The sequence below is a fragment of the Lontra canadensis genome, unplaced genomic scaffold (assembly GCF_010015895.1).
Source record: "Lontra canadensis isolate GAN:19392208 unplaced genomic scaffold, GSC_riverotter_1.0 scaffold57, whole genome shotgun sequence".
In the NCBI taxonomy this organism is placed as follows: Eukaryota; Metazoa; Chordata; class Mammalia; order Carnivora; family Mustelidae; genus Lontra; species Lontra canadensis.
Genome location: NW_022631051.1, coordinates 5315290 through 5551413, shown reverse-complemented (window position 1 = coordinate 5551413; position 236124 = coordinate 5315290). Strand labels below are relative to the sequence as shown.

The 236124-nt window shown below is 37.3% G+C and overlaps 2 protein-coding genes across 6 annotated transcripts; both read right to left on the bottom strand.

Moving 5' to 3' along the window:
- Positions 1-7571: 7571 nt before the first annotated feature.
- On the bottom strand, positions 7572-138686 carry ANKRD12 (ankyrin repeat domain 12). 5 transcript variants are annotated; one of them, XM_032875747.1, is made up of 13 exons: positions 138603-138686; positions 100892-101029; positions 89275-89422; positions 80757-80825; positions 76624-76770; positions 72687-72887; positions 69369-69511; positions 56091-56238; positions 25376-30093; positions 17608-17706; positions 13858-14001; positions 11019-11114; positions 7572-10405 (listed from the first exon to the last, which is right to left on the bottom strand). In XM_032875747.1, exons 2-13 carry the CDS (start codon positions 100976-100978, stop codon positions 10220-10222), a joined length of 6186 nt encoding a protein of 2061 aa, XP_032731638.1. In that variant the 5' UTR covers positions 100979-101029; positions 138603-138686; the 3' UTR covers positions 7572-10219. The 5 variants fall into 5 exon arrangements, with proteins under 5 accessions (XP_032731638.1, XP_032731637.1, XP_032731639.1 ...); XM_032875746.1 differs by lacking the exon at positions 138603-138686 and adding an exon at positions 138472-138578; XM_032875748.1 differs by lacking the exons at positions 80757-80825; positions 138603-138686 and adding an exon at positions 138472-138578.
- A 5017-nt stretch (positions 138687-143703) lies between these two features.
- On the bottom strand, positions 143704-177127 carry NDUFV2 (NADH:ubiquinone oxidoreductase core subunit V2). Its single transcript, XM_032875751.1, has 8 exons — positions 177019-177127; positions 159868-159933; positions 158424-158486; positions 158220-158336; positions 154760-154928; positions 152895-153004; positions 149318-149394; positions 143704-143859 (listed from the first exon to the last, which is right to left on the bottom strand). Exons 1-8 carry the CDS (start codon positions 177070-177072, stop codon positions 143766-143768), a joined length of 750 nt encoding a protein of 249 aa, XP_032731642.1. The 5' UTR covers positions 177073-177127; the 3' UTR covers positions 143704-143765.
- Between the last annotated feature and the right edge of the window lie 58997 nt (positions 177128-236124).

Sequence of the window (236124 nt, the reverse complement as noted above, 5' to 3'; positions counted from 1 at the left end):
GGATAGCCTCAGTCCCACAGTCCTCAGAGCCGTACCACCTTATAAGAGAGGAACAGCAAGTACCTAGGAACTTAACGCTGTCTCTGTGTGTTAAAAGTCATTTAAGATAAAATTTACCATTCTAACCACTTAAAAGTATACAATTTGGTGGCATTTAGTAGTCACAATGTTAAGTAACCATCACCACTATCAAATTCAAGGACATTCCTCTCACCTTAAAAGGAAACCCAATACCCATTAAGCAATCCTGCAACCCCTGCTCCACCTTGCCAATCACTAGTCTCTTCTGTCTCTGTGGGTCTGTCTCTTCTGGACATTTCAGATAAATGGAGTCAGATAATATGTGGCCTTTTTATCTGGTTTCTTCATTTGGCATTACATTTTCTTTTCTCTTTTTAAAAAATATTTATTTATTTTTGAGAGAGAGTACACACACAAGCAGGGGGAGGGGCAGAGAGAGAGGGAGAAATAGGCTCCCCTCTGATCAGGGAGCCCATCATGGGGCTTGATTCCAGGACCCCAAGATCATGACCTGAGCAGAAAGCAGATGCTTCACCAACTAAGTTAGCCAGGTGTCCAGCATCATGTTTCCCAGGCTCATGCATATTGTAGCATCTATCAAAACTTCATTCCTTTTTGTGGCTGAGTAATATTTCATTGTATGACATACCACATTTTGTTTATCTAGTCATCAGCTGATGGACAGTTGGGTGGTTTCTATTTTTGGCCATAGTGAACAGTATTGCTATGAGCATTCATGTACAAATTTTTGTTTGAACACTTTTTTTTCCTATTAGAGAGACAGAGTGCACGTGCGCTCGAGTTGTGGGCTGGAGAGGAGCAGAGGGAGAGGGAGAGAAAATCTAAGCAGGCTCCAGCATGGAGCCCGGCACAGGGTTCGATCTCATGACACGGAGATCATGACCTGAGATCATGACCTGAGCTGAGTCAGATGCTTAACAGACTGAGCCACCCAGGCACCCCTGAACACTTGCTTTTAATTCCTTTGTGTATATAACTAGGAGTGGAATGGGTTGTATGGTAACCAACTTGTTGGGAAACTGCACCTCGGCTTTCCATAGCAGCTGTGCCCTTTTACATTCTCACACAGCAATGTAGGAGAGCTCCAGTTTCTCCACATCCTTGCCAACATTCATATTTTCCATAATTTTGATTATAGGCCTCCCAGTGGGTGCAAAGTGGTGTCTCATTCTTGTGGCTAATTTTTTTTTTCATATGTTTATGGCTTGCTCTTTCCAGGAAGGATTGGAAGAAGTTGAGAAAAATGCAAATGATGCAGGAAGGGTCAAATCATCACACAGAGAATTTGAAAGGAAGGAAAATAAGGTCAAGAGAATAACACTGGGCACAGAATGGCACAAAAATGACTTGTTGAGATGAAGGTAACAGACTGATTTTAAGCATTCTCACAGCAAACACAAAGAAAGAAACACAACCCATCGGAACATCCACAGTATTTGTAGGATAAAAATGAACTAGAAGTAATCTTTTCTTAATATTCATGCTTGAGAGAAAGTTCTCCCATGGGTTCCCATGGAAAACTGCTTTGAATGATCCAACAGAAATATGTATTGGACAAATATGTCGAGGATCTATTGTGTACCAAGCACTGGGCTAGACATTGGCTATTGGCTGTTTTAAAACTTTATCTCCCATTCTTTCCTTATTGTGGTTATGTTTTCCTCTACTATACTGTACATACAGACATTAATAGTTCTGTTAACATATTTACTAGTTCCATCACTGCTTTTATTTCTCCTTCAATTCCTATTTTTTTCTGGTTGAGGGTCATAATTTTCTACTTCTTTACATGCCTGGTCATTTTTTTAAAAGATTTTATTTATTTATTTGGGTGAGAGAGACAGACATAGCAACAGAGATACCAAAAGAGAGGGAGCACAAGCAGGGAGGAGAGGAAGAAGCAGGCTTCTAGCTACGCAGGGAGCCTGACATGGGACTTGATCCCAGGACCCCGGGATCATGACCTGAGCCAAAGCCACCAGGCACCCCATCTGCCTGATCATTTTTCACTTGATACTAGACATTGTAATTTTTCCATTGTTGGTTACTGCATTTTATTGTGTTCTTTTAGTGATGGATTAGGCTTAGTCATGTAATTGAGCTACCTGGAATCTGTTTGATTTTTAAAAATATATATATTTTTTAAGATTTTATTTTTAAGCAATCTCTACACCCAACGTGAACCTCAAACAACCCAGAGATCAAGAGTCATATGCTCTCCTACCAACTGAACCAGCCAGGATCCCCTGATTTGATTTTTTTTTTTTTTTAGATTTTATTTATTTGATAGAGAAAGAGCACAAGCAGGGGGAGCAGCAGGCAGAGGGATAGGAAGAAGCAGACTCCCCACGGATCAGGGAGCCCGATTTGGGGATCAATCCTATGACCCTGGGATCATGACTTGAGCCCAAGGCAGATGCTTAACTGACGGATCTACCAGGCGTCCCTGGTTTGATCTTTTTGAAGCTAGTTTTTAGGATTGGCCAGAGGGGATTTGGGGCTTATTTGGTTTCACAAAGGCAAGGCCCTCCTTAGTACTCTATTTGATGCCCTGGGTATTAGATCTTTCCTCCTTGGCTGATGGGAACACAAACTATGCCCAACCTCATGTGAGGTCATAGGATTGTTCTGCTACTTCAACATCAATGGAAGTGAAAATGTTTAAGAATTGTTTTTAGCGGGGCACCTGGGTGGTCCCGTGGGTTAAGCCTCTGCCTTCGGCTCAGGTCATGATCTCGGGGTCCTGGGATCGAGCCCCACATCGGGCTCTCTGCTCAGCAGGGAGCCTGCTTCCTCCTCTCTCTCTCTGCCTGCCTCTCTGCCTGCTTGTGATCTCTGTCAAATGAATAAATAAAAATTAAAAAAATTGTTTTTAGCATGTAAGAATACATTTCTGTGCCTCTGTTGAAAGAAAATTATGTTATAATGTAATTACTCTGCTACAGAGGTGACTAATAGGGAGAAAGCTTTGAACTATAATACAAATGAACTTTCGAATTAAAAAGCATTAACAAGAGATGCCTGGGTGCCTCAATCGTTAAGCATCTGCCTTTGGCTCAGGTTGTGATCCCAGAGTCCTGGGATCGAGCCCTGCATCAGGCTCCCTGCTCAGTGGGAAGTCTGCTTCTCCCTCTTCCACTCCCTCGCTTGTGTTCCATCTTTCTCTGTCAAATAAATAAAATCTTAAAAAATAAAATAAAAATAAAGAGCGTTAACAAGCTGCCATGAAAAATTACAGCCTGTTTCCCCAAGATCAATAGGGGAAAATATTGGTGCCATCATGTAGTGTTGTTCAGAATGAACATACAGAGGGGATAACTTGCTTCAGTAATTATTTCTACTCATGATTAGGAGCTTCAAGATTAGGAGAGTTGACTTTATCATAACCTACTGGAAATACGCTATATATTTGAAAGATTGCATAGAGAGTATAAACAGTCCCTGAGAAAAAACTAAAATAATCCTAAGAATTAGAAGAATCATATCCTTAGCATCATATATTTTGTAATATTAGATTATCAGACTAATTGCTAGGCAGTCTTCCTACCAGAGTTCAGAGTTCTATATGTGAACCCTGCCTGATCTTCACAACAATGAAGAAGTCTCATGGTGGAGAATTTTGGAAATTTTGCTACCGTGGATCTTTCTTGTTGGCTGGAACAGTCCTGTGCATAATCCAAAATACTTAGTTTTCCATGGAGAAAAATCTAATGGCTGTGGAATTCTGAATGAAATTAGACTCAGAAGCCCATTCTAAAGTGATTAGTCCAGCCTAGAGTTCTGAAGCTTACTTTGTCATCCATTCCATCTACCTGGGAATTTTTTAGTTCCAACTTGTTATAATAGGGCTGGACTGAAACTATGAAGCTAGTTGAGGAGTCTGTCTGGGAAGATATTTGCTCCTTTGTCTAAAAGGAGCATTTCTCTGTAAGGGAAAGCAGGCACAAGATTTTTTTTATTATTGTTTTAGCACAAGAATTTATCTCAGTACTAAGAGGTTTACTGAACATCTTTTTTTTTTGGATTAAAAAAATTGCAAAATACCTAAGTGTCTAAGAGGAAACAGGTTAAATAGATTATGGAATGTCCATATGATGAATGTTTAATGAAATGGTAAATCATTTGCTATTAAAAACATTATGATGTGAGATATATATAGATCATTTGATATATGTATCACATGGTACCTTTATCAAAAGCACGTCACTTTAATTTTTTTAAAAAAAGATTTTATTTATTTGACAGAGAGAGCACAACATAGGGAGCACCAGGGAGAGAGGGAGAAGCAGGCTCCCCATTGAGCAGAGAGCCCGATGTGGGGCTCAATCCTTGGACCCTGGAATCATGACCTGAGCTAAAGGCAGATGCTTAACTGCTAACTGAGGCCACCCAGGTGCCCCCAAAGCCTGTCACGTTAAAGAACTGACAGTGTTTGTTGCCAACAATGTTTGACCTTTCAAGTAAAGATTAGAATTTTGGAAAACTTGTAGTTGTCACTTACAGCTTCACAGCTTCCGATTACTTAAAAGACATTTTTGATGAAATCAGTGGTGATATTAACAAGTATGAATTTTTAGTATTATAAAATGAGCTCTGTCAACATTTGGAAGACACACATAACACCGTTACCCGATGTTTTCTAAAGGATCAATACATGATGTTAAAAATCATTCACTGTTAAAAGAGCCGAAGTGCAAGATAAATAGATTTAATGTAACAGAGTTAGCAAAAGTTGATTATATAGTTTCAGATTCCACAAGGTGACTAACTTTTAAGAAACTATTTGTTGTGGCACCTGGGTGGCTCCGTCTGGTAGGGGTCTGACTTCAGCTCAGGTCATGATCTCAGTGTCCTGGGATAGAGTGCCACATTGGGCTCCCTGCTCAGCATGGAGTCTGTTTGTCCCTCTGCCCCTCTCTCTGCTTGAACTCTCTCTCTCTTTCTCTCATAAATGAGTAAAATCTTTAACAAAAAAGAAACTATTTGTTGCGTGTTGATGTGGAATCAAAGAACAATGCCCACATTTGTTTGAAAATCTATTAAATATTTAAAATATTAACATATTCTCCTTCTTTTCCTATTGTGTGAAACCATATTTTCTTCATACAAACCAAACCAAACCAAACCAAACCAAACCAAAACCAAACAAATAATAGATACAACGCATTGAGTGCAGAAGCAGATATGAAATTTTTAGGCCCGATATTATGTAATTTGCAAAATTTAAAATAATACACTTTTCCTAGTAATTTTTAATTTTGGAAATATACTTTTCATAAAAGTATACATGAATAGGTTTAGTAATACACTTAAAAATTGTTTTTAATTGTTTTAATTTCTACTCTGGTAAGTATCAACCGATGTAACACAGAAACAAAAGCTCTCAAAGTACTTCCAGGACTCCAGAAACTACTCATTAAGAAAAATGGAAAGGCAGGCCACAGACTAGGTAAAAACACTCAGGACAATGCATCTGACCACAGGACTTATACGCAGAATATATAAAGAATTCCTACAAATCAGGAATAAAGACAACCCAATAAAAATGAGCAAAACATCTGAGGACATTTCACAAAATATGTACAAATGGTCAATATGCACATAAAAAGTAATGTTCAACCTCGTCAGTCATCAGGGAAATGCAAATTAAAGAAAGGTACAAGGTACCACTACACATCCACCAAAATCACTGAAACTGAAGACTGACACCACCAAACGATGAGGATTCAGAGCAATGGGTCTCTCACAGGTAGGAGTATAAAATAGTACAACCACTTTGGAGAACTGTCAGTTTCTAATAAAGTTAAACATACAACGATATTCTATGACCTAGTACTCCAAGGTAGGTACCCAAGAGTGAAAGAATATGTCCACAAAAAAAGATGTGCAGATTCACAGTTTTATTCACAATAGTCCCCAAATTGGAAACAATGCAAATGTCTTCCAACAAGAGAATGAATAAACAAAAGTTTGTACAATATACTACTGCTAACTAATAAAATGGAACATATTACTGATATATGCAACATGGATGAATTTCAAAACCTTACGTTGAGAGTAAGAAGGCAGACACAAGAAAATAGTATATACTCTTTTGATTCCATTTATATGAAACTCAAGAACAGGTACAAGAAACATACAGTGATGGGAATCACAGTGGTCTCTTCTGGGGTAGGGAGTACTAACTGCAAAGGGGCACAGGGAACTTCCTTCCATGATGCAAATAATCACAATTCAGGCAATGGTAACAGTATATACATTTGTTAGGACTGGCTCTTTTTGTTTGTTTAAACTGGATTTAAACCATTTTTTTTTTTTTTAAATATGGAGAATGTACTGATAATGAGCTCTTAAGCGGAGTAATGGGCACACAGGTATGCCACAAAAGCTTGCTTCATTCTATGCTTAACAGCAGAATTTTCTTTGGAAGTGGGGAAAACGTGGCTACCTGAAAGCTTTTTATCTGGACTACTCAGATGTTTTGATGTGGCGTATAGCTTTTTATTTTTAAACGCATTTTAAAAAGTCATCAATAGAGTTAAATAAATGTGTTTCATAAATAATCTTAAATTCTGTGTAAATAATCCACCTAATAAAACTGAATCCCCATGCAAGCGAAGGTGTTTATCTTTAGGTAATTTTATATGCTACTTTCTCTTATGGAGATATGCACATGTCTAAAAAGTTTACATTATTTGCTGATATTGTGTAGTATTTAACATTTAATCACTGGAAAAAGTCATTCTAGATTTATTTTTCACTGTTTTTATGCTGATAGTTATAATTCTACATGCTTTTTTCACCATATTGATTAAGGGAATTATTTAAAAACTTTATTTGCCTCCATCTGTTCTATGAACTCTGGTTCTACTGATTGGAAAAACTTCAGGTAACTGCTACTGTGGAGGCTTTCTAACCCCATTTTAGGTACAATGGAGACTATGGTGTCAAGAAAACCACCAAGAAAATGAATTAAAAGATATTTAATCCATTAAACTTCACAAAGTTTTTCCAAAGACTAGTATCTCTTGTATCAATCTTTTTGCCTTAAAAGTTTGAAAGGGATTTTCGGAAAAATCATGAAAATGCTCTCTTTAAAAATTTAAGAGGATAAGACTATCTGATGAGTTTTAAAGTCAGTTTCCTCTATATAAAATTTTGGGGGTTTATGTACCAGGATACCAGAAATAGAATAAAAAATATTGCTAGCTTTCTGAATAACTAAGAAAAATACATATTTAGCACTGCACTCAATTTCTAGAATGAGTATATAACTATTAAGTCTGTTAACAGGAACCTCATGGGGTATTTGCTTGAGATTTTTATGGTTATGAAGTTTGCAGCATGTCTAGCATTTGTAATTCATTTTTGAGATCTCATTACTGAAGAGAGTTGAGCTATTCTTCGGAGGCTGTTGCCCCCAAATGAGTATTTCTGTAATTTTACTACTGCCCAAAGTAAACACTGGTGTTTGGCTTAGAGTCACATGGGAGTGGGAAGTAAAAAAACATTTAGCACACATTTCACTCTTATTTTTTCTATAAAAATATAACTCTTTATTAAATAACATGCACAAATATCAACTAGTCATTTATTAAACAGATATGATTTAGAACAAGATTTAAAGAAATACAAATCCTTAGGTACAATTTAGTATATCTTGTTCATGATATTTGAATAGTTAAAAAAAAATCACTGATTAAACTAACCATCCTTTATTTCTCTTTCAGAATCCTAAATCTTTTTAGGTATATACCCCATTCCAAGTTTTTTCCTAGTATTTCAGAGCTTTAGAATATAAAGCTCCTAACTACTTACTTAAGTATAAATTCCACCGAGAAGGCATTCAACTTTTCGTGTAAGCTATCTGATCAGCTTTGAGTCACTTTACAAGGAAACCTGCAGAAGCAGAAGCATGGCATCAAGGCTCCAGCAACTGGAGGTACCACTGAAGAGGGTGAGAACTAGGTTAGTATGTAAAAAGCTGGGACAACTAAAATATGCCAGATTCCTGCCTGCTTGTTCTCTTCTGCAGCTTGTTCTGTTTGGCTAAAGAGTGATTTCCCCTCCTTTTCCAGTTGGACCCTCAGAACAAGATGCTGTATAAATTTACACCTCTCATATTTTCTATGACTTCAATGCTCAATAATCTGGTTTTTTAGTTTTAGGCAAAAGTATAAACAAAATTTGCATTGAGTTTTCCATATTAAAAAGTATTGCTTTTATAAATTAGCTTTTAATGTTCCCAGCCTTAATAAACTTAACTTCAACAAAACCAGTGCTTCAAAATCTACCCTGCCTTTCTTGGCCCCATGTATTCAATAAAAAAGGCCCAAATATCTCATCTAAATTTCTAAAGAACACTACATCCAACCTTTATAATAAAGTCCTTGCACTGTGTATCTTTTACACGTGCTGCTTTATTGCGCATGCCAAGTACAGTATGAATTAAAATATAAATTGACGTAAAAATTCAAAAATCCCTAAGCTTAATATATACCTTTGCACTCAAAAACTTCAGTTTTTACATTCTCTCCCATTAGCTGGGATTTCCAACTTGCTTGCTGAGTTTAAGTCACTTTATTCCTCATATATCCTTTTTACTTTTCTCTATCAGAATAAAAAATATCCAGCATTATTTTATAATTCAAGAAAGTACTATGGAAAGTTCTGTAAATTTTATCTCATATACTTATGTTCAATTTTACTATAACCTAATTTTCCTTTCAAAAATGTTTAGTAAGTTGAGCAGATTTCAGACCTGAAATATTCCTGAATATTTAGTCTACTTCATGTTATAGAAGAAACTGGTTTTTTTCTAAGTATATTGCTAATTATTTTATTAAAAACAGCATACCAAATCTTATTTTAATTATAAAATTCTGAAAATTATGTTTTGCATCTTGATACAAGGAAAAAATACAACATATTAATCAATTTTTCATAAATATTGAAGAGATTGATCAGAATATGCCTGTTTCTTGTACTTTTGACTACCGAATATCTCTTTTTTTGAGTACTCAGTTTGTATTTTAAAAGTGCAAAGGTTATTAAGCTTAAAACATTATATTTAAGCAATGTAAAAAAGTTTTACAATGATTTAACATGACCAATAAAATTTATTAAACATATTTACATATATTCACAGATTCTTTCATACTTGAGTATTAAAATAGACATTTACAATTTCAGAATTTTCATTCAAAGGCATTTTGGGAGGGGGAATGGGTTCTACTGTGTGAGATGAAATAAGAGCTGTTCCTTTGCATGACTAATTCTAAATAATGTGTCCAACATAGTGAGTCATAGGTACTATTCCAGGAGACTGGCATGAAACACCCTACACTACTTCAGGCATTGCTTATGGAGAGAGTTAAACTGTAGGAAGCATGCAGTACAACTAAGTCACAACCTTTACGGTTATGGTGATGAAAACAAGCTAACTCAAACACATGCAGGCCTTATTTAAAAGTTTTGCTACCTGAACACATTACTACTACACTCCATACAAACGACAACTTTGGTCCAAGAAAACATTAGACACAACAGCTTTACAATTATTTCTTTGTACATGTTTTGACTACCAATCCCTTTGTATACATTTTGACCATTAATTACAAGATTTACATCTGCACAATATGTATAAAATAAGTTATTAAAAAGGAAGACAATATTAAAACTTTTGAAAAGAAAACTGTACAATTAATTTACAGATAAAATAAACTGAAGAAATTTTGTGCCAACTTTTTTTTCCACATTAGAAACTATTTGGTAGGAACTGAACCTTTTAGTTTACCAATATATTTTAATAAAACTTTAAAGATTTGAATACTAGTGGTTATCTTGTTACTTAGGAGCGCTAACAACTTCCAGTGCTGTTAGCAGATTCTCAGCTTTTGAAGTATCTACCACAGTCTGCCAACATGCTCTAATGTAATAGTTACCTCTCACCAATATAAATACTAGATTTCAGTTAGAAACTGGATCTAGGATCCAAAATAATTCTCTTTTCATTCTTTATAAAATGACAGTGTTTACTACATACATAGCCAACTTTAGTCAAACTTTACTAACAACTGTAAAGGCATATCAGTATTTTTCTCAAAAGGCAGTGTTCCACAGTTTAATACTCTTGAGCCACATGAGTTTAAGACGACACCACCAGAAGGAACGGCTGCTATATGGGAGTTAATTCGAAGTCATCATTAACATCAACAAGGGGAACATAAAACTCCTGGATTTCATAAATGCTGATAGATTTATAGGTGGCAGGATCAAGTTCCTGGAGTTTGAGCTGCCATTCTAATCTCTGGACGGCATTTAAAGCTGCAGCTTCATGCTGTTGTCTCATTAAGAGACAGGTCTATTGAGAAGAAGAGAAGGGTTAATTGATTTTTCTGTCAAGTTTGCTTTAGAAATTAATCTCACCCATGGTCCCTTTAGTGACTAAGTTTTTAAATCACACACCCATTTCTGCTTGACCCGGTCTGCGCCCGTGCGCCAACTATTTCTGGATCTGCAACCTCACCACTCTCTGACCTCACAGACTTTAATCTGAAGCTGCTCTTTCAAATAACGAGATTTCAAAGTATCAGAAGAATCATGAACACCTTAAAAGTGATTTTTGAAATGATTTAAAATCTCCAACCAGATAATTTTCTTTATGAATTACTTACAGTATATACTCTTTCTCTGATTGCCCTCCCCCATTCTTTCACTGTCAGAACGATCACTAGACTTGGATACTGGACAGCAAGCATAAATATCCCCATCAGAAACGGCTACTTCTGTGATAGTTTCAACTTTCATACTACACTGGTCTTGAAAAATGGACTTGTGCTCTTTATTTTCCTTTACTTTCCAACTGCAGCCGGCATGAGGATGCATGACTAATGGCTATCTCCTTTCCTAACAGAGCTACACTTTCCATTTAAGAGGGAAGCATCCATTTAAACTGAACTTTTAAATATACATACCTTTAATTTGTCAAATTTATCATCCACATCTTGTAACCAAGACATGAATTGTCTTGCATTAAAGCGATCCCTCACAGAAGTTTTACTGTCATCCGACTGAAAGAGAACATAAAAAGTACTTGAATACTATACGATTTACTAACCAACTTTAAAACCTATATGCCATTATATCTCTTTATGGTATAATGGAATGATGAAAAGAAAGATGGAAACATTTTGAAAAAAGATAAAATGTAATTTTTTTATGCCTAGGACATTCTTATTAAAATAAAATTGATTTCATTTCTCATTTTAATTTTAATGTTAATGTTTACCGCATGTAGGGAGAAAAAGTGTTAAGATGAGCTACAGCACTTTAAGGCCAACATTTTTTCCAGGACCAGTATTTTGAAGTGATCATAAAGAAATTCTTTATCAATTCTTAAGAATACCAGTTTTGGAATTAAGATGGCTATATTCAAATGCCAGCTTTGTGTCGTCTTAGGTAATCCTGAACTAATTATATACTTTCTCAATTTTCTACTCCGTAAAGAGGGCTGAATACCTCTTTTAATCTTGTTTTGAGAATTAAGCCTCTGACGTCCTCATCACAATGCTTGGGTGTACAGGCAGCACTCACTCCAATAAACATCTGCTGTAATTTCTGCTATTACTATTACCACTGCTGCTATCCAAATGACATCCAGGCATCATGTAGATGCTCCCAGTTTTAGCTGTTATCACTTCCTCCTTGGTCCTCTGTAAGATGTTTTTAGTATTTAAGATTTTATTATTGAATTTTTTAATATTACAAGCTTATTTTGAAAAGGAAGAGGTCTGACGAGAAAGCAGGCTAACGGACGATCTAAGCCCTTAGCTAGGAAAGGTAGACTTCTTCTCCTTTCCGTTAATTCCTCGGCGGCTCTTCTCACGGGAGCCTGCTACTCACTGAGAGACCGTCTACTCTAAAGCCAGAGGAGAAGGACGGGTAAGAGTTCCATAGTTTTCCCCAAGAGAAGGACAAAGTTCTTCTGTCCTTTAATTATTAGGCTGATCATGGCCTAATCTTCTTTTAGTCTCTGATTTGGGGATCCTTCTAAGGGTTTACTGAGAAAACTCACTTATTTTTGATGTTCTCCTCTAACCTATCTGGGGCAACAGATTCTTATTTATCAGAAACGTCATCCTGTTGTGGTCCAGTGGCTTTCCATCTCAATTTCCAGTTCTGCTATGGATTGCTTTTTATTTTTACATCTTTTGTCATTTCGGTGAGTTTTGGAAGGAAGACAAAATAAAAAGGTATGTTTACTCAACCACTGTGAACCAGAAATCTTCAAGAGACTTTCCTTGTAGCTTGATTTATATTGTTCTAAAGTTGACTTCCTTACTCTATAATTGCACAAAACTTTAAAAGATCTCAAGATATTTCATTGTCTAGTCCAGCCTTTAGTAACATAGTTAAACTGTTCATTTCCATTATTAAAAACCATTCATTCTTCCCTTTAAATTCTTTAAAGCTGAGAATTATGTAAATTCCCTCAGTGGTCTTTTCCAATGTGTATTTCCTTAGAGTCAAATAGTTCTTTCTTAAGATCCAATTATTTTATCATTATTTTAGAGAGAATGCATGCAAATGGTAGGTGGAAGAGTAAAGGGAGAGGGAGAGAGAGAATCTTAAGCAGGTGCCATGCCTGGTGTGGAGCCCTACGCAGGGCTTGATTTCATGGCCCTGAGAGATCATGACCTGAGCTGAAATCAAGAGTCAGATCCTCAAAAGACTGTGAGCCACCCGGGCTCACCCCTTCTCCCTCAATTATTATTCTTAATAGCCTTTTCAAATATCTCTGAATACTTTCATTTGGATAAAACAGTCGGTGACTTAAAGTTCGAAATCCACTGTTCTAGTTTAATCTTTTTATGAGTTTTAATCTTTTTATGAGTTTTAATACCCAATTATTTTAATGACATAGTTAATTTATAATTAAATTTTATTTTTTTAATAATTTTTAAATTTTTTAACATATATTTTTATTAACATATAATGTGTTATTTGCCCCAGGGTACAGGTCTGCGAATCGCCCAGGTTTACACACTTCATAGCACTCACCATAGCACATACCCTCTCCAATGTCCATCATCTTTTTTTTTTTCTTACAGAGGAGAAAAATAAAGCCCAGAGAGAACTAAGTAATTTTCTCTGTAATATACCCTACATCCTTTGTGTTTCTATTCTGACTTAAAACAGCATTTCTTAATACTTTTGTGTAATAATCCTTCACTGTCCATGCCTACTCTTTATTTTAATCATTATATTCTATGACCAATGAATTTCATTCTCGTTTGTGAGGCACAAGATATTATGACAACTGATATGTCTGGTTCTGAATTCATGTAATTTGTGTGTGGCAGTAAACTCTATTCAAGACATAGCTACAGTTTTTTTCCACAACTATATTTATTTATTCCAGAAATAACCAAGACCAAAACAAGACCTGGCACTATTTTAGCACCATCACAATCTAGAGGTTCAATTTGCCTGTAGTGTCTTCCAGCTTACAGTTGCGTTCCGGTTGCCTGAAGGTACAAACACCCACTTTAGAAACAAATTACAAATTATGTAAAAGGGCACTATTCTAAACACATATTGGTTTTGTAAATATCAGCTTTTATAATATGAGCCTGATGTTTAGAGGATTTTAGAAAAAAGATCAAGTGATCTAGAAGTACTTTATTCTGCAAGAACTGTTTTTCTCTTTTGAGTTTTACTGATTGCTGGATTCAAGTTTCTTCTGTGGGAACAGATCACAAAAGCACCCAAGCTCTATTTAGGAACATTTTAACTGTATCAATGGCACTTTACCTGAGCGTCCAGCGGCACACTGTACACTTCTGCGTCCAGTAACACAGTGCACGCGCTAAATGGCAGTGTTTGATTTGCCAATGTTCTTGCAGCTCTGTAATGAACTCGTAGAACTTCCTGTTCATTGGATACAATGAGTTTTTCCTAGTTGAACCAAGAATAAAAAAACAAAACAAAACATAATTCTTCAATAACCTGTTTTTTCAAATAAAATTACTTAAAATGTACTAAAGGACCTGAATTTCAGAGAAGTTTTTTTTTCTTAAAGATTTTATTTATTTATTAGAGAGAAAATGAGAATGTGCCCAAGCAGGGGGAGGAGCAGAGGAAGAGGGACAAGCAGAGTTCCAGCCAAGCAGGGACCCTGATGTGGGGCTCGATCCCAGGACCCCAATATCATGACCTAAGCCAAAGGCAGACGCTTAATTGACTGAGCCACTCAGGTGCCCCTCAGACAAGTTTTTTCTTCACAGAGATTGAGAGATTTGAGAGATTTGAGAACTCGAATTGTTCTAAAAGTATAAATAAATGTTCTTTCCAAAAGCGGCAGGCTTTTTTAAAAAAATTATCTTTCTAAGTGTACAATAGTGGCTTTTAGTATAGTCACCAAAATGTTCAAACATCACCATTAATTTCAGAACATTTTCATCACCCCAAAAAGAAACTCCGTATCTATCACCAGTCATGCCCCATATACCTCCTCTTCCCCTGGCAACCACTACTCTACTTTTTGTTTCTATGGATTTACCTACTCTGGACATTTTCTTACGAATGGATCCATGGAAAATGTGGTATTCTGTAATGTCATGTCACATGTTTTCCAAGTTCATCTGTGTTACAGCATGCGTTAGTACTTCATCCCTTTTTATGGCTGAATAATATTCTACTATATAAACATACCATATTTTCTTTATTCATTCATCAGCTGATGGTCTCTTGGGTTGTTCCTAGCTTTGTGCTATCATGAATAAGGCTACTATGAACATTCACACTCAAGTTTTTGCTTGGATGCAAACTTCCTTTTCTCTTAGGTAAATAACTGGGAGTGAAGGTACTAGGTCATATCGTAGTTCTATGTTTAACCTGGTGAGAAACCGCCAAGTCATTAACAGCAGTTGTAGCATTTTACATTTCCATCAGCAATGTATGAGGGTTCCAATTTTTTCACAATCTTGCCAACACTTGTTATTATCTTTTATTATAGCCTTTCTAATGGATGTGAAGTGCTGTGCCATTGTGGTGGTAGCTCGTTTTATAACGAACATTTTCATAGAAACAAACACTGTACCTTGATGCTGACATTAAACCTCTGACAATCACAGTACAATCCTGTCTTAAAATATGTTAACTGGGGTGCAATACTTCCAGTTATGTAATATGCAAACTCACCCTATCATAAAGTTAATGAAGTCATCAGGCAATCCTCTGCATTTATCAGACTGGGAATCCTAGGGTATAGCTACAATCCCAACCCATGGCGATACTGGTTGCAGACTTGTGCCATCTGGTGGTAACTGTCTTCTTCGGTTTAAACATCGGTGGGGGCAACCCTAGGACCTGTGGCTGGTTAGAACTTCAAGGATTCCTGAGTCCAGGAATCCTTCCATTATAAGATGTCCATCATTTTGTTGGTTCTGTCTGGCAGACTGAGCTGATAAAATATTAAAGATGTGGCTGGTATTCTTCTCACCACATTCCCTATTCTCTCTTGACTTGACAAGAACTTTATTCTTCCCCTACTGGAGGACGGAGGCCTCCCTATTCCAAATATGTATTACTATAGAGTTTTACTGTATTTATAATTTAGTGAAAACACAAAGAAACACAGTCCTATTTAATCTCTTTTAAATCTTATGTAACAAATGATACTCAAAAGAGAAGAGGTAAGTCTAACACTTATGATTCATTAAGTACAAGTTTAAGGTGGGACTTTAAGTGATAATATATCCAAAAAGTTGATGAGATGCTAAGAAAAAATAACTAGAAGAAAAGTTTTCCTAAAAGATTGGCCATAATTGTATAGAGATTAAGAGCAATAACCAAAAATGAAGTCAGACCCTAAAAAAACTAAAAGAGATACACTGCTTAAATGACAGCCTAAATATTTCACTTTAGGTCATCATTCCTTTTTTTTTTTTTAATTAGGTCATCATTCTTAATGTTATGTCTTTGCACTTCCAGAGCATCGCTTCTTAAACAATGTCTTCTGAGAATGGGTTATGCATGCCCCAAAGTACTCCCCACCTTAGTTCTTGGAGAGGCAGAGTGGGGCATGACGTAGTTCGAGAAACTGGGCCAGGAACTCTGGGCTGTAAGATGTGTTTGTTCATTCGGTGCGCATTCAAGTATCGTCATCACTTTCAAAGGGAAAAATGATCCTAGAACAGAGGTTCTTGACTTGGGGTCCTAACATTGCTAAGAAGCCCATAGATAGACTGGGGAAAGTGTCATCTGTGAACCTGGATGTAAAAAATTCTTTATTTTTTATTAACCTCTAACTGACATTTCTTTCAATTATGAATATAGGCCACAAACCACAGAAATATCAAAAGTATCTGCAACTTTGCCATCCATAGAAATCACAAATATTTTCAATTCATATTATAAGTGTTACAGATATTGCCCCCAAACGGTATCATTGTTTGCTGTCACACTGGTGAGGCATTTTAAATTGTCTATTGGTCAATATATGAAAGCACGTGAGTAATTTTTACTATCCGCTAAAGTTTTGAAAATTGCACAGTACAAATAAGAATTCTTAACTACCTATAAGGCAGCATGGCTTTTGTTACATGGATAGATGAACAGATGAAAATATGTTACCAGGTGGCTTCAAACATGCCTGATGGTTGAAATAGCTATTGATGTGTATAATGTGATTTAACTTCTTATTGAGAACAAAATATTCACTGCCATAGGTCATGCACAATGTTGTAAGGTCTGTATCAGTGCTTCTTTCTTTTATTTATTGTTCTCTTTGCAATGCTATAAATTTATTAATTTAAAAAGATAATTTTGAGAAAAGGTTTTATATTTACCAGATTGTTACACGGGTCTCATGGCATAGGAAAGTGAAAAACCTCTGCCCTAGGAAATCAGTTACGTAAGAATCAAAGAAACTGCATACTTTTGTTTGTAAGAGTATATATATGCCTCTATAAAGAAGGAACACATTTCATACCAAGTTTCAGAAGTCCCTGGCCCTCCCAAAAGATTAAGAAGGTGCTACGTTTTTGTCAATCCAAGTGAAATGAATTTTATGATTTCTATAAACAGACAGATTTTCTCACATCATCCCATGCCAAGATTAACCACTAGAAACTAGAATACGAAAGCAGAAATCTAAGGACCAATAAGAACAGCTTTTCTAAGTATTCTGCACTGAAGCAGAAAACTTGGAAATCCAACTATCTAACTAGGAATTCACCACTTTAGTTCCACAAATTCAGCAAATGATAACAAGAAATTATTAAGAGATTTTAATACATCAAAAATACACTCAACACGAACTGTAACATAAGGACAGCTACCCTAAAACAGGCTTATAAATTCCCTAACTACGCAGGTACAAGATAACAAAATCAAACCATTTCCCAAAATGGTTCTAAATAAGGAAAATCCCCTAAGGCAGTTACGTGTGTGTGTGTGTGTATATAAAATATATACATATACACATAAAATATAATGTAGGTCATTATGATCTATTGTTAAAATACAATAATTTTTTGCATTAATTTAAACACTTCTTACCCTTTCAATACTGTGTTGCAAACGTAGTTTCATTCTTACAACTTCTTGTTGTCGAAAAAGCTCTTTAAGTGGATCTGACAGTGAAGGTGGTGGTGTAATCTAATTTTTAAAAACATACATTTGTTAAAAATACAACAATGAGCTATTCCCAATTTTTAACAAAGTTTTATTTATTTAAATAATCTCTACACACAATATGGGGCTCAAAATTACAACCTCAAGATTCAGATCTCTTCTGACTGAGCCAGCTAAACCTCTTACTGGATCAGTTAATAAAAACATAAATTATGATGTTCTCTGAATTAGATAATACAGTAACAATTATACAACCAATTATTCTCAACTTCAACAGTCTGAAGCACAGAACATACCGATAAACTTAGATGTTTTAATTCTGAGGCCACAGCAAATTTCAAAGAGCAAATTAAAAAGCCTAAGGACTAAGGAAATTCCTTTTTACAGAGACACATTTTAGAGCATCAGTAAGTGACAGCTCATAAACAGGGAGGGAGGGTTCACAAAAGCAGGGGGAAAAAAACAAGCAAACAGTCCGGTCCTAAGGGTTATAGCAGTCTGAGTCTTAGTGTAGTAAACATAAAGTCTCTTTGTAGACAGAATACAAATCAAAAAGTGGTGAGTTTTACATTTACTGAATTAAGTCTTTTATAAAAAGATGGAATTATCCTCTAATAGATCTGTAGTTTTCAAATTTCTTTATTATAGGTGATAACCCATTTTGTCTTTCCGTACACCAAAAATCTTATGGTTGGTTCATCTCTAAATCGATTATTACAGTGGACTGCATTCTGGTATATGCTGGAGGTTAAGGAAGCAGATACCATCTATGCATTGTTACACAGTTAATATACAGACATCGGTGATCCCCTAATATTCTCCCTCTGTCCTTTGGATTATCTATATTCTTCCCTCCACCCCCATCTAGCTTCTAACTACTGTCAGCAATTAGGGAAAAGTAAAGTATCTCAGTATGTTCAGGAACCATAGAATAACTTAATTGACTTTTCTGATTCTTCAGAAGGTGGGACAAGCAGATTCTATGTATGTCTTGATGTGGGGCTAAAGGAACTATACACCATATATGAAAAGCTCTAGCCAAAGAATCAAACCTGGATCTGATTGGGACTCTATAAACAGTTTATAGGAATTATGGGGGAGTGAAAAAAATGTTAAATAACATCACATGATTTCACTCAGTTGAATCAATGCAGAAAATTCTACAGGACAAATAACTTACTGGGGCAGATTATTTTTCAGGCCTCTAACTACAGTAATAAAATTGTTTGATTTCTGTGCCTTATAAACATCTTTAAGTTTAGTAAGAGTAACAGTGAAGTTTAGTGATACTATCTTGAAGTTTTCCAAAATCATAAAGGCTTCCTTTATGCAGCCCAGAGGAAGAGTATCTACTCCTTTGAGCCTGGGGTATCAGAGAAAACTTCTTGGAGAGGGTAATGCCTGAGGCTACATGTTAAAGGAAGAGCCAGAATCACAAGGTGAGAGAAATGCGTTGTGGGGGAAAAAGGAAGGGAAAGAAGAGAGGGAGATAATTCCCAGAAGAGAGGGCAGTGTGATCAAGTGCACAAAACAAAGATAGTATGGTGTCTGGAAAACTACAAGTTGTTCTGGAGACATCAACTTTGAGGGAAAGAATGAAAGGGCATGAAGATGGGGAGATCAGTAGGGGCAAAGTAATAAAGGTTGCAGTCTAATTCTGTAAACTAGCTTTTCTTTCCTTCTTTTTTTTTTTTTTTCAAGACTAGCTTAATTTTATTTTAGAGATTTTATTTATTTATTTAACAGAGAGAGGGAGAGCGAACTAGTGAGAGTGAGTGCACAAGCAGGGGGCGTGGCAGACAAAGGGAGAAACAGGCTCCCAACTGAGCAAGGAGCCCAATGCGGGGCTGGAACCCAGGACCCTGGGATCGTGAGCTGAGCCGAAGGCAGATGCTTAACCAGCTGAGCCACCCAGGCACACTTAGACTAGTTTTCTTAAAGTGTGTTCCACAGAACACTGGGCCCGTAAACATGACTTGCAGGAAATGGTTCCAAGAATGAGTAAGTTTGGAAAAACTGTACATATACGCTTGCTTAGGTATCTAATTAACAAATTAAACTTACTCATTCTGAGAAGTTCTGCAGTGACAAAAGAAACCTATTATCTTTAGATTAACGGTGTTCCATTTCCCAAACGTATCTGACCATGAGCCCTCCCCACCTTGCTCCACCATCATCCCCGTGTGTTTAATTACACACTGTGGAACAGATATTATGCATAACACATTAAGGTAAATTTTGTATGAGGTGGGAAACCACTGAAAGATCTTATAGTTCACTACTGTGTCTGCAGAATAGATCTTACAGTTCACTACTGTGTCTGCATAATGTAGTCTTATCCTACAGGCAAGAAAGTAAGGAAGCAAATCACTGTGACCCTGGTATGAGGAGGAGGGAATGGAAGGGAAGGGGTCTAAAAATATGGTGACTAAGGATAAAAGAGAGGGCGTAGCTGCAGAGGACTTGTGAGTCCTTTAGCATGAGGACCAAATGGGGAGAGGGGACAGGAGAAAAGAGAAAAAGGGTTTTGGGTTAAATTCAGGCCTAATATGTCAAGTTTGTGGAGCTCATGGACATTCAAGTGGAGCTATGTCTATTTAGCAAAAAAGGAAGCTAAGAGAGGTTTGGGCAGAATACGAAAATTTGGAAATCTTCAACATCCATGTACAGAGAAATGGTAAAACCGCCAAAAACAAAATATATGGAGACTTTCTGAGGAAACCTCCCCTTTCCTGTTTCCCCATCTATCTTTACATAAGTCATGTTTGGAGCTTTTGTCTTTTAGGATCTGTTATTCCCAGGAGTCTCCAGAATATAAACTCTCCTGACAGACTCCCCTGGATGGTCCTCCTTCCTGACACCCACTCTTAGAATCTCCCTGTAGGGATCTGTGTGCTGCTACTCATAACCACAGTAGATACCAGGATGTGGCAAGTCTTTTTCTTTTATTCTCCCCCAGTTCATTTGCCTTTTGGGAACCTGACCTACAGTTTTATTTTTCTTCCTTTGACTTTCTCTGGAAAAACAGCAGCATTCTGTCTAAATTATGAGAAAAATATGTGCTAGAATGACAACCACTTAAGCTGACTTTGGAGGTGTTTCACTACATTTCTAACAGGTTCTATAAATAGATCACACAAATGTGGAGAGATCAATTCAATAAAATGACAGCTGACAGAGGAAACAAATGGAAAAAATCATATTGGAACCTATTAAAAATAATGTAGTATAAAAGTGATTTTTGTTATTCTGGCTTTTCATTACTTTTTAGAAAAAAAGTATTGAACAAATGAGTTTCAGTCCAGTAAGCTCAAAAGCACAGCCTTTTATGAACAAAAGGTGGGGGGTTGCATATTAACTCTAATAAATATGAACCTTAAGGTTATTTTGAGTGGGATAAAATAATGATAACCTCTTAAATCTATAAAATGTTTTAACATTTTTAATGGGTTATAGCCTGTACTATTTCAACCTGTTTTGAGGTAGGGTTGGTATTATGGTTTTATGGATGTGAAAATTAAGAATCAGAGAAGGAATTATTTAAGATCACACAGCTGGTTTGTAGTAAAATCCAGACAAACTTATGTATACTACCTGGAAACTACTGCTCTTTCTACTATACTGTGCTATGTGTTTCTTTAATAATTCTCATTAAAAACAAACGAAAGGGGCGCCTGAGTGGCTCAGTTGGTTAAACGGCTTCCTTTAGCTCAGGTCACGATCCCAGGGTCCTGGAATCGAGTCTCACATCGGGCTCCCTGCTAAGTGGAGAGCCTGCTTCTCCCTCTCCCTCTGCCTGCCGCTCTGCCTACTTGTGCTCTCTACCTCTCTATCAAATAAATAAAATCTCTGAAACAAAGAAAAAACCCTTTACTACACTAAGAAAAAATTCTCAACTCTAGTTACAGCCCTTTCTGAAACAATATTTGATATAACTAAATTCTGATTTAATCATAGCTGTACCTCCAGAATTGCTGCAAGGGGATTAAACTTGTATTATGTCACCTTTGAAGGAATATGAAAAGGTAATCATAAACACAAGCACACATAACATATATACAAATATGTATGTCATACTATATATCTCTCAACAGGCAAGTGCTAATATGGTTTATGAGAATTGTTTTTAGTGTGGGGCACCTGGATGGCTCAGTGGGTTAAGAACTCTGCCTTTGGCTCAGGTCATGGTCCCAGGGTCCTGGGATCGAGCCCCACATCGGGTTCTCTGCTCAGCAGGGAGCCTGCTTCCCTTCCGTTCTCTGCCTACCTCTCTGCCTACTTGTGATCTCTGTCAAATAAATAAGTAAACTCTTAAAAAAAAAACGAATTGTTTTTAGTGTAATAGCTTATAAAAGTTTAACTTAAATGGGTTCTTCACAGTTTTACCTATATTTTTCAAGCCTACAATATAACATACTTCAGTTAAAATTTCTTACCCTTTAAGGGGAAACAAAAGAAACAACAAAACTATTAGCTTTATAATCTTTAAGTTATTAAATTATTTTGCTGAAAGAATTTTAAAAAATGACAAACTTATTTACAACTCTTATTCTTTTAAATCTACTATTATTGCTTACTAGTAGTAGGGTAATGTAAAAATCTGACTTTTTGATCTTCTCTGAACTAGGTTTTGAAAAAATAACACACACAAAGGCAGGATGTCAAATAGTATAGAAAAGCCTAGGGAAGCATTATATACGGTAATAGGGTAATAACTACAGCCAAGCCTAGAGAAGTATGGGAGGGCCTGTAGACAATGATGGAAAGTTTTTCTACAGAAAACTGGGAGTCTATCTAAAAATGTTTAGCCAGGTAGTCACAGAATCAGATCTGATTTATGTATAAGGCACCTGGACAGTAAGAAGGCTAGCTCGACAGAAGAGATTAGAATAGAACCTATAGTAGATGCTCAGAATGACTGTTTTGCTGGTTTCTGATATCTAGTTAGCACAATGCTTAGCAAATGGTTATGAGTTATTTGATTATGCAGTACTTTGAATATCTGATTATGCAATATTCACATATGTGAATGAATAGTTAATGGAGCTAATGTGGTACATACACAGCAGTGGTAAGAGACAGAAGGAAGTAAGATGAATGAACATGACTTAGTGACTGATGTGAGGGGGAAGAGGTGAAGGTTGAATTTTGGGTTCCTAGCCTGGGAAACTAAGAGTGCAGATAATGACAGTAACTACATCAGAGAGGGCAAAAAGAACACTTTTGAGATAGGATAAATTGGTTTGGTATTGGACCTGATAATTACATGGATATTGTAGGACATGCAGGTGATGTTCAGAAGAAGCTAGAAACAGTTACGGAAATCAATAGTGTACTCACAGCTAAAGATAAATTTGGGACTCATTCTATAAGAGATAAATAGTGTCCTAGCCCTTAATTAGATTACAGGCAGACATGTGAGCAGTTGACTATGATATCATAGTGAAAGTATGAGGAAGACACAAACAATTCTGCTTTGACAAGATTTTGCACAGAAGTGACAACACAGCTGGAAGAAAGGCAAGGAAGAGAACAGAAAAAAAAGCCTGGCAGGAACAGTATTTCAGGCAGAAGGAACAGCACTAACTACCAAGAGTAGCAAACAACAGATTTCAACAACAACAGAAGAGTGAGTGAAATATGGCTGAATTATTGGGTGAGTTTGGAAGTTGTGAGGAAATGAAGCTGAAGGGGTAGATTGGGATCAGATTATAAAATAAATGGTTACAACAGGACTAGATGTGGATTTTAAGCTGTAGGTAATGGGAAGACAGCTAATCACAGCTAAGATATTTAAGTAGGGTAATAGTTTTTTATTACTGGGTTTTTTTTTTAAGTTTTATTATTTAAGCAATCTCTAATACCAATGCAGGACTCGAACTCACAACCCTGAGATCAAGAGTCACATGCTTTTCTGATTTGAGCCAGCCAGGAGCCCCTTTACTGTTTTAAATAGGATATATATTTCACAACAAAAGAGAATGCTGCTCCCGAAAGAGAGTAGGAAAAAAAAGTGGTGACAAAATTGCTGCATGTTCTAAGTGAGGGATGATGATGAGGGCTCTAAAACAGGGCAGTGGTAGAAGGTAGAGTTAATGGAGAGAGTTCTAAGGTAGAATAGATAGAATATGGTAACTGAGAGGTCAGTACTCTGGTGTCATCACTAATAAATAAAGATTTGCTTCTGAGACAATGAGAGATAAATCATTTCTTTTGGTCTTTGGGAGTCTAAAGTTGGAGTGGATACTTGGCGCATGGTTAGAATCCTCCTTCAGGAATGAGGCACTCAACCCCAGCTCCCAGGAGTGCTGGAGGCTGAAAGCTCTCTGGAGTTCCTCTCAAGAAACTGGCAATGGGAACCCTGGAAGGGAAGACAGTTGGTGTGCCCAAGGTCATGTTCCCTCCTTAGAGGCAGGCTACATGTCAGAAGGGCCACCCCACTCCTGAGTTCCAGCTGAAATGAATGCTGCAACTACATTTCAGTTCGACTTCTTGCTCTGCTGAATTGCGGTTCCTTCACACGGTTATAGGTATTGTTCCTGACTCACCAATAAGCTTTGCGCAGAATCTCACGGCCTACTTCCTGGGGAACTAAACCTATGAGAGGTATCTGCAGATCATATAGGTAATGCTGCCCAAGAGGCATGTACATCTGATTCTGGAGGTCAACAGAGATGATGGCTAAGGTAAGAATTTTAGGGGACTAAACTGACATGTGGAAGAATGCTGAAACCACAGGAATAGCCAAGACCACAACGACAAAAAGTTGACTGAAGAATGATTCCTAGGGAACTCTGACGCCTAAAGGGTGGGTATAGGAGTCATTAAAAGAGAGAGAAAAAGATATGTTATTGAGGCAAGGGAACCAGAAGAGCATACCATCAAAAAACTAAGGAGGGGCAAGTTTTATGAACAAGATGGTCACAATGTCAAATGTGACAAAGATCAAGTGGAAAGAAAAAGAGGCCAACAAATGTGGCACCACAAGCTCACTGGTGATCTGCGCATATGGTTTAAGGGATGAATAGGCAGTGATAAAGAGAAAACATCAGGCATAGACTACTCTTCAAGAGTGTGGTAGTAAAGGAAAGAGACAAGGAGATCTTGACAAACTGGCACAGTCACAGGGTAAGTTTTTTCTCCCCAGGATGAAGGAGAAACAAGTATGTTCGGAGTGGGTGGATAAAGGCCAACTGAGAGAGAATATTAAGAATACACCAGCAAGAAGAGGCTCAACAGAGGAAAATTCCAGAGAAGATTGTTGCAGAAGCACGTGTAAGTGAGTTACCTTTCAGCGAAATAAAAGCGTACCTCTTTTGGGATGAAGGAAAAGCAGGTAAGGAAAAAGAAAATACTGTAGACCAGTGCTGATCGATAAGGTACCTGCTAGCCACACATGGCTATTGAATGAATTTACTTTGAACCAAGAGGTACTATACGTACACCAGATTTCCAATACTTAGTACAAAAAAAAAAAGGAATGTAACATGTCTCATTCATAAACAACTTCTCTACACTGATATATTTTGAAGTAGTTATTTTGAATATACTGGGTTAAATAAAATGTTAAAATTAATTTTACCTGTTTCTTTTTACTTTTTAAAATGTGGCTACTAGAAAAATTAAAACCACGTAAATGACTTGCATCATACTTCTACTGGACAGCAGATGCGTGTCAAGTGACGTTACTTACTGTGGGAATGCAAATCTTGCTTAAGGGGTTTCCATCCAGGAGATAGGATCCATTAAATGTCACATACTCATCATAATACTGAGGTGCTTGAGGAATAACACTACACAACAGTTTGCGCTTTTCTTCAATTTTTTTCCGTATGTGCAAGTATTCAAAATACGGATTCGCTCTCTCTGAACTGTATGGCTGAATCTCATCTAGTTTCAGAGAGTCTACAATGGCTGCCAGAGACTGCTGAGTTTTCTCTTTTGCTTGCAGTAAAGAGGGACTCACTTGCACAGGCTGTGGTACACGTGACACTTTCCTTTTCCGTGGGTGGTGAATCTGAGGGTCATCTTCTTCAGTCAACCTTATTCTTCCTCTAGGAGATGAAGATTCACTGTCTTTTTCTGAGAATAGTGTACAGCTAGCAAGAATCTGTTTGCTTTGATTTGTCACTGTATTTGCTTTGTTTCTAGTCATCCTTTGAGGGATCTGGTTTTCAGTTTTATCGTCGTCAGCATTTTCTTCTAATTCTACCTTACCTATTTGACCATATTTATGCATCTCTGGTTGAGCTGGTTGTTGTAAATGGTTTTCCAGACTTGATAAAGTGCTTTGTTGTGATTCTTCATCCTCCATGGAAAGCAAACACTTTTCACCTTCAGGGCAATGTTTTGGATTATCTTGTTCATTTAGGTTTCCTTTTGGCATCCCTGTACTCATTTCACATAAATCAGAATCACATTTATCATTCAGGTGAGTTAAGACCAAACTCTCCAGTTTGTTTTCTTTATCATGTGAAATAACCTGAATATCAGAAGTGCTACTTTCAACCTCATGGCCACTGGAAGACTTGTACATTAGTTTGCTAAATGTGTAATGTGTATTTAGCTGGGAAGAGGCATCACTTCCACTAAAGTCTTTTTCTGATGGTAATACAGACAAAGTATTAGCCTTTTCAAAATTTGGTGATGCTTCTTGAACAGTGCTTTCAGAGTACACTGGGACAAAGGCATCTGTCTTTTGGACATCTGTTGGGACAAAAGTATTTTCCATTTCTTTCGTAGATTCATTATTGGTATCTAAAACAGAATTCATAATTTGGACTGCATTTTTTTGTTGTGCAATACCCGGCTCTTGATTGGCAACATATGATACAGACATATGTTTAGAAACAGATTCAGCATCTGAAAGTGATTGGCTGTGGAAAGAGCAAGGTTGCTGTGAAGGCGGAAAGGATGCTGGGTCCTGAGCACAAGAGTTTCCTGGTAGTTCAGTCTGGTGCAGGGATAAAAAATCTGTGTTCTGTTCTTTCAGCATTTTGTTTTCAGAATTACAAAAACCCTGAACAGAAGAATCTTGATCAGGTACACTAGAATTTGGGCAGATCAAGTCACCGGTGCTTAATGACTCCAGTCTGTCATTAGGTACCTCCCATGATTTATTTTGGATCACACAAACCTGATTAGATTGCTCTAAATGCATAGGACTGTCCATTAAGGTGCCCACTGGAGCAGTACTCTTGATAACATTTATATCAGCTGAAATGTATTTGCTGCTTACAGATCTAGTTGGAGAGGCAGCAAAACTGGAATGAATGTTAGACACATTTGAAAGTTCTCTTTCAGGCACATTTGAGGGCACCTCAGATTTGGGAGAAAGACAAGTATCTCTTGGCACAGCTAAGCCACCTTGACTGCTTTCTTCTGATATTGTTTGGAATTGTTTTGTATGTTCACAAATGACAGATGGCATACTACATCTTCGAACTTCTACAGTTGGTCTCCCCTCATTTATAACTAGTTTAACATCTTCTACAGAAGATGATCGGAGATGGGATATTGGAAGTCGGCTTGTATATGGTGGTTTTATCCGCTCTGGAAGTTCAGCCAAACTATCTAATTCCCTTTCATGAAGGGCAGGAGATTTGGCAACTGGCAAAAAAGGTGACTGGGAAAAGGACATTTGGGAATCTGAGCCCTCTAACATAAAGTCAGAGTCATATTCAACTGGAGGCCTGGGGGTTGTCACTGTGGTATGGCAGGAATCTTCTGAACTAGCAACCGAAATCATGGATACAGATCTGGAGCTGAGACCTGGCTTTTCACTTTCTGATCTAGGAGATCTGTTTAAGCTATTATCTGAAACAAAAGATGACTTCCCTAAATTTGTTATATTTTTGGCATCAACAGATTGTGATCTGTTACTTACGACATCTTTAGACTGTTTCTCCTTGGTATAAGCATCAGTCAACTCTGAACTCTTTGACCTAGTAAGTTCTTTATTTTTGGACTCAGCTAGCGAATGCTTTGTTTTTTCTTTATCTTTCACTTTAAGTTCTAAACAATTCCGATTTCTCAACCGCTCCTTTTCTTTTTGCTTAATTTTTTCCTTATGTTTTTTGTGCCACTGCTCTATTTCTAGGTCCTTAAGGCTTAACATTCGTTCAAAACTTGTCTGCATTAAATCATCATTCACTAACCTCTTTTCTTTAGGTCGAGTATCTTTTGATGCTGGTGAGGACTTAAGTTTAGGCTTATCTGCTTCAGATTTTACTTTGAGTAAACTATTTAGTTGAATTTTATCCTTATGCTTGTCTCGTTCTTTATATCTGTCTATGTCTTTATCTTTTTTATCTTTTTCTTTTCCATCCGGCGTTTTCAAAGGTTCATCTTTTGATTTTTCTTTAAGGGATAAAGTTTTCTCATGTTGTGCTTTACTACTGTCTGCTATACTTGACTTCTTCTCTTCCTGGAAGTGTTTGGAGTTAGTTATATTTACGCCTTCTTTATCTCTAGATTTTTCCTTTTTATCTACCTCCCTGTCTTTTTCTTTATTTTTGCTCTTTTCTGACTTAGTATAGTCACTATTGTCTGCTTGTTTGTTTTTTTTTTCTATCAAGTGCTTTTCTTTGTTTTCTGCTAAATGCCTCTCTTTTTCAGGTTTTTCTTTGTCATGTTTTCTATCCATCTTTTCTCTATTTTTCTCTCTATCATCAGTTTTTTTCACAGTGGTGATATTTTTTATCTTCTCTCCTTCTTTGTGGCACCGCTCAGAGTGATGTGAATACAACCTGTCTTTTTCTTTTATTCTGTCAACACAGTCACTAAGATCTAACTTGTCTTTCTCTGACTTATGCTCATGTTTGGTCTTCTTTTCTTTTTCAGAATTTTTTCTTTCAGTCTTCTCAACATCCTTTTCTTTAGTCTGAAACCGCCTCTCAGATTTTTCCTTATTTTCTTTTATATGCTTTTCTTGTTTTTCTGTCTCTATTTCCTTTTCCATTGAGTGTAACCCTGTAGATTCTTCACTGGCATTTGTTCCTAAAGAACTGCATTCTGTTTCTTTATCTATGGGTATGTTCTCTCTTTCTTCTTTTAAATCTTTTTTTTCTTCCCTGAAAGTTTTCTCACTTTCCTTTTTAATCTTCTCTCGTTCTTCCTTAAAATTCCTCTCTTTTGAAACATGTTTTTCCTTGGTTGATTTATCCTCTTTTATATTTTTTTCCAATTTTGGTTTTTTTTCTGTTAGGGACTCATGCTCCATATTTAAAAACAGTTCTTCAGTCTCATCACTTTTAAAAAAGTTCTCTTTCCAAAATTCTCTATCAAATTCTACACTCCGCTGCAACTCTTTAGCACTATCTCTATTTTTGTACTTTTCCTTTTCACCTTCAATCTCTTTTTTATGCTTTTCTTTTTCCCTCTCTTTATGTTTCAATTTATGCTTTTTTAATGTTTTACCCTCTTTGTCCATTTTTTTCAGTGTGCAATCTGAATTTTCAAATGTTGGACTATGATCTTCATCCTTTACTTTGGCATTTGACTTTTCACCAAATTCTAAGTGAAAATCTTTCTGATGTTTATTTTTTTCCTTGTGCTTACAAGATTTTACACTTGAACTTTCTGGCAAGAATTCAGATTCTGTATTATCATACCGAACAAGATCAGGCTGTAAAGACATTTCAGAACTTCCTGGTGATAAACATGTTTTAGTATGTTCTTGTTTTAGGGGTGTTGACTGCTTTTCACTTAGTCCACAAGAATGTTTAGGAGATTTACCTGTGGAGATATGAAATAAATGTAACGAAGTATCCTCTTTCGGGCTAAAAGATTTTCTAAAATTCCCCTCCTCTCTGGTCTTTTCTGAGCAATCTAGTGCAGTATTAACTGTCAAGTTTGTTACTCTGGTATTTTCTTTCCCCTCTTTTTCTTGCTTCAGCTCTTGGTTCTCTTTATTTTTGTTCTGGTTCTTTAATTTTCTTTTAACTTTGCCTTTCTGTTTATGTTCATTTGAAACTCCATATTCCTTTTTGGTTTGTGTATCAGAATTTGACGTTTCAGGGACAGAACATGGAGCAGAAACCTTTTTATTCTGAAGAATTTCTTCATCTGAACTTTCAGAACTTGAATACAAAACTCTCGATGGCTTTTGTTTTTTACTTTTAAATGATTTCGGATAGAAAGCTTTCTCCTGTTTGGTAAATAAACTATTCTTTTCTACTTCAGCTTCATTCTCTTTTCGTATCTCTTTCCTAAGAATATGTCTGTCATCAATCATTTTATTTATTTCTTCATCATCATCATCTTTGAACTCATATTCATCAAGAGCAGATGGAAGAGGTGCTTTACTCGGAATTATCTGTTTACTTTCACAGATGAGAGAGTCTTTCTCTGTCTCAGAGTCAATATTTTCATCAACACTGGAAGGATTTACAGACCGAGCCTCTTCAGAATCTAGAATAAAGAGAGAAAATCTGTTGTTGGTCAAGAGACAACAGCCAGAAAAATAAAGCTGAGAGAAAAATATAGCATATAAAGTAACTATTTCAATTCAGAAGGAAAATTTCAGAATTACAATGAAAAAATGCTTAATAAAACATGTAAGAACTCTGCTGTAGTATTACGGAAAACCTTTATAAAGAATCTGCTTCATAATGAGATCTCTTGACACTTCTAAAAGCACATAGTATAATTAATTCAGAATTCATATATCAAAGATACAGGATATAAAAATGCATTAATAGAAAGCAGAAAATCCAGGACTAGATTCAGGGGAAACACTGGCTATATAAAATTTTACAAAATGTACTTTTTTTCTCCCTGGAATGTTGAAGTAAGATTCTCTGATGCAAAAAAGATTAAGAACCACTAACATAAGGAGATTAAGTAAATGTCACATATTATCTTATATTTTCAGAATTTTTATGAATAAAATCAGCAGGGAATAATTCTCACAAAGTATAGTAACTTATATAAAGGCGAATGGCTTTGCCTACACAAGACACATGACTGTCTGGTTAAAAAAATAAAGACATGTATCCCCCAATTATATAATCAAGATTATAACAGATAAATTCAGTACATATGTAATCTGAAAAAAGCTACTACGTTCCTTAATTTTCATATCTATAATTCAGACTTGACACTAATATACACTCTAGTACAATGGGGGGAAAATAATGGGCTCAATTTCTACACATTTTTAAGTACATGAAAATTAACTTTAACTGCATGGAAGTTCAATTGCATTCAAGTTGTATATATGTAGCCAAAACATGCCAGATTCTATTTCACTATATCATCTTTTTTTTTTTTAAAGATATTATTTTTAAGGAATCTCTACACCCCATGTGGGGTGCAAACTTACAACTCCCAAGAGTCACATGCTTCAATGACTGAACCAGCCAGGTGCCCCTTATATCATTTTTAAGAAAAAGATTTTTTCTTCTTCCTAGGTGGGCATCTTTTCTTAGTTGAAATGTATGTTGGGCCTCAATCTGAAAAGAAAACCCAGGCTTCTAACTAAAGGTAAAGAAAACAGGTCTCTGACCAAGGAGGAAACACCAAACTTACTATAAAAATGATAAATTTGCTAAGTATTTATTAAAAGTTTTTATTAAAATTATAAATTTAATACATCAAGCTTCCTCTAAACTGATCTAGCCCCCAAATATTCTTCTCACATAAAAGTTCAAATTCCAGAAGCATTTTGGGGCATCTGTAAGTTACTGGGCACTGTATAGGAGCTCTGAAGAGGTCACAATCTTATTTTTGGAGAAGAGGAATATTCTAATGAGTGGTATGGTTATACTGACACATGGTATAAAAAAGAGGACATCTATTTTGGGAGCAGTGTTTATTTTGGTCCCTGATTAAGTGACTACAAGGATATGTACTTATGCAATGGGTGTTATTTGCTATTGTTAATGCTTTATTTGTAATTGCTCTTGAGAACTTATCTCTATGTGTAGTTTTCAAGGATTTAATTCTTTATGATTTATGTATAATTATTCTATTTATATTGTCTCTCATTATGTGATTACTTTTATTGGAAATTAGGAATGATTTTTTCCTTTGTATATGCCACAAAACCTCAGTTCTACACTAAGAATCAGACTTCAATAAATTATGTTTCTTCAGGCACATAGTGTTAGGTGTGAGGGGGTGACAAGATGTAAAGACAGCCCTGCCCCTTTAACAGTTATACAACCTGATAATAGCTAAAAAGGCAAGAGATACTAGGTCGAAAGGGTACCCCTGGAAAGCAGTCTGCTTGGGAGAACTAGAGAAGGAAAGCAGGATTCTCAAAGAAGTGGCACTGAAGTTGAGGCACAAAAGATGTATAGGGATTTCAGGGCAAGGAAATTACTGTGACATAAGCAGATACAATTACAGCATATATACCATTTTACACACGGCTTTTTTCCATTAAACAGATCACATTTTCTATTGAAATTAAATCTTCATTACTACTTCTACAGACTGCATATTACACTGAGTTAATTTGTAATCATTTAAACTGATCCTTTTACTGAGGGGACATTCAGGTTGTTTCCAATTACTTGATATTATAGATATTTAATAATGCAGAAAAAATTTTTTGTATGGTACTTGAAAATAGAAATATTATCAATTTGTGTATGAAAAAGGAAATGAGAAATGCATCAAAAGAGTATCTGTACTAAAAATTTGCTGGAAGAATTATGGGTGATTTTTATTTTCTTATTAAAACTTTTTTTTTTAAGATCTTATTTATTTATTTGATGGAGAGAGAGACAGCAAGTAGGCAGAACAGCAGGCAGAGGCAGAGGGAGAAGCAGGCTCCCTGCTGAGCAGAGAGCCCTGTGCAGGGCCTGATCCCAGGAGCCTGGGATCATGACCTGAGCTGAAGGCAGACGTTTAACCAACTGAGCCTCCCAGGCACCCCAAACTTTTCTGTTTTCCAAATTCCTAGCAAAACAGATATATTATTATCAGAAAAAATTTTTTTTAAAGTTCACTAATAGAGGGTATGCCTCAGTGATTCATTCAGTCAGTTAAGTGTCCAGCTCTGGATCTCAGCTCAGGTCTTGATCTCAGGGTCGTGAGCTGTGCTGAGCCCTGTGCTGGGCTCCTTGCTGGGTGCAGAGCCTATTTTATATCTATATAGTTATATATCTAGTTAACTAATAGGTATAAATAACACATCACTATTTTTTTTGATTACTGGTGTGGCTTATTTTGCCATGTGTTTGTATTTCCTCCTGTGTAATGTCACTTTATAATTTCTTTAGCCTACTTTCCTCTGGTCTTTTGTCTATGCATATTAATATATTATTTAATACATTAAATACATTACTTGAATCATACCACACATACAATCTCATGTATGTTTTATTATATTGTAGTGCTTACCTTGAATATATACATTCAAGATTAAATGCAAATTCTTTAAGGGAATTATACATATGTGTACCCTAAGAGATGTAAGGTTTGTCATTTGCATTCCTGATTCATCAGCTGAAGGTAATTAAGCAATGCTTTCCAATCCAGATATACTTTTTCCCCTACGGTTCTTTTTCAAAGACTACATTTTTTAAAAAAATTTTTATTTATTTACTTGACAGATAGAGATCACAAGTAGGCAGAGAGGCGGGGGTGGGGGGGAGGGAGTGGTGGAGGGGAAGCAGGCTCCCTGCTGAGCAGAGCACCTGACTCGGGGCTCAATCCCAGGACCCTGGGATCATGACCCGAGCCGAGGGCAGAGGCTTTAACCCACTGAGCCATCCAGGTGCCCTTCAAAGACTGCATTTTTAAAAGTAACAACAACAACAAAGTGTAGGTTTTAAAGTGAGAAAGTTAGGTTGACACTAATTAGTGTCCATGAGGAGTGTGGCATTACTACAGTGAAGGACTGTAACCTGGCTCTGGTCAATGAGCTGCATGCACCCACTGGGCTCGCTCCACTGCAGGGTGGTCCTCAGCAGCTGGTGGCAATAACCCTGCACTGCTCTCATGAAGCTGGGGAGTGTGATCTCAGCAAAGGTAGTACATCTCCCTGATATCATTTCACTTGCAGACCAGGCTGAAAAATCTCTTTTCTTCCTTAAGTGACCCCTAAACCTTTTGATTTAACAGGAACATAGGGCTGGTCTTGCAATTACAGTGTGGAAGTCACTTTCAAAAAAAAAAAAAAAGTAGGTTTTTGCCTTTTTTAGGAGGTGATCACTTACAGTGAGAAAATCACCTAGACTCTCCAAATCCTCAAATTCTTGTAGTCGAATGGCATGGCTATCATTATACTGTTATTTTCCATTTTGTTCCAATCTTTTAGTCTTTAATTATCTACTTAATCAGTAAATTTGAATTTGTATTTAAAACACATATCAAATTATTTCTGACAAAAAGGTCCTTTGTTAATGTTTGGGGCACCTGGGTGGTTCAGCTAGTTAGGTGTCTGACTCTCGATTTCAGCTCAGGACATGATCTTGGGGTTATGAGATTGAGCCCTACATTAGGCTCTGTGCTGAGCATGAAGCCTGCTTAAGATTCTCTCCCTCCCTCTCTCTCTGCCCTTCCCCTGAGCTCATTCACATTCACTTGTTCACTATCTGAGAGAGAGGCCTTGGGGTAGGGCCAGTAGGAGAGGGAGAAACAGAGTCCCTGATGAGGAGGGAGCAGGAGAACATGGGGCTCAATCCCAGGACCCTGGGATCATGATCTTTGCTCTCTAAATTAAAAAAAAAAAAAATTAATGTTTATCACCTCAAACAATTTTATTTGGGAAACTAGTAGGGAAAATGAGAAATACAAAGGTTAAGCAATCATTCAAGCATTTAATTTTTCATTAAAGCGTTTTCTTCTCCATAAAAAAAATGCTAAATAATATGAGAAAGGTTAATTGGTTAAAAACACTTAAATACATTTGAAATTTGCCCTTATATTTCTCAACGCATGTTTAGATAATTTGCAACAAACACTAGTGACACTTACAGAATAATTAAATGTTATCTGAGGTCAATATTATCCTTAGGCTTGACTTTTTCCCTACTGAGGCTACCACACATTTCCATCTTTTCTTGTATGGTATCCAAAAAAGGGGCAGCAAAACTAGCACATGTGACCAATGCAGAGAGATGATAATATATAAATTCCTCTTTCAAAATCTCTCCAAAACCACCAATGTGCATTTGACAAACCAATTACATCACAATCTAGTAAGAAATTCAGTAGAGTCTGGACTTTGAAAATGTCTAAATTATAATAACTTTTAGGTAACATATACTTATTCTAATGCCACATATATTCTCAGAGTGGATGATAATGATGATATAAAACTAAACACACCATGACCCTAAAATTTGAACTTATAGTGAAGTTCACGTTTCTACTTTTCCTTAGAGCTTCAGATGCCTAACTTGGACATTCTTAGACTCCTTCCAACCATCCTAACTCAAAATTGAGGATGTTCAACTCCTTACTTTCTCTTCCGAAGCTTTCCTTTAGCTGCTTAAAGCCACTATTTCCCACTTCTGTAGCATACCATATCAATCCACTTACTCCAACTGAAAACCTCTGAGCCATTTTTAACATTCTCAATTCCTCAACTTCCAAAATTAACTGTTCAGAGTTTCAATCTCTGGACTATCTCTTAAATCCATCTTCTATTCCCCCTACCACTGTTCCAGCTCAGTTTCTCATCATATTCTGCCTAAATCAGTTATCACCTTAACCACAATGTGGCCAGCATTACAGAACATATTATGTCTCTTCTCATCCGAGGGCTCCCTACTCGAGGATAAAATAAAAACTCCACAGATGATGGTATGAGACTTTTGAAAATCCAAAACATTATCTCTCCTACTACCATTTATTCATAACAGCAATTAGTATTCCTATTTAAGAGACATATAAACAGAGTCTGAGCCAGGTAAGTAGTTTGTCCAAGGTTACCTCATCCTTAGGAAATGTAGCCCAGGATTTTTTGTCCAACTTCACAGTATTTTCTACATTGGCTCCCACCTCTCATTTCTCCCTATTTGCATTAGCCAGACTAGTGTATTCTACTCATTCTTCAAGTTTACATGCATATATATTTATGTGTATTCTGATCAGTTGCTCTTTAGTATTTCCCAACTACTTAACTAGAAGATATTTTAGATTAGAGGTCAGGGGGATGAGTACTTCAAGAATTTATAAATAGGAAGGGCTTGGGGTAGTCACCTATTATAGGGAGGGTGTTGGGTAGGGGACTTGAAGCTATGTTTGCACTGGCATTTATAGAGATTACTTATGTTTATATGGAATGGTTTGGAAAGAGCTATATTTAGTTTCTCATTTATCCTTTGGGAACATCACTTCCAAAAGGTGACTTTTAAGAAAAATCTGTTATTCTCATCACCTGGGATATGGGAGGTTAAAGACTTTCTCCAAAAAAGGCAAAGGGCAAAGGGAAGGCTATCTGCTTCACTATATCCTCAATGCATTCCACCTATTCTAGATGAGAAGTGCTTAAATACACACATGCACAAGATTCAGCTTCCTAGAACCCTACAGTAATATATTACTTTATTTTTAACAGCATCTGCCTAAATCTGTAGCATCCAGGGAATGAAAAACTTGTATTTTATGTTTGTGAGATGAAGGATGTTAGGGATGGGAGTGTGCTTACTAAGAAAAAAATGGCCTACTTACGGAATTTGAGACTCCTTTGGGGGAAAGTAACCTTCAATGAGGTAGCTGTAATTTTCTGCTTGTTTTCCACATTATTCAACAGATTTTTTTTTAAAAGATTTTATTTGTTTATTTGACAGAGAGAGATCACAAGTAGGCAGAGAGGCAGGCAGAGAGAGAGAGGGAAGCAGGCTCCCTGCTGAGCAGAGAGCCCAATGTGGGGCTCGTTCCCAGGACCCTGGGATCATGACCTGAGCCGAAGGCAGAGGTAACCCACTGAGCCACCCAGGTGCCCCTATTCAACAGATATTTTAAACGTAAGTCTATGACTTACACTTGGGAACTTCCACTATACCATATAGTAGGTGCTTAATAAGTATAGAATAAATACACAAAGAGGGTGTTTTAGAACTACATTAAGAAATCCAGAAATCAAATGGGAATACATATGGTAGAACAGGAGGACTGTAAAAAGGGATATAAACATGAAATACAAATTTACTCACTCTACAAGTCTGTATAGCATCCAGGTGGCAAATGATGCTGCCACTGATACTATCTGGGTAATTCATTGCTGATGTCCCTTTTAAACTCAGCAATTTGAAGAGGTGGCAAGTATTTCATCCACATGCCATTAGTTCCCATATCACCTGTCATGTGGAGCACAGCTCTGTTCTTTGATTTGCTTTAAGCCACCTTGAATTTTCATACAGCTTGCACTTTCACACATTATCCACTAACATGCCTATCTTCCTATATTGATCTCCTGCTCTTATGTATCAGTTGCTGAACTATTTTAGTCAGCCCGAAATTTATTTTTAAGCAATAGCACCATTTTTATATAGTGTTTATACAGTTATTTGAATACATATGTATTTTGTTTGTATTTATCAGAAAAACTGATGATACTGGTAACACCACAATTAAGACAGAAACTGAACGGATGTAATAAAAATAGCAAATCTTTAGCCTCCTTCAGCTCAGTGAAGACTGTTCAATTGCAAAGAAAAGGAAAATTAGAGAACCCACATGAAATACTAGATATATGTACACCGTGTTGATATTCTAAAAAGCAGTGATGAAAATAAGGTTTTAAAATTAAGGGCAAAATCATCATATATATATATATATATAGATATATATATATATACACACACACACACACACACACACTAACACACACATATATATACATATATGTATATGTATATATATTTTTTAATTTATTTGACAGAGAGAGAGAGCATGCACATGCAGGGGGAGAGGGAAAAGCAAGCTCCCCTGCACAGCAGGGGGAGCCCAATGTGGGACTCCATCCCAGGAACCTGTGATCATGACCTGAGCCAAAGGTAGTGACTTAACCAGCTGAGCCACCCAGACACCCAGCATGTAAAATATCTTGATAATTTATATGAGGAGTTGATGCCAGTACCGCTAGAAATTAGTTTCAAAAGAAACCCAATGTTCACCCCAGTCTTGACCAAAATTAAGAAAATTGATCAGAGCCATTAAAATCATCTGCTCAACCTCCAGCAAAATTTCTTTGTAATAACTGCAAGCAACTTTTCCTTCTCAATGTTAAAGCCAGTTTACCACTAAACTCACTGTAGATAAACTATGAAAATTTGGAATCAGGCAAGATAATAAGTGGGAAAATAATCTTCCTTAAATGAAATCATGGAGATGCAATGAGCAAAATCCAGACTTTGAGAAAATTTACCCACAAATGATCAGGGTATTTCAACACAAAATTGCAAGAATGTACGAATGCAAGGAAACTATCTACAGATTAGAAGATACTTGAGATATATAACCCAATTTTCAATACATGGACTTTATTTGGGTTCTGACTTTAAAAAAGTCAAAGAAAAAAACCTTTTGATTTTATGAGGCAATCAGAACTGGATAGTTAATATTAAAATTTAACAATACCTGGATATTAAATAGTAATAACATTTAGTTTAGGTATGATAATGGTATTGTGATTATGTTTAAAGTAAAAGGCTCTTTTACAGATACCTACTGAAACATTTTCTAGTGAAAGGACTTCAAAATGATGGGGTATGAAAGAATGGAGAGAGGCAAAACAAGTTAGTCAGAAGGTGGTAATTAGTAAAACTGGGTCATAAATACATATGGGTTCATAATACTGTTCTACTTCTGCATATATTTGAAAAATTTGATAATAAAGGTAAAATTATTAATTTGTTTACAATTACACTATAATCTATTTAAAAATGTTTTTAAAAATGAATACATCATACAATATACAGAATAAAATTAAAAGCCCTAAACCTATATAGTTGAGTTTTTTTTTTTAAAGATTTCTATTTATTTATTGGACAGAGAGAGAGATCACATGTAGGCAGAGCAGTAGGGAGAGATAGAGTGGGAAGCAGGCTCCCCGCTGAGCAGAGAGCCTGATGCAGGGCTCGATCCCAGGACCCTGTTATCATGACCTGAGCTGAAGGCAGAGGCTTAACCCACTGAACCACCCAGGTGTCCCAGTTTTGTTTTGTTTTTTTTTTTTTTTTTAAGATTTTATTTATTTATTTGAGACAGAAAGTATGAGCATGAGAGACAGAGAGAGATCATGAGCAGGGGGGAAGGGTAGAGGGAGAAGCAGACTCCCTGCTGAGCAGGAAGCCTCATGTGGGACTCAATCCCAGGATCCTGGATCATGACCTGAGTCAAAGGCAGATGAGCCACCCAGGTGCCCAGGGATTTTTTGTTTTTTTTTTGTTTTTTTTAATAAATAATTTTCTTAGTACCAAATCAGGTAAAATGTAAGCACGTTTTTAGGAATCTTGTATGTATGAAAATGTAAACTTTCATTAAAGATTTTAAATTTATGAATGGTAGAATCTACGGCAAAAAGCAAAAACACCAGCTATTATATTTTACTTTCAGAACCCTCTTTGTAGCCACATTTGTAGTCACATTCAAACACAATGAAATGACTCTGATCACAGCACACTTTGTAACAGTTATCATTAAGTCAAACATACAGTAGACGCATATTTTGGCTTTATGCTGATATCAGGATCATTAGACTCGGAAATTTTCATACCCAGTGACAATCAGCATGGTACAATGGAAAAGTACAAGGATTCTGTCCTAGGTTCGAATCTTTGCTCTGCCACTTAACAGTCAGTAATCTAATGTTAAGGTTTAACTCACAGGGCTATTTTGGGTATTAGATGAATTTACATAATGTGCCTAGCGTATCCTGGTACATACCATGCATGTGATTACATATTAACTCACCGCTTAGGTAAGAAGAGAAAAATGTATCGTTAAATTAAAAGTACTTAAATAAAACCAAATTCAATAAAGCACATGTTAACTTAAAAAGCCAAAACTGAATCCCGTAACTTTTCATATTTAATTTAATATCAGAAAATTTAAGACAAAAAGATTCAAGTTGACTCCAGGAACTTACTTCACTTACTACAGGGCTACAATGGAGGTATGTGTCCTTCAGAATGAAGGCAACAGAAACCACTAGTATTTCAAGTAAAAAAATGGACATATGTAGACCAAGACTTTTCCTGGGGTAAGGAGGAGGCACAGGTAGAGGCAGTGAGGGGAAAGAAGAAATAGAGTGAACCAAGGAACAATTTTCTTATATTAGTGTCTGGTGGAATTTATATTTTTAAACATAAAAGTACTAGTCATAAAAAGACAATTACTTACGTAAAAGGTTTTTTAGTATTCCTCAAAGAAGGGAAGGGAAATGGGAATGGGACTAGAGATGGGGAGACACAATTATGTAATTGTTTCATTTGTTAATTGCAATTTAATGCCATTATAAGATGATATTCTACAATGGTTAAGTCATTACAGAATGATTTAAAGCAAGTGTTTCTTCTACAACTTAATAAGTAGATGAGAATTTTTGTTGAAAATAATCCATGGGGAAAGTTTAAAATACTGTATTTATGAAAGCCTACAAATTACCTCATTCATTTTTGTACCCACCCTGTATGTCTAGGATACTACTCTGTAATAATGTTAAGAATAAATCTGTCCATGACCATATAGTTAATAAGTGGCAGAGCTAGGTCTTCAAACCCATTTCTCTGATTCTAATATTAGTACTCATTATCATCATGCTGTTACTTCTGAGTACATAAAAACTCTAAATACTGTCAAGATGAACTATACAACCAGATGAACACCCAGTAAAACCATGCCATAATTTATAAACATGCATATGAATACCTTCTACTTCTATATGTTTATTTCATGATTGAGTATATCAAGAAAATAACTATCACAAAAACCTAGGCTCTACAATAAAGCACTATATTAAATGGGATTTACTGTTAATCTAACATGTAAAATATCTGAATTGAGAAAGTAACAATTAGTGGTGTTAAACATACCCACCTGAGATTAAAGCTGAATTTCAAATAGGAACTCACTATCTATTTTCTGCATGATTTTGAGATATTCACATCTTAGAACCAATATCTTCATTTATATACTCCAAAAATACATGAAATAAAGAGATTAAACACACCTCACTCACGACTATTAACACAATTTATAAAGGAAAAGAAGTCAGGGGATGGGGAAGATGGGTGAATGTAGTTGAAGCGTACAAGTTTCCAGTTACGACTAAGTTCTGAGGGTATGATGTACAGTATGAGGACTACAGTTAACAAAACTGTATTGTACATTTGAAAGTTGCTAAAAGTAGATTTTAAAAGTTCCCACCACACACGCAAAAAATTGTAACTGTGTGAGGCACGGATGTGTCCTCTAACCTTACTGTGGTAATTCTTCAGTATACACATACATATATCAAATCATTACACTGTACACTTACACAATGTTCTATGTCTATTGTATCTCAAAAAGCTAGAAATTTAAAAATACAGGAAATACAGCCATGCTGTGCCTACCTTAAATGACTATAAACCTATGAACTTGATTAGATTTTTCATCTTTATAATGGTAAATACAAATGACATTTTTAAAGATCAGAAAACTACAATTATTATATAAGTATGGTTCTCAATATATCATTTTAAGTAACTGGATATGTCTAATATGGTAACCTTATTTCAGATTTTCGCTTCCTTTTTTTTTTTTTTTTTAAGATTTTATTTATTTGAGAGAGAGAGAGACATAGTGAGAGAGGGAACACAAGCAGGGGGAGTGAGAGAGGGAGAAGCTGGCTTCCTGCCGAGCAGGGAGCCCAATACAGGGCTCGATCCCAGGCCTGGGATCATGACTTGAGCCGAAGGCAGACAGTTAATGACTGAATTACCCAGGCACCCCAGAATTTCACTATTTTTAAAACTAGTATTTATCAAGTGTACTCTGTACCGGTTGATACTCTACTTGCATTCATATATTAATTCATTTAATCTTTGTTTACCACACCTCTATGAGGTCTGTACTGTAATCTCTATTTTACAGATGTGGAACTTAGCACCTAAAGGTTAACTAACTTGCCCCAATCAGAGAGATCAAATCTAGGTAGTATGGAATAATAAAATCTGAACTTTATTATTTAAACAGCCATTTCAAAAAGAATAGAAAAAAATGCTTTATGACTTGATTTCCATTACCAAAATATCTACAGTGTGTGTGTGTGTGTGTGTGTGTGTGTAATGTACTCAACAGAACTCAAACAGAACTAAGTATTCTTTTAACACAAGGAATATTACTTTAAAAAAAAACACAACCCAAACTTTACATTTGGAATGGTGTTTGCTTACATGTCATTTTTATTCAGTGATGGGCTAATGCATAAAAATTTCTAAGCTATACTTCTTTGGTAATCTTATTTATTATAAAGATTGTTTTCATTTCAATTATTTTCAAGTGGCATTTATCGTTCTTTTATTATAAAGGTGAAACAGTTCATGATAGAAAACTGAGATGGGTGAAGAAAAAAAAAATCTATAAAAAAATCCTACCACCCAAGAGAATCATTCTTCAGTACCTATTTAAAGTACTACATTTGATTTTAACTTAGAAATAATAAAGGGAACATAATTTCTGAACTTCAGATCTGTTCTCTTGATTCTTCTAAATTACCTGACCAACAGACTCTTCTAAATTACCTGAAATGGCTCTTACTGCCATTTCAGAAATCATGCACACGCTCCATGAGCACCCCAAAATCATGTCACATTTTAGCCTGCTTTATAATTAGGCCCGGAATTGCTCATGTTTTATTTTCCCTGAAGTTTTCACCTTTACTCTTATTCATCAGCTCAGACAATATGCCTTCATATCAATAATACCAGACACAGTGAACTCTCAGAATCTAATTCATGCAATATGTGTATTGTTATCTACTATTTTCTTGATAACATTCCTCATAAAGCTGACATTTTGTTTAAAAATATGCTAATTGCTCATTGCTGTCACTCTGGAATTTTTCACCAAAATCCCGAGTTAGTCTTTGTATCTTCCTTTTAGACTTGTATTTTGTGTCACTGAAGAGTAAAAATATAAGTAGTTTTTTTTTCAGAAAAAGAACAGAAAGCATATCCGAGGTTTTTCTTTACACTTGAGTGATAGTTGGGTGGGAATGGAATTCTGAGTTCAAAATAGTATTTCACAGAATGCTGTAACTATAGCTACACCTGTCCTTTTTTTTTTTTTTTTTTTTTTTTTTTTAAAGATTTCACCTATTTATTTGTCAGAGAGCAAGAGAGAGAACACAAGCAGGGACAGCAGCAGGCAGAGGGAGAAGTAGTCTCCCTGCTGAGTAAGGAGTCCGATTCGGGGCTTGATCCGAGGACCCTGAGATCATGACCCGAGTTGAAGGCACATGCCTAACTGACTGAGCCACCCAGGTGCCCGTCCACCTGTCTTCTAAAACATTTAAGAATGAGAAACCTGATGACACTCTCTTTCCTTTGTAGGTAACATGTTTCCCCGTGATTCCGGGAGCTTATAGGATTAAAAAAAATCTTTATCCTTGAAGTTGTGATGTATCTAGATGTGGGTTTTTGTTTTTGTTTTTCCCCTTCTTTCTATTCTTTAAATTTTCCCTTTGATCCACAAACATAAATCTTTCTTTAAAGGACATTTTCTTCAACTAAAAAATTTATTTTCTTCTTAGCATTTGCTCTTTTTTAAGATGAACACTATATTATCCTGGGCATGTGTTTTGTTTGTTTGTCTTTATCATTTTCCTCATATTTTCAATGTCTTTTTAAAAATGTTTTATACACTGTTCTTCTCTTTCATCTCAAGATCTTCGGCAATATCCAGTCTGTTTTTTAGTCCTGTACAGAGTATTTATTTTGAGTAATGATAAGTATTTTGAATTCCAAGGACTTTCCAGGTCTACTTTTTCACCACAGCCTTTTGTTGTTATGGTTAGTAGACTGATTGCCCTCCAAGGATCTCCAAGAATAACAAGAAGAATTTATCCTCCTGCTTTCTATTATTATTTATATTTTCTAAGACCAATTTTTCTGTTTGTTCATCTTGGTCCTTCTTGTCTTTAATTCACCTGACTTTCCTTAAATCCATTTTTCTTTTTGTACTGATAACAGGGAAAACTCATTTCTTCAGCAGTTTTCTGGTGGATCTCTACAACAGGCCTCTCCTCCTCTGAGAAGACTTTGCAATGATCTGTGCTCTCTCTATAATCTGTGCTCAGTCTTTTGCTGAGACTGTTTCCTGAAAAAACTGATTCTAAGTTTCAGAGATTCTCTGGGACTTCAATAAAGGAGTACTTCACAGCTGCTGCAGGCCTCTCATACATATTTTGGGTTGCTCCTTTGCTCTGTAATAGTTCACTAACCACATCTAATATATTTAAGGACTAATTATATAAATTCTTTATATTATATAGTTAAAGAAGTAACACTAAAAAAAATATAAACCTGCATTTTAGTAAACAAATCATTACAGTTTTCGTATCCCTAAACTAATTGAGAACTGTAGCTCAGAGACCAGGAAATAAAACATTAGGTAATTTTACATAGTCTCTTGTAAATCTCAACTTCTAAGCCACAATATTCCTAAGTAAAGTTTAGGTATTTTAAAGATTGTATTTTTAAGTCATCTCTACACCCAACGTGGGGGCTTGAACTTACAACCCCAACATCAAGAGTTGCACGCTTTGGGCCAGCTGGGCACCCCAAAGTTTGGTATTTTAATTCTGCTTTATAGAAGAGCAGTCATACATCTATCTAGAAATAAGTATGCCAAATGAGGACATATTTTCACTGTATTTCTATAGTAATAGATATAGGTAAGAGAATTATAGTCAAGAGTTTAGGGGTGAGCTGGGGAAGGAAGAGAATATAATCAACAGTTGAAAATACTAAGTCTAAAAGCAAAATCTACATAGGAAATAAAATCAAGTACCACAACACTCTGTATACTCCCTCACTTAATTATAATTAGTTATACACATTGCCTTCCTACTAAAATGTCAGTAACACAGAAACTACTTCTATAAAGTATAAATTGATCAAGATTTTTCTCCTAAAAATAAGACTAGTATCACTACAAAAATTTTGAGGTCACTAAAGGAAACTGACAAAATCACCCAGTCTCAGCTAATTCCATAACAAATATATATATATATATATAATATACAATTACACTGTATGTGTGTGTATCTCTGTGTGTATACATATATATATATATATATATAGATAGATAGATAGATAGATAGATGTATGTTTATTACATGGAGGTCCTTTTAACCATGACTAGATAAAACATTTTTCTGCAGACAGGATGATATAGCTAACGCTGAACTCATTCAAATATAAGCATTTTTTTTTTTAAGTCAAAATTCTTTAAGGGTTCTGCCCAAATGTACCTTTTACAGAGTTTGTCTTAAATATTCAGTAATATCTCAACTACCATAATTATGTGACAGACTCACTTTAAGTTGCTAGACAGTGGTAGAAATAATTTGTAATAAAAACCATCAAGCTAACATACTAACAAAAAACCTATTAGTTTCATATTTATGATAAATAATTTTACATATTTTGGGCAAATACACTTGAAATATCTTTACTACTATATGCACATGAACTTCAAAGAGGGATATTTAGCAGACTATTATTTTATGTAACATAAAATTTAAAGGCTTATAAAGTATTCATTTGCAGACATCCAAAAAACATCTCAGCTGCAACAACAATTCTCCACTTATTTTTCCTGATACAGGAGTAAGTAAAAATGTAGAACTGTGTAATTTTTATAGACACTGCTAAAAACGTTATCTATAGTAAATGGTAATTTAGTTAATTTTGTTTCCTTTTTCTCCACTTAACAAACTTTGACATATATATTTTTCTTTAAAAAACACTCCGTGTAGAATTAAAAATTCTTAAGCTCTGGAACTAGGTTGCTATAATTAAAATTAAGACATGGTAAAATCTGTATTGATTTGAAAGTACTGCGTTTCAAATAAGAGAAGTGTAGAGGCTTTTTGTTTGTTTAGGATTCAGGAAGAAGCAGCTGGTGATATTTAGAAGAAAGTTTGAAAAATTAAAATTCAGAACTCTGTGTATAAAGTGTACCATATATGTCACAAAGCAGAGGAGAAAAAGCAAAGCATGCAAAAAACTATGCAAATCACTACGGAATTTCTTCTGGTCATTAAATCAAAGAATATTTCATTGCCTATCATGCTGTATGCTCAGCCCTCCATACATAATGGTTACCTAAGTGTCTTTCACTTCCTCTGAACACTGGTACTATAGGGATATGTGAAAAATAAAGGGTGCTGAACACCCACACTGTGCTTGCTACCACTCAACAATGTCAGAAAAAGATTTAACCAAAGGTTGCTAACAGTCCTAATTAAAATAAGGTTCTTGGGTTATAAATGGATTATAATTTTCCAAACTTGACCTAACCCACTTCCTAACATTTATATTGGAAGTGACTTAAAAATGCCATTCGGAAAGCAAGAAGATAAAATATTCTTTACATCTTAAACAGAAAAATCCTAATTTTAAGTAGACTAATAGGCAAACTCCTTTACCCTATAAAATGCTCTATCAAGTCTAAATTCCTAATGATCAAGTATATTGATAAATATTTTTAACACTCTAAAATCATCTTGGGTAATTTCTTCCTGTAGATATCTTCATACTTCTAAGATTAAAAGGCTTGCTTTAAAACTTCCTAAGGTGATGCTTCTTCCTATGTTAAACAATTAATATCACATAATCCATTTTAAAAAAATTCTGGTATATTTTGACTTAAATAATTAGGTTTTTTGATCTCTTGATTTGTTAACTGTTATAATTCCATATATGCATGCATCAACCAGTCATATTTTCATAGCTCCTGAAATATAAAACTGAGGAAATGAATTTCACAAATTATGACAATATACTAGAATAGTTAACAATTTATTATTTTAATATTAAGAAAATAAGGCTTCAAAATACTGGTCATTTTGTGTATTTTATGACACAGAAATGTACTCAGTAAACACCAGTGGGTAACAATATATCACTTTTTAAAAGTTTCTTAATCTGTTTTACAGCAGATGCTAAAATGTACCTCATCTATTTATTATGATGGAGCATCTCCTTGCTTAAGTTGAAGTATGCAAGTGAGCAAAGTTTGCAGCAGCTGCTTAATAAACAAGGTCAGATTTCTGGTGGTCAAAGTACAAGAAAAAGATGCATAACTTTTCTGACAAGGATTGGTATTTTCAACTTTGTTCACTGGCCACTTTAAGTAATAAAATCAATGTCTGCATATTTGCAACAGAATCTTCACTTTGGCAATTAATGAATGTCAGAAAGTACTGGGTGGGGGCACTGTGTGACACAGAGTTACCCACTTCTGTATGACCATAATTATGTCTCATGAGCATGATACAGCTCCCTGAATACGAATGAGTCCTCGGCAGGGTAGCAAGAAGCAAATATTTGTAGCAAACACCATTATTAGAAAGAATGTCTATGCAGGAAGATAATGTGGAATAAGACTGGGAAAAGGGCAGAAGTTGGCAGGGAGGGAGGGGGGAAAGACTAAAGAATTATGCAAATTTAAAAGTGCCGCACATTTGTATACAAATAAGATGTACTAACCAGGACATGTATTCCTGCAACAATATCGTAAATGTTTGATATGTATGACATAGGACAGCTACTCAGTGTAGTCCTTCAACTGAGGCCAGTCTGCAAATTGTTTACTACTAATCTGTGAAGAAATAAGGAGCCTGCACCAAAAATGGAAAGCAATTATGTCAACTAGCACACTGCTTAGTTCAGCTGATGTTTACTCACAGCCTTTTCCCCTTTTTGAGAGAGGAAGGAATGCATTGATTTACATTCTGGCACAAGCTCCTTAACTCGAGGACCAGTAACAGTTTGTGGAACAGCTACCCTGACCTGAGTAGCACTGTCATAAAGCACAATGGCTAATGGAATAAACCATATTTAAAATGTTATGTATTTAACACCCTTTATTTCCTCCAAATTCATAAATTTCTAAAATTCAATGTCTTGGTTACATTCCCTAACTTCGCAATACTTAAAGTGTATCTGTCACATGGATCATGAGCTATACCAGATGGATAATGATGCTATCAGGCCTTACACATACAAACAGCTATGGGCAGTTACATTAACTCTCGATTACATAGTAATACATTCTAAATTTAGATCGGATGAAGTTTGATAAAGTTAAGTTTAACAAGGACCTCATGTAAATTAAGCAATAAATTGGGTATTTTCATCAGTCTTTTTCAGCAACTCCAAAATCTTTGTATGATACTTACTGACAGTTTTTGCATCATTCCTTGAGGGACTTTGATCAAGCAATAATTCAGGCACATTCATCATGTGGAAAAGAAATATTCTGAAAAATCAATACATAGTTGATGAACACATGAAATAGTCAAAATCAGTGAAAAATCAAAAAGGTTCTAGATGATGTGTTTCACTCTAGTTAAACATTTAAGTTCAAATAAGACACCTTCCCTCTTCCATGGGAAAAATTTGCTGTAATACCTTTTTCTAATGGAAAGTTTTATAATATGCTTTCACAGCTACTGTTTTCTGAAGAGACCAGAATTATAGAGTCGGTAGCCATAATAAATGGGAAAATCGACATATCATATAAAAATCTTCTAATTTTCAAATCTTATTTTCTTACTTTCTTATGAAAGCCAATGTAATTTCGGCTATTATGGAAATATGAAATTTTAAATTTTTAAATTATGAAATCAAGATGATTTCATATAGCACAAAGATGTTCAAATGACTTAGAGCTTGTAACTGGTAGATGGATATACCGTATTTTAAAAGTAGAAACTGACAGGGGTAGGTGGATGATTATGTTAGTATCTCCATTTTCTTAATGAGCTGTATCCCTAGTACTTAAACAATGTCTAACACATAATGAATGCTTCAAGATAGTTGTTAGATAACTGAACTGAAGGAAAAGAGGAAGAAGAGCTTAGGACATCTAACAAGTGACATATGTATAGCTGAATGATGCTATCAGCAACTGAGACAGGAAAAGCAAGAAAAAAGGAGTGTAAATGGAAGAAAAAGAAGTTCTAGTCAGGGCTACTGACTTCTGTGTAATTCTAAGTGGTAATATCCCGAGGGCAGCTAAATATACAAGTTGAGGCTTAAGAGAAAGACAGAGTGATATTTGAAGGCCTCCCTACATTGATGGTAATTAAAACTGTGAGTGAGGATGAAATTTACCTGTGAGAGTATGTGTCATGAAGAGTCCAGAGTAAAATCTTTGGAAAAACCAACACAGGAATGTATGGAAATGAGGAAGAAACGAAGATGAGATTCTAGAAGGAAACTAAGAAGAAACTGTCCAGGAAGCTAGATCAAAGCCAGGAGAGAATTACATCCCAAAAACCAACAATAGGAGAATTTTAGAAAGAACATGGTCAACACCGTCAAAATCTAGAGAAAGACTGAAAAGGCAGCTAAGGGATCTGGCCATTAGAAGATCATGTGTGATGTTAATAAACAGTTTCAACAGAACACTTTTCGCTGGGTCTATATCCTTTCAGATTCTGCTCCATGCTTGTAAGATTTTACACAAATATATGTATACATACAAACATACATAGAAATTTTATTTTATTTTATTAAAGATTTTATTTATTTATTTTACACAGAGAGATCACAAGCAGGCAGAGAGGCAGGCAGAGAGAGAGGAGGAAGCAGGCACCCTGCTGAGCAGAGAGCCCGATGCAGGGCTTGATCCCAGGACCCTGAGATCGTGACCTGAGCTGAAGGCAGTGGCTTAATCCACTGAGCCACCCAGGCGCCCCATACATAGAGATTTTAAAAACATTATTCATTTTACAAAAAAGAGATAGTAAGAGGATTTATCTTGATTTTTCTAACTCAAAGTATCTTATGAAAATTTCTCCAAGTAAGAGCAGTAAGACATTCTATTTTACATGGTTGTACAATAAATAGTCCATTGTATGGTCATCTACCTCAATTTATGCAACCAATCCTTTATATCACTATTTATTTTTTCTTTTGCCACTAAAAACAGGGCTGTAATAAACATGAGATATTCCCAGAAGTGTGTCTGCTAGATCAAGGAGCATACATATTTTAAAAAACATTTTTATCATGGTCAACTTTGAACTTACAAAAAAGTAGACAATATTATACTGAACCACCACGTCAGGTACCCATCACTCAGCTCCAATAGCCATCAATGTGGCCAATCCATACCTCTATTCATCCTATCCCTGTATCATTTGGAAGCACATCCTATTCAATCTATCATTTCATCTACAAATATTTCAGGACATATCTCTAAAAGATAAGGGCTGTTGTATTTTGTTAGCTGTTGTCAGACTGCTTTTCAAAAAAAACTGTGACCATTAATATATCTCTCTTTTTATCCTTTCTCCTATTAGGCAACCAGTTTTTTAAGTTGTTAGTTTATTTTTCCAGTATTTCTTTTTTTTTAAATGTAAGAAAATTTACATATTGATGCATTTTCTAAATGCTTACATGTCTGCGAGTATCTTTCTTTTACCCTGTCAGGGGAATAATACCTTGATCAGGTATACAATTTTTATGGTACAGTTCTTTTCTCTCAAGGTTCTATCTTCCATGGTTACAAGTTAGAAGTCCAATGCCAATGTGACAGTATTTCCTTGCAGATTAACTTGTCACATTCAGAACAAAGGAAATTGATCAATATATGTCTAGGGTGTGTGTGTGTGTGTGCATTTTCATTAAACTATCTGGAACTCACTGACCTTTATTATTGATGAATTCAGGCTATCTATAGCTCAGGAAAATTTTCTTCTATTTGCTTAACTGTGGACTATTCTTCACCTGTTTCCTTTTTCCCTATTAAATCCCCATACATATGTTACTCACATGTTAGATCTGTTAGGTCTCCTAGATCTAGCTAGTCTCAAAGTCTATTTTCTTTTCTTTTTTTTTTCTATTATCTTTTCTTTCAGGATTCTTTCCCTTTGTATTTTTGCTGTGTTGTGAGGATTTATTTTTACTTGATTTTCCAGTCTAATAAGTCCCAACAATGATCACTCCTCACTGGAGTTCTGCTTGCGTAGTCGTGATTTTTATTAGCTATGCCTGCATTTCCTTCAGTGTTCACTTTTATTGTTCAAATCATCTGTTTCCTCTAGTAGTTTTATTTAGTTCTATTTATTCTTTCGGTTCAGAACAATCCTTCTCTTGAATTTGCAGGCAACTCTGAAGGGCTGCTTTCCTTTGTTAGCACAGTACAACCCAATGTTAGAATGGTCAAAGCAGCAGCTTTCCTCTGAGTAGTGGAAGGTAAAGTGGCCTTCACCCCTGAGATTGCCAGTTAGCAGCTTAAGTACCAGGAGGAAGGCTCTCTGGTGTTTGATTATAGGTTTTCTCAAACTTTCCTAGTCTCAGTAATGGAGGAACTCAGCCTACAGGTTCAGCTATTCCCTGGATTTGTGGAGGCTGAAGATGAGTCCTCACATAATCCCTGAGGACCAGTAACATCTCCCCACCAATTCAAATATTTTCCGAGCAGTGTCTATGTACCACTTAAGGAGTTTATATCTATCGCATGGTGAAGAGGTGAAAATAGATTCTAAAAGCAATGCTGACACTTTTACAATTTTGCCTATAGTTTTAGTTTCATTCAGTAACATTATCACTATACCAAATACTGCTATCAACGCTTTAACCAACATTGCATTTTCTCTCCTTATTTACAACCCCCTACCCCCAATCTCCTCTTAACTACAATCAGTCTCACTTTTGGATAGGTGATCTTAAGTAACAGTGCTGATCACTTCCTAAGTGAAATAAAGGAACTATCACTATTGCTGGTCTCTCTCAAAACTACTGAAAACTTACTAGGCTTTTCCTAACGTATCAGCTTAAGAATTTCTTATTATTAAAAAACCCCTAATATCCTGGATCTTCTATGTGCCATCTATTGTGACTAGTTTTGCACAAAACTCCCCCAGAAAAGCATAAATCATCTATTAAATACATGCTCAATTTTTTAGTCTTAACTCCTTTTAAACATTTTAATTTTTCCCTATGAGTTATCCTTTATCATTTTTTTTTAAAGATTTTTTTTTTTTTTTGACAGAGAGATCACAAGCAGGCAGAGAGGCAGGCAGAGAGAGGAGGAAGCAGGCCCTGTTGAGCAGAGCGCCCGATGTGGGGCTCGATCCCAGGACCCTGAGATCATGACCTGAGCCAAAGGCAGAGGATTAACCCACTGAGCCACCCAGGCGCCCCATCCTTTATCATTTTTATGCAATCTAGATAGATTGCAGTTGAAGAACTGGAGCTGTTTGGGGTTCCCACAGTCTACATTTTGCTGGATGCAGGTCAGCATATCCCTCTTACCCTGGTATTTCCTACATGTTGCAGTTGAATCCTGAGGACTGAGAATTGGTATTCCTTCATCAAGGGGCATGCAATATTTTCTTTTTTAAAAAATTTAATGTTAGCAACTACGATCAATCCTCAATGCTTAGATATATTAACTAATTGGGGATTGCAAACAGTTAATCTTTTTTCCTCATTCTTTTGGCTGGATTAATCTTAAAAGAAAATACTTCTCACCTATAATGAGGTTACCCAATGATAAAGTTCATACAGGAAAGGCAAAATAAATATTTTTTTTCAGTTCTGCCTAATTTTTAAGATGACAAATTAGTTCTCTGATGATGCTGAATTAAAAAATTTATCTCTATAGAATCACAGATTTAAACATAAATGATGGGTTTACATTATCTATAATTAATACCCTTTTGAAACTCAAACTACCCCATCTATGGCCAGTGTGAACTGCTCTCCAAGTTGTCTCCTAAGGTTTTTTGAGAAGGTTTTGACAGTTTCCTTGGAATCTGTAATGACAAGATGTTTCTTATATTATTTCCTGTCCCAGACATAGCATCATCCTTTTTTTTTTTTTCAAGAATCCCTGGTTTTCTTTTAGTAGAAAATATTTCAAGATTAAAATCTGGGCATCAGGAATGATTATTGCTTACTCTCTTAATGTCATTACTTTTATATCCTTTCAATGGACAAAGCAAGGAAATTTTATGTATTAATACATATTTTCGATTTCATTTGGAATTAATTTCTAACTCACAAAAAGCTAGAAAGAATAAAATACTAAATACTATATATCCTTCACCCAAATTTATTATTGTTACACTCTCTTGCTTTATAATTTGTATTCTCTCTATACATGTATGTATAAATTTTCTTCCTTTGAACTATATGAAGGCAAACTATATATATGATGGCTCTTTACCCCATATACTCCAGTGAATATTTCCTAAGAAATAAGTATTTCCTAAGACATAAGGATATTCTTTGTCACCACAGTATAGTTGTCAAGTTCATAAATTTACCATCCATTTCCCTTGTTAAATGATCTAATAATGTCCTCTATAGTCACTTCCCCTCTCCAGTAGAGGATACAGCCAAGGAACACGTATTGCCTTTAATTATTATCTCTTTACATAGTCTGGAACATTTTAATCACTTTATGACATTGACATTTCTTAATCTTCCATGGCACTGGCTTTTAAAAAGAAAAAAACCAGAACATTCTTCATGGTTATGCATCACAGCCAAAATGTTATAAAAGTAATATTATAGCCTTCTCACACCATCACATCTGAAGGCACATAATGTGCATCTGTCCCTCCTTTAATGACGTTAATTTTAATCACACAGTTCAGATGATGCTAAATTTCTCTTCCCTATCATCACTGTTTCCCAGCCCCCTCCTCTCTTATAAATGTGAAAAGGCCATGTAAAGATTCTGCTCTTCATCAAAAAAATCCCCTCTAGATTATCAGCCATTAGTGATTCCTGCCCAATAATTTTTACCATAAAGGGTGTAAATGATCAGGCAGGTGTGAGAATGGACTAGGAAAGGGCTTAAGAACTTTCTGAAGTGATGGAGACAGTCTATATCTTGGTAAGATTGGACTACACAGGTCTACACATTTCTCTAAAGTCAGGATATTTCATTAAGGAAAGAATTATTAATTTCACAAGCGTAAATAATAAATACTTTATAAGTTTAATAAGACACAAAAATTGAACGCTAGTTAATGAAATGCATCAAAAAAATAAGATGGACTGTACGTAGACAGATAGGTATGTGATACTGTAATAAAGGAAATATAGTAAAAAGTTAATAACTATAAAATGTAGTTGGTGGGTAAAGGGTATTCTTTGAATTTTGCTGTATATTTGAACATTTTCATAATAAAATACTGGGATTCTAACTTTTGCACACAAAGGAAATCATCAACAAAATGAAAAGGTAATCTAGTGAATGGTAGAAAATATTCAGAAATTATAGCTCATAAAAATATCTAAAACATATAGAGAACTCATACAACTCAAAAGCAAACAATCCAATTAAAAAATGGGCAGAGGATATGAACAGGCATTTTTTTAAAGATGACATACCTGTGGCAAATAGTATACAAAAAGATGCTTAACATAACTAATTATCAGGGAAATGGAAACCACAGTGAGATATCCCCCACATACCTATAGAATGGCTATTATCAAAAAGATAAGAAATAAAAACTGTTAGCAAAGAAGTGAAAGAGATGTAGAGAAAACAGAACCCTCGTGTACTGATGGTGGGAATGTAAATTAGTGTGACCACTATGGAAAACAGTATGGAAGCTCCTCAAAAAATAAATAAATAAATAAAATAAAAGGAAATACCACAAGATCCAGCAATTCCATTTCTGGGTATTTATCTGAAGAACAAAATTACTAACTCAAAAAGATGTGCATCCCTACATTCACTACAGCATTATTTACAGTAGCCAAGATACGGAAGCAACCTAAGTATCCATCTATGGATGAATGGCTACAAATGTGGTATATGTATGTAATAAAATATTAGTCAGCCATAAAAAAGAATGAAATCTTGCCATCTGAGATAACATGGATGGACCATGAGATCATTATGCTAAGTGAAATAAGTCAGACCGAGAAAGACAAATACCATTATGATCTCACTTACATGTGGAATCTAAAAACAATACAAAACAAAACAAAAAGCCAAGTTCATTGATAACAGAGAAACACTGGGCAAAATGGGTCAAAAGGTACGAACTTTCAGTAATAAAATAAATTAAGTCATGGGGATGTAATATACAGCATGGTATCTATAGTTAATGACACTGTACTGCATATTTGAGAGTTGTTAATTCAGTAGATCTTAAAACTCCTTATCACAAGGAAAAGAAAAGAAAAAATATTGTAACTACGTAGGATGATGGATATTAACTAGCCTCATTGTAGTGATCATTTTGCAATGGATACAAAGATCAAATCAAGTGGTACACTGGAAACTAATATATGTCATTATACCTCAAAAAAAAAAAAAAAAGTAAAGGGTAGACCTTTCTGCCTCAAAACTATTATAGGTGTCATTTTACTGCCTGCTGGCGATGGCTGATTAAATGAGTATGGTTTGATTTTTATTCCCTTGTATATAAGAAGTAGTATTACCTAATTTCTCAGAAATTCTTTAAAATTTTGTGAGAATATGGTCAGTTATGATTCTTTTTATTTTTATTTTTTTTTAAGTTCCACCCAGCGTGGAACCCAATGTGGAGCTTGAACTCACAACCCTGAGATCAAGACCTGAGCCGAGATCAAGAATCAAATCCATCCAGGCACCTGGTCAGTTGTGTTTCTGAATCAATTCTTTTTCATTGATTTTTGCCTGAAAGCATGAACCCTTCAAACCCGTATGCAAAAGACTTTCCTCAGTGCAGGAAACTTTGTTACATTTTTAACTATTTATGTTTACAAGAAAATGGGAGTATGCCAAAAGTTTTCTGAACTATTCTTTTAGATCTTTCCTTTTTAAAACTGTTTTTGAAAAACTGTGCCCCTATGTTGCAACAATGACCAGAGTTCAACCACCTAAATCAAAGAAATAAAAATGCAAAGATGACTCATTAATGCTAGGAAAAACAGGAAGGGTTTGGTTAGTACCTAATTTATAAAAGAATGAAAGAAGTTAGAGTAGCAGTTCTGATAGCTGTTAATGGGAAAAGGTCCTGCAGGAGATTTGAATGTGATAGCAGTTTGCCGGGTGGGGGAGGCGGGGGTGATCATGAAAACAGGGCAATGACATTATGTTTTCACTTACACAGGGGACATGCAGCAAATACCTAAGGTACTAAATTCATCATCCTTAATAACTGACTAGTTTTATCCTAAGGAACACAAACATTTTATATATTGCATAGCAGAATCAGAATGTTCTACTAAATACCATGTCAAACAGTTGAATAAAGATTATTTGAAACGAACCTGTGTAACTTTCATCATCATCAGATAAAGGCACCTCTCTTTTTAGCAGCAATTCCAACTCCTCTGTCTCTGCTACATCCACTGGACGCTCCCCGTGTTTATTAGCTTGAAATGGATTTCCACCATGACGAAGTAACAGTTTCACTATCTGCAATGTTAAACAGTAAGAAGATTTAGTCTCTTCGGAGATTTTATCATTTCAACCATTCTCTTGATAACACAATATCCTTCTGCCTCATCTACTCTGCCTCCCTTCCTCAGTGTCTCTTCTAAATCATGACTGCTCTCTTCAAGTTCCATTTTCATTGCCATCCACCCTTCATCTGACAATCTTATCTACTACAAAAACATTTCCTCCTTAAAATTTAAGATGGTCTCTGAGCATTAAATCTCATTTTTCTTCTTGTTCCAACATATGTTCAACAAATATTTACTAAGGACTTAATTAATAAGCACTGTTCCAAGTTTTGTAGATAAATCAACAGACAAGATAACAAGATAAGAGGCCAAGTGGCCTCTTATGTGTATTCTAGAGGGAGTCTCAAAATAAGTATCCTTCTCTGTAAGGCTAATATCACTAGCAGTGCTTTTTTTTTTTAAACTACCAGTGTTCTTTTTCGTATTTCCCATCTTCTGGAAATTTAAACTATTAGGAACTGACACGGATTTACTCAGAACTAATGAATCTTAAACTTTAAGGCTGTCACTTTCATGGTCCCCTTACATGGCCCTAAGCTTTAAGGCTGTAACTTTCATGGTCCCCCTTTCCGCTTAACCAACTGGATCTAATTTTGTACTCATTACTTTGACATTTTCCTTAAGCCCTCACCTCCTCTACCACATAAAGTAAGCTTTGGGCTCCAGAAAACGAATGTGCCTGGTTAGTCATCATTTCATTTCTTTCATTTGTTGTTTTTATCCTCTTTCTTCTATGTTTTTAAACCTCTTTCTGATTGGCTCCTTTCTAGAAACCAGTCTTTCCAGCTCATGTCTCTTCCAGCTTAAAAAAAAAAAGCAATAAAAAAATGTAACAGATAAAACAAGAAACCTCCTCTAGCTAAGTCTGTTTTCTTTCCTTTACAGTCAAGCTTATGAAAAGATATTCACCCTTGCAGCCCTGACTTTATTGGCTCTTCACTCCTCTATACCTACAATTAACGCCCAAAGGGGTATCCCAAGATCTGTAAACATCTAAGACAATGACTGTTTTCCCTAGGGCTCTGCCTCTGATTCACTTCTCATGCTCTAGTCTACATCATCTATTTGGAGCTCTCACCCACTCTATTTTAATGTGATTGACAATTATGCAATCCATTCATTTATTTTCATTCTTCTGCTTGCTCTTTCTCAGCCCTCTTTCTTGAGCTCCAAACACATCATCCTGGATAAATCTAGATGAGTATATTTGCATTTCAATGCAACAGCTGAAACCAATAGGTTCCAAACAGTTCATTAAACTTGCACCTTATCTTTTATCTATTTCCATTCTCAGTCACTGACACCAAATATACCCAGTCACTGAAGCCAGAAAGCTGGGAGTCATCTCTGACTCTTGTTTTTCACTCATCCTCTGCATCAAACAGGTGGCCAAGTATTATTAATTCTGCTTCCTCACTGTCTCTTGTTTTCGTGTTCTATTTCTGTAGACATTGGTGTGTTCCCTCATACGTAAATTTGTACTGTAATTAATTAACACATCTCTCCCCATATTCTAGACCACAAACTTCATGAGTGATCAAGTATTTATTCCCAATGCCAATTCTATCGTGTTTTCTGGGATTTAGGAAATAAATCACGTCTTTTTGAAGAAACAATATTAAATAAAATATTGTAAATTAGGAATTCCTAACAAATGAAAAAATATTTAAGAATAATGAAGACTCATACTGAAAAAGGAACATTTTTTTCTGGACTCTTAAAGAATAATCAATGTAGGACGCCTGGGTGGCTCAGTTGGTTAAGCTGCTGCCTTCGGCTCAGGTCATGATCCCAGCATCCTGGGATCGAGTCCCACATCGGGATCCTTGCTCAGCCTGCTTCTCCATCTGCCTCTGCCTGCCACTCTGTCTGCCTGTGCTCATTCTGACAAATAAATAAATAAAATCTTTAAAAAAAAAAAAAGAATAATCAATGTAGAAAATCTGAAATATAAGAATGTATAAAGAAAATAAATTACTCATGACTCCAACTATTAACCTTTATTTCCCTTTTTATTCACTAATCTTTATCAAATTACACATGCTTGTGATTTTATTTTATTTCTTTTTAATATTTTATTTATTTATTTGACAGAGAGAGAGATCACAAGTAGGCAGAGAGGCGGCAGAGAGAGAAGGGGAAGCAGGCTCCCCGCTAAGCAGAGAGCCCAATGAAATCATGACCTGAGCTGAGCCAACCAGGCACCCTCATGCTTGTGATTTTAAAAGATCAACCAGCTTTTCAGTGCCACTAGTGAGGAACAACCATTTCCAAAATGTATCTTCATACACTTAAGTAACAGATTTGAGTTTGTCGCTTCTTTATTTTTCAGCTTTAGGCACTGCCTGTCTTACAATGGAAGATGTGAATTCAGCCGTCTTTCACCAATTCTCATTATCTCTCCTTCCATACACATACACTTCCCTTCTAGCTTTCTAATATAGTTATGTATTTCTTGTACATTATCAGGAATAATAAAAATGTTGAGACAAGTAGTATACCGTGACTAAATCTCCATTCTTACACAATTCTATTTTCCCCATGTAGTTAAATGCCTTGATTTTTCACTTGTTCAGTTTTCTACATAATCATTTTTTATTCATCACCCATTCTGCTGTAAGTACAGATCTCTTTGATTCAACACTCTATCACTTTTTGTTGTTGTTTTTGTTAGAGACTCCTTTCTCTAAACCTTCTAATGGGCTCTAAAGTAGACAGGATGCCCTCTAGATTTGCTTTCCAGCTGTTATCGCCCTTCAATCCTATCATCCCACAAATAACCTTCCCTCATTTTTTTAAAGAAGATTTATTTATTTGACAGAAAGAGAAAGAGAGAGAGACAGTGAGAGAGGGACTACAAGCAGGGCAAGTGGGAGAGGGAGAAGTAGGCTTCCTGCTGGGCAGGGAGCCCCACGAGGGGCTTGATCCCAGGACGTTGGGATCATGACCTGAGCCGAAGGCAGATGCTTAACCGACTGAGATATCCGGGCACCCATCCTTCCCTCAATTTTGTGTTAGATACTTTAAAGCTTGTCTTCTTTTCTGATTTACTCCCTCATTTTGCTGAATCACCAATTTCAGAAAATTCCTAAGATTTTTTATATGTCTGGTAATACCTTTATTCTATCTTCACTTGATTAATACTCAGTCTAGATAAAGAACAATTTCCCCTCCAATTTTGAAGGCATCATTACATTATCTTCTAGCTTCTAGTGCTGTTAATGCAAAGTCTGATGCCATTCTGATTTTTTTCCTAATATAATGATTTGCCTTCTCTCCCTGTAAACGTGACATTCTTTGCCCCTATGGTTTTGAAATTCCAGGATAAATGTATCTTTTTTTTTCAAGATTTATTTATTTGAGAGAAAGTGTGTGTGTGTGTGTATGTGTGTGTGTGTGAGAGAGAGAGAGAGCGTGCAAGCGAGTGCACGTGCAGGGAAAGGACAGAGGGATAGAGGAAGCAGACTTCCCGCTGAGTGGGGAGCCTGACACAGGACTCAATCCCAGGACCCTGAGGTCATCACCTGAAAGGAAACCAAGAGTAGGACTCTCAACTGACTGAGCCCCCAAGGTGCCCCCCACCCCGGATAAATACATCTTGATCTTGGATGAAGAAGTTACTGAGCATTGTGTGCTGAGCATTCAAGTGCCTTTTCAATCTTTCAGTATGAAGACCTATGTTCCTTCAGTTCTAGGAAAGTTTCTAGTTTTACTTGATAATCTCCTAAGTTTTCACTGTTCTGTCTCCAAAGAACCCTTACTAAGATACTAGATCTCCTAAAGTAATCATCTTTTTTCTCATTTCTGTTCCTTCACCTTTATCTCTTTGCTTCCCGATCTCTGGGAGACCTCCTCAACTTTATCTTTACTCCTCAACACAAATGACCCTTGAACAATATGGGCATTAGGAACACTACACCTGCGTAGTTGAAAAATCCATGTACAACTTTTGACTCCCCAAGAGCTTAATTACTTATTAGTACTACTACTACTTATTAGTACTACTACTACTAACTGGACGTTTTAGCAATTACATCAACAGTTAACACATATTTTACGTGTTACTATGTATCATATGCTAAATGCTTACAATAAAGTAAGCTAGAAGAAAGAAAATGTTAAGAAAATGACAAGAAAGGGGTGCCTGGGTGGCTCAGTGGGTGAAGCCTCTGCGTTCGGCTCGGGTCATGATCTCAGGGTCCTGGGATTGAGCCCCACGTCGGACTCTCTCCTCAGCAGGAAGTCTGCTCCCCCCTCCCCATCTGCCTCTCTGCCTACTTGTGGTCTGTCAAATAAGTAAATAAAATTTTTTTAAAAATGACAAGAAAGAGAAAATACATATATAGTACTGTATTGCATTTATAAAAAAAAAAAAAAAGTCCGCATGTAAGTGGCCCCATGCGGTTGAAATCTGTGTTGTTCAAGGGTCAACTGTAATAATCCATCTTTCATTTTTGCAACCATATTATTAATTTCCAAGAAGTTTTTTCCTTTATTGATTGTTCCTTGTTTAATGCATTCAGGTCTTATTTCAGAGCTACAACAGCTTCTTATCTCTTTGGGGAAATTGACGGATTTTGAGGAAGTTCCTCATGGCATTTTCCTGTCCTCCAATCAGGACATCTATGTTAGAGAATTTTTTCAAATGCAGAAGGATCACTGGCTGTCCACACATTTAAGAGCAAGGTACTAAAAGACTTATTCAAAGTTTTGTTGGCATATCCTGGACTTGCTGACAGATGAACTTCATGCCAGTGTGATATGACAGGACCATTTCATCAGACTCCCCTCTTGCCTAGTTTAATTTCCTATGCAGAAACCTTCCAACTCATGCCTCAAACTGTAAGCCTTACTGTCAGCATTCTGGTTGCTAAAAGGAGCCTGGGGTCTTAACATTCAGTATGTTTCACTTAATTAACTTACGCTTAATCCTTACTCTCATCTATTCTTGTGGTATGTCAGTCCAGAATATGTGGTTCATACTTGCCAGGAAATCAACCTCCATTCACCTGCCAGGGTCAGAGAGGTGCAGTCATCTGGCTATGTAAGGTTAGGAAGGGGATTTAAGGGTCAAAAAGACATATTCATTTCTCTTGTTTTCAGTTCTATCTTAACAGGCATTTCCGGAAGTACCAATAGAAGGTGGTACACTTCTAGGTACCACGAATTCCTGAGCTTTAGTCTTTCTAGGACTCTGTGCTGGAATGGCTTTGGTTTCAATTTTCTCTGATTTTCTAAACCAGGAGTTGGCAAAATTTGGTCCATAGACCAAATCTGGCCTGCCGATGAAGAACAGTTTTTATATTCTTTTAAAATACTTAGGGGTTGTTTATAAAAAAAATTAAAAAAGTAAAATAAAATAAAATACCTTAGGGGCACCTGGGTGGCTCAGTTAAGCTTCCGACTCTTGTTTCTGGCTCACGTCATGATCTCAGGTTGTGAGATCAAGTCCCGAGTTGGGCTCCATGCAAAGCATGGAGCTTGCTTAAGATTCTCTTTCTCTTCCTCTCTCTCTACTACTTTGAAAAGGATTCATAAAGGAGAATTAGTTCAGAGGAAGAGAAGGGAAGAAAAGAGGAAGGAGAAAGGAAGGGATGCTGGAGGCTACAGGTGGCCAGCAAAATCTAAAATATTTACTATCTGGCCCTTTACAGAAAAATTTTGCCAAACCCTGTTCTAGATCAGTAACCACTCATTCTTCTAGTTTCCATCACCCAAAATACTGGTTTTCTTGTTTCTTCTGTTTTGTCCTTTGCATCTGTCACTTAGCATCTCCTCTTACTGTCATTTTAGGAGTCTAAGAAGGTAACTGAAATAAAAACTTTAAGTTTTTTTTTTTTTAAGATTTTATTTATTTGAGAGAGAGAGAGAGAAAATAGGAGAGAGAGAGAGAGCATGAGAGGAGAGAGGTCAGTGGGAGAAGAAGACTCCCTGCTGAGCAGGGAGCCCGATGTGGGACTCGATCCTGGGACTCCAGGATCATGACCTGAGCCAAAAGCAGTTGCTTAACCAACTGAGCCACCCAGGTGCCCCAACTTTTCATTATTATAAATAAGGCTGTAGCATATATCTTTGTAAGTGGAAAATTTTACATTTTTAGGCTTATTTCCTTAGGTTAAAGCCCTAGGATATGAAAATAGAATGCAGGATTTGATATTACTGAAAACTTTCAATACCCATCAGGAAATAATCAGCAAATATTTATTACATGTCTGTGATGAGTCAGGGACAGCTGGTTAATTCAAACATGTTACAAAAACCCCAACCTAGACAATCCTTTACAGATTATCCCTATATGCAAATAATTATTTTTCTAAAAATGATTCATAAAGTAACTCAAAGTTGCTTAACACACAAGAGACAACAAATTTGAAATAGGTAAAAACGATGAACTCAGAGACACGTATCTAAAACAGAACTAGGAAGAAAGGATTACGAAAATATATATCATTAAGTACTATATACACTTGCAAATGGTACACTAAAGATTAGTAAGCTATGTTAGTCCTCTTACTCTAAATAATTTAGAAAAGGACACAAAACAGCTATCTTTCTGCCTCTCCCACTTTAGAAATGCTTTATGGATGGATGAAGCTGTCAAAAGTATTACTGAGTGAGAGAAATCCAATTCTTAGAAATTCATAATGGTACAGATACATATACATTACAGTTTGTTGGCTCTCATTTCCCTCCTCCTCCTTAGGCATAACTAAAAGAACAAGGAGAAAACAGCTCTCAATAGCTCTGAATTGTGACTCCTACTATCCTAGGCATGTTGGTAGGAGGAAAAGCAAAGGTCTCTTGAAAACAGTATGCCAGTCTCCCTCTGAAAAGAGACTGGAAATAGTGTTTTGAGTCTCTGTAAGTATAGGAGCTCAAAGGTCAGCCTCTGAAAATATTTGCAGCTCTGTGCACATTTAGAAACTTGTATTCATAGAAACATGTCCAACAAGGCATAACTCTTTAACATTATATTCAGAAATTAGGAAATGCTGATTACTTCAAAGAGAAAAAATTCATCTTTGATAAACTATCAATATCAATAACCGAGCTCTTTTTGCTCAACAAAAAGAGCAAAAAGTACAATATTTAAAATATCACAGCTGGCATGCCTGGGTGGTTCTGATGGTTAAATGTCCTACTCTTGATTTTGGCTCAGGTCATAACCACAGGGTCTTGAGATCAAGTCCTGCATCAGGCTCCATGCTCAGGATGGAGTCTGCCTGAGATCCTCTCCCTCTTTGCCCCTCCCCCTGCTCACACATGAGTGTTCTCTCTCTCTCTTAAAAAAAAAAATCATAGTCAGAAAATAAGTCATTTTCTGATAAATGCAGTGGGAAAGGAAATGTACCCTATATATTGTCAGGCCTTAAAAATTAAGTCCTTGGTATCCTGCTTATCTTTGATCCTTAGGTATTCATCCATCCATCCACCTACACGTGCACCCAAGGAGATTCATTATTATGTGTTTATTAAGTCTTAAGTGATTAAAAAGTTCCAGAGGTCACTAACACAAATCAATACAAAAAGCCTGTATGTATGGTACTCACAGTGCAGTGCACAACACATACAAGTATATCAGTTAAAAAAAAAAAAAAAAAGTTGTAGTAAGTGCTATCATATAGGCATATACAAATTGCCAAGGGAGAAGAGACTGGTCCAATGGTAAGCAAAAACCAGTTTAGGAAAAATAACATTTACAGGCTGCATTTTTCTTCAAAATTAGAACTTTGAGAATCATAAAAAGTATCTTAGAGAAAAAAGTAAAAAAGAAAAACAGCATTTTCAGTTTCCAAATTTTAGTATCTAAAATATTTGGGTATATTTGCAAAACAGTAGTATAATACAACAATCTTTTACCTCTGATATTTCTATACCATTTTAGATTTCAAGGTGTTGTTTACAAGCACAGTGTCTTTTTTCCTTCAAAATATCCACTTTAGATAGGTATTATTTATTACATAATTTTAAAATGAGGAAATGGAGACTCAGAGGAGAAAAGTAACTTTTCAAAATCACATAGCTGGTAAACTGGCCAGGCCACAATTGAATTCATTTCTACTTTCACTTCAAATTCCATTTTTTTCTTAACCAGAGTAAAATTTGGCTATTCAGACAGGCCGCTTGACACTGAAATTTTTACTGCCTGTTAAAAAAGAAAATAAGACAGGGATGTTTGCTGCTAAAGAGAGAGAAAAAAATTATTTTCCAGCAGAAAGTATGAGATGATATCAAAATCCAAACTAGGACATTACAAAGCAGCATGTTCTATCTTTCTCCCTAGAAAGTGGAGACTGTATTAAATAATAACTCTCCCAGATTACTGAATCATCATCTCATTCTTTGTCTTAAAAAGACATTGAGATTAAGGGGCACATGAGTGGCACAGTTGGTTAAGCTTCTGACTGTTGCTTTTGGCTCAGGTAGTGATCCCATGGTCCTGAGATCCAGCCCCGCACTGGGCTTTGCGTTCAGTGCTGAGTCTACTTGAGATTCTCTCTTCCTTCCCACTTGTGCTTTCTCTCACACATAAATAAATAAATAAATCTTAAAAAAAAAAAAAAGCCATTGAGATTTGTCCTTTTTGTTCCCTTAATTTGGAGTCATATTAATTTGATAAATATGGGAGTGTCTTGGAAGAGAGGGAGTTCTTACGCCAATGCTCCTCCACGCTCACAGAGAGGCTGAGGGTATTGAAATGTAATAGGCCACACAGTCTTATTAACAAGACACACCAGAAGCTTATTTGCTTATTGTGATGATTAAAAGAATCGGTACATATAAAACATTTAGAACACACAGTAAAAACACAAATACCGCCATGAGAAGTTAATGTAATGTAGAGTTCACAAATAACACAAAATAATCACAGAGGGCAAGTTACTCATATTTAGCCCAGTCATTTTATCACGTGAATACTGAGGATTTTTCTTACTATAAAATCTAATTTTCATTTTTGTTACCCAGTTGGTTTTTCCTATTATTTGACTTCAGGAAATATTCACTGAAGCCTATTGAGTCAAATAAGACAAACAAATGCAACTACTTGAAAATGCAAAGTTACAAGAACCTCAGCTAAATAATTTATGTGAACACTCCATTACCAAGTCTTCCTTAATATGAAAAATTTCAGGGGCGCCTGGGTGGCTCAGTGGGTTAAGGGCTCTGCCTTCGGCTAAGGTCATGATCCTGGGTCCTGGGATTGAGCCCTGCATCGGGCTCTCTGCTCAGCAGGGAGCCTGCCTCCTCCTCTCTCTCTGCCTGCCTCTCTGCCTACTCGTGATCTCTGTCAAATAAATAAATAAAATCTTAAAAAAATATATGAAAAATTTCAACAGTTCCAAATGTTTTTCAGATCAATAAGCGATTATATCTTCATTTGTAATGAAATGGTGCCACTTACATGTAGACTGTTCAAATATTCCTCAAAGAAAATGTTATTTATGGCACAGCTTCAAGCAGAGTAATTTGCTGACTCCATGGAATTCAGAATACAATAAGATATTAAATATGATGGTAGTGAAGACTAAGTATTCATCCAGCTAAAAAAAGAAATGCTGCATATAATGCCAGACTTGCTGAAAGATACCAAATCCTCTCCTCTTCTTTTATCACTATCCCTGATCTAGTCAATAGGAAAACAATGTATGAGGACATTTTTTTAAAGGGAATTTCTTGACCTTATACTGGATGCAGTTCACTTGGGATTAGGTCACCATGAAAATAAAGTTTTACCTGAGTGTCAGGAGTTTGGGTTCACATAGAACAGTGTTTGACTCTTGCCTAGAGAAACCCGAGAAGGAATGGCTGATTGGATTTGCTCTGATAACCAAGGAAGGAGGGCAGTCAGGGAAACAGATCTGCATGCTCACTAATGGTAGGAAATGGTGTGTGTTTCTCTGGGTTGTGCCTGTACTGTTGGGTTAGAGTAGAGGGACAGCTGTATATGGATCAACAGGGCCAGGCAATGTAACAGTGCCCGGCAGAAGCTGCCATCTGAAGTTTATAGTGGATGTTGTGCACTGCTCAGATACCCTCTTCTAGACTGAAATACTCCTACCTGCAGATGCTCGGAGTATTGTTCACTAACAACTGCTAAGTTCTTCACCAGGAACTGCCATGGCCAAATGGAGTGGCAGCACTAAAAGGATGTGTCTCCTTGCCATCAGCAGCTTGCATCCCCCCATGTGGGGGCACACAGACCTAACCCTTACCTCAAATCAGAGCATCTCAGAAGTGCATCCTAGTAGCAAGGACTCCCTGTGAAACTGGCTAAAGCTTAGGCACACCTGCATTGCAGCTCAGCTTCTCCCTTTGTTCTATGCTGTTCCTGTCACATCCTTCCAGGTATTGTTCCTGAGATCACATCCCTCTTTTCTCCCATCCTCTGTAATCACGTGCAAATTTCTGTTTCAGGTTCCCAGGGCACCCAACCTATGGTATATGTGGGAGTGGTCCTAGGTGCAGACTCTAAAAACTCTAAAACAGGATTTCTGAACTGGATTGCACACTGGCTGCCAGGAGATGGGAGTACTGACAGTCCTGGCATATGGCAGTCATGTAACTGTTCAAACTTTCAGGCCTTTAACAGGCCCCAGGGAAGTACTAATTGTAATGACTGCTTCTCTTCTCTTCTCACAACCAGGAAAAAGCACTTTCTCCAACCCTGAAGAAGAGGTTTTTCTCAAAATAAGAGTAAGTTTCTGGATTAAGATAGCACGGTGGAGAACAGTTTAATGGTATTTTACTGTAAGTCAGGAAGACTGAATAAAAGTTTCTCTAAGACAGAGTAAGTTTACAGTCTCCCCTCACTACAGCTGAACAAAAACCCCTCCTATGTTTGGCTTCTGAAATGCTAGAAAACATTCTTATGTCATCCAGACAGGAAGGCAGAATACGCTTTCTGGAGAAACTACCTGTCTCAAGAGAAGGACCTACAAATACAGACATTTAGGAGACTTCTGACAAAACAGCCTTCTTGTCCACCAGACAGACTACAGAGAAGCCCACCAGCCAATAAGCTCTCTGTACATTACATGTCTTGTCAAGCAGGCATTTTAGAGCTTCATTCAAATATGAGTGAAGAGAAGTTAACAGAAGATCTTTTTTTTTTTTTTTTTTAAGATTTTATTTATTTATTTGACAGACACAAGTAGGCAGAGAGAGAGGAGGAAGCAGGCTCCCTTCCGATCAGGGAGCCCGATGCGGGGCTTGATCCCAGGACTCTGGGATCATGACCTGAGCCGAAGGTAGAGGCTTTAACCCACTGAGCCACCCAGGTGCCCCCAGAAGATCTTTAATGTGAGAAATACATCAAATCAGAGCAACAACGTGAAGGGTTTGGGGGAAATCTGTGACTATGCAGGAAGTGGAGCAAACCATTTAATTTCTATCTTTGGAGAGTTAAGATGGACACCTAGAAGTGGAAATTTCATGGAGAGACTGAGAATCCCAGGTGGGATTAACAGTAAAGCAGTAGTTCAGGATAGCATCTATGCTACAGATCTAGAAAGCAACTAGTTCCAATTAGATCAGGATACAAGATATCTTATATACAGTGATAAGAGAAATCCTACAGGTAGTTCTCAAAAACAGTTAAGTTACCAAAACTATAATGAAGTGTCCTCTCACACCTGTCAGAATGACTAGTATCAAAAAGACAAGAAATAACATGCTGGTGAGGATGTGGAGAAAGGAAAACCTGCTGCACTGTTGGTGGGAATGTAAATTGGTGCAGACACTATGAGATATGGTGTGGGGTTTCCTCAAGAACTAAAAAAATAAACGACCATATGATCCCAGTAAAAAAAAAAACAGTTAAGTTGATCAATGTGCTTTACCTTATTTAGAAGCATTTTAGAGTTATGTCAGAGAGAGTAAAGAAGAACAAAAATAGATGCATGGAAAACTAAATAACAAAAAAAAAGAACAAGGCAATGTGTTAACCCAGGTAATAAAAAATCCAAAAAATAAAACACAATTATAGATAGTACAGTGTAGACTAGACAGTATAGAGTCTATTGAGTCTCTGGTCAACAATAAAATCCTTTACAGGAGATCAATAAATAATAACTAAAAAGTAAAAAATAAGACAGCTTCATCTTGTTAGAAATACAGAGTTAATTAACCACTAGAAGAAACACCTACAATAGTAGCTTTTGGTGAAAGATACTGGGAAATGGGGAAGAACAGGAGGGACCTATGGTTATCTTTATAAGCTGAACAGTACTCTTCAACTTTCTAAACTATGTCCAAATATTCTTTGACAAAAGTAAAAATTACGTAAAGAGAAAACCTACTTATCTGAAACACGAAATCCTGCTTTAGAACCACTGCTAATAGTGCTCCAGGTTAGATTTGTTCTCATTGCAAGCAGATTACTGCAATGCAATTAAGCATTAAACACACTTAAAAGATGAGCTTCATTATAACAAAGATGGGTTTAGCTTTGATAACAAGATGTCAAAGACTGAAAATGCAAATGGATTTAAAACCTACCATGATTCATAAAACTACATCAAAACAAATTAAACATGGTGTTCAATGATGCCATTAAATTGTAAGCATATATAATTAGATATATGTTTACATACATAATATACATATATATGCTTAAATATATAATCATGTCTACGTTTTAGCACTATACACATAAGTCATCTGAATATACTAAATAAATAATGTCTGCTAAAATTCAGGAATGAAGGTTGCATAGCAAAAGACCATTAAATATTTATAAGCCTAAAAAATATATACAGGCAGGGGGACTCAGTGAAGTTTTTAAGTAAATTCTGCTTTTTATATCTAGTTATCTGACAGTAGAAGGCCCTGCAATAAAAATTTTGCCAACCTGTTTAATTAACTGTCAAGTTATACAGATTTTATGAAAAGATAATGCTATATCTGACTATGATAGGAATTAGCAATTAGAAGGCAGAAAAAAGGGAAAATAAAACATAGATGAGCTGACCAGCATTCAGTGAAATAGGAAATGAAATGGTATGACTAAAAAGTGAACTAAATGACTCTGGGTTGAATTACTATTTTGCAAATGTGTACTGATTTTTCTATCATACTTACATCTCTGTGCCCACTGCTAGCAGAATCATGGAGTGGAGTGTCATCATCTAATCCTTGTGTGTTAACATCTGCTCCAGCTGCTATAAGTATCTTAGCAACATCATAATATCCAACGTTGCAAGCTTCATGCAATGGTGTCCAACCTAAAGTTAGAATATTAATTTAACATATGGTTAATCTGTACTAATTCAAAATATGTGTTTTATACACATAGTTATGTGAGATATATTGATTCCAACGCACACAGTACAGAAGGAAAAACGAATGATGAACAAGCTATTGGAACACCGCCAATTCTACAGAATGTTCATTTATGTTAATATTTCCACTGGGACTAAATTATTTTACCAAAATAGTAAATATTTAAGTTTATCCCATCACAAACTTGCTGTAATTTATAACAATCATCTGAACTATGGAAAAAGAAGGAAATAAAAATATTAATAAGCTTGTTAGGGGATTTCAGCAAACAAAAGCCCCTATGTTTAAGGGTTCTCATCTTTTCCAGACTTAATACCTACTTTAAAATAAATTTACCATTGCAGTAACTGTGACAATTTAAAAGAAGTTACATGTTCATGAAAGAAAAACTAGAAAACAAAAAATACAAAGCAGTAAGAAGCATCACCCATAATTCCATCACCCAGCTACAATAATTTCAAGACTCTAGTCTAACTCCTAACTTCTCGCCCTCGTATATATATTTTATATATATATATATATATATATAAAATAAAACTCCTAACTTCTCTCCCTCATATATATTTATATATAAATATATGTATATATATATAAAATATGTAATAAATATTATATAAAATAAATATAAAATGAAAAAATTAGATATAAAATTCCCTCATATATACAAATATATATTTATGTATATACAAATATATATTTATATATAATAAATATATATAAAATAAATAAATTTATATATAAATATATATAAATAATAAATAAATGATTTTTTGAAAGGTAGGCTCCATGCCTGGTGTGGAGCTCAACACAGGGCTTGAAGTCATGATCCTGAGGATCAAGACCTGAGCAGAGATCAGAAGCTGGACAGTCAACTAACAGAGCCACCCAGGTGCCCATAGATTTGTAATTTCAAAATGAAACTGGGAAAGCTGTTTAACACTTTCACTGCAGTGAAAATAATCTCCCAGGTCATTATACTTTTCTACAACACAGTATAACACTGATTGATAGACCATAATTTATTTAAGCAAGATCCTATTTACTGGGCATTTAGATTATTTATTTTTTTTTTAAAGATTTTATTTATGTATTTGAGAGACAGAGCATGCACAAGCAGGGGGGAATGGCAGGGCGTTAGTGGGGTGGGAGAAGCAGGTTCCCCGCAAAGTAGGGAGCCTGATATGGGGATTGATCCCAGGATCGTGGGATTATGACCTGACCCATAGGCAGATGCTTAACTAACTGAGCCACCTAGGTACTCCAGATTATTTCTAATTTTTAAAATATTAAAAACAATGCTGCAACAAATATTCTTACAACTAAACATTCATGCATAGCCATGACTAAATATTTAAGGTAAGTCTTTAGAAGTGGAATTGTTAGATCAAAGTACTTTTTGGTTTCCGATATATAATACCAAGTTTTCTTCTTGAATGGATGCTATGCATTTTAAGTTTCATTCTTTAAAGTAGACCTTGTTCACTGCACTTCTGTCCACTCACATCAAATACAGAAATAAATTCCAGGTGTATTCTAATAGGGCTCTATGTAAAAGCAAAACAAAAACAAAGTTCGGAAATGAGGAAATAGGGGGTATAATTTTATAATAAAGGAACAGAGAAGGACTTAACTGATATTACATAAAAAATTAAAACTTCAGTACAATAAACAACATTGAAGTGAAAATTCAAACATAGCCACGGACAGTGAAAACCTTTACGTATTTGATAGAGAATTAAAACCTACACTAAACAAAGGGCTCTTACATATTAATAATACTGCCATAAGACAAATGGGCAGAAGACTCCACCTGTCAAGTCACAACATACACATAAACTAATAGTATGCACTAGAAAAAAATTCATAGTCACTATAGATTAAGAAAATACAAATAGTCTTTTTTCATTTGTCAGACTGTTAATAAATAAATTGATAATATCCAGTTTTAGTGAAGATGTGATGGAAAGGGTTCTTTTGTATACTCCTGATGATAGTGTAAATTGATAAAAAAAAAGATTTTTGGGGGAGTACCACCTTACTGTATTTACAAAAATTTTAAATATGCATCCCCTTAACAGTTTCCATTCTGAAATCCTCCTATAACTATACACTTCTTCCTTTCTTTTTAAAAAATATTTTATTTATTCATTTGAGAGAGAGACAGAAAACATGAATGGGGGAGGGGGGAGAAGCGAAGGGAGAAGCAAGCAGCCTCCCCACTGAGCCAGGAGCCCAATGACATGGGGCTTGATCCCTGGACCTGGAGATCATGACCTTAGCCAAAGGCAAGTACTTAACCATCTAAGCCACCAGGTGCCCCTATACACTTATTTCTACAGGAGGGTTCACTAAAGTATTGTCCATGGAATCTATATTATGGAATAGTATGCAGCTGTTGAAATGAATAAAACAGAACTACCTATACGTACTGAGAGAAATATCTGTAAGAGATTAAGTAAAAAAGGCAGGCTGTAGAACTACAGACTGATAATATAGATGGAATGATTTGATTTTTTTTTAAAAGTCTATATACAAATAAATGTTCATTTTATGTATACATAATAAAAATGCATAGAAAGGATAGCCTCCGAATTGTTAACAATAGTTCTGTGGCAAAAAAAGAAACTGTACTGTAGTATGTGAAACTAAAGGGAATCTCTATATTGCTCCCTGAATGCTTTTACTGTTTGAATTCTTCACAGTAAGAATGTACTGGTATGGTATTTGAGTAATTAAAATGAAACACCACTATGCTCTCTTCAAGTCCTCATTCTCAAGTGAATAAATGTTCTTTTTTAAGACTTATGAATGAATTGACACTTTGAAAACATCATATAACTCTAATTCATCTAGAATAGAACCGAAACTGGATAAAGAATTTTATGGCAGTATGTCAACTAAAATAGAAGTTTAATATTTAAAAATCTGAATAGTTCTTGATTTGGAATTGCAGCAGAGGATCAGGGTTTTAAGTACATAGTCCAAAAGAATTTTGCAATGAAGTACACTTTTAGAAAACTTGTTTCAGCAAGAATATCGGAATACAGATTATAACAAGACTCTGCCTAACTGATAAATTTTAGTTCCTGAGCATTAGTCCTTAATTACTAATCTTACCTGCAAAATCTTTCACGTTCACATTTGCCCCTAAACTTATTAATTCTTTGACTTGTTTCACATCTCCTCGAATAGCTGCCATGTGTAAAGGAGTTTCACCACGTTCATTTCTTTTATTAACTTTATCTTTTTGTCGAGATGAGGAACTAGGAGTTTTCTTCTGGGCTGGTGTTGTTTGTGATGGATGATTTGGTGTGGAATCTGTAAGAAAAAAGGAAACTAATGAAAGTTCTAAGGCTAAATATTTTGCATGTTCATTGAGAGTTTTGTAATGTGCAATTTCCTGGAATGGGGGAATATCTTCTCACTCTAACACTCCAAAACGTGGTTTAGATGATATATTAATAATTTATCCAAATACAGGGAGTAGTCTTCCTTTACGGTCATCAAATATTGCATGAGTAAATTTAGAAAAAACGCTTTATTCTGTCAATTCATAAAATTGGCTTGAAGTGATAAAGTATCAAGTATGTGCCCTAAAAATGTTTGTTCAATGAACAACTTGATAAGCTAGGAAAAAAACAACAATGTATTTTTCATGGCATGTTATTCTATTATTCCAACACCAGATGAAATGACACTGAAGGACAGAGTTCACATTTCTAACACAAAGTATTAGAATTCCATTCTGATATTAAGTGCAAATTGAGGTCATGGATGATTTTAGCATAAAAATGAAGCTTAAGATGTGTAAGAAATAAGGACAGTCTGGGAAGGCCTTTAAAAAGGGGGCTGATAAAAGAGAAAAAAATTTTCTTTGGTTTGATTCTCTTCCTTTGATTTTCTGTTCTAGTGTTCATACCAAAAACAAAATATTAAACAAGATGATGCCCAAAGTTTTCCCTCTTGTCCCAATTTCAGAACTACTGGGAAAAAAAAATAAAACAAAACACAAAATAGGTTTTTTAATCAGTTAAGGATTCCAGACATATGTATCATGTTAATAATTAATTCTGAAAATTTACAACAATTTAAAAGAAACAACTATTCTAAGAGAAAAAAACTCTATGGAAAATAAATTTCCAGCATATATGATTTTCTTGCAAACAGACATTATTAGAGCACTAAAGTACTATCATTCTTTCCTCAATAAGAAAAAAGTTTAAAATTTACATTTTGGATTTTAAAGTATACTGCATCAGTAACAGTTTCCTCTCTGTACTACTCCATAAGAGCAAGGATAATTGTCTACCTTATTCATTACCATTTGTCAACTGTTTAGAAGACTTCTTGGCACATATGAAATGAATAATAAATGAATTTTATTATAATTTTTTTAAAAGATGTTATTTATTTATTTGAGAGAACATGAACAGTGGGAGGGGCAGAGGCAGAAGCAGGCTCCCTGCTGAGTGTGGAGCCTGACACGGGGCTTGATCCTAGCACCTCAAGATCTTGACCTCAGCTAAAGTCAGACACTTAACCAACTGAGCCACCCAGGTGCCCTATGAATTTTACTATGATCTTTATAGTCAAATTATTTATTAAGAAAATTAGCTGTTCAACTTCTTAAAAATGAAATGTACTTGTTATTTCATACAACTTGCAAGAATTTTAATTCATATAAAATTCTATTAGCCATTTCAAAGTAATATTCACATACATAAAATAACGGTATCATCCATAATGGCAATCAGGGTAAACATAACATAAACATGAAAAATTATGTAATGGATAAAATAATGAACCCTAAAAACTGCAAGAATGTTTATATTTTGGCAAACAGCTCTGTATTTCAAAAGCTTTCCACTCTAGTTCTACATATAATACGGTTGGCTAAAAGTCCTTAAATGAAAAGAATCAACTGCATTATAGTGTGATCTTATTTATATTTTAAAACACAAACAGCACAGGGCGCCTGGCTGGCTCAATCGGTGGCTCAAGTTGTGAGTTCAAGCCCCATGTTGGGGGTTAAGTTTACTTAAAACAACAACAACAACAACAAAATCACAAAACAAAAAAATACAAACTACAACAAAAGGTATGCATTTGCATGTTCATGCCTAGAAAATTTCTAGAAATTTGCCTTTTAATTTATCCTGGTATTAAGAAAATCAGTTTTTAAAAGTAAAAATCTGTACTGCCTGGGTGGCTCAGTTGGTTAAGCATCTGCCTTTGGCTCAGATTATGATCCTGGGGTCCTGCGATCGAGTCCCACATTGAATCCCACATCATCGGGCTCCTTGCTCATCAGGGAGCCTGCTTCTTCCTCTGCCTGTTCTGCCTGAAGCTCTCCACGCTTCTGCTCTGACAAATAAATAAATAAAATCTTAAAAAAAAAAAAAAGATTTAAAAAATACATAAATAAAAAATAAAAGTCTTCTCGGGTACCTGAGTGGCTCACCTGGTTAAGTGTCCGACTCCTGATTTTGGCTCAGGTAATGATCTCAGGGTAATGAGACTGAGCCCATCACTGGGCATGGAGCCTGCTTAAGACTCTCTCTCCCTGTCTGCCCTGCTCCTTACCCCCCAACCCTGGCTCATACATGCTTGCTCTCTCAGAAAATTTTAAAAAATGTAAGTCTTCTAACTATTAAATCTGACACGAAGCCAACATTTTATAGAAACATTTAAAGTTTTAACAATGTATACTATCTTTAATTTGGCTATAGTCTTTCAGAAATTGGGGGTGGAAAGGTAGGAGAATAACCCCAAACAACATACTTTTACTTAAAAAAGTGGGAAGCCCTAAAACTTGTTTATCAGTAAAAGATATCAGACATACCACGATTCGATGGAAACTATAATACACAGAAACTAAGAATTTTACCATGTTATCATAGTTTTTTTTTTTTAAAGAGCCAATATGAGAAAACTTCACTAGAGAAACTGTCCTTTTCAATGCATTTCAACAGGGTCTTGTTACATTACTCAAAATCTTATATAAAGATTTCCTGAATTCAGAGCCAAAATAATTTTTTTCTCTAGACAAAACTGATTTACTTTATCAGTCAATAAGAACTGCACAACTTAAAATTTTTTTGTATTGATGCCAGAATGCATTCACTGCTCAATAGTAATTACCATTTCAGCCCAGCGACCTGGATTTCATCTACCTTTTTATAGCTCCTTTTAATTAATTAGCAGGTTGGGTGGTTTGCTCCCTTATTGTTTTGGTTCTGCTGTAACCCATCTAATTATTTTTGGAGAACACAGTATTGGAATAACCCCCCCCCCACACACATACATGTAGTATATACCACCTTAACTGGAAGTTTGCAACGCAATACAAGATAAATTTACACAGTATGCTGCAGACATTTTTTTTTTTTTTTTAAGATTTTATCTGTTTGACACAGAGAGAGACAGAGGGAACACAAGCAAGGAGAGTGGGAGAGGGAGAAGCAAGCCTCCTGCCCACCAGGGAGCCCGTTGCGGGGCCTGATCCCAGCACCCCGGGATCATAACCTGAGATGAAGGCAGACACTTAACAACTGAGCCACCTGGCGCCCTGACATTTTCCTTCTAAAATAATTTAGATCTCAAACAAAAATACATGGATTACACTACTGCATAATAGTACTCATGTGATAAGATCCGTTTATCAGGAGGGTGCTACCAAACTTAAAAGTAAACTATAAACCTAGAAGCAACTTTACAGAAACTGGTTAAGATTCTTTAGTACGGTGAAAGCACACAGTGCTACAATGGATTTCTCAAGTTGACTAACCATTTCTAAATGACCCATTTTAGTTGAAAAGTATTTACTGAATGTCCTCTAAATGCAATGATCCCTGCTTTTGTATAGATCCTTATTTGGACACGACAGACAATTATCACGCAAATAAATGTAAAATTACAAACATGTTATAAGAAATTTTTATTAAATCCAAGAAAAAGATTTTAAAATTAAAAGTTTAAAGTAGTTAACTGTTAAGATAAGGACAGAAAGTCTGAGTAAAACTAAGAATACACATGTACTCAAAGATGGTGTCACCTGGACTGTTGTCTCTTGCTGTCATCTGCATAAGAAGTGCCATCTGCTTCCGCTCAGAGAGTGGATAACCAAAAAGAATGCTAACTGGTGTGGACTTCTTATTTCCAGCTTCCTTTTTTGTTTTCTTCTTTTCTGGACCTTCTTTCTCTGGAATTATTAGTAAATATGTAAGAATTTGAAATAAACATAAGCTCTGAAAAGCAAAACATAAGAAAATTTAAAAAAAAACAGATGCTATAAATGTATATGAGAAACATGTGCAATATAGACTAGCAGTATGTTGACAAAAGAGCACTAGACTTTTATCATATAAACAATTTCTTTCTGAATGTCTTGAAAATAATACATTAATTCTACTATTTTCTGAAAATTAAGAGCATATGGAAATTCATTCCTTGTCAAATCTGTATTTTAATGATTTGTTCTTTTAAAATTTAACTTTCTCAATAATATTTCAAACATTCCTTAGTATTTCATTTTTGAAACTTCATTCATTATAATTTTATTCTTAATTATTGATAAGCCCTTATAGCGATGTTCCTTCAAATTACTTCCCTAATTCCACTATCGATTTGTACAGTCTTCTAACAAGGTAAGTATTTAAGACAATACTCATCACACAAAGTAATTATTGTAAAAAAGCAAAGGATCACTTTATTCCAGACACAGGATAGCTGAACATGGAATGATATTAATCAAAGCTAAAACTGAGCATATTAAAGATTTCTGTGTGTATGTAGGTATGTGGGGGTGTTTAACAGAGATTCTGCAAAGATCCAAAATGTCTAAGGACTTTTTTCAAAAAGATTTGACCCATCAAAAAAAAAGGCTGAGTTATTTGGGAAATCTTTTGCCAATACAGTCAGCATCAAGTCCCAGGAATTTCAGATAAACTGGATTCTATAAGTCAAAGAGATACAAGTATCTCTTGTAAGACTTCTCTGGGAGACAATGCAGGTGAGAGTTAATGTAGAGGGTCTGCTGGTTAACTGTCTAGGTATCTATTTCTTGGGAAATCCTATATAAATAACTGATATTTACTGATCCGGGTTTGAAGGTCCCTGCAAAGATGGGCTACAGAGATAAATAAGTAAATTTTTAAAATAAGTATAAAACATAGCAGAAATGGAAAAGGGGGAAGGTTCAGTAGTCAATATTGCATTTTTTTAAGGCCGATGTGGCCAGCAAATAGACTACTCCAAGAGATCATAAGCATTTATTAATCTAGCAAGTTTCAAGAAAGCAGTAAGAATTTGATATTGTTTAAATATTATTATTATTTAGGGCGTAAGAACTTAAAGTAGTAATTCTTGCAGTGCAACACTTATCGTTAATTTGAATACAATGGCTGGTATTCTAATGGTCTAGAAAAATTAAGAGATCAGAATATTCTGTTGCCCACAAATCATAGTCAAACTTCAATAGCTCCAAAATGTCTAGTTATTGATATTTTACATAACAAAAACAAAAAACCTGATTTACTTAAGTCAGCCTTTAATAGTTCTATTATATTTTTATTTTTCAAATTTCTCATTTCATTATCATTAATGGCCTGATTTAGTATAAATCCAGTTTCAGCACAGTGTTTCACCTAACTTACTAAATTTGTTCATTAAAAGTCCCTAACAGGTATTTCAAAGAAGCTGATTGTTTTTCCTGAAACATTTACTTTCTTCTAATAATGTTCTGTATGCTTTGGTTCTCTCATATTTAATGGTTTTAATGATTTTCCATCTAAATAACAAATCCTTAAATATAAGGAATGTACTTAGCTAAAATTAAAATATTTAAACGTAAAAATTTTATAAGAAGTAGAATTTTTTAAAAAGAAGTAAAACTTAGTAACTGGAGGAAACAAAATGAAGAAAATGTACATAGAATCTATCCTTAAAATATTTTCTAAAATTTGGGGGAGATTATTGTATTTGCAAAGTAATGGACTTTCCACTTTTCTAATGGCATTTTCATGCAATTTTTAAAAAGAATATGCTCTGAAGTGATATGCAGTCAGTTGAAAGGAAAAAGTGAGATACTTATAAATTCATTTTAGCATTCTAGCTGTCAAATGATCAAAGACATAATGATTACATTTTGGAAACGAATATAATTGTACATGTTCCAAATAGTCAAGCAAAAATTTCAAATTAGATACTAGCATCCAATCTGAACTCTTTCTTTAATTGAGTTTTCTTAGTCATTTGTCTGAGTTCATGTTTTACATGAGACAGGAAAAGAAGGTAAGAAAACAGATGCTGGTAGCTACGCTAGAGATAACTATGTACCATTCTTCAAAATTTTGTTAGATTAATATGTCCCAAAGTATGTTTTTCAAGTTTTAAGATTCAATGAAACTCTCTCTAGGATGTATTCTGTGAAGAAGTTGTTTTCTGACCTGTCATAAATAAAAAATGATCACATATATTTGACAAAGTTTGGTGTTTCTCAAATATAGATTTATTTATTTATTTGTCCAAATAATGGGTCAGAATTTTAAAATTTAAATGCAGGAATACTGACAAGTGATCATTTAGCACAGTCTCCTACAGACTTGAAATTCCACTGAGCCATTCAAGAGATTTTTAAAGAAAAATCCAAGTGCTTTACTTAAGACTAAAGAAAAACAGAGAAATGGATTTTCAACAACCCAAAATTCTTTATTTCAGGGTTCAGAGAAACTTAAGAAATACAGAGATGTCTCTGTCTTGTAATCGTGAAAATTAATGCTTTCTTTTCAGGACTTGTCAAAATAAACAGAAAGGTCAACACTGTCACATCTCAAGTGTAGAGTACATTAGGTAGAAGAGACACAATTTCTTTCTTGGGGAACTGGCTCATAATCCAGTGTCTCAGAAATGAAAGAATGTGATACTTTCCCACAAAGCAGTCACTGTGGAAGGAATGGAGCAATGGAGCTGTAACTCAACTGGGATGTGTGTATTTCCATTCTGAGAAAAAATGCCATCCTTGCTCCCCAGTTCTAAAGCAGCTACACATATCTCTAAAAGTCAGAGGTGTGTGTATCTTTTGATTTCCAGCACTGATACTCAAATCATGAATGGTTTCATCCCATATAGCTCTTTCAGGTACACCCAGGCCTTGGGGAGTTCTGGTGTTAGAAAAGTATACTTAACTCCACAGTAAGTGTAGGCTTTTTTAAAATTTTGATAATCAAATACTATAGACTTATCAGCTCAATTAATAGCTTTCAGGATAATTTTAAAAATAATTATTTAGTTTTATACCACCTTTACCCAAACCCCACAAATTTATAAAATAATAAAAACTATACCTAAGCAGAAGGTTTCTTTCAAGTTTTTATATCTAAACGTCATATGCTGAAAGCTGGACACTTGGACACCCAGGGACTAAATAATATTTTACATCATAAAAAAGTTAAGAGATAAAAATGTAAGCCCATTAAAAAAAAGGATAATCAAAACAATTAATTAGTTTCACATACTAGACAGTATTTATATATATTCTCCTGTATTCTTCTATCTGGAGCAATTATGAAGCATAATACCTGGTGCCACGAATAAAGCTATTCCAACACAGTTAATGGTAATGGCCATTTCTCCAGGAAAGCTGCTGTTTTAATCCACTGTTAAATTCAACATGGGCAGCGAAGTCAATAGACTAAAGATAGTTCAACCAAAAATTCAAAAAATTAAAAAAAAAACAACAACACTGCATAATTAAAGCCTAAGATGGCACTGTTTATCAAGACCAATACACTTGGTATATCTTATGAAGACTTCGTATATCGTATGAAAAGTTGAGAGCAAAAGAGATCAAGGACCTTGGGTATCTTCCCATAGGGATTGCTACACTGCCAACGGGCTAACTTTTATATTCTTTTCTAGATGAATGGTGGCCCACAAGTTGTGCTATACAACTACTGAGTGGTGATACAAAGTACTCCTGCTTATAATGTTCACACACAGCATGTGTTGGATATGATGCACTAGATACCTCAAACAAAAACTGGAAAATTCAGTGCCGCTCATATAAGTTCACTTATTTAACCAAAGATCTATATACTGGTGTGAAAGGAAGTTATTTATAGTACAATAATTACTTGTAAATGTGAAAGAAACCACTGTCTAAACAGGTGCCCCTGATAATCTAATTACCTGAGTATGTCCTGTAAGAAGATATAAGTCTCTCCCCCCAATTTTCACTTGTATGTCCTGGATCTGAATCTACAGAATGAGAAGAGACAGGAGAAAAGAAAAAAAGCACACGAAGGGAAATGCAGAATTCAACAAACCAACATTTTTCAAAAGATCACTAGTTAATCAATGATCTATCATTGTTTGTCCAAAAGATAACTTTTAAAGAAAAGCCAAAAGCACATTTAAAACACAGGTTTGGCTGAAGATTTCAGTTTGGCTAAGATTTCAGTTTTTTCAACTGGCATATTAAAGTTGAGAAAGTCAACCATGCAGTTTGTAATAATAGGTTATTACTGATGCTGCTTATTAAAAGATACCTCCTTTGAGGCTATGTATTTTTTCATTCTTTGAATATGATAAAAGAGGCGATATTCTATTACCGTTTTTCTGCTTAGAATTTGTCTTTAGAAAACCTGAATAAAGGACGTGAATAAACCCTTTTTGTTCTATGAATGCCAAACTACTCAGAAGACAATGAATACTTTGGACAGCACTATCACTCTAGACCATAGACCTTTCTACAAATTATATACATTTGAGTGGTATGAATTACTGCAATGAGCACTACATAAGACCTCTTAGAGAGAAAGCAGCCTAATATCAGAACAAAGTTTATCAGCTAAGAATATGGAATTCTGCCTAACAATTTATGACAAGTAAAAATATTTCCAGTTGACTTCTAGCAGTATGGCCAGAGCATAGACATTTACTTGTAAACAATATGCCATTTTAACACAATATTATTTTGTTCCTCATATACTCAACTTATTGACATACACTTTTCTTTCTGAAATCATTATTATAGATCTTATTCATGAGTTCAGTTAAGAATAAAGAAACAAGTGTTGGAAAAAAAGAAACCATTTAGGGAATAAAACATAGTATTTGAAACTTTTAAAAATAAACCTGCAAATTTAGTGATGAGAAGGCTCACTCAACTGAAAGAAATGACTGATAAAATAACATTTAGGCCAATTCTAAGCCAAGTGGGTAAATGGATTCAATGACAAGCCTTTCAATAAACGCTTCTATTTCAAAACTGAACACATTAAGTTAGCAACTAGAAAAATTCCATGATGAATATTTGATATTTCATTTTGAAGACAAGCAAAAATGGCCCCCATATACTGCAAAGAAAAGAAAAAGCAGCAACCAATAAGTTGAGCCAACAAATCTAATTAAATGGGTTACTGAAAGCAGATGTATTACTGTGACAGATTAAAGCACAATGGTTAAGGCATGCCTGGGTGGGTCAGTCGGTTGGGCCGCTGCTACGCTCAGGTTGTGATCCTAGGGTCCTCAGATCAAGTCCCGCAACAGGCTCCTTGCTCAGTGGGAGCCTGCTTCTCTCTCTGCCTCTGCCTGCCACTCTGCCTGCTTGTTTTCTCTCTCTCTCTTTAATAAATAAATAAAATCTTAAAAAAAAAAAAAACCCAATGGTTAAACTGAACTTTAAATTATATTCATTAATATAGTGGTATAATAGTTTATTCAGATCTTCCTTCGGTAGTAAATTAATCCACTCTGACTCCATACATATTTTGGCTTTTACTCAAATAAGTATGTTTATACTTGGTGCATCTGAATGACTGTTCTACTAAGATTTAATTCAGGAGCTGAAGTAAAAGCTTCCGTATCTTGTCCCTTGATTTACCCACTTTTCCCTCTGCATTATATTGAGACCAGTACACCCTATGAGGTTTTTGTAAAACGCTGAGTAGTAAGCAGAGCAATTCTCTCTCCCTGCTATGTTCTCTGCAGCAAGCAAGACAAATAATACTTGTATTTTAAAAGCCCTCTTTTTAATATTCTGTTTAAGGTTGCAAGAGAGTAAGAGAAAAAAATAAAAAATGATTAAAAAGGTTTGCACTGTATATTTGAAAATTTTTAAAGTAAAAGTTTTAAAGATGGGGGAGGAACAAAAGAAAATCTGTAATAAGTAATCTCCATGCAAACCACCAAAAGGTGATCATCCTTATTAAGCAAATTATACTGATTTTATTTGCTACTTTAACGTAGTTACCAGAAAAATTATATTTGTTTCCTTTTTAAAAAAGTTCCTCTCTCAAGCAGGCTCTCTGCTGAGCAGAGAGCCCAATGTGGGGCTCAATCCCAGGACCCTGGGATCATGACCTGAGCTGAAGGCAGAGGCTTTAACCCACTGAGCCACCCAGGTGCCCCAAGGTTTAATTTTTTTTTTAATCCAAAGTTCCAGTTGTAAGAGAAATGTATCTTCATTAATCATAGATAGGCACAAAAATTTTTATTAAATGCCATTTACTGTAATGTTATTTGTAATGGAAAAGAACATGTAAACATCATCAATATCCAACCATAGATGATTGGTTTAAATACTCAAGGGAAAACAATACCTTAGGTTACATCTACAGAGTGGTATATTGTACAAAAGTTTAAATTACTTCAAGAAAAATACTTAATATGTTAAAATGAAAAAATAGGGTATATATAACATGAGCTCAAGTTTGTGGATAAAAACGTTATGTATATAATTGGGGTAACATACATTTAAGTGTTAACCAAATTAATAGGCTGTAAAATTATGGGTGATTTTTTCTTCCCTGTATTTTTAGAATTTTCCAAAGTATTTATAATTTCTTACTGCTTTTAAAATAAAAGAACCCCAGAAAATTCTATTAAAAAAAAAAAAAAAGTTCCTCTCTCCAAAATTGTCTGAGTTCTATTAAACAGGGTAAATCCTTCAATGGCTTCAGGAAAACAGAACTTCTAAGGCTGGATGGCAGAGAAGATTTAGTTTAAAACATGTAAACATGCTCCAGAACTGCCACCATGGACTTTGGAAACAGATCATTCTGTGCCTCTTTGGATTTTCTCATGCCGCATTCTCTATACATGCCAAAAGAAAAAAATTAGTAAGTAATTAAGTAATGCTTATGAAGAGAGAACAAGTATTTTTATAAAAAAGTGAAGGACATTTTATCTTTCTACTTATTTAAACATACAAACTAAAATGATGAAGTACCACTGATTTACCTCTGTAGAACACTGGATCTATCAAACCTAAAGAAAAGCATGTGCCCCCAATGGTATTTGAGGTTAAAGAATATTCATACAGCTCTGACGGCTTTGTACCACTATATATTATTTTGGAAAAAATCATAGAAATATTTAACCTGTAATCCTGTAATCCCACTCCTGAGAATGAATAAGAAAGAATTCAGGGTATAATAAAAATACAATCTGCAAGGATGCTCATGATGGCACTTTTCGTAACAAAATAATCACAAATTTAGTTTGAAGGCCAAAAAGTGACTCTCACGTGTACCCTCAAGAAAGCTGTTTAGTATTTTCGTATCAAGGGATTGTGGCTTCCCCTTGAATGCCATTAGACTAGAAAAGAAGTATGATTTTTTGATTAGCAATGCAGAAATAAAGGTGACTTAGGTAGAAACATTAATAACTATTATAGGTAACAATTTTCAGTTATTAACTATCATACTAAAAACTACATACAGTGTCAGTATTGTGAGATGCCTACCCAATATTCATTCTCTCCTTCTTAACAGAAATACTTCAATTTTGATTAGGGTGACAATATGCCCAGCTAAAAGTAGTTAACCTTCCAGACTCCCCTGCAACTCGGATAGCCTAATCAATGAGATGCAGGCAGAAGAGTTCCTAGGGATGTTGTTTCAGCAATAAAAAGGCAAAGTCTCATTGCAAGAAAGATACTTTTGTCATTGGTCCTTCCTCTCCTACTTTCTGCGCAGGAAGAAGCAAAATATTTGTGTGACTATAAAGCAAAATATTAAGAAAAAAGCCCACGTACAAGTTCAGGCTGAGAGAGCAGAACAACAAAAACATCTCAGTCCCTGATGGCATTACTGAACTACTTATACCAACTCTGGACTGCTTATGCTTGGTAATGTAACCTAATTACATTAGATTAAAAAAATCCAATCTGTTTAAGCCAGTGTTAGTCAGTTTTGTTTTAATTAACATATCACAAACTGACTTTTATAGGTTATGTCACTTAAAGATCACAGTTCTCTGAAGATGGTGTCTCATGCACTTTATAGATGAGAAAATCAGAGTTATAAAGGGCTCAAATTTTTTGGCCAGGGCTAACAGGAACTGAACAGGGACTCAACACTGGTCTGTCAGACTCCAAAGCCTCTGATAATAAACACTATACTATAATTTACCTCTATTTTAACTATAATTAACTTACAAAAGCTAAAAGTAAGTGATAAAAAAGCTGTAGGTATAAGGAATAATTTGTCTTCTAGATAAATAGTTGCTTCCACAGGTGCAATAAGTCACTCTATATATTGGCCCCTTAACATTTCATGGGACAAAATTTATGGGAATTCTCTGATAAGATAGGACAGCATGGAATAGATACTGAAATGACAATAAGCAGATATATTAGAGATTTGCTGAAATAAATAGTAGTAGTAGTAGTTATGATAGTAGTATGATATAGCTCTAAGGATCCATGACATCAAATTATGCTCTAATTTTCCCCCAAATTTTGTCTAGTCAAGCAATTACTTTTTTTTTTTTTTTTACAGTGTTAACTTTTTAAAAAATAAGATTTACTTGAGGGCGGAGGGGGAGAGGGAGAGGGAAAGAATCACAAGCAGACTCCATGCTGAGTGCACAGTCCAATGTGGGGCTTGATCTCATGATCCTGAGACCATGACCTGAGCTGAAATCATGAGTTGGAGGCTTAACCTAATGAGCTACCCAGGTGCCCCAACAGTTATCTTTTAAAAAATTAATAAATATTAAACAATTAAGAATTAGGAAGTTTAAGACACACCAAGGGTATCTCAAAATAAAGACTATGAATGACTTATCCTGGCATTATTGCTGATTTTGGTAACCACTGAGCCTTCTTTGAATAGTATGAGTATCTTTTAAAAAAAAAATGTGTTTTACAGAAATAATTATGCTCATTTTAAAAATTCAAGCCATACAAAAAAAACAGAGAAAGTAAAAATGCTCCCAAATCCTGGAAATAAAATATTAACATCTAGCGAGCATTATTCCAAGCATCTCTCTAATATATATATAAAAAAAGGAACTGGCAGGGGTTGGGGGGGAGTGATCGATTCATATACAAATAGAAAAATATATGTATACTATTTAAAAATAAAAAGCTGAAAGATTTATCTTAATCCAACGTAAGAGAAACTAGGGCACCTAGCTGGTTACTCTTGATCTCAGAGTATGAATTCAAGCCCCACACTGGGCACAGAATTCACTTAAAAAAAGGAAACAAAGAAAGAAAGGAAGGAAGGAAGGAAGAAATTAAAGAAATTGCTTCTTCACTAAAAGATATATCATATACTAGGGACGCCTGGGTGGCTCAGTTGGTTGGACGACTGCCTTCGGCTCAGGTCATGATCCTGGAGTTCCGGGATCGAGTCCCGCATCGGGCTCCCGGCTCCGCGGGGAGTCTGTTTCTCTCTCTGACCTTCTCCTCACTCATGCTCTCTCTCACAGTCTCTCTCTCAAATAAAAAAAAAAAAAAAAAAAAAAAAAAAAGATATATCATATACTAAAATACAAACACATAAATTTATGAAAGAACTTTAAATAAAGATTAAAATTTTTAAGTAATTATTTCTAAAAACGATGTATTTCAGTTGTAGACAACAACAGTTATTCCCTGGCTATAAGAGATAAGGTGAGTAGCATTGCTAACATTTTCTCCTTATTCCCAATTCCCTACCTCTTTTATTTAACCTAAGTCAGGGTTTATATTCAATATTTACATTTTTGTTCTGGGCTCATAATACACCCACTAGGTTTAGGCTTAGTTCTACAGTGAAACAGTCTTTTAAACAATCTAATCTTTCAAGATGTACGTTAATATATGCCCTGGGTATACATAAATACAAATATAAATATACAAAATATGACTCTTAATGCAATCAAACAGCACATATTATTTCATAACTTATTTTTAAATTCTGTATGCTATGAACATCTTTCCATTTCATGTATTGTTCTACAAGGTTATTCTTAAGAGTAAAAATTGTATTTCTTCACTAGATTTACCATAATTGAACAAACTATTACCTAATACTATTTTCCTGGGTTTATTTTTGCCATTATAAATGAAGTAGAAATAAATGCACACAAAGATAATTTCCACTGTCATCAATTACTTACATAGATTAAATCCCAAAACAGAGAAAAAGTCAAATGTTAGCAAACTTTAGTTTTGGATAAATATTTTCATATTTACCTCCAACAAAATATTCCTATTATTTAGACCAACTAAAGTTTGTTCCTATTTCTGGCCAGTGACCGTCTGGCGCTATTTAGGCCAACAATTTAGTCAGTTGTTATATATTGTATTTCTTTACTATGGATAAATTTTTGAGACATATTTCTTTGCCAAGAGCAATTCTGTTGTTTTCAACTACTTGCTTTTATCTTTTTTCCATTTTCTCATTGTTTTCTCTTCACATTTCAGAGACCTTTAAATACTAAATATATTCAGAAACAAGGATTGTCATGTATGTTGTAAATATTTCCCCCTTTATATCTTTATAATTTAAAACAATCATTTAAAATATAGTACATTTTATAAAAAAGATCAATGTCAAATGCTGGGCTTAGTGCTATAATTATCTTTCATATGAAAAATACCCCTTGATGGTTACCTTGGATTCTATATTATTTTTTTTAATTATGAAAATAAGACAGATGGATTGTAAATAAGACATTTTGCTTTGGGCCTGTGGAAATCCTTATTAATGCTTTGAGGTGTGTGTGTGTGTGCGCACATGCAAATCTAAAGCCTACATCTACTTTTTATGAAAAGTTATAAATTTAGCCTAGCAAAAATATGTTTAAATCCACTAAAATCTTGTTTAGTGTTAGCATATGACTTTTCCAAAAGATATGTAAGAGTTTGTTACGAAATAACCTTAATGAGAGAGAGCTGCAACATTCTGCTACATTCAAGTAGTGGAAAAATTGTAGCAGGGAAAAAGTATATAATCTAGTTAATAAAATATGAATTAGATTATGTTTATTCAGTGCTTAAACTTTGTGCCTTCCTAAATAACATTTTCTCCTTTATTCTACAATAAACAAAAGACAAATAATCTAGCTGATCGGATAACAAGGTTCTCATGGAAAGTTTATTATTTTGAAATCTTATTTACCTCTAAAAATATATTAACATTCTTTGAATTTATCTAAATCCCTCTTCAATTACTAGTAGAAATATCACTGTCACTGGAAAACAAAACCTGGTTAATGCAAGTACTTTAAAAATGACAGACAAAAGGACTTCCAGGGAGAAAATATGAGAAAAGTTAAATCCTATCTATCTAAAGGCACATTATACACCTTCTCAGCTAAGTGATCAACTAATTGTTTGAGAATACTGCTTAAGGATAAGGAGTCACTCTTCAGGAAAAAAGACTGACTCTCTAGACATCAGTGTAACTTAAAATGAGCAAAGCACAAAATATCTTAATCACTGCAAAAAACAATTTAAAGGATTAAAAATGCCATGTTTAAGAAGAATTTGTAATTCAAGCTAAGAGAGAGAGCAAAATACACAAAAGGAGGCCTACCTAATTAAAAGCTTATGATAAAAATTAAGGACTTTCTAAAGCTATATTAGCATAGGGCACTTCAAACATCTTTATAGTATTTTCAGATTCCAGAGTCAAGATCATTTCCATACTGATGATTAAGATGGCTAGGAAAGTATAAGTAGAATAAAATCTCTGTACATAAACTCAGACTAGGACACTTCTTGTGAGTGAAGCTGAAACATTCTTAAAAACAGTTCGCTATTAGTACTTCATGCAAGGGATAAAACAATTATGATAAATACATAACGAACACTGAAGTTTATATTAGTTTCAAGAAATAATTAGTTCAGGGTACAACACAATCTAGTGATTTATAAATAGTGATAATGACATTTTAATCTATTGTGAATAACTGGGACTGACTAATGTCAAGGATCATTCCTGACATATGAGAGTTTTGAGGAAAAAAAGTACCATGAATTGGGCTTAAGAGGTAAATCTTAGTAATTTTTTTTCAGGGTGGGGGAGGGCACATTTTGGATTCACTTCTGAAGCTAAAATGCCTACACTGTTTTCTCTGGTGGGTTCAATAGCGTGTCCACAAAAATTCAACAACTTTTTTGCAACTCTGACATATCCTATGCTATCACAGTAAATCTTCATCACTGAAATGCTCCCCAGGAAATTAAGTTCTGAAAGTGGTAAGAGATCTGTAACAAAGCTGAGAGTAAGCAAAGAAGCAAACTGTTGTTATCTGTTTAGAAATCATGTTTGGGTGAGAAATGTATCAATTTCTGCCCCAAAATGGTGTATCTGACATACTGAAATATCAGTATTTCTCTATAAAATGGGTGCAAAGAGAATGTTATGAAGAAAATCATAGGAAAAGAATGATTAAGATTTTACCAGAGAACAACAAATTATTCTACCTGTGTCTGAATCTCGTTCTTCATTTCTTGATGGGCTAATGGTAAAAGGAAGTTTACGTTTCATGGATGATTTCTCTTTCATCTCCTTGCCCACATCACTTCGGTCAATTTTTGGAGTTTTACTATATGATGCAATCTTGTCTTTACTCTATTAAAAATCAAATATGAATAAAGTTGTAACAATATTAGCTAAGCAATACAGTATTAAAACATTTATGAAGAAAATTTTCAAATATATACAAAAGTAGAGACGTATTATAAACCACTGTCTTCAAGGTATTCAAGACCCAGTAGCAACAAATTCAACATTAATTAACTTGTCTCACACTCCCCCTGCTTTTACTTAAGGACAAAATTTTAAAATAACAAAAAAAAAAAAAGAAGTATCTTGAATAAAACTCTGTAAGTGTACTATAGATCAATGAACAAATACATAAATATGAAAAAGTGATTCTGGATATAATTAAACATATTGTGCTTTGTTAATATCCTGTGACTACCCATTCAGGTGAGTATCCTACCTTCACAGTCTACAACCATTATCAAGTTCACATTTATAATCCAAATATCTGACATGGCACTGCACATATAAACTGGGCTATAATGACTCCTTTGTGAAAAACCTGCTAGATACTAAGAACTAAGCCATATCACCTTAGCAGGAGAGCTTAAAAGAATAGTGATATGGGTGTCTCAGTCAGTTAAGCATCTGCCTTTGGCTCAGGTCATGATCCTGGGGTCCTAGGATCAAGTTCTGCACTGGGCTCCCTGCTTGGCAGGCAGGGAGTCAGCTCTCCCTCTACCCCTCCCCTCTGCTTGTTCTCTATCTTTCAAATAATAAAATATTTTTTTAAATAGTGATATGATAATAAATGATATAATAATAATAGAGACTCTCAGAAGCCAATTACAAGTAGATTCAGATTGCAGAAGATACCAGCTCTCAACCCAAGACAGAAAATGAAGGAAGAGGGGGAAGAAGAGGCATAAAAAATTTAACAGTGCTTTTTCTAAAAGTCAAATTTAATCAATAAAATCAAACCCCCAGGGGAGTTACTAAAAAGTTATCAAAAAATACTGTATTCATTTTTATACTACCAAAAATTCAAGAGGCCTGGAAAATAGACTATTCTCTTGGAAAACATACATTACTAAATATTGGCTCAGGAAAGAAATAGAAAACCTGAACAGACCAATGATCACAGAAGACCGTAACTCCATAGCTAAAGATTCTAAGTTTAAAAAAGTACCTAGCCCAGAAGATTTTAAGAGAGATTTTAAAAAATTCAAGGGACAGATATTTCACATGTCATGGAGATAATACTACAGTATGAAGGTATGATAAAAAGCAACAATCCATCTTATAAGTCTGAAATAAAACTGATACCAAAGGGAATACAAGACAGAAATTATAAACTAAATTGCTCATGAAATAAACACAAAAACAAAATATCCCAAATAAACTGTCAAATCAGATTAGTGTCTTAGAATTTAGAAAGATAACAGATTATAATCAAGCAGGGTTCACCCAAAGAATACAAGAATAGTTCATTATTAGAGAATCACTTAAGACAATTTACAGTATCAAAAGATTTTAACTATACAATGATCTTAACAGGTGACAAAAATAACATTTTGACAGAGTCTACATTCATTTTTGATAAATCTATTAGCAAAATCAGGAAGAGAACGTGATTTCCTTATATCTTAACTGGTAAAGATTACTGAAGAATAACAGCCTCGTATTATTTATTTCTCAGTTATAAAGTTAAACCTCTTGAGCTGTTTTTCCACTTCGGCCAATGATAACGAGTTTCACACGCATGTGAAAGTTTATACAGTTGTTTTAAAATGCAAGTTTTATTATTACTCAGGTACAGTGAAGCCAACAGATAAGGCGAACACCGCTACTGAAAAGACAGTTTGTTAATCACAATTCTCAAGAAGGGACATGCCACACTACACAGGGCCACAAAGGGTAGCAACAAGGTGGGTTGGGAGGCAGGAGGAGAGAAGGGAAACATGGGGAAAAGCTTTTATTGTGGTTTCCTCAGGAAAGAAAAGGCAAGGCAGAGTAAGTGGCTCAGGATTGGCTCTTCTGAGTAATGTCGGCCATTTCTGGGCTATGGGTGCTGTTTCTCTTACTGTCTGGTACCCAGCTCTAGTGTGATTTATTTTGTTAGGGCAGGGGGACAGTGGCCCAGAGTGGGAGAGCTGGATACAGATGGTAGCTGGGTTTGGGCTCTGGTTGGTCTGCATTATGAAATGCTTGTCATAAGAGAGTTGTTCACTATCCTTGGGAACTGGCTAGCCCTGGAAGTAGCAGTCTCCCCTGAGTCAGGAGGCCCCAGATGTCAAAGCATCAGAAATAAAGAGGCATGATTAATACAAAGATTAACCAAAAAAATTCTAGAGACTTGCCTTAGAAATAGGAGTCTTTGTTATTAATAAAGCAATCTAAGAAAAACATGAAGATATCCCTTTTCCCTTGCACCTGTGTAAGTAAAGATACTGTTCCGAGCCATAGAACAAGCTAAAAGAAACAATTTGATAACATGTTAAGTGAAAAATGTTCACAAGAACATACTGATCACACTCTCCTCTGCAATATGGTGATTAGTGTGAATATTTGTAACTGCTACCAACCAGTTCTGTTCTATGTAAAATAAAAATTAATCCTCAGAATTATTACTTGAACAAAGGTTTTCGTGAGACTCTTCAACACTTTAAAAATTATTTTCTGATCTGGGGAAAGAAACTTTGAAAATAAATAGTTATGTCCAATTGTCTTAAAATTTTTATATAACCAAATGGTATTAATACTCTATCAATCCAGGACCAAATCACTGGCACATTTTTCTTCCATATCCATGACACAGAAAAGTCTAGGAGTCTTAGATTGTTTTAAAATATTTTAAGTCTCTTTCATTTATGTTAATACTATTCTTTCAGTAACATACAACAGCTGCCATACACAGTAATGAAATCAATGTAAACATCTGGGGCCTAATATACGTTAATGAACACTGACAACAAAAATCAATGGCCAAGATGAGAATGACCTTCTATCACTGTTACTGTCAGACAATATACTGGTAGCTTTTACCAACTCAGTAAGATGGGAAAAAGAAGAGATAAAAATTTACCACTTAAGAAAAAAATAGAAAATAGAAAACTCTTGAAGGACACAACCCAAAATATGAAGAGCCATCTGTAGGTAATGGCACTACTTGTGTGTTAGAATTCTCCATGGCTCTCTTGCATATCTTAAAAACTCCCTTTGTTCTGGACTATCCTTTTCAGAACATCTATACAGCCTTGGAAGGTAGTATCTCCCCCTGCAGCAAAGGGCAGATCTGTTTACTCTTCTGTATAACAAATAATTTCTCCCTTTAGGGGGAGTAAGTCAGGTAACTTACCATCCTTTATAAAAGATTTGGGGTTCTCTCCTGTGCTGCAAACATCTGCAACCCCCACCCCCATCCCACCCCATATCTGTAGTTGTCACCTGACTGCATCCCCTTGTGGGAAATAGGGCTCCGGTTACAGGCACAACTGCTGATAGATAGCGACTGCTATTGTTATGAGAAATTAACTTTCTTTTATATCCCATTCAAAAGTCTGGTATCTCCTGCCAGCATCCATGAAACTGATTAGCTTTCAAGTAGGATAGGGTGCAATACAATCTCAGATTCTTGATGGTTTTTTACAAGGCAATTTCTATTTCATTATTCTTCTATGTATTTTCTAGTCTTTCTACAACATGTATTATATTACTTGAATAGTAAAATAAAAATTTCTCTATTATCACTTAGATATAAAATAATGAAGGTCTGAATTATGTTGATGAAAAAGATAAGACAGCTACTTAGCAGATTAAATGATTAATATCCACTCTCACACTTCATGAATTTAACCTAGATTTTAGATATTCATAGAAGGTTTTATCAAAGATTTTTTTTTTTTTTACAAATTATAAATACTAACTTATAGCTGAAAACAGTACAAAATAATTTCTAAACTTAATCAATGGGGAAAATGCCACAGATTAGCACTGAAAGGATAAAATACTTAAAGAACTATGAGCAGACATTTCTGATGAACTCCTATTGTGATATTTAATGAGGTAATGAAAACATCTTAAATTAAATGTATATTGCTATACAATGTGATTATTACTTTAAATTATGCTCTACTTAAGCACATTTAAGAAATTAAATCTTGGGGCACCTGGGTGGCTCAGTGGGTTAAGCCACTGCCTTCGGCTCAGGTCGTGATCTCAGGTTCCTGGGATCAAATCCCGCATTGGGCTCTCTGCTCAGCAGGGAGCCTGCTTCTCTCTCTCTCTCTCTCCGCCTGCCTCTCTGCCTACTTGTGATCTCTGTCAATAAATAAATAAAATCTTTAAAAAAAAAAGAAATTAAATCTTGGTTCAGGTCATTTTATTAAGGTAGGATCTCAAAACAGCAATAGTCTGTGTTATATTAAACTGTAAAGAAGGTTTCTATCAGAACAACTGTATATTCATTTCCAAAACTATATGAAAGTTTAAAAAACTCAGAAGCTTGAGGCTGGCTTCAAGGCCACTCACTCACTCACTAAGTTAAGTATCTATTTAAAACTGAAAAAAATCACTTTCAACAACTTCCAAGACAAGCTGATCAGAAATCCTAAAACATGGCAATGAGCAATACCGTGCACATTGCCTCAGAAGTTTCTGACCCTTACCCAAATAAACAAGTATGCGATCTTGAAAAAGTATTGAGTGATTGAACAGAGAGATTGAGAAGTTACATTTATCACTTCGAGTAAGCCAAAAATTAATAAATGAAAAACCTAATAGTCTGTATTATTCTTCCGATTTACTGTATAAATCTAATGATTAATAAGAATTCTTAACTTACCAAAGCAATGCTTTTAATAGAAGTATGTTAGTGAAAAGTGTTTTTTGCTAGCTGTTTCTACACTTTTATGAAAACAATGCTTAGCCATTACTGTAGATTTAGTGGCAGCTTTCAAAAGATACATACAGAGTACCTAGGAAGAATAACAGTTTTAACAAGTTCAGCCATATAAATTCAACCCCCAAAATGATATCAAGCAGTCCAGATGCAATTTCACAAATGCAACCTTTACTATATTCAAACATGTAGAAATAAAAGTTCTAACCATCTCCTCAAATCTAGCACTGCATTCTGTCCCTACAACTCTACTGAAATTACTTTTACCAAGCAAAGTCATTTTTAGGTATCTCAACTGAAAATCCAATGGCCTCACCCTTCCTGTTGTTAACCTTTGTGGAATGTGGCATACAGACAGACACCCTTAGCTATTCTCTGCTTAGCCTCTCCTGATTCTCTCTGTCCTCATCTCCTGTCTCTTGATGACTCCTGAAGGATTTGAATTCCTCAGGGTGTATCTCCCCCATTCTCACTCCACTCTCTTTGGGTGACATCTCCATAATGATAAGGTTACTTTTCTACCAATCCTCATATATTTATCTCCAATGAGCTGTTTTGAGCTCTGGATTTATATCGAACTGCCTATTAATACTTCCAGTTGGATGTGCCAGTGGCCAACCCAACAAGTACAAACCAAACATTCTTTTCAAAACAAGCCATTTCCTTTCTTGGATTCTTTCTCAGGGAATAATAATTCAATCAACCTCAGGGTGGACGCAGATTACTCCTTCTACATGCTCAAGTTTAATTCATTCAGCATCTTTTAGATCTGCCAACTTCTACCCCCATAGCCACTGTCCAGACTGCCTTTGCTTAGATTTTTAAAGTAAAACTAACTGCTCTCTACCATGGCCCTTCCCTTTTGACTCAATGGCTACAGAACAAATTTCAAGTTCCTTGGCAAGACACATAAGGCCATAATGAACCAGCCCCTGTCTAATGTTCATCTCCTACCCTCCATCATCCACAGGCTACATCTTAATTTTATATATACTACTGTAATGTTCAGATTCATGTCTTTTTTACATCTTGGACTGTCCCTCTGCTTCCACTTTCCTGCTAGCCACATATTCATCCATCCTTGAGAATGCATATTATCTTTTCTATTGTGAAACCATTCCTGAACTCTCTACAGCTGACTGCTTCTCTCCTTTTTGTCCCATCACTGTACACTCAATACTTCCGTTTTGTCCCATCATTGTATACTCAGTACTTCCAATAATGTGCTTCATAAAATGGTAGAGCAATTCTCAAAGTATGGTACCTGAGACCATTTCAGAGGATCTGCAAGGTCAGAAATATGCTCACAATAATCCTAAGCTGTTACTGCACCTTGGTCATTCTCTCAAGAATACATACCAGAGTTTTCTAGAGCCGACATGACAAGTGATATCTAAATATACTGCATGCAGAAGCAGATGAGAATTTGGTAGGCTTCTGTTAAATCAGACATTAAAAGCCATGTGCAAAACAAAGGACACTTCTAATATTTTTTGTTTTGGAATATATTATTGTTTTCCATAAAAATATATGTGTGTAAATGTGATAATTTTACTGTTTTTTTTAAACTAGTTAATATACATTTAATTTTTTCTCAGTTCAAATTTCTGATATTGTAAATACTTTTTAAAAATTTTTTAAAGATTTTATTTATTTATTTGACACAGAGAGAGAGAGAGATCACAAGTGGGCAGAGAGGCAGGCAGAGAGGGAAGGGGAAGCAGGCTCCCTGCCAAGCAGAAAGCCCGATGTGGCGCTCGATCCCAGGACCCTGAGAACTATGACCTGAGCCGACGGCGAGAGGCTTAACCCACTGAGCCACCCAGGCGCCCCTCATATTGCAAATATCAACAGATATACCCACATATAAAAAAGCTTTTTGGATTATTTCCTCCCTAAATTTTATTTATTTGAGAGAAAGAGACAGAGAGAGCACAAGCAGGGGGCGAGGCAGAGAGAGAGTGAGAAGCAGGCTCCCCCATGAGCTGGGAACCCAATGTGGGGCTCAATCACAGGAGCTGGAGATCATGACCTGAGCTAAAGGCAGACGCTTAACCATCTGAGCCACCCAGGCACCCCATTTTGGGATCTTTGATTATGCCGAAGGGGTCCTGAGGGCAAAACATTTCAGACAAACAGAAAGAGTATAGTTAAGAGTCTTCATAAAGATTTAAATCATGCCTTAACCACCTTTTGTTTTATTCTTACGGTCATAAAAGAGTACATAACACACTAGGAATCCCATATAAGGTTTGTTAGATAACTCTAATAATGAAATCATTCTGCTTAAGATTTGTCACATCTCGTGCATTAAAATACATTTGGGGAAACCTATCTATGGTGGAGCGAAGATCCTGGCAACTTACCTCTCCAAGAAACAACTATAAATCTAGACAATTGTCAAAAACAACCACTTCGAGTCTCTAGAAATTGAAAAAAGCAAACAAATTGAGAAGCATTTTTCCCCTCAAGAATAACAGCTTAACTATGGATAAGAACAGTGAGTGTCTTTGGTATTCTTGCCTGGGGAATGCTTTCATTCCCTGGCTGATGCTTAGCTTGCATGAAGTGCTACTGGGGTGGGGCTGGCAATGAAAGCTGCATCTCTGTCGACGGAGACTGTAACTTGAATTGGTATAGAAGGAAAAGCCCACACCCAGCTGCACTGTTTATAAAAATAGCAAACAGGGTAGGAAACAACTGGAAGGGGCACAACACGTAATCTTATTAGCCTAAGGTTGTAATTTATATATCCCTCACTGACTGGGAGACTGTGTGTACAGGCAGAGGCAATATGGGAGGGCCCAAGTTCTCTACATATCCTTGACTGCACACAAGCAAAGGGAATACCTGGATGAGCCCAACAGAAAGTAAATGCCGGGGCAGATTTCAAAAATGCCTGAATGCAGGCACCTATGTGGCTCAATCAGTTAAGTGTTTGCCTTTGGTTCAGGTCATGATCCCAGGGTCCTGGGATCGAGCCCTGCACTGGGTTCATTGCTCAGTTGGGAGCCTGCTTCTACCTCGCCCTCTGCCTGCTGCTCTGCCTCTTTGTGCTCCATCAAATAAATAAATAAAATCTTAAAACAAAACAAAAATGCCTGAATAATAAATGCACTCCCCAACACATAGGCGAATCTGCCAGTAGAAGGTGGAAGTCTTACTGGCTCCTGGTATTTGAGTATAACCTCTGACCAATCAATTGCTGCTGACTAATCTACACAGACACAGGCATAACCCTGTGGAAGCAAGACTGAAAAAGAAAAAGAAAAAAAAAAAAAATGGATGCCAGTGGTTGAGACATATACTGCAGATAAATTCCTAACACTTTGTTATAAATAAATTAAAAAACTCAGCAACAGTTACAACTTTCAGGTGGGAAATAATGAGAACCAGAATTGCAGGACTGCTACAGCATATGACCTAAATTGTCCAGTTTTCAATAAAAATTAAGACATACAAAAAAGCAAGGATGAAAGTATTCAGTAGAAACTCTCTAAGCCCAAATACTAGATTTGACAGTTATTATAAAGAAAACATTTAAAAAATTAAGGTATGACAAAAATGACTTATCAAATAAAAAATACTAATGAAGAAAAATTACAAAAAGGGCCAAATGGAAATACTGGATTTGAAAAGCAATGAATGAAAATGTATTAGAAATGTTCAAAAGCAGAGGAGCCTGGGTGGCTCAGTGGGTTAAGCCTCTGCCTTTGGCTCAGGTCATGATCTCAGGGTCCTGGGATCGAGCCCCGCATTGGGCTCTCAGGGAGCCTGCACCGCCCCCCATGCCTGCCTCTCTGCCTACTTGTGATCTCTGTCAAATAAATAAATAAAATCTTAAAAAAAAAAAAAGTTTAAAAGCAGATGTGAGATGGAAAAAAAAATCAGTAAATTAAATACTCCAAATTTCATGAAAACTAATTTACAGATATAAGTAGCTCAAGAAACCCCAAACAGAATACAGGGGAATCCGAAGCATGTGACAGTCAGAGAGAGAGAGAGACGCAATGAAAAAAAAATCATCTTTACAAGGGTATAAAACAATAGCTGACTTAGTAGAAACAGTTAAAGCAAGAAAGTAGGGTGATATTCATTTTCTTTAAAAAAGTCAACTAAGAAATCTATATCCAACAAAACTGCCCTTTGAGAAGTCACCAAAGACCACAATTCTGTAAGTCAATTTGTATGAAACATCCAGAATAGGCAATTCCACAAAGACAGAAAGTAGATTAGTGACTGCCTTGGCCTGTGCTAGTTGGGAAATGAATGAGGAGTGACCACTGGTGGACAGACGGGGGTTTCTTTTTTGGGTGAAAATATGCTAAAATCAATAGTAGAGATAAATGCACAACTCTGTAAATATACTAAAGACTATGAATTGTACACTTTAAATAAGTAAATCATATGGTATGTGAATTTTATCTCAATAAAGCTGTTTTTAAAATACAGCAAAACCAAGATATTCCTAGAGCAATGAAGACTGAGAAATCTAATCATGGCTAAAGATCAGTCTTATAGTAAATACTGAAATTCTTAGAGACTGTAAGGAAATAACAACCAGACAGTAACTTGAGTCTAAAAGAAGAAGAAATTAAGAGTGACCAAACTGGTAAATTGGTAGGCAAAGAGAACTGTATGAATACATATTTCTCCTTTCTTATTTCTTTAAAAGACTGAATAAAACTGTAACAGTCTATTTTGGGGTTGATAACAAATGTTGTTGAATCTATAGATAAATACACCAAAAAGGGGGAGGAAATGGAGCTGTACAGGAACAAAGCTGCTATATTTTATTAGAATTCAGTCAATATTAACTTTGAATAGTTAGATGCATATTATAATCCAGAGAGCAACCTCTTAAGATTACAATTCAAGAGATCAGAAATTTAAGAAGTTTAAGAAATCAGAAATTTAAATAGTACACTGAAAAATATTTAGAATAAAAAAAGGCAGCACAGATCGGAGAAAAACAAAAAAAGAATATGAAACAAAAGAACACAGAGAAAAATGGCAGATATAAAACCAACCCTATAAATAATTATATTAAATGTAAATGGATCAATCATTTTTATCAAAAGGCAGAGATTACCAGTACAATCAGGCAAGAAAAAAAAAGTATCTATATTGAAAAAGAAGTGAAATTATCTTTATATGAAGAAGACATGATTCCATCTGTAGAAAATCCTAAGGAATCCACAAACTTTTAGAACCAATAAATGAATTCAGTATGGTCACAGAATACAAAGATCACTATATAAAAATCAACTGTATTTCTTACACTAGCAATAAAAAATCCATAAAGAAATTAACTAAAATAGCATCCAAAAGAGTAAAACACTAATAATTTAGCAAAAGAAATGCAAGAAAGATTTATACACTAAAAACTATAAAGTATTGCTCAGGGAAACTGAAGACCTTAATAAACAGAGATATTCTGGGGTGATGGACTGGAAGGCATACTGTTAAGACATCAATACTATCCAAACTGATCTCTTCAATAAAATCCCTATAAAAATCCCAGTAGGTTTTTTGTAGAAACTGACAAGCTAATCCTAAAATTTGTCTGGAAATGTGAAGGACCCTGAATAGCCGAAACAGTTTTTGAAAACAACAAAGTCTGTAAACTTAAAATTCCTGACTTTGAAAGCAGATATGGGATTGACTGGGAGTTGGTGTGGAAACAGGGACTGAACGCAAATGGGCATGAGGATCATTTAGCAATGAAAGAAATGGTGTAAACTGGACTGTGATGATGGCTGAACAACTTTATAAATTTACTAAAAATCACTGGATTATACACTAAATGATTGAATTTTAAGGGTATATAAATTATACCTCAATAAAGTGATTAAAAAAAAGATTTGTGTACAAATGTATTCATATTTGCCAAAAACCGGAAACATCTCAGATGTCCTTCAATAAGAAAATGACTTAGGGGGAAAAAGACTTAAAAGAAAAAACAAAAAAACAAAAAGGAAAATCCAAAGATAATGTATAAAATTAACTAGATAAAGGAGAGTGATACCAGTTAGGAGACAATCGCAGAAATCTAAATGAAGGTTTTGAGGGCCTAAATTAAATAGGAATGAAGAAGGATAGACATAAAAAGAATCACAGGTCATTGGCAATGACTAATAATAAACAACAAAAACTATTAACATTTATTAAGCACATAGTATGTAACAAGTATTGCATTAGGCACCATATTTAATGCCATTTCACCGTCACAACAATTCTCTGAAGTATGTGTCCTCCAATACAGAGAGAGACACTGAGGCTGGCAAAGTGTAAATTTATCCAAGGTTAACACATGGAAATTGGAATTGCTACTGTGTATGTGTTTTTTGCTACTGGGGGTCAGGAGGTGGAAAAAGAAATGCCAAATGATTGTGAGGTCTTGGATTTTTTTTTTTCCCACACTATTTCAGTGATTATTTAAGTAAATATGCCACATTAGTAACTGTGTTATCTCAGCGAATGAAAGACAACCTTTTTCTTAGGAATCCAATTTAATTCTAAAGGTTTTAGATAAATGGTTTGGATTTATCTGGCATCCAACTGCTTTTTATTTTATGGGTAATTACTAAAAATACTAAATGGGGAGTTTTTCCCAATTTCAAAAGAGTCAACACATCTTTAGTATAATCATATACCTTTCTTCCATATGGTTTTTCTACCATATTGCTGTCACTGTCAGAATTTTCACTCTGAACTGGTTTTGTGAACCCAGATTTGGGCATCTTATAGCTGTTCAGCTAGCTTCTTCTTTTAACAGTCTTCTCATCCTGGATCTGTAAAGAATGGATATATAAGCGTTATTTGTATACATACGCAATGACACCTACTTAAAGGTATATACTACGATTAATGCAATTTGTTACACTCTGTCTCTGTAAGTCCTGGCCTAAATTAAGTTGTCATTTAAGAATCTGAGCATCTAATTAAAGTCCACTCAGCTTGTCTCTGAAAGGAAGACAAATACTTTTAGATTTTTTCCCACCTTCTCTAAACTAATATCTAATATGCAGTTTTCCAAGGAACAATTAGTAGAAGTGAAAGCAGTAACAAGGGGTTTGTAATTTCAGCCTGTTTCTAGAGGTAGAAGGTTGTAGCAGATTCTCTGGTAGTTCTGCATTGCTCTGGAATTTACTTCTAAAGACCCAACGAAGAATCTGATAGGTTTGATTGCAATTTTATAATATCTAATTTCTTTTTAAATTAACTTAAATTTTGAAACCATTCCTACTTAAAATTCCCGAGTGTTTATTCTTCACTCAACTCCCAGACATTCCTAGGCAGTTAGTCATTTTATCAACCTATTCATTTGCTTAATGTTTATCATACTGTAATTATCATGTCATATACCATTTTCTTTCTAATTTGATCAGTCTTCTGTTTCCTGTTCTGCAGCAGATCAAGAGTCTTCTTAGAAGCTTATGCTTACATACGAGCTTACATTTGAAATGCATAAAAATTCCAAGAAGGGAGTTTTACATACAAAAAGGGAAGCTATGAGACTAGACCAGTGTTGCTAATGACCCATTAGCTACACGTGGCTGCTGAAAGTTAAATTAACTAAAAGTAAAGTAACTACTGTCCAATACAGACATATATTTATTTCTATTATGACAGAGAGCTCTACTGCATAGCACTGGGACAGACTGAAGTTGCTGGCCAACAGGAGCATTACTTAGACCACAACATTAAGCGGAATGACTGTTAAGTCTAATTTTTAATTATTTCATGCAATAAATTTCCTATAGATGGATATTACAGGTCTAAGTAAGCTAAGTTCTAGCATCTGTGTGAATTATGAAAATCCAGACACCTTGTACAGAGGGTTAATAACATCTTCTGTGTTCTTCAAATTGTTCTACTGGTGCTTTAAAATGTTTGATTTCAATAGGTGAAACAAACCCCCAAATCCCTTAAATCAATGACTTAACTTGTAAAGTATCAAAACTCTATTAAATTAATCTGAAAACAGCCAACTTAGAATACATTCCAACAGGAAAAAAAAAAAAAGAATTCAAATAGTTAAGATCTTTCATTTATAGAGGAGGAAATAAACTTGAAGAAAGAATAAATCTTTTTGATACTACACACATGATGCACAGTTTACCTTGGGATCATTCAACTGTTTCAACTATAACCATTTAAACAGAATCATTTAAACATAGCACCACCCTCAAATCTAGCCTTGTGTAAAGCTTACAGAGTTGCAGTTATGAGTCATATATAAACAGAAAAATTCTGACTCAAAAGCAAAATGGATCTGCATAATATCAACAGGCATTAGTCTAGGTGAAACTATAAAGATTAAGCATTATCTCCTTTGTAAATCAAGCAAAGCAAGTTACTGGTGAATGTAGTACTGTCTTGAATATTTTTAAGAAAATTATAATAACAATAATATTCTATTAATGGACTGTATGTCAGAAAAAGCTTGTATTGTCTTTTAATAACTTTATTTGGAAAATCTCAGAACAATCAAAATCAAAATTAGATTCTAAAAGTATTACTTCGATCCATAAATATTAAACATTTAATATACATTTAGGTTCTGAGCCCATGCTATATAATGTAACTGCTGGAGCAATGAATATACAAATGATAATCAAAATCACATCAGGTAAACTAAAACCGAGTATCTTAAAATGTACAAATAACCAAACAGAAGGCAGGAAAGGAAAAACTGAGGAATGAAAAACAGAAGGAACAAACAAAACAATGGCAGACCTAATCTAAACAAACCAATAATGATATGAAATGCAAATGGACTGACTAAACACACCAATTTAAAAAGACTGTCAGACTGTATACCTGAAACTACTATAACACTGTATGTTAACTGAGCTAGAATTAAATAGATAGACAGACAGATAGGTAGACAGAAAATTGAAAAGAAAAAAAAAGGAGACTATCAGAAGGAAAGGGGGAAATGGCCATACTATAAGCTATTTACAAGAGACTTACTTCAAACGTATAATACAGGTGGGTTAAAAGTAAAAGAATGGAAAAATGATATGCCATGCAAGCACTAATCAAAGGAAAGCTAGAGTAACTACATTAATATCAGACAAAACAGATCTCAGAGCAAAGGGGAATTTTACATATTACACACTGAAAAAAGGATCAGTTCACTAAATGTGTATGCAACTAGCAACAGAGCTTCAAAATACAGGAAGTAAAAACTGACAAAATAGGAGAAATAGACAAATTCATAATTATAGTTGAAAGCTTCAACTACTCTCAATAAGACAGAAAATCAAAATGCATAAAAAACTGAAAAATGCCATCGAGTCAATTGGATCTAACTGACATTTGTACAAAAATCTGCCCAGTAACAGGAAAATATTAATTCTCAAGGGCACACATAATATTCACCAAGATAGGCCATGTCATGGGTCAAAAACAAACATTAATAAATTTAAAATAATTGGGGCACATGGGTGGCTCAGTCAGTTAACTGCCGGACTCTTGATCTCAGCTCAGGTCTTAATCATAGGGTTGTGAGTTCAAGCTTTATGTTGGGCTCCATGATGTGTGCAGAGCCTACTTAGACACAAACTACAGATCAATATAAAAGCTCGTGATCATATACCAAAAAATCTTCAATGAAATATTAGGAATTTAAATTCAGCTATATATAAAAAGGACAATCCATCATGACAAGTGGGATTTATCCCAGCAACTGAAGGTCAGCTTATTGTGTGAAAATCAATCTATGCAATTCACTCTGTTAACAGACTAAAAGCGGAAAAAAAAAAAAAAAATGATAGTCTCAACAGATAGAGAAAAAGCATCTGATAAAAGTTAATACTCATGGCAAGTGACAGAGTAGAGTAGAATGCTTTGTCTCCTAAGTGACAGAGTAGAACTTGAATGCTTTGTCTCCTAAGATCAACAATGAGGCAAGAATGTACACTCTCATCACACCTCATCATCTTTTCCCCCCTGGCTTTAAAGAGGTATAACTGATAAACACCGTATATATCTAAGGTGTAAAATGTGTAACTTTCTATATTTATACATACATACATACATATATGTGTGTGTGTATACATATATATATGAAACGATTACCACAATCAAGCTAATTAAAACATTCACATCACATAATTAACATTTATCTATGTGTGTATAGTAAGAGCACAGAAGTCTATACTCTTAGAAAATTTCAAATATAATATATTATTAACTATAGTCAGCATGCTGTACATTTCCCCATTTCCTCCAATCCCCAGCAACGACCATTCTACTCTTTGCTTCTGTGAGTTCATTTTTAGATTCCACACATAAGTGAGATCATACAGTATTTATTTATTTTTCTGTTTCTAGCTTATCTCACTTAATGTAATGTCCTCAAAGTTCATCCATGTTGGCTCATATGGAAGGACTTCCTTTTTTCAATGGCTGAACAATATTCCATTGTAAATACAAACACCATATTTTATCCATTCATTCATCAACAGACATTAAGGCTGATTCTATACTTGGCTATCACGACTAATGCTGCAACACATGAGCAGAAATATCACTTAGAGGTACTGATTTCATTTCCTTTAGATATATACTTAAAAATGGGATTGCTGGATCCAATAGAAGTAACATTTTTTTTTGAGGTACCCCCATGTTCTTTTCCATAGAGGCTGCACCAACTTACATTCCAACAAGAGCGTATAAGGGACCTTTCTCACCATATGGTCACCAACTCTTGCTATCTCTTGTCTTTTTGGTAACAGCCATCCTAATAGGTATAAGGTGAGATCTCATCATGGCTTTGATTTCCATTTCTCTTATGATTAGTAATGTTGAGCACCTTTTCATTTACTTGGCCATTTGTGTGTCTTCTTTGGAGAAATGTTCAGGTCCTTTGTCCATTTTCAAATTGAGTTTGTTTGCCACTGAGTTGTACATATTTTGGACATAAATCCCTTAATGTATGGCAAATATTTTCTCTCATTCCAAAGGCTTGCCTTTTCCACTGTTTGCTCTGCTGTGCAAAAGGTTTTCAGTTTAATGTAGCCCTACTTAATAAAAATTTCCTGGCATGCTTGTTAAAATACACATTTAATAGGTTGAAAATAGAACAAAGAATTTGTACTTTTAATAAGTATCCCAGTGGTTCTTATCATTAGGAAAATTTCAAAACAAATTAGTGAGTATTTTTGCTGGTATTATAAAAGTTCTCATAAGGACTCATTTCATAATCTAAGACTGGGTTATTTCTCTACCATATTAAACCATACATATGTTTACATTAAATGCATGCATGTGGGTGTGTGATATATCATGTTAATTTTAAAAATACCTACATTAAGCAGCCTGAGAGTATCATTAAAATTTTTTAACTGTTATTTCCTTTCTTCACAAGATAACTCTTTGTGAGAGTACTTTAACTTACAAAATTGATCCTAAAAAGCACTCAAACACCGGTATCGTATTTATTTTATTCTACTGATTGTTACTATGCCATAAATGCTCCACAGCTTTCTTCTCTTTGATTAATCTGTTTCCATTTTTGTGGAAAGTATATGCAGCAACTATTAGTTTCTGGTCACTGCCTCTTAATTATCACCTTTAACACTGGCTTCTCTGGAAGTTTATTTTTCCCTCCACTCTAGATAGAAAATTTGTTGCTTCCTCAATTATTGCCCTCTGTAGATTTTTAAGTTTATATTTCTTAAAGATTTTATTTATTGTCAGACATAGATCACAAGCAGGCAGAGAGGCAGGCAGAGAAAGAGGAAGGGAAGCAGGCTCCCTGCTGAGCAGAAGAACCTGATATGGGGCTCCATCCCAAGACAAGAGCTGAAGACAGAGGCTTTAATCCACTGAGCCACCCAGGCGCCCCTAGATTTTTAAGTTTAAGACAGTCTTAAAAGAAGCCTGCAACCATGGACTATATTTCTTTTAGATTGTAAGTAAAAAACGACTGTAGTTTTACACAATTCTTTACCTTTTAGTAGAACTTTAAACAGTATTTTCCAAACTGATTTTTCAAAGCCTTCTTCATTGGAATCTCTAGAAATTGCTCCTGATGTGGGGTGGGGGGAGAGGTGTGGGGTGAGGAGGAGAATCACGTAACTGTAAGAAAACTACTGTATCTTTAATCTCTTGACCTATGTAAGGTGGTATCCATCTACCTTACTCAATCCTTCTTTCCAGTAGAAAAATATTCTATAAGCACACATTTTTGGATTACATATGCATTTGCTTTAGCAAAAGGAGTCCAACCGATGCATTTTTGGGACACAATGCATGCATACCTAAAAAATCCAGTTCCTGGAAATTTGCTAAGAACTATTGATAAAAATCCTTATCACTACCCACAATGTAAAGTTTAACCAAGGAAGTACAACTAATTTAGCCAGTAGCAATGTCTAGACTAAACTAATGTTAAGTTATAATTTAATAACAAGAAGGGCAGATTCAAACAACACAGCTAACTCAACATGAATAATGATAAAGAAAAGCATCCTTCTTCAAGGCTGAGGTAACTGCAATGTCAAGTTTTGCTTGACAGTCTTAGTATAACAAAACTGATTCTTCAGGAAACTGTAGTAAGTTGCTCTTTTTTGTTTATGACTTACTCTTCATCCTAAGGATAACAATTTGGAGAAAACTTTCTCTTCCTAGCAGAGAGTACAAAATCGCCCATAGAAAAAAGCCAAACTTTATTGAGGAAATGCTTTGAAAAACTAATCAAGAAGGAAATAAGCCTAGGAGCAGTCTGTAGGGAAAAGCTACTCAACATGATGAAACAAGTGAGGGTTAAAGGAAAAAAATCCAGGAAGAAAAAAAGACTACTGGTAGACTATTGGCAAGATAGGGAGGAGAGGGGGAAAAAAACAACCCAAAAAACAAACAAAAAAAACCCCCAAAAACAAAAAAACCACCCATTGTTGGTAGTATGGCTGGAAGAGAACTTTGGAGAACAGAAGTAGATGATGGAATCTAAGTTACATGCTATGGACATAAAAGATTACATAAAGTAAAAGTGAAAATCCACAGAAGTATTCCTTTAAAGAAACTTAAGAAAATTCTGTATTTTGAGATCACTTTATAGTTTTACAGCATTCCGTGAGCTGTGGACCCTCAGAATCAATGCTTTAAACATTATTTTTTGTTAGCTCTAGTTACTTTATCTTCCAATTCTAAGTCTAGTCACTCTATTTTCCAAATTATAAATTTGACTCCAATATTCTTCACAGGGATATCACAAAATACTAGAATTTGTCTTTAGCTTCTAGCTATAAAACAAAAAGGTATCAAACTCAGTCAGCAAATCTTTCCCAGTTATCAAATATGCTTAGCTTTACTACTACATACTGCTCCATACCTAGTTGGCAATTAGTACTCATCCTTTAAAAGCACTTTTACTATGATATTGGTGGCAGGAAGAGAGGAAGCTTTCCTCTAAATGGGCTAAGATAAGTAGAAGTTCTAAAAAAAAAAAAAGTCAGGGGAAAAAAACACCCAAGAGAAAATAAACAGAACAAAGTACTGAAACCAAAACTTAGCAATGGATGAATACAGACCACATGGAGTAAAAGTTAACTGAAATCTAAACACAGATGCAACAAGCTGACATTTTATAAAATGGTTTATTTCCCTCACTTCAACCCTGCCTAAAACCGACTTTTAAGTTAAAGACAATCAAACTGTGTTGGCATTTGTTTTTAGCTTTGATGAGATCCTCTTTAATTCACATTACTGCTTCTAGAACATTTCAATTACTCCAAATATGCTCTTCTTTTGGGCTTATGCCACCTGGTAATTCAAACTTACCTGACTACCAGAAGCAAAGCAGAATGGTTTGTTGTTGTTGTTGTTTTTAAGATACAGATGTCTAGCTTTATCTTTAGAACTACTAAATCAGAATATCTGGGAAGGGAGATAAATACCACTTTTTAAAAAGCTGTCTTTAGTGGCTGCCAGGGGCTGGGAGTAGAGGGAAAACAGGTTTCCTATTGGGTAATTAAAAATGGTCTACAATTAGGTTATGGTGATGGTTGCACAACACTGTGAATATACCTAAAACCATGGAACTGTACACTTTAAAATGGTTAAAAGAGGAATCATATGTGGATTTTATTTCTTTTTTTAAGATTTTATTTATTTGACACACAGAGAAAGATCACAAGTAGGCAGAGAGGCAGGCAGAGAGAGAGGAGGAAGCAGGCTCCCCGCCGAGGAGAGAGTGCGACTCGAGATCACAACGCTGAGATCAGGACCCGAGCAGAAGGCAGAGGCTTTAACCCACTGAGCCACTCAGGCGCCCGTGACTTTTATTTCCATTTTAAAAAGTTCCAGGTGGTTTTCCAGTGCACATGAAAGTTGTCTTCCACTGTACTGTAGTCTATTAAGTTGAAAAAATGGATATGCCTTAATTAAAAATATACTTTCTTGCTAAAAACGGTTAACCATCATCTGAGTTTGGAGTTGTAATCACTGATCACAGAACACCATGACAAATAATGGAAAAGTTTGAGATACTGCAAGACTTACCAGAATGTGATACAAAGACACAGAGTGAGCAAATGGCTGTTGGAAAAATGGCACTGACAGACCTGCTCCACACAAGGTTGCCATAACAACAACAACAACAACAACAAAAAAACAGGCAATGTCTGCAAAGTGCAATAAAGCAAAGTGCAAGAAAATGAAGTATGCCTGTTTATATACGTAATTACATGTAATTTAAATTTAAATCATAATAATTTAAATTGTGGTTAAATTATACTCATTAAAACTATGCATATGTAATTACATATAACTTAAATTTAAAATATATATAAAATTTAAATTGTGGTGAAATATACGTAATATAGAATTTACCACTTTTTTTTATAGAGGTATAATTGACATGTAACATTACATTAGTTTCAAACATAAAACATTAACAATTCAGTATCTGTATATATTGTGAAATGATCACAATAAGTCTAGTTAACATCTGTCACCATACACAGTTGCAAATTATTTTTCTCATAATGAGAAATTTTAAGATTTACTCTTAGAAACTTTCAAATTGGCAATACAGTATTATCCATGCTGTACACATTATGCTGTCACCACGCTGTACTTTACATCTTTATGACTTATTTGACTGTTTTTATTTTTTTAATTTTATTTTAAATCATCTGACCCCCTTCACCATCTACCCCCACCTCTAGCAACTACTATTGTCTTTATCCATGAACTTTTTTTTTTGGTCAGTTGTTGTTGCTGGTTTTTGTTTTGTTTTTTTTTTTCAGATCCCAAATTTAAGAGAGATCATACAGTGTTTGCCTTTTTGTCTGACTTATTTCATTTAATACAACTGTCCTTATGGAGCTCCCATGTTGTCACAAATTCATTCTTTTTTTATTGCTGAATGATATTCATGTGTGTGTGCGTGTGTGTATGTGTTGTAGGGGCCAAGGTAAGGCCACCCAAAATCTACCACAACAGCATATTATTTTGAATTGCAGCTACTTGGGAAAGTGCATGGACGGATACTTAACGCTCTTTTGTGTGTGTGAATGCAGGAAATATATCTACCATATAAAAGGCACCCTCCCTGTACTAAGTGAAAAGGCATCCTTATCATCAGTGAAAGGTACTTCAAAAATGAAAAAGCTGTAGAAATAAATCTACTACCTCAGCCCAAATTTCACTTAAAATTCCTACTACATAAAGTTCCCAAACATGTTTTCTTCATCCTCTCAATTCCTCACAAATTTACTGTCTTTTTCTAAAAAGTATAAAAACTGTCTGCCTTGCCCATTTCTTGGATCTCATTTCATTATTGGGCCTCCATCAGCACATAACAAAGTTTTGGGCTTTTCTCCTGTTAATCTGTCTCACGTAAATTTAATTCTTAGTCCAGCTGTAAAGCCTTGAAGTGTAAAAGAAGAATTTCTCGGGGCACCTGGGTGGCTAAGTGGGTTAAGCCTCTGCCTTTGGCTCAGATCATGGTCTCAGGGTCCGGGGATCAAGCCCCGCATCGGGCTCTCTGCTCAGCGGGGAGCCTGCTTTCCCCTCTCTCTCTGTCTCTCTGCCTACTTGTGATCTCTCTATGTCAGATAAATAAATAAAATCTTAAAAAAAAAGAAGAAGAATTTCTCCTTCTCTATTGTACATGCCATAATTTCTTTATCCATTCATCTATCCATGAACAAACAGGTTCTTTTCATATATTGGCTATTATAACAATAATGCAATAAACATGGAAGTGCATATATATGTCCAAGTATTTTGTTTTCTTTGCATAGATGCCCAAAAGTGGAATTCTTAGATCATATGACAGTTCTATTTTAATTTCTTGAGGAACCTTCATACTATTTTCCATAGTGGCTACACCAATTTATATTCCCACCAACAGCACACGAGGAGGGTTCCCCGTTCTCCATACCTGCACCAATACTTACTTCCTGTCTTTTAATAACAGCCATTTCAACAGGTGTGAGCAGTATCTTATTGTGGCTTTCATTTAGATTTCCCTAATGATTAATGGTGCTGAGCATCCTTTTGTATACCTGTTGGCAACTTGCAGGTCTTCTTTGGAAAAAATGTCTATTCAGATCTTCTTCCACCCTTAAATTGCATTGTTTTCTTTTTTGCTAGAGTTGTAGGAGTTCTTTATATCTTCTAGATATCAGTCCCTATCAGATATATGATTTAAAAAATATTTTCTACCATTCAGTAGGTTGCCTTTTCATTTTGTTGATGGTTTCCTATGCTGTGCAGAAGCTTTTTAATTTGATGTAGTCTCACTTGTTTATCTTTGCTTTTACCTTTGGCGTCAGATTGAAAATATCATTGCCAAAACCTATGTCAAGGAGCTTAACACCGGTTTTGTTCTAGGAATTTTTTAATGGAATTCCTAGAATTCCTAGAATTTATGAATTGTCATGACTTATGCTCTTTGAGTGGATTTTTGCTTAGGGTATAAGATAGTAGTCCAGTTTTCCCAAGACCATTTATTGGAGATACTGTCCTTTCCCCTTGTATATTCTTGCCTCCTCTGTTGTAAATTAACTGACCACGTATGCATGAGTTTATTTCTGCGTTCTTTATTCTGCTCCAGTGACCTCTGTGCCTCTTTTTATGCCAGTAACATGCTGTTTTAATTACTATAGCTCTGTAACATAGTTTGAATCGGGGAGCGTGATGCCTTCAGCTTTGTTCTTCTTGAAGACTACCTTGGCTACTTGAGGTCTTTTGTGATTCCAAAGAAATTTTACAATTTGTCTATTCTATTTCTGTGAAAAATGCCACTGGCATTTTGATAGGGATTGCACTGCATCTATAGCGTGCTTTGGCTAGTATGGACATTTTAATAATACTGATTCCTCCAATCCATCAGTACAGAATATGTCTCCATTTGTGTCATCTTCAACTGCTTTCATTAATGACTTCTGGTTTTCAATATACAGGGCCTCACCTCTTTGGTTAAATTTATTCTTAGGTAATTTTTTCTTTTTGATGCAATTGTAAATGGGACTGTTTCCTGATTTCTCTTTCTTATAGTTCATTAGTATACAGAAATGCAACATATTCTTTATGAATTTTTTTTTAATTTTTTTTTAAATTAAATTTTATTTTTTATACACATATATTTTCCCCCCCCCCCAGGGGTACAGGTCTGTGAATCTCCAGGTTTACACACTTCACAGCACTCACCATAGCACATACCCTACCCAATGTCCATAACCCCACCCCCCCCAACCCCCCTCCCCCCAGCAACCCTCAGTTTGTTTTGTGAGATTAAGAGTCATTTATGGTTTGTCTCCCTCCCAATCCCAACTTGTTTCATTTACTCTTCTCCTACCCCATTAACCCCCCATGTTGCATCTCCTCTCCCTCATATCAGGGAGATCATGATAGTTGTCTTTCTCCGCTTGACTTATTTCGCTAAGCATGATACCCTCTAGTTCCATCCACGTTGTCGCAAATGGCAAGATTTCATTTCTTTTGATGGCTGCATAGTATTCCATTGTATATATATACCACCTCTTCTTTATCCATTCATCTGTTGATGGACATCTAGGTTCTTTCCATAGTTTGGCTATTGTAGACATTGCTGCTATAAACATTCGGGTGCACGTGACCCTTCGGATCACTACGTTTGTATCTTTAGGGTAAATACCCAGCAGTGCAATTGCTGGGTCATAGGGTAGTTCTATTTTCAACATTTTGAGGAACCTCCATGCTGTTTTCTAGAGTGGTTGCACCAGCTTGCATTCCCACCAACAGTGTAGGAGGGTTCCCCTTTCCCCGCATCCTCGCCAGCATCTGTCATTTCCGGACTTGTTAATTTTAGCCATTCTGACTGGTGTGAGGTGGTATCTCATTGTGGTTTTGATTTGTATTTCCCTGATGCCGAGTGATATGGAGCACTTTTTCATGTGTCTGTTGGCCATCTGGATGTCTTCTTTGCAGAAATGTCTGTTCATGTCTTCTGCCCATTTCTTGATTGGATTATTTGTTCTTTGGGTGTTGAGTTTGCTAAGTTCTTTATAGATTCTGGACACTAGCCCTTGATCTGATATGTCGTTTGCAAATATCTTCTCCCATTCTGTCAGTTGTCTTTTGGTTTTGTGAACTGTTTCCTTTGCTGTGCAAAAGCTTTTGATCTTGATAAAATCCCAATAGTTCATTTTTGCCCTTGCTTCCCTTGCCTTTGGCGATGTTCCTAGGAAGATGTTGCTGCGGCTGAGGTCAAAGAGGTTGCTGCCTGTGTTCTCCTCAGGGATGTTGATGGATTCCTTTCTCACATTGAGGTCCTTCATCCATTTTGAGTCTATTTTCGTGTGTGGTGTAAGGAAATGATCCAATTTCATTTTTCTGCATGTGGCTGTCCAATTTTCCCAACACCATTTATTGAACAGACTGTCTTTTTTCCATTGGACATTCTTTCCTGCTTTGTCGAAGATTAGTTGACCATAGAGTTGAGGGTCTATTTCTGGGCTCTCTATTCTGTTCCATTGATCTATGTGTCTGTTTTTGTGCCAGTACCATGCTGTCTTGATGATGACAGCTTTGTAATAGAGCTTGAAGTCCGGAATTGTGATGCCACCAACTTTGGCTTTCTTTTTCAATATTCCTTTGGCTATTCACGGTCTTTTCTGGTTCCATATAAATTTTAGGATTATTTGTTCCATTTTTTTGAAAAAAATGGATAGTACTTTGATAGGAATTGCATTAAATGTGTAGATTGCTTTAGGTAGCATAGACATTCTCACAATATTTATTCTTCCAATCCAGGAGCATGGAACATTTTTCCATTTCTTTGTGTCTTCCTCAATTTCTTTCATGAGTACTTTATAGTTTTCTGTGTATACATTCTTAGTCTCTTTGGTTAGGTTTATTCCTAGGTATCTTATAGTTTTGGGTGCAATTGTAAATGGGATGGACTCCTTAATTTCTCTTTCTTCTGTCTTGTTGTTGGTGTAGAGAAATGCAACTGATTTCTGTGCATTGATTTTATATCCTGACACTTTACTGAATTCCTGTACAAGTTCTAGCAGTTTTGGAGTGGAGTCCTTTGGCTTTTCCACATATAGTATCATATCATCTGCGAAGAGTGATAGTTTGACTTCTTTGCTGATTTGGATGCCTTTAATTTCTTTTTGTTGTCTGATGGCTGAGGCTAGGACTTCTAGTACTATGTTGAATAGCAGTGGTGATAATGGACATCCCTGCCGTGTTCCTGACCTTAGCGGAAAAGCTTTCAGTTTTTCTCCATTGAGAATATTTGCAGTGGGTTTTTCATAGATGGCTTTGATAATATTGAGGTATGTGCTCTCTATCCCTACACTTTGAAGAGTTTTGATCAGGAAGGGATGCTGTACTTTGTCAAATGCTTTTTCAGCATCTATGGAGAGTATCATATGGTTCTTGTTCTTTCTTTTATTAATGTGTTGTATCACATCGATTGATTTGCGGATGTTGAACCAACCTTGCAGCCCTGAAATAAAACCCACTTGGTCGTGGTGAATAATCCTTTTAATGTACTGTTGAATCCTATTGGCTAGTATTTTGGTGAGAATTTTTGCATCTGTGTTCATCAATGATATTGGTCTGTAGTTCTCTTTTTTGATGGGATCCTTGTCTGGTTTGGGAATCAAGGTGATGCTGGCCTCATAAAATGAGTTTGGAAGTTTTCCTTCCATTTCTATTTTTTGGAACAGTCTCAGGAGAATAGGAATTAGTTTTTCTTTAAATGTTTGGTAGAATTCCCCCGGGAAGCCATCTGGCCCTGGGCTTTTGTTTGTTTGGAGATTTTTGATGACTGTTTCAATCTCCTTACTGGTTATGGGTCTGTTCAGGCTTTCTATTTCTTCCTGGTTCAGTTGTGGTAGTTTATATGTCTCTAGGAATGCATCCATTTCTTCCAGATTGTCAAATTTGTTGGCATAGAGTTGCTCATAATATGTTCTTATAATTGTCTGTATTTCTTTGGTGTTAGTTGTGATCTCTCCTCTTTCATTCATGATTTTATTTATTTGGGTCCTTTCTCTTTTCTTTTTGATAAGTCTGGCCAGGGGTTTATCAATCTTATTAATTCTTTCAAAGAACCAGCTCCTAGTTTCATTGATTTGTTCTATTGTTTTTTTTGGTTTCTATTTCATTGATTTCTGCTCTGATCTTTATGATTTCTCTTCTCCTGCTGGGTTTAGGGTTTCTTTCTTGTTCTTTCTCCAGCTCCTTAAGGTGTAGGGTTAGGTTGTGTACCTGAGACATTTCTTGTTTCTTGAGAAAGGCTTGTACCGCTATAGATTTTCCTCTCAGGACTGCCTTTGTTGTGCCCCACAGATATTGAACTGTTGTATTTTCATTATCAGTTTCCATGAATTTTTTCAATTCTTCTTTAATTTCCTGGTTGACCCATTCATTCTTTAGAAGGATGCTGTTTAGTCGCCATGTATTTGGGTTCTTTCCAAATTTCCTCTTGCGATTGAGTTCTAGCTTCAGAGCATTGTGGTCTGAAAATATGCAGGGAATGATCCCAATCTTTTGATACCGGTTGAGACCTGATTTAGAACCAAGGATGTGATCTATTCTGGAGAATGTTCCATGTGCACTAGAGAAGAATGTGTATTCTGTTGCTTTGGGATGAAATGTTCTGAATAGATCTGTGATGTCCATCTGGTCCAGTGTGTCATTTAAGGCCTTTATTTCCTTGTTGATCTTTTGCTTGGATGATCTGTCCATTTCAGTGAGGGGAGTGTTAAAGTCCCCCACTATTATTGTATTATTGTCGATGTGTTTCTTTGATTTTGTTATTAATTGGTTTATATAGTTGGCTACTCCCACGTTAGGGGCATAGATATTTAAAATTGTTAGATCTTCTTGTTGGACAGATCCTTTGAGTATGATATAGTGTCCTTCTTCATCTCTTATTATAGTCTTTGGTTTAAAATCTAATTGATCTGATATAAGGATTGCCACTCCTGCTTTCTTCTGATGTCCATTAGCATGGTAAATTCTTTTCCACCCCCTCGCTTTAAATCTGAAGTTGTCTTCGGGTTTAAAATGAGTTTCTTGTAGGCAACATATAGATGGGTTTTGTTTTTTTATCCATTCTGATACCCTGTGTCTTTTGATTGGGGCATTTAGCCCATTAACATTCAGGGTAACTATTGAGAGATATGAATTTAGTGCCATTGTATTGCCTGTAAGGTGACTGTTATTGTATATTGTTTCTGTTCCTTTCTGATCTACTACTTTTAGGCTCTCTCTTTGCTTAGAGGACCCCTTTCTTTGCTTAGAGGACCCCTTTCAATATTTCCTGTAGAGCTGGCTTGGTGTTTGCAAATTCTTTCAGTTTTTGTTTGTCCTGGAAGCTTTTAATCTCTCCTTTTAATTTTCAATGATAGCCTAGCTGGATATAGTATTCTTGGCTGCATGTTTTTCTCGTTTAGTACTCTGAATATATCATGCCAGCTCTTTCTGGCCTGCCAGGTCTCTGTGGATAAGTCTGCTGCCAATCTAATATTTTTACCATTGTAGGTTACAGACTTCTTCTCCCGGGCTGCTTTCAGGATTTTCTCTTTGTCACTAAGACTTGTAAATTTTACTATTAGGTGACGGGGTGTGGACCTATTCTTATTGATTTTGAGGGGGGTTCTCTGAACCTCCTGGATTTTGATGCTTGTTCCCTTTGCCATATTGGGGAAATTCTCTCCAATAATTCTCTCCAATATACCTTCTGCTCCCCTCTCTTTCTTCTTCTTCTGGAATCCCAATTATTCTGTTGTTTCGTCTTATGGTGTCACTTATCTCTCGAATTCTGCCCTCGTGGTCCAGTAGTTGTTTGTCCCTCTTTTGCTCAGCTTCTTTATTCTCTGTCATTTGGTCTTCTATATCACTAATTCTTTCTTCTGCCTCATTTATCCTAGCAGTGAGAGCCTCCATTTTTTATTGTACCTCAGTAATAGCTTTTTTTATTTCAACCTGATTAGATTTTAGTTCTTTTATTTCTCCAGAAAGGGCTTTTAAATCTCCCGAGAGGGTTTCTCTAATATCTTCCATGCCTTTTTCGAGCCCAGCTAGAACCTTGAGAATCGTCATTCTGAACTCTAGATCTGACATATTACCAATGTCTGTATTGATTAGGTCCCTAGCCTTTGGTACTCCCTCTTGTTCTTTTTTTTGTGGTGAATTTTTCCGCCTTGTCATTTTGTCCAGATAAGAGTATATGAAGGAGTACGTAAAATACTAAAAGGGTGGCAACAACCCCAGGAAAATATGCTTTAGCCAAATCAGAAGAGATCCCAAATCATGGGGGGGGGGGGAGGGGATAAAAAGAGGTTCAGAAAGAAAAAAAATAAAAAATAAAAAAGAAACAAATAAAAAAAGAAAACCAATAATGAAAAAAATATAAGAAGGAAAAAATTATATATATATTAGATAAACTAGTTACAAAACGTTAAAAAAGAAAAGGGTAAAAGTTAAAAAAAATTAGCAGAAGAAGGGAAAAAAAATTGAAAAAGAAAAAAAAAATTAAATTAACTGCAAGGCTAAAGAATCATGGGGAGAAAGCCATGAGTTCCGTGCTTTGCTTTCTCCTCCTCTGGAATTCCGCTGCTCTCCTTGGTATTGAAACTGCACTCCTCGTAAGTGAACTTGGTCCTGGCTGGGTTTCTTGTTGATCTTCTGGGGGAGGGGCCTGTTATAGTGATTCTCAAGTGTCTTTGCCCCAGGCGGAGTTGCACCGCCCTTACCAGGGGCCGGGCTGAGTAATCCGCTCGGGTTTGCTTTCGGGAGCTTTTGTTCCCTGAGAGATTTCCATAGAGTTCCGGAGGACGGGAATGAAGATGGCGGCCTCCCAGTCTCCGGCCCGGAGGAGCCGAGAGCTCGGGGCCCCACTCCTCAGTGCGCCCTCAGAGAACAGCGCCCAATTACTCCCGTCTGCCTGGCCTCCGGCCGCGCTCCGAGCTCACCGAGCCTGCGACCGGTTCAAGGTAAGCCCGAGCTGTGAGCTCACTCCTCGGCTCCGTCTCTGTAGCCAGCTTCCCCGTTCTAATACCTGCAAGCTCTGCAACACTCAGACACCCCAATCCTTCTGTGACCCTGCGGGACCTGAGGCCACAATGGCCCCGCGTGGGCTTCACCCCAGTTAAGCCTCTGGAGCGATGTCCCTCAGCAGAACAGACTTTTAAAAGTCCTGATTTTGTGCTCCATTGCTCCGCCGCTTGCCGGGAGCTGGCCCCTCCCGCCGCGGTCTATCTTCCCGTCCCTTTGGATTCACTTCTCCGCCAGTCCTACCTTTCAGCAAGTGGTTGATTTTCTGTTTCTAGAATTGCTGTTCTTCTTCTCTTCGATCTCCCGTTGGATTTGTAGGTGTTTGCAATCTTTAGGTAAGCTATCTAGCTGATCTCCCTCAACCTGAAGTAGTCTCAGCTGCTACTTCTCCGCCATCTTGACTCCTCCCCCTATTTTTTATGATTTTATATCCCAAAACTTTACTGAACTCGTTTACTAGATCTAACAGTTTTTTGGTAGAGTTTTCGATATATATTATCATGTCATCTGCAATGACAGTTTCACTTCCTCCTTTCCAATTTAGAGGTCTTTTATTTCTTTTCCTTGACTAACTGCTCTGGCTAGGTATACCTATACCGTGTTGAAAAAAAAAACAGCAAGAATGGACATCCCTGTCTTGCTCCTGATTGCAGATGAAATGGTTTCAACCTCCCATAGTTGACTCTGATGTTAGCTCTGAGCCTGTCACATAGGACCTTTATTATGTTGAGGCACATTCCATCTCTACCTACTTTGCTGAGTGTATTTTTTTTTTTTTTGTAACTGGATGTTGAAATTTGTCAAATGCTTTTTCTGCATATATTGAGATATGACTTTTACCCTTCATTTTTCAATGTGCTGTATATCACACTGGCTGACTTGAGAATGTTGATCCATCCCCATATACCTGGAATAACTCCATTTGATCATCACGTATGATCCTTTCAGCGTACTGTTGAATTTGGTTTGCTAATAATTGTTGAGAAGTTTTGTACGTACATTCACATCAGGGATAGCGGTGGGAATTTTTCTTTTCTTATGTTATCTTATCTGGTCTTGGTATCATGATAACGGTGACCCCATAAAATTATTTTGGAAGAATTCCCTCCTGGGGGTGCCTGGGTGGCTCAGTGGGTAAAAGCCTCTACCGTCGGCTCAGGTTGTGATCCCAGGGTCCTGAAATCGAGCCCCACATCGGGCTCTCTGCTCAGCGGGAAGCCTGCTTCCCCCTCTCTCTCTGCCTGCCTCTTTGCCCACTTGTGATCTCTGTCAAACAAATAAATAAGATCTTAAAAAAAAAAAAAAAAAGAATTCCCTCCTGTTCTATTTTGTGGAAGAGTTTGAGAAGAATTGGTACTAACTTATTTGGATGTTTGGTAAAATTCACCAGTGAAGCCATCTGTTTACAAGCTGACTTACCTTCCACCTATTTTGCCTACACCCCACTTCCCACCTCTGGCAACCAGCAATATGTTCTCTGCATCTATGAGCTCTGTGTTTTTGTTCTGTTTTAAATTTCACATGTGAGATCATATGAGATATTTGTCTTTCTCTGACTTATTTCACTTAGTGCAATGCCCTCAAGGTCATGTTGCTGCAAATGGCAAGACTTCATTCTTTTAAGGGCTGAATAATATTTCATTGTATACACATACATCTTCATTAGTTATCAATGGACACTTAGGTTGTTTTTGTTTCTTGGCTATTGCAAATAATGCTGCAATAAACATGGAAGTGCATAAATCTTTTTGAGTTAGTGTTTTCACTTTCTTTGGAAAGATACCTAGAACTGAATCGCTGAATCATACAGTAGCTTTCTTTTTAATTTTTTGAGGACTCTCTAGGGTGTTTCCCATAGTGATTGCACCCGTTTACACCCCCATCAACACTGCACAAGGATTCCCTTTTCTCTACATCCTCAATCACTTGTTATTTCTTCTAAGCGTATGGTTCTGTGGCATTAAGTATATTCACACTGTTGTGCAAGCATCACCACCATTCATCTTCAGAACTTTTTCATGCTCCAACTGAAGCTCTATACCTACTGAACAATAACTCCTCATTTCCACTTTTCCCAGCCACTGGTAACCACCACTTTACTTTCTGTCTCCATAAATTTAACTGCCTACATACCATGTATAAATGAAATTTTATAGTATTTGTTTTTTTATGACCAGCTTATTTCACTCTGCATGTCTTCAAAGTTCACCCATCTTACAGCATGTGTCAGAATTTCCTTCCTTTCAAAGGCTGAACTAATACTCTATCCACTGCATGTATATACCACAATTAGTTTATCCATTTATCCACTGACGGACACTGAAGTGGTCTCCACATCTTGAATACTGTGAATAATGCTATGAACACAGGTGCCCAGACTGTACAACATACTACCAAAAATACATTTTTATGCTTGCATTTTCCTTATGAATCATTCCTTTTCTTTTAGGCTTAAACTGTCTCTGCTTCAAGATCAGAAAATATACTCACTGCTATTTCCTTTAACTTCTTTTGACATTTAACTCTTCCCATCTACCTGTAATGCCAATTTTTAATCTCATTCTTACTCCCTTATGTACCCAAACCTGTCTTCTAGTCTGGGTTTCTAGTCTGTTTCAGTACTTGGTCTTTCCATACTTGTACCAATATTCTATAGTTTTGGTTTTTGTTTTTTGCATTTGAGTATTTTATTTTTTATACTTTTTTGTACAGCTTTATAATAAATTTTGGTCCATCATCTTTTGCCAAATTACCTTTCCAATTCTCACCAAATAAATTTTAGAATAATTTGGCAAGTTAAAAATGTTGATATTTGGGTCAAAGAAATAAACATAAAAATTAAGCCACAGAAATACTAGAGGGGTGCTTGGGTGGTGCAGTCAGTTAAGCCTCTGACTCCTGGTTTCGGCCCAGGTTGTGATCTTAGAGTCACAAGATGGAGACCTATACGGTTCCAGACTCAGTGTGGAGTCTGCTTGAGATTATCTCTCCCTCTCCTTCTGTCCCTCCTGCTTGTGCTCATGCTCTCTTTTCTGCTAATAAATAAATAAATCTTAAAAAAAAAATACTCGAAAAATTTAAGACAGGTAGGCTTTTCTAAAATGTGATATAAGAGATGAAAGTCATTTTGTTAGAAATCCTAAATAAGACCTGTAAACTAGAAATGCGAATATCACAAAAATCAGACAACAAATGAAAACATTTCCAACACAAATGGAAAAGGACTAATAAAGAGTTTTAAACAAATCACTTGAAAACAGACAACTTAGCCCCAAAAAACAAAACAAAAAACAAACAGAAGACACAAAGAGGCAGTTTAAAGAATAAGAAAACATATAGAAGTATTCAAATCCATTTCATAATTTTAAAACTATAAAATAATGAGATACCTTTTCACTAAAAAGACTTGATAAAGACTAAAGCTGTGCTGGCAAGGGTTCAGGGAAACCTGAATACTCATACACTGCTGATGGTGATGAAACTGGGATAACCTCTTTGGAAAGGAATTTGGTTGAGTCATTAAAATACAAATGCAGTCTTCTGTCTTAATAATTCAACTTTTAGTAATTTATCCTACATGTGTGCTACACAAATATGCGAAGGTTATAAAAAAAGACATCTGGGACACCTGGGTGGCTCAATCAGTTAAGTGTCTGACTTTTCATTAAGGCTCAGATCACGATCTCAGGGTAGTGAGATCAAGCCCCACTTGGGGCTTGGAGTGGGCTCGGAGTCTGCTTGTCCCTCTCTCTCTGCTCCTCTCCTGCCACTCAAGTGCTCTCTCTCTCTCTCTCTCTCAAGTAAATAAACAAAATCTTAAATTAAAAAAAAAAAAAAAAGACGTCCACTGAAATATTACTTGTATGTCCTGAACATGGTGGGCGGGGGCGGGGGGGGGGGGGGGAGTCGTCCTAAATGGCCATTTACAAAAATCTGGTTAAACAAAGTATAGTACACGTTTTATGCTGAAAATTGTGCAAATAGAACAAGCTCTTTTTAAAAAAGGGTACTTATTTTTCTTGACATCTCCTCTTCTGTAGAACTTGTAAATGTTGGGAATGCCTCAGGACTAGATCCTAGACCCTTTTTCTTCTTTCTTTTAAAAAAATTTTTTAAATTTTTTATTGACATATAATGTATTATTAGCCCTAGGGGTACAGGTCTGTGAATCGCCAGGTTTACACAATTCACAGCACCTAGACCCTTTTCTATTCTCTTAACACACTCCCTAAATGACCTAATCTAGATTCATGGCTTTAAGTATCACTAAATGCCAAGGACGTCTAACTCTGTACCTTTAATTCTTATCTAAAACTCTATATTTGTATATCCAACTGTCTGTTTGACATCTTCACATAAATGTCTAACATGCATATGAAAACAAATAGGACTACAGAGAATTCTTTATTTTTCCTGTCAAATTTTCTCCTCCACACCCCCATCCATCTTCTCCATTTCAAGAAATGGCATCACCATCTACCCATCATTTAAGTCAAAAATCCAGAAAGGTTGACTCCATCTCTACTACATATCCCAAATTAAATCCATGTCCTTTAATCTTGATTGCTACCCATCCCAAGTTACTATTATCATTTGAACAGGCTAACTACAAAAACTTCACAAATAACTTCCATTGCTTTTACTCTTACCCCACTTCTTCCTTCCTCCTCTCTTTCTTGCTCTCACCCCTATATGTACCTTCTACAGGCAGCAGAGGGATCTTTTGAAACTACAAATTGGATGAAACCACTGCCCTGCTTAAATTTTTTTACTGACTTTCCACTGAACTTGAATAAAATCTAAACTCAAACTAAACTATGTACGCTATATGGAGAATTATGGAACAATTTTTTAGGCATTCAAAATCCTCAAAGACATAAGACAAGATTGATAATATGAAGTAAGATTAAACAGAAGAAAGAAGAAATACAAAGGGGCGCCTGGGTGGCTCAGTGGGTTAAGCCTTTGCCTTCAGCTCAGGTCATGATCCCAGGGTCCTGGGATCTAGCCCCACATCTGGCTCTCTGCTTAGCAGGGAGCCTGCTTCCCCTTCCCTCTCTGCCTGCCTCTCTGCCTACTTGTGATCTCTCTCTCTGTCAAATAAATAAATAAAACCTTAAAAAAAAAGAAGAAATACAGAGTAGAAAAGTATAATGGCTGAAATAAAGAACTTCACAAATTTGATAAATGATAGAATGGATAAGCCAAAGAATTAATGAGCCAGAAGATCAGGTAGAAGATAGTTGCAGAAGGCATAAAGAGGGGATTAAAAAAAAAAAAAAAAAAACAAGCAAATAAAAAAAGGGAAAATATTAAAATTAAGAGATAAAGAAATTAGAAGCAGCAGAATCCATATAATAAAATTCACAGAAAGAAAAAATGGAGAAAACAAAATATTTGAAAAAATGACCAATAATTTTTCAGAATTGAGAAGATGAAAGACCTCAGATTAAAGTTTCTGGAATACATCCTGGCACAGAGATTTCTGAATAAGTATTGGCTGAATGAATGAAGGAAATAAGACAGAAAAGTAATTATACTCAGACACATTATAAATTGGAAAAGACAAAAATCTCAAAATCTTCTAGGGAAGAAGGACAGGTCATGTTGAAAGGAAAAGAAATCAAATGGATATCAGAACTTACAAAAAGCAGCACTAGCAGCAAAAAAGATAATGCGGTAATATCTGTAATTAAACTAATCTATTATTTAAAAGTGAGGGTTACCTAAAGATATTTTCAGGCATAAAAAGCCTTAGAATGTTTACATACAAATACCCTGTTGAAACTGCTTTCATATAGGCACTCAAATAGGAAGTGAAATAAATCTGTGAGGACACTACATGATATACGTAAGAGTGAGTAAATAATTAATAAAGCATATTTTATATAAAAAGTAAGAAAAAGGATGGATGGATGCTTGGAAAAAAACCCAGCAAGCCCGATCTAAAATTCAACACAACATCAACATGGCTACTGGGAAACTGGCGGTGGAGGATGGGATGAAGACCGGAGGACAGTGAGAAAGCAATTAAAGTACTTGTCTTAAAATTTAAAAAAAAAGTACTTGTCTTGTTTGGAGGGAAGATACATCACACACACACACATATATTCAGGATTAAAAAACTGTAGAAAATAACTAGAAGTTTAGTAAACAGAATGTAAATACTTTCCAATGTGTAATTATAATAAATGAAAATGGATTAAACTCATTAATCAAAACGATAAAAATCTCTGCAGCTAGATAAAAGATTCAGCAATATACTAAGAGAAACCATGAAAGGGTACCTAAAAGGTTAAAAATAAAGACAGGAAAAATAAACCCAGGCAGGTAGTTAGACTTTGTTTCTTTGTTGTTTGTTTACCCCACTCATGAATTCAGACCTTTCCAGGTCTGGGCTCGGCTCCCTGCCACTCCTGGGCCTTTGAATTCCACCACTGCATTAAAGCTCACAGGTTGAGGAATATCTGTTTCCTTTATAGGAAAGGGCTTCACTTTCTGTTTTCTATTATGATGATGAGTCTTGTTTCCACTTCAGGCACCTGCAGATTCCTCTTTCTAGCTTTTAAACTCCGCTGTGTACTTTTTATTGTTTTATTTTTATCTAGCATTTCCACATATTTGAAAAAGGCAGCTTCCCCAGTCTACCATTTTGTCTAGAAGTCCCTAAAACATTCACTTTAGACTAAATACAACTGAAAAACAAAATTAAAGTTACTTAAATTCTCCACCTATATTATAAAATGATAAAACTCAACTGATAAAGATATGGAAAGTAATTAAATGATATCTTAGCAGTCGCTGGCACATATAAAATATTCAAATACTGCCCTCTAAGTCCACCACTAATTTTACATTCAAAGAAAAGATAGGACCATAACCAAGGAATAAAAATTCCATTTTTCTTGTTTCAGATTTCCCTGGGTTGCAGCTGTTCTGGGGGTGAAAATGCTTCCTTCAAAATTGTTTAAAAAAAAAAAAAGGCATCTAGTAAAGGATCAAATTATAGCAACAGAATTAAATGATCCTTAAGAGTCATTCAGTTAGGAAACTTACAATTCCACTGTCCATGATTTCATCTTGGAACTTGAAATCCAAGACTCTATTCTGAGACCTACCACTGACTTTTTGGTTGACCTTCATCATGTCTCACAGTATTTCTGTTTCTTTTTGAAAGTAATGTTAGGCTAGATGACAATGCAGATCTCCTATCCTTTCAAAATTCCGATTCCGGAATAAGAGATTTAGAATAATTGCACTCCAAATTCTACTTTTCTATGAATGCAAAAATGATAGTTTAAATTATTAAAAAATTATGACATCCTTATTTCTGCCTTCCCCCCATGCAAAAAAGTGTAAACCATTACACATAAATCCTAGGTTATTTCCTACTTAAAGACCATACGGCTTAATTCCCTCACATTTCAAAAGTGGTTCTAAGGGATGCCTGAGTGGTTCAGTCAGTTGAGGGTCTGCCTTCAGCTCAAGGGTCCTCAGATCGGATCGAGTCCTCCTCAGGTTCCTTTCTCAAAGGGGAGCCCCACTTCTCCCCCTGCCTGCTGCTCTCCCTGTTGTGCGCTCTCTCAATGTGACCAAAAAAAAAAAAAAAAAAAAAAGTGGTTCTAAAAGAAGTGGAAAAGGCCTCACAATAAATGACATGTTTCTGAGATATTAACTGGACTTTCCTCCCCTTGACTACTTAAACCATTCAAGAGAGAATGCAGTCTATGAAAGGAGATTGTGCACTCTTTATCATACCAATGGCTGACTTTCACCATAATATTTTCTGGCAGCTATTCCGTAACATTTTCCCACAAGAATATGACGGTTGTATTCCACACCAAGAAATAAGTATCATAAACATGACAAATTTAACCAACAGCATGCAAAAGATGAAGACAAACATCCACAACCTTTTAAATAAACTCTCCTCAACAGTGTCCTTAAAACAATGTTCTTAAAAGCCCTTAAGGAAAGTCTGTGGTCTATTTTATAGTTTTATAATAACTTTTATATTAACTTTACTAATTATATAATCTAAAAAAAATAAAAATTAAAAAAAAATAGGTCAACTTCTACTTGGTTTGCTCTGGAGAACTATACTGTTCTAGGGGAAAGTATAATGAGATGACAGGTGAGAGAGTGCCTCAGACAAAGAAGAGGGAAAGTAAAGGCACTTTCATGTGTTTTATGTTTTCTAACCCAGCCACCAGAATAGGAAAGGAAATAAAAGACTCAGGACAGAAGCTCAATCCAGTAAGTATAGCCTTTTGGGCTGGTGCTGCTAAGTATTGTATCTTTCAGGAATCTAACCATGCCAGGTAATTCAGAACACTATTCAAAGTAAATATAATGATCAATTTGGTTTAGCTGTATTTGTGTATTACTTTCAAAATTTCACTAAAGTAAACCTATGACACAAAACAGAATAATATTTAAATAAGCCAACTGCCTGAAATATAAACAACCAATATCTACTAATACTAGCCAAGCTTAAGGCAAAACATATTAGGAGAAATTTAGCAAAATAAGTACTAGAAGACCTGAGTTCTTATTTTCACTCTAAGTAAACTCTGGGTCTCAGTTTTCTCATTTTAAAATGAAGTCCATTCCAGCTCTAAAATCCTATCACTCTTTATCTCCCCCAACTCTTCTCCCAATATAGACAGATGGTGAAAAGTATGTCCAATAAGCACTGGTCTAAAAGAACGGATTCCCCTTACAGCTCAAAAAATTCATACTGGATGCTAAACTATTTAACTATGGATATTTCCTTTAGCTATCATACCCCAGTTTGCTCATGCAATTTTTTTTTTAAAGATTTTATTTATTTGACAGAGAGTGCGAATAGGCAGAGGGTGGGGCAGAGGGGAAGGGAGAAGCAGATTCCCCGCTGAGCACAGGGAACCCAGATGCCAATGCGATGCGGGGCTTGATCCCAGGACCCTGGGAAGATGACCTGAGTTGAAGGTAGATGCTTAACTGACTGAACCACCCAAGTGCCCCACTCATGCAGTTTTAATGACTTAATATTTCCTAAGCATCTTTATGCTAAGCAATGGAACTAAAGATAAGACACAATTCTAGCCTAAAGGAAATTTACTGTTTTTAAGGGGTAAAAGACAAGTTAATTACTATATGGAACAAAAAATGTTACAAAAATAAGGCAGCACTACCACAAAGAGATCACCCAATTCAGATGCATGTATATGGGGGTGTGCTTGGGGAAGTTCAAGAAGAGGTAAGACTAAGATAGTCCTGAGGATGACCACCAGGCAGGTAGATAGGGACAGGGCTGCAGATGGAGAAGGATACACATGTGCACATTCCCACACGAGAAAGCAGGCCACTCTGAAAGGATAGAAAACTTGAAAGCACAGTGGGTAGAAAATGAATCTAAAGAAAGTAGGAAGGGATCACATCATGAAGTGCCTTTTGATTGTGTTGTTCGATCTTAATGATGACAAAAAGCACTTTAAGACTTTCAGGGGCGCCTTCGAGGCTCAGTTGGTTGAGCAACTGCCTTCAGCTCAAGTCATGATCCTGGAGTCCCAGAATCCAGTCCTGCTGCGGGCTCCCTGCTCAGTGGAGAGGCTGCTTCTCCCTCTGACCCTCCCCCCTCTCATGCTCTCTCTCTCTCTCATTCTCAAATTAATGAATAAAATCTTAAAAACAAAAGACTCTTAAAAAGGTAGTGACATAATTTAAGTAGTGTTTAGAAAGGTGTTGCTAGTGAAACTCTGGAAGACAGGCTAAAGAGAAATCAGATGAGAGACAAGTAGACCACTTAAAGTATAATCAGATTGTGAGATAGGGAGAATTGTAAACAAGGGCAAAGAGGTTTAGAGTTTCTGGCTCCAGCAACAGGAAAGTTGCTGAAAGTAATTTAAAATACAACAATTCGAGGGGCACCTGGGTGGCTCAGTTGGTTGGGCATCCTACTCTTGATTTGGGCTCCTGTCATGATCTCAGGGTTGGGGGAATGAACCCCACATCCCGCAGTGGGGCAGTGTGCAACATGCTCAGTGAGGAGTCTATCTGAGATTCTCTCCCTCTCCCCCTCCCCTCCCCCTCCCGACACATGTGTGCATGCTCTCTTTCAAATAAATCTTTTTTTTTTTAAACAATTTTATTTATTTATTTGACAGCAAGAGAGACAGCAAGAGAGAGAACACAAGCAGGGGGAGTGGGAGGGAGAGAAGCAAGTTTCCCACTGAGCAGGGAGCCCGATGCAGGGCACGGCTCAATCCCAGGACCCTGGGATAATGACCTGAGCCAAAGGGAGATGCTTAACAACTGAGCCACCCAGGCACCCTTCAAATAAATAAATCTTTAAAAAAAGAAAATAATTTATGAGACTGATGTGCTGCCTACTGCGCTAAGGAGGCACCTAAAAGAGAATAATTTAAAAGAAGCAATTAGCAGGGGCGCCTGGGTGGCTCAGTGGGTTGAGCCGCTGCCTTCAGCTCAGGTCATGATCTCAGGGTCCGGGGATTGAGTCCCGCATCGGGTTCTCTGCTCAGTGGGGAGCCTGCTTCCCTCTCTCTCTCTCTGGCTGCCTCTCTACCTACTTCTGATCTCTACCTGTCAAATAAATAAATAAAATCTTAAAAAAAAAAAAAGAAGCAATTAGCATTTGTCTATTGTATTTATCTCCTAACAGTAGCAACTAAATAACATCTCAAATTTTTAAAAAACAAAATTCTCACTACTTTATTAGACCATATTTACAAAAGAGATTAGTGGTAAAAAGATGTTTCTTGACACTGTCAAACAATGGACCATACAGGACCACATTCTAACAATAAATTTAGGCTTTTAAAGAAATACAGGCAGTTGTGTCTACAATGATCTATTTGTCCTGGGTATCTAATACATCTATATGCACACTTATTTCCAGAATTGTGAAGGTGTATTATATAAAATACTTATCTGCAACTGAGAGAGGGGGCATAAATGACTTCTAAAGTTTGAAGATTCTAAAAACAAGCTGCTGAGTTACTGACCTCTTTCTAGCACGACATGGTTCTAAATTGTGCGACTTTTATAGACCAGCAGAGGGCTGCAATAGCTCAGAGAAAATGGTTAGGCGTAGTTTTCCTTGCACCGCTGGCACTGGGACCTGAAAAAATTACCAATGGCTAAAGCAGAAATCTAATAGAATCTATGTATTCGCTTCACTGTCAACAGATTCTAAAAGGGGTCAGGAGTAATTTCCCAAATCCTGAAAACTAGAAATACTCATTATTAAGCTTTCTGCCACCAGCTCCTTTCTCTTCTGTCAAAATGATAAAGTGTCTGGAGGCCAAGTAAAATCTTACCACCATACAGTAACTAGGAGGAAAAAAGTCAATCAAAATGATTAGCAAATCATCACTTCCTTTTAGACCCACAACTCCACACAGCTCCTATCAGAGTAACCTTCCTAAAAACTGTTACATTGTTAGGTTATTCTTATACCTACTCTACCAATTCTGTTCTGCATATAGTACAGTGTTGAAACCTAACTTTCCCTTGCCTAGATTTTAAGGTAGATTTTTACCTCACGTATACAATATTATTTTCAACTCCCTTTCAGACCACTCCTACTCCATATTATACAATATACAATAAAGTTAGGATGAAAAGAGGTCACTGAAGTGAACTTTGAAAAAAAGAAACAAAATTACATAGGTCTAGAGAAAGGGAAATACCACAGTTGGGAAGTTTGTACAAAGGGAAATAGGAATTCCCCCCAGGGAGTAAGGAAATGGATCTAGGAAAAGTACACCAGGGGCTTCCACTGAATTTGTAATGTTTATTCTTAAGCTGGTGATAGGTACCCGGGAAGTTCATTATGCTCCTTCCTGTACCTTTTATATTATTTGAAATACTTCAAAATAAAAAGGTTTTCGTATTTTTTTAAAAGATTTTATTTATTTACTTGACAGACAGAGATCACAGGTAGGCAGAGAAGCAGGCAGAGAGAGGGGGGAGGAAGCAGAATCCCTGCCGAGAAGAGATCCCGCTGCGGGGCTCGATCCCAAGACTCTGGGATCATGATCTGAGCTGAAGGCAGAGTCTTTAACCCACTGAGCCACCCAGGCACCCAAGGTTTTGGTATTTTAACTTTGCCCCCTTCTCCTGCCCCTCAAAAGACAAGCAGCTGAATCTGGTGCCATTCTAAATACTCCTTATAGTTTAATCCCAAGTAATGCCCTAACTCACTTTAACAGCTTTCTTTTAAAATAACAGGGCCTATACTTTACCTTCAAATGGAAGGATTTTTAATTGTTTAGATAATCTGGTATACTTTTAACACTGGTACAGAAAAATGTCAGCGATTTAGGATAAAGTTCATGGCATTAAAAAAAAAAAAAAAAGATTCCCAGAATCACTGCCTTAATAATCATAAACTTGTGATCCTCAAACTCATCTTGATCTATACCCAAACTCTTTATGCAGTTGAGAAACTGCTGAAATTAGTACCTTATGAGAGAGCAATACCAGTGGAAGTATTAAATTATTTCTAATCTACATACCACACTATTCTTACCCAGACCCAACTATAGCATTGGTTGTAACACTGCTTCACACTAGAGCCAAAATTTATAGCTTTCATATGACTCCACACCAGGGTTGAATTGTTTGGGCTTTATTTCAATACTTATATGCTAACCCACTTTTTCTGTAACCTGCATACTGACCAATAACCTACTTACTCTAGTACACACAAGAATTCACGATAAGTGCATATTTCAGGGCATTTAAAACAAAACATGCTCTAAATAGGCTTAGGGAGGTATATGTACATATTACTGGTAGTTTTTTTTTGGCCACAGCAATTTAGAATTATAAACTGGTTCCTTACCAAAGTATACTGAAGAGAGTGTTAAGGAGAAATATGGTAATGGGGGAACCTGAACAAGTAAATTCAATATATTAAAATAACTGTAAGAAAGTAACAAGAAAAGGGTAGTATTGTGAAAACTCCAATCCCCATGGGATGTGATGAAATTCAGATATATAATACTGAACAAGATAGACATGATCTATGTCCTTGCAGGGTTTACCACGTTCCTTTCTGCAACAACCAGAAAGCAATTTAGATGTTTGAGAATAATACTGCCCTGGAGTGCCTAGGTGGCTCAGTCGATTAGGTGTCCGACTCTTGATTTCTACTCAGGTTATGATCTCAGGGTTGTAGGATCAAGTCCCACATCCGACTCTATGCTTAGGGGGTGTCTGCTTGTCCTTCTTTCTCTGCTCTTCCCCCTCTCGTGCTGCCCAACCCCCTCAAATAAATAAAATGTTTAAAAAAAAAAAAAAAGAATACCGTCCTCCTATTTCACATGTCTATTTTTTGTTCATTGAGTATAAACACCTAAAAAAGACAGAGACCATAATACTGTCTTTGCATGTATTTTCCCAAACACCTGCCTCAACAATAAGGTCAATGCTTTCATAGAAACATTTATTTAAAATTTGTTAATGATGAAATACTTAAAACCTTCTTTATTATATTCATAATATTTGTTCAACTTGATGATTCAGAAGTAAAAAGATAAAAATTCTAGTTACTTTCAAATTCAATAAACTATCACACTATCACACTGGATCATTCAAGCCCTTTCACTCTTTGTAACAATCCATAATCCATAACACAAAATAACTAATTTTCCCTAAAAGCGTAAACATGTATCTATCATTTTATCCTTTTTTCCAACTTCTTTGAAGGTGTAGTTTTGTGAGGGAAAAATACAGCCATAGATTTCAATGAAATCTCATGTCTAAAATGGGAATAAGATAAAGGTGCCTGGCTGTCTCAGTAGGTAGAGCATGTGACTCTTGAACTCCGGGTCTTGAGTTCAAGCCCCCTGTTGAACACAGAAATTAAAAATAATATATATATATATATATATATATATATATATATATATATGGGAATAAAGTAAACTTCACAAGATCACTGTATAAGTAGTGAATGAAAAGTTATGTGGAGAGCCTATAACCAATCATAGAACACTTGTCATTTACACCTGTACCAGTCAATAGGCACTTCATAATGAACATAACTTAAATATGAGATTCCAGTTTTCCCCTATGCTCAAAGGATTCTCACTGTTTTCTGCTACTACTTCTCTAACATCTGAGTTCACAAAAATTATAGGCAGGAAAAATTCTTGGACTGGGATGTGGAGACATAATAAAAGGGCCTAAAGAGTTATCATCTCAATAAGGTAACTTTAGAGAGAGCCAGTTTCTTCTGGGTTTGCCAAAAGGCTGTAAAATACAAGTTCTGATTCAAATGATAAATTAGAAAAAATTATTATAATATATAGGAGATTAACAATCTCTAATGTACAAAGACTATTGGGGGGTGTTGGAGAATTGTTAACCCTTTTATTACACAGTTTTTTATTTTAATAATAAGCATGTATTATTTTTGTAATTTAAAAACACAATAAAAGTGTTTTTGAAATTGTTTAAATTCTTGATTGCCATTCCCAGAAGTTTCCAATAAGGAAATAAGGAGAGGAAAAATCACCAAAGGATATGAAGTGTCAATTCACAGAAAATGCAAATGACAATTTCCTGATATATTAGCTAATAATCCAAATTCCTGCACCTAAAATCAATACTCAAACCATAATTAACGACAAAAGCCTTGACATAGAAAATAAAAGTGCTATTACTTAAATCTAGTAAAACGATTTTAAGCTGTCAACCAACAACAGATAGGTATAGATTTTTTCCACTGGGTGTTTGCAAAAGCAAAGGAACACTAGTGTCTGAAGGGGAAGGAGGAGCCAGCAAGGAGGAAAAAGGACAAAAGAAAGGAAGAATGAGTAAGCCAATTTGCTGTCAAACATTCCTGTTTACTTTCAATGATATGAGGACAAACAGAAACTTAGTCAAGAGGTACTTTTTTGTCCTGTTCAACGCAACTTAAAGAGAACATTCACCTTTATTCTTGGGATGAACATTGGAAGACAGGGATAATTTCTGAAGGTCGAATAACTACCACTGGATGATCCACCTCAACATAAATCTATGAAGAAAAATCTCTCTTAAAGTAACAAACTTACATTTATACAGCACTTGTAAATTTCAAGTTAGTTCATGAGTACTAGTATCTGAAGCTGGAGATGCCTTTTTGAAGTATTTTCAAAACTAGATATGTAAAGTATCTACTCTCATCATGGATTAAAATAACATATATGAAAGTATCTAACAGTACCTTAAGTACAGAAGCTCAATAAAATTAAACTTGATCACCAAGTAGCTTTCAAATACTTAAAATTAAACTCTGGTAAAAAGGACTTACTTTAACTTGGAGGTTGCAAGACTTTAGACTCCAGAACAACAGAATGTAACAAGGTTTTCTTCCACCTTATAATATTTTTGTTCAAATTAACGTAAGAAACATTCTGTAAAATTTTAATTTTCTCCTCTGTCTTTAACATCATTATCAATCACCACTAATTAGTACAGTGGTATAAAGAGTGTTTTTAGTATTTACATCTACCCTGTTTAAGTTTCAGAAGAGGTATAACAAAATAGAAAGAAAGCTGTGTACAACGTGCCTTTGATAGAAAAGGATAAAAATATGTGTTTTTTCCTCTTCCTTTAGATTTGCAAACACTTCTCTTTCTCGAGTGAATTTCAAGAGTCCACCATTTTGCCAAGGAATTTTAACCTGGATCCTACCCATGGTTCAACACCATCAGGTTAGCTGATGTTTTGCTGATCTCAGAGTAGCTGTGAAATTCAAGGGATCTGATGTAAGAAGTACTTCATGAACTGGGGCGCCTCGGTAGCTCAGTCAGTTAAGCATCTGGATTTCAGCTCAGATCATGATCTCAGGGTCCTGGGATCCAGCCCCACACTGGGCTCCCCACTCAGCAGGGAGTCTGCTTGAGGATTTCCTTTCCACCCTCCATCTCCCCTCTTTCATGCTTGTGCATACTCTCTCAAATAAATAAATTTTTTAAAAAATTCTTCATGAACTACACAGCACCGTAATTCTTATATACTATTTATTATCTTATAACCTGAGTCAATACAGCTATTTCTAGGAAGTGAGAACCACACATGCATGGTTTTCATTCTCTATTAGAAACAGGAGTCAGACAAAACTCCTATGTAGGAGGAAGAATAATCCGAGAAGCTATAAGATTCTCTCACATCTCTTTCAAGTAACAAAGTAGCTTTAAAAATATGATATGTGGAAGTACCTGGCTGGTTCCATAAGTAAAGCATGTGACTCAATCTTGGGGTTTAAGTTCAAGCCCCATATTGGATATAGACAGTATTTAATTCAAAAAATTTTTTAAAAATCTTTAAAAAAGTAGAGAAAGTATATTATTTATAACTAATATTAGAGATACTTCCTCCAGTTATGGCCTAAATACAAACCAAAAGCCAGAAAAGTAAAACTACTACATATTTTGAAACAATTTTAGTGCAATAAGCAAATATTAAGGGATCGGCTAAAGAGGAGACAATACTTAAGATGCCAAAGAAGTTACTCCACCTTATTACTTGCAGCTTCATGTTTACCTCTTCTACTTATCTCAATCTGGAAGCATTTCTGTATTTAAACTTAATTTTCTAAGAATTTCAGAGTTTGAATTTCTTAGAATTTTGGAGGGTCTCATTAATTAGAAAATCTAGTCTTAGATGCTATTTATCTAAACTGGACAAATTTACTATAAAAGTAAATTACTTATAAAAGTCCTAAATGAGTTTGGTTAAGTGATCTTTATTTCTCCAGTCACCAACATCAAGATGGAGTTTGTTAAAATCACTTCTTGTAATGTTAACAACTGTAGTCCTTCTGTAGCTGATGAAATTAATTTGCTTCTGACAACTAACATTAAAAAAAAAAAACAATAGTTATCTCAACATCTCAGAAAAGGCTTACTTATTGCCTACCTTCCAAGATTTTTATAAGGTGTCTACTTTTTTTTTTTTGGTTTTTTGACCAACACAGTAGAAGGCAGAGCTGGCCCCTAGACATTTTCACAAAGTCTGAAATTAAAGAAACACTGCCTTAAAACTTTTCAAAATCAGCTAAACACTTAATTAGAGGCAGAGCACAGACAAATGGTTAAGAACAATAGTGGGAATAATACAGTCTTGTCACTTTTTTTTAGGTCTGTGAATATCTACACATGGTATAACAGTTCAAAGCCTCATTTTCCTCAGCCATATGTTAGAATAATAATAGTATCTATTTAACAGGGTTATTCTGAAAATTATCTTAAATATTTTAAACTTTGAACACAGATACATTCATATTCCAAGTGCTCAATGAATGTTAATCATAATTTTTAGCTTCAAGATTACAAATACTCTACATAAAACTATAATAAACAATATTTATGTGTTTGTTTCCAGTATCAATTTAAAGCACCAGAAGAAAAGGTCTTTAAACATAACAGTGAAAGCCAACAAACAAAAACTGAACATTTCTATATATTTAGATGTACAAGATAACCTTAACACAAACCATTCAAAGCTGAGTTTATAAAGGAAATTATCTCCTGTTATTGCCATATGTGGAAACTAGCAACAGACAAATTAACATTGCAACTAAGATACTTTCACTATTACTTTTTAAAAGCCACTGTTAAAGAAACAGATTATGCATGCATGAGTGTAAATGAGAATGTTTCTAAATGCTATATGGAGAAACTTCATATTCTCCAGAGGAAGTCAGGCTCTAACAACTGCAATATTTAAAATGTTCATAAGAGGCTTTACTAAGATTAGAACTAAGTGGGGATCAGAAATGTATCTACAGGGAGTTATAATCTGTAAAACAGCAGGTGTTGGAAACAATAAAGCTAAGGCTAAGCAAAAACCTAGGGATCTAGACACCTTGTAACACAGTAAAACTGTATTTATTTTTTAAACATTGCCACTTTTTATATGTACAAAAGCTTACGGTATACCTGGTGCTTTCCACATGTAATCACACTTGTTCCATCCAACAACTCTGTAAATTATTTAGGAAAATTATTTTTTGTAGATTAAAAGAGTTCTGAAAGTTAATGTGATTTGTCAAGAACCACAGGAAATAATAAATCAAGATTTTTTTTTAAATCAAGAATTTAAACTGAGTCTTCTCACTTATATTTCAGTATTTTTTTTCACTACTCCATAAAGCTACTTCTTAAAGAAAGAGGTATTAGCATTTTCACAGAAAGGAAATCTCTAGGCCCAAACCACAGACTTCTTAAATAGGCTGTACTGACTTGGGTAAGTCATTTCACCTTACTAGGACTTAATTTTCTCGTGGGGGAAACGGACTAGAAAATTTGAGGACCCTTCCAGTACTCAGGAAAAATCACCATGACTGTACCTTTTATACAGCACAGGCATTTTAGAAATACATGTTAATGTCAATTCTAGCAACAAGTTCCAAGTCACAAAGTAATATGAACTCTTATTATCAATTAATCAATTTTTTCATGCCTTTCTGATAGATACGTATTCAGTATCATCAAGGTTTTATAAAGAAAGCAGCCTAAACCTCTTATGGACTATGATGGAAATAATCTCATAGATCATTCTCTTTTCAGGCTGTAATAATGCTTTTAAAACATGAGAAGGAAGAAAATTTAACTACCGTTCAACTAATGCCAACAAATTGAATATTTTATTCTTCTTCTTACTCCTTAGAATTAAGACCTCTTTCCAACAAAGTTTTTCAAATATCCACTGACGACCATTTTCTACAATCTACCTCAGAAGACTATCGCATTTTCCAACAACTTCCATAGGAAGAAAAAGGAATAAATAAGCACCTTGACAAAAACATCTTCATTTTAAATTCATTCCACTGACCAGGCACTTGTCTCCAAACAAAATTCAGTCTTTTTTTTTTTCTTTTCTTCCTGACATTATATGTCCAAGAACTAAAACCAGAGACTGAACAACATATTTTTCACCTATTAAGTTCTTTCCTCATCAGAATAACTTTAGTTCTCTCTATTCTTCCTCAAATATTCCTCATGGAATACTCAACCCTAGATTTTCACTTTCGCAGCTCTGCTTGCTCATAAAACCATACTAACAAGTATAAGATAAAGAAAATTAAAGGAATCCTGTGTTTTTTTTTTTTATTACTTTCTTCCTTCCATGAATACCACTTAACATTCAGATTTTAGTTCATTTTAACACCTTGCCTGCCTCTAAAATAGAACACATGCCCTGAATAGTTAAGCTTAACTTTAGTCAACCCGACTGCAGACCTTCCTTTAAAAGAAATTTAGTTAGTACTTGGTGTCAACTATAAAAAATCTTTAAGCAGTAAAACCTTTCTCCGCTTGCCTATAATCTCCTGAGGAAACATTCTGAGTTCTTAAATATTTTTTGCGTTTAGCCCAAATTAAAGACTTTTCCCAACAAGATTAGTTAATATAATGACTTGATCTTATACAGTCAACACTATCTCATTTTGTTTTTAAGCCACTTGGCACCAATAAAGCATATGTTCTGCCAGTTCTGAGCTAATCTCCAGGAAAGCCTTTGTATAATGACTGAAGAAACTAAAACACATCAGTGCCCGAGATTTTTAACAGCCTACTTGAGCATATGTTTTTAATAAACAGTCAATTTATTTTAAAAAAGCTATTTTACCAGTTCGCCTTCCTTCATAATTTACGCAAGCCGTTTTAAAATGAAAAAAGGAGGGCATGACTAAGAACATAGGTTCATTTCAACTTCAGGATTACAGACAATTCCAAGGCTTTACACATCACTGAATCTGCTACCCCTTTCAACCGTGTTCGCAGTTTAGCCGCGGGTGTCCGGTGGAAATTACAATATCAACGACTACACTGCTTCAAATGTTGCCTACGGTTTCAACTGGTGCAACAGTGTTAACTTCCCATCCCAAACTGTTTCTTACTGTTATTATAAAAACAGCTGTCAGCTGGGCTTCGGTAACCTCTTTGTACAACCGTTTATTCAACGCTTTGGGATCCTCGAGGATGCGTCACACCATATTACCCCTCAAAATGAGATCTAAGAACCTGACGTGCTTCAAGGGTTTACGAACACCATTCGAACGAGCACTTGCAGAACCCTGAAGAGAACCGATTGCCCAATGCGGCAAAGACAGATTACACTGACATTTAAGACAGAGCTGCAGCGTGCCGCTCTCCTTTCCCCCGAGACTACTAAAGCGGCGATTTCCCTTCTCCCTTTCAACCTCCTCTCCCCCTGACCCCGGTACCTCCAATGCTCCCTCGGGCCGGCCACAGCCGTCTCCCGCGGGCGCGCCCGCACTCCAGCTCCCGGCGGGCGGGCGGGCGCGCGCGGCAAGCTGGGCGCGCCTCCACCTCCCCCCTCTGCCCTGCCCTGCCCCGCCCCGCCCCGCCCCGCTGGGTCCAGCCGCGGCACGCCGGCGGCGCCCTCTCGGGCCTCGCACACTCGCACGCACACACTCCTCCCGGCCCCGCCATGTTCCGGGAGGCGGCGGCAGCCCAGCCCCGGGAGCGGCGGCGGGGGGTGCCCCGCCGAGTACCCCGCACCGCCCTCGCCCTGCTGGCAGCTCCCGGCCGCGCCGCGGCTCCTCGGGACTCCTGGAGGGGCGGCGGCGGGCTGGGCGAACCCGCGCCGGGGCCACTAACGGCCTGTCACTGTCAGGCCAGCGGCACCGCGGGCCTCGCCTGGCCAGGCCGGTCGGCACGAGACAGGGTGGGCAGGGCGCGTCCCCTACCTTGCTCTGGGGAGGGGGGACGGGAGCAGCGCAGAACTGAGGGGTCTCCTCCCAAGCGCCGGGGACGGGGCTCGAAACCGCGCCCCTCCTTCCTCCTCGCCTGTCGCCACGCCCCCCTCACCCTCACGGACCCGAGGCACGATCGGCGCAGGAGGGTTTACCCCCTGAATGAGTGCCTCGGTGCTGCCGTCGCTGTCGTTGTCTTCGTCGCCGCTGCAACCGCCACGAACGCCGCGGAGGCCGGGCTTGAAAACATCTCCGGTCTCCGTCCGTCTCTCACCACAGCCTCCTCGCTCCCAGGACAGCGCCGCCCAGCGATTGGCTGCGACGCAGGCACGTGACTCCGCGGGCACGGGACGGGCGGCGTGACCGACCCGCCCCCAGCGCCCGCCCGCCCCTTCCGCCGGCCCCTCCCCGCTACCGCGCCGCTCTTTCAGTTCTGTGGAGAAGCTTCCCGAGCCGCGGGGCGGAGGAGTCGGAAGGTACCAAGTGAGAGGCGGCGGGGGTGCAGGCCGGAACTCCTCTTTCGTTGCTCGCTCTCTCCCTTCCCCACCCAGGTGTCGCCGTCTCCCTCAGCCGTCACCGGCCGGAAAACAGAGGGGAATTGGGATGCGCAAGAAAGCAGCGCTGGCTCAGCTGACGCTGCGGGGCCGGAGGGCTCTGCAGTCTCTTTTTGTGGCGACCATGGCCGTGGATGTGACTAGAAACTTCTGGAAATGGCGGCGACTGCGGCGAAGAGGCTGCACACAGGGTATTCTACATACTGTTTTCGTAGGGCGGGTGGGCGAATTTGTGGGGTCGAGCCCGGGAAAATAGGTCTAAAGAGAGAAGCAGGGTATCTGTCCCCTGAATTAGCAGCTGCGAACAGCTGGCCGGGCCTGTACCGAGACGCGGGGCACGTCGCGGCCCCCTTGTCCGCGCGGTAGTGCGCTTGCGCCCTGGCGGTACAGCACCTGCACCGGATCCCCCGGGACCCGGACCTGCGGGGAGCTCGGCGGCGCCCCGACGCGCCGGCCCTCACCTGTGCCAGGTGGGGCCTCAGTGTGAGTTCGAAAGTACATTAACGTGCACCTGGCGCGGGGACATCGTCGCGAGCCCCACAATACTCTCTCCCATTCACACCTTCGAGTGACCTTTTGAGAGAAATAAGTTTCTCTACACCCTAGATAGTATTTCAGAGGAACTGCTCAAGTACTGAGAAGAGCACGTGAGGAAAATTTACGGTCTCGGCGTACCAGCAGCGGGTACTCTTATTTCTGGACGCTTTTTATTTACATCGGGGTTAGCCGGCGACAGTTTGTACGTTCCTTTACTTAACCACCAAAGGGATTACATACTCTGAGGGAAACCATCTTATTCTGACTTAACTTCTGAACGCTTTTTGTTTACATCGAGGTTAATGTGCCAGTTTGTTCATGCCTTTATCTAACCACTAAAGGGGATACATAATTGGACGGAAACCACCTCCCTCATCATTAATGATGGTCTCCAAACTACAGCACCTACTTATGACTTAATGGAGTAACAGATTTGTCTACGGTGATGTGACACTTTAGACTTGACACGAAGTTAAATCCCAACAAATTATATGAAACATAAACTTGGATTAAAGGTCACTAATTTTTCCCTTCCTAGTTTCCTGGTTTCTTCCACCGGTAAATCATTAGGTTCACTATGAAGAGTAAGAGAACCCATTACGCTAGAGGTGAAATAATGTTACATTTATTTTTACGATTTTATCTGCGCGTGAGCAAGAGCCAGAGAGAGCGCGAGTAGGGGGAGAGGTAATGGGAAAGGAAGAAGCAGGCTTCCCGCTGAGCAGGAAGTCCCAACCAGGAACTGAGCCAGGTCTGAGCCACCCAGGTGCCCCTACAGTTACATTTAACATGGATATTTATGGCATGAAATACAAAGAAACCCACTAAAATTTAACCAACTCCCTTCAAATCACTGACTTCTCATTTAACTCATGGTGATTAGTATCAATGGCAATGGCAATTGTTATTTCTATAGCACTGCCTCACTTCAAAGTTGAAATGTAGGTAACCTTGAATTTGCTGGAGTAAATTAACCATAATTAGTGGCAACGACTATATGTACAATCTTTTTACCTAAAATCACTGAATATGTAAGAGATTCCTAAGGCAGCTGTGCTACAGGGCACTGTATTGACTACACTCAATGGGACTAGTTGCAAAAAAAATTTAATGAAGTTCGTATTAAGATTATATGGGCAGGGGCGCCTGGGTGGCTCAGTGGGTTAAAGCCTCTGCCTTCAGCTCGGGTCGTGATCCCAGGGTCCTGGGATCAAGCCCCGCATCGGGCTCTCTGGGCAGCGGGGAGCCTGCTTCCCCTTCTCTCTCTCTCTGCCTGCCTCTCTGCCTACTTGTGATCTCTGTCAAATAAATAAATAAAATCTCAAAAAAAAAAAAAAAGATTATATGGGCAAATTATAAATTAGCCACCATTTATTATTCAAAAGGTCCGCATGATACTTAGGAAGGCAAGAGGAGCTAATTTTCCTTTTCAATGTGAAACTAGAAATATAAATCAATAAATATTATAGCTATTACAGATAGAGGTCTCAAAGAAGTCTGAAGAAAAGTTTATATCCACAAGCTAGCTGGCTAGTAAGCTGCCAAGACTTTTAATTGTATAGCCCTGTCTCTCGTTGGCTCAAGTCTTAACCAAGTGGGTAAAGCATCAGTTTTCATAATAGTACTAAAAGGTCAAGGTCCCCAAGCATTGAAGTTCAGTCTTAGCCAAAGTTAAACAGACACTTAAAACATGTATACAGTTGACTCTTGAACATGGGTTTTGAACTGCGTGAGTCTACTCATACATGAACTTTTTTTAAGTGCGGGAATGCAGATGTACATTTTCTTTTCTGTAACTTTATTGTAAGAATACAGTATATAAATAATACATGTAACAGAAAATATGCTAATCAACTGTTTATGTTACCAGTTAACAGTAGGCTATTAAGTTTTTTTTTTTTTTTAAGATTTTATTTATTTATTTGACAGAGAGAGAGAGATCACAAGCAGGCAGAGAGGGAGGCAGAGACAGAGGAGAAGCAGGCTCCCCGTGGAGCAGAGAGCCTGATGTGGGGCTCGATCCCAGGATCCTGAGATCATGACCCGAGCCGAAGGCAGTGGCTTAACCCACTGAGCCACCTAGGCACCCCGAGGCTATTAAGTTTTCAGGGGAGTTAAGTTACAGGAGGATTTTCAATTCAGAGGGGAGTTGATGCCCCTAACTGCACCACCCCCCCAACGCTGGGCATTCTTTGAGTCAACTATATTTGATACCTGAATTAGAAGCCATTCTGCAAAAGTTACTTTCTTACCAGCTTACTTAGTTCTTCACGCCTTTATAATCAGCTGGTACATTAAGTCCAGTTAAGTCAGGTCATTTAAAAAATCCTGCTATATTTCAGGAAGGTGAAGGTAATAAATGAAATACAATCTCAGATCATAGCTTGTTATATGACTTAGTCTATACATATGTAATGCCTCTGCAGCAAATATGGTTATAACGATTACTATGTGTTGTAGGATTTTCTGGAGCAGTGGCCCCACCCAATTACAGCAAGTAATTGAGCAATCAGTTTTTAGTAGTTGCTACAAAAAAAAAAAAACAAAAAAAAAACAAAAAACCCACAAAAAACGAATTAGATTCTTTGTCAGTAGAGAGAATAAATTATTTTTGTCATTAAACAGCAATTAAGATTTCCTCCTTGAATACCCCCTTTTTAAAAAACAGCACAGAGTTAGGAACTGAGAAGAGGAAATGAGGTACACACACAAATGATGTCTACCTCTCCCTACATGTTTGAGAAATAGGCAAGGATATAGCTGTCATCTCCGAAAATGGGCAAAGAAATATTAATCAGTGTGTTCATATACATTTTAAAACCATTGTGGATTACCTGCCAGGTGTTTTTACCTGCCCAGTGTTTCTATAGCTAATCAGATAACTATCATTATTGACAGCATTTTTAAGAAAATTAGGCAAAAAAATTAAGCAAGACTCAAAATTCTAATGTACACTGCTGCAATACAATATAAGTGATAATCTAAGAACTAAAGAATATATTTTGATAATGGTGTAACAGTATGCCTACAGTTATAATAATCTAAAATTAACTTTGTTTCTAAAATATTACATAAAAATTGATAATCAGTGCACATCCTTAATACAGGTCTTTGGTTTTTTCACCCAGTATTTGAAGCTTCCCACCTCTAATTTTTCTTCTTGTTTAAAAAAAAAAAAAAATTACATCAAAGCTTACTTTTTTAATGAAAGTATAAAAAGCTTACTTTTTTTAATAAAAGTCAACAGGTTAGGAGGGCCCTAGGATAGAAGAGAGGCATTTTCATTGTGTTACCTTTCTATGCCACTTAAGAAATTAACTGTTGTTATTTACCCTCCCAGGTAAAAAACAAAAACTAATTTTTAAAGAGACTCTTAAAAATAATCATGTTTTTAAGCATCACAGTTACTACGTGACTGGTCAGTCTGCCAGAAGAACAAGGCCAAACAATGATTTTGAGAAATCCTGAAATAACTGGATTTAGATTTATCCCTGAATTAAAGCTATTAATTTTTTTCTAACTTGCAATACTAAAGCACCATAGCTAGTTTCTTGAGCGTATATAATACACAGGTTTTATCCATTGTTCTGAGTTGAAATACGCATTCAGCTGAAGAGTATTTTGTTCACTGACTGCTCTTTCTGACTCAGATTGTACTTCCAGTCTCTCCACCCAGTTTCTATGTACTTGCTATAGACAAAAACAAAGTGCCTCTCTTTCATAAAAATGATAGAACACTACTTCTAGAGGTAACTGCTTTATCCTTAGACCTCTACCTGAGATATGACTTACTAGTTGGAAACAGAGTAACAATTATGTGCTGTAAATCTGAAAATGTTTAAAGGGAGGGGAGTACTAATGTAAACAAGGTGTATAGAAGGATCATGTTAAGACTTGGGTTTAGTTAAAGCAAAATATATGTGAAATTTGACATAGTTTTTACTTCACAATAATCTAATGTTACTGATAAAAGTGACCTGGCAGTTGAAAATGATGATACTGAGTGATTGTTAACCACATTATGAATTAGTGTCTTCAGTTAGCCAGAGATAGCAAAAAACTAAAATGGTACTCTGAAGTTTCAACATGACACTTACAGCATAAGTATACACAATGAAATGAACAATATAAAAAGTTTATGTAGATAGGAGATTCCTTTTTATTTCTCCAGTGACAATATTTACAGCTGAATATAAATTAAAGTCCTGCTTGCACACCAAAGCCAGGTCCTTTGGGTGGTTCAGTCAAAGAGGTAAGACCTCCAGCTGGCTCACAAGAGAAGCGTCCACTCCTGAAAAGAGCAAGTAACATTAAACTATGAACGATTACCATTTATAAATCTTGATTTAAAATGTTATTTCACAACAGCCCAATAACTATTTTTCATCCAAAAGTTGCATGGATTATTTAATCCGAGCATTTCAACTGCTGCAATATTTTCAGAAGTTAAATATGAAAATGGACATATCAAAACTCACCATAAATACGAAAAAAAAGTAACACTACTACTTCCCATTTACTGAGCAGTGTACATGTATTATTAGCTCATTTAAATAATGCCATGAGACAAGTAATACTGGCCTTATTTTACAGATCAGAAATGAAGGCTTAGGGGTTTCACCACCTGTCCAAGGATCAGAGCTAAGAACTATAAGAAACTAACGCAGACTCAGAGAACATTTTTAAAAATCCTGTGCCTGGGTGGCTCAGTTAAGCATGTGACTCTTCTTTTTGGCTCAGGTCACGATCTCAGGGTTGTGGGATGGAGCCCTACATTGCGCTCAGTGCAAAGTCTGCTTGAGATTCTCTCCTCCCTCTAAGATCTTTTTAAAAAATAATGTTTTAATAAAAGCATTACATTTATTCTTTTTATATTTGAATTTTACTCAGATTGAGATCCATTATCACAGTGAACAGAAGAGAATACAAACATTAGATTTGGAAATAAAACAGAGGTATTAAAGGAAATGGGAATTTGGAGATTTAGAAGGGGGTTTCCTTAGAGGCACTGGAAACAAAGTATATACTGGTATTCGTATTTTTAAAAGCAATATTAGTAGTATTAACTTTTCCAAAACAGGTTCCAGATCAGAATGGCTACCCACAGCCACAAAGAGAACAGGAACAGGTCCTTAGGTAGGAATCTATGAAGAGAGGCAAGCATAGAGGTAGAACAACCTGTCTTTTGTTCACCCCCACACATACTTTCCCAGGTAATCACTCACCTCTTCCTCTGTCTGACCTCTGTTGCTAGAGCCCAGCTCAGCACCTACTACTATTTCACCCCTTCTATTTCCTGGCTTTGTTAATTTACCTGCTCCTGTCACAGACGTCAGCTGAAGAATTGTTCAATTTACATCTTTTTACTCCTTGCTTTGCCCTTCACATTCTGTCATCAATCTTGCAAGTTTTTTTAGAGCTCCAGGAAATCATTTTTTATTCAGGGAACAGGATAATTCTTTAAGATCTTTCAAGCTATTACACAATGCAAGTAACTAAGTGTGTATTGTAATGAAGAGTGCCTACAAAGTCAGAAATTAATATATTTGCATTGAAAACCAGATCAAAAAACAACTACGAGCTATCTGTCTAAATCTAAAATTAATGTAGGTAGTAGCAAAATGGTATCTAACTTTAGTAAAAAAAAAAAAAAACCCACAGTATTTGGCTTTGTAATTGTTTATGTTAACTAATAATACATGTAATACCTACTGCTCTTTGCTAATGAAATTATTTTGGAGGACCTTTCTTCCCCTTTACTAGGTTTCCTCTATGGTTTAAGCTCACCTACCTTCTTTACCAACACAAAGAACTTACTTAAAACAGGTTTTTAGAACAATAAGTGGGAGAATTAATCATGCACACTGCCTGAACTCTTCAAGGAATTGTGGATTTTTGTATAAGAATGTAATTTCAAGAGTGATCTGGTCCATTTTTGTAAAGTTTGTTCCATGTAATTATAGTCCCATGACCTACTTTGGAGGGGGGGGGATGGTTAACTACCTCTTGTGTCTGCCTCCAAACTTTCTCCTTCCCTCACCCTACACAAAATGCACATTAAAATGCTACAAAGGCTGTGAAGTCCACAGACTGTGTTTCATCTATTAATCATACAGCCTTCCCCTCATTTTATCTGTAAATATGCATCAGACACCAGAGGCAGGGATCTAGCCCTTCCATTCACAATTTACATTAGGGTTTTCACTTCATAAAAAAACAAAAAATGATTTGCCTCAAGTGTTATGTTTAAAATGCCATCTATGGGGCACCTGGGTGGCTCAGTGGGTTAAGCCGCTGCCTTCAGCTCAGGTCATGATCTCAGAGTCCTGGGATCGAGTCCCGCATCGGGCTCTCTGCTCAGCAGGGAGCCTGCTTCCCTCTCTCTCTCTTCCTGCCTCTCTACTTGTGATCTCTGTCAAATAAATAAATAAAATATTTTAAAAAATAAATAAATAAAATGCCATCTATTAATTACCTTGTTTTTATTACAACTCAAAAGGTAAATCTGGTTTTTTTAGCCATTCCAACACTATTTGTACATTCATTTTAACTCATTTGCATTCTAGAAAACATGGCCTATCTGTACACTGGTTATGGCTTAGAAATACTTTTTAAAGAAAAGCTAGTCATGAAAGTTTAGTGCTTATTCTTTTAATATTGCTGAGATATACACACTACTGCCCTCTACTTTTAGTATAAAAAAACAAAAGTGACCTTATAGTCTAGACTTATCCATCAGCAACAACCTCTATTTTGTTTACATCTCGTATTATCTGTACATCATAGAATTCTGCAAAAAGGTATCTTTATAAAACGAAATATGAAGAATTCAAATTGGATTTCAAACTAGTTTTAGTTAACCATACTAAAAAAACAACTTCTACCTCTTAATTAGCAATTTCAAAGCAGGCTAAAAGAAGTTATTTTTGGTACTTAAAAATGAAAACAATCTCAGCACAAATATTTAATATCAAAATAAAGCAATGCTTTACCATCAGTTTAGTATTTCCTTTCTACCTGTCATTTACCAAAAACATAAAAAAGCAGTTCGGAACCTCGGAACCACACAAAAAACATGACTCTCTTCTGATTTTGGTCAGGACAGACCTGGTAATGGTACTCAGAAACCAGGTACTGCTGAACCAGTTTAATATCTCTGGTTACTCAAAGACAGTGTCTTTTACATATGTGGGCAGAGTGCTTTATTATAAAAACACTAATAAAAAATTGCCCAACTTTGGTTTATTTAAAGTCTAACTATAATTATATTTTGGTTACTATCATTGCAATCTCTTGCATTATACTATATAACCAAAAAGCTTGAGGAAGGAGAGCAGAAGTTTTTGTCTTTCAAGGTGGGAAGACATTCTAGAACTACCATGTCCACATACAGTCTCTACAGACACCACTGGCAGATGCTCTGCAATTACTGAAAGTAAGTAGATTTACCTCTGCTTTTTATTTATTTTTTTTAAAGATTTATTTATTTTAGAGGGAGAGCATGTGGGTGGGGAAGGGGGAGAGAGAATCCTTAAGCAGACTCTGCACTGAGCATAAAGCCTGACTTGGGGCTCCATCCCATGACCCTGAGATGATGACTTGAGCTGAAACCAAGTGTAGGCCCCTCAACTGACTGAGCCACCCAGATGCCCCATCTCTTTTTTAAATAAGAGGTGATACATAGGAAATAAAAAATAGGTTCAGAAATCAATAATTCTGAAGTTTTTGGCTCAAATCTAGAACACTCAAAAGAAAATCCCAGTGAAGAACTATGTATAATTACTGATAAGCAACATCTCTATTATTAGATATTAAAAATGCTTAACTGTAGCACTTAGTTAATTGTTTTATTAATGTTAAAATACAATAATGTTATAGTATCCTATGTTAAGAACAACAACAAACTAATTTCATCCCCAGTAATCTCATCCAGCCTTATGGCTTTAAATACCATCTATAACAATCAATGAATCCCCAATTCAGATTTCCAGTCCTAATCTAGTTCCTAAATTCCATGTTCAAATATACCTTTCGGTATTCCACCATGGATGTCTAGGAGGCATCTCAACTTTAACCTGTCCCAAACGAAGTGCCTTTTCTTTCCCAAACCAAATCTCCTTTTTAGTTAAAGAAACCACTGAGGTGCTCAGACCAAAAAGCTAAAAATCACTCCTAATTCCTCTACCCCACAACATCACTAGATTTTGAACTGTTCTCTACACAGTAACTAGCACAATAATTTTAACAAGATTACACATCATTTCCTCCTGAAAACACTCCTACAACAAACAGCTTTTATTATATTTAAGCATTCAACTCAACTTACATATCTGGGCCCCTAACTACCTCTTGAAAGAGTACACAGAACTGCTATTTATTACAAAGAGCAGGAAAACATATTTAAAACAGGAATAAAGGGCACACCATAGTTCTTTTAATACATTAAAATCTACAAATATATTGAGAGAAGGAAAACTATACGGCATAAGCAGAAAAAAACACAGGGCTTACAACTACATAAACACTTGCTAGTATTAGAAAAAAATTCTGAACAATATAAGCACTTAGATATGGAACAGGGGTTAGCAGCAAAAGTTCAGGTTCATAATTGAAAGAAAAGTAATTATTATAACACAACTGCAGAATGGGAACAACCGGGATGAACGGTGCAGGAAGCTAAAAAAGATCTAGACATTCTAACTGACTGTAAGTGCAATTACTAGTGAAATGTACCTGAAGTGAAAGTTGATGTAATTTGGCTGCATTATTATAAGCATAATGTCTAGAACAAAGAGGAGAGTCCCACAGTGCTCTGCACTACTCAGTACATATCTCAAATACCCTGATTAATATTAGTACCATGTTAAAGTCATTAGCCAACCAGAAAAGCTATCAAAGAGGAAAACCAAAACTAGGTCAGAAAAAATGAAACAACAGTAGACATTAATTCTGAGAAAAAGATTTGGGGAAAAGAAAACACCTATTTTAAGTAACTGAAGAGCTATCATTTAGAAGAGGTATAGAGGTTATCTTGTGTCAGTTCAAAGGGCAGAACTGGACATGTAAGTGGAAATTAGAGGGAAACAAACTTTGAGTCCATCAAAGTATGAACCTTTAAACAATGGAACAGATTTTATTTGTAGTAAATTCCCTTTTCTATAAATATTCAAGTAGATACCAGATGATTATGATAGGATTTTAGAGGGAAAAAAAATTGGTTATTTTAGATGACAGGTTGGTTTCAATACTATCCAAAGCTCCTGACAACTCCTTCTTAGTACTTAGGACATATTTTTCTTTTTTTTTAGGGGAGAGAGAGGGTAATGGGTAGGGGTTGAGCGAGGGAGAGAGAGAATCCTAACTCCACACTGGGATGGAGAGCTCGATCTCACAACCCGGAGATCATGACCTGAGCTGAAATCAATGCTTAATTTACTGAGCCATCCAGGCACCCCTTAAAGGATAAAATTTTTTATTTTAAAAAAATTAAGATTTTATTTATTTATTTGACAGCACAAGCAGGGGGAGCTGCAAGCAGAGGGAGAGGGAAAAGCAGGTTTCCCACTGAGCAAGGAGTCTCACTGGGGGCAAGGAGGATTCAATCCCAGAACCCTGGGATCAGGACCTGAGCTGAAGGCAGATGCTTAACTGACTGAGCCACCCAAGGAGCCCCTAGGGATAAAATTTTTTAAATTAAGTATACATTAGGTTAAGCCATTAAAATTTATTGTATAGAAATAAACGCATACCTTGGCCCAGGTTTTGGAACTTTGCCAGCTTTAAGCTCATCAATAATTTCTTCGATATCCTTAGGTGTCAGATCCTCCTAGGATAAAAAATTAAAAGTCATATTAAAGTTACTTCCTACTACTGAAATCTGTGTAAATCCCTAATACCAGTTAGTTCATTATTTGTCAGTCTTTCTCGGCTCCCAAGTTAGTCACCAAGGTAGCAGAAACTGATTAACTCCTACATATAAGTATATACTGTTAAATGCAGTATGCAAGAAGAGCTGCAGCTAATGAGGCAAGACAGAGGAGTACTTTAAAGTGAAAGAGTTCTGCATTTGAATCCTGGCTCCACCACTGAATAGCTAATAATCTTCAGTAAGTTATTCAGCCTCCTTAAGTTTGTTTCTTTACTAGTAAACCTACTTCAAGAATGTTTTTGAGGATTCAATGAGAAAATACAGAAAACAGAACAGTGCCATGGCACATGCTCAACAAATGCTATGTCCTTAAAGAAATAGTGAGGTGCAAATAGTAATTAGCACCGGCAGTCATAGTAACATAAAAGTAGATGCCTAACATCCATCTCTAACCTAAAGATTTAATACTCTCATGATACCGTCTTTCTTTCCCAGGTAAAATTCACTGTTTCCAAATTCACTTAATTTTTGAACAGAAGGTAAAAGAAATTATTTTTGGAACGTTATTTCAATGACCCTGGCCCTCCTTGCACTCCCCATTTCAATGACAACAGCTCTACATTTTATATACTATGTACCTATGTAAAATTTTTACCTCAGGAAAGGATTCTGGTTTAAAATAACAAATACAATTGAAACACACAGATACACATGCCCATGTGCCTAGCTGCACCCTAGGTTTAATCAAGAGTCAGAACAGAATGGGTAAGATTAAAAGAAAAATGCACAAACCATACTCCTACTCCCTCTCTAAAACTGTTAAGTACTTAAAAAAATGTTTTATAGGACTCTGATACTATGCCAGAGAAATCATGATTCAACACTGCATCTCCAGTGCCTCACCATATAGAAGTTATTTAATATTTGTTCAATGATTAAACATTTGTAAAAATAAAACACTGCTTTCAAACTGCTTAGGGTTCAACAAATGTTCAGAACCTCATAGCTAAAAGGAATCTTTAAGTCATCTAATGAGTTTACCTCCCCCCAACTATTATAAAAATTTAAAAACTATACATGTATAGTTTTACTCATATTCCTACCACCTGTATTCAACAATTTTTGATTTTCCGTGTTTGCATTATATATAGCACATAAGCACCCCAACTTTTGCTGTTTGAAAGTAAGTTGCAGACAATCGTAACTTCACTCCTGATACTTCATCAGACACCGAAGAATAAGAACGTTTTCTTAGATAACATAATGCCACCACACCCAATTAACCAAAAATAATCCCTTTATCAAATGTCAAGTCCATATTCACAATCTACCAACTACCCTCAAAATGTATTTTTCATAGCTGGTTTTTTTCCTATGCAGGTTTTTTCCTATGCAGTCAAAGTTTACATGACTTTCATTTTATCCACCAGACAACTGAGATCCATAAAAGTTAACTGCCTTGGGAATGCCTGGCTGGCTGAGTCAGTATAGCAGCGGCTCTTGATCTCAGGGTCCTATGTTCAAGCCCCATGTTGGATATGGATTAAAAGACAAAAACAAAAACTGCCTTGCTAAAGACCATAACACTACTAATCTTTATCTCCTGTATAAATCCATAGGCTATTATATTTAAACTTACAATGCCTTTTTTTTTTAAAGATTTTATTTATTTATTTGAGAGAGAGAGAGATCACAAGTAGGCAGAGAGGCAGGCAGAGAGAGAGGGGGTAGCAAGCTCCCTGATGAGCAAAGAGCCTGATGTGGGGCTTGATCCCAGAACCCTGAGATCATGACCCGAGCTGAAGGCAGAGGCTTAACCCACTGAGCCACCCAGGCACCCCTAAACTTACAATGCTTCACACAAAGTCTTGACTGTCTAATTCCTGATTAAATCAAGACCCTCTATATTATAAGTAAACTGCAGAAATGTGGGAGAAGGCAAAACTTGCCATATTTTTAAAGGACTTTTTTTTTAAAGTATGGGTAATACAGAAGATAAGAAATTTCAATCTCTGATCATTAAAATGAAGAAAGTCACTATAGGGAATGAGACCACCCTAGAAATCTAAACAGCCAGAGAAATCAAATTTCATCTGCATTTAAAAAAAAAAAAGGAGATTTCCATTTCAGGTATTATGGCAGATTAGCTATCCTGACTGAACACCCCACCACTATAAAAAACTAAAAATGTTGGATAAAATTTTAAAGAAACAAAAAGCTTTAAATTTTATGAACATGCTGATAAGAAAGAAATACCCAGAGGCCAAAAACTCAATGAAAACCCAAGAACGGAGCGCCTGGGTGGCTCAGTGGGTTAAGACCCAACCTTCTGCTCAGGTCATGATCTCAGGGTCCTGGGACAGAGGCTGGCATCCGGCTCTCTGCTCAGCAGGGAGACTGCTTCCCCCTCTCTCTATTTGTCTGCCTCTTTGCCTACTTGAGATCTCTCTCTGTTAAATAAGTAAAGCTTAAAAAAAAAAAAAAAAGGAAAACAAGTGGAACACCAAGCAGACCTGGTTTTAGAGTTTCATAGCTTAAAGGGTTAAGGGACAAAGCTGCATGCTACAAGAGACATCCCAAACACCCAAAAAGGCTATTCCCTCAGGGATAAACTAGAAATTAAACTGTCCCTCAAAAAGAACTGCTAGTCTAGACCCTTATACATTGGAACAACAGGGGAGGGTATAAGGAAAGGAGATTTCTTTTGGAACATTAGTATTTACAGGAGCATGCATGTTCACTCTATTTTGCTCTCTTCCTCTCAAATATTTTTAAAAATGCGTATTTAAAATTTTTAGAAATGATAAAATATTACTTATCAAAACTTGTGCAGTCCAGCTAAAGTGGTACTTAGAGGAATGATATCTCTAAAATTTTTAAACAAGCAATATAATATATTAGTATGGCTTGATACATATACTCAGTTTAAAAACACCTACAGGAAGAATACACACTAAATTTATGATAGTGGTTATCTCTGGAAATGAAAGGAATAGGATTTCGGGGCGTAGAGGTGGTTTACCTTTATCGCTGGCTTATTTCTATAAATAATAACAATGATGATAAAAATAATACCTAGTAACAGTATGTATGGTGAATTATCTTTTAAATCTTGGTGGGTATTTTCTCTATTTCTATGTTTTATAATTTAAAAGCTTTTAAAATATGTCATTATCTCCTAGAGTTAAATGCAAACATGTTTAAAAATAATTTTTAAAAACCTTCTGGTGGCCAACAGTGTGGAAGTTAAACTTGACATTTTTATGCAAAACTTTTCAATTCTTTGTTTTTTAATAAACTTTGGAAAACAGGACAAAAAAAAAACCTGGATATTTATGCCAACAGTTTCTTTTAAACAAGTATTCAGAAATCAGTATCTACAGGACAGAAAACCATATATTTAAATATTTTAAATACGAGATCATACAACTTTAACTTATATTAAATGGAATACTCACATAGTAGTTGTCATTTATTTGAACCATTGGTGCATTTACACAGGCCCCTAAACATTCCACCTCTATAAGAGTAAAAAGTTTATCAGGTGTAGTCTCCCCAACTTTTATTCCTGAAAATATAAATAATCACTGTAAGGACCAGATTACATTTTAGTAGCAATGTAGCTTAAGAAAACAACAACAACAACAAATTACAGAGGTATACAAAAACTATTTAAGAACATTAACTTTCTGGGGCGCCTGGGTGGCTCAGTGGGTTAAAGCCTCTGCCTTCGGCTCAGGTCATGATCCCAGGGTCTTGGGATCGAGCCCCACGTCGGGCTCTCTGCTCAGCAGGGAGCCTGCTTCCTCCTCTCTCTTTGCCTGCCTCTCTGCCTACTTGTGATCTCTGTCTGTCAAATAAATAAATAAAACCTTAAAAAAAAAAAAAAAAAAAAAAAAAGAACATTAACTTTCTTAAAACAATTCTGTATAATTATACCAGAACATTCAAGGATTTCTTAAGCGGACTTATTCCTTTAAAAACAAGATTTCAGGGACGCCTGGGTGGCTCAGTTGGTTAAGGGGCTGCCTTCGGCTCAGGTCATGATCCCAGCGTCCTGGGATCGAGTCCCACATCAGGCTCCTTCCTCAGCAGGGAGCCTGCTTCTCCCTCTGCCTCTGCCTACCACTCTGTCTGCCTGTGCTCATGCTCTCTCTCTCTCTAACAAATAAATAAATAAAATCTTAAAAAAAAAAAAAAAAAAAACCAAGATTTCAGGGGACTCCTATCTTCAGCATTTCCTGTTAAACAGCAGTGTATCAGAATATAGTATTTTCATTTCAATTGTGATAGATAACCTATTACAATCAGTCACATTGTCAGATTGGCAAAAAACAGAAAAGTGCTAATGTCAAAGATCATTAAGACTACAAGGAAAACAGATACTCTCATATCTTCAGCAAAGACATTTTGGCAAAATATAGTAAAATCTGATTCAGCAATTCTGTTCTTGTAAATAGCCTCAGTAATACAACAGGACAATCATGCAAAGATATGTATGCATGAAAGTAACTGCAGAATAACTTATAACAGAAAAACAAGGCAGACATACATATGCTAGAGCAAAAATAAAGTGCAAAAAGCAAAAAGCCGTATTTGTTTTTATGCTGAAAATAAGCAAAACAACATAAAATCTAAAACTAATTATAGTCAACTATTAATCAGAATTTGTGAGGGTGAAATTTTTGAGCAGACTTAAGCAAGCTTTCTGTTTCATATACTTCAATACAGCCCAACTATTTTTACAACATGCAACTACTTTATATTCGGTAGCAACATGATTAGAGTGTACCTCCCTTTTACTTCATTTGGTTTGTAGAGTTATAAATGAAGCAATGGCTATTTTGTATGGAAAAATGCCCTTATAATTTTATAAATGGCACTGTAATAACATCTTATTTCAAATTTCCCTTTCTAAAGCATTGCTACTGTTCTCTTATCTTATTTGTTTCAAGACTCATTTGGAAGAATACAAGGACAGTAAACTCACTTTTTAATGTACCACATGCTATCATTACACAATGAGTGAAACTTAATTTCTAAATAATGAAAACTTTAAAACCCCTCCCTAGAAACTTTTCAAACATACCTAATGATTATGGGGAAAGAAGGTGAAAATTCAGCTTTGAGGCTGAGAACTAAGGAAAAATACAAAATAAGAACAAATAAAGGCGGGCAACTATAGTAAGACAAAAATTTACTGGTGAAGTACAGATCAGGTCCAGTAAGATGGCAAACATTGGAAAACTCAGGTAGAAATGGGTCAAATCTAGAAAGACAATCCTATTTTTCATAAAAGGTATAAATACAATGTGTCCCATACCAAGTTTTTTCTGAATGGCTTCCAGTATGCTGTCAGAGTTTCGAAGCATGCAAGGTGTAGTAGTGCAGACCTGAATGTGATACTTTCCAACTGGTTTTCGATTATACATTGTATAAAAAGTTGCTACTTCATATACTCTCATTGGAGGTACTTGTAAAACTTCTGCAACCTAAAATAATAGGAAATTTTAAATAATTACAATGTTTACTAATTGAGATTTAGGTATATTTTAAAGAGCATAATTTCAACTTGGTAAAAATGTAAAACTTCATAAGGAGAAAATATACCTGTATTTGGTATTTGGAGGTTTAAGTCCAATCTACACTTCAACTGCACAGAGCCCACAAGCCAATGGTTACAGCACCTCCTTTACTTTACCCCATGCCTGGTCTCTGCAAAACGATCTTCTTTTTCTCTAAATCCTTAAGTCTTCCACTGTTAAGAATTTCTACTTTGATCATTTCAACTCTCATATTTTATAATCTGAAATTTCTAAATGGCAAAATTTGATGACCAAGCCCCAATAAATTAAATACTTGTATTTTTTCAACCCTTCACCAATTTTTCAAAAAGCCTTGATGTTACTGGGATGTATGCTGCATGCAAGGGGTATGGGCAACACAAAAAAAGGGGCGAGAATCAAAGCTCACCTATTAGCCTATACTGATTTACATATCTATACACTTTATATGCACACAAACCACATACACAACATGTACGTAACTCTCCAGAACAATCCAAAACACTTCTACTTCAAATCGCAACACTCTACGAAAATCTTATGGATTAGTACTTCCCTACCCATCACATCAAGGTATTTATAGTAAATATTTCTTTTGACAGAGTAGAGTTCAGGACCAAGGGAATCATTACCTGAGCACAACTCTTTTGATCAGGCCAAGTCTATTAAGGAAAACAAGTTTTTTTTAGCTGTATCCTAGGTACAGTCCACATAGAGTCTATCATGACTATCAACCTGGTTATAACTTTCCAGGTGACCTAACATCATTAATCTATCAGATTTTAAGATCTGATGTCTGGCATTCTTAAAAAATTATCCACATTTCCATGTTTTGACATGAAAGATGAGTTTGTTAAATGGCATTTCAGATGACAAATATGTTGAACTTTCTCATATTAGAATATTCTAAAAGGTATATATTCTCAAAAGACCTCTAACCATGGCTCACTTGTGGAAGATAAGTGGCTGTGCTAAATTTAATTTGGTGATACTAAACCAGGCATGTACCTCTGAATCTGGGAGCCCTCTCAAAACACACATGCTGGAGCCAGAAAAATATACATGCTGGAGCTCTACCACCGATGCCTAACTTGAAAAAGCTCCCCTGGGGATGCTACTGTATCCTCTCTACACCTTAGTAATGGTTAAGGAACTAATATGTGAGTTTCTGGATATTGTTCTGGTTGTAAGGTTGGGTTCTCCTTTGGGGAGGGGGGAGTCACAGAAACAGTAACATTAAAAGTCTCAAATATAAAAATGGAATCTTGATTCTATTCTCTATACACTATTCCCTGTCTCTGACACATATACATTCAATTCTAAAGAGAACAGGACAATATTTGTGAAACATTTTCACATTGGTTGTCATTTATTTCATTCTGTTAAGCTTACCATTCAGCAAGACTTCTAACATATTTGCCATTATGGACATGAATTTGGGGGACACATCTTGTTCATTCAATAGAGTGTGCAACTCTTGATTTCAGAGTTGTAAGTTCAAGCCCCATGTTGGGTATAGAGATTATTAAAAAATAATAAAATATTTAAAAACTTAAATTTTTACAAGGAAAAAAGTATTTATAAATAGAAACATACCTAAACTGTTATTTAAAAAGTTTGCTATTATAATAAAAAAAAAAATGTTAAGTAATTTAGAAAATACCCAAAGGGTTGTGTGATTTATTGGGAAAAAACCCACCTGACTATATTTTACTAAGTATAGTACCAATCAAACTTGCTTTGTATCATTTTTAGTCAAAAAAAAAAAAAATAAATAATAATAATAATAATAATAATAATAATAATGGTCCATAACCATGTTAAAAGCAAATTAAGAGATATGAACAAAATTTAAAATCTTCCTATGGCATTCCATTAAATCAACTGAAGACATTCCTATTCTTTTTTTTTTTTTTTTAAGATTTTATTTATTTGACAGAGATCACAAGTAGGCATAGAGGCAGGCAGAGAGCAAGAGGGCGACGCAGGCTCGATCCCAGGACCCTGAGACCATGACCTGAGCTGAAGGCAGAGGCCCAACCCGCTAAGCCACCCAGGCGCCCAGACATTCCTATTCTTTAAGAAAGACGATAATGGTCTAGCCTAATAGACCAAATAAAATTTTAAAAGTGAAAAAGAGAAATGAAGTATAGAAGAATCTCTGCAATAGTCAGCCAAGTAGGAAATGCACTGAATTGAAAATGGTCCAGTCCCAACTCTATCACTTAGGAATCATAACATAGTAATTTCAAGAGATCTATCCTAGTTCAAAATCTTCACTGCAGATGAGCAAGGAAGTCCACAGAAAAACCACATCTCTTCGCTCAAAGACAAATGTATTTTCCATTATATCATATAGCTTATTATCTGTGTGATTCTCCTAAGAATCACATGATTTTGGGGGGCACCTGGGTGGCCCAGTGGGTTAAGCCTCTGCCTTCAGCCCAGGACATGATCTCAGGGTCCTTGGATTGAGCCCTGCATCGGGCTCTCTGCTCAGCAGGGAACCTGCTTCCCCCACCCCCACCTGCCTCTCTGCCTACTTATGATCTCTCTCTCTGTGTCAAATAAATAAATAAAATCTTAAAAAAAAAAAAAAGACATGATTTTGTATGGCACTTCATAAACTATACCCTGCAACATAACACCACAAAAATATAGTTATATTAATATGACATGAATAAATGTGAAATGTGAATTACTGCTGAAACCATAATTAGAAAAAAATGAGTCTTAACATATGGGGTGCCTGGGTGGCTCAGTGGGTTAAAGCCTCTGCCTTTGGCTCAGGTCATGATCCCAGGGTCCTGGGATCGAGCCCCGCCAGATCGAGCCCCGCCATCAGGCTCTCTGCTCAGCGGGGAGCCTGCTCCCCGCACCCCACCCAGGCTCTGCCTTGCCTGCCTCTCTGCCTACTTGTGATCTCTGTCAAATAAATGAATGAAAATCTTAAAAAAAGAAAAAAAAGGGAAAAAAGAGAAAACTACTTTCACGATAATGCCTTTACTATTTCCTGCAAGGATAAAAAGCTCTACCTTTTCATTTCTCCACGTTATTAAGAGAACCAACAAAAACACAAATTTGAGGAAACATAAATGATTAAAAGCCTCAAATTCCTTGATTCTGACATTAAAAACCGTCAGAGGAATTTCTACATAAGGAAGAAATTCATACACAGTCTCTCCTCTTTTCAGACTAAGGTAAAAATGAATTTGGTACCTTGTTCATAGCTGAGATGGGCAGCCATCCATTCTGTCTTTGGGCTAAATCCAGGACTGGGAGCACAGCTGCCGCTTTATGTCCTCCTGGATAGTTTTTTACAATTGCCTCTATCCTCTATATCAAAGAAAAAGCACATGTTTTAGTACATCTGGAAGATATTAAATAGTTTATAAATTAATTATACTGTTAACTTAGTCATACCTTATAGTTTTCTGGCGTGAAATCAAATGGAGTATCTGGGTTATTCTCAGGAGTATCTCTGTGCTATATAAAGGGAAAAAATGTTTTCCAGAATTATCAAAACTCCCTCAGAACAGCTTTGTATTATTACTATACTACTACTGATCACTTAATCTCTTCACTTTAATTCCCACATTATATAATCTATCCATGCATCAAAAAGGACTAATTATTAAATACACATTTAATGAATATGATTAACAAAGTATTGTTAACAGAATTCAAAATTTCAGAAAAGTTTTAGAAATCACTCTTTAATAATTAACAGAAGTACTTTAGGACCAAATCCAAAAACTTGATTAGAGAACAGGATTTTCTAGTGTAATTACTAAAAAAAAAAAAAAAAAACCCAATCGCTGGAAGACTTAGAAAATTAAGACACAAAATTTTGAGTATACATGTAAAAGGCATTGTTCCAAAAGAGTGTGTATCAAATTATCAAAAGGACCCACTACTTTAGGAAGGTACAAAAACACCATTCCTTCACCACATAACAAAAACTAGCCAATGGCAAGAAGCTTTATTTCTTCTCCAAAAAGAACAGGCCCTCTTCAAAAACTGACAAGAAATGGCATGTAAACAGGAAATTAAATGAGTCACACTGAGATTAACACTTACATCAATTAATGTTTAGTATGTGTGGCGAACACAGAACTGAATACCTCAATATGTTAAGTCTTAAAGTTCTGCTTTTTCAACGATATAAAATAAGAAAAGAAAATGGAAACTTTGGACATTGATCTCAAGTATGTGGCAAATTCAACACTTTTAGACAAACATGAAAAAATATAAAGCAGGAATCTACACAGTAGTATGGCTAACTCATTTATCAAGATAAAGCCTGGAAATAACTCAGTTTACAAAACTGAACTACCAGCTCTAAATCATCCTAGAAGTCCACTAAATTGCCTTTAAACAACACCAGATGAATCCCTGATAACTGTATCTTATCACAGAAAGGAGATACGTTATCTTATCTTTGAATTGTACAATTAAGTTAGGGAGTTCATGGACCTCCACCTGTAGTTAAACCCTAAAAACGGAAAATACAAAGGAACTACTAATGTATTCACTGTATTTCTAAGATCCAGGAGTTTTAAGCTAGACCATTTTGGGAATCCCCAAATTACAGCATTTTTAAGAACCCAAAGTGAGACTAGAAATCAGTTTAGGGCTCAAAGTAATTTCACCAAAAAATATTCTAAATTCAGGGCTACCCTGGTGTCAATTTAAACTCAAGAGGTTCAACTGGAATCACACATCTTTTGAAATTTAATGAATTCAATTAGCTATATTTGAATCACCACAATGAGACATTGATGTTTAAGATATCTTGGATTGTTAAAACAGTTTTACCCAAATTTCCAAGTCTTTCCATTCTGAAGAAATAGGAATAATTACTTACCACAAATAAGGCTCCTCCAGCTCCATTTTGTACAGCTGTCTTATGTAAATTCCTTATATGTCTCCCCTAAAATTTTAAGAAAATTTAGCAAATCATAAGCCTTAAGAAATTTTTCATGAGTAAATACCTTAAGATCTGTGTCAACTTATATAAGTAAAAGATCTTAGGAGATATGGCTCACTGTGCTATACCCTGCCCATCTCTATTTCGGGAGAAGTATAAGGAAATGGAAATCCAAGGTAAGGTTATTATAATACTTGGTTTTAAGGTAACACACAAGTCCATGAAAGAACCAGGTCCACAACCCGTATCTCCCAATTCATGTACCCTTTTCTACTACACTCTTGTCAGCATGCCATTAAGAGAGCTGATATTCCATTAATTTGTGGCCTTTCACTTTTTTTCTGAATCAAGCTGGATGCCAGCATTCATTTAATGTGGGCTTTCATAAACATGTTTTCATTCTGTACAAATGAGCTGCACACATGAGTCAAGGATAGCCCCCTTTTCAATTCTTTACTGAATTAGTTTAAAAACCCCAGCCATAAAGTTTCAGAAAGCTGCTTATGATGCTATGCACTGACAGTCAGCTGTTTTAGAAGGAATCCATTTGATTTTATTTCTATTTGCCCTATTGCTCCCCACCCCCAACACTCTTACCATCCTCCCTGCCACCACTAAAAGCAATTCAGCCACTATTCAGAAATCCTCTGATTTCTGAGTTCTACTAATCACACAATGGTAGAACACTGGATTAAACCAAGCATGGAACTAGCGAAAGCTGGATTTTTCAGAGAAAGCAAATATAATAGAGAAGTAAAAGCAGTGATACAATCATGTATTTAACTTTTCCCTAGATCCAAATATTTCAGTTGAAGAAGTAAGTTTATGTAAACACTTGCTTAATTAACATGAAAGGATCGAAATACAAAATGTGGCACATACAAAATGGCTAAAATTAACAATCAGGAAACGACAGATGTTGGCGAGGATGCGGAGAAAGAGGAGCCCACTTACACTGTTTGTGGGAATGCAAGCTTGTGCTGCCATTCTGGAAAACCGTATGGAGGTTCCCCAAAAAGTTGAAAATAGAGCTACCCTACGACCCAGCAATCACACTACTGGGTATTTACCCCCAAAATACAAATGTAGTGATCCAAAGGGGTATTTGCACCACAATGTTTATAGCAGCAATGTCCACAGTAGCCAAACTATGGAAAGAACTTAGATGCCCATCAACAGATGAATGTATAAAGATGTAGTGTGTGTGTATATATATACACACATACACACACACACACACACACACACACACACAAAATGGAATACTACTCAGCCATTAAACAAAAATGAAATCTTGAGACTGGCAAGGACGAAGATGGAACTCTACAGAAGATACTACACTAAGTGAAAGTCAATCAGAGAAAGACAATTACCATATGATCTCATTCATATGTGGAATTTAAGAAACAAAACAGAGATCATAAGGGAAGGGAGGGAAAAATAAAACAAGACGAAGTCACAGGGACGCCTGGGTAGCTCAGTGGGTTAAGTCTCTGCCTTTGGCTCAGGTTATGATCTCAGGGTCCTGGGATCGAGCCCCACATTGGGCGCTCTGCTCCGTGAGGAGCCTGCTTCCCCCCCTCTCTCTGCCTGCCTCTTTGCCTACTTGTGATCTCTGTCAAATAAATAAAATCTTAAAAAAAAAAAAAAAAAAAGACAAAATCACAGAGAGAGAGAGACAAACCATATGAGACTCTTAATCATAGGAAATAAACTGAGGGCTGCTGGAGGGGAGAGGGTTGGAGAAATACAGTAACCAGATGATGGACATTAAGGAGGGCACTTGATACAATGAGCACTGGGTATTATTTAAGACTGATGAATAACTGAACTCTACCTCTGGAATGAAAAATACACTATTTGTTAATTATTTGACTTTAAATTTAAAACACTTAAAAAAAAAAAGAATGTGGGACATAGGTAAAAAAAAAAATACAGGGTAAATATCAGTTTTAGGATAACGGGGGCAGGGAAGGGAGAATCTGATCAGTACACAGGGGGCTGCAACTCTGGTTGTTTTGGTTTTCTTTCTTGGGCAGCAAAAGGAACACAGTGATTACATTTTTTGCTTTTTTGCATCTTAAAACACATAAAAACTTAAAAGAAAAAAAAAACACATCAAGGAGATTGTTTATGTTCTTATACTTTTATTCAAATTCTCCCAAACTGCTTCAGGGTCAATCTACGAATTAAATACAAGATTAAACTTATACCCTTGATATGCCTGTCCAGAACATAGACTGAGATAAACATAAAACTAAGGCCATAGTTCCCAAATAATGTTAAAAAAAAAAAACCACCACCACCAGCGTAAAGCTTTGAAAAATTAACTGAAACTAAAATTTAGAATAGTCCCTGCCATCATGTTAGCTGAGATTTTTTTAAATCAAAGAACAATTTTTACTGAGTAACACTAGTTAATTACTTAACTAATTCTGAGAAGAAACAAAAGATTTCATAATAAAAAATTAACTTAAGAGAACAGAAAGCATTCAGTGTCCTCTTTTCCTAACTTCTGAACCCAAATACTTTGTTTACTTTACTGGCTCTTTACCCAAACCCTTCAGGGTAGGTTGTCCTCAGGGCTCAGCCTTGTCCTAGGTTCTTTTCTCCACAGAATTTTTTTGCCCCTTAGAGCTTATTCATTCTCATATGTTTAACTCCATGCTGATGACTCCTGGATCTTTTACATATTTGATGACAAAAAATTAACAGCTTGAAGAGATCATAAACACATAGAAATCAATGAGAAAAATGATTTAATATGAACAAAAAAGTCACAATATAACTGCTAATGAACTAACTAGTAATTTAAAACATGCATGTTATCATCAAGACAGTATGGTAATGGCACAAAAACAGACACACAGATCAATGGAACAGAAGAGAGAACCTAGAAACAGACCCTCAATTCTAGGTCAACTAAGCTTCAAGAAATAAGGGAAGAATATCCAGTGGAAAAAAGAACAGTTTCTTCAATAAATGGGCTGGGAAAATTGGACAACCACATGCAGAAGAATGAAACTGGATCATTCTCTTACACAATACACAAGGATAAACTCAAAATGGATGAAAGACCTAAATGTGAGACAGGAATCAAAATCCTAGAGGCGAACACAGGCAGTAACCTCTTCTACCTTGGCCACAACTTCCTGCAAGACACGTCTCTGAACGCAAGGGAAACAAAAGCAAAAATGAACTACTGGGACTTCATCAAGATAAAAAGCTTCTGCATGGCAAAAGATAGTCAACAAAACTAAAAGGCAACCTACAGAATGGGAGAAAATATTTGCAAATGACATAACAGATAAAGGGCTGGTATCCAAGATCTATAAAGAACTTACCAAACTCAACACCCAAAAAACAAATAACCCAGTCAAGAAATGGGCAGAAGACACGCAGACACTTCTCCAAAGACATATAAATGGCCAAAAAACACATGGAAAAATGCTCCACATCACTCAGCAACAGGGAAATACAAATTAAAACCACAATGAGGTACCACCTCACACCAGTCAGAATGGCTAAAATTAACAAGACAAGGAACAACAAATGTTGGCGAGGATGTGGAGAAAGGGGAACCCTCTTACACTGTTGGCAGTACAGCCACCGTGGAAAACAGTATGAAGGTTCCTCAAGAAGTTAAAAACAGAGCTATCCTACAATCCAGTAATTGCACTACTGGGTATCTACCCCAAAGATACAGATATAGTGCAGAGAAGGGGCACATGCACCGCAATGTCCACAACAGCCAAACTGTGGAAGGAGCCGAGATGCCCTTCAGCAGATGAATGGATAAACATGATGTGGTTTATATATACAATGAAGTATCACTCAGCCATCAGAAAGGATGAATACCTACCATTTACACTGACATGGAGGGAACTGGACTGTATTATACTAAGTGAAACAGGTCAATCAGAGAAAGAATTATCATTATGTGGAATATAAGGAATAGTACAGAGAACATTGGGAGAAGGGAAGGAAAACTGAATGGGAAGAAATCAGAGAGGTAGACAAACCATGAGAGACTCTTGACTCTGGGAAACAAATGGGGGGTTGTGGAAAGCGAGGTGGGTGGGGGGATGGAGTAACTGGGTGATGGGCATTAAGAAGGGCATGTGATGTGATGAGTACTGGGTGGTAATACGCAAATAATGAATCACTGAACATGACATCAAAAACTAATGATGTACCATATGTTGGTTAATTGAATTTAAATTAAAAAAATAAAAAAACATGCATGTTTAAATGAAATAACATTTCCAGTTATCAAACTTGCGCTGATTTTTTTTTTTTTTTTTACAATAACAGTTCTGGTGTATGTACGGAAGTAGGGATGCTTATACATTAGGTAAAAACTGTTATACATTAGGTAAAAACTGCCTTTTAGGAGAGCAAACTGACATGGTGTATGGACAGACTAAAGAAAGTTTCCATCTTTTAACTTATTAATTCTACTTCTAGTCTTTTATCCTAAGTAACAGTATAAAATGATAAAGGTTTATACAGAAATATATTCTCTGTATTGTTACAGCAAAACACAAGCAACAAAAAGCCCAACACAGAAAGGTTTTTGTTATTTATGTATTTGAGAGTGTGAGATCACAAGCAGGCAGGAGGAGCAGAGGGAGGAACAGGCTCCCTGCTGAGCAGGAGTGTGGTGCAGGGCTGGATCCCAGGATGCTGGGATAACAACCTGAGCTGAAGGCAGACCTTTAACTGACTGAGCCATCCAGGAGCCCCCCAACATTGAAAAGTTGTAAATATTAATAGTTCCAACAAAAATCATATTATGTAGTTGCCAAAACTGTATTTTCTAAAAAATAATGACACTGAAAGATGTATTTATGCCACAATCCTAACTAGAAAATATCAGAGTTAAATAAAACAAACAAAAAAGCATAAACTACCATCCTGATTATATTCAATAGAGACACTAATGAAAAGATTGGAAGGCCATAACAATTTAAAGCGCTTATCTCTGTTATTACAATGTTAACAAGATTATAAGGGATTCTTATTTCCATACTGTTTCTTGTATTTTTCTCTATTTTCCATGCTTCCTATGCAGCATGGATTAACGGACAAAAACCTTATTTAAAACAAAACATTCATCAGGGCGCCTGGGTGGCTCTGTCAGTTAAGCACATAACTCAACTTGAGCTCAAGTCATGCCTCAGGGTCCTGCGATAGAGCCCCAGGTGTTACTCCACACTCGGCGGGGAGCCTGCTTCAGGATTCTTTTCCTCTGCCCTTCCACGCAGGCACACATACAATCTCTCTTTCCAATAAATAAAATCTTTAAAAACAATAAAACAAAACATTCATCAAATACAAAATGAAACTTGCCACCTCTACTATTAATCCTTCCAACTTCCCTATGTATTATTCAAATTAAACACCACTAATCTCTTAAGTTAAAATAGCTTCAGTTTTGGGTCAACATTTGACCCCTTCCTCATTAGCTCAGTATCTGTCACGTAACTACTTAAAATGAAAAATACAGGAAAAAAAAAAAAAAGAAAAATACAGAGATAATCTTGAAAACTGGTCTCTGGGGCTAGATGACTATGTATTGGAAAATCTATTTCGAGGCACTCTCTGGCTGACCTTTAATTCTGGATATGCACATGAGTTTAACACACACAAGACACTTCTACCCAAATTATGTGTTTTAAAGGCCAAATCACTGAAAACAGACTACTGATTGAAAACAGAAAAAAACAGCTAAGCCACAGAAAAAAATGCTGGAGTTTCAGATTTAAAAAAAAAATTTGTTTAACATGTGACTTTACAAAAGTCACCTAATTTTTTTAAGCCTCAGTTTCTGTACCTATAAAACGGATGTTTACTTACTGGAGTGCTTTGAGGTTCAAATAATAAAGTTTCTCTGAAAGTACTATAAAACCTATTAAAGCATTATCACATTTGCTTAGCTGATATGAGGATAAAACATTTAATAACTGAAAAATGAAAGATTTAAACAACTGCATTTTAAGAACTAAACAGATTTTTAAATTGCACTTTGTTAGCTGACTCTAACAGTCACTGTCACACTGTCACAAAGAACAGATTAGTGACAGCTTCCTGAATTTCCACATAATTATTTTTATTATCTATAAACACGTAAGACCACCAATTTTTGTGGTGAAAGTATATTATAGATGGTTGAAAAATACTATCTCCTTTCTCATCACTGAAATTAATCTACAAATCTTTTTTCACTTAAATTGGGGGAGGAAAAAATAGTAGTGCTGGCAGACAATTTTCCATAGGTGTGGGTTTCTGCACCTGAGAGGAGGCACTGACAGCTTTCGTTCCAGACTGTCTTTTCAAGGATTTTTGTAGAGGGTATCTCCCTCTCGGGCAAATGTTGGGCAAGTTGTCTCGCAGCTGGGGTTGGGTTCTTCAGTTGTGATGCCAAGCATTCACCCAGGTTGCTCCACGTCACTCCCATGGGATGTGAGGGTAAAGGAGAACTAACTCAAACAAGAAGCATGTGCTACCCTGCATGGCCTGAGTAATAAAGCCCTCTTGTCTCTGATGCAAGAGTCTCAGTCAGCATCCATGATACCAAAGCAGGTTAAATTGTTGGCTGGCAAGTAGGGGTAAAATCCCAGAGCCTTCACAGTTCTTGACAAGAAGATAAAAATCTACAAATATACCAGTCTGCATGTCCCACTAATTTTTCAAAATACAGAAAATGTTCTAAAATGGAGAATGAATATAGACATTTAGGAAAATGTTATAAAATGGAGAATGAGTATAGAGGTTATTACAAAAGAAACCAGTAACAGTGACTGTCTCTGAAGGGGATCAGGGATGTGCAGAGGGAAGGAAATTTACTCTTTAATATATGCAATATATTTAATATAGTCACCATAATATATATCTCTGTACCCCTATTCTTTAATGTATATTTTACACTTACTATGATATATATACCCTTTCATACTGTTGGAATTTTTTGTCATGTGTATTACATTTCAATTTTTTTTTTTAAGATTTAATTTATTTATTTGACAGAAAAGAGAGCGTAAGCAGGGGAAGTGGGAGAGGGAGAAACAGGCTCCCCGCTGAGCAGGGGGCAAGACGTGGGGCTTGATGCCAGGACTCTGGGATCATGACCTGAGCTAAGGCAGATGGTTAACTGACTGAGCCACCCAGGTGCCCCAACATTTCAATTTTTAAAAATTTAGTCCTTTCCCTTTAGTCCTTTCCCTCTCTATCACTACTCCATTTCAGACATTATTCCAGGTTTATGCATTACTCTACAGCTTTCTAGCTGACTCTTCCCTAGTCCAAATCATCTTGCCTAATGTCACCAAACTAAATGTTGAAATACTGTTTTTCTGACAGTGGAAAAGGACAAATACCAAATAGGTCAATTTCATTATTTCTAAAAGCCACATTTTCCACAGTTTAACATCTGGGGAATTGAGATCTATCACTGGTACTTAATATTCCATAAACATACTATTTGCAGAAAGACAATACAGCCAGGTTGTTAAAAGCCCAGCTCCAGAGCCACTTTCCTCATCTATAAAACTGTACTAACAGTACATAGTTCATAGGATTGTTGTAAAGATTAAAAGAGATAATCTATGTAAAGTGCTTAATATGCTGCCCGGCATGTAGTAAGTACTGTATTAGTGTTACCTATCATTATCTATTATTATAGAAGTACTATCTGTCAGTCACTAAGCTTTTTACACTTTATTTAGTTCTCACAACTTTCATGAAAGATAGGTATTATTTCCAGATTTAAATGAGTTATGAAAACTTCTCAAGATCACATAACTAATTATTGGTAGAAGTCACATTAGATCTTAGGGCTAATGCTTACAAGGTTATGGCCTTATTATTAGCTATTTGAAAGGAACTATTTGATGATATCAGAGTTCAGAAGTATAGAGTAGATCTAGGAAATCAAGCAGTTTAATGAAGAAAACCCTGGAATGCATCTATATATAGCGAGACAGATTAGAAATGAAAAGATCTGCCTCCTTCACTGGCTCACCATGTTCCCATTTACAGAGTATGTACATATGCCCTATATTTAAAACAAGCTATTTACTGGGGCGCCTACGTGGCTCAGTCGTTAAACATCTACTTTCAGCTGAGGTCATGATGCCAGCCAGGGTTCGGGGATGAAGTCCTCCACTGGGCTCCCTTCTCCACAGGAAGCCTGCTTCTGCCTCTCCCACTCCCCCTGCTTGTGTTCCCTCTCTAGCTGTGTCTCTCTCTGTCAAATAAATAAAATCTTAAAAAAAAAAAAAAAAAGAAAAAAGCTATTTACTGTGTTTTTTAAAAACTTTTTCAAAAAAACAGTAATTGCCATGCTTCTGTTCCTACAGAAAACCTAATATATACATTAGCATAGCATTTGAGCAACTTAATTTCAATGTCTGAAGCCAGAACTACTTCAAAATAGTAGGAAAAAGGCTCAGATAATTTGTTTATAAAACAATGAACAAGGTAAATAGGGTAAACTGATAAATACTGGCCCTCGTTGTTTCTCAACTGGCATGTTATTCGTATCAAGTTAGCACATGGCCATTTTCAAAGCTGCCCTGTTTTTTCACATCTTTAAGAGCTTCACCTATTTTACACTCCTCATGACATCCACATCAGACACTTGCAATAAAGGAATAAGTAAGATATGAAAAATCTGAATTAACATCTTTACACTACTTAATAAGCCATTTGAATTTAGTTTCACCTTGGAATTGAAGAGGCATTCCAGGACCAATTTAGTGGTGCTGAACTGGAAATAAACAATTTGGCTGGGCTGGACTGATTTGAAGAGTAAGTGGAGTTTTCCCCCCTTAAAGTCTACTCTTTTCACCAAACTAGAGTCTAGTTTCTCACTAGACTCTAAAGTATCCATACATCAATGAATTCCATTTGAATTCAGTGAACTTCAATGAAAATTCAAGTAACTTTTTTTAAGCAGACAAGAATAATTTGACATACAGCACAGAATTAATAGTGGACTTCAATTCCATCTTACTCTTTTTTGAGAGTGTTTCAGAAAGAAAGGAAATTTACAACAGGCAAATAATGGCAGTTTTCTTTGAATTCAACTTGAATGGCTGTGTTATGTACTTCAAGATACCTTTTTTTTTCCAGACCCCTCAAAAATCTTCAGTTAGTTGTTGTTATTTCCATTTTACTTTTAAATAAACTTGGGCTTAGAAACAGTAACCTGACCTATACCACACATTTAGTGACAGAGAGGACGTCTGAGCCCAGGCCTTTCGTATGTAAGTCATCTGCTCCATCAGCCCTTCTCTTTTCAATCATCATCTGTGTAACAAATACTACTAGATCAAAATGACAAAAATTTATTAATTTTGCATTCTTCCACCCACCCCCAAGAACAGAATCTTTCAAAGGCCCTACATTTGTTTTTTTAGTTTCTTCTGTTGCTCAAACATTGACAGTATCCACTCTGCTCACCTTTCAGTTCTATCAGTTATTTGCACTATAAATGGCCATATTCAGCCAGACAAACCTCATAAAGGATAAGGAAGCTGCAAAAACAAAACTGACAGAGTCAGTAACCTAATTAGTCAGAAAGACAGGACTAAGGTCCAGCAATTGAAAATCGGTGTTTTCCTTTATAAGCAACCGTTTCAGGCAAGGAATATACCTTCCACACTGCCCCCAAACACTTACAGATTAAATCTGTAATATATGTGTGCACCTGCAGAGGGGTCACAACTCACTAGTGAAACATGAGGTAAAGGGAAAGTGATACTGGCTCCCTCTCTACTTTCTTGCCATTGTTCACCAATTACCTACTTGCCTATTACCTACAGCCTCGCCCACTGCCAACTCAAGCAAAACCCATTTCCTTCAGCTGTCTAAAGACAAGCAGAAAAAACAAAAAGCTCCCCCAAGAGTCTTTCTGTATACACTTAGAGTAAGTACTTGTACATTTTAAATAAGTTTTCAGTGCATTTTAGTTTAATGAAGTAGATGATGTCTGGGCTAATAGGAACAGTGATACCTATTTCAAGGATAGTGATAAATACAAGTGCTTACTCTACATCAGATACTATGCTATGAACTTCATAAATACTGTAACTCATTTACTCCTCCCAGCAATTGTACCACATAGGTATTATCATCAACTCACTTTAGAGATGTAGCAACTAAGGCTCAAAGAACAAAGGAAAAAAATTTTCCTAGATGGCAGTGCTAAATAAATGAAAAGCCAAACATAGATTTGCCTTACTTGAACCTTAACTTTGCCTTAACCACTAAAATTGTTTTGTTATATTTTCAAATATACGTTGGGAGGGCTCTTAAAATGTCTTCCAAATAAAGTTCCATCAATAATTTAACTAAAAATGTTAATTCAGATTAAAGAAATCTAAGTGATTTTTCTAGCACTGTAAGAGAATTAACAAGCAAAATTTGGCCAAATCACGTAACAGAAAAGTTACGTAAAAAGCCCAGGTTTTACAGGAGCATTACAGATTAAGATGACTGCAACAATATTGTCTATCCTGACCACAAATTAAACAAAGCACTCTTTATATATGTAAACTCCAATGTGGATACAAACAATACTCACATATTCTAAGGATAGGAATACTTCATAGACATGAAACATCCAAACATCATTTCAGTCAGCAGACCTAGGTTCATTCTCATCTTCATCTCATCTCATCAATTACAGTACTGTAACCTTGGGCAAGTCACTCTACCTCTCTGTACCTAGGTTTGCTCACCTATAAAATCAAAGCAGTATCTATTTTAAACTGTTAGAGATTAAATGAGATAAAGTATTTAGCATAGTATCAGCAAAAGTACTTCTGTACTGGTCACTATCATTATTATTATTGTTATTGGAACTTTAACTGAACGCTAACTCCAGTCGCCCATTATCTTTTCTTCTTGTGCTCCTAAAATGAAGGCAGTAGGCTTCAACACTCACAAAAACAAATGTGACCCTAAATAATTACAAGTTGATTTTAAGAGTGAACATTCATTTTCAAGTTCAAGTGATTTTAAAGCTTTTAACTTAGGAGCGCCTGAGTGGCTCAATAGTTAAGTGTCTGCCTTTGGCTCAGGTCACCTGGGATCAAGCCCTGCATCAAGCTCCCAGCTCAGCGAGAAGCCTGCTTCTCCCACTCCCACTGCCGGTGCTTGTGTTCCCTCCCTCCCTCTCACTCTGTCAAATGAGTGAATTAAATCTTAAAAACAAAACAAACAAACAAAAAAACCTTTTAACTTAAAGAATTAACTGGTAAAGCTTAAGCACAGTTTTTTTTAACTTGAAAATCAAATAAATACAAACAAATGCTGTATAAATGTAAACTGTTTTGTTTTCTAGTCCTAAGGACTAATACTCAAATAAACATGTATTATTTAAAATTTAATAAACCTATGACCAGGAGGAGCTCAGTATGTGTATTTTTAAAGTATCACTGGAGATTCTTTTGATCAAGTTTGGGAATTACTGCTTTAGGGTATATGGTATCTATATCATAGCATGCAGGTGACAGATTTTGGTCTTCAAAACCTAAAGATGCCAAGAACAAGAAATGCTAGGAGATCTTTTCCAATCCAGAATCTTGGGAAGTACTGAAGAATATTAAGGAGTATTTAGTGAGTGATAATGAAGAACTTCCTTCTCCGTATTTCAAAATAGCAAGGATATGTACTATATATTGCTATAAATGTAGCTATCTGAACATTATCTTTTCCAAACTGTGTAGTTTTTTTCATGGTACTATCATGATATTCCCTTAGGAACAAAACTGTACCCATCATGAGTTAACCTACTCCTCTTATCCCCTGTGCTCTCTTCCTTAAGTACAGTGAAATCACTTCCCTTGTCTCTGCTCACAGTGACAAACCCTTGTACTATTATAGCACCTATTAAATTTAAATCTTCACCATACATAATCAATTTCCTTCAGTAAACTTGAACGACTTAGAAAGTGGTTAAAAGGAAAACAAACAAACAAATGGGACTTGTAAACAAACCCAGTTCAAGTTCCTACTACTGTGTAATTTGGGGCATATTTATCTGGGAATCTTAAACTGTCTCATCTACAAAATGGGTAACATCCAGGAAAGTATCCTACATATAAGGCACTTTCCCTCTCTAACAACAAGGCAAAGTAAAAGTGTTTAAACATGTTAAGTCTTTAGTGCTTGTTGAATTAAAAAAAAAAAAAAAAAATCCCTACAGCTAGCTATGCTTCCTGACCTGACTCAAAGGTGAGTAGGTCAAGGTTTCTCAATGGAAAACCATATTGACACGGTCAATGAACCTATAATTTATCACCCAAAGTACTGGGCTGATATTAAACAATATCCAAAGAGAAGGGAAATTCAGCTTTTTATGTTTGAAATGGAGACTAAGTTCATATGTCCAATATAAAGATCTGATTTATGTGTAGCAGTGGCCTGCTGAACCTCACCAAATAAATTAAAAATTTGCTCATTTTCTCTTTCCCCTTAAGTATTTAAGGCCATGGCAGGTGGAGTAATGCTGCTCAAAAATACCACTTCCTAATCCTGGGGAACTGTAAACATATTAATATGCATAGCAAAAGAGAACTAAGGTTGCAGATGGAATTAAGATTGCTAATCAGCTGACCTTAAAATAGGGAGATTTCTATTCTGTATTATCAGGGTGGGTTCAAGGCAATCAGAGTGCCTTTTAAATCCGGAAGAGGGAGCAAAAGAAAGGATAGGTCACAAATGAAGAAAGCAAAGTCAGTGCAGTGAGAGCTTAACCTGCCCTTGCTGGCTTTGAAGATGGAAGAAAGGAGCCCTGAGCCAACAAATAAGGGCAGCTTTTTTCTAGAAGCTGGAAAAGCCGAGAAAACAGATTGTCCCCTACAGTATTCCAGTAGCTCTGCCAACACCTTGATTTTAGCCCAGTGGGACCCATGTCAAACTTTTAACCTACAGAATCATAAGACAAATACCTGTTATGTCACCAAGTTTGTGGTAATTTGTAAGAGTAACAACAGAAAACTAAAATAAATGCTTTAAAAAAAAAGCAAAAAACAAAACTCCTTTAGAGTCCTTGAGCCAAAATGGAGATACACTGGGACACTGCAAAATCAGGTTTAAGAACCTCTAACGGAATGAAAAAACACTTCATTCTACAAAACTTAACATTTAGAAAGAAAAATGCCACCACAGGAAGTTCCACTTGTAGAGTAGGGGAGTAGATATTACCAGGCCAAACCGCTAACAACTATAAACTCTGGACAAACTATTTTTTTTAGAAAATCAAAAACCCAAAACACTTTCTGAAGGCACTGGAGGACAACCAAATGCTGACAGACACAGAAGGGGAGTCTATACTTAGATAAAGCCAATGAAGGTTTTTTTTTGTTTTATACTTTACATCTCTTAGCCTGAAGGCAGACCCCTGTGAGTCCTGCACTTTGCAGCTAAAACCTCAAGAGAAAACCTGTAGCCTTAATGGCTTGAAAAACCACAGGACAGTTTGGGACAACCACAAGCATGGGAAAGTGGGAAATCCAAAAATAGGAAGAGCCAGAGTAGCCCCAAATTCTGTGGCTGACCCCAAACCATGCACACACATGTGGCCAACTCCAAGCAGCCCAGCTAAAAGAAGTGAACCAATATTTGAGATTCTGTTCAGAAGGGAGCTGGGTTATAGTTTGAGTTCAATTGAGTCAAGAGCCCACCACAACAACAAAAAAACACTAACAGAGGAATTAACAAAATCTAGAGTTTCTATGACATACCGTTCACAATGTCCAGGATACAATCCAAAATTACTCAACATAAAACAACAACAAAACAGCCCATTTTCAAGGAAAAAAGACAATCAATGGAGATTACTAAAGAACAATTTCAAAACTGCTAAACCCATGCTTAAGGACATCAAAAAAAAAGTATCTCCAAAGAACAAAAAAATGAAACAGCAACTACAAAGAAGAACCCAAATTCTGAAGCTGAAAATACAATGTTTGAAAATGCCACAACTCCTTCACTCCTATTGAACTAAGCAGTGGCTTGGGAATGAGGCAGTGATGAGCTGCAAAGTGAGGTCAATATTACAGAAAGCCATGGAAAATTACTGAGCAAGAGAAAAAGCCTATTCTGAGTATCTAAATGCTCCATAATTCACTTTTTAGGCAATTCTTGATAATCACTAAATAAGGTATTACTGTACTTTACAGAAAAGAAAAATGAGACTCCAAGAGATTAAGAAATATGGTTCCAGGTCATGCAACTGTTGTCTTGTAGGCACTTTTAAACAGTACTACGTTATGGTTATTTTTAAAGCAATGATAAACTGAAGTCTGTAGCTAAAGAACTTGGTAGTTAGTTAATACAACAGAAATTATAACAAAATAAGCGATTTCTCTGAAAATGCAAATTGTTTCCTTAATGGTTTTCTCTATAAGGAAAGGAACTTTATTAGTGGGACCTCTTACACTTTTCCTGATTTTTGCTAGGTCATTCTGATATTCTATTTGAAAAAGGGGAGAAGGGCTGGTTATATAAGTTATAGAACATCCTCACAATGGCATGCCACATAGCATTAAAAATGACATTACAGAAATGCTAACTGTTGAGGAAAGCAGACCAAAAATGTTTTGTGAGGGGCGCCTGGGTGGCTCAGTCAGTTAAACGTGGGCCTTCCGCTCAGGTCATGATTCCAGAGCCCGTATTGGGCTCCCTGTTCAGCAGGGAGCCTGTTTCTCTCTCTCCCTCTGCCTGCCACTGTGCTTACTTGTGATCTCTCTCTGTGTCAAATAAATAAATAAAATTCTTTTAAAAAAAGTTTTGTGAGAAAGAGGCTACAAAACAATGTGAACAATACCGTCCAATTTTAAAAAAAAAAAAAAAAAAAAAAAAGATCTGTAAGGCCTGTTAATTGGAAACACAAAAATGTTAACATTTTGGTAATTTTTTCTTTTCAGCTTATTCTGTTTGCTATTCCTAATATTGTGTTTTTCCTATAATGCATTACTTGTGTAATAAAATTAAACTTCTAAATCAAACCATCATGCTGTACACCTTAAACTTCAGAGATCTGCCTTGTTGTTCAATAAGAAAAAAAATGAACAACAAAAACTTACTTATTCATCAGTTCTGCATATTTACTGGGTACATACTACATATCAGGTAATATTTGTACAAAGAAAAAAAAACAGCTGCAGAAACTAACATAAAGACTTGACTGAAATTTTCTTCCACTACCTGAAAATATTCTTTTCTATTGTTTAAACTGCTTTTCGATATATACCTCTAATAACCCTCTGCCTCAAAAACTGAAGAAGTTAAAATCTATCTGTACTCTGATTTTTATCCTTTCTACTAGTAGATAAGGTCTTATTCTCATCACCTCTCACCTGAGTTTCCAAGAGTCTCATCTATTTAGTCTCCCAGCCTCTGGCTCTGATGAAATGTTATTCCCTCACTCCCACACTCCCACCCAGCCATCTAATCAATATGGAGAAACCTGACCCTGTCCCTCTGCTCCTTTAAAAATCCTTCACTGGCTCAGCACTGCCTCTAAGATAATGCCAAATTCTTCCGCAAGGCAGGCAAGGAGCTCCAACATCTGGGCCCTGCCCACCTCTCTTAATTCATCTCTGGATTTATCTTACTACCAACAGTGGAGTCCACCAACACTGCTTGAGGCTTCTTATATGCACCAAGCTTTTCCCTGCCAACTATCAATAGCCTTTTCTTCTGTTGTCCTTTCCACCTATTATATTCTCTCCCATATATGTAACCTTATCACCAATTAGTATAGCCTCCAGGAAAAATCTTGCACACTTTCAAACCAAACTGACCTTATACGTAACTCTTTAACACTGTACTCTTACACTGTATATTTACCTCAAAGTTTCTTTTACATGAGACTATCAACTCCATAAGAACAGGGATTGTCTAAATCTGTTTATCTGTAATATGGAGAAATAACAGCACCAACCTCATAAATGAGATTTAGAATGTAAACATTTAACACTGTGCTTGGCCACGGAATGTATTCACCAAATGTTACCTATCGTTATTAGGTAACCCAGCCACGCATTAGGACCTCAAATGTTTATTGAAAGACTAAACTCCGCAAATTGGAATATTCCTCTCATTTTACGACCAAGAAAACTAAGTGAGAGATATCACAGCCCAACGTCACAAATCAAGAAAAGGCAGCGAAACCACCAGCCAAATTCAGGTCTAACTCTATAAAGCCCTGAACTATATATACTACTATGCATTCTCTCCTTGTCTTCTAAGAACTGACTCAACCTTTCTATTTTACTGCTGGGGGGAAAGGGGGGCTTCTTTCCAGTAAATGCTGTTATAATCGTCGTTAATAGAGTGACCATTTCTAAGTTAACTTGAATGAGTGTTTCGACCTGAGATTCAATCTCCTTACCTAAAATAAGGACATGTACTTGGACCTCAGAAGCCCATTCAAGCTCTTAAAATCCTTCTGGATGCAGTATTTGTGGGGGTGTTCAGAGTTAATATGATACGATTATTTATCGAACTTTTCCGATACGCAGAATACGATCTTCACTAAATCAAACCCCTTTCGCCTAAGGAAATGCTCTCCAAGCTTTCAATCACGCAAGCCGGAGCCAACAATTTTAGGGTCCTCTCCAGTGCGCTGCAACCTGACTGCAACAAGGTCATCAGGCTTGATCCGCAAGGTGCCTCCTCGGTGGGCGCGGGGGGGGCGGGGGGGGCGGTGTTTAGAAACCTATCTGGCCAACGCAGGCCAGGCCTATGTTCTGCGCTAGGGCGAAACGGCAACAAACTGACCACCGGGCGGCCCCTCCTTCTTCCTCTCCTTGACCACATTAGGCGTTAACTTCCCAAACCTGTGGGGGAGGCCACGCACCCGCCGCAGCTACGTCTGCGACCCTCCCTCGGATCTCCTCGCTCGCAGTGAAGCTGTGGCGGCCTCCCTGGGAAAGGGCGAAGGCCGCAGTGTCCTTGCCACCGCCTGCAGGCCGTCCAGGGCCCAGCGCTCTCGTTGCCCACCACAAAAAGAGACATCGAGAAAGATGAAAGGGCGGCGGCAGTGCCGGGGCTCATTCCGAACCTCCTTACCCACTGGGCCGTGAGACCAGCCGCCTTGGCCCGGAGCGCCGCGGAGAAGAACATGGCGGACCAAACCGTTGGCCTTTCCCTGCGCCACCAGGCGAGGAATCCCGAGCGAGCTTTGGGACGCACGGCGTGCGCGCTCCCGACCCCAGGCCTAGGGAGTCCGGGGCGGCGCGCCGCTCCCTAGGATGGGGCGGCGGGGGCGCGCGGAGGCTCGCGGGGGCTGCTGGGGCCCAATGGGCGGAGACTTCCTCAGCTGGGGCGGGGCGAAGGCCAGCGAGGTCCGTAAAAGGCTGGGTCGCACAGGCTGTAGCTGGGGTCTCAACCTTGAAAGGAAGAGACAGTGAGCTGTTCCTTGGGCTTTTAGGGAATGTAACGCCGATCTGGATTTATGAGGTGAGCTTCCCCCCCTGGAGAGCCTTTTGGGGATTTAACCACCTACCTTTTTTTTTAATCGTGGTTACTTAAAAAAAAAAATTCCGTTGTAACCTCTTGTAAATCATGTATTACAAGTTATATGAAGTTATATGAAGATGTAGAAGAGTGTCACCGAGTGAGGTAGACACTAAATGCCTTGTTTCCCATTCTTTTGCTTTAGAGATGTGTGCTGACATATTTAGGGGCGAAATAATGTATCTGGAATTTGCTTCAGAATAATGGAAATGAAACAAGATTGGCCATGATTAATGACTGTCGAAGATGCGGTAGTTCTAATGACTATTTTCAGTACTTTTGTACATGTTAGAAATTTTCCATAATAAAGCAAGAAAAAAACACCACTTCCTTCTTCATGTTTGTTTGGTCACCTCTGGAAATTCCAACAAGTATTTACTCAGTAACAGCTGTAATATGCACAGTGCTGTTTCCTGCTGTGTAGAGTTTACCAAGCACTTTACTGCCTCTTGATTTTTCCCTTCTCTGCCTTCTTTTCTTGTGTGTCATGTCCTGTACCACCCCTTCCTTTTGCCCATTTTCTTTGCTAAACTTATGAAAGATTTCTGGAACTTTCACAGCAGTATAGGGATTTTAAAATTTTATTCTTCATTAATTTAAAAACTCTAAAGTATTCCATTGCAACCACATATGAATCATATTTTACGAAGTATGAGATTCATGTTACAAGAAGGCTCCCAGCCAGTGAGCTACAAATAGACACCAAATGCCTCCATTCCCATTTCTTTGCTTATCCCTTATATTAGTCTGCTTCTCCTAAATTGGTTTCACTATTTACATTTAAAAGGGAAAAATATTCTGGGTCTCCATGCTGATTTAAATTATTGTATTATAAGGGCAGCTGACTGGCTCAGTCATAGGAGCATGTGACTCTTGATCTCAGAAACATGAGTTCAAGCCCCATGTTGGGTGTAGAGATTACTAGAAAATAAATTTTAAAAAATCAAAAATTTGTTTTTAAAAATAAATAATTATTGTATTATAAATTCACCTAAATATATATACACCCAACACTATTATACACATAACTCTGTGTCTTATACAACTAAAACTAAAATATGTAGCAAATTAAATATATAACAAACTTACAAATGGATGATACCGATATGGCATGGATTCTTTGAATCTGGTACACATGCCTTCACCTGGTTCTACCTTGGTCTTCTGACCTCTTGGTCTAGATTAGTTCTCTCAATACCTTCCTTATACATGTCTGCCTCCACATTCAGTACCATATTTACCACCAGATTATTATTCTCTATAGGTGTAGGAACCTGCCCTTCCCAACTTGTTTGATTCAACATTTTGTACTGTACCTGGTGTATGGAAGACATTCAGTACTTGCTAACTGAATGAAAATCTTGCACGTGGTGGACTCTCTCGAAGAGTTGTACGTCTCTGGTTGGATTATGCTTATGTACATGGGTATCAATGAGAGTGCTTTTCCATACAAGTAACAAAACCAAATGGAAGGAAATTCAACAGTTTTGAGTTCATAATATCACATGAAAAGAGTTCTAAAGGTAAAGCAGTTCCAAGATTAGATAATTCAGTTACTCAAGGATGTCCTTAAAAACTTGAGAATCGGGGCGCCTGGGTGGCTCAGTGGGTTAAAGCCTCTGCCTTCGGCTCAGGTCATGATCCCAGGGTCCTGGGATCGAGCCCCGCATCATGCTCTCTGCTCAGCAGGGAGCCTGTTTCTCCCTCTCTCTGCCTGCCTCTCTGCCTACCTGTGATCTCTGTCAAATAAATAAAATCTTAAAAAAAAAAAAAAAAACCAAACTTGAGAATCTTCCATCTTTCTACTCCACCGAACTAGAGCTGTAACTCCTGTTATGATCACAGGATAGCTGCAGCAATTCCAAGTATCATATGTGGATTACGACATTCCCTAGGAAGACAAAGAACTCTTACCTTTCAGGGGTCTCAGCTGTTCCTCCAGCAGACTTCTTTATCTCAGTGGCATACCTGTCATGGTGGCTAACAGAACAGACTTTAGAGGGAGATTGCTGGTTCAGATCCTGTATCTACTGCTTTGTAGCTGTGTGACTTTAGGCAACTTGGTCTCTCAAGACTTCTATCTAGTAATAGTACCCTCCTCATTGCTTTCTTTTTTTTTTTAAGATTTTATTTATTTATTTGACAGATAGAGAGATCACAAGTAGGCTGAGAGGCAGGCAGAGAGAGAGAGGAAGAAGCAGGCTCCCCCTGAGCAGAGAGCCCGATGCGGGCCTGGATCCTAGGACTCTGGGATCATGACCTGAGCCAAAGGCAGAGGCTTTAACCCACTGAGCCACCCAAGTGCCCTCCTCATTGCTTTATTATGGGAATAAAATGAGTTAATACCTGTAAAGTTCTTTAAAAAGTACTGAGCATAGGCATGCCTGGGTGGCTCAGTCAGGTAAGCATCTACCTTCCTCTCAGGTCATGATCTCAGAGTCTTGGGATTGAGCCCCACATCGGGCTCCCTGCTCAGTGGGAAGCCTGCTTCCCCCTCTTCCACTCCCCCTGCTTGTGCTTGTTCTCTCTCTTGCTATCACTCTCTCTCTCTCTCAAATGAATAAATAAAATCTTCAAAAAAAAAGTACTGAGCATAGAGTAAGTGCTTGGTAAATGTTAGCTTGGGAGTCTTCTGTAGTAGGATAGTGTCTTGTGGATTCACAGTCCATGGAAAAGGTATTTATCTCATTGGTTTCTAACATCCACGCCGGGACTTAGCAGGTGTCCCTAATTTCTGTTACCTAGGAGCAAAACCAAAGAGTGCAAAGAGTAATGTTCAAAAAGTAAGAATCAGATCTAAAGGAGTGTCTAGCCTATTAACCCTCCCTTGAAGATGTACAGAAAGTACATGCTTTCAATAGTCATTCAATGCCAGTAAGTGTAACATACCACTTCATTCACCAGTTCAAAACATCTGTTCATGTCCAGCATGATTTTGGCTTATCCTTAACCGACTAATTCTCAAGTGAAAACATTAGGATTAATCTTCCTCACACCTGATAACATGAGTTCATTTCTAGAGCCACTCCACATATAAAGTAACCTAATACATGATCAATTATTCTTTGCAGAATCTAGAGGAAGGAATTGTGGGGGATGTGTGAAAAATCCCTGTTCTTCCCTCCACTCTCAAAGCCATTGTTTCTAGTCACAAACCAACACATGCCAGTGAGTTCAATGTCAGTGATCTAACTGTATAGTCTTGATTGAAAGTGGCTTGATTACACACTGTAATGAATAGCATGGCTGCCTGGTTAGACATACCCATGATTCGGTGTTAGTGCTACTACCATAAGCCCAGGGAAGTTGACCCTAACTATACTGGTCAACCCTTAATTAAAGAATGTGTGTGGGGGGGCGCCTGGGTGGCTCAGTGGGTTAAAGCCTCTGCCTTCGGCTCAGGTCATGATCTTCGGGTCCTGGGATGGAGGCCCGCATCAGGCTCTCTGCTCGGTAGGGAGCCTGCTTCCCCCCGCCCCCCGCCTCTCTCTGCCTCTCTGCCTACTTGTGATTTCTATCAAATAAATAAATAAATCTTTAAAAAAAAAAAGAATGTGTGTGGGGTTTGCGGGGGCAGGGAGGAATGGAGGAGTAGGAGTTAGGAGAACTGTAATGAAGTCAAGGGGAGTGAACAAAGGAGGAACTTGGGTTCTGCCATTTCTATGATGTCTTCTCCATTCCAACCATCACAAACAGGCACTAGTGAGGACATGGTATAATGAAAACCATGAGCTTTCTAATCAGAGGGACTTGGATTGCAATTCTGACCTCATCTCTTACTAGATTCTGTGAAGCTTTGATCCTCAATTTCTGCAAGTATAATTAGAACATTAAATCATCCTCCTAGATCACATCATACTTATTAAAGCAGTCTCAGGCATGGCATAGTGTGCTCTGCCTCTCACGTGCCAGCTCTAACAATACTGACCAACCTCATCAGGTTTCCTAATGAATAACATGAAATGCAGATTCAGTCTGGCTTTGAGGGAAGAAGAGGAACTGAGTCAATTTCAAAGGAAGGGGGAAAAAGGAGATAAAGTTATTGCTGGATGAGTAAGAATGTTAGAGAGAGAAGGGAATAAAGGTCTTTCAAGTAGGAAATTTGAGGATACAAAGAAGGGTGATGTGGTCACAGTGGTACACTGAGGGGTTAGACCTGTTTCATGCTGTTTCACTCTGAAGTGAGGGGAGATAGAAGGGTAATAAATAACTTTGTGATCTTTCCAAACTCTTCTCAAGGTAATCTTGGATATGTGGGACCAAAAGGGAAACTGAAAGTCCAAAACAGCCAGTAATTTAACTATACAGACCTCAAGAACAGACTGTTTAAAAAAATAATAGGCAGAATGTCACCTGAACCATTAACAGATTCAGATTAATTGCTAATGGTTAACCATTAGCAATTAATCATTGCTTGTTACTTCCCTAATGTGGGACTGAATCTTAGTAGCCTCTAAGACTTAAGTGAAATTTCCTCTAAGAATTTGATCAATGAGCGATGCCTGGGTGGCTCAGTTGGTTAAGGATCGGACTCTTGGTTTTGGCTGGCATCATGATCTTGGGGTCCTGGGATCGAGATCAGTGTTGGGCTCTCCACCCAGTAGGAAATCTGCTTGAGATTCTCTCCCTCTGCCCCTCCCCAACTCACATGCTTGTGTGTGTGTTCACTCTCTCAGTCTCTCTCTCTAAAATATATACATCTTTAAAAAAAAGAATTTGATCAATGTTTCCCTATCAAGTAATCAATGTAATGAAACAGTGAATATAATTTTTGCTCCATATATAGGTAAAAGTTTAAGATTGCTAACTGCTGGTGTTGGTAATGTGTGAAGCTGCAGGATCTCATCCAGTGATAGCAATGCAGATAAAATCGGCCTCTCCAGAGGATGATTTGGCAATATATATTGAGTTTCTTTATATGCAAACCCTTTTATCCAGCAGTTTTACATCTGCAAATTTATCCTAAGGAAATAACTGGAAAAGTCTACAAAGTTGTACTAACAGGTATGTTCATCACATGCTAGTCATAATACTGAAATCCTGGAAGCCATGTAAATGATTATCATCAACAGAGAGTTGATTAAACAAATCACAGTACAACCATACAATGGGATGTTGCTCTGCAGATTTAAAAACAGTAGCAAAGATCAGTATTTAATTTTAAAGGAAAGATGCCCATGAGGTGTTAAGTTGAACTTTTATTTTAAAATTTTATAAAACAGGGGCACCTGGGTGGCTCAGTGGGTTAAAGCCTCTGCCTTTGGCTCAGGTCGTGATCCCAAGGTCCTGGAATCGAGTTCCGTATCGGGCTCTCTGCTCAGTGGGGAGCCTGCTTACTCCTCCTCTCTCTCTGCCTGCCTCTCTGCCTACTTGTGATCTCTGTCTGTCAAATAAATAAATAAAATCATTTTAATAAATAAATAAATAAAATTTTATAAAACATCGTGTGTAACATGACCACAATTTGTATGTGCAGAGAATAACATAAGGAAAGGTACACATCAGAATGTTAGTAAGAGTTCTCTCTGGGTGATTGGATATAAGATAATTATTTTGTACTTTTTTTATTTAAGAGAGAGAGAGAATGAGAGAGAGAGAGAGCATGAGAGGGGAAAGGTCAGGGGGAGAAGTAGGCTCCCTGCTGAGCAGGGATCCCAATGTGGGACTCAATCCTGTGACTCCAGGATCATGACCTGAGCTGAAGGCAGTTGTTTAACCAACTGAGCCACCCAGGCACCCTGATAATTTTTATTTTTTTTACGCTTTTTGTACTGTCTGAATTTATTTCAATAAACATGTATTATTTTTAATCACAAGAAAATAAAACCGTGTTCATGTTGAGAAACAGTGTAATAATGGAAATATAAAAGTGAAAAAGTTGATAACTCTCTTTCATACTCACTTCCTTTCAGGGGATGAAAACTTCTTCAGAGTATATTTCCTTTTTCTGCTATTAATTCAAGTTTTAATTTAGGGCATCAGTGAGTGTGGACTGGGAAAAGGAAAATGAGCCAGTTCTTGGGCTCCTTGGACAGTTTTAATTTTAGGCAGAAGAAACAGCTCTGGACTGTCTCCCACAAGGCTGCTCCTTAAAAATTCCTGTGCAAATCTGAAAGCATGTCTTCCTTGACCAGTTACAAAAAGATTTATATAAAATTTGTTTAAATAGTCCTAGTTCATATAAAATATTCCTTGAGTAAGAAATATTATATTGCCACTAAGTAGTTGGGTGGCTTCATGTACTGTGTGGCATGGTGTAAGCAGCCTAAGATCTGTAATGAAAGAATAATCCGAGCAATGTGAAATTGGTCAGAAAAGTCTTTTCATTGATTCATGGTCTATAAAAATATATTTTCAGCCCTGATTATACACCAGGCACTAGGGCACTGAAGATACAAAGATGGAAGACCATAGCCCTTCTTGGGAAGACCTCGCACACTGCAAGGAAATGATTGTAATACAGAGTATGTGTGCAAGACGAAATGGGAACTTAGAAGTAGGAATGCCAAAGCCTTCTTGGGGGAGTTCATTTTGGGTTAAGACTGGAAGGCTCCATAGGAATTGCATAAATACGGTTTCCTGGGAATGAGTTTTCTGCTTGAAGGAAGTGAAAGAGATGTTTTGTTAGAAAGCAGCTGAAAGTTCAAGGTGGCAAATAACTAACCTTCTGAACTGATCCTTCCTGCTGGTAAAAAAAAAGAAAAAAAAAAAAAACGCTTAGAGGAGACATTTCCCTGCTTCTTCTGCAGCCCACTTAACCACCAGGTAATTTCAGTTCATGGTAACAAGGGCACTTGATGTTGATGCTGGGGTCTTCATTGTCCTTTCTGGAAGCCAGATGCTTCTGGCAGGGGCTGGTGTGCTACTGTGTGTTAATAGTTGTGTGTTAATGTCAAGATGGGCATGTGATAGAATTAGAATTAGAAGGGGCTGCAGTATTAGGGTGGTGGAAAGACAAGAATTATTGTATGAGGGGATGCCTGGGTGGCTCAGTCAGTTAAGTGTCTGCCTTTGGCTCAGGTCATAATCCCAGGGTCCTGGGATTGAGTCCCACATGGGACGCCCTGCTCACCAGGGAGCCTGCTTTTCCCTCTGTCTGCTGTTCCCCACTGCTTGTGCTCTGTCTCTCTCTCTCTGACAAACAAATAAAATCTTAAAAAAAAAAAAAAAAAAAGAGGGGCACCTGGGTGGCTCAGTGGGTTAAAGCTTCTGCCTTCGGCTCAGGTCATGATCCCAGGGTCCTGGGATTGAGCCCCATGTCAGGCTCTCTGCTCAGCAGGGAGCCTGCTTTCTCCTCTCTCTCTCTGCCTGTCTCTCTGCCTACTTGTGATCTCTGTCTGTCAAATAAATAAATAAAATCTTAAAAAAAAAAAAAAAGAAAGAAAGAAAGAAACTAATGTATGGATTCTAAGATAGCCTGACTCAGTGAGTCCTGGTATTAACAGTTTAGAGCAGAAAAGACTGTAAAAGATCTGGTGCAATCTCCTCACCATACAGATTTTTAAAAAAGTTACTGAGATTGCTAAAAATATCAACAAATGCTTTCTTTAAAAATAAATGATTAAATGTAATGTTCTGTGTAATAGTGCTGTAGTATATCTCTGTAAAAGTCAATGGGAAGTTTCATTTTGTCCATCCGCATAGTAGGGAAATAATGTTCTGTTTCCTAGCTCTAGCTCTTGTGTGTCTTGTGTTTACATAGTCAAAGGTCAAAAGCTGACTAAGAACAGATGAGTCCTTTCCTTTTGCATCATTTTTCAACTTTTCAAAGGGCTTAAAATAAACTCCCGTTTTCCATTATTTACTTAAGGGATTTGTTTTGCAGAATTTGTAGCTCTTGGGAACCCCCTTGTCATTCTTAATGAAGTACACAATCTGATTCTTACTCATCTATCAACATCCAAGGAATGTTGGTATTAATATGCATGGTTTGAGTCATCCAAAACAGAATAAGAAGGCTGAATTGGCCAGTGATGTTCATGACTTTCTATAAATATCTTATGTGTATAGAATCAGGAAATCACTCTTCCTTGAATAGAGGAAATGATAGAGATATAGAGATGGGGGGGCAGTAAAGGAAAGAGAAAGAGAGAAAGGGATGAGAGAATGTCTATCAGTTCTGAGACTAAGGATTAATTGCTCTGAATAAAAGCGCTTCCTTTTCAAACCAGCATTTCATGTGATACATTCTTAAAACCCACTGAATCTTAATCTTCTAAAGCCTTGCAAAAATTTACAGCTGACCTTGTGTAGAAAAGGGTTTGCACTAATTTTCACGTGGATTCACACTTCTGCTGAACTCTAACTTAAAATCTGTGAGATGCTACTCCCCAGAGTACATCTAGCATCCAAATCCTTGCCAGTCAACCTCTAGATAAAACTAGATTGTCAGTTCTATCTTTCCAATGCCTGTGCTACAAAGACTCAATCTGACTGTATTAGCAAGTACAGATTTTACTGCACATGGTTTCTATTTTTCCACATTATAGGTTTTCTCTGATTAGTATTTTGAAAGGTATTGTAATATAAAGGTACTAGAACCATCAGAGGAGATACCTTGTTGACATTCATCTAATCAAATATTTGTTTAGGGTTTTTGCAATAATAAACTTCCCCATGGCCCCATGACTCCTTTCTAAATTGGCATAACATTTTATTAAATGTGTAGCCTGTGGGGGGAAAATCCTAAGAGAGACAGACATTGTCATTCACTAAATCATTCTTCAATCCATTCAATGTTTGCCAAGCTCCTTTCATGGGTTAGGGAAAGGGCAGGAATTGTTGAAGATGTTGAGATAAAGGACACAGTCTCACGCACCCCAAGGAGCTCAAAGTGCTGCTATTAGTACACGATCGAGGTCTTAAGTGGATTTGTCCACTAAAGAGAATGTATGACAGCAAACCCTCCTATTAGGGATCTGCTCCCTCTGAAATCGGATGTTCTTTTGCTGTGATGCGGTTTTGCAACTTGTTCTGTTGTTTTAGGAACAGTAAATGTTCAAAATAATAAACACTATTGAGCACCTACTGTATACTGGGTAGTAAGGCAGGCTGACCCATAAGATGACCCCCAGTGATCCCTGCTTCCTTGTATTCTTGTTCTTAATGTAATCTCCTTCTCTTAAGTATGGCTGGACTGAGTGACTTGCTTCTCACCAATAGAACATGGCAAAGGTGATGGGCTGTCACTTCTATAATTAGGTTAGAAAAGACTGACTTCTGTTTCTATTGTTTTCATGCTCAGCATGCTCTGGTGAAGCCAATATTGGAGAGGCCCCCCCTGACAAGGAGGCTGGGGGTAGCCTCCAGGCAATCACAATCTAGGAACCAGGCCCCACAGGGTTTTTGGTGTTTTTTAAAAAAATATTTTATTTCATTTTATTTATTTGACAGATAGAGATCACAACTAGGCAGAGAGGCAGGAAGAGAGAGAGAGGAGGAAGCAGGCTCCCAGCTGAGCAGAGAGCCCGATGTAGGCCCCCATAGTTTATCAGTCCGTGAAGAGCTTAATTCTGCCAACAATCATGTCAGCTTGGAAGCCCCTGAGAATGAGGATCCAGGTAAACTCTGCCCATATTCCTGACTCGAAGAACCTGTGAGATAATAAATCTGTCTTGTTTTAAGCTGTTAAGTTTGGGGATTATTTGTTTTGCAGCAAGAGAGAACTAATATGGAAATTATCCTTGTTCTTAAGGAGTTGACAGTATAGCTACAGTGAGACAAAACACTAACTATAACACAATGTTAAAAGTGGAATCATCTTCAGTAACTCCGCCGAGGTGGTTTCAATCAGGGACAGAATTCTGCAATTCTGGTATTTCAATGCTAATCCCAAGATAACTTGATTTCTGTTTTCATAGGTTTTCCAGCTGGAAAGGCTTTTGAGCCTTTAGTCCTTACTCCGTATTCCACCTGAAAAGAGGAATGATACACATTGTAATTGACCAACTAGACTACATGGTCCTTGAGGGTAGGAAGAGTATTACAATTTATACTGCGTGCTTTTTCACACTGAAGGGAGGGCTCACTAAATACAAATAATGAGCTATATTCTTACAGTTAATAAAAGAGCAAAAAACACATGAAGGACCTCTGAATTTCCTGAAAGACCTGAGAATTCCAGTGCATGTACTGGAAATAGGGCGGGGTGGGGGACTGCCAACGCGGTCTTCTACAGGGCTCTGATGTACAGTTAGTTCATAAGCCAAGCATAAGAAACCTTAGAAGACTTCCACGGGGAATATTCCCTGTGACACTGAATACTTGCCCCAGAAGCTTTCCAGCATCACTAAAACAAGAGCCCTGCATGTTATTTGTACTGATGATAGCAGATGCTGCCTGTGGTCTGCCTGTAACCTGTAGGTACTGGCCATCACCAAGTACGCCAGGGCAACCTTCTGCAAGCACCCACAAGTTTCCATTTGGGGGTTTCAGCCAGGAGTGCCAGTGTAGCTCTTAGCTACTGACATTTGAATGGGAGGGAAAATCCCTGAACTTCCTTGCCCTCCTTTGGTGGGATGACTCTGAATTGTGTTCTCTGCTGTTATCCATAGTTCCCCAGTGGTACTGACAACCCTCCCACCCCACCTATTGACAGGGGTAACCCACTCAATAACACGTTCTTGCTTCACCCCAAAATAAACTACTTGGACTCAAATCTTTGTCTCAGAGTTGGTTTCTGGGGAAACCTGGTGAGCAAAATAACTTAGATAGGAGGTTTAAGTCTGAATCTTGTTGAGTTGGTCCTGTCGAAGCTGTTTTGTTCAAGCATCTCAGGAAAGAAAGAGACCTAACTTGGTGAAGTGTGATCCAGTGGGAAGCCTGGGTGGGGAGGGCATGACTTGGAAGCTGACTTGCTCACTGGGGTGAGGTGAACACCAGGGCCTGGGGTGAGAGAGAATTTTTTTCATGATACTCACTTCCTAAGAATTTTTAGAATATTGACAAATAAAATAGTTGCTAATAGCTATCAGTCAACCCAGAGCTTGGTTTCCTTCAGCAAAGCTGGGAGAACGTTTAAGTCAACTCATCAAGCCCAACCTCTGCCCCAAGCAAGGTCCAGAAGGTCCCAGATGTGGTTATGCTCCTACTTGGCTCTTTTGACATCCTAAGCCCTCCCAGCCGTTGAATGGCAAAGGCCTAAAATAGGGTCATTTCCATTGCTGTACCTGGCTCTAGTTATAATCACCCAAAACAAGCCTGGAAGGTCCCTAGTAGCACCGGAGAAGTACAAATGTTTATTTTTAAATAAATGACTTTTCCTCTGGTTTAATCAAAAACTTTCATGAAGTTTGGTTTTAAACTATATGCAAATATACTCATCTCTGAAGGATTTGGCAAAGATTTATTTGCCTATTTCCAGTTTTTAAATGTACACACAGATTAACACTAATTCTAAAAGCCGCCACCCCCACCAATCCAGCACAAAGGATACAGTTAAATACACCAACTACATACACTGAGGAAGAGTCTGAAACCGGACTGGGCAGGTGCCTCCAACAGAAAACCGACCCTTAACAGTTACTTAACTGAGTCACAGTTGGAAGTTTCGGTCATTATATGTGAAAGCACAAGCATTTCAGTGTATGAACTCTACTGTGGAGCTTGCATTTGCCCCTGCTTTCTAGTTCCTACTTCTCCAAGAATAAAGAGCATGGTTCAGTGCAGTCTTTAGTAGACAACACAGTCACATCCTAAGTGTTTATCCAAAGGGGCTGATAGAGGTTGTCAGATATTCTGACAGAGATCCCCATCCCATGCCCAGCAGATGTGAGAGCAGCTGAGATAGAAGAAAAACTTTGGAAATTTCACTGAGAAAATGCCCTTTTTCTTCATAACATACGTGTTCCTTCCTCATGCCAAGAGAGGCCGTGTGCCTTCCATGTTTAAAGGAAGACTTTTGGGGGCACCTGAGTGTCTCAGTCAGTCAAGCAACCCACTCTTGATTTCAACTCACGTCATAATCCCAGGGTCATGGGATCAAGCCTTGTGTTGGGCTCTAGGCTCAGCAGGGAGTCTGCTTGGGACTCTCTCTCTCCCTCTCCCTCTGCCCCCGCCCCCACTCATGCGAGCAATCTCTTTCAAATAAATATAAATCTTAAAAAAAAAGAAAAATACCATCTTTTGGAGGACAGGGGAGTTTTCAGACTGATTTGACCAACTCCATGTCCAGTCTGAGCTTTCTTCAAAAAATGCTTTCGATTTCTTCTTCCAGTGTAATCTTCTTCGGGCTGAGAGCTGTTTTCACCCCCCAGTGGTATGGGTGTGTATTTCAGAAACTATTAGTACCTTGTGGTGTCTGTGAGTGAGATGGCTCTTCACAGTGGGCACTCTTCGAAGGGCATCATCTAGATTCATGCTGCACATTCAGTAGTGTTCTATCCATGCCATGATTGTAAGTAGCAATTGTGATTGACCATTGCTCAGTGCCCTTAATACTAAAGTGTGGCTCCACATAGGGACCCTGTAGGTTCTCTTCCTATAGCCTAGATACTGCGATTCTGCTCATCAGGTCAGGGTCAAGTGGGAATGAGAGTCTAAGTCATTACTTTTATGTCTTGCAATATGCTTTATAAATATTTTAACAAAAGTAATATAATATTCAGATAAAATTCCTCAATTACCTTTCTTCACTTTCCTTCCCAAGTACTCCCAGGGAATATCCCTGGGAGTAACTCCAGTCCATGACTCTAGTTATTATGTATGTGTGCATCCATCATCAATCTATACAATGTTTTTTATTTTAAATTAGTTTATATCATATTGTCTATTTCTGCAACCTGGTTTATTCCCTTTTAATAGTATGTTTTTGTGATCTAGTTACAACATTAATATATAGAGACTCAGTTCATTTTTTTAAATTGCTATTTGAATGTTCTTGGGAATAGAAACTTGATTTTTCATTTCCCCTCTGATGGGTTTCAGATGTCCCCAGCTTCTTATAGCTGTCTCCTATGCACATATTTGCAAGTTTCTCTGCAGGAGGACCTTTTAGGTCATAAGAAATGTAAATTTTTAGCTTTCCTGGATATTGGGGGTTTTGTTTATTTATTTTTTTTTGGAGTTAACTTTTTATTTATTTTTTATTTTTTAAGTAAATACTATGCTCAACTTGGGGCTTGAACCCACAACCGTGAGAATTGCACCTCAAGAGCCACAAACTCCACTGACTGAGCCAGCCAGGTGCCCTTTTACTGGATATTGTTAATTTGATGTCAAAATATTTGTATTTTGGGGGCGCCTGAGTGGCTCAGTGGGTTAAAGCTTCTGCCTTCGGCTCAGGTCATGGTCCCAGGGTCCTGGAATCAAGCCCCGAATCGGCCTCTCTGCTTGGCGGGGAGTCTGCTTCCCCCCTCTCTGTCTCTGCCTGACTCTCTGCCTGCTTGTTATCTCTCTGTCTCTCTCACTGTCAAATAAGTAGATAAAATCTTAAAAAAAATAGTTGTATTTTGGTTTTGGCTCAGTTCGTGATCTCAGGCTCATGTAATCAAGCCCAAGTTGGGCTCCACGTTCAATGTGGAGTGTGCTTATCCCTCTCCTCCTGCTCCCCACCCCCCACTCATGCTCTCTCTCCCTTTTTCACTCTCAAATAAATAAAATCTTTTAAAAAATAGTTTTATTTATTTTCACTCCCACTAGTAGATTTTTCAAGTTTCTATTTTCATATTTCCAATGTTTCATATTGTACAATTAAACATTTTGTAGACAATCAGATAGATATAAAAAAGGATCTAATTTAATTTGTATTTCTCTCACTATAGCAAGGAGGAGCATATTTTTGTATATTTTGGTCACTTTGTTTTCCTTTTCTGTTTCTTGTGCATATTTTTTGCCCATTTTCAAAAATTGGGGGTTTTGTTTTACTGCGTATTGGTCTTATGCCCTTGTATATCTTAGATACTTTGTAATACCTGTTATAAATATATTCTCCTAGTCTATGGCCTGTTTTTTTTTCTTTTTTTTTAAGAGGTTTTTTTTGTTTGTTTGTTTGCTTTTTAAAGATTTTATTTATTTATCTGTCAGAAAGAGAGAGCAAGCACAAACAGGAGGAGAGGCAGGCAGAGGGAGAAGCAGGCTCCTTGCTGAGCAATGGGACTCGATTCCAGGATCCTGGGATCATGGCCTGAGAGGAAGACAGACACTTAACTTCCTGAGCCACTCAGGTGTCCCTTTTTCTTTTTTTTAATTGGAGAATGTATACTCATGTGCATGGGTACGGGGAGGGCAGAGGGAGAGAGAGAATTCCAAGCAGGCTCCACACCCAGTGTAGAGCCCAACACAGCTGATCTCATGATCCAGAGATCATGACCTGAGCAGAAATCAAGTCAGTTGCTTAGCTGAGCTACCCAGGCGCCTCATATGGCTTGTTTTTAAACCAGATTTTTAAGCTAAGCTGTAATTTTGGCGTCATTTAAAAATTACGAGCAAATTTATAAATTTTTTTCTTTATGATTCATGCTCTTTCTGTCCTGTTTTAAGAAATTCTACCTAACTCAAGTTCATGAAGACATGAACTATGTATTTCATTCTAATAGTATAAAAGTTGTGCTTCGCGTATTTTGATGTCAGGTCTTTATTTTTTCTGTAACTTATCTGTGCATAGGGTGTTAGGTACTAAAATTCTGATTTTACTTATACACACCTCGAAGTGACTTTTTCCAATTCTGTAATTTTTTACAATGGAAATAGCTTTCTGATGATATAAACAACTCGTAATCACTGTTAAAATTCAAATAATTATTTAACATATGAAGAAATACATTAAAAGTTACCTAAGAGCTTGTTGCCCTAAGATAGTCACCATTGATATTTTCAACATCATTGGCTGACCGTCTGTCCTCTTCCCACTTGTTTATGGAACCAACTCTGTCGTACAGGAAGAGGACTTTTCTAGCACTCAGGCAAAATTAGAGAATTAACTCTGGAACTGGATATAATTTACAGAATTTGAAGTATCAACATAAAGGGTTTTCAAGTTAAAGTACATCATGTGATTGCCTGATTTCATTAAGCGTATAAACAAGTAAAAAGAATAAGTAGGAGCATCATGTGAGAAGTAAGGATTTCCCAGGAACAGCCGGTTCTTCCGTGGTTTGAGGAAGCGAGAGAACAAAGACTACAGATTATGAAACAAGGATACAATTTCTCTTAGTATCATGCCCAGCATGGTAGGTTCATCTTGCTAAATGTCTTCAAGTTTGGACCATTTGTGTTTCCTCTAATAAATAATCTTAAATTTTGTCACAGAGGTATACAAGGAAAAACAGAGCCAATTCCTAGAAAAGCACCGCCTAACTTGGGTAGAAGGTGAAAACTTGCATCGATCAGTCCATTTTCGAGACTCTGTGGTATGGTAGGTGAAGTGAAGTGGGGTCTCTTGTGTTCAGGGGTTTTCAGACGGAGCCAGTTGGCCATAAAGGTGGTGGGCCTTACCCATGTCCTCACCGGTGGAACTTTTGAACTTATGCACTGAATCAAACCAAAAGAATGCCAAGGACTCAGCACAAATACTCGCAACTATGTACAGTAACAGACTTTCCCTTAGTGGTAGCTTTAGGGACCAATGATATTCAGGGAAGATTAGTTTTCTATGACCAACATCAATCAAAATTCTTTGTAATCAACTTACGTAAACATTCTCTTTCCTCTTTCAAAACCCTTGACGTTTGTTCCCTGGGAGGACACTATTTGGGTTGCTGCCCAAGTCTGTGTTCCCCAAATTGCAATTCTGGGCCCCCAAAGATGTACTTTTGTTTTATTTTAGCTCTGCCTCTTTTGTTAGTTGACGAGGAAGAGTTATTTATACTGTTTCACTACTACCGAGAAATAGGCGATCATCTCTTTCCTCTGATATTTCCAAATATCACCCTTCACTATCTTAGTATTTCCTGTTCTTCATGAAATTCGTATGCAAATTCCTCCATGCACACATTAGAAGTCCACTTGGTTTTTGAATTTAAAAAATAATCAAAACCACATATAGGCCATGTTTATCCCCATGTAGGATGAGAGTCTTTCTGTTTTCTGACCTTGGGTCTGCTTTGATGTCTCATGAACTCTGATGACGTTATTTAACTTGTATATAGATATCCTCCAGTGTATGTGGCATGGGTTTTCAAAAATGTATTTAGACATTACTCATTCCTGTTCCAAAATGGTTTAAAATGTTTTCAATGATAATATTCAGCATAGAGTTCAGTTATAAAATGCCATACTATAGAAGAGATTTGGAAGAGCTACATGAAGTGCCTTTCCCCCAAATTCGGCCAGGTAGATATATCTGCTCTTACTTTACCCCAGGTCAGTTCTCCAGCCTCTCCTTTGGCCGCAGTCTAAAACCAAATTGGCAATAAAGAAAACAACAGCCCAAAGCACAGCCAGTGTGTTAGCGGAACTGGATTGCCAGTACTGGTGATTTCCGAGTTTGCGCAGACCTGGCTGAATCAGACTGACTTCTCCTCAAGCACATGTGATTTATGCCAACACTGACCAGCTCCAGGTTCTTCCAGACAACGTGCTTCCTTAAAACTCAGGGGGCCCTTGCCGCTTAATCAGAGTTAACCCAGGCCTCTCCACCATTCTATTGCTCTGATGCTTCGGGTTTCGAAAGCTGTTTTCCTTGAGAACCCTCCTAAGAAGAAAAGAGGAAATCGCCTATGTGCGTGCTTCTGAGACAACTTCAAGGGGTTTTTAGCAAGAAAAAAAAAAAAAAAAAATTTCCAGTGTGCGGTTTTTTTTGTCTCATCTAAAAGACACTGTGGTTTTCAACTAGCTTGGTGCTGTTACTACAGTCATTTTACCTGACCTCTTTTTTTTTTTAACCAGCATAAGACAAGGCTGAGCTCATACTTTCATGAAAGCCACTCTGCCATCTAAGCAGAACTAACACTGTTAGGAGAGCATGCAAATTGTAATTAAAAAAAAAAATCCATAAGCCAGCAGTTTCTTTTGCCCACGGTGGTTTTTTCCTCCTGCTTCTTCTGCTGAAACAGCAGCCTTGGGCTACCCTGCCAGGCTTCAGCATTCTGCTCTAATTTGCTGTTCTTCTGATGAGAATTGTGCATTTGAGGATGTTTTTGTTTCATGCGTGCTAAGTGTTGCACACCCAGCTGGATTCTCAGTTTCGTGGACATGGACCCCTCCTTTCTTAGCTCAGCTCTTCTCCTCTATAGGACCTAATAGGGGACTCCATTGTAGGTGCTTGGCTATCAGAGGTGGAGAGAATGTGGGATTGAACAAATGAGTAACCAAACAGATGTTTGCAGTCTCTCATTTTCTAAACTAAGCCGTGCAAACTGGATGGGATCCATTTCAGTCCCAGAGGAGGATTGGTGGCAAGGAAGAATTAAGATGAGAGTCCAAGGGGCCCCTGGGATGGCTCAGTGGGTTAAAGCCTCTGCCTTCGGCTCAGGTCATGGTCTTGGGGTCCTGGGATGGAGCCCTGCGTTGGGCTCTCTGCTCAGCAAGGAGCCTGCTTCCTCCTCCCTCTCTCTGCCTTCTTCTCTGCCTGCTTGTGATCTCTATCTCTGTCAAATAAATAGGTGGAATCTTAAAAAAAAAAAAAAAAAAGATGAGCGTCCAAGAGCACGAGGCAGGAGCTGAAGAGTTTGCCAGCTCTGTGGTGAACGTGGTTTAGAACTCTGCAGATGGAAGTCATGGGCTATAATCAGGTGTTCATGTGTGTGTATATGTGATATGTATCATATATTTAGTTATGCCCATTCGAGTAATGATCTATGTACTTCTCTGTGTTGTATGTTCTGTACATATGTGTGACTTACATATAAACACGTGTGTATTGTGCATGTGTATGTCTGTATACAGTTGGCCCTTGAACAACACCAGTTTAAACTGCATGATTCCTTTTGTACACACATTCACACCTTATCTTTTGATAAAGCAGGAAAGCACTGCCTTTATGATTTTTCTTTTTTCTTTTTTTTAAACAATCAGCTCTTTTTCTTTTTTTTTTTTAAGATTTTATTTATTTATTTTATAGAGATCACAAGTAGGCAGAGAGGCAGGCAGAGGGAGAGAGAGGGAAGCAGGCTCCCCGTTGAGCAGAAAGCCCAATGCCGGGCTCGATCCCAGGACCCTGATATCATGACCTGAGCCGAAGACAGAGGCTCAATCCACTGAGCCACCCAGGCGCCCCTCTTTATGATTTTTCTTATAACACTTCCTTTTCTCTAGCTTTCTTTATTGTATGGATACGGTACATAGTACATACAACATACAACATCTGTGTTAATCAATTGTTTATGTTGTTGGTAAGCCTTCCATTCAGCAGGAGGCTGCTAGTAGTTAAGTTCTGGGGGAGTCAAAAGTTAAGCGGATTTTTGACTGTGCCAGGGGTCAGCACCCCTAACTCCTGTGTTGTTCAGGGGTCAGCTGTATGTACATTAAAGAATTTGCACCAGAGATCTGCTTAGAGAACTCCCTTTGTTTGGAAAAATGTTGTGGTTGCCCACTTATGGGTAGAAAGTAATGCCCTAGGGCTATGAATGGAAGGATATGTGGAAGTCAAGTCACAGCTAAACTAATCCGGACCTAACCTTCCAGAGGAATTTGGGAGTCAAGAGAGTAGAAGGGAGAGATTAAAGAAAGAGAAATGGGATTCCATAGGGCTTTGCTTTGGAAAGTCTTCATGGGGGAAATTAAAGAAAAGAGGCTGACTTCCACGTCTGGGTTGGCCCAGAACAGGAAAAAAGATGGCGGAAGTGGAAGTGGATCCCAAGAGAGGGATGAATTCAAGAGGAGCAGGACTTGGGAACTAGAAGTAAACACAAACCTATATAATCTCACTAACTAATGGGTAAATCTGGGGAGATCATTTGACTTTGCATGGAGCTTGGGAACAAGGTTCAAGCAAATTTCAATTAAATCTTAAAAACTGTGTCACCTCAACTTATGTCTCTGGAGTCCTTCAAACCAGCAACTGGGAAATCCTCTACGCATTCCAAGAGATCAGTCTCGTGTATGACCTCCCCGAAGCCTGGAGTTATCAATAAAATAAACAATTAAAGTCACTCCACGGTCTCTTTCAGGGGTTGTTAACGATGGATATTTGAACGGGTAAGACAGTTAGCCAAGCAGGTGCGACCCTGTACCCAGAATGACCCTGATTCAGCCTCTTCTCACTCTAGCAATGAGGTGAGCACAAGGCGCCGATGGAACCAACTGTGAAAATATGGCGGATTAGTCATAATGCTTACGACCTGGCATTGGAGTCTTAATGCCTGTTCTCCCAGGGCTATGTTAGTTCTTATACTAAAATACCGAGGTAATTTTCACACTTGTATGATATAGATGGCTATGGTGCCTGTTTTACAAATAGGGGGCCCATGACATGAGCTTGCTCAGCACCAACAGAGCAGGAATTATGAGGAATTATGACTTCCTGGGTTGGGCTTGGTTCACTGGACACCATTGTCCTTCCCTACAAAGGGTTTATTGTGAAATGTTTACAAAAGCACTTTTAGGAAGAGGTCAGTGTGTATTCCTATCTTGATGAAAATGTGGCTGAATGTATATGAGCGATGGCAGAGTCCCCTGGCAGAAGGGAGAAGGGAGTTTAACCGCTTGCTGTGTTCTTATGAGCCCAGCTTTGGGATCCCTTACCTATGTCATCTGCTCTTTCTGAAAGATGAAGTAGTAGGGACAAATTGTTCTGAGATGATGTGGTATTCTCTAACTTAATTGCTTGGACACATGAGATTATGTATTTGTCAAAGGGCCTCCACTGGGACACTTAAGATTTAAAGTTTCAAGGGTGCCTGGGTGGCTCAGTCAGTTAAGCATTTGCCTTCCGCTCAGGTCACGATCTCAGGGTCCTGGGATCAAGCCCAGCGTCTGCCTCCCTGCTCAGCAAGTTGTTTCCTTGTCCCTCTGCCCCTCCCCCCAACTTGTGCTCATGTGCATACATGCGCGCCCTCTCTCTCTCTCTCAAATAAATATGATTTAAAGTTTCATTCGTTTAAAACTTTTAAGGAAATTGAACCATAAGCAGATATTGAACTCTTATTCATGATATAGAGGCTAGAGTGTTTGGTCTTGAAATGTTCTGATGCCTAAAATTTGCCTTGAAGTGTATTCAAAAAATAAGACAGATTGGTAAGATGGATGAAGGGATGATTTGATGGGTAGATGTGTGATAAAGGGGGTAGAGCAAAACAGTCATTGTAGAATCTAGCTGATAGATACACTAGAGTTCATTGTATCATTCTTTCAATTTCTCTGTACGCCTGACATTTTTCATAATTAAATGTTGGGGGGGTACAAAAAGATGGTACCCACAACTCATCTCAGTCTGGCTGCTACAGAAAGCCCAGAAATCTGAGTGCCTGGAAATAAAATATTCCCATCAGGCTAGTTTTAGGCTACATGGGTAAAAGTCCCTCCTTGAGAGTAAAGAAGGATAGCAGCTCCTTCTAGTTGAAATTACATTCTAGAACATACTGCTCTCCTCTCTGAACTACTGTTGCTTGCATTTCTAAGACATAGGTCACAGTCCTCGCCTTGGTGGCTTTTCCACAGCATTTGGCAACATTGGACACTTCCTCCTCACAACGCTCTCCTGGTTTGTCTCCCACTTCCCTACTGGCCCCTTCTCAAGCTCTTTTAACTACTTTTTAATGTACACGTCTCTTTGGGCTGAGTTCTGTGCCTTCCTTTCTTTTACGTGAGCTCTTTCCCCCACCGAGGGCCTCATTGGGTTTGGGTCCCATCTCAGGGATGACATCTCTCAAAGCTGTAACTCTGGTCTAATCTTCTCTTTTCAACAAGAGACTCTTAAAGCCACATGCCTCCTTGACATCTCCGCTTGAACGTCCCCCACGAGCTCTTCCCTAACAAGTGTACATCCCTTCCACACTATTTGATCCCCTGCTGTGGTGTTTCTCTTTTCTTTCCCCTCTCTCATTGAATCAGAGCCACCAATGACATCTTATGGAAACATAATTCTGGAATCGTCTGGATGGTGTAGTCAGTCAAGCATCCAACTCTTGATCTCGGCTCAGGTCATGATCTCAGGGTTGTGGAATCGAGCCCCATGTCAGGCTCTGATCTCAGCTTGGTGTCTGCTTAAGACTCTCTCTCCTTCTCCCTCTGTCCCTTCCCCCATGCTCTCTCTCTCAAATAAAGAAATCCTTAAAAAAATAAAATAAAAAAATAAAACCAAATCTGATTATGTCTCCTCTTTACTTAAAATTTATTAATGGCTTGCCACTGTTGTTAGGATAAAATACACCATTCCTCATATGGACAGCAAGTTTCCAATGTTGGAGCCCCTACCTGCCTTTCCGTCCTATCTCCTATCACCTTCGCTTCGCTCACTGGACTGGGGCCCCATGAGCTTAGGGTCCTCCAACAAGCAGAGCATTTTCCTGCCTCGGGGCCTTTGAATAGGACAGCCTCTCTTCTTGGAACGCTTCCTACAATCTTTCCTGATAAATCCCTACTCATTGTTTAGGTCTCAGCTGAAATAACGCCCCTTGAGAGAAACTTCTGGACACACCCCTCATCCCAGCTAATTACGCCGCCGTATTCTGTTGTTGTCCATCATAAAGCTTTCACTTTTTGTCTCACAGTAGAATTAGTGATTTGGTTATCTGTCTGTGTGCTTATTTGTTAATGTCTCTCTCCCCTGCTAGATTCCAAACTCCATGTGGGCAGGGAGCCTGCCTGGCACGCCCAGTTCTGTGTTCTTGACCAGACCATGAGTTGTGGGCACTCGGGAGGTGATCAGCACACACGTATTAGTTCCATGAACACATCGCTGTGCCTTAGGGAGGAAGCAGTTTGAAAGGTGGTGTGTAATGTCACAAATCAGTGTGGCATCAGAATTCAGCGTCGTTAGAACCTGTGCAGTCTACCTCAAGTGTCACCAAGAACCCATTCCACACTGGGTGTGAGGGGTGTTGGGCTGCACGTGCAGCCTCTTCTGAATCATTCCAGTCCTGCCTCCTGGCTCACTCCCTGCATGCAGATAAAGGAAAAGCCAGAAAGAGCAATGCTTTAAATGCCTGCTAAAAACAACTTCCTGGGACACCTGGGTGGCTCAGTCCATTGGGCATCTGCCTTCAGCTCAGGTCATGGTCTTAGGGTCCTGGGATCGAGTCCCACATCAGGTTCCTTGCTCGGTGGGGAGCCTGTTTCTCCCTCTGCCTGCTGCTCCCCCTGCTTGTGCTCACTCTCTCTCTAACAAATAAGTAAAATCTTAAAATAAATAAATAAATAAATAAATAAATAAATAAATAAAAATGACTTCCTCTTCCTCATGTGGGGAGGATTTGCAGGCATGGCCTTCAAGCCCACAAAAATGAAAAACAAGTGCTTTTCTACTCCAAATCACATGGTCGGCCCTTCCTGGCTCAGTAAGTTATTAGACATAGGAACTTCGTGCAGAATTTTATATCTTAGAGCCTTGATATGCCCTATCTTTGTCCTGCAAGGAGCACAAAATGGGCTAATGTAAATGGAAGTGCTTCTCCTGCTCTAAAGCTTGGACCACAGCATCCATGTGGCTTACGGCAGAGCTTGAAGGACAGTAAAATACTAGATACAATGATTTTGCTGATTTTAACAACTGACCACACTACTACCAGTTCCTTACTAATTGTTTTATATTTAGAATAATGTACAACTTGATATTCTTTCCACTTTAACGAGGATACTTAATACTAGACAGGAGCATAGTAGACGTGACCTAAATTCAGAAATATCATTTCCTAAATCAGCAGTCCATCATCGGGATTCACCTACACAGCACTTAACTTGTTTGAGCCTTCAGTTGATCTACTGGTAGTAGCTTTCTGGGCAATGCCATACTAAAATCTCTGTTTTCCCTCACAGTTACATATAATAATATATTTTGCTTGTAATGACACAAAATCTTTACTTTCCCATTTGTAAAAGTAATATGTATTCATAAAAATCCAAATGATGTATAAATATAATAAGTAGCAAAAGAAAATCATTCATAAATATCTTGTCTTACACGAAAATATTATAATAATAAGTAAGACCTCCAAGTAAATATAAACAAGTCTTATAAACAGGTGTCATTTGATGAGAATTTTAAAAACCTCTCATACATGGGATTATTTCAAAAGACTTCTTCTACCTTGCATTTTTGTTTATGATACATTTTCAACCTACTGGCTATTATTTTTTTTCAAGGTAAACGTATACTTGAGAAGCCCATCCTTTTCAGTTGGACAATAAGAACCAAAATGTCCATTAACTATTTCCAGTGACTTTAATATAGATAGAATAACTAAGAGATATAGAAATTGTTAGCAAGGCAAATAATGCGAGGACCTATGGTATTTCTTAAATGTTACATGGAAGAGGCAAGAAATGTAAGCTTCATGGCATATGCCATTGCAGATTATTAATAAATACAGACATTATACTGGCTTTGACTTTATATAGCAGTAGTTCATCTGTATTTGCACAAGGAAACAGCCAAGGATATTGCAAATTTTAAATGCTAGCCTGTCATCAAGAATAAGGCTAACCTCCTGGGATGTTCCAAGAAAAGGCAGAAACACACCAGGAGCGTTGAGTAAACTTACATGCTAAATTCGTGTGAATTACTGGGTAACCATGGGTTTCTAAGTTCTCAGGTGAACCTGCTCGTCAGTGTCAACAAGGTTAAGGAAGGGGCTACGCCTGTTCTATATCGCCATCTAGCGGATAGTGACATCCATGCTCTGAGGTGTATCTGCTGGGAGGGAGACTTGCCCTAGTTAGCAAGCTAGCTGATGAATATTATTGGATACACAAAAGATGAACTAGCCTTTGGGTTTTGGTTTCCTTTAGACTTTAAAATGTCTGTTTAGTGAAATAAATCTAGTATTTCATCATCTTTGGTCAACTTGAAGGAACATTTATAAGTGCATTTATAAGCACCACCTCCTCCTTTTTTCAACAATTTAAAAATGCATGTGTTAATATTTCCATTAAGTTGCTATCAATAATTAATTTTAAAAAATCTCCTTTTACTCTCCTCCCCAACCTCTTCCTAACAACTTCACAAGTCTTCTGTGTAATATAAAACAAAAAAATAATTCAAGTGTTCTTACATTGTATTACAAATGGGTAAGCAACACATTAGTGGATCCTGACATCAATATAATGGGTCATGACCAGCATCAAAAAAGAGAAAAGATCTATTTGTCATTTTTTGAGGTCTCTGTACTGTTTTCCACTGCAGAACTCCATTTGTCTGAGTATCTAAAATAGTTAAACTCAGAGAAACAGGAGTAGAATGGTAGTTGCAGGGGCTGTGAGTGGAAGGAGAAGTGGGGAGGAAGTTAAGGAGTATAAAGCCTCAGTTACACAAGGCGGATACATTCTGGTAACCGGTTGAGCAACATTGTGTCTAGCGTTAACAACACTGTATTGTACAATCAATTTGTTTAGAGAGTAGATCTCATGTTAAACCTTTCTACCACAATTTGAAAAAAAAAAATCATTAAGGAAGACCCTGAACAAAAGAAAGAAATAAGAGAGAAAAGAAGGACTAAACTAGAATCTGAAATGTCAGAGTGCTTCTCACATGTATAAGTGAGTATTATTCTGTGAAACTTCTGTGACACACATGGGTGTTTGTGTGTACTAGGGCGGGATGTAAAGGGCTTTTCATTCTGTGGGTCAAGTTCAAAGAAGTTCGAAAGCCTCTGCTCTATTGTTCTAAAAAAAAAAAAAAACTAAGTTAAAATCCATGTTGTATTTCAAGTGAATTAGGTTTCCTTGTATGTAAACATGCTTCTCTATTCCTATACAAGGCAGTTTGAAATTCCTGGAGGTAGTACATGGCATAATTTAAAGGCACATAAATTGCTGACTCAGTCTGTGCTTTCTCTTCCATGGAAAGATAAGGTAGGACCGATCTGGGAGCGTCATCGTGCTGAGCACAACCTTTGAAGCAGGACAGAGCTGGTTTCAAATTCTGCTCCAGGAACTTCCAGATGCATTTTAGCCTTTGTGAGTGTCAGCGTCCTAACCTGAAGGTGAAGCTAATGATTCTGACCACATGAAGCTCTGGTGAGAGTCTAATGGTAATGTAGGCAATGAGTCACCAACTCACTGTTAAATACTTCCTTTATTGCCCTAAATGTCTATATCTTAGCATTGCAAATATCCCTAAGTCAATTTAAAATCTACTCTCAAACTGGAACCCCACTAAGGATTTTTTTCTTCTTCAGGGCAGTCCGGTGAAAGCTTAATACTCTCATCTCTTATTCAGCTTATGACTATGTTTAATTAATTAATTAATTAATTATAGATTTATTTATTTGACAGAGAGAGAGACAGCGGGACAGGGAAACACAAGCAGAGGGAGTGGGAGAGGGAGAAGCAGGATTCCTGTCGAGCAGGGAACCTGATGCGGGGCTCCATCCTAGGACCCTGGAATCATAACAACTGAGCCACCCAGTTTAATTTATTATAACTCTCAGTGGAAGTGTGTTCCTGGCTTCTGTAGTGCCTTCTCTATTTTACAGAGAACATGGATCTCGCTTGGTTTTTCCTTCTCCAAGTGGCATGCCATCCTGGGGGCCTTATTACCCAAACATAACAATGGTGTTTTGTGTGAGCAGAGCAGGTCCTGGGAGAAGAGAGAGGACCCAGCTCCATTCCCTTTATAGAGATATCGACAACATAGAACATTATTCTAGTTCCAGGAGTACAACGTAATGATTCAATATTTGTATATATTGCAACACAGTTACCACAATAATTCTAGTTAACAACCATCACCACACAGTTACTTTTTTTTTCTTGTGATGAGAACTTTGAAGATGTACTCTCTTAGCAACTATCACATGAAAAGTACAGAATTGTTAACCAGAGACACCGTGCTGTATATTACATCCCCAGAATCTTATTTATTTTATAACTGGGAGTTTGGACCTTTTGACTGCCTGCCCCCATTTTGCCCACCTCCACTTCCTGCCTCTAGCAACCACCAATCTGTTCTCTCTGTCTATGGGGTCAGCTCTCTTTTGTGGTCCTTCCCTTCAGCCCGGTGTCTCCTCAGTCCCTTTCTGCTTCTTCCTCCTTCCTTCTGCAACCTGCAGCAACCTTATCTCAGAAGAAACCGAACTGACAAACTCCTGCTTAAAATGGCACCTATCATGCTTCCTCAAGTGGGGGTCCTGGTGAGGAAATAAGAGAATGAATGTGCAAGCTGTGAGAACAATGGCGGTCATACCAACGTCAGGTGTCGTGTTCAGGTATTGTGAATCCATTCATGGTAATATCGGCGAAGCCATAATGTGATAAAGGTCCCTGGGTCTGTGTGACCTGGGGCAAGTTGTCCAGCCTGTCAAGCCTCAGTTTCCTCATCTCTAAATCATAGAAAATAGTGCCCCCACCGCCCATTCACAGGACTCTTTTAGAACAGGTAGTGCATAGAACCCCGCCTCCCCCGAAACAGGTCTTGGCCATAGTAAATGATTGCCCCAGACTGAATGTTTATATTCCCCAAAGTTCATACATTGAAACCTAATCCCTACTGTGACGGCCTTTGGAGGTGGAGCTTTGGGGAGGTGATGAAATCACAATGGTGGAACACTCGTGAATAGGGTTAGTGCCTTTATGAGCAGAGATGGGAGATTGCTCTCTCTCTCGCCAGCAAACCGGGAGAAGGTGGCCATCAGCAAACCAGGAAGAGAGTCCTCACCAGACACAATTCTGCAGCACCTTGGTCTCAGACTTCAAGCCTCCAAAGTTATGAGGACCGGTGGCTGTTGTTTAAGCCCCCCAGTCTTTGCTACCTTCATTATAGAGCTAGAACAAAGACAGTGATCAGTAAATATCGGTGCTTGTTATTGTCCTGTCTTCCCAGATTTTGTGCCCTCGAAGGACACATAAAAGTCATCCTTAAAGTTAAAAAGTTAAAGTTAAAATTTAAGAACACCTATGAGTTGTGGGGAAAATGGGGGGAAGGCAAGAAATTTGGAGCAGAGGAACCTTCTTGAAACTCTGAAGTCATACCATTTGGGCATCCACCTGGGCGTGATCTTGCTCTGTACTGGGAGTGGTGATTTTCCAATTTGCTTGAAATTTCGCTCCAGAACAGCCAATGTAATAACTCACTCCACGAATGATCCATTATCGTGTTTTAAGTTAACAATCTTTTCAAAACACAGAGGCTGGTTATTACTTCACATCTCTCCCTATCATATGATCTGCTCACCTGTGGGTTGTCGCATTTGCCCCTCATTTGTGTCCTGTCTTCAGAGTCCTAGAAAACAGGGAGCTTAGGGGCAGGAAGGGACTTGGTAAGGATGGGGTGAGGAGGAAGGGAGGGGAAGAGAAGGGCAGCGTGTGCGAGAGGAAGCACTCTCCTCTTACCATTTTTTGATGGAATCGTGGTCAACTCGTACCCTGTGCACTCTTTATAGTGACGGAGATGACTTTCGGTAGTACACAGGTGAACATGGTAAAGTTCCATGCGTGATGATGGTCCGGTTCCAAAAGATCATCAAAACAAATGTAGAGCAAGTGCAAAGGTGTTAATTAGACTTAGTGCAAAAGAAGAGAGCACCCCTCTGGCAGTTTTAGTTGTGAGTCAGGAGACAGAGCGTAAGGAAGGATATTTATAGGGTTTGGAGGTCAGGGCTCAAGCGTTGGAAGATGAGTCTGTTAAGGCAGAGAAAGCACCAGGGCTGGGCTCAGGGTGGGAGGACACAGCAAGGTGAAGGTTTGCAGGAGTAAACTGCTATCTAATGTTTTCTCAGGTGGGCATACCTTTTTCCTGAATAAAGTCATTTGCAGAAATTTCCTGAAGCAAACAGTGAAGTTATTTATTGGTATACGATCTTATTTTCCTAGGCAAGGATTTCCTGGAACAAATGGCTGTTTTATGTTAACACAGATGGACTCGGTTCTCATCATTCTGTGTTTAGTTAATGTGTATTTGATATTATATTATATAACTGTACCTCAAACCATTGATCTTGAAAATGATATTATTTAGGACAACACAGAAGTAAATTAAGTTTAAAGATAAAAAGCTGAGTTGATCAAAGAAAGACAATGGTGTAGGTGATACTCAACCCTGACAAAAACTGTGAGTACAGTATATGAAAGACTGAGGTATGAAAAACACTGTTCAATACTGGGAGACTGTCCTGGTGGAGAGATTGTCCTGCTAGACTGGAGAACAATCTATTATGGGGAAGGTGTGGAACTCATAGTTGAATCATCAGAGAGAACCATGGGAGGATTCAGGGGATTGGCAGAGTCTGCGTGGCCTGGGAGGGGCCCCGTGCACCCGGGCTTTGGTGTCTTCTCTGTTGTGCAAATGAACTGAAAAATAGAAAAGTCCACCCCCCCACCCCCCACCCCCCGCGTCTGGAAACTCTGACTTACTGGTGAGTCTACTTGGGGCTTGAGCTTTCAAACAGGAAGTAGCAGCTGCTGTTGGAAGAGCCTACATAAGACAGATGTAGTCCCCAACAGTAGCACCTGCCATTGTGGCCACCCAGATGCCAACTGCCTGGTGTAGCAAAGAGGCGCTGAGACTCAGGGAAGGACAAACCAACCAGAATGCCCTGGCTGGATATTTCTGACGAACTGAAAAGGATAGAGGAAGAGGCAAGGGCAGCTCCTGGTTTTCTAGAAGCCAGAGCTGTAACAACTTCTGTGGTGGGGCTGGTGAAGGGGAAAGAGGGCAAATCCCAGGCAATTCAGGCCAAAGTCAGTGTGAATTTGAGGAGAGGAAATTTTGGGACCAGATAGAGAAGGGCCTTTTTTAGGTAGAAAGCCCAAAGACCAGGGAAGAATCCTGGAGGGTCTGCTGTCCTCAGGTGGCTGCTCAGATAAAACAAAGTGTGGTCCTGGGTCAGGGGAATGATGGGGGTGGGAAGGGAGCTGGCACAAGGACGCAGCTCCTTTATGTTGCTGAGAATCTCATCCCTGGGTTCATCAGTGACATGACTTGAATCATCCTGAGACCTAACTCTGAGAGCTTCACAGAACATTTTATTCAAGCCAAAGTGGATGGGGCTTACTGTACAAGGGGACTGGGAAAGGAGCCATCCTGAAAGCAACCCTATTACCTTTTCTCCAAGAGAAGGGCCAAATACTGTCAGTATTCTGGAAATCAAAAATTCCTAATGAATTTTTGTGATGGCTATAGTTTTACTCACTGCTTTGCTACCCCATCAGCTCCTCAGACCACTGTTGCGTAGTGGCTAGAGTATGGTTTTAGTAACACCAGACTCCCTAGGAAACTTCATCAGTAACAAGTGACCTAAAAGATTAATAACCATTCAAAAATAAAGCAAAAAGCAGACCATGGCCTTACTAGCACCAAAAAAAAAAAAAGAGAGAGAAAAATCTAAGAAAGAAAGTGGAAGACACCAAAATGTGGACATTTGAATATTTACTATTATTCCTTAAGAAAAAACAACTAGAGAAGGAAAATGTCCGCAGATTTTTCCAGCCAGCTGAGATCCCGGGAATGTCTCTGTGTGGAAGACAAGAGAGAGCCCCTAGGCTTGTATTTTTGCCCGTTTTTTCCTGTTTGGGTAACATGAGCCGGAAGAAAGAATATCAGTTAACACATGGGGAGAATCGCAACCCAAGAAATCTTAAACATATAATAAAAGTTTTCCCCCTCTTTTCTGTTCATTTTGGATATTGGTGCTAAACTTCCAAGTGTCATAATTTAAAAGGAAATTTCATGCCCTTCTTATTTATTTTTAGGATGAAGGACAATACCATTATTGTTTTCTTATGTGACTTTCTTTGAAAAATGCAGTATCATATTCCTTAAAAAGAAATTTAAAAAAATTTTTTGAAGACTTTATTTATTTATTTGAGAGAGAGAGAGAGCACACGAAAGAGAGCATGAGCAGGTGGGAGGGACGGAGGGAGAGGGAGAAGCAGACTCCCTGCTGAGCAGGAGGCCTGAAACAGGGCTCCATCCCAGGACCCTGGGATCGTGACCTGAGCCCAGGGCAGACGGGTAACCAATGGATGCTTGTGGAACGGCATCCACAAGAGGATACTTTTAAAGATGCTTGAACAAAAAGAAAATTTTACCCTTGAAAGAAAAGAAATTGTTCCGCCCCTCAGTACAGACACCGTACACAAGTCGATACCCACCCAGAAAACCTGGTGTTTTCATGTTTGTGCCATGTCCTGGTGGTGTTAACGAAGACCAAGTGACAGAGTATATGCAGAATGCTTGGGACATTATCAAGACTTAATACATATTAGCTGGTAGCTATTGTTTTTTATGAATCTGAAGAGGGGTTTTGTATGGGGATTCCTGCTTCCCGTGGGCCTGGTGGGAGAGGAAGGTGGGCTGGAGAAGAGGGGGGGCCAGGGAGAGGGCACACAAGCAAAGCTCCACTGTCTTTGGGAAAATAAACTGTTAGTTGTCTTGTGTCGTCTATATTCCCAGTTTAAAAAAAAAATAGGAAAGGGAACAAAAAAGAAACAATAATAACAACCTAGGAACTGAAGGCAAAAGGAAAAAGGAGGAGGAGGAGGAAGATACTGAGGGAAACTAGTGAGAGAATCTGATTTTGTGACCCTGGGCCTATAGGGAAAGCTTCCATGTGATGGCCTATTTGAACCAAGACTGTTTGAAGGAAGAAAACTCCGCAGACAAAAACAGAAAAATAGGAAGAATGAAGGCGAGTGGGGAAGCCACACAGCCCATGGCATGGAGGGGTATGTGCAAATAAAGGGGTAGTGCCTGAAAAAGGATAGATTTTTTAAAGTATGTAGATATACCCAGTTATAATTTCATCAAACTTTATACCCACCTTGACAATAAGTATAAGAGGACTGGCATAATGTCCATATATTGTTTGATCAAGTTCTGAAGATACTTAAATTCAGTTTGAGAAGTATACAAAACACTACAAAATAAAATTATTTAAAAATTGTTTTAATTGATTTATCATTGTTTTAGTTGATTCCTGGGCTATCGCTTTTGATAAGTAAATCCTCCCTCATTTTGCTGGTACCTCCAAGGGAGTGACTGACACATTTATATATAATCACAGTTAAAATAAAACACAGGAACTCCTTGGGTGGTGGGGTGCTTGGGTGACTCATTCATTTAGGGGTCCAACTCTTGATTTTGGCTCATGTCGTGATCTCAGGGTCGTGAGATCGAGCCCTGCATCAGGCTCCACACTCAGCTGGGAGTCTGTTGGAGATTTTTTCACTCTCCCTCTACCCTTGCCCTGTACTCTCTCTTTGAAATAAGTAAATGAATCTCAAAAAAAAAAAAAAAAAAAGAACTCCTTAGGTGGGATAGGATGCTGGGTATGTCACACTACTGGGACATGTGCCATAGGGTCCTTATTTTTTTTTTTAATTTTTTTAAAGACTTTATTTATTTATTTGACAGATAGAGATCACAGTAGGCAGAGAGGCAGGCAGAGAGAGAGAGAGGAGGAAGCAGGCTCCCTGCCGAGCAGAGAGCCCGATGTGGGGCTCGATCCCAGAACCCTGAGATCATGACCTAGAGCCGAAGGCAGAGGTTTAACCCACTGAGCCACCCAGGTGCCCCAGGGTCCTTATTTTTAAAAGAATTTCCATCCAGTCTAGTCTTTGTTTTTGAATGCCCTGCCCTGCACTTCTCCAGATGTGGTCTGAAACCCACATGTATTTTAAGCACCTGTTGATTTGTTTCTCTCCCCCTTGGACTCCAAACTGAAAGGGCAGATGGTGAATAGTTGTTGACTTAGAGCAAAGACCTGTAGGAGGAGAGGGGGCAAGCCCTTTGGGGAGGCGCACCAGCAGAGGGAATAGCAGAGCAGGTGCCCTGGCCCGAAAGGGCTGGGCATGTTTCAGGAGCTGGTATGGGTGGGTAGTGCAGAGTGATTAGAGGGAGGCAGTTACAGCAGAGAAGGATCTCGGTTAGAGAGGTTAAAATGGGGCTTGCAGATTGGGTAGGACCCGGAAGGTCACTGTAAGAAACTGGCCTTTTATTCTGAATGAGCTGGGAGTCCATGGAGGGTTTTGAGCAGACAGTGATATGATCTGGATTTTCAAGTTAAAAGGCTCCTTCTGGCTGCTTGACTGAGAATCAGCATGAGAAAGCAAAGACTAAAGTAGCAAAGACAGTGGGCAGGCTATTGTAGCCATCCAGACAAGAAACCGTGGCAGCTTCCCCCGTGGAGAGAGTGTTCACGTCAGGTTCTGGATTCACTGAGCAGGCTGTGAACTGGGAGAGGGAGAGGAGGTGAGCACGACCCCAAGGCCATTGGTCTGTGTGGCTGGAAGATGGAGTCGTGTTCTAGGGGGCACATGGGGAGCAGGTGCACTGTGTGGGAAGCCCAGGAGTTTGGTCATGGGTGTACTAAGTTTGAGTTCCTTATTAGGCATGTCTTTCTTTTTTATGTTGAATTCTGCATCCAGATTGGAGAGCTGGTGGTGTTTCTTTTTCAGTATGACAGTCTATCAGGAACTGAAAGTTTTCATAATAGTCTAGCAGGAACTGAAACCATGGTGGAGGGCAGGGGAGGGTTTGAGTGTTTTTGTTGAAATAGGAGGAGACAGGGGCGCCTGCCTGGCTCAGTTGGAAGAGCATAGTGACCCTTGGTCTTGAGGTCGTGAGTTCGAGCCCTATGTATACTTAAAATTAAAAAAAAAAAAAGAGAGAGAGACAGATTTGCAATCACAATCCCATTGTTCTTTAGTGATGAATACAACATTTGAAGCAGTCTTCAACAGCTGGCGCAGGGCTATTAGTGCTCTGTGTTGTGGGTTTTTGGATTAAGGTAGTTCTGAAGGAAAGTTTGGAATTCGAAAATCGTGTGGGGCTCTGTCTGGAGAGGCAGGTTGCCCTGGGCCCTGAACATCCCCAAGTTCTCCTGCTCAGTGCGCCTGACTGTTAGGTTCATGCTTGTCCTGACACAGAGCAGTTTCCCTAGTTAGTCAGTTTAAGTAGGTCATGGCAGAGGGGGAATGGCTTGTCTATTGCCAGCTTAAGGGCTGGGGCCTTGACCCCGTGTCCTTCTCCTTCAAGGCAATCCGCTGCGTGTTCAGATGTCACTATGGGCCCATGGTATAATCCCTGTGTTATATCTGGGCAAGGGAACTAAAAGAAAGGTGCTAGTGTTGCTTGCTCTGTTGTTAGTAACGAAGTCCTTTGTCTCTGACCCAGGAATCTCATGTCTGCCAGCACCCAGGAAACAGGAACAGAGTAACTGGTTAGAGTATAAGTTGTGTAAAATTTCAGATCCTTCACATCCCTTGATGGACCACATCTACCTCAAAGGAGTTGTCCGAAGCCCATGCTGTGATGGAGAGGTAGCTTGAGTGAAACACAGAAAAGGTCAGGGCAGATGGCCCAGACCCAGGGATGGACTCTATTTACTCCTGTTGACTATGCTTCTGGATGAAGTACTTGATGGGACAAGAATGAAGAACACTGAGCTGAAGGGCTTAGGCTAGTTTTCAATGTGTTTATACTCCTTTACTCACCATATAGTAAACGGGAGTCATTTCTGCAATTCCTTAGGATTCGGTAAAGGATGGGGAAAGGTAGAAATGTCATTTTTAGGGTAAAGACAGCAGATCATGGCTGCTGAAAATAAAGGAAATCCTGGTCCACTTGTGCCTAAGGATGGCCTAGTCAGGCCACAAAAAATCCAGCACCTTTATTTTTACAAACAGAATCCATTTGGATTTACTTTTAAGAAACTCAAAGACTGACTAGGCCCCGGGGAGGCTGAACCCTCTCCATTCACGTTCAATGCCCTTGAGACCATCTCCCTCCCTTATGGAACTGAACCAGCCAGCAGATACCCATAGCAAATGTTGTGCTGGGGTGGGGGAGCAGGTACAAAGACCTAGAAGAGTCACACTGATTGTCTAAAGGAACAGTGGAAGGGAGCATCATTTCCTTAAGTGTCAGCTTTTCAGAAATGTACAGTACTAATTTAGTAATGTCCCAACTTTATGCAGTATGACAGATCTCATCTTTATACTATGTGCCGTGCAATCCCTCTTCCTTCTATGGAGACTCATCTTTTGAGAGTTAACATCAGTGATGAAAAAGGGAGGGAAATTAAGATGGTCTGGAACCAGACCACCTGGAACCATCAACACAAAGAGCACATAGATGAATCGATGATTGTGGCAATAGGTTTGAGTGGGGTACAGTGAAATTTCATATTCCCTCCAGTGATTTCCTCAGTGTTCCCCTCTGGCTACCCCAGCCCTTCTGGCTGGCCACAGGCTATTCTTAGAGGGTTGAAGGAGAGGACTAGAAAGGCACACTGTGACAAAAGATACATAGATAAGTTCATCCCGGTCTACTTACTTATTCAGCTCATGTTTTTGCCCTAAGACAGTAAGAAATCCTTGAATCCATTGCTTGCCTTTGCCCTTCTGAACTACACTGCCATCCCAAATAGACGAGAATGCAGGAAGATGATGGAATTTAGAGACGCCAGAAACCACTTTGATAAGAAGTAGGGACCTCTGACTCCTATCCACGTATGGTCATTTTGTTTTATGTGGTATGTTGGCCGAATGCAAAAAACATCCCTTTATCTTTTCCCATGCAAAATAGTCTACCTCATCTCAATTTGCAAAATTTCTTGTTTACCTCTTTTACTCAGTATTCCAGGTCTTTATATAAAACGACAGATATCATGTCTCAACCTGAAATCCAGATCACTGATACCCAAATTAGATTCTAGTCATTTCCGCCCTCTTTTGCCATCATGTCACCCAATAAAAAAACACATTAATTGTGAACAGTCTCAGAATTAGTTCTCCTGCAATATAGTTGGTGAATTAATGGAAGTTTCCGCATCATTTAAAAAATGAAGAACACAAACACAAATGCTTACTGTGTCTATAGCAGGGATTTTGTGGGTAATCACTAGCTGCCAGAATCCAAAGATAGAGAGGTAATTACTTGCTTCCCTTGGGAATGGTCTTTTGAGAAAAACACTTTCAGTTTTGTTGCGGGGAGTAACATTAGGGTAAGAAAGGAAAAAAACAGCACTTTTCAAGTGTTCTGGGAAGGATGGACTGATGTCTGAGGAAGGAAGCATTTGCGCTGGGGAGTTTTGAGTAGAGACGTGTTCTTTCAGATTCTGAGCCTTTTTTTATGGGTTCTAGACCTCCTCCAGGTTCTGGAGTTGGGTAGACTGAAAGGGCTATTTTTTAAAAAAATGTGATATCATGGACAGCAGAACATTAGCTTTCCACTGGGAGGCCTCTATTCATCTGTTGTCCACTCTTGGAACATAGGACCCTCTAACACCAGCCATGTGTGACTATTGTAAACTCTCAGTGGGGCCAGCATGAATTGGGCTGTGTTGTAAATATGAGAGACACACCAGATCCCGAAGACTTAGTATGACGAAAACAGACTGAACCATCGCATTAATTTTTACAATGCTGACACTCAAAGTGATAATATTTTGGATACATTGGATTTAATAAAATAGAATATTACAATTGACTCCATCTGTCTCCTTTTTTCACTTAAAAATGTGATCACTCTAAAGAATTTTTTTTAAAGATTTTATTTATTTATTTATTTGACAGGCAGAGATCACAAGTAGGCAGAGAGGCAGGCAGAGAAAGAGTGGGGGTGGGGTGGGGAAGCAGGCTCCCTGCCGAGCAGAAAGCTCTATGTGGGGCTCCATCCCAGGACCCTAGGATCACGACTTGAGCGGAAGGCAGAGGCTTTAACCAGCTGAGCCACCCAGGTGCCCCAATCACTCTAAAATTTTAAGTTAGATATGTTTCCCTGGGAAAGCACTGCTCTAGAAATTTAGAACAATAGATTAACTGCATGTCTGAAAAGGAGAAGGAACACAGAGGGAAAAAGAAAAATGTGTTGGCTTTTCTTCTTCCTCTAGGTCTTAAGGAATTTAGTGAAGGAACAAGATTTTTTTTTTTCTTTCTCAGAATTTTAGAGCTAAGGCCATTAGAAATGATCGAATCTGGTATTTCTCAAATTAGAGACGTTAGGAATCTTTGAATGTAATCTCTAACTGCAGAGGAGTCTGCAGACCCCCCTTGAGAAGCAATGATAGAATCCAGGAAACTTATTTTGTAGATTTAGGAAACCAAGGCTCAGGGAGACTAGGTGACTTCACGGCAGTGAAGACCCAACATTGGAAACCAGCTCCCCCTGCCCAGTCTACTCTCTGATACCCTATGGGAATGTTTGTTTATTAACAAGCAGTAAATTCCACTCTTTTATCTCCAACAATATGTCACCATACGTGGAAAAGTGAGATATGTCTCTATAGCAAAAGGAGAGTATGTCAGGATAGACTTGAGGGTATCTAAAAAAAGGTCAAATTCAGGTCACTTCCTTTCACTCAGTTGCTATATTTCCATCTTCCCTTTCTATCCCCAGTATTCCTAAAATCATCATTTGGATTTTATATTCTATTTTCTGGCACCCCGATGAGGCTTTTAAAAAACTTATTTTGATATCTTCCTCTCTGGATCCACACATGATCTGAGGAGATTATATTTCCTTTGCAGATTCCTCTCTTCTTCAAACTCAGAAGTTTCCTCTTCAAAATATATACCCTTGGGGCACCTGGGTGGCTCAGTGGGTTAAGCCTCTGCCTTCTGCTCAGGTCATATCTCAGAGTCCTGGGATTGAGCCCGGCATCTGGCTCTCTGTTCAGCAGGGAGTCTGCTCCCCCCACCACCCTCCCACCTGCCTCTCTGCCTACTTGTGATCTCTGTCAAATAAATAAATAAAATCTTAAGAAATATATATATGTATATGTATATGTATATATGTATATATATATATACCGTTTACCTGCTCTACGTCTTTTCTCCAAGATTACTGTCAGTAAAACACACTCCATGTATCAACCATGTCTTATGGTTTCTCCGATGCTAAGGCAGCTAACTGAGAGGCTGGCCCCAGACAGTACCCTCTGATAAACTTCTCAGAGCTTCCTTCCATAGTAGCACAGTGTTTCCCTACAACATAAAACACCCCCGGAATGTGCCTGTGACCTGTCCAGACCTCCTATACCTTTTTCTTCCCTTGGTGTTGATGACACTGGAGTGGTATCTATCTGGAAGCCTCTGCCACGGCATTTCCTCATCGAAGAAAGTCTAGCCTTTCATTCAAGTTCTTGGCCCCTGGGGCGGTTGTGGAATTGGCCTCAGTGATTAAATGAGAGAGTTCTCCACTTCTCTTCATCCACTCTGAATGCTTTAGAGTTATCAAATATAACTAGAACTGTCGGTAGTCTTTAAGAGAATCAACACAACCCACTAGCCCTTTCTTTCTGTGTCTGCTGTTCAAAGAAAATTAAGATTTTGGAACCTTTGTGATTACTTTCCAGAGGCAAGATGTTATGAGGAAATCATGCAAGGAATGGACTCATGTGGGGTAAGTAAGTGTTTCTCAGTTCACTTGGTGATGACTAACAGCATTCTTCTGGCTGTTAAATGCAATGATTTCAATTATTATATTGTGTAACCAAAAGATGGCAGTGCTCACTCTTCCTGTTTTCTGTGTTAGGACAAAATGGAAAGGTCATCGTGTTCTTACTTCCATTTTTCCTTTACTCAACACAAAGTGAAAATAGTGAGTAAAAATTACATAAGCAAATAAGTGAAATCTATCCCGAGCCTCTTTAGTACAACACTAATAATCTGCGAAGGACAATTCCATGGCAACAAGAATATAAGACATTTTCTTTTATTTACTTGATTTACTTTTCTGACACTGGATAGTTGCTTCTATTTCTGAATATTTAAAGCACTGTCTCCAGCGAACCTCCAAGATACCTTCCAAATGACAGAGAAAAGGTAGATTTCACTGGTAGCTGGTAGTTCGTGTCTATATGTGCAAAGGGAATATTGACTAAAAGAAAATTCAGTAATAGTGATAGTACATTTCTTGGTGGTTACATTTTTCCAAATTATTGCCCTATTAACCCCATCCCATCTTTTCTTAGGCATCAATTTATCCTTCAAATCCCAGCAATTTTTTTCTTTTCTAACTTTACTTCCTTGTAAGATGTGTCTCTTAACAATTAGACCAAAGATTGGGTCATTTAGAGTATTATACCTAGAAAAGATGCATTTAAATAGGAAACCATACAGTCTGGCACAGCCAATAAAAATTTAATTCTACTGGCACTGAATTCCTCCAAAAATAATGATTTCAACTCATCCTATTCATTGATGAATTGGGTGGCTACATGCAGAGCAAATTTGTGGATATCTGTGTTGATAGACTGTGTTGTAGCCAGACCTGAACTCAGACCTTCCTAGGCACTGTGATTGGGAACAAGTTACTCAACTTTGGGCAAATTTGATCCTGTGGAAAAATGGTGATGAAATGCCCAATTTGCTGGACTGTTGTGAGAATAAGGTGAAACAATCAGTATACGTGTAACTAGCTACCTTGTGCCTGGCAAACAGGGGTCAGTCAACCTAAGCCTTCTTCCTTCCTATTAAGTAAACACACACTTAAATCCATCATTATTGTTAGATGGCCAATAAGAGCAAATAAAGAAGAGAACTATACTTGTACAAAGGTTCTAGTCCTTTGAGAAGAAATGCTTAATTGATTTACACATCCATAGGAATTATTGTTTAAATCATTCATTAAGTAATTCCTTTGGTTGTAACTATCATTTATTGAGTGCAGGGCCTTCCTAAGGGTTGTATGGATTGACTCCTTTAATCCTCATAGCTCCTGTGACAAGATACCATTATCCGCATTTCATAGCTGGAGAAACGGAGTTACAGAACTGTTAAGTAACTTGTCCAAGGCTACACAGTTAATAGGATGGAAACCCCAGCATGCAAACCCAGGAAGTGTGTCTCTAGAATCTAGGTTCATAACCATTATGCTATTCCACATCTCTATTTACCCTGGTTAACAAGAAGAGGGTCAGTGCCTTGAAAGGGAGTCTTCTTCTTTTTCTCCTCCTCCTCCTCTTCTTCTGTTCTTTAAAAAAAAAATTATTTCACTGTGGCGAGAACACTTAAAATGAGATCTACCCTCTTAACAAATGTTTAATTGTATGATACAGTATTGTTAACTCTAGGTACAATGTTGTATAGCAGATCTCTAGAACTTTCTCATCTCACTCAGTCAAAACTTTGTGCCTATTGATGAACAACTCCCCATTTTTCCTTTCCTCCAGCCCATGGAAACCACCATTTTACTCTGAATGAGACAATGAATTTGACGATTCTAGGTCCCTCATGTAAGTGGAATCATGCAGTATCTGTTTTTCTGTGATTGGCTTATTTCACTTAGTTTAATGTCCTCAGGGTTCATCGTATTTTCACACACTGCAGAATTTATTTTTCAAGGCTGAATACTATTCCATTTATGACTATACCACATTCTCTTTGTTCATCCATGGATGGATATTTAAGTTGTTTATACATCTTGACTATTGTGAAGAGTGCTTCAATAAACACAAGAGTGCTAATGTCTGTTCAAGCTCCTGATTTTATTCCTTTAAATAAAGGTCCAGAAATTGGATGGCTAGATTGGATGGTCTTTCTACATTAATTTTTTGAGGAACCTCCCTATTGTTTTCCGTAGTGGCTACACCATTTTGCTTCACCCCAACAGCATAAAAGGCTCTCAGTTTCTCCACATCCTCACCAAAATTTATTGTCTGTCTTTTGGTAGTACCCGCCCTGACAGGTGTAATGTGGTGGCAGAGATATTATCATACTCTGTAATCCTGGCCCAATGGCAATGTGGCTGGCTGCCGAGTCAAAGGGTCCCTAGCACTAAAATAAGTAGTGTCAACAACGAGGACATAGAATTTGGAGTGGGCCCCACATGAGAGTTGTTCAGCTGAGCCTGAGCAGGTAGCCATCGAAAATGAAAAGAGGGGGTGCCTGGGTGGCTCAGGTGGTTAAGCGATTGCCTTTGGATCAGGTCATGATCCTGGAGTCCGGGATTGAGTTCCACATGGGGCTCCCTGCTTAGCGGGGGAATCTGCTTCTCCCTCTGACCCTTCCCCTTCTCATACTCTCTCTCTCAAATAAATAAATAAATAAAATCTTTAAAAAAATTAAAAGAAATATGACTTGCTTAATGGCTAGGGCAGCTCTCTCCTGTTGTACTCTCTGATCCCTTCATCTTCTTCTCCCTGGCTTTCAGCTGCTTTAAGGAAAAAAAAAATGATCACGGGCAGGGCTAAGTTCTCCCTGTCCCCAAGAAGAACAGAGGTCATATACAGCCATCCAAGTATTCTGGGGGAACTTTGGTGATGGATTGGAGAGGGGCTCAAACTCCTAGGGCTATATTGAATATAGACACCCAAGTGACCACCATATCTTCAGGGAGAAGGGCACTCGGATTTGACTGATGGGATTTGAGGAGGGATCTCACTGGGAAAAGGAAGCTAACCTGAACTTATGGGTGGGGACTTTGGGGCAAGTCAGCACACTGTTGTTACATGTACGTTTGAATGTATAGGAGGAAATAGGGTGTTAGAGACTTGTACTTCCCTATCCCATAAGTGCCATAGGGGACCCTCCTGATCTGGACGAGCCATTGGCGTAGAAGTGCTGGCGAGGCAAAATTCCCTTCCATTTGGCACCAGTGAGTGAGTCAGGATTTACTCTTAGTGCCTTTATCCTCTGATGTTCACTAAAGAGATGATATCCTGTTGTGACAAGTCAGCAGTCTGTCTTAGTGACCCAGACTTCCGCGTTATCACACCTCTCTCTGTGGGAGTGTCTGATAAACCCCAACAATATTCTACTTCCCCCACAAAGCTTTCTTAGGACTATGTGAGTAGATGTACAATGATCCATCCTTCCAGTGATTAAGGAAACGTTGCTATCCATCAGCATCTGGGCACCAAAAAGGAGGCTAGTGTGTTGGAGACAGTACATGTCAGTACTCTGGCTGTCTGTTTGGTCCTTTGGCTGTGGCAGGCAGAGTTTTAAGAGGGCCCATGTCTTTCTCCAGGTTTTACTCCCGCCATTATGTTATGTTATATAGCAAAGATTTTGCATGTAATTAAGGTTAACAGTCACTTGCATTTAACTCTGGAAGATGATCTGGGTACACCTCACCTCACATAAGCCCTTAAAAGCCCTCAGTTTTCATCAGTTGGTAGCAGAAGAGGAAGTCGGAAAGAAAAGAAGCAGGAGAAGGATCTGGTGCCATTTGCTGGCCTTGAAAGTGGAAAAGGTACAAGGGTTGGAGATTGGCTTCAGGACAAAGAGCGACCTCTGGCCAACAGCCTGCAAGCAAATGAAGACTTTTGTCCTACAACTGAACAAACTTGAGATAAGAGTCCAGCCTGATTGTTGTCTTGAATTCAGCCATGGGAAACCCTACGCAAAGGACTTAGCCAGGCTCACCCAACCTGCTGATCTACGGATCAGGGAGCTAATAAATGGGTGTTGTTTTAAGCCACTAGGTGTGGTAATTTGTTCTATGGCAATGGAAAAAGAACCCCAAAATTAACATCCTTCAAGGGGGCCCAGGCCAACTTGCCACATTAGAAGCTGTCCAGCAACATTTTTTTTTAAAGATTTCATGATATAAAATTAATTTTTAAAATAACGTTGGCACTTAGTTTTAAGCTAACTAACTTATGAAACCATTTTCTTTTGTAGAATGCTCACTGGCATTAAAACAGAGTAAAAAAGTTGTAGTGTGTATCTATAACAATTAGTTCTGATTGCTGTATTCACCCAAATTTTGTATCTGCACATGTGAAATAAAATTAAATTTCTCAAACACTTTATATGCAGCATTTTTGAAAAAGTGCACTACTTTTCACTGTTATGATCTTTGTAAAGGATTTGGCTTCACACTTAAAAAAAAAAAAACCCAACAAACCAGGTACTAGGATACCTCTGCTGTATTTTTTAACCGTATTTGTATACAGAACAATTTGAGTCAGCACGCAAACAACTTCCCTTTTTATCACATACCTGTATTTAGGGAAAATTCTACTGGTTTTTGCAAAAATAAAATCCCAACGGGGTCAGGGTCCTAACTGAGGTTCCAAGAAATTGCAATCCATGTTCTGGAAACCTTTTGGAAAAAGTAAAGTGGGGGAGGTGCAAAGGGAACAGAGTAGCAATGCAGTCACTATCCTTCACATTGGCAGCTGCTCTGAGGAGACACTTGTTTTGCAAAACCATCTAGTGATCCCGTTGCTATAGTAGCAATAGTAATACTCTACTGCAGGCTCCACATAAAAAATACTTCTCTTTCATTCTTTTTTTTAAAAATATTTTGAAATATGCTTTTAAAGTAAAATATTCAGGGCTGGTGGCCTTCCTTTGGTATGCAGTAGGGCAAAGCCCTTTCCTTCTTGTATCCTTTCTGTGTATATAAAACCAATACTTTAATACTTGCAATTTGTGTAGAATTGCATGTATGTATGTATTTTAAAGTTTATTTATTTAAAGTTTATTTATTTAAGTAATCTCTATTTATTTAAGTAATCTCTACACCCTGATCTCACAACCCTGAGATCAAGAGCTGCGTATTCTTCCCACGGAGCCAATCAGGCACCCTTTCATAGAATTTTCAAAGGAGGTTTTCATGTAGCTGTGGCCACACAATGAGGTGAACATGACAATGCCACAGATCCCCAACAGCTCCTTAGCTATCTAGATAAATTGTAGAATTGGATTTCTTTTTGTACTTCAATCCAAAGAAAGTAATTTTTTTAAAGGGTTTTATTTATTGGGTGCCTGGGTGGCTCAGTCGGTTAAGCATCTGCCTTTGGCTCAAGTCATGATCTCAGAGTCCTGGGATCAGAGTCCTGCATGGGGATCCTTGCTCAGTGAGGAGCCTGCTTCTCCCTCTCCCTCTGCCTGCTGTGCTTCTCTCTCTGTCAAACAAACAAATACATATTTTTTAAAAAATAAGATTTTATGTATTTATTTGAGAGAGAGCGAGTAAGAGAGATCTCCCTCTTTTCCCCCCTCTCCCTTCTCCCCTCAACCCCCCCTTCTTCTCCTTCTTCTCCTTCTTCTTCTTCTTCTTCTTCTTCTTCTTCTTCTTCTTCTTCTTCTTCTTCTTCACAGCTTTATGGAATTATAAACTCACATACCATACAATTCATCCATTTGAAGTGTGTAATCAAATGATTTTTTACCATATTCAAAGATGTGGCAACCATCACCACAGTCAATTTTGAACACTTTTATCACCTCAAAAAGAAATCTTATACCCTTTAGCTATCACCTTTCTATCGACCCTTCTACCCCTGGCTGGAAACAGCCATAAATACACTTTCTGTATCCATAGATTTGCCTGATCTGACCATTTCACATAAATGGAATTGTATAATAAGTGGTCTTTTCTGACTGGTTTCCTTCACTTTGCATGATGTCTTCAAGTTTTGTCCATTGTGTAGTGTGTGTCAGGATCTCTCTCCTTTTTATGCCAAATAATATGCATATTCAACCTTTGTTTCATCCATTCTTCCATGGTTGGACATTTGGGTTGTTTGCACCTTTTGGATATAATGAAGAAAGCTGTTCTAAACACTCACATACAAGTTCTTGTTCTTATTTTTCTTGGCTGTCTAACGAGCAGTGGAAGGTGCTGGGCCCTCCATTCTTCCTAGCCATGCATCAGAAGACCCAAGACTTTCCTTGTCCCCCTTACAGTGCTGCCCTAGGGCTTGGTCTGGAGTCTTGGCTGCTTTTGGACTTCCTTGTTTACTGAATCCTGAAAGGCGAGGTTTAAAGATAATTTAATAAAGGCCCTTGGGGAGTTGGAGTGAACAGTTTCATGGATGGAAATTTCATAGCTCCAATGAGCAGACCCACATTCACACCCAAGTGTTTTTGGACCCTGGTGATATTGTTATTTATGCTGAGGTCTGCACTGCAACAAGGATTTTGGAAGTCTTGAGGGAAATATCAGATTGGGAGCAGTTGTGGGGGTAAAAGGACTATTGCTCCATGAACATCTAAACTCCCTGCTGTGTTCTGGGTCATGTTTTTTCTCTCTGTGGTCCTTGTGAATCTTTGCCTCTCTCTCTTCTCATTTTACTTTCCTGCCCTGCTCTTATTTTTCTGCTGTAACTGGCTTAGTAGGAAAACAAAATGTAATTTAACTCATATACAAGGTTTATAGCTCTTCTTATTCATATACAAAGCAGATAAGCAGGAGATTTTATATGTTTCTCTTAAAATTAATTTTTAAAAAGCAGAAAAGCAAAAGGAGGTGACCTATAGCTGATTTTTTTTCCTTGTGAATTTAATAGTTCTTTTTTTTTTTTAAGATTTTATTTATTTACTTAAGAGAGAGAGTGAGAAAGAGCACTGAAAGGGAGAAGGTCAGAGAGAGAAGTGGACTCCCCATGGAGCTGGGAGCCAGATGTGGGACTTGATTCCGGGATTCTGGTATCATGACCTGAGCCGAATGCAGTCTCTTAACCAACTGAGCCACCCAGGTGTCCCTGGATTTAATAGTTCTTGATTTAAAAAAAAAAAAAAATTCTCCAGTCCCATTTTCAGAAACAATTAGGTCTGAGTTGTTTTCTTCTTTAATCCTGTAGCTGAGAGAACTCAGAAAGATTGGGGAGAGATTGCTAGGATCTGTTCATTAATCTTGATCTTTAGAATAATTTTTAAATTGAATAGAATATTTGAACACAAAACCTCCAGACTGTGAAACGATTATTAAATATCCAAACTGTGGGAGTCTAAAATCTATCTTAGTTGGTAACATAGGGAAGGAAAAATATCTTTCCTCTTCCCAGCTTATGTTTTCAGTTGGGTCTCTGTAACAAAAGACAGATTAGTAAGAGAAAAGCTTACAGATTTATTTAATGTAAGTTTATGAGACCTAGAAATCTTCAGAAGGAAATGAAGACCTCAACGAAACTGTTAGACTTGAGTACTTTTATGCTAGGTTTAATGAAGAGGGGGACATCAAGGGAAAATATGAAGGATCTGAGCTAAGGGTAGTGAACAGGGCGGGGGTGGGAGGGGGAACTTAGCGGGCATTCTTTCAGATTTCTCTCAGAGTCCCTCTGTTTTGGAAGTAAGAATGCCCCTCTCCTCTGAGAATAGAGAAGGCACCTTTTTTCCTTTTTAAATAAAGATTTTATTTATTTATTTGTCAGAAAGAGAAAGAGAGAATGAGAGTGCACAAGCAGAGGGAGTGACAGGCAGAGGGAGAAGCGGGCTCCCCGCTGAGCAAGGAGCCTGACCTGGGACTCAGGATCATGACCTGGACCAAAAGCAAATGCTTACTTAACCTACTGAACCACCCAGGTGTCCCAGGGAAGGAACTTTCCACATAAAGGTCTTTGACCTGCTTCAGGGGAAGGTCAGAAAGTCTTTCCTGTACCTGTTATTTCTCAAATCCCTTCAGCTTGAGATTTTATATATGCCAAGATACCATGTTTGAGGATGGTGTGTCCTCAACCCTTCCAATGATTAAGAGGGAAAAAATACCTGTTGGAAAAATATTTATGACCATGCACTATCCAATTTTATTACTATTACCAGTAGCTGTTCTATCAGATTTAGCGCCTGAATAGAATTAATTAGTTAATTAATTAATATACATATTTTATTCTGAGTGTTTTCCTACTCAAAATTTAGTACTGAGATTTTTTCCTATGTAATTTGTAACAAAAAGCCAAGAACACTTGGATGTATGTAAATTTTGCTCCTGTTTTCTGTTTGTAATATTTTGTTATTAACCTTTCTAATTTGGTATGAACCATAATAGCAACAATGCAAAAATTATATTGATGCTGAAATGTACTAAGTAAAACCTGTAAAAATGGCACCTGAGTACTGTTGACATGGGGACAAGATGTAAGAGAGAAATGAATGTAGCTTGCAAAATTAGAAAGACAGCAAATGGATTGCTCTTCAGAAAACTTGTGATTAAAAATTTTTTTAAGATTTTATTTCCTTATTTGACAGAGAGAGAACATAAGCAGGGGAAGCAGCAGGCAGAAGGAGAGGGAGAGAAGTAGTCTCGCTGCTGATTCGAGAGCCGGATGTAGGACTCGATCCCAGGACCTTGAGATCATGACCCGAGCTGAAGGCAGATGCTTAACCAACTGAGCCACCCAGGGGGCCCCAAATATCTTTTTTTTTTTTTTTTAAGACTTATTTATTTTTTTGAGAGAGAGAGAGAGAGTGCAAGCAGGGGGAGGGGCGGAGGGAGTGGGAGACAAGCAGACTCTGTGTTGTAGGAGGAGCCTCTTACCAGGCTTGATCCCAGGACTCTGAAATCATGACTTGAACCAAAATCAAGAGTTGGACTCTTAATCGATTGAACCACCCAAGCACACTTAAAATATCTTAAATTTGTTCATTTGGTTGCTTTTTTTTTTTTTTTAGTAAAACAAAAAAGCAACAGGAACAACAAAGAACATCACCAAATTCCTAAATCAGATAACTTCAGCTCAAATGACCTTTGATCTGTGCGTGCTCTTTGCTTGTGATAACTACCTAGGTTTCTCTGTAAAGCAGGATGCTTGGGTGACATGACATCTGCCATGATTGCAAATAACATCCCCCAACCTCCCCATCTTCTTCTGCTGGAGAAAATACAGGATTTTTCTGATGTGTATTGAAATACTGTGTGTTAAACTAGAAGACAAAACGCGGATTTTTGCATGCTAAGCTGCAGCTGGCACCAGAAACATGTTCATTCTGACAGAAAATGCTCTTCTATTTTACCCTTGCAAATTCTCTGTTCCACAGTATTCCTTGTCCAGCAGCCATGAGAATTGTCTTGACTGAGGCAGCTTACATGTGCAGTGGAAGGACACTAAGCTGGGTAAGTAGGGCAATTTGGGTTGTAGTTATGACTCTACCACTGCCTTTGGGCAACTTATGTAAATATAGATGAGAAGAAAATATCAACTTATAAATATCTATAGTTTTCAGGCCTTACCTTGCAAAGAGGAAGGGTCCTTTATTTGCCACACCCAGCAAAAGGGTGGAGCTTTGAAAAACTGATGTTGCTGAAGGCCATCAAAATCAATTTATGTTGGAAGGAAACAAATATAATATTCCTCAAACAGGAATCGCGTATAAGAGGAGACAGGAGTAAGGGAGGAAACTTAAGTCAGCTGATTTGGGAAGACGGGAAACCCAGAGAAAAGAGTGTATCTTTAAATAAACTTTATTGAAGTATTTTTTAAATACACTACAATGCATCCATAGTAAGCGTCTTGTTTAATCCGTCTTCGCAATCATATGTGGCCCTATAACTACCAGTGTGACCACGTTTAATACAACATTGCCATCGCTCCTGAAAATCCTCTTCTGCCCTAGCTGCTTTCGGTCACTGAAGATTAGGCTTGTCTCTTCTAGAGTTTTATATTAATAGACTTATACAATATGTATTTTTTTGTGTGGATTTTTTTGCAGAGCATATTTTTTGAGATTCATCTATGTATCAGGAATTTGGTTCTTTTTATTATTGAGTTATATTCTAGTGCATGGATGTACACAATATGTTTATTTAGCCGTTGGTGAACATTTGAATGGTATTCTATTTAGGGCTATTACAGGTAAAGCTGCTATGACTATTACTGTGATGTAATACTATTACTATTGTAATACTAATATTACTGTTGTATATAATATTACTATTGTAATACTGATATTACTAATGTAATACTATTACTATTACTGCTATAACTATGTCCAAAGGTCTTTGGACATAGGTTTTCATTTCTCTTGGAGAAAATGCTCAGAAGTCGAGTAGCTAGGTCATATGGTAATGGTATGTTTGACTTTATAAAAAAAATTGCCAAGCTGTTTTACAAAGGTTATACTAATTTACATATTCACCAGCAATGGATGAGAGTTTCAGTTGCCTCATGACCTCCTCAACACTTGGTATTTTTAAGCTTCTAATTAAGACATACCTGTGGGTGTGTAGAGGTGTTCCTGTGGTTTCAATCTGCATTCCCTAAGGACTAATGACCTTGAGGACCACTTCCTGTGCTCACTTTACATCTGTGTACCTTCTTTGGTGTAGGGTTCATTTAAATCCCTTACCTGGTTTAAATTGGATTATTTGTCTTATTACTGAGTTGTAAAAATTATTTACATATTCTGAGTACAAATCCCTTGTCAGATCCTCTAAATATTTCTTCCCAGTCTGTGGCTTGTCTTTGCATTTTCTTATTTGTGTTTTTTGAAGAGCAGAAAATTTTAATTTTGAAGTCTAACTTATCACCTTTTTCTTTCGTGACCTATGTTTTTGGTGTGTTGAGAAATCTCTGCCTGCCCAAGGTACTTTTTTTTTTCTGGAGGTATTATAGGTTTGAATTTTAGATTTAGGTCTATCATGCATTTTGAGTTCACTTTAACGTATGGTATGAGGTAAGGGTCAAGGTTAATTTTTATCTGAATCGATAGTCGGCCACATTTGTTGAAAAATTTATCCTTTTCCCTTTGGATTACCTTGATCTCTCTCTCTCTCTCTCTTTTAAAAAGATTTTATTTATTTATTTGATGGAGAGAGAGATCCTAAGTAGGCAGAGAGAGCAGGGGAAGCAGGTTCCCTGCTAAGCAGAGAGCCTGATGCGGGGCTTGATCCCAAGACCCTGAGACTATGACCTGAGCCAAAGATAGAGGCTCAACACACTGAGCCACCCAGGCTCCCCCTTGATATATTTTAAAAAAAAATATGATTGACCATATATATGTGCATCTATTTCTGGGCTGTATAGTCTCTTCCATTGATCTCTATGTCTGTCCTTTGATCCTATTTCCATCCAATGGTAATAATACCACACTGTCTTAATTACTATAGTTTCAAGTCTTGAAATCAGGTAAGGTAAGTCCTCTACCTCTGTATTATATTTAAAAAATATTCTGTTTATTAGAGATATTATGGATTTCCCTAAAAGTTCCAGAGTCAGCTTGTGAATTTCTTAAAAATAAATACTGGTATTTTGGTTGGAATTATGTTGAATACATAGACCAGTTTGGGGGAGAATTGGCATCCTAATAATACTGAATAATCTGTTTCATGAACATGGCAATATATATTAGACTATATTCTATGTACTGGAATTTTCTACGTTGGTACTTGGTCTGGAAAGTAGACTTCAATCTTAAAGTTAAAAAGGTGGGATTTTTTTTTTAATTATAAGAATATTTTAAAATGATACTTTTGGGATAAAGAAATGTTTTCACTTGTGAAATGATAGATTTGAACTACACAATCTCTAATGCCTCTTTCAATATTTTAAGGTTATGAAACAGATCTTACTGCTTTTATAAATAAAGATCAGGACTGCTAGAGACTCAACCAAAAGAGTTAAGTTAAAGACAATTAAGTCTTTCTATTGCAGTTTTAAGAATCTGTGAGAAATGTTACTTTGGCCCTTAGGCCTCTGAAGGACAAAATAATGGGCCATTCTATAAGATAAAGAAGCTAAAAGGAGTGCAGTTTTACACATTAACTCAAAATGAAGCATAAGAGCAAGACCTAAAATGAAAATTTGGGGAGGTACAAAATTCTATTTTTATATAGGTTTTTAGGGACACTAGTTTTTAAAGCAGTAATATATTTATCAAGTTATTTGCTAATCCTCCAAAACATTGCAAAAATGATAAATTGAATGCACTTTCTTTTGTCACTTTCTAACATCAAAAAGGGATAATTATACTGTCTGTAATTACAATTTGATAACAACTGTATCTGCTCATTTACTTTGAGTAATCATAATAAAATGCTGCTAAGTTATTAAAAAGAAATATGAAAAATTCCTGGAATTCTAATAGGATAAGTAAAACACTATAAAGTGATATGCTAAACATTTTTAAGTACTTATTTGTTACCATTTTTACTGTGCATATCTCAGCTGCTCACATGCCTTCTTTAGGATTTTCAGCTGATTTATTTATTTTTAAAAAAATCACTGCAGCAAATAAATGTTTTGGCCCCAAAAATTTCAAATTCAAGATTATAAACTAAGTCCACTGACTTCCTATTTAAGATGAAGCACTCTTAAAAATTTTTTTAAAACATTTGTAGTTAAATGTGAAATACTGCTTGGTAAAAATACACAGAATTCTTTTACTCCAATATCTTTAATCAGGGATCAAGAAATTTTCTGTGAAGGGCTGGATAGTCAGTATTTTAGGCTTTGCAGACCAAGAGGAAAAACTGAGGATGTTATATAATACTTACGTAAGAAGACAGAGAACACATTTTCATAATGTGGAAAAATCTGCAGCAAAGCTAATCTCTAAAGCCATTCAGAGCTTGATAATAGTGGTTGAATGTGGTTCTCCTGATTCAGAAAAATTTCTGTCTACATCCTAAACTCAAAAATTGCAATAAAATCTTACCACCTCTAAGTCATCAAACTGCTGTAGAATAATGCAAATCAAGATATTAATCTATTTCTGAAAAAATGTTATGAAACTGATGATAGGTTCATGTTTATTATACGACACTGCAGTCTCTGCTTAAAAAATACAGTGTAGGGACGCCTGGGTGGCTCAGTGGGTTAAGGCCTCTGCCTTTGGCTCAGGTCATGGTCCCAGGGTCCTGGGATCAAGCCCCACATTGGGCTCTCTGCTCAGCAGGCAGCCTGCTTCCCTTCCTCTCTCTCTGCCTGCCTCTCTGCCTACCTGTGATCTCTGTCTGTCAAATAAATAAATAAAATCTTAACAAAAAATACAGTATACATCAACATCACCAAAATAAACACTCATCACGATAGTCTCAACTCACAGGAAAGCAACAGTCAGAAATACCAGAAAACTTTAAGTAGGATATCTTATCACAGATGAATTTCTTCAAAAAAATAAAAATGGAAGTGAGGCTATAGTCAAAGTAAGTTTCTGAATGATTTGTTTGTTAGCCAAGCAAGGTAAGCCATTGCCTGGTGGAGAGTTAATGAAATCACGATTGATTGTAGTAGCCAAAATGAGTACAGAGAAAATAAACCCGTTTAGGATTATAATCCTTTTGGTGTGAACACTTGCTTAAGGAACAGAGGATACTGGGAAAAACATCAAATTTTTAAAAAAGGAAAATGATTCCAAGTGGTTTTCCTTGACAACAGATAGGATTGAAAATGTTGTTTTTGTTTGTTTGAGGAATTAATGGCAAATTTAAAGTGACTAAAGAGGGGTGTCCAGCTGGCTCAGTCAATAGAGCACACAACTTTTTTTTTTTAAGATGTTTATATATTTATTAAAAAGAGTGCGGGGGGGGGGCGGGTGCACAGGAGGAGAGGGAGAGAGAATCCTCAAGCAGGCTCCCCACTGAGCAAGGAGCCCCATGTGGGACTCCATCCCAGGAGCCTGAGATCATGGCCTGAGCTGAAATCAAGAGTCTGACGCTTTACCAAGGGAGCCATCCAAACACCCTGAGCAAGCAACTTTTGATCTTGGGGTCGTGAGTTCCAGCCCCACATTGGGCATAGAGTCTACAGACCTGTACCCCTGGGCAAATAATACATTATATGTTAATAAAAAAAAATTAGGGGCACCTGGGTGGCTCACCTGCCTTCGGCTCAGGTCATGACCTCAGGGTCCTGGGATCGAGCCCCGCATCGGGCTCTCTGCTCAGCAGGGAGCCTGCTTTTACCTGCCTCTCTGCCTGCTTGTGATCTCTGTTTGTCAAATAAATAAATAAAATCTTTTTTTAAAATTTCATTTAAAAAATTTTAAAAAATAAATAAAAACATTAAAAAAATAAAATAAAACAAAATAGCAGTAAAATGCCTGAAGAATTAGCTCTTGAATAGTCTGCATGAAGCATCTATAGATAATAATGTTTTTAAAGTTGAGAAAGTTCTAAGTCAGCACAACCTAAAGTGGAATATGATAGGATGTGTTGTGACCAATGGCAGCAAACATTTGTGTACGGCAAAGAGGCTTGGTTGTACAATTGGCTCCCTTCTTCCTTACCAATCTGGATGCCTTTTATTTCTCTTTCTTGCCTCACTACACTATCATTTCCAATACAATACTGAGTAGAAGTAGCAAAAGCAGGTATCCCTATCTTGTTCCTCATCTTAGGAAGGAAAACTTTCCAATTTTTCACCATTATTTCCTCACATTTTCAAAGCAGAACAGCCTATGCTTCAAAACACAATCATAGCTGCCTCTGAATTCCAAAGGCTATTTTCCTAATAAGATAAAAACAACAACAACAACAACAACTAAAGATCGTATAGACAAAAAAGTGAGAGAGAGAGCAGGGAGGAGGGGCAGAGGGAGAGGGAGAAGCAGACTGCCCCTGCTGAGTGGGGAGCCTGATATAGGGCTCCATCCTGGCACCCTGAGATCATGACCTGAGCCAAAGGCAGTACATACAGTATGGAAGACAACTGAGCCACCCAGGTGCCCCAAAATAAAACATTTTTTAAAGATTTATTTATTTATTTGAGAGAGAGAGTGAGAGAGAATGGGGGGAAGGGCAGAGGGAAAGAATCTCAAGCAGACTCTCCACTGAGTGCAGAGACTCATGCAGGGCTCGTCTTATAGCCCTGCGATCATGATTTGAGTAAAAATCAAAAGTTGGACTCTTAACCAACGGAGCACCCCTCACCTATCTTTTCTACTTTTAATACTTGCTCTACTTCATAAACCCAAGTCTCTGAGGTGCCTAGGTTTAAGAGATAAGTTAGAAGAGGGAAAATTCTTTGTATCTATAGAATGTTCCTGGCCAGATACCTTTCTTACAGCCAGGTTTTCCCAATTCAACTTTCATTCCTTTATGAAACGATGAAGTAGAGAACAAGGATGGAATTAAAGCTCCCCCACATAGTACTGCGGCAGAAGCTGCCATCTTTCTGGGAGGTAATATGTTAGGCAGGTTATCTCTGCCACTATTGCCATAGGTCACCTGCAAAACACATCAACTTGGATTTATAACAAATGTTATCTGCATAAATTGCAGGAGAAACACACTGAATTTGGGGGGGGGCAAGAGTAATGTAAGTCTAACATTGTCTCCCTAACAGAGGAGTATCGGGTGGTAGCTGTCCCATGGATTCACGGATGGGGATGAACATTTGAAATGTATGAAGCAGAAGAAATGTATGAAACAGATCATGTTTTCTTCCTGTCTACATTTTACATTCCCAGGGATAGGTGAATAATCCCCAATGTGACTAACTTCTGTCTCATACTTGTCTTGAACTTCTTTCTCAAACTACATCTACATTGAAGTGTTTCAATTTCTTGGACTCTTGGTAAACCTAAAACTCCAGCGAATATTGGTCAACAGCAGTATCTAGAGTGGTGTGTATCGTCTCCTCACAAATCTTGTTTAAGTATATTACAGGGATGGGGTGCCTGGGTGGCTCAGTGGGTTAAAGCCTCAGCCTTTGGCTCGGGTCATGATCCCAGGTTCCTGGGATAGAGCCCTGCATCGTGCTCTCTGATGGGCGGGGAGCCTGCTTCCTCCTCTCTCTGCTTGCCTCTCTGCCTACTTGTGATCTCTGTCTGTCAAATAAATAAACAAAATCCTTTTTAAAAAAAGTATATTACAGGAATCACGGGAAAATCAATTTTGTCTTCGTACGTTGGAGGTCAATATTTTGTCTCCCGGTTTCTTCATTAGTTTTTGTATTATGATCACATAAATATTCTTGATGCTCTCTATCTATCATGCCTTCTTTTTCATGAAGGCTCATATCCCTCAGAGTTCATGCTCTAAGGGCATAGATAAGTCAAAAATCTCTGTATTTGTGTCAGGTTGCCAGGTCTCTCATTTCACTATTGAAACTCACTTTCAGGCTCAAACAAAGTGGTTTCCAATTCAGCAAAAATTGTCTACTACTGAAATAGGGGTGAGAAGCATGAAAATAATGTCGAGGCCACCTGTGGACTCACACTGGGTAATCCAGTGTCTTTCCAAACTCTTCTAGTGATGTGCTATGATGGGGAGTACAGCATGACACTTCCATCTTCTGTTTCCATCCACTCCTCAGGTCCAGCCTCGTCATCAGCCTCAGTCTGTACTTTAGAATCAACTACCAAAGGGCCAAGTAGCTCCCACCACTCCTGATTGCTACTCCTGGCCTGACTTGCTTCTTTCCAGTTCTCATTTCTATGGTCCCTTGTGAAGGCCAATGGGAAACTTCCACTACTGTCTTTTCATGCTGCCTAACCTGGTCCATACCTACTCTTGCTTTGTGTCCTGATTCGTAGGCTGACACTCTCTCTTGTTAGTCTGAATATGGGGGAAAAGACAATAGGTCCACTGCTCCAAAGTCTCCACTTTTCCAAAGTATTTCAGTGTACTTAGAGCACATAGGACTTGACACAGTTAACTGTTTGGTAGACATGTGTTTTAAAATCTAGTGTCCATTAGAGGGATTTTAAGAGATTTTCATTTATGCAAGGCAAATGAGTCCTTCAATTATATCTAATATACCTATCACTACTATATTCCCCACTTGAGAAATAATTTCATTAAGATTTTTAATCACTCCATTGAAAATTAATATGTTACCAAGAAACAGGAAGTACTGATTTTTATAAAATGGGAAATGGCCATGATCTAGCACAGTTATCCTTTAGCAGAGTTCTAAGTACTCAAGGAACAGTTCTTGGTCTTGAAGAATTAGAAACAAAACAAAACAAAACAAAAAACAACAAACTTTAAAAGTTCCCCAATAAAAATATATGTTTATAAAAAATAAAAAATAAAATAAATAAATAAAAGTTCCCCAAATTCCCCAAGTTTGTGCTTGTGTGTCAACTTAATAAAAACAGCAATCTGCTACTGGGTTGGTGGTTATCATTTCCTTACTTAGAGTCTGAGTTTTAACCCAGATATCCAAAGCTGGAAATGTATTATGCATTCACTGTGGTAAGCTCCAACCCAGGGAATGATATGGAAATATACTTAAAACATGGTCCTTATCAAGAGATTTAAAATGTTCAAGGAGAAGAAATTTGGGCAGTCAAATACTACATGTCTGGACCATGATTAGTAAATTAGAGAGTTGGGGTATTATTGGTGCTGTTTGTATAATTTTAGGGCAGTGGGGGGACTATGAGGTAGAATCTTGAGAGAGAAGAGCAAAGCTGGAGGCATTACACTTCCTGATTTCCAACTGTATTACAAAACTATAGCAATCAAAACAATATGGAACTGGCATAAAAACAGACCAATAAGTGGAAGTGCCTGGTTGGCTCAGTTAGAGGAACATGCAAATCTGGATCTCAAGGTTGTGAGTTCGAGCCCCTCGTTTGGTGGAGATCAATTTAAAAATTTTTAAAAAGGGGCTCCTGGCTGGCTTAGTCAGTTACGCTTCTAACTCTTGATCTCAACTCAGGTCTTGATCTCAGGATTGTAAGTTCAAGTCTCGTGTTGGGCTCCAACCTGGGCGTGGAGCCTACTTGAAACAAACAAACACTCACACAAACAAGCGAGCAGAATGCCAGACATTCAGATCAATGAAACAGAATAGAGAGCCCAGAAATAAACCCATGCACATATGATCAATTGATTTATAACAAGGGAGGCAAGAACATATAAGGGGAAAAAGACAGTTTCTTCAATAAATGTTGTTAGAATAACTGTATGGGCAAAGAAAATAATAAAGTACCCTCCGAAGCCACTACATTCTTTTCCTGAAGGATGCCTTTGAAATGCGTGTACTAAACATGTCCAAGAACTTGCTTGTTAGGTGACTGCAGATGTGTCTACAGGCTCCGGAGAGATTTGCTACCCAATTCTGCCAGGAAACTGCTCTTACACACTTTCTGCCATGGAAGCTACTCCATAATGAATTGAGGTGCCTTACAATAATTGGCCATGTTTAGACATAAGATGAACAACCCACTGTTTTGGGTGTTGAGGAAAGCATTTCTATGAGTGGAAGGGGATTAGAAGCCATAACCACCAAGGGTTTTTTAAATTCAAACACACTGTGACTTAGGACAGTCTAGTTTTTCTGAGTTGAAGCATAAAGCCCGCATCATCATCTCTCATCACAATGGATGCTAATGCTTCTGTGAACAGCCCAGGGAGCAAGATGATAGAATGTCCGTACATGACTTCACTGGCTAATCTACCATATGAAATCTAGTTACCATGAGCAGTCAGATGGAGAAAAATGATCATGACGAAGAGAAGACCCCAGGGAAGGGATTTTTTTGCTTGAATAAATAAAATTAAATCACTTCCATAGGGAAAAGCACATCAAATCCAAAAAGGAAGGAGCCACAACAAGCGGAAATGGAGACTGGCTCAGAGCACTATTTTTTTTTTCAGAATTTTTTAAAACTACAATCAGAAATACATTTTACATCATGAGTCACTACACGCACCTACCCCTAACTATAACAAAAACTGCACAAAACAACACTTATCCTCATTAAGAGCAATGCACTCAGACATTTTCTATTTTATTCCAGTTTTTTTTTTAAGATTTTATTTATTTGTCAGAGAGAGAGAGATCACAAGCAGGCAGAGACATAGGCAGAGAGAGAGAGAGAACCAGGCTCCCCACTGTGCAGAGAGCCTTATGCGGGGTTCGATCCCAGGACCCTGAGATCATGACCCGAGCCAAAGGCAGAGACTTAACTGAATGAGCCACCCAGGCGCCCCTTTATTCCAGTTTTTAATAATTCTTTTATTGAAGCATAGCAAATACATGGAAACATACATGATGGTAAGTGAAGAATTTGATGAATTTTCACAGTGAACACATCTAAGTAACCTATGTTTTATTCTGTTCTGTTTCATTTTATTGTAATTATATTTTATTATAGTAAAATAGGCATAATAGACAATTTACCATTTTAGCAATTTTTAAGTATACAATTATGTGGCATTAACTGCATTCACACTATTGTGTGCCCATCACCACCATCCATCTCTAGACATTTTTCATTACCCCAAAATGAAACTCTGTGCCCATTAAACCATTATTTGAGAGAGAGGGAGAGAGAGAGAGCATGAGCAGGAGGGGGAGGGGCAGAGGGAGAAACGGATTCTCATCTGAGCAAGGAGCCCGATGCGGGACTCGATCTCAGGACCCTGAGATCATGACCTGAGCCCAAGGTAGATGCTTAACCCACTGAGCCACCCAGGAGCCCCTTAGTTATACACATTTCTTATTCACTTATTTAGTCCTGTGAATTTAGAATAATAAATTTTAATATTAATGCTTTTGTTTCAGTCAGTGTTTGTTATTTTCAATCAGAGATACTCAAACAAAATTTAAAAATATATATTATATAAAATTCACATAACTGAACAAGAGTAGAAGAGATTCAAATAATAAACTTACAAATGATGTTGTTTGCAGGTTTATTGCATTTGTACTTCTGAAGTTACTAATGCCTAAAACTGCCCTAAGACTTGGGAATGCCCAACCTAGCGAGTGCTAATTTCTTTTTTAAGAAAGGGGTGAAGATAAGTCGTGTCCGTTTCCTGTTGTTTCTGTAGCAGATTACCACAAACTTATTTTCTACTAGTTCTGGAGGTCAGAGGTCTAAAATGGTTCTGCAGGAGACGCTTGGGTGGCTTAGTCGGTTAAGCGGCTGCCTTAAGCTCAGGGCATGATCCCAGGGTGCTGAGATTGAGGCCCGCGCCAGGCTCCTTGCTAGTGGGGAGCCTGCTTCTCTCTGTGCCTGTAGCTTCCCCTGCTTGTGCTCATGCTCTCTCTCTCTCTGACAAATACATAAATAAAATCTTTAAGCAAAAAATAAAATAAAATGGATCGGCTGGGCTGCATTCCTTATGGAGGTTCCAGGAGAGAATCTGTGTCCTCGCCTTTTCCAGCTTCTGGAGGCTGCCTTCCTCCATCTCCATGGCCAGCAGTGTAGTACTTTCCAGCGTCTCTGTTGTCTTTTCTTGTTTCTGGCCCTCCTGCCTTCCTCTTGTAAGGATGATACTGGGTCCGCCTGAATCATTCCACATCTAAAGATCCTTCTTCACTTAATCACAGCTTCAAAGCTTCTTTTGCCACATAAAGTAGCAGAGTCACAGGTTCCAGAAGTTCCAAGACATCTTTGGGTGGCCATTACTCTGACTATCATGTTCTTATCTTTATTTTTGTTTGTATGTGCATAAAGAAACATTGAATGGATAGATAAGAAAGTAATAAAAATAGTGACTTATGGGGACAGTGAGGAGTATGGACAGGGGGAAGAATTTTTTTTTTTTTTAAAGATTTTATTTACTTCTTTGAGAGAGAGAGAGAGAGAGAGACAGGCGTGGGGCAGAGGGAGAGGGAGAGACAGAATCTGGAGCAGACTCCCCGCTGAGCAGAGCCAGATGCGGGCCTCCATCCCAGGACCCTGAGATCATGACCTGAGCTGAAATCAAGAGTCCATGCTTAACAGACTGAGCCACTCAGGTGCCCCAGGGTGGAAGAATTCTTTTTTTTTTTTTAAATTTTTATTTATTTATTTATTTATAAACATATAATGTATTTTTATCCCCAGGGATACAGGTCTGTGAATCGCCAGATTTACACACTTCACAGCACTCACCATAGCATATATCCTCCCCAATGTCCATAACCCCCCCCCGACCCCCCTCCCCAGGTGGAAGAATTCTTAATGTGTATTGTTTTATACGAATTTGGTATCTGAATACACGAATGTATTATCTACTCAAAATAAAATTAATAATAAACTGTTTAAAAAGTAGGGCTTGGTGATTTTCAGGTATCCCCTGTTAGGTACCTAGACTTTTGCAAATTCTGGACTTTATGGCGATAACAGCAT

What these genes read in the sequence shown, in the direction of transcription:
- NDUFV2 (XM_032875751.1), bottom strand. Translation starts at nt 177,072, where the DNA reads ATGTTCTTCTCCGCGGCGCTCCGGGCCAAGGCGGCTGGTCTCACGGCC. An exon ending in CTGGTCTCACGGCCCAGTGG is followed by an intron (nt 159,934 to 177,018) that starts GTAAGGAGGTTC and finishes TTAAAATTTTAG; the next exon opens with GGGAGACATATAAGGAATTT. An exon ending in CCATCTCAGCTATGAACAAG is followed by an intron (nt 154,929 to 158,219) that starts GTACCAAATTCA and finishes CTATTATTTTAG; the next exon opens with GTTGCAGAAGTTTTACAAGT.
- ANKRD12 (XM_032875747.1), bottom strand. Translation starts at nt 100,978, where the DNA reads ATGCCCAAATCTGGGTTCACAAAACCAGTTCAGAGTGAAAATTCTGAC. An exon ending in GAACGTGAAAGATTTTGCAG is followed by an intron (nt 69,512 to 72,686) that starts GTAAGATTAGTA and finishes TTCTAACTTTAG; the next exon opens with GTTGGACACCATTGCATGAA. An exon ending in CTAGCAGTGGGCACAGAGAT is followed by an intron (nt 56,239 to 69,368) that starts GTAAGTATGATA and finishes TTAACATTGCAG; the next exon opens with ATAGTGAAACTGTTACTTCG.